The sequence below is a fragment of the Mesoplodon mirus genome (assembly GCF_964341445.2).
Source record: "Mesoplodon mirus genome assembly, chromosome: X".
NCBI classification, from domain to species: Eukaryota; Metazoa; Chordata; class Mammalia; order Artiodactyla; family Ziphiidae; genus Mesoplodon; species Mesoplodon mirus.
Genome location: NC_138981.1, coordinates 64,867,054 through 65,121,350, shown reverse-complemented (window position 1 = coordinate 65,121,350; position 254,297 = coordinate 64,867,054). Strand labels below are relative to the sequence as shown.

General features: G+C 37.8%; 5 protein-coding genes and 1 pseudogene across 8 annotated transcripts; 2 read left to right on the top strand and 4 right to left on the bottom strand.

The window, feature by feature from the left end:
* Positions 1–8,544: 8,544 nt before the first annotated feature.
* On the top strand, positions 8,545–9,097 carry LOC309796220 (guided entry of tail-anchored proteins factor 1-like; annotated as a pseudogene). The gene has a single exon. The product of its transcript is annotated as a guided entry of tail-anchored proteins factor 1-like (transcript).
* A 9,332-nt stretch (positions 9,098–18,429) lies between these two features.
* On the bottom strand, positions 18,430–20,415 carry LOC309796219 (toll-like receptor 13; the record flags this gene model as incomplete). The annotated part of the gene is given in 3 exon segments (XM_082609274.1): positions 18,430–18,972; positions 18,976–19,431; positions 19,435–20,415. Coding segments are annotated over 3 exon segments (1,980 nt in total).
* Positions 20,416–32,657: 12,242 nt separating this feature from the next.
* On the bottom strand, positions 32,658–173,661 carry ATP7A (ATPase copper transporting alpha). 3 transcript variants are annotated; one of them, XM_082610812.1, is made up of 23 exons: positions 173,443–173,661; positions 112,698–112,838; positions 83,361–83,850; positions 82,104–82,829; positions 76,670–76,876; positions 67,785–67,948; positions 62,423–62,584; positions 60,338–60,414; positions 59,917–60,142; positions 57,182–57,415; positions 55,952–56,043; positions 54,082–54,209; positions 50,488–50,642; positions 50,142–50,276; positions 47,955–48,149; positions 46,201–46,383; positions 44,280–44,496; positions 38,818–38,964; positions 37,451–37,593; positions 36,009–36,212; positions 35,374–35,491; positions 33,634–33,736; positions 32,658–33,273 (listed from the first exon to the last, which is right to left on the bottom strand). In XM_082610812.1, exons 2-23 carry the CDS (start codon positions 112,815–112,817, stop codon positions 32,997–32,999), a joined length of 4,503 nt encoding a protein of 1,500 aa, XP_082466938.1. In that variant the 5' UTR covers positions 112,818–112,838; positions 173,443–173,661; the 3' UTR covers positions 32,658–32,996. The 3 variants fall into 3 exon arrangements, with proteins under 3 accessions (XP_082466938.1, XP_082466939.1, XP_082466940.1); XM_082610813.1 differs by lacking the exon at positions 173,443–173,661 and adding an exon at positions 110,407–110,508 and having other exon boundaries at positions 112,698–112,782; XM_082610814.1 differs by lacking the exon at positions 112,698–112,838.
* A 7,871-nt stretch (positions 173,662–181,532) lies between these two features.
* On the bottom strand, positions 181,533–186,073 carry COX7B (cytochrome c oxidase subunit 7B). Its single transcript, XM_082609810.1, has 3 exons — positions 185,930–186,073; positions 183,012–183,136; positions 181,533–181,734 (listed from the first exon to the last, which is right to left on the bottom strand). Exons 1-3 carry the CDS (start codon positions 185,967–185,969, stop codon positions 181,657–181,659), a joined length of 243 nt encoding a protein of 80 aa, XP_082465936.1. The 5' UTR covers positions 185,970–186,073; the 3' UTR covers positions 181,533–181,656.
* A 5,343-nt stretch (positions 186,074–191,416) lies between these two features.
* Positions 191,417–239,265, top strand: MAGT1 (magnesium transporter 1). Its single transcript, XM_082610820.1, has 10 exons — positions 191,417–191,558; positions 207,998–208,167; positions 210,759–210,876; positions 222,507–222,647; positions 223,195–223,335; positions 223,851–223,940; positions 224,580–224,643; positions 233,434–233,508; positions 235,897–235,987; positions 237,244–239,265. The coding sequence occupies exons 1-10, from the start codon at positions 191,457–191,459 to the stop codon at positions 237,257–237,259; spliced, it is 1,008 nt and encodes a 335-aa protein (XP_082466946.1). The 5' UTR covers positions 191,417–191,456; the 3' UTR covers positions 237,260–239,265.
* Positions 212,596–213,679, bottom strand: LOC309797250 (general transcription factor IIE subunit 2-like). Its single transcript, XM_082610819.1, has one exon. The coding sequence runs from the start codon at positions 213,601–213,603 to the stop codon at positions 213,010–213,012; it is 594 nt and encodes a 197-aa protein (XP_082466945.1). The 5' UTR covers positions 213,604–213,679; the 3' UTR covers positions 212,596–213,009.
* Positions 239,266–254,297: the final 15,032 nt, after the last annotated feature.

Here is a 254,297-nt window from a genome sequence, read left to right as displayed (position 1 = left end):
CAGATGGAATTCTCCGTAAGACTGCTAAGGGGCCTTTAAGAATTGAGACCTCTCGGAAGTTGGGAAAGGCCCTGTTTCCCCCTGTTCCCCCCCTCACCTTTTTTGTAATAAGTACAATGTAATTGTTTGGTTACGACATGAAGCTAATGGCAAACGCTTAGAGCATTTTTCATATATTAACTCACATTGCTCACAAAATTCGCAATCCTCATTTTACAGATGAATTAACTCATGTACAAAGAGGTTTAGTGACTTGCTTAGGGTTTCAGATCTTGTAAATGGTGGATTCAAACCTAGGCAGTTAAGATGTAGAGTCCATACACTTACTTAACTATAGTATAGTACAGACAACCATTGCTCAGAACTAGGCACTCGGGTCCAAAATGCTTACAGAGTTGGCTGGAATGAAGTAATTTGAGTCAGAAACAAAAATTTCCCACATGGCACTCAAGGTCCAGGTAAGATGTTGCAAATATTAATTCATAGTGCATTGGTATTGAGACACAAGTTCAAAGTTATGAGATAAGCATTGGTGTCTTTTAATCCTGTCAGTGTATATATGGGAAATCTCCATGGAGTTACTTCCAACTGAGTCTGCATTTGAGGCCCAAATGGGCCTTCTGGCCTCCCGGTGATCAGCTCTGCATATATTTAGCGCTTATTTCACTCCACCTGGGTTACTGTGGTAGTGGGAAGCAATTCCTTTTGGATAAGATAGAATAGCAACCAAGGGTGTCAGCAAAGAAAGCAAAACAAGCATACAATCTGACACACTGAATTTAATAATAGTTCCCAATTATTGACAACTTGCTGTATGCCAGACACTGTGCTAAGGACTGAACATACATGACTCATTTACGACTCACAAAAGCTTTGAAGTAGCTACTCTTATTATCTCTATTTTACAGATGAGAACATGGAAGCTCAAAAAGATCAGAAAACTTTATCTACTACAGATCTGAAGCAGCATCAGAGATGCAAAGATCCTAAAATGGGAAAGAGCCTGAGACAATATAAAAAGTCCAGTGTTGCTGGAAAATAGAGTGGAAGGAAGAGAGTTCTAAAATTATACCGGTGAGGCAAGGTAAGCAGAGACCAGATCCTGTGGGCTTATAACCATGATAAAGATGTGATTTTTATCCTAAGAGCTATGAGAAGCCATTTGTTGAAGTCACTGTTACCTGATATTCATGATATATAAAGAACTCTCAAAACTCAATGGTAAGAAAACAAACTCAATTTTTAAAAAATGGTCACAGGACTTAGACACTTCCCTAAAGAGAATATACAGGTGACAAATAAGCACATGATAAAATGTTTAATACCATTTGATATTAGGGAAATGCAAATTAAAACCACTATGAGGATGTATATGTATAACTGATTCACTTTGTTATAAAGCAGAAACTAACACACCATTGTAAAGCAATTATACTCCAATAAAGATGTTTAAAAAAATAAATAATAAATAAAAAATTTAAAAACCACTATGAGGGGCTTCCCTGGTGGCGCAGTGGTTAAGAATCCACCTGCCAATACAGCAGACACGGGTTCGAGCCCTGGTCCAGGAAGATCCCACATGCCATGGAGCAACTAAGCCCATGTGCCACAACTACTGAGCCTGCACTCTAGAGCCCACATGCCACAACTACTGAGCCCACACACCACAACTACTGAAGCCCATGTGCCTAGAGCCCGTGCTCCACAACAAGACAAGCCACCGCAGTGAGAAGCCCACGCACCGCAACGAAGAGCAGCCCCCGCTCGCCGCAACTAGAAGAAAGTCCGTGCACAGCAACGAAGACCCAACGTGGCCAAAAATAAATAAATTAAATAAACATTTTTTAAAAACCTCACAATGAGATGCAACTTTATATCTATTAAGATGGCTAAAATAAATATAAAAATAATAATACCAAGTGTTAACAAGGATGCAGAACTCTGCACTGGAACTCTCCTACATTGCTGGTAGAAGTGCAAAATGGTACAGCCACTCTGGAAAACAGCTTGGCAGTTTCCTATAAAATTAAACCTATACCTAGCATATGACCCAGCAATTCCCCCACCCAGGTATTCACCCTAGAGAAATGAAGATTTATGTTCACACAAAAACCTGTGCATACATGTTTATAGCAGCACAATTCGTAATTGCTCAGAATTGAAAACAATGCAGAAGTCCTTGAATGGATAAGCAAACTGATGTTCATACAATGAAATACTGCTCAGCAATACAAAGGAATGAACTGTTAACACAAGCAACAACTTGCATGAAGCTCCAGGGTATCATGCTGAATGAAATAAGGCACACTCATGAGTTTCATGGTGTATAAGATTCCAAATGTATGACAGTCTGGAAAAGGCAAAGCTAGAGGCATGGAGATCAGATCATTGGTTGCCAAGGACTAGGAGCCGGTGGAATATGTGACTAGAAAGGAGATGCATGAGGAAGATTTTTGTGGCAATTGAACTATTCTGTATTCTGAGTGTGATAGGAGTTGCATGAATCTATACCTGTATTAAAACTCATAGCACTGGCCCCCAAATAAAATAAGTGGAAAAAAAGGAAAAGCTCTACAGGCCAATATTGCATAACTCAAACAGAACATCTACCAGCTAGATTCAGCCCATGAGCTATGAGGTTTTAACCTCTGCTCTTTAGTTTGTAGTACTCATATAAAAAAAATACAGCACCTCAAAATAATCTATGGTGTTAGAAGTCAGGATAGTGGTCTCCTTTGGGGAAGAGGAGTGGGTAGTGACTGATGATCCATATGAGGGCTTCTAGGGTGCTGATAATGTTCTATGTCTTAATCTGGATGGGTTAGGGTAATCAACTATCTAATTTGTCCAGAACAGAGGAGTTTCCCAAGATGCAAGTCTTCCAGTGCTAAAACCAGGACACCCCTAGGGAAGTTGGAGCAGTTGGTCACTCTAGCAGTTATATGGGTATGTTCACCTTGTGAAAATTCATTGAGCTGTATAGTTGTGATTCATGCACTTTTCTACATGTGTGTTATAAAATACTTTGCCTTCAACTGGGCACAGATGAGGTCTGGTTAGCACAGGGTACACTAGAACTGTTATTTACAATAATGTAGACTTCTATTAACTCAACTTAAGGTTGCATTATCATTTTTCTCAGTCATACCATAGAGCTAAAGCTGTGGTAAATTAAACCTCTCAGATATTTTTCACATGAACTGCTTTTTGGACATAGCAACCCTTTGCTTCCTTTATACAAGTAATTTCTAAACTTAGAGAGAGGACTTTAGATTTCTTTCCCCTATTAAAGTTCATCCTGGGGCTTCCCTGGTTGTCCAGCGGGTAAGACTCTGTGCTCCCAATGCAGGGGGCCCGGGTTCAATCCCTGGTCGGGGAACTAGATCCCGCATGCATGCTGCAACTAAGAGTTCGCACACCACAACTAAAGAAGTCTGCATGCCATAACTAAAGATCCCGCATGCCACAACTAAGACCATGTGCAGTCAAAATAAATAAATAATAAATAAGTAAATATTTTTGAAATTCAGGGGCTTCCCTAGTGGCACAGTGGTTAGATCCGCCCGCCAATGCAGGGGACACAGGTTCGATCCCTGGTCTGGGAAGATCCCACATGCCATGGAGGAACTAAGCCCGTGCACTACAACTACTGAGCCTGTGCTCTAGAACCCGTGAGCCACAACTACTGAGCCCGCGCACATAGAGCCCGTGCTCCACAACAAGAGAAGCCACCGCAATGAGAAGCCTGCGCACTGCAACGAAGAGTAGCCCCCACTCGCCACAACTAGAGAAAGCCCGCACGCAGTAATGAAGACCCAATGCAGCCAAAAATAAATTAATTCATTAAAAAAAATTCGGAAAGCAGCAGTAGAATTAAATTGTCAAAAAAAAAAATAAAGTTCAACCTGCTTTTGATCTTATTCTATTATATTTTACTGAAATATATGTTTGGCTTTGGGGATTTAATGTGTTAGCCTGGCCCCGCATGATATTTTGCATGCTATTTAAAGGCATGAAAGAGCTCTCATCCACCAAATTCTATCCCCTTCACCCACCCTTGACATTATATGTCAAAACCACCAGTTTTTTCTGAGTAGCCCCTCCCTCATTGTCTCACCTGCCAATACAGTTCCGAACCCTTAGAACACTTTTGTTGTTATAAATTCAACTAATTTTATTCATAGTAGTTGGGAAATATATGTACTAATTAAGGAGATTTTATGGTTAACCAAGTGTAATGGCAATGTGACATTTCACTCAGAACCCCCTCTTCAGAACTAAGGCACTCATTCCTAGCTGCTGGGAGTATTGGTTGCCGACTGCTCACAACTGAGTACCTCCTCAGAAATTGTCCCGTGTTGAAGGGAGCTGCCTTGCCTAAGGCCATGCCCCCTTCTCAGGGGCAGCCCACATGCAGTGATTGCTCAATGAAGGTCACAAAGGCCTAGTTTCTTTGCTTCATTTCAGGATATTTCTGAAGGACCATCTCAGTCTGTGAGATTGGTTGCGACCTCTTTGCAGTTTCTCCCTCTCTATCCAATCCTGATTTCCTTACTCCTTTACAGGTGTTGTTCCCAAAAGCAGCCCCCAATAATCCACCTGCACACAAATGTCAAACTCAGAGTCTGTTTCCCAGGGAACCTTGGGAAAAAGTCTAAGATGACTCCCATGATCTTCACCTTCCGGTATTTACATCTTTGTATACCCTCTCCCCTTGAGTGAGTGGGACCTGCGACTTGCTTCTAACTGATGGAATATGCTGAAGATGATGGCATGTCACTCCTATGATTAGATTACAATGTAGATATAAGACTCCCTCTTGCTGGCATGCACTAGAGAGACTCCCTTGCTGGCTTTGAAGTAAACTGCCATATTGTGAAAGGGACTATGGAGAGGGCCACATGGAAAGGAACTATGGGTGGCCTCTAGGAGCTGAGAGCAGCCGTTGGTAAATAGCTAGCAAGAAAACAAGAACCTCAGTCCTACAACTGTAAGGAGATGTAGTTTGCCAACATTCTGAGAAAAGTGGATATTTCCTTAGTTGAACTTCTGATGAGACTGTCACCCTGGCCAACACCTAGATTGTAGTCTGGTGAGACTTTGAGCAGATTACCCAGCCAAGATAAGCCCAGGCTCCTGACTTACAGAAACTGTGAGATAATAAATGGGTGTTGCTTTAAACTGTTAAATTTGTTACACAGCAATAGAAAACTAATATACCAACCTAGGACACCAAGAGCTAATACATACACTTGTAGAAAGGGTCAAGGAAGACTGGAGAATGAGAAGCCTTCATGGTGTACAACATTTGATTTTGAAATTATATCAAACTGTTCTTAGAGATATCTCAAGTTGTAGAGAAAATCTTTTGATGGGGATTCTATTTTTAATTAGGTAACTTGATATTCTGCTCCAGAATGGAATGAAGTTGAGACATCCTAAAATTTTGCAGTATCTAAATTTGTCAAAACAGTCAAAGGAATTAAGAGTAGAGATAACTTAATGGACAAGATTTTGTCTTATAGAAACATCAGTCAAGGAGAGGTACTCTGAATAGAGGCAAAAAGACAGAAACTGTGAATATATTTGAGCTGAAGTATATATACTTTCTAATAAAAATATTAGTATTGAGAATGTTTTCCATTTAGTAGAATTTTTTTCTTCTCCTGTTGAGGGTGTTTTCTCAGTTAAAAACATTGTGATGAGAAGAATCAATTGAAGGTGTTTGCAATTTCAAATTTATTAACCATAAAATGCAACTGTGAAACAAATTGCAGGCAATTTTATGAAAAAATTTAAAACATTACGACCATATTGGAAAAAATACGTTTTCAGAAAAATATTGGTAACGTGGTGTTAGAGACAGGTGTAGCTAAGAAACTGATTAAAGTATGTGAATATATACTAAAAAAATTCTGCTTGTGTTATTTTTTAATGTTTAGATAATCAATATAAGTAAGTGTTTTTTGCTTTAATGTACAGTGATATATGTTGTTTTTATTTTTAGAAAGAATTTTATTTTTGAAATTAGTTTTTAACAGAACTGTTTTATAGCCTACCAATATAATAAAGCCAATTTGTTGATCAGTAGATAAATATTTCATATATACTGAATTGCTTTAGTGCCTCCTTTCACTCTCTAAAGTATTCCAGTTTAGTTAATATGGTCTCCCTAAGGCTTTAGGATCTTTTCTTTCTGGCTTTATCCCTATCCTTTAGCTTAGCAGTCTCTATAACCCAGATCTCATTTCATATGCAAACTTCATCTTCTGCAAATGTAAAAGGGTCACTTATTTGGGCCACTTAAGCTATCCATTCTTTATCACATTCAAGTGAGATAACAAGGAAAGGGATGTAGGAAGTTCAGAGGTATAAACAGGTTCTTGTTTTTGTTCTCTGGGAGGCCTCTTTTTGCAAATTAATTCATTAACAAGCCCCAAGAGTTGCCTCAGAAAAAGATTGATATCTCCAAGGACATGTGAGTAAAGCAATGAGAAAAGAACAAGTAAAAGGAAAAAAAACCCACACACATATGAGAACACATACAGAGAGAGAGAGAGAGAGAGAGAGAGAGAGGGGAGCTCTAAGAAACAATAAATATGATTCTGAGGGGAAAAAACACCAAAATTGTGAGGGCAGGAAAGTAAAGCCTATATGAACCCTAGACACCTTTGCATTAGTCCCCTGGAGGGAAGAGTTTATGCCATTCTTCAGGTTACAGTGCCTCACTGTTGCAGAGAGGGGGACCCCTTCCAGGGCCCAAGAGTGAGCTCTTGTCTAACACTTGGAAATGAATTGTCTGAGGAGGCACATGCTGACAATGCAAGAGACTTTATTGGGTAGGGGCACCCGGGCGGAGAGCAGCAGGGTAAGGGAACCCAGGAGGACTGCTCTGCCATGTGGCTCACAGTCTCAGGTTTTATGGTGATGGGATTAGTTTCTGGATTGTCTCTGGCCAATTGTTCTGACTCAGGGTCCTTCCTGGTGGTGCGTGCATCACTCAGCCAAGATGGATTCCAGCGAGGAGGATTCTGGGAGGTTAGTAGGACATATGGACTGGCGTCTCCTTTTGACCTTTCCCGAATTCTTCCAGTTGGTGGTGGCTTGTTAGTTCCGTGTTCCTTACCAGGACCTCCTGTCATAAAATAACTCATGCAAATGGTTAGTGTGGTGCTGGCCAGGGTGGGCAGTTTCAGTCAGTGCGTCCCCTAACACCAGTACCTTCAACATTGGAGTCCTTTGCATCAGGCCACCATTGTAGTAAAGACCATTTCCCCCTATTATCTAATAGAACTCCTAAGTTGTAGCCAGGTGGGTGGCTATCCAGCAAGAGACTACATTTCCCCATCTCCCTTGTGGCTTGGAGTGGCCAAGTGACCAAGTTCTGGAAATCATAGTGAGCCATTTCCACATTGTGACACTGAAAGGGAAAGTTCATGCTTTCCTTTGGCCCTTTTTCCCATCCTGCTGGCTAAGAGATGCCAAAAGATGAAGCAGCCACCTTGGACGCAGACATGGCAGAGCTTCTTTACCAGCCCTGGACCACTTACCTCTACTCTGTTAACCTAAAAGAGAAACCAACTTCTATCTTGTTAAACTACTTGTGTACAATCTTGGGTCTCTTTCTTATAGTACCTGCACCCTCCTTAATAAAACCATGCTGAGCTAAACTTGCAAAATTTAAAATGTACACACCGAGTCACTGGAACATGAATAGACAGACCAATGGGACGAAAGAGAAAGTCCATCATAGAACCAAATACATACAGAAAATTAGTACAAAATCAAATCAGTGGGGTAAAGATGAACTTTATTTTTTAAATGAATAGTGTTGACACAACCAGGTATCTATACTATAGAAAAAGATAAAGTTCCATCTTTTCCTCACACCATACAGCAGGTTAAAACTCTAAGTGGAATGAAGATTTAATGAATTTACCCTTTGAGCCAACAGTTTCATTTCTGCAAATTTATTCACGATAAGGACATATCTGCACTTTATGGATAATGTATGTACATTTTCTCATTGTAATAGCAAAAGACGGGGAAAAAACTTGTGTCTACCAATAAGGGATTAGATTTTTAAAACTATAGTATATAATTGAATGTTATACTATATGAAGTTGTAAGAAAGAATGAGAAAGCTCTGTATCTTCAGGATGTACTTAGGTGAAGAAAGCCGGATGCAAAATAGTGTATAGTACTATGCTACCTTTTGTATAAGAAAGGGGAGAAATGAAAATATATATTTATTTTTGCTTGTATCTGTATAAAGAAACACTGAAAGGATATATCAGAAACTAATAAAATGGTTAGTTATGAGAGTGGAAAGAGTGGGGCAGATGGGGACAGGAATGGGTATAGGAGTTCTAAATCTAAATATTATGTAAGTAATAATTATTACTATTAAGTATTAATAGGCAGTGCGCAGGCGCGGCGGTGCGCCTCTGCGAGGCGCTGGACTCACTGCGCACGCGCGGCCGTCAGCTTGGTCCCAGGTGGAGCTGTTTTAGCCGAGCTGGCGCCGCCGTGAGCCTCTGAGAGATGAGCGCGGCAGAGACCGACCGCTGGGCTTGGCTGCGGGTGCTCAGCTTCGTGTTTGGGTGCAATGTACTCAGGATCCTCCTCCCGTCCTTCTCCTCCTTCATGTCCAGGGTGCTGCAGAAGGACGTGGAGCAGGAGTCTCAAGATGCGAGCAGAGATACAGGCTATGAAGCAGGAGCTCTCCACCGTCAACATGATGGACGAGTTTGCCAGATACGCCAGGCTGGAGAGAAAGATCAACAAGATGACTGATAAGCTCAAAACTCACGTGAAAGCACGGACAGCTCAGTTGGCCAAGATAAAATGGGTTATAAGTGTTGCTTTCTACATATTGCAAGCTGCCCTGATGGTCACACTCATCTGGACATACTACTCTGTCCCTGTAACCGTGATGCCGAGTAGATGGATAACTCCACTAGACCGCCTGGTAGCATCTCCCACTGGAGTAGCAGTGCTTGCAGCAAAGGAACTGACGTCTAGAGAACTTACGTGTCCAGTGTCACTGAAATGTGAAGTAGCAGGGCTACAGTTCAACCCAAGCCTGCCTAAGTAATCCAAGCCCAATACTTGGGGTCTGATACCCTGTTTATTGAAACACCACCTCTGGTTCCCAAATTCTGTGACTCCTTTTCAATTCACACTATGCTTAGCCCCTCTGCAGCATTTCCTGCTATTCTTTCACTTCTGAAAGAATTTCTTTTGGGTGTTAAAATTAGTACATGTCATCGTAGAATGATTAGAAATATAAGAAAAAACTTTTAAAAAGACTCAGTAGGGCTTCCCTGATGGCACAGTGGTTGAGAATCTGCCTGCCGATGCAGGGGATATGGGTTCGAGCCCTGGTCTGGGAAGATCCCACATGCCGCGGAGCAACTAGGCCCGTGAGCCACAACTACTGAGCCTGCGCGTCTGGAGCCTGTGCTCCACAACAAGAGAGGCTGTGACAGTGAGAGGCCCGCGCACCGCGATGAAGTGTGGCCCCCGCTTGCCGCAACTAGAGAAAGCCCTCGCACAGAAACGAAGACCCAACACAGCCAAAAATAAATAAATAAATACATAAATATTTAAAATAAATAAATAAATAAATAAATAATAAAAAGACTCAGTAGCTATGGATAACCCCTCTTAACACTGTGGTATATTTTTCCAGTCTTTTTTTCTATTTATTTTTGTATGGTTAAGGTTATCTGGCACATACAATTTTTTACCCCTCTTATTATGTAAGCCTTTTCCCATATCAATAAATTTCTTCGGATTAGGAGACGGACGTGCTTCTGGCTGTGCTGAGAGGGCAGCTTAATATGTTTCTTTATTAAGGAAAATATATATATATATATTTGTATTTGTTTAATGTCAGGAAGTACCTGGTTAACTCTATCACTATTGCTTATTCTGAGGTATCTCCATGTTTTTAAATATCAGTATAAGAACATTTTTCTATATTGACCTTTAATTAGATTTCCACCATGAATTGACTTTAAATACTTTAGATTGATGAACAAAAAAGTTCTGTTAAGAAGTCTCTTCTGTATCACTGCTAAAATCCAAGTACCATGAGCTCCAAGACCAGTGGCAGTGCTGCCACTCTATTTGGTTCTGTCAAAGTCCCTTACATCCTTTAGGACCAAGCCCATTCACCCATATTTGTTCAATTTATAGCTGCAGTTCCTATAGTAATTCAGCATGTATCACAGACTCACTGTATATATCTACAAATTTTTAAGCCTAACTGCTTGGGAACAAAAGTTGAAATAAACATAGAGGGAAAAATATTTAGCTTCAGGAGGCAAGATTTTACTGAGCTAGATGAATACAAAAATAAATGATATGATGTTTGTGCTTTTTTATAAATAAATTTATTTTATTTCTTTATTTACTTTTGGCTGCATCGGGTCTTTGTTGCTGCAGCGGGCTTTCTCTAGTTGCAGCAAGTGGGGGCTACTCTTCATTGCACTGTGCATGCTTCTCACTGCAGTGGCTTCTCTTGTTGCGGAGCACGGGCTCTAGGCATGCGGGCTTCAGTAGTTGTGGCTCGCGGGCTCTAGAGCGCAGGCTCAGTAGTCACGGCACACAGACTTAGTTGCTCCGTGTCATGTGGGATCTTCCTGGACCAGGGCTTGAACCCATGTCCCCTGCATTGGCAGGTGGATTCTCAACCACTGTACCACCAGGGAAGTCCCTGTTTGTGCTTTTCAAAAGGTGGTTATGTCACCTAAATATTTATGCACAATTTCTGAGAGTTCAATATGTATTTATACATATAAAGAGGTCACATATACATATTTTTTAAAATCTTGAATCAATTTAGAATTAATATTTGTGTAAAGTGTGTATGTATGTATTCATAATTCCTACTTATTTTGCTTAACATCTCACATAAAAGCATTTTTCATGTTATGGTACACTTTTCATAAACATACTCTTTTATGACTATAAAATATTTCATCATATAGATGAACCATAATCCACTCAACTATTACTTTCTAAAGGTAGACATTTGAGTTGTTTACAAACACTCAAGAGCACCATGTAAAAAGGACATAAGGAATGTCTTTGTGCATAAATCTTCCTGTATTCTGATCATTTCCTTAAAATAGAGTTCTAGACCTAGAATTACTGGATGGAGGTATATGATATGTATGTAGAATTGTTCTCCAAAAGGATTTTACCGACTCCACCAGTCTCACCAGCAGTGTTTGAGAGTGCCCATTTCCTTATACATATAGAGGATTTTAAGGGTTAGGACCACTCACATTCAGTTTATTAAAAACAAACAAAAGTTAAATCTTAGCTCACCACTGCTTTCTTGCCCTTTCTATACTCTCTTCTCCACACCATGTGCCCAGAGTCCTCTGTGCTGCTTCCCAACCACACAGGGTCTCTCACTGAGCTGTCCCACCCAAGCTGGCCTTCCCTAGAAAAGTTGACACTCTAGACTTTTCCCTCCTTATCTCATCCCCACACCCAAATTCAAAACTCCATATCCTGCATCCTATCCTCTTGGCCTGCCCTGGCCAGCAGATCAATCTTTTTCTTTCTTTTTTTTAATAATTTTGTTTTTATTAAACCAAAGAAACGTTGGGTCTTCGTTGCTGTGCGTGGGCTTTCTCTAGTTGTGGCGAGTGGGGGCTTCTCTTGTTGCAGAGCACAGGCTCTAGGCACGTGGACTTCAGTAGCTGTGGCATGCGGGCTTAGTAGTTGTGGCTCGCCGGCCCTAGAGCGCAGGCTCAGTAGTTGTGGTGCACAGGCTTAGTTGCTCTGTGGCATGTGGGATCTTCCCGGACCAGGGCTTGAACCTGTGTCCCCTGCATTAGCAGGTGGATTCTTAACTGCTGAGCCACCAGGGAAGTCCCAATCGACCTTATATATTCATTACCAACACTGTATAATAAATGATAATAAAGAATAGATGTGTTAGGCCAAAAAATGGTCCCCAAAAGATATTCACATCAAATGCCTGGAACTTGTGTATGTTGCCCTATTTGGAAAAGAGTCTTTGCAGATGTCCATTGAATTAAGCATCTTAAAATGAGGAGAAAATCCTTGATTTTCCAAGTGGGCCCTAAATGCCATTACAAGTGTCCCTATAAGAGAGAGGCAAAGGAAGATCAGGCACACAGAACAGGAGAAGACCATGTAAAGAGGCAGGCAGAGATTCGAGTGATGCAGCCACAAGATCAGGAACAGCGGCCAGCAACCAACAGAAGCTGGAAAAGGCAAAGAACAGATTCTCCCCTAGAGCTTCTAGAGGGATCATGGCCTCGCCCACACCTTGATTTTGGACTTCTGGCCTCCAGAACTATGAGAGAATAAATTTCTGTTGTCACCATCTTTGTAGTAATTTGTTACAGTAGTCACCAGAAACGAATACAGTGCATCACCACGTTCTCTCCGTTAACACTAAGGCTGTACTTTAGGACAAGACTATGGGAGGAAGAGATATTGTGGTTTATTAAATAACCACCAGGTGGCAGTACTGTGCAGGGGCTAGCAAGGAAACCGGTTCTGCTACTTCACGTTCTCTCTGGTCCCCTTTCCTTTCATCACTGCAACTCACTGATGCCAATCTTCTTTCTAACCCTAAAAAGCTGCTGGCTTGGGCCTTGGGAATCCACAGGTACTTTAGATTATAGAGATTAGGTTGGGCATGTCAGGGGATGGTAAGCAATGAAATGAGATCTGTCTTTTAGTACTCTACAAAGCTTGAAGTACCGTCAAAGCTGAGCTGTATCCTTTGAGGAAAACAACCCAGGTCTCCCTTTAGGGATGACCTTTAGCAAATGGTGAAGTGGACAAAGCTGATGGCCTCTATGTTTCTAGCTACTCCTTTTCAGTAAGCCCATCCTCAGACACCCAATGCTCTTTCTGCCCCAGGTCCTTCAGTCATGAGGAAGGTGAATTTCTTAGCTAACATCTATGGGCCAGACATCCTCCTAAGACCATCTGTACATTATTTCACTTAGACTTTAACACAGCCTAGAGAAAGCTTTTGTAATTATCCTGATTTTACAGAGTGGAAAACTGGGGTCTAGAGCAGTCAAGTAACAGGGTTACAGTTCTTAAGTGGTTGAGTCACGCCTCAAACCTTGGTCATCTGATATTAATTGCCATATCTTAGTTCAACTCGGCTTCTGGCCATCTTTCTCTAATTTAACATTTACTGTCTGTATCACTCATTTGACTAGCATTTTAATTATCTGTTACACAAATATATGTTATCTCCTAATTAGATCGCAAACTCCATTAAGCCAGGGACTACACCTTAAGCTGTTTGCAGCCACATATCACCTGTGGCAGTGAGCCTAAAAGTTTTAGCTTTTCACTAGATGCTTAACATTTCTCATCTTGGGAAACAGTTCCCCCAGTTAGAACCCCTGTCTGTGTCACTTTATTTAATGATTTTCAATTTAGAAAGATTCCATTGAGAACTTTATTTGGAAACTACAAAATTGTTAGGACTGGACTTAGAGCCACCATAATCCACAATAGCTTTATCTCAGTTCCTCCTAAATGTTTTAGGATGCAATAGGCCACCTATAACAGGCTTAAATTCCTCCTAGAGGTACAGTATAATAAAATCAAAGATGATTGTAGTAAGTGACATTATTGGGTCAATGTCACCTTCTTAATCTGCAGAAAAACCTTTACAGCAGTCAGTGTCCAGATATATCTACAAACCTGTTTTTATAGTTCCCAAGTTAATAGATCCTCCATTCTCATTTTTGCATTGTATATCTGCATTTTCTTAGGCTAATTCTAACTCAAGTTGTTACCTGTTTTAAATGAACACGTATGTAGCTTCCAGAGCCACTTCTTTTCACTTCAACAATTAGAATGAGTGTTATTTTAGACATAATAATTAAATCTACCCAATGATGAAGATTCTTTCTGGGATTCTGTGAACCCTTCTATATTTTCATGCTTAGAAATATATCCTCACTATATTATCTTTTATCTCAAAACTCTTATGTCAATTTTGCACTCATTTAGTTGGATTTCACTGTACCTATATATTATTCTTGCAGTTTTTTCCCAGCTTTATTGATATATAACTGACATAATATTGTGTAAGTTTAAGGTGTACAAGGTGTTGATTTGATACATTTATATATTGCAAAATGATTACCACCAAAGTATTCTTTGATTTTTTAATGGTCTTAGGCAAGAGCAATACAATATTGACCTACCTTCATATTTACTGGTAGAATGATTAGGGTGCATTAGTTTAATGGGCTACCCATCACAAAGTTATCAAGTGAGATCACAGGTATGAAAGTGCTTTGGAAATGGTAATTAACAACACACCTGTAAAATTATAGTATTGTTACTGTTATTCTTTTGAGAAATATTACAAGAAGAGAAATCCAAAGACTATTTAATGATTACATTTCGATCACTGTGTAACCTAAGAGGAGTTAATATTTGAAGACAGGAGAACCTTCCCAGAGCTTTCTCAATGTAAATAATTGCTTAACCCAGTACCTTTCAAGCTATAATGTGTATAAGAATCCTCTGGAGATCTTGTTAACATGCAGATTCTGGTTCAGTTAACATGCAGACTCTGGGCTGGGCCTGAGAGTCTGCATTTCTGACAAGCTCCCAGGTGATGCTCATGCTTCTGATCTCTGGACCACACTGTGTGTGCCAAGGAATAATTTTGGCTCTGCCTCTTAAACTCAGTCACTAATCCTATTATTAAGGGCAAATGTGTGGTTGCAAGGAAACATATTCAATAGGTGGAGACATTATCCCTTTCTCATAAATACAGAGCTGGCACTGAAACTCTGGTTTGGAAGATGAGCTTAAAAATCATCCAGGTAGGGCTTCCCTGGTGGCGCAGTGGTTGAGAGTCCGCCTGCCGATGCAGGGGACACGGGTTCGTGCCCCGGTCCGGGAGGATCCCACATGCTGTGGAGCGGCCAGGCCCGTGGGCCATGGCCGCTGAGCCTGCACGTCCAGAGCCTGTGCTCCATGGCAGGAGAGGCCACAACAGTGAGAGGCCCGCATACTGCAAAAAAAAAAAAAAAAAAAAATCATCCAGGTAGGGGCTTCCCTGGTGGCACAGTGGTTAAGAATCCACCTGCCAATGCAGGGGACATGAGTTCGAGCCCTGGTCCGGGAAGATCCCACGTGCCGCAGAGCAACTAAGCCTGTGCGCCACAACTACTGAAGCCTGTGCACCTAGAGCCCATGCTCCGCAAGAAGAGAAGCCACCGCAATGAGAAGCCCGCTAGCCCCCGCTCGCTGCAACTAGAGAAAGCCCGCAGGCAGCAACGAAGACCCAACGCAGCCAAAAATAAAATAAATTAATTAAACAAATTTTGAAAAATCATCCAGGTAGGCCCATATAAATAATTCTAAACAGAGAGATTTCTGTCCCTTTTTTCAGTATCTGTAGGGGAAAAAAATCAGATCTTTCTAACAAATTAAGCTTAATATATTTTTAGCTTTACTGGCAGGAACATTTCTCTTTTTCTCATCTAAATTGTTTTCTGTTCCAATTTAAACCACTTGTTACTGCAGATTGATTGATGATAGAGAAATTAACTACATAATCATTTCCAAATATCTTTTTTATATAATTACAGCTCCAATGGCTTCATTTTAAAGTGCCTACAGTTTTAGTAATTTGGTCTAGGAAATGAATTTCCCTGTATCCCAGCTAAGTAAATATTTGATACATGTAAAAACATAATGCAAACCTTTGTATAATGGGTATGCCTTGAGTTAGTGCCCCAATCCCTTCCAAGACTAAAACAACAAGAATGACAATGGCACCATTTTATCTGTGGTGGTGTGATGGTAATTTTTTTTAATACAAAAGACAACTCAATTTCTTTTTTAAGATGACCTCAAAGATTGGCAAGACAGTTTTGTTCAAGGAAATAATCATCCCTTTACTGGATTAAATATGTTCTGTGGGAAAATACCCACTGTTTTCCTATTTGGAGATTTAAGTTGTGAGGAGAAAATCCTATTCACCTGGCCGATAGTCACAAGCAGGACCAGCTTCATGGGCATGTGACCAGTGCAGTCACACAGGGCTCCACACTCAGAAGGTCCCTGTACTTGGTTTAGTGCTCTGCCATCACTGTCTTGAAATTCTGAATAACTTTTGGACAAGTGGCCCCGCATTTTCATTTTACATTAGGCCCTGCAATTATGTAGCTGGTACCAAGTACATGGGTGAACACTACTGTTCATCTGGTTTCCTGGAATATGTGTATAAAATTTAGTCTCTGTTCCAGCATGATTGCCTTATTATTTCGAAAATGAAATGAGTTCAAGTTATTAATTATCCACCTTTCCTTCCAAGAAGGACTACACACACATGCACCAATGTGTACTTTCCTACTAGGCTACAGCTATCACCCTCTTCATGGTATTGTGCCCGTCATATCACACACTGTAATTTCAAAGAATCCTATACAGCCATTGATTGGCATGCTGCCCAATGATCTTAGTCTGCTAGTCATTTTCACTTATTAATTTCATGGCAGAATAATGTATAGAGATGTTTTTGTTTTATTTTTCCTGCTGCAGAAGAATCAGGAAAAATAAGAGAAATATAGCTCCCCCCATCCAAAGGGAACATACTCCTATGCCTGTTGAAGTTGTCTGAAGACAGGAAGTTGTCTTCCTGTCTTAGTTTATTGAATCATGCCAGTGTGTGTGTGTGTGTGTGTGTGTGTGTGATGGGGGGAGAGCAGGGCACAGAATGGTGACTGAAGCACCCAGAGAGGTGAAGTTTATGTAAGACCAAGAAAAGAACAGAGGTCTTCTTGCCGTTTCCTTGAGTGGTGGGATCCAAGACCGATTTCATCTCCAGGGAGGTGAATGGCTATGTCCAATTTCAGCAAAAAATGCAGTGCCAAGCATAGCCCAGAGGCAGCAGAGTCCTCAGACTCCAGGGATCCAGCTTGGACAATGGGCATACAAGTGATAATGTGGACCAAAGACTGGAGAAATTGCCCCCCATTATTTTCAGGATGCAAAGAAAAGAGCTGTTTTTCACTCCTGAGCACTTCTTTTCTACAAAAGCCCTCCACCAACTTTTTTCTTTGTTTGCTTTATGCAAGAACATGAGGGGTTAGTGGGTGAGGGTGAGGAACCCATAATGACTAAGATAGAATTTTTTAACAACCTAGCAGAACAGGGCCTCAAAATCAGATATCATTTGATTTAAATAAAATTAAGTAATGTCTTATTTCTTGCATGTCCCATGAGGCAGTTGTAAACTTTTCCTGCAACAATGTAATATTTAACCCACAAACATCCAGCTGATGACTCACAATTTCCCACACAAATGCCCTTGGATTTTTCCCTAAAAGTTTAACAAAAGTCCTGTCCCAAACATGCCGACCTCTCTTCACACAGGAGAGTCATGTGTAGTACAGAGAGACCTGGCAAGGGCCCACTGAGGTAGACATTTGCCTACCTCAGCTGCTAAAGATTCTGCCCATCAGGGTCTTTCTTCCTCAACAAACTCCTCCCAGAGTCTTAGGGATAAAGGGCAAAGACCAAGTCCTCATGGAGAGACAATCAGAAAAGGGCAGTGTTGGTACCCTACTAATCCCACTATAGGCTGATCTCCTCTATATCCTTATGGCCCCTCTTGCTCCAGGAATTTATAGCACTTTTCCTGTAAGAAATTCCTTCCTACAGGAATCTGTAGCACTTTTGCCTACTACCAGAGCCATGGCCCCTATGCTGGGTGTTGCTCCCTACAGATATTGCCTGCTACAGGACACTGGTCTGTGTCTGGTGCTTGAAGCATGAAGCCATTGGGGCTACAACCCTATGAATAGCTGCCAGAAACTGCTCTATGAAGTGTTTTTTATCACAGCTAGGTGATAGTTCCTGCAGTCATCATTGCACTGCTAGATCATCAAGGCTGCTTCCCATTGAGTAAATCAATGGATCCAAACTAGGACTCTCCTAATGCTTGGGCTCTGACTTAAACAGAAGCTGGCCTTTGGAATTTCATGCCCTAAAGGTGAATACATCAGAATCCTAACTTTTTTTTTTTTTGCTTTTATTAAACGCTGTGTGTGGTGTTTATGTTGTTATAGGTTCTTAGAAGGAGTATAGTTCAATCTATCTTGACAGGAACTGATTTGGATAAACTAGCTGAGCAATGTTCTCAAGCACATATGAGGGCCCTACTTTCTGGGTATCTAATCCCCTAATAGCGGGATTACATCCCCTAACACTGTTCCTGAAGCTTCCTCAGGCAGCTCCCTTCACTCTTCCAGTTGCCTGATGGACATTAACCAAATAATGGTCATGAGCAACCTTCTCCCTGCAGAGCAGGTACGTTCATTCACACTCTTAGTCGATACACACCTTGGGCAACATTGGATCTGAGGTCACAAAGACTTCTAGTCACTGGGCCACAATTAGCTGTGTGTTGTCTTTCTCCACAGATTTGTTGCCCAATGCATTTCTAATACGAGCCCAGAAGAGTGGCCTCTCTTGGGCACTGTCTGGCCAGGTGATAAATGTCTGCCTATTCACAAGTTTACTGAGTCGGTGGTAGCTGGATAACTTATAGTTTAGGATCTCTTCCAGGAAGATCAAGATGATGACATCCTCATGCTCATAGAACATCTTGATGCTGGCCAGCTCTACTTCAAGCTGGCACCGTTCACTGTGCAGGTAGTGGTTACTGACCACACACAAAGTTTTACGGCTGGTGTTGATGGCATTCTGGATGTTCTCAAAGATGTCTATGCCTGGATCAAAGTCCCAGTGGTGAAGACAGAGCTTAAAAGTGGGCTGGCCACCTTCTTCTGGGTCTGGGACAGGCTCTTCATATATCCACTGCTCATCAGTGGCAGTGAAAGAGACAAAGGCATCATAGATGAACTCCTTCTCCATCCTATGCCACTTGGCCAGGTACCAGGCTTGAAATATGTAGAGCCCATATCATAGCGACATAGTCATCTTGGCAATGAACCAAGAGGAGACCATGGTTGTGAGGACCAGACTGAAGGAGCAGAAGAAGCAAACTTTTTCTAGGTCAAAATTACACATAGAAACATCAAAATCTATCAACAAACTCTGGATATTTGACTGCTGACAAGTATAGTTCCAGAGGTAGGGGATATGGACATTTGCTGTGTTTATTGACCAATTCTTGAACCATGCATTGTCACAGCTGCACTGAAGTTTGTTCCCATAGAGATCAAAGTACTTCAGAGACTTCAGACTCTCCAGATGACTTTGATTAACGACTCTTACATTGTTGAATCTTAAAGAGAAGACCTGAAAGCTTTCTAAGCCAGAGGACATGCCAGGAGTCAATGACTCTAAGCTGTTTTTTTCCAGGCGCAGCCTTTTTAGTCTTTTGAGTTTTTGGAATAAGGAAGTATTTAAACTGAGACTTCAGTCTCCAGATTTTGTTCCTGAGATATCCAACTTTGTGAGATTAATCAGGGAGTCAAACTGAAGGTGGTCTAGGAATACCATGGGATTTTTCCCTAGGAGTAGCTCCTGCAGGCCATTCAGCCCTTGGAAGAAGTTGGTTGGAACAACCTGAATTCCATGTATTTGTCCTTCTAGGTTGAGTTGTTTCAAAGACTTGAGGTTCATAAATGGAGGAAATGGCAAGGTCCTAGTGGTTTCATAACTAATTTTATTAAAACTGAGATTTAAAACTTCTCGATTTTCCAGGCCCAAGAAAAGGCCTGCTTGAAAACTTGACAAGATATTGTATGCCAATTCAAGTTTATAGAAGTAATTGAGGTCAGAAAGTGCATTCTCCTCTATGTCTTTCAGGCGGTTCTGGGAGAGAATGAGAACTTGGAGCTTCTTCAGAAACTGAAATGTTCTGTGTTTCAGTGTCCGAATATTGTTGTGTCCAAGGTCTAAACTCTCTAAACTTGTAAATTGAGCAAAGCAGTATTTGTCAATTTTTACTATCCAGCACCCAGCGAAGTTGAGCTCCTGCAATGAATACAGCCCATAGAAGGGCATATTATTGAGTTCTGTGATGGGATTTCTAGAGAGAAAGAGAGATTGTAGGTACCTCAAGGGTGAAAATGCAAAATCTGGAAATCTTTTAAACTTACTCTGGCTCAGGTCTAGGGCTCTCAAGTTCTGGAGGGCACTCCAGGTCCTGTCGCTGACAAAGAAAAGTTGACACGTGTTTAGATTCAGCCTTTGGAGGCTGGGCATAGCATCAAACTCACTGTCATTGAGGTGAACAAGATCATTGTTTTGGCTCAGGTCAAGGGACAAAAGCCTGGTACAGTTGGCAAGGCACTTTATGCCCCCTGCATTAATGGCATTTTTCCAAAAAACCAAAGCCTCTAATACAGGTAAATTTTGGAGGAGGCGACACCAAATGTAGACATGGTATATCTTCATTTAGTCAAAACCTCCTTTATATTTTTAAAAAGTTTTAAAATATTCTCTGTAAAATTTTGTGTTTCTCTGTTAGGGTATGTCCTAGAAACTTTTAGATTTTTATTATTGAGATATTGAGAAATATCTTATTTTTTCCTATTTAATTTTCCAGTTAAGTATAGCAAGGGGGCCATAAGTCTTTAATTTTTTGTGTTCTTGTTGATCATAAGCATAGAAAGCTTTCTGAATTCATAATAAAATATGACTGTTTATTCTATTAGGTTTATCTGATAATGATTATGTTCTCTGTAGGTAATGGAAGTTATATATCTCTTTTTCAAATTCATACATTTCCTATGCATTTTTTTATGTTGGTCTCATAATATTGGTCACAACCTCCCTATATTAAATCATAGTGATGATAGATTTTTTTTTTGTTAATGGGATGACATCTATAGATTTTCAATTAATTATTTTATTTGCTATAATTTTCAATATATATCAAGTCAGAAAATTTCCCTCATACTCCTAATTTTTTAAGGAAGAATATAGTTGAGTTTGACCAGAACACAAAGAGAGAGGGGGAAATAGAGCCATCAACTAAGGGAGAGTGTACAGGGGCAACAACTTTCTTGCACAGATGATAAACTGGCAGTAAGTACAGAAGTGTGAAAATATCAAGCACTTACTATGTGTCCAGCATTTTCATAGGCATGAATGACTCACTACAAAACTCAGCAAGATAAGTAGTCTTAACCCCATTGTATACATGGGGAACTGGAAGCTCAGAGACACAAATATTATACAGCTAATGTGAGGCAGATTAGCAGTTCAAAGAAAAGGCTATATCTTATTTCTGTGGAAATTAGATGTAAGTTTACATACATTTTTAATAGCAGCTTAATTAAAGTAAATTTTATATACCATAAACTTTATTCTTTTAAAGTGTATAATGAAGTGGTTTTTAATATAGTTGCAAATTTTTGCAATCATCACTATCCAATTCCAGAAAATTGTCTTCACCTCCCCCCCCCAAAAAAGCCCTGCACACATTAGCAATCACTCTCCATTCTTGCTTTTATATAGGCCCTGACGACCACTAATCTATTTTCTCTCTCTATGGATATGCTTATTCTGGACATTTCATATAAATAGAAACACACAATAGGTGGCAAACAAAAATGCAGAGGCTATATCATCTCAGAACCTCATGTTCTTTCCACTGCCTTCTGTCGCCCCTTAATTCCGAAAGAGCAGCCCCCAAACATTTGTAAAAATGATTACATCACAGGGATACTTGTAACAACTCTATCTCAGTGATCACTTTGAAGAATGCTAATTTGGTGTATAAATTCTAGAATATTCCACAAAAGGCGGTGTCCTAAGTTTATACTTACACTTTATATTCATATCAATGACAGAGAAAATGAAAAAAACAATGATCTAATGATAGTTTCAATTTCAATTTTAAGTCAGCCCACTGGTATTAGGACTGAGATGAGTAGAGTTATTCAGTGCTAGGAGGCCAATGCTTTAAGGCATTTTAAGTTTGTTAGGCAACAGGAAGGAAATGGATCAAAGGATGAGAGATTTCATTGCAAAAGTAAATATAAGAAGAAGGAGAAGGGCAAAGAGGAGAAAGAGCAGAAGAGGAAGAAAAAGTAGTAGTATAAGTAAATATGTCTTGCATAAGTGTGGGGTGACTCAAGGAAACTGGGTTGAACAAGATGGCATTGCCGGATGAATGTGTTCTCTGCTCTCACAGATGACAAGGGTTACCAATATGACCACTAAAATCCATCCCTGTTTGTCACAGGAAATTTTATACTTTTATATTTTTATTTTTTTTATTTAGCAAATTTAATCAGTTATACATATGCATATGTTCCCATATCCCCTCCCTTTTGTGTCTCCCTCCCGTCCTCCCTATCCCACCCCTCCAGGCGGTCACAAAGCACCGAGCCGATCTCCCTGTGCTATGCGGCTGCTTCCCAATAGCTATCTACCTTACATTTGGTAGTGTATATATGTCCATGCCGCTCTTTCGCTTTGTCACAGCTTACCCTTCCCCCTCCCCATATCCTCAAGACCATTCTCAAGTAGGTCTGTGTCTTTATTCCTATCATACCTCTATGTTCTTCATGACATTTTTTTTCTTAAATTCCATATATATGTGTCAGCATACAGTATTTGTCTTTCTCTTTCTGACTTACTTCACTCTGTATGACAGACTCTAGGTCCATCCACCTCATTACAAATAGCTCAATTTCGTTTCTTTTTATGGCTGAGTAATATTCCATTGTATATATGTGCCACATCTTCTTTATGCATTCATCCAATGATGGCCACTTAGGTTGTTTCCATCTCTGGGCTATTGTAAATAGGGCTGCTATGAACATTTCGGTACATGACTCTTTTTGAATTATGGTTTTCTCTGGGTATATGCCCAGTACTGGGATTGCTGGGTCATATGGTAGTTCTATTTGTAGTTTTTTAAGGAACCTCCATACCGTTCTCCATAGTGGCTATACCAATTCACATTCCCACCAGCAGTGCAAGAGTGTTCCCTTTTTCCCACACCCTCTCCAGCATTGATTGTTTCTAGATTTTTTGATGATGGCCATTCTGACTGGTGTGAGATGATATCTCATTGTAGTTTTGATTTGCATTTCTCTAATGAGTAAAGATGTTGAGCATTCTTTAATGTGTTTGTTGGCAGTCTGTATATCTTCTGTGGAGAAATGTCTATTTAGGTCTTCTGCCCATTTTTGGATTGGGTTGTTTATTTTTTTGTTATTGAGCTGCATGAGCTGCTTATAAATTTTGGAGATTAATCCTTTGTCAGTTGCTTCATTTGCAAATATTTTCTCCCATTCTGAGGGTTGTCTTTTGGTCTTGTTTATGGTTTCCTTTGCTGTGCAAAAGCTTTGAAGTTTCATTAGGTCCCATGTGTTTATTTTTGTCTTTATTTCCATTACTCTAGGAGGTGGGTCAAAAAGGATCTTGCTGTGATTTATGTCATAGAGTGTTCTGCCTATGTTTTCCTCTAAGAGTTTGATAGTGTCTGGCCTTACATTTAGATCTTTAATCCATTTTGAGCTTATTTTTGTGTATGGTGTTAGGGAGTGATCTTATCTCATACTTTTACATGTCCCTATCCAGTTTTCCCAGGACCACTTATTGAAGAGACAGTCCTTTCTCCACTGTACATTCCTGCCTCCTTTATCAAAGATAAGTTGACCATATGTGCGTGGGTTTATCTCTGGGCTTTCTATCCTGATCCATTGATCTATCTTTCTGTTTTTGTGCCAGTACCACACTGTATTGATTACTGTAGCTTTGTAGTACAGTCTGAAGTCAGGGAGCCTGATTCCTCCAGCTCCGTTTTTCGTTCTCAAGATTGCTTTGGCTATTCGGGGTCTTTTGTGTTTCCATACAAACTTTGAAATTTTTTGTTCTAGTTCTGTGAAAAATGCCAGTGGTAGTTTGATAGGGATTGCATTGAATCTGTAGATTGCTTTGGGTAGTAGAGTCATTTTCACAATGTTGATTCTTCCAATCCAAGAACATGGTACATCTCTCTGTCTATTTGTATCATCTTTAATTTCTTTCATCAGTGTCTTATAATTTTCTGCATACAGGTCTTTTGTCTCCTTAGGTAGGTTTATTCCTAGATATTTTATTCTTTTTGTTGCAATGGTAAATGGGAGTGTTTCCTTGATTTCACTTTCAGATTTTTCATCATTAGTATATAGGAATGCCAGAGATTTCTGTGCATTAATTTTGTATCCTGCTACTTTACCAAATTCATTGATTAGCTCTAGTAGTTTTCTGGTAGCATCTTTAGGATTCTCTATGTATAGTATCATGTCATCTGCAAACAGTGACAGCTTTACTTCTTCTTTTCCGATTTGGATTCCCTTTATCTCCTTTTCTTCTCTGATTGCTGTGGCTAAAACTTCCAAAACTATGTTGAATAAGAGTGGTGAGAGTGGGCAACCTTGTCTTGTTCCTGATCTTAGTGGAAAAGGTTTGTTTTTCACCATTGAGGACGATGCTGGCTGTGGGTTTGTCATATATGGCCTTTATTATGTTGAGGAAAGTTCCCTCTATGCCTACTTTCGGCAGGGTTTTTATCATAAATGGGTGTTGAATTTTTTCGAAAGCTTTCTCTGCATCTATTGAGATGATCATATGGTTTTTCTCCTTCAATCTGTTGATATGGTGTATCACGTTGATTGATTTGCGTATATTGAAGAATCCTTGCATTCCTGGAATAAACCCCACTTGGTCATGGTGTATGATCCTTTTAATGTGCTGTTGGATTCTGTTTGCTAGTATTTTGTTGAGGATTTTTGCATCTATGTTCATCAGTGATATTGGCCTGTAGTTTTCTTTCTTTGTGACATCCTGGCCTGGTTTTGGTATCAAGGTGATGGTGGCCTCATAGAATGAGTTTGGGAGTGCTCCTCCCTCTGGTATATTTTGGAAGAGTTTGAGAAGGATGGGTGTTAGCTCTTCTCTAAATGTTTGATAGAATTCGCCTGTGAAGCCATCTGGTCCTGGGCTTTTGTTTGTTGGAAGATTTTTTATCACAGTTTCAATTTCAGTGCTTGTGATTGGTCTGTTCATATTTTCTATTTCTTCCTGATTCAGTCTTGGCAGGTTGTGCATTTCTAAGAATTTGTCCATTTCTTCCAGGTTGTCCATTTTATTGGCATAGAGTTGCTTGTAGTAATCTCTCATGATCTTTTGTATTTCTGCAGTGTCAGTTGTTACTTCTCCTTTTTCATTTCTAATTCTATTGCTTTGAGTCTTCTCCCTTTTTTTCTTGATGAATCTGGCTAAAGGTTTATCAATTTTGTTTATCTTCTCAAAGAACCAGCTTTTAGTTTTGTTGATCTTTGCTATCGTTTCCTTCATTTCTTTTTCATTTATTTCTGATCTGATTTTTATGATTTCTTTCCTTCTGCTAACTTTGGGGTGTTTTTGTTCTTCTTTCTCTAATTGCTTTAGGTGCAAGGCTAGGTTGTTTATTCGAGATGTTTCCTGTTTCTTAAGGTGGGATTGTATTGCTATAAACTTCCCTCTTAGAACTGCTTTTGCTGCATCCCATAGGTTTTGGGTCGTCGTGTCTCCATTGTCATTTGTTTCTAGGTATTTTTTTATTTCCTCTTTGATTTCTTCAGTGATCAGTTCGTTATTAAGTAGTGTATTGTTTAGCCTCTATGTGTTTTTATTTTTTACAGATCTTTTCCTGTAATTGATACCTAGTCTCATAGCATTGTGGTCGGAAAAGATACTTGATACAATTTCAATTTTCTTAAATTTACCAAGGCTTGATCTGTGACCCAAGATATGATCTATCCTGCAGAGTGTTCCATGAGCACTTGAGAAAAATGTGTATTCTGTTGTTTTTGGATGGAATGTCCTATAAATATCAATTAAGTCCATCTTGTTTAATGTATCATTGAAAGCTTGTGTTTCCTTATTTATTTTCATTTTGGATGATCTGTCCATTGGTGAAAGTGGGGTGTTAAAGTCCCTACTATGATTGTGTTACTGTCGATTTCTCCTTCTATGGCTGTTAGTATTTGCCTTATGTATTGAGGTGCTCCTATGTTGGGTGCATAAATATTTACAATTGTTATATCTTCTTCTTGGATCGATCCCTTGATCATTATGTAGTGTCCTTCTTTGTCTCTTCTAGTGGTCTTTATTTTAAAGTCTATTTTGTCTGATATGAGAATTGCTACTCCAGCTTTCTTTTGGTTTCCATTTGCATGGAATATGTTTTTCCGTCCCCTTACTTTCAGTCTGTATGTGTCTCTAGGTCTGAAGTGGGTCTCTTGTAGACAGCATATATACGGGTCTTGTTTTTGTATCCATTCAGCCAATCTGTGTCTTTTGGTGGGAGCATTTAGTCCATTTACATTTAAGGTAATTATCGATATGTATGTTCCTATTCCCATTTTCTTAATTGTTTTGGGTTCGTTATTGTAGGTCTTTTCCTTCTGTTGTGTTTCTTGCCTAGAGAAGTTCCTTTAGCATTTGTTGTAAAGCTGGTTTGGTGGTGCTGAACTGTCTCAGCTTTTGCTTGTCTTTAAACATTTTAATTTCTCCATCAAATCTGAATGAGATCCTTGCTGGGTAGAGTAATCTTGGTTGCAGGTTTTTCTCCTTCATCACTTTAATTATGTCCTGCCACTCCCTTCTGGCTTGTAGAGTTTCTGCTGAGAGATCAGCTGTTATCCTGATGGGGATTCCCTTGTGTGTTATTTGTTGTTTTTGCCTTGCTGCTTTTAATATGATTTCTTTCTGTTTAATTTTTGACAGTTTGATTAATATGTGTCTTGGCGTATTTCTCTTTGGATTTATTCTGTATGGGACTCTCTGTGCCTCCTGGACTTGATTAACTATTTCCTTTCCCATATTAGGGAAGTTTTCAACTATAATCTCTTCAAATATTTTCTCAGTCCCTTTCTTTTTCTCTTCTTCTTCTGGAACCCCTATAATTCGAATGTTGGTGCATTTAATGTTGTCCCAGAGGTCTCTGAGACTGTCCTCTGTTCTTTTCATTCTTTTTTCTTTATTTTGCTCTGCAGCAGTTATTTCCACTATTTTATCTTCCACCTCACTTATCCGTTCTTCTGCCTCAGTTATTGTGCTATTGATCCCATCTAGAGTATTTTTCATTTCATTTATTGTGTTTTTAATCGATACTTGATTCATCTTTAGTTCTTCTAGGTCCTTGTTAACTGTTTCTAGCATTTTGTCTATTCTATTTCCAAGATTTTGGATCTTGGAAATAGAATCTTGGATCATCTTTACCATCATTATTCTGAATTCTTTTTCAGGTAGACTGCCTATTACCTCTTCATTTGTTAGGTCTGGTGGTTTTTTATCTTGCTCCTTCTCCTGCTGTGTGTTTTTCTGTCTTCTCATTTTGCTTATGTTACTGTGTTTGGGGTCTCCTTTTTGCAGGCTGCAGGTTTGTAGTTCCCGTTGTTTTTGGTGTCTGTCCCCAGTGGCTAAGGTTGGTTTAGTGGGTTGTGTAGGCTTCCTGGTGGAGGGGACTAGTGCCTGTTTTCTGGTGGATGAGGCTGGATCTTGTCTTTCTGGTGGGCAGGTCCACGTCTGGTGGTGTGTTTTCGGGTGTCTGCGGACTTTTTATGATTTTAGGCAGCCTCTCTGCTAATGGGTGGCGTTGTGTTCCTGTCTTGCTAGTTGTTTGGCATAGGGTGTCCAGCACTGTAGCTTGCTGGTCGTTGAGTGAAGCTGGGTACTGGTGTTGAGATGGAGATCTCTGGAAGATTTTCGCCATTTGATATTATGTGGAGCTGGGAGGTCTCTTGTGGACCAGTATCCTGAAGTTGGCTCTCCCACCTCAGAGGCACAGCACTGACTCCTGGCTCCTCAATTTGGGATGATGTGTTGTCTATTCATGTATTCCACAGATGCAGGGTACATCAAGTTGATTGTGGAGCTTTAATCCGCTGCTTCTGAGGCTGCTGGAAGAGGTTTCCCTTTCTCTTTGTTCTCACAGCTCCTGGGTCTCAGCTTTGGATTTGGCCCCGCCTCTGCGTGTAGGTCGCCAGAGGGCGTCTGTTCTTCGCTCAGACAGGACAGGGTTAAAGGAGCAGCCTCTTTGGGGACTCTGGCTCACTCAGCACCTCAGTTTTATTACGTCGTGATAATAACTGCAATGAAGAAATTGACCTTTTGATTGGGTGAGGGTGAAGCATGTAATGTTGAAGTAATGGCAGCACTTCAGTTTACAGACAGGCCTGGGGGCTGGGGGAAGGGCGCTGACCATGAAAAGCTAGGGGCCATTCGAGGACAACAGGTACAATATGCCAAAGACGACTCAGCCTATTTCAAACTTCTCCAGAGAGAGAACTGCCTGCATGGAAGTTTTCTGATTTCTTAAATTGCATGAGATCCTATTTATACTAGCAATTTCACTTAAACCTTGTCCTCAAAAGCCTGGCCTTTCATACCTTACTCATAACTCATTTCCACAACTAGTGGTCACATCTATGAAAATGAAGCTGTTAAGCAAGTAGGGCTGGCTGGCCTGAGGTGAAATTTGTGAAAGAGGCAGCCTCACCTCTCTCATCTCTATCTGAATCTTAGCAGGGCCTTTAAAGCCTTCCCCAACTGGAAGGTTTCTGGCTTTTTGTTTAGTTTTTGTCTGGAAGGTTTTGAAACCTCACCTGGGATGTCACCATCACTGCACGTCCTTCTCAGAGGTTAGTCAAGGTGACAATAGGAAAGGGAGGCTGGCCAGCTAAATGGATACCTCAGTGATTTTACTCATATATTTCCATTTCGAATCCTATTTCAATACCCTGAATAATCCCAAAGTTTGGGAGGGAAGTAAAACTTCGTTTTTCCTTACAAATGGGTTTAAAACCCTTTCCTTAACTTGAAGCAGTGTTTGGTATGGGGATGCATTTTGGGTGGGATCCTCATACACACTGTATATGGCTCCCCAAAGGCAAGAAAAGCTCTTGTCTCCATTTAGCTCATTTGGGGTAGACAATCTATAAAGAACGTATTATAGACTATAAAGGAAAGGAGGACAATTATATTCCCTTGTTTCTCATCCGCACTAAAAGATCCAGCAGGTGAAGTCTGAAGGAAAATAGATTTCTTCCCTCCCACTCTTAGTAAATGTGTGGTGCTGTCTCCAATCCTGCTCCACCCTTGATTTTAAAAAAAAGAAAAACAGAACACAACACCTAAAAACACAGGGTAGTTTGGAACTGCTGGTAGAGGAGTTGGATGATTTAACAAAAGAGACACTGACAAAAAAATCATTTTTTTTACAATACTATAATTATAAAGTTGAAGGCACATCCTTGGCAGATATATGATCAATTACATGCTTGTGGAAAAACAAACTACTGAATATCTTTACTATAGTAGATGATTATTGCACAACATTGTCCACTGCTGTTTTGGGTATCAAACAATCAATGTCAACAATGGTTAGTAAAACACTTCTTTAACTAAAAGCATAAGTTTGAGACGCCTGGTTTTGGCTACAAAAGGCATTTACTATCAGTGCCATTAGAGAAGCTCTTTTAATTGAAGAACAATAATTCATGCTTTTGTGCTTTATCTGGTTACTCATACCAGATAAACTTTCAGAAGGACTACAGAAAGTTAGTGTAAAAATAGCTAATAATTTGGCACGAATCTGCATTTTTCATATTTGGTAAAATAATATTTTTAAAATAGAGAAAAGTAAGAAACAAAAATATCCAAAAGGAGTGATTCCAGGAATGTTTTTATTCTTATTAAAACAACCAGTAACCAGATGCCTCAGCCAAAGAAAATAATAAAATAGAGTAAAATAAATATTAAGAAAAATAATTTTAAAGCAAGATCCATAAGTAGTGGAAACAATTCTCTAAGGACATACATTCTTGATTTTCAGCTGTGTACATAAAAGATACACATACTTAAATGTTTGGAAACCTCTTGCCTACAATGCTATTTAAGCATTTTGAACAAAGAATACATCCAATAAAAGAATAACTTTTCAAAAGTTGAAGCACAATATAAAATTATTTGTTCACAAGGCATCAAATCTAACACCTAAAACGTTGATACTAAACTACGAAAAATAACATTTCTATTTTCACAACTGACAACCATACTTCTTTAGACTATAACACTAAACAGTTATGTTTTAACCATTGAAATTTAAAAGGCATCTTTGGATATTTAAGATAAAAGGTGCCCCTTAGTTGAGTCTGAACCAGCACTGGATATCAAAACATCCTTGCTATCTTCAGACTGAGGGCATGGTTGCTGAGTGAATACAAAAGAGTGACAAAGGAACAACAAATAAAGAACTTCAAATATTCTAATATCAAATTCAAATATAAATCCATTTTCCTTCTATATGGGTGATATATATATATATGTATGATATGAATAAACACAGATGCATACGCACACATTTATAAAATTTGTTCTCACTAGTAACTAATTACTTAAAGCTAGTTACTAACTGAAAGCAGTGTTTTTGATCCCCTCCATATGTCTCTCTCCGGTGACTACAGCTGCTCTATGAAGCTAATGGGAGTTCAGAATTGCAAGAGACTTGTGGTAGAGAATTCAAAGATGGCTATAGATATTTAAAGCAGGATTCTTTATAAACAGCATGTTTTCTGTTCCTGTACTAAGGGCTGAAATTACATCCTTGATTTTTCCCAGATTATATAGGCTGCTCTTCTCATTGCCCTATGACATGTGGATCCCTTGGCAACTCTAACACACACAGAATAATAAATAATAAAAGTAGTAACTGGCTACGTTCAAGTGCTTCAGAGAGATAGAAGAGTGAAAGTGAGGGGAAGAGGGAGGGGGAGGAAGGGAGGGAGGGAGAGAGAGAGAGACAGAGAAAGGTGCTTCTTTTTCAAAAGTCTATATTATACCTTTGTCGTATTAGCTATTTCTTCTAGAAGAAACAAGTTGTGGTAAGACGGGCCACTGGAATTAAAATAAAAAACAAATATTAAAATTCAAATTGAGGGCTTCCTTGGTGGTGCAGTGGTTGAGCGTCTGCCTGCTGATGCAGGGGACACGGGTTCGTGCCTGGATCCGGGAAGATCCCACATGCCGCAGAGCGGCTGGGCCCATGAGCCAGCGGCTGGGCCTGTGAGCCATGGCCGCTGAGCCTGCGCGTCCGGAGCCTGTGCTCCACAACGGGAGAGGCCACAACAGTGAGGGGCCTGCGTACCGCAAAAAAAAAAAAAAAAAAAAAAAATTCAAATTGAGAGGATGGAAGATGGCACAGGCATTGGTCTAAAAAGAGCCTAGACCTACAAACTCATTCATATTTCATTAAAATTGGTTTGCTTTTCTAGATTAATAGCACCTTCATCAAGTTTCAGCTCTGTCTTTAAGATAGCTGAGATAAAAATGAGATCTTTTCCAAATCTGAAAAGTCAGCATGGAATTATGTTGTAAACTTTTTTGAGTGTGTGTGAAAGAACAAGAGAAAAAGGAAGTTGGAAAGGAGGGAAGAACCCCATCCCCCACTCCCACCTGATTTTAGACTCTGCTCTGTAACAGCGATTTTTGATATTTATCACTGACCTCAAGGGGAAATAAGAACTAACATTTACTGAGCACAGATCCTATGTGCTAGGAATTGTGCTAGCAGCTTTACATATGACAATGGGAATAGATGTTAGGAATTTATGTATGAGTTTTCTTCACTTAAATATTCTGCATCTGAAATCCACCTTACAGTTAACAAGTTAATTTAAATAGTGATACAAGTACCAGATCTCTGACCAGTGTATTAGCTCCCAGGCACTCACAGGGGGATTTCTAAATTTATACGTTGATGAGAACAAGCCCGTGAATATGCCAACCACACTAACTAGCAAGTGCAAATGTTTTAAACTAGAGAAAAATATAGAGTTAGCTAAAAGGTATCACAACCTAGGGAAATTCTCATTTCTGTATTACAATTTACTGTATTTTTTGGTAAAAGCAGCTTTGTGTAATAGCATTATTTTAAAGTCATTTTGAGAGATTATCTAAAACAATAAAAGACAATTAAAATCTATTAAATTATAAATATCAGCTAATGTCTTGCATTCTCTCCAGAAAAGGACAAATTTAGTGGATCCAGGTAATTTTATATGACCAGTACATGTTAAACATGGTAGTGTCAATCTTTGGAAAAAAATCAATTGTAGAAGTGGCTCAAAATCTTAAGTTTCTGAACTGAGGCTGATAGACGATACTAAGAACAACTTATAGCTGAACCCAGCAGGAGTGAACTGAAAGCTTGCACAGAGCTAGGGAGTCACTGAAGGAGGAATCTGATATATTTTTTACAACAATGGAAAGGTGGGAAGCAGGGAACCATATAGGCCCTGAAGGTCTTTTGAGCTACAAGATAAAGAAACAAACAAGTTACTGGAAAAGTTGTCAGTTATTTTTGTCAGTGAGAAACCACCTACACTTAGCTCACTTGAAAGAACATAATGAAAGAAAACACATTGGGGCATCTAAGAAAGCGATGGCAAAGACAAAGATGCAGGGAGAAGAAGGGGGAAAGAAAGCCTGTAATAAATAGGCCTGTCTATTTTTAAACAGTTTCTACCATTTTGCTTCTAAAACAGGATTCTTTATACAGTGCTTTGAAAGCCGTTGCTCCCCAATCTGGCAGGGAGGAGGGCTCGAGGATCTCCTCAAGATTATGCGCTCAAATCTTCAAATTTTCAATGATCTTTTCTTGAACTTTTTTTTTTGGTCAAATAAAAATTATCTATGACTTTAGCAGCAATTCAGCGATCTTCAGTTGTAGGACTTGTAAACCTCCCTGGTCTACCTTATCTGTTGCTAGTGAAAACAAAAAATACTGGAAATCCATTTTCAATAAAGCTAGGTTCCGAGCTGATGCCCTGAAAAAGATATTTTTGCCATTAGACAAATGCAATTCAAATAGATTCCCTAACATAAGAGCATGAGACCAACATAAAGCCCTGCAATATTTTAAAAAGCTAAGGTGACCATGAATGCTGTGTCAGTGCAGAACAACATCATCTAGCAGCACTCTCTGTGGCCTGTTACAACGCACTGTCGTCATCTTCCCTGCAGTCTCCCACCAGGAGTGAGTGCTTGTCAGGTTCACTGGTACCAACACTGTTCAGTGATCGTTTATCAGACAGCAGTGAGTTTATGGAGGCTCTGCTGTAATTAACAATCCGGTCCAGCAAACCCAGTTTAGGAGAATTTCTTGAGGTATCATCTATTCCAACATGAACACTTATTTCTGAAGGACTTTTCTGTCCCATCTGGCCTCGGGCATGTAGTTCATAATTCTCATAAGTTGGTTTCCTGTAACTGAAAAGATGCAAAAGTATACTAGTTTGAAATAATCAAATGCGAACTAGCCGCTTGTTACATTCAAAAATGAAAAGAGATTAACCTGGTTTGAAATGTATAAAGGTGGTCAAAAGGAGTTGTGTGAGGTCACATGATCAGAAATCTTACTTCTGAGAGCCAGTGTACTAGATTTTACCCCACTCAGTGCTTGTGGTTGCTCTGTATATACTACATAAGGTGATAATTACGTAGTTAACATTTATTATTAAGAACAGTTTGGGCTTATCATTGATCAATACAAGAATAAAACCTAGCAAGACTGACTGTGGGTGATAAAAGGAATATAAAAGAGAAGCGTGAGCAAGCCATCATACTTACAGTTTAAGGAGGAGTGAAGAAAGTACTACTGAAACAGATGAAGCAGCCATTGCAGCAGATCCCATCCAGGGCTGCAAAACCAAACCAATGGGCATAAAAACTCCTAGAAAACAAGTTTGGATTAGTTAGACCAAACAGTACTAAACAGATTACCACTGTGTTCCTAATACATATATACAAATAATTTCCTTCTTTAATATTTATTCAGCAATTTATCCTCCTGTTGGTAGAGATTTATGTCATTGTCAATTTTTCACTAATAGAGTGTTGCTGTGGACATTCTTGTACATGCCGCCCTGTGCACGTGTTTGAGAATTTCCCTAGGGTATATACCTAGAGGTGAAACAGCTAGATAACATAGGCACACCTTCTATTTCTCAGTTGCTCTCCAAAGTGGCTGTACCAGATCACAAACCCTCCAATAGTGTATGAGAGTTCATATTCTACAAACTCATCCACACTTGGTTTTGACAGACATTTTAAAATTTGTTCATATGATGGGGATGAGATAGACTTACTGTACTTGTAATTTTTTATGTGCTTATCTGTATTTTTTCTACTTTTTATACAGTGACCATATATTACTTGTATAATTTTAAAAAAATAACTTGCTCCATGAATTAATCTCTCTGGACTTTGTTCTTTTACTCTTTGTCCTCTCCATCTGTGTGTCCCTGTTGATAAACAGCTTTGTAATTGTTCTCATGTTATCTCATGTCCTTCTTTGGCTCTCAAACCAGAGAGAACAAGAAGAAAGTGATAACTATTTTTCTTATGTTATTACTAATACTAACATCTACCAAGCCCCTAAGTAATGGGGATGATCGGATGCTTATTAAATAATTGTAAACTGCTTTTTCTTGGTCGTATTCCTTTGTTCAATTTCTCTCTCTGTCTTTCTCACATCTGGTTCCCAAACTTAAAAAAAAAACTGTTGGCTATTAGAACATTAAGAAAATTCTCTGCATGCTATAATTACAACAATGAAACAAGACAAAAACCAATACAGAGTAAAAAAAGACCAGAAAGATGTATACTAAAATACCAACAGTAGTTGTATTCAGGTAGTGAGATTAAAGGTATATTTATTCTCTTCAGCAAAAACTAAATGAGTAAGCAAATAAGTACTTATGTGTGTGAGAGTATATGGATAAAGAGATGAAGCAATGTGGCAAAATATTATTAACTGGTGAATTTCGGTGAAGGGTATATTGTTTTATTGTATCATTTTTCTCCTTGTTTATGTACATTTTAAAATTTCAAAATACAAAGTTGAAGGTAAAAATAAGGTAAAAATAAGGTAAAAAATAAAATAAACCTATCAGAAGGCTTATACATTCTAGGCCATAATGAACATGCTGAAAATTTAAATTATTGATTTTTTTTTTTTTTTTTTTGCGGTATGCGGGCCTCTCACTGTTGTGGCCTCTCCCGTTGCGGAGCACAGGCTCCGGATGCGCAGGCCCAGCGGCCATGGCTCACGGGCCCAGCCGCTCCGCGGCATATGGGATCCTCCCAGACCGGGGCACGAACCCGTATCCCCTGCATCGGCAGGCGGACTCTCAACCACTGCGCCACCAGGGAGGCCCTAAATTATTGATTTTAATATTACCTCTCACCATACCAGCAGGCTACATACAAAACTGGGCTCAAAACTAATAACAAGAAGACTAAAACTTCCAATATGGTAGGCCTCTAACGACTTCATGAAAAAAGCAATACAAGTTAACTGTCACATACCAGCAGCTATGGGAATTCCAATCAGATTATAAATTAGAGCAAAGACAAAATTTATCCGAATCCTCTTGACTGTCTTCCTTGATAAATCAATACTTGCCACTACATCCAGAAGATCATTCTGAGAACAGAAATATTTGTGATATTAGCAAGAGACTGTAACTTGACCAGTAACTTGTATTTGATACTGTGTATACCGAAGATGATGTGTACTTTACGGTAATATGTGAATTTACAAATCTGAGATATTGCTAAAAATTTGAGGCTGTCTTGGGAGGGGTTTTTCAGGAATTTTTCTCAGGGTTCTGAAAATACTTTTAGGGTTGTATGCTGGTACAGGGACTAAATCCCACTAAAATAACCTCAGCAAGTATTTGTTGAAGATAAGAGTATTATAAGTATATTCCCAAATCTAATGCTTCACTTTAGAAGCTTGTCATTCTCATTTGCTTCACTGAAACGAGAAAGTCTGGAAGTAATTACTAAGACTTCTCATACTTCCATCTTGAACTCTCCCAGTCTCAATGGCTAGAAGCATGGGAATTCGAAGGGCACAATCATTTTGTTCAATATACGACACTATCCCTGACCATGTAGAGCAGTCTCACACTCCTCAAAGGTCAGACCATAGGACTTACCCGTATCAAAACCACATCGGCTGCTTCAATGGCTACATCTGTGCCTGTGCCAATGGCAATTCCAACATTAGCCATCGCCAGAGCTGGGGAGTCATTGATTCCATCTCCTACCATTGCTACCCGGTTCCCCTCCTCTTGAAGTTGCTTCACCTTAGCAACCTTGTGGGAAGGTAGAACTTCAGCAAACACCTTAGTAATGCCAACCTACATGGGAAAAAATAAACTCCATTCATTTCAAGCAATATTACTGAGTACCTGAAATATAACTCGGCAATGATGAGCCATCAGTTTCCACCTACCAAATGTCCAAATTGTAAGAGATTAATAATATCCAGGGAGAGTACGGACATGGGGAAATGAGCTCTCTTATACACTGTTGGTGGGTGTGTAAGTTGGTACTGTCTTTTTGGAGGGTATTTGGCAGCATCTATCAAAGTGTGCATGTCATTTGGTTCAGCAATTCCACCCCTAGCTATATTTTGGACATACCTGTACATGTATAAAAAGAAGTATGTCCAAGGATGTATATTACTGCCTTATTTGTAAAACAAAATTTTCAAAACCACATAAATTATTTTTTTTATTAGAGGAATGGTTAAGTACATTATGATGCATCCGTACTATGGAATTCAATGCAATGATGTAGAAAGAATGAAATAACTTTATATGTTCAGACATGGACAAAGCTCCAAGGCATATTATATTGCTATCTGAAAGAAAGCAAACTGCTGAACAAGTTGTACAAAAATGATGCAATTTATGTTCAAAATACCAGAACTATATATCTGTATATGAACATATAAGCATATGAAAAAGTGTAAGGGGATAGGGCTGGACAGGGAGGCTTGGGAAAATGGTGACTTAAACGTTTTACTTTATAGGCTTCTGTATTTTTTATACAAGAATGTATTTATATATTATCTTTATTATTTAATGGAAGAGGGGAGAAGGCATTCCAAAATAGAAAAGACTAATATGAGAAAAGTTTTAGAGGGAAGGCAAATGTGGGGGTGAGTAGCAGAAGAATGCTATGGAAGATGGTTCTATCAGTGGTATCCAGGATGGACTAGAGAGGAACGTGCGTGGAGCTACTGCTGTACTTTAGGCATGAGAGGATGAGAGCCTGGCTTAGGCTGGCAGCACCGGTGGAGACTATCAGCAACATTTCAAAGGAAGCATCAACAGAAACTGTGTACAATGTCACTCAAGCATCCCATGAACTAAGCAAATAGCTTTTTACTTATAACAGTTCCAGACAAAACCTAAAGTCCTTCCTGCACAGTATGCCAATTTTTCTTTAAGGAACCAGATATGGCTACTCAGGGATCATGAAAATAATAGGTAAATGACTTCTTTAGCAGCTGAAGGCAAGAAAGGAAATGTATGTGAAGAATGAGAAGTTACCACATACTCCCACCCCAACAACTAAGTAAACCCATTACCTGAGAAGCAATAGATCTAGCTGTTTTACTGTTGTCTCCAGTCATCAGAACTACTTCTAAGCCCATAGATTTCAGAATATGGACTGCCAATTCTGCTTCAGGCTTCACTGTATCAGCGATAGCTACCAAGCCGCACAGCTCATCTAATATAGGAGCACCAGAAGATAGAATTTGGAATGTGGTGAAAGCAGAATAATATTCTGACTTAAAATTTCAGAAAGAAATGAATTTTGTTAAGTGAAGTTGTTCAGGACTTGGCTTAACTCAAAATATCTCCAAGACCACATAGACTTTATACCACAAACCCTGCAACAAGCCTCCATACTTGGTTGTGAAAATTTCACAGAGTGAGGTAGGGCTTACTAATGAAGGTAATGATAGGAAACTGAAGAGACTTTACTGGATACTAAAAGACTTATTTTCTTTCTTTAGAGAAGTATTGGCCAATAGTCCCAAACACTTTAGCTAATTTAAAGGCAAATGAAACTGAAAACTCAAACTTCACCCTTTTTAAGGTGAAGGGGTGGATGGAAACAAAACTGGCATTTTATACTGGGAAAAAAATCACTATAAGTAGCTATTTTAAAAACAAAAATAAATGGTATTTTCTGCTTCTTCCTGGGCCTAAAAAGGCCATAGTAAGATACTGCCTTCATACTTAGCAAGGATTATAAATGTTGACTATTTAATCTCACAGCTAGAAATGTACCCTAAGAAATAATTTAACAAAATACCTAAAACCTGAAAGATGTTCACTGTGGTGTTACTTATAATAATAAAATATTAGGAGTAGCTTAAATTTCCAACAGGGGAATGATTAAGTTAGTCATAGTGTATAAGTATGATAAATGGTGCCACATTAAAATACAATTGGAAATATTTACTATTAAATAAAATAAGATAAAATGAAACAGTATGTGTACAAGGAATTTTAAATTTTTATTCAACTTTGAGGTAAAATTTACATAAAATAAAATGTACCCATTTATAAACAGTATATTACTAATATTGTAATTCTGTGTGATGTGTATGAATATATATCCAGAAATGTCAATTAAAACTGACATTTTGTTTAGATGACGAGATTATGAATATTCTTTTACTTTGCTATAATGTTATTTTTAGGTTTTAAAAAAAAATCCTTGATTAGCTTTTTTTAAAACCATAGGCTACGGAGGAAAATAACAAAGCCAGGCAAATGCAAGAGAATTTTAAATTAATCAGTAACAATTACGTATTGCTGACATTTTTACTTTGCATTCAGGCTGCTTCTGAATAACCCTCATAGTTCAGATGTCTCTCAAAAATACCCCGAAAACAAGTGAAATCATGACACTGAGTCGTAGTGTATTTAAGGAAAACCTTACCATCAACTGCTACCAATACAGCAGTCCGACCTTTTCTCTCATGTTCAGTCATGGAATCGTTTACATCGTTATTAATGACAAGACCATTTCTAATCATCCACTCCCGGTTACCAATAAGAACTTTGTACTGCTGAGCATTAAGAGCATCTGAAGAAAGTACAGAAATTACATTTAGTGAACTTGTTTAATATTTATAACAACCCTTTAGGGACAGTCTTCCTCTCTAATCTTGCACAGTCACTACATTGGTTTTGGTAGAAAACAGCCTACAACAGTGATTTCCAAATGTTCAAGGAACATACTCTGTTCTTCCATGCCTCTGGGCCTTTGCACATGAAGAGTGAGGACCACCTGGAGGTCCTCATCCCTCCTCTTCAAATACCAAACTGCATCATATATATTCTTTAAGAGCCAGTTCAAACGTTATTTTCTTGGTGACGCTTTCCATGTGACCCTTCCTTATGATCTTCCATAGCAACTGAATTAAATTAAAAATATTTATTGTGCATCAGTACAACCATCAGTGTTGGACAAGAACACACAACCATACTGATGTCTCATTTTAAGCGTGTGACCACTAACTTTAAGTGCGCCCTTAGTGATGCCTGGCTACTCTACTACATTTCCCTAGTCCATTCATTCTCCATTCCTTCTAGATGGCTACTTTATACCTTTTCTTCTCCCATTCTCATACCAGATGATGACTCTGCTTCCTACTTCAGGAAGAAAATAAAAGCAATCAGAAGAGAACTTCCACAAGCTCTTATTGCCGCATCTACCCAACTGCCTGTGCCTGTGTACATACTGATCTAGCCTCTCTTCTGTTATTATAAACGGCCCCTACTCCTATTTAAGGGCAACTTCTCCACTTGCGTACTAGATCCCCCTCCTTTGCCTATTTTATATTTATTTATTTATTTATTTATTCGGCTGTGCCGGGTCTCAGTTGCAGCACACAGGATCTTCGTTGCAGCATGCAGAATCTTTAGTTGCAACATGCAGGATCTTTAGTTGCGGCATGAGGGCTCTTAGTTGCAGCATGTGGGATCTAGTTCCCTGACCAGGGATCGAGTCCAGGCCCCGTGCATCGGGAGTACGGAGTCTTAACCACTGGACCACCAGGGAAGTCCCCCTTTGCCTATTTTAGAACGTCTCTCCAACAATTCTCCCCTCTCTCCTGCATAATCATATTTTCTATTTCTGCTGTACATAGTCCTATCTTTACAAAAGAAAATGGAACAACCCTCTCTTGATCTCATTTACCTCTCTAGCTACTACCCCATTTCTCTGCTTCTGTTCATAGCAAAACTTCTCAAAAGTGTTGTCTCTATCGGCTGCCCTCCAATTCATACCTTCCCATTCTCTTGTGAACCCACTCAAATACAGCTTTTGTCTCTGTTACTCCAAAGAATTGTTCATACAGTACACCAGTGATCTTTAATAAATCTAATGGGTAATTCTTCGTCCTCATCTTACTTGCCCTACTAGCAGCATTTTAATACAGTTGATCATTCTTGCCTTGAAATACTTTCTTCATTTGGCTTCTAGATCACCACATCTTATGAGCTACCTCCTCACTCACCACTTCTTCTGTCTTCTTTGCTGATCCTTCTTCATCTCCCTGACCTCTTAATTTGTAGTGTTGCAGGTCTCAGTCCTTAAACCTCTTCAGGTTTAATCTCATTCCCCCTCTATCTACTCTCACTCCTTGATGATTTTTTTTTTTTTTGGCCGCACCTCGCAGCTTGTGGTAGCTTAGTTCCCCGACCAGTGATCGAACCCCGGCCCATGGCAGTGAAAGCGCCAAGTCCTAACCACTGGACCACCAGGGAATTCCCAACTCCTTGATGATTTTATCTAGTCTCATGGCTTTAAATACCATCTATATCAGCGCTGTCCAACAGAACTTTTTGTGATGATGGAAATGTTGTACATCTGCTCTGTTTAATACAGTAGCCACTAACAACATGTGGCTATTGAGCACTGAAAAGTGACTAGTATGGCTGAAGGGCTGAATTTTAAATTAAATTAAATTTTAATTAATTTAAATTTAAATAGTCACATGTAAATAGTGGCTACCATATTGGCCAGCACAGATCTATAAGTGGATGACTCCCAAGTCTACATCTCCAACCCAGTTTGTTTCCTTGGAACTCCAGACTTGTGCAGCCACCTGCCTCCTTGATAGTTCCATTTATACGACATCTCCACTTGAATACCTAACAGGCACTCAAACTTAACATATCAAAAACCAAACTCTTTTCCTCAATATTTCCCCTCCTGTGATCTTCTCCATCTTGTTTAAATGGTAACTCCATCCTTCTAAATTGCTTAGGCCACAAACTTTGGCCTAACTCCCCATTTCCAATCTGTGAGATCTGTCAGCCAGCTCACATCCAGGGGAATTCCCTGGTGGTCCAGTGGTTAGGACTCCAAGCTTTTGTTGCAGGGAGCACGGGTTCAATTCCCGGTCAGGGACTAAAACCCCACAAGACATGTCACGCAGCCAAAAAAAAAAAAAAAAAAGATATGTCCAGAATTTGACCACTTCTTAACGGCCTCTACTGTTATCACACTGGTCCAAGCCACCATTATCTTTCACCTGGATTATGGCAATAGCCCACTAACTTATCTCCCTGCTTCTGCCCTTCCCCCTACCCCCTGCAACAGTGTATTTTTCCCAGAGCAGCCCAAATAATACTTTTTAAACATTAAGTCAGATTCTGTCACTCCTATGCTCAAAACTCTCCAACGGCTTTCCATCTCAGGGTAAAAGCCAAAGTCCTTTCAATGTCCTTACCTCATCCCTTACCTCCTTCCCATTCATTTACTCCATTCTGGCAACTTTGTTCCTTAAACTAGTCAAGCACACTCCTGACTCAAGCCTTCTGTACTTAACATTTCTCCTTCCTGGAATGCTCTCATCACAGATATTCACATAACTTTTCCCCTCCCCCTCCTCAGGTTTCTGCTCAAACACCATCTTCTCAATGAGGCCTACCCTGACCAGCCTATATCAACAGGACCTGCTACTCCCAGCATTCCTTATATCTCTTGCCCTTCTTCATTTTCTTCACAGCACTATCTCCATCAGACAGACTATGTTTGCTTATTTATTTGCTCACTGTCTTGTGTTCTCCCACCAGGAATGTAAACTCCATGACATAGGGACTTCGTCTATTCTGCTCACTGTTGATTCTTTAGTGTCTTGAACAGTGCTTAATAAAACCTGTCAGGTGAATGAAATTACTGTGTGTCAGTGTGCTTGATACTGTGAGTTCACAGACAGATAATAAAGAAATCAGAGTTTAGTATAAACAGGCAGGTAAATAAAGAATTCTCATGCAGTGTGCCTAGCACATCTAGAGATTAAGTACAGTTATGACTAAAAAAGAAGAGCAAATATCTCTGCCTATGTATGTCAGTCAGTGAAGGCTTCACTAAAGAGAGATGTGAGCTAAGTCTTCAAAGATGAGAAAATAGCAAATGAGCTGATCTAATGAGCATGAAATGGCACGATGTACGGAGAAACTCTAAGTAGTTCCATATGGACGAAACACAGTGTACGTGGGTGACAGTGGAAAAAGACAAGATGGGTGGTGCAGGCAGGCAGGAGATGTATCATGGGGAACAGCTCTTGAACAAAATCCACAGAGACTGGACTCTGTCCTGTTGGAGATGGAGAGCCTGTAAAGCCAGGGTCCTTAACAGATTTCCATGGAGGGGCTTTTGGATACATACAAACGTCCAAAACAGAAGTTTTCTGAGTGGTGGGCATAGCTTTTACCACCTTCCTCCAAAGGTTTGTGATTCAAAAATAGGTTATAAACCACTGCAATAAAAGGTATTAGTCAGAAAGTGATATACTCAGGTTTGCATGTTAGAAAAATTACTCAAGCACAGATGGGTAGGGGGGTGCTGGCACACTTAGGTATGTATAGCATGTTTTTGGTCAGATGGATAGACCAACAGGAAACTCGGGAAACTGGCCTTGGCTGCAGATATGGATTTTAGAGGGGCAGTGGAAACCTACACGTGGTAGAATAAGTGATAAGCATGAACAAGACTGAACAGAGAGGACTTGCCTGGTGGTGCAGTGGTTGGGAATCTGCCTGCCAATGCAGCGGACATGGGTTCGAGCCCTGGTCCAGGAAGATCCCACATGCCGTGGAGCAACTAAGCCCATGCGCCACAACTACTGAGCCTGCCCTCTGGAGCCCGCGAGCCACAACTACTGAGCCCACGTGACACAACTACTGAAGCTCACATGCCTAGAGCCCGTGCTCCGCAGCAAAGAGAAGCCACCGCAATGAGAAGCCTATGTAACACAACAAAGAGTAGCCCCCGGTTGCCGCAACTAGAGAAAGCCAGTGTGCAGCAATGAAGACCCAACACAGCCAAAAAATAAAAAAAAAAAATTAAAAGAAAAAAGAATGCACAGAAAGAGTATGTAAAATGAACAAAAGACAAAGAACAAAACTCTGAGGACACCCAACATGTGAGAGCAGGAGAAAAGAGGAATCAGAAGAGGATTAGAAAGAACAGCCAGGTAGGCGAGAGGAGAATCTAGAGAAAGCAGGGTCATGGAATCAAGGGAGAAAAACATTTTAGGAAAGAAGAAATGGTCAATATTGTCAAATGCCTTAGCGAGGTCATACAGCAATGAAGACTGAAAAGTGACCACTGGAGAGGGGACTAAATGAGATCACCAGTGGACTTAAAACAGTTTCACTAGTATGGATGGGGCAGAAGCCAAACTGTGCAGTGAAGAAGTGAATTCAGCCAGCCTAGACTACTCTTTCTAGAAGCTTGGATATTAAGGAAAAGAAAGACAGGTAGGATAAAATCTAGATGGGAATACAGTGATTTTGATGGAAGAAATGTTTATATGTTTAGGAGAAGGAGCTATGACAGAGAGTTGGAAAAAAAAGAAGCAAGGGGACATAACAGAGCATGAGGTCCCTGAGGAATCAAGAGAGGGTGGGATCTAGGGCAAAGATGAGGGGATTCATTAGGCAAGATGAGGGATACTTCTTTCCCTGAAAAAGGAAACATTCTAAGCAAAAAACCCTGAAATAACACATGTCTGAGAACCTTAAATTTCTGTGTGAAAAATAAGCAGGACAATTTACTTAGGGAAATAGGGGGAAGGCCATAGGAGCTTGTGAAGGATACAAAAGGTTTGGAGCAACTGTGGTGAGAAATAAAAGAAAGAAAGCTGAACTAAAAGATGGAAGATCAGCTAAGACTAGACTTTATCACCCTCTACTGTAATCAAGGAGCACAGTTGAAAAATGTTCTTGAGTAACTGAGTAAAATAATTAGAAGGCCTACAGTGAAACTGATTTACGAAAATGAAACCATGACACCAATCTTGTTTCTTATATAACAGTTCAGATTATAAAGTTAGACATCTGTTAATAACTGTCCCATAATTGGTACTACAAAGAAAATTAGCTTACTTGAGAGCTGGGCATCAATAATCATGGAAGATGAAGTTGATGACTGTTCATTACTTGTATCTATTTGAACCAGGGATGCATTTTTAATATTATTTTCCTCTATCTTCCAGTTATCCTTGTGTAGCAAGCCTTCGATATTGGTGACTTTACAGCTAATACCACAGCCTGGCACAACCTGGAAATCTATGCAGGTACCCAAGGTTTCAGTGTCCAGCTCCTAACAGATAGAAACAGAAGGATTTCCTCTGCTGTTCTAATAATCCAAGGTCCTCATTAGCAAGATCAAAGATTACTGCTGGTTAATTCTAAATGTTTAGACACAATCTACATGCCTGGTTAATTCTGAATGTTTAGAATAAAACTGTCACTTATCATTGCCTATTTGACAGTAGGTTTTTGATAAGGACAAAAGAACAGAGCATTGTGTATAATGTTCAAAGTTAGAGGAGAACCTCACAATACTTATTTTAAATCCCACTTTATAAGATTTATACCAACTTTAGGGAAAGAAAATGTGGAAGGTTTATCAATATTCTCTGTCCTTTCCAGTAGAGAATTACAAGTTACATATTTAATTCTATTTTCAAGTCAGATTTTCTATTCAGTACAGGGAAAAGGGTAACAAAGAACAGGGCCTTCAGTTACCAGAGGGTCTCTCTAGTATGACTCTGTGTCCTTAATGAGCCAAAGAATTCTGGTGACCATCACTGTTTCCTGTCTCTTTATATCTTTATCCTCTCTGTTATTTAATTTGGGTGTAAAGAAGCCAGGTCAGTAATAGTTAATAGGTAAAAAGGAAAGAACAAATAAAGAAATGGCAACACCAATGGTGAAACTGCCACGTTCTAACTGAAAAACTATGTGAGATAATTTACAAAGAACTTATACAAATCGATGAGAAAAAGGTAAACAATCTTATGAAAAAATAGGCAAAGGATACAAGCAAACAGGGTATAGAAAAAGAAATTCAAATGGCCAATACACATGTGAAAAGATGCTCAACCTTATTCATAATTTAAAAAATGCAAAGTAAACTATCAATGAATAAATATTTTTTACTTATTGAACTGGAAAAAATAAAGTGTTGGTGAGAATGTGGGGAAATGGGCATTCAACTTCTCATGAAAATATAAACTGGTACACCTTTTTGTGTGGGTGTTGATAATATTTGTCATTTGAGCATTGGTAATATTCATCAGAATTTAACTGCATGTATCCTTTGATCTAGCAGTTGCATTGATAGGCATTGGACATTAGAGATAAATGTGCAAAAGCTGACAAGGATGTTAACTGTACATGGTAAGAGCCAAAAAACCAATCATACAATAGAATACAATATAGTCATTAAAAACAATGAGGCAGATCTATATGTCGTGATATGGAAAAATCATTTAATAAAATCTTTTTAAAAGGTACCAAAGATTGGTCATTGTATCACCTTTCTATGTAAAGTTTAAAAAATAATAAATGCTGGTATATGAACTAAAAATGGTTAACAGATGCACACTTTTGTGAATATACTAAAAATTATTGAATCGTAACTTTACAAGGGTGAACTCTATGGTATGTGAATTTTACCTCAATAAAGCTGTTATTTAAAAAGACTGTTAACAGGTTAATACTTGTTAAACTTTGGAGAGAGGAATTATGGAAGGAGGCAGGGAATGAGGCTTTCCTTTTTCGTTATGTAATGCTGAACTATCTGAATTTTCCTACCATAAATATGTATTACTTCTATACTAATTTTTCAGTTGACTGGGGTTATCTGTGTGGTAGGGTTATAGTTAATTTTTGTTTTCATCTTTATACTTTCCTGCATGAAGAAATTAAGACATACAAAATAAAATGAGAAAACACGAGTCTCTCTAGCTTCATACCAACTATATATGTAAATCATGAATAAACAAGGGAAAAATTGTACCTGCTTGCAGTATTTGGTTATGGCTGCTCCTAGAGGGTGTTCACTGTTACTTTCAGCAGTTCCCACAATGGCCAGGATCTTATTGCATGGCATTCTGTTACTTTCCACTAGAACCTTTACTTGATTCACTACTGGGGTTCCATGGGTAATGGTTCCAGTTTTATCAAATACCACTACCTTTACCTGTAAGAAAATCAAAATACAGTGCACCTATATGTCTTGATAATTCTTAACATCAGCTTTCCAGAAATGAGAAAAAGGTTTACTTTGACAAACACATTACTATCTTGTTTCTTAATAAGCTGACCTCTGATTTAATTGGACTAAATAAACTGTCATTGGGAGAATAAAAGGAAGTGAGAAAAAGGGAAGAAATATCCTTAGTTACACCTAATAGCCCTCCCTTGCAAATGTTCAACGTACTGTGGACATATGTTAAATAACTACAACTACTTGTTAAGAATTGACTGTTAATAGGTAATTAAGAGATTCCTCTAGTGCTTCTAGATAAAGAGAAAGGCTTTCAGTACTAATGAATAGATCTGTAGGGGAAATCTGGGCAGTAGGCAAATGATTATAAGTAAGTAATTAAGTTGAAGTGTGCACCATATAAGACCTTCTGGGTTGCTTTGACTTTATTGAGTCTAGATGAGAAGCTTGTCCTGAGAAGAGACAGCTCAGGAAACCAACGAGGGAAACTCAGACCAGGTAGGAAAAAGGAAGAGTCTGGAACTAAAGAATAGTCACCGCACAGTAAACTCGGATAATGAACTGTGAGAAATGAATAGCTTGAGGAACCGAGATGAAAAGAGATATGACAACTAAATACAAAGCATGATTCTGGACGAAATTAAAAACAGCTATAAAGGATGATGGAGTTAGCTGAGGAAACTGGAATATGGACAACAGATTAAACAAGAGTATTATATCAATATCAACTTCTTGATTTTGATCTTTGTACTGTGGTTATGTAAGAGATTGTCCTTGTTCTTAGGAAAGGGGCTTCATATCTACAGTAAAGGGTATATGGGAGTTCTTTATACTATTTTTGCAACTTTTATTTAAGTTTGAAATCATATCAAAATTTAAAATTACTATAAAAATTAGTAGCCTATATTCACTGGCTAGATGAGGTTCCAAATCTGTTCTAAGTTGCGTTCTGTGTTTACTACATGCATCTCTTTATAGTTTATATTCTCATAATAAGAAAATACTAGAAGGAACATGGTTTTAGTTTAAGTCAAATAGCCTTGATTGAGATTGTGATGGAAATTCTAATAGGAGAGAGATCAGGGACAGGATTATATTCCTCAAGTCATAGTTGCAAACTGTCAGCTGGTGGCAGCAAAGGCAGAGGAACAGCAAGCCCTATCTAATGGCGAACAGCACAAACATGGAGCCACACACAAACAGGTTAGAAGTCTGATAGACTTGGGCAAATTGCCTGAGCAAATATCTATGGTGTCTTCCTGCCCTAAAGACCAGTCTACTCTGAGCTGGGATAGGACTCCAGGTTTTCCACACCAGGGTCTACTCTAAAGAGAGTAGGTCTGGAGTAGTTTTAGAGGTCTCATATAACTAAGGCCAATCCAGAGCAGAACCAAACTGACACCCTTCCTACCTCAACCCTCACGATAGTGCCAGAAGAGGCTCAGCTTATGGGCTATGTAGAAATAATTTAAGACTCTATTTTTCAATACGGGTGCTATTGCCAGTTTGAATGAGACAACTCTTAGTTCTGGGGAGTATCTTACCTTATGAGCCATCTCCAATGGCTCACCACCTTTGATTAGTATGCCATTTTGAGCGCCTACTCCTGTACCCACCATCACGGCAGTTGGAGTGGCCAATCCCAGTGAACAGGGGCATGCAATGCACAGAACTGTGATTGAGGCTTGGAAAGCAAAGCGTATTATTGTTTCTGTTCGGGAGATACTTCTGTTGTAGCCCTTGAGAAGAAATGCATGAATTTTGATTACTGATTCAGAGTTGAATAAAACAAAAGGAACAAAGCTTAACTCTATTTAAATAAAACCACAATTCTGGAGTCACACATAATCCTGCTTAGCTACCAACATATGTTTTAGCTATTAGTAAGAAAACACTTTTTTTCTTTTATGAATACAAGATATTGTTGACATAACTGGTAAACAAGTAACAGTCCTAAAATCAAGATTTTAATTTTGCTGATTCCAAACTATGGAGTGAATATAAGGAACATAATAAAAGCCAACCCCCCCATATTGAGAGAATAGGGACTTCCAAAAATAGCTGCAAACATAGGACCTAATTCTCAACATATTTGATCCTGAACAAAAATAATTCTGTACTTCTGTATATTAACACCATAAAGCTGTCTTTCACACTATTCTTTAAAGACAATGAAAAAAATCACCCAGTTTGAAAAGGTTGCTTCACCACATTTCAATAAAATTCTTTTGGACAAAACAATGTGAACTGAGTACATCTGGTAGTATAGCTCTTAGTGACACTGAGTATTTGCTTCTGTGGGTAAGTATGATCGATAGTATTAGGAGAAATCTCCTAAGACTCCCTGAACTCATGAGAAAAATTCCTGAAGGAGACACGTTCCAAAATACTTCCCAGCAATCCTCTTGTTCAATGAGTACTCAACCAATATGAATCATTTAAAGAAACTTTTTAATATTATACTAATGACCATATCATGGAATAGATACATAGATGTTATGATTCTACCTGTTCTTTAATTGAAGGGAAAAACAGCATGAAACAGTGTACAGCATGACATTTTTAAAAGAAAGAAACACAACAAAGTAAGACTTTCTTAATAATAATGGTTTTACAGTGCTATGTTCTTACTAAGTTCTCAAATACTTAAACTAAGTGATCATCTAAGAGTTATATATATAGAGAGAGACAGAATTGGAGGGGATTTTCATAGACATCTAAGCTTATGCTTTCATATATGTCACAAGTGTATGTTTTCACCTACACTAATTCCAATCCTGAAATTTAGGTATTATTATCACTATATTACAGATGACAAAACTGAAGATAAGAGAAATTTAGTGACTTAAAGGTTTTATCTCTAACACGAGGTACAGTCCAGGTCTACTTTACCACTTTATGACACCATACGTTAGAGAACATCATAGAACTAGAGAGAAGCAGACACTAATATTATAATTATAAAGCATTTAATAAATTACAAAGTGTGTCTAATATATATCATCTTATCTAACTTTTACAACTGCAAGTTATGCTGGATGAGCATTATTAAAATCTCACTTGAGAGGTGAGGAAACCAAAGCTCAAAGAGAAATTAAGTTGACCTAAGATCACACTAATGGTATGTGGCAGAGCTGAGATCCCAAGATTTTCCTCAATATATCCATTGTCCTTTGTGAAAGCAAAATCATGCTGGGACTCAGACTAAGTATAAAATGTGAAAGGTCACTATAGGCATACCTCGGAGATATTGTGGGTTCAGTTCCAGACCACCGAAATAAAGTGAGTCACAGGAATTCTTTGGTTTCCCAATGAATGTAAAAGTTGTTTACACTATACTGTAGTCTACTAAATGTGCAACATCATTATGTCTCAAGAAACATGTACATACCTTAATTAAAAAATAATGCTGTTGGAAAAATGGCGTCGATAGACTTGCTCGACGCAGGGTTGCCACAAACCTTCAATTTGTAAAAAACACAATATCTGCAAAGCACGATAAAGCAAAGTGCAATAAAACGAGGTATGCCTGTACTTGCTTTTGGAAAATCACAAGTCATGATGAAAAAAACCTTTTATGTTTTCTTTTATATTTATAGAAATGCAAATGTTATTCTTATCACCCTCTCACTCCAGTCTGTTAAAGATACCAGTAATTATTATTTTCCAATTAATTACTTATGCAAAAGATTCAGTTTTACATATGAAAAAAGGTGTTATAAGTCACTTACAGGAAAGTAGGTTTCCACGATTTCAAAATTCAGAAATCCAATTATAATCCAAACCAAAAGGGTAGCAATGGAAACAATGACAATAAAAGGAACAAAGTAGCCACTGAGTTTGTCTGCAAACTGCTGGATAGGAGCCTAGAATTAAAAAATAATAATGATATGTATATCAAAGTCTCCTTTTTTGATAATGAATACAGAGCATATTTAGTATTGAGCACAAATATTTTAATAAACTCCATATTAATACAGCTAGAATTAATCAAAGGAACACATAAAAACTAGATCAAGATTTATACTGAGTAGGCTTTCATGAAAATACGTTGGTTCTCCTAGGGAGTTAATTTACCTTTGATGTTTGGGCCTCCTCTACAAGTCTGACAATTTGAGAAAGGGTTGTTTCTGCTCCAACATGGGTTGCACGGATAAGGAGTGACCCATTCTGGTTAATGGAACCAGCAATCACTGTGCTGCCAGACTTCTTAGCCACAGGCATTGCCTCCCCTATATAAGGAGTAAAGATACATTTAGGGAGCATAAATAAATACTATCTTGAAATATACAGTTATTTGTCAATTGTCAATATCTAGAAAGGAGATTCTTCCTTCCTGAAATAGAATCTGGACAAATGCCTAGGTGAAGGTTGCCCTCTCTTTTTCCTTATGTCAGTTCTGGGCCAAACCCAGGGATATATATCTTAAACTGGAAAAACCTAATGTGTTAACGCTTATTGGCAGGTACTTTTGGACTTCTACTCTAGTCTTAGGTCATTGGTTCTCAACCTGTTCCCAAGGAGCATTTATAAATGGAGGAGAGAGTTCTTGCTTGTAATAACTACAGGTGGAGCATGGGGTACTGCTACTCCAATTTAGTAGGTCAGGGTCAGGGATATTAAATGCACCATAATGTGTAGGATAGTCAGTCAGAACTAAGAACTGTCCCATCCAAACTAGCAATAGCACCCCTACTGAGAAACACAGAATCCTAAGTTATTTCCACACAATTCATAAACTGAGCCTCTTTTGGCACTATCATAAGGACTGAGGTAGGAAAGGTGTTATTTTGGTTCTGCTCTGGATTGGCCTTAGTTATCTAAGATCTCTAAAACTATTCCAGGCTTATTCTCTTTAGAGCTGACCCTGATGTGGAAAACCTAGAGTCCTATCCCAGCTCAGACTAGACCGGTCTTTAGGGCAGGAAGACACAATAGGTATTTGCTCAGGAAAATTTGCCAAAGTCTATTGGGCTGTACAGCAGAATGTGACAACTTCCTCTGGTTATACATTCGGCTCAGTGAAAAGAGCCTTCAGTAGCATAACTAAAACCACAAAGAAGGGCTTCCTTGGTGGCACAGTGGTTGAGAGTCTGCCTGCCGATGCAGGGGACACGGGTTCGTGCCCCGGTCTGGGAAGGTCCCAGATGCTGCGGAGCAGCTGGGACCGTGAGCCATGGCTGCTGAGCCTGCGTGTCCAGAGCCTGTGCTCCGCAACGGGAGAGGCCACAACACTGAGAGGCCAGCATACCGCCAAAAAAAAAAAAAAAACAAAAACAACAACAAAAAAAACCTGATTGAGATCTCTGCTGGGTAGTGTAATCTTGGTTGTAGTTTTTTCCCTTTCATCACTTTGAATATGTCCTGCCACTCCCTTGTGGCTTGCAGAGTTTCTGCTGAAAACTCAGCTGTTAACCTTATGGGGATTCCCTTATAAGTTATTTGTTGCTTTTTCCTTGCTGCTTTTAACATTTTTCTTTGTATTTAATTTTTGATAGTTATTTAATGTGTCTCAGCATGTTTCTCTTTGTGTTTATCCTGTATGGTACTCTCTGTGCTTCCTGGACTTGATTGACTATTTTCTTTCCCATGTTAGGGAAGTTTTTGACCATAATCTCTTCAAATATTTTCTCAGATCCTTTCTTTATCTCTTCTTCTTCAGGGACCCCTATAATCCAAATATTAGTGCGTTTAATGTTGTCCCAGAAGTCTTTGAGACTGTCCTCAATTATTTTTATTCTGCTTTCTTTATTCTGCTGTCAGTTATTTCCACCATTTTATCTTCCAGGTCACTTATCCGTTCGTTTGACTCAGTTATTCTGTTACTGATTCCTTCTAGAGTATTTTTAATTTCAGTAATTTTGTTGTTCATCACTGTTTGTTTGCTCTTTAGCTTTTCTAGATCCTTGTTAAATGTTTCTTGTATTTTCTTCATTCTGTTTCCGAGATTTTGGATCTTCTTTACTATCATTCGTCTGAATTCTTTTCCAGGTAGGTTGCCTATTTCATCTTCATTTATTTGGTCTTGTAGGTTTTTACCTTGCTCCATCATCTGTAACATATTTTTTGTCATTTCATTTTTTTTTCTTTGATGGGTGGTGTTGTATTCCTGTCTTACTGGTAGTTTGGCCTGAGACATCCAGCACTGGAGTTTGCAGGCAGTTGGATAGAGCTGGGTCTTGGTGCTGATATGAGGACCTCCGGGAGGCCTCACTCCAATTGATATTCCCTGGGGTCTGAGGTTGTCTGTTAGTCCAGTGACTTGGACTTGGAGCTCCCACCACAGAAGCTCGGGCCCAACCTCCAGCCTGGGAACCAAGATCCCCCAAGCTTTGTGGTGCGGTAAAAAAAAGAAAAAAAAAGGAAGAAAGAAAGAAAAAATGGAGCAGTATAATATCAACGAATAAAAAATAAAATAAATTTAGGAAGATAAAAATTGTATTTGGAAAAATAAAATTATAATTGAAACAACTGCAACAAGGTAAAATAAAACCACAACACAGAAAAGAAAAAAAACAACGTGGGGGGCAGGGAAGAAGCCAAAAGGAGAGATCACTAACAAACTATAAAGAATAAAATAAAATTACAAAAATAAAAGAAAAAAATAAAGAAGACTTGGCTATGGGGGCGGAGTTTAGGGAGGTGGAACTTCGGCAGAGGCAGGGTTTAGGGTAGGGCAGGACCTAGGCGGGTGGGGGGTGACATTTGAGCGCGGGTTGGGGCCTAGGCAGGGAGACGTTCAAGCGTGGGGCGGGACCTCTGCTTAGGACCTGTGCCAAAGGGGAGAGGCAGCATGTGGAAATGAGGGCCTCTGGTGTGTGGAATTCCGGAGTTTGGAGGTAGGGCCCTGGGTGAGGGTGTGTGGGTGGGGTTTAGGCCCAGCTCATTGGAGGGGGTCTCCGAGTGTAGAGGTAGGGCCCTGGGTGGGGGTGTGGGGCAGGGCTTGGGCTGTGTGTGTCAGGAGGGAGGCTCCAAGGGCAGAGGATTAGGCCTGGGAGACCAACAGGCGCCGCGGTGCCTAAGTGGACAGGGAAAGCACTGGCCCCCTTCCCTTCTGTTCCTTCTCACCCCTCCCCCACCAGCTTCCCCATGGTCTCCCCTGTTCCTGATGGGCCCCTAACCGTGGGTGGGTCCCACTGGGTGTAGGAACGCCTCCCCTCCCCCAGCCACCCCTCAGGGGTGCCAGTCTCAGAGGTCTGGACTTTACTTTTGCTCCCCCTTCCCTCCCACTCCCTCAGGACCTGCACGGCTGGAGGGGGCCTAGGTGGGCAGAGGATCAGGCCCAGGATCTCAGGAGGTTACAGGGCCCAAGTGGGCAGGGGAAGCCTGGCCATGCTCCCTTTTGATCCTCCGTCCTCCCAGTGGTTCCCTAATTTCCTCCTTTGGGTGTGGGATCCCTGCCCCTCAGGGGCGTCAGTCCCATCCCGCCTCCACTTCTCCTCCCCCTTCACTCCCCCCATGCCCCACGTCCTACCCGGTGGCTGGGGGTTCCTCCCATCCCGTTAGGTGTCCGTGGGTCCCCACTGGTGCCTGGTAGGTGCCCTAGTTTTGAGGAGATGCGAATTCTGCATCCTCCTAGTATGCCATCTTTTGGACTTCTTTCATGCCTATTTTTAATTAACACTTTGGGTTCACTTCATTTTCATGTCATGATCCTCTGAAAGAACATACCTGTGATGAGGGACTCATCTACCATAGAATGTCCTTCAATAACACGCCCATCCACTGGAAATTTGCCTCCTGGAACCACTTTAATGATGTCTCCACGTTGTACAAGTTCCACATCCACTTGCTCTTCACTGGATATGAGTTAAAATAAAAAGCACCATGACAGTATGCTTCTCCCCCTGATCTTTCCATGCAAGCTTTTTAGTTGACATCAAGCTTGTGGCCCCATAATTGCTACCAATGGAAGTTAGAACCAACATTTAAGTTAGGAACTACAGCGTCAGTCTTTTTCACTGTTGGGGAATACCTCAGTACCTAGCACAAAGTAGCGCTCTAAATATTTGTTGAATAGTCAATGAACTAATAAATGAAAGCTTTAGAAAGAATGTAATGGGTTTTACTGAACAAAACAACTAATTTATTGTGTACATTTGCCTAAATAATTTTATGTGGAAAGGAATGAGAAATACAAAAGAACGAAATCTAATCAAGTCTTTAGCTCTAACTTCCAGTTTACAGGTCGTATAGGAGTATAGAACAAGTTAAATGATTCCAGACGGAAACAGGGACAAATTTGGACTGTGGGATTTTCTAAAGGACAACTGATAGATGTTTCTTTACCAAGTCAAATGTATGGAGAGGGAGGAGCAGGGAGGAACAAGGGAGGGAGAACTGGAGAGAGGAGCTGTTCTACATTAAAACAAACATGGCAGGAGAAAGACAAATATTGTATGATGTCACTTATATGTGCCACCTAAAAAATACAACAAACTAGTGAGTACAACAAAAAAGAAGCAGACTCACAGATATAGAGAAATAACTAGTGGTTACCAGTGGGGAAAGGGGATGGTGAAGAACAATATAGGGTAGAGGATTAAGAGGTACAAACTACTATGTATAAAATAAATAAGTGACAAGGATATATTGTACAACATGGGGAATATAGCCAATATTCTATAATAACTATAAATGGAGTACAACCTTTAAAAATTGTGACTCACTACACTGTACACTTGTAACATATACTATAGTACATGAACTATAACTCAATTAAAAAATCAAAAAACAAACAAACAGGGGCTTCCCTGGTGGCACAGTGGTTAAGAATCTGCCTGACAATGCAGGGGACACGGGTTCGATCCCTGGTCTGGGAAGATTGCACATGCTCTGGATCAACTAGGCCCATGTGCCACAACTACTGAGCCTTCACTCTAGAGCCCGTGAGCCACAACTACCGAGCTCATGAACCACAACCACTGAAGCCTGTGCACCTAGAGCCCGTGTTCCGCAGCAAGAGAAGCCACCACCATGAGAAGCCCGTGCACTGCAGCGAAGAGTAGCCCCCGCTCACTGAAACCAGAGACAGCCCGCATGCAGCAATGAAGACCCAACACAGCCAAAAAAAAAAAAAAAACTCAAAACTTAAAACAAACAAACAAACATATCAGTCAAATGCAGTGACACATGGACCTTTTCTGAATTCCATTTCAAACAAAGAAACTTAAAACAGTTTGGAGACAACAGGAGAAATGTTAATATGGACTGTGTATTAGATCACATTAAAGAATAATTGTTCATTTTGTTAGATGCAATATGGGTATTATAATTATTTAAGACTGTGTCCTTTTTTAGAAATACAACAGGAATATCTGCAGTAAAACCACATAACTGGGATTTACTTTAAAATTCTACTGCAACAACAGAAAGAAAAATAGATTGTATAGATGAAGTAAAGTGTGGCAAAATGTGAATAATTGTTAAATCTGGGAGATAGATTATGTGAGTTCATTATACCTTTCTCTCTACTTCTGTGTATATTTGATATTTTTCCTAAGAAGTTAAAAAGAGAAGGAAGAATAATGAAGGTAAATACCTCAAGACGATATTATCAGAATCGAGAGTTACAATAGTTGCTTCTGTAGCTTGTAGTGAAATTAGTTTGGCAAGAGCCTCTGACGTTTTGCCCTATAAATTAAAACACATATGTTAACAATGCTAAGGAAGAAAAAGTCTTATGTAAAATAAAGGCATAATCTTTAACATTTACTTAAAAGGCAGCTTTAGGAATGTTAATTAATTCAAATCAGAAAATGTTTCACTTTGAAAATATGAAGTACACAAAATATAAAATGTATTATTAGGTATAATTTTTAAATAAATAATGTAAATTAATAAGAAAAACATCAGAACCCAATAGGTACATGAGCAAAGGACATAAATAAGCAATTCATTTAAGAAGAAATGTAATACCTGCTGTGTAGAAAAATGTTTATCTCTGCTATTAATGGAAGAAATGCAAACTAAAGCAACTCTATGATACCATTTAATGCCTACTAACTTAGCAAAAATTTAGATAGGAGTCAGTGTTGATGAAGTTGTAGTAAAACTACTTCACTAACATATACTTGATGGCAAAAATTGTTAAGATTAGTAGCATGAGCCATAGAAAGATTTATGCCCTTTAATCATATCCTTTGTAATTTATCCTAAGATAGTAATTCAGTAGAAATAACTATTAAACATAAATATATTTAATGCAGGATTACCTAAAATTAAACTCTGAAAACAATCTGAGAACAAAACCAGAATGGTTTAGTAAATTATAGCACATTGATTTGAGAGAATATTATTCAGAAACACTGAGTAATTATCTAGACTGCAAAAATAGGGAAAAAACTTTAAAGTGTTAAGGGCACAGAGTGGTATGGATACCATGTTTGCCACTCTGTAAAATATAAACATATGTGGAGCAGGATTAGAAAGTGATTTCCATTATACCATGGGATTGTGGGTGAATTTTTTTCCATCATTATTTTAAATGATGGTCGCATCAATTTTTCCATTAATAATGTGATATAAGTAAAATAAGTACTCTTAAATGTCTCTTAAAATAAACATGGACACACTGTATTATCTAAAGTATTAATTCCATAAACTTGGTAAATCTTCTAAAGGAATATTTAACCTAAAATACTGCCAAAACAAAAATACTTCTTTTAGTAATTAACTACATAAATCAATGTATATTTCCAATAATTGGTCTAGAAAATATTATGGTCATTTACCCACCCAAGATTTTAAATGTCACCCTTTCTTAGTTTACCTTTGCTACATGTTCCAGCCACCGGCCTAGTGCAATAAACACAAATAGCATAGGAGGTGTGTCAAAGAAAGTAACAGGGTTCACTTTGGCTCTCTCATACATTGCAACCAGAAGAATAACCAAAGAATAAGCAAATGCAATGGTAGTTGCCAGCACAATCAGTACGTCCATATTTGCAGTTTTATGTTTCAGTGCTTTGTAGGCCTGAATGTAGAAGTGCCAGCCTCCAAAAAACTGTAATATAGAAACAGTGATTAGTGCTTTTAAAAAAGCTGAAATTCACATATATACCTTAATAACTAAGATATAGTATCAATGTTAATTTCCTTTGGCTTTTATTTAATCCATAAACAACTAAGGAGAGATTTTTTTTTTTTTGGCTGCACCATGTGGCCTGCAGGATCTTAGTTCCCCAACCAGGGATCGAACCTGGGCCATGGGGAATTCCCCTAAGGAGTGATTTTATTTTTTTAAGCTGAAACAATAGTGCTTGTATTTTAGCAGATACATGTGTGTGTGTGTGTGTGTGTGGGGGGGGTGGATTCAAATTGTTGTACAAGCCCTTGGCAGCTCTCTGCTGTGATCCAATGGATATTCCATAATATAAAGAAAGTCAAGTGGTTCTTGGATTCTTCTTTTTGAAGCCAGCAAAAACAAGAACTAGGAAAAGAATTACATTCTTTTGACAATGATTTTTTTATATAAAACTCACCTCCCTCTTTTCAAATTCAACCTATCACAAGCTATTGGATCTGTCCACTGTTTTTGTTAGGAAACATAACTGAAAAGCTTATTGTTCATTAGTAGAGAGAAACATACTAAGATGTTTTAAAAATAATTATTGCTTTTCATAAGGATCAGAGAAAGGAATAGATCTGTTAGATGGAAATGTTCCACAGTAAAAGTTTATCTCAAAAGAAGAGTTGAAAAGTCCGAAGGAGACATACAGATGGCCAAGAAACACATGAAAAGATGCTCAACATCACTAATTATTTGAGAAATGCAAATCAAAACTACAATGAGGTATCACCTCACAGCGGTCAGAATAGCCATCAACAAAAAATCTACAAACAATAAATGCTGGAGAGGCTGTGGAGAAAAGGGAACCCTCTTGCACTGTTGGTGGGAATGTAAATTGATACAGCCACTACGGAGAACAGTATTGAGGTTCCTCAAAAAACTAAAAATAGAATTACCATATGACCCAGCAATCTCACTACTGGGCATATACCCAGAGAAAACCATAATTCAAAAAGACACATGCACCCCAATGTTCATTGCAGCACTATTTACAATAGCCAGGTCATGGAAGTAACCTAAATGACCACTGACAGACAACTGGGTAAAGAAGATGTGGTACAGTGGGAGGGAGACGCAAAAGGGAGGGGATATGGAAACATATGTATATGTGTAACTGATTAAATTTGTTATAAAGCAAAAAAAAAAAAAAAGAAGATGTGGTACATATATACAATGGAATATTACTCAGCCATAAAAAAGAATGAAATTGGATTATTTGTAGAGACGTGGATGGGCCTAGAGACTGTCATACAGAGTGAAGTAAGTCATAAAAAGAAAAACAAATATCGTATATTAACACATATACGTGGACTCTAGAAAAATGGTACAGATGAACCGGTTTGCAAGGCAGAAATGGAGACACACATGTAGGGAACAAACGTATGGACACCAAGGGGGAAAGCGGGGGGCGGGGGAGGATGATGAATTGGGAGATTGGGATTGACATATATACACTAATATGTATAAAATGGATAACTAATAAGAACCTGCTGTATAAAAAAAAAAGAAAAGAAAATTTAAAAAAAAAGAAAACATACGGAGAGTAATGAACTTAAGTGCCATGGAGAAATAATATGACTATTATGATTATTTTATAGAATAAATTAAATATATTAAAATAAAATATATTTATAATATATTTAATGTAATTTATATAAAGATAATTTTAATGCATTTAATATAAAATATAAAGAAATAAAATATAATATTTTATGAAATTCCTTTCCAACTTAGGTTGTTACAGAATATTGAGCAGACAGTGTTATGTGGCAGCCTGGATAGAAGGGGAACCTGGAGGAGAATGGATACGCGTATATGTACGGCTGAGTCACTTTGCTGTGCACCTGAAATTATCACAACATTGTTTATTGGCTACACTCCAGTATAAAATAAAAAGTTAAAAAAAAAGAATATTGAGCAGTTCCCTGTGCTATACAGTAGGTCCTTGTTGGCCATTATCCATTTTAAATATAGCAGCATGTACATGTCAATCCCAGACTTCCTACATGCATATGTATAACTGAATCACTTTGTTGTACATCTGAAACTAACACAACATTGTTAATCAACTGTACTCCAATATAAAATAAAAAGTTAAAAAAAGACAATAAAAATAAAATAAAGTATAACATTTTATAATTATAATTACTTTAAATATAAAGTTACATACAGTAGCAGATAAGAATACCAAATTCATAACTGAAGATGAATTGAACTCTTATTCTCTGCTTTGTCATTAAACAGTATCCTTCGGGGTTAAAATGGAATTTATTATCTACTTTAACCACTCAGTTTAAGATGATTTTTGTAAAGCATCCAGCATAAAATGATCGTACTCCTGGCCAATATTTGTTGTACAATTGAAAATAGCCTCACCTGCCACATTTAGGCTATTTTTCATTATTAACAAATATACTTGCTAACATTTCACTTGCCTGTACAGGTACACACAATAAAAAAGATAGTAAATTCATAATGGACAATCCTGGCAGGATCTGGCGCTCCAGGAACATAGAAGAATGAATGCTAATCATTTCTTCTTGGCTCATGTTCTGATTATGGTGAAGAGTTGCAAGGTGGTGGTCCATAACCATCATATATATCATCAGCCCCATTACAGGAATACAGAAAAACAGGCTCACAAGAAAGGCCCGTCGCCATCTAATATAGAAAAGAAAAATCATTTGAGTAAATAGGTAATGGTTAAAGATTCTATGTACTATAAGGAAATATAACTTGTGACCAATTCCCACCCAGTGTAATGATGATATTGAAAAAACTGACATGCTAACAGTTTGTTAAATTTGTAAAGAGGAATCAAAATCTGTTTTTCACTGACATTCCAAAAGTACTTACTGTCTTATCTCTCGTTTATGGTCTAGGTGGCTTGCTGACCGGTCCTTCTTGACCAAAGAAGCTTCAAAACCTAAGCTCTAAGGAAATTCATGAGAAAACAATTATTTCACTGAATGTATAAATATTACCTACGGAAATTCTAAGCTGTGGTATTGTCATTAAGAACAACTCATTTCAATTACTAAGTGCAAGTTATTCTGGGGAATATAAAGATGAAGATGTGCTTCCTTCTCTTAATTACCTTTGTTTCTAACCTTTCATCAAAGAAATGAGTATTTTCTCAACTCTAGTTAACGTCTATCCTACTGTTCTCAAACTACTGATTTAACTCAAGTGCAGTTGTCCTCAGTAGAGGTTCTTATATCAAGTCAACTAAAGCCTCCAATAAGTAATTTTGGAAAAAAGCAGAATCTATTACTTGGTCAGGCCGACAGAGTGTATGATGACCTAATAAAGACAGAATTGAGATATATACACTACTATGTATAAAATAGATAACTAATAAGAACCTACTGTATAGCACAGGGAACTCTACTCAATACTCTGTAATGACCTATATGGGAATAGAATCTAAAAATGAGTGGAGGGCTTCCCTGGTGGCACAGTGGTTGAGAGTCAGCCTGCCGATTCAGGGGACACGGGTTCGTGCCCCGGTCCGGGAAGATCCCACATGCCACGGAGCAGCTAGGCCTGTGACCCATGGCCGCTGAGCCTGTGCGTCTGGAGCCTGTGCTCCGCAACGGGAGAGGCAACAACAGTGAGAGGCCCGTGTACCGCAAAAAAAAAAAACAAAAACAGAGTGGATATATGTATAACTGATTCACTTTGCTGTACAGCAGAAACTAACACAACACTGTAAAGCAACTGTACTCCAATAAAAAAAGAATTCAGCAGTAAAATCATAAATCGTACACTTAGACAAGCATCTACTAGTACTGATGTATATTAATCACTTTATTTTTAATTTTAGCTTTGACATCTATCAAGTCATTGATTCATCCATCCCCTGAAAGTACAGAAAACTGAATAATAGGCCACAAAAGCTAGTACCATACTAAATATATTATTCAAGGGTTTGCATATGCAGTCTTTATTCTTGTTGTACCCGAAAAAGAACACGAACGAAAATTTTCCGCAATAAAATAAAGTACTGAAAGAAAATTACACCTAAGTAAGACTCATATGAACATAGACAGTAACATACACTATATTTTGAACTGCTAGGGAAAATGCTGCCATCTTACATTTCTTGGCAGTATAACACAGTGAAAAGAGCAAGCATGAGCATTGGAGTCAGAAAGATTAGGCTCAAATCCCAGCTATGACACTTACTACCTATGTGACTTTGGGGAAGTTACATCTCATAACCTGAGTTTCCTCACTTCCAAAATGAAGATGACAGCACTGTTGTGAGAAGTAAATCAAGAGTCGAAGCTTTGCAATTTTGGTAACTGGCACATAGTAGGTACTCAATAATGCTAGCTTCACAAAGATGTTAATGGTATTACTATCTACATTAACAGGATCTTACCTGAATGATTAATATGCTTTTTAGATTATTAGAACACCAATGCTAGACCACAGTGAAACTTCTAAAGCACTTTCACATGTATTACCACTTAAGATTTACTGAAGACTGCAGGATGAATTTGTCACAGAGAAAAAGGTTTGGTCTTTTAAATTTCTTACTTTAACTATGGTATCATTTGCTTTGACCTAACAAACAATACAGCATCTAGCAGGATGCTTCACTTTCTTAGTGATTAACATGAATTTTACTCATAACAAATTGTACTTTGCTTACATTCTCTAAATATTTTTAAATGATCTGTGGTTCTGCCTTAAGTCTGCTCCCGATCAATAGTGCCAATGTGCCTTTACCTAATTCTTCCTGATGAAGACAAAAAAAAAAAAAAAAAAAAAAGGAGACACCATTACATAAATTTTGAGACAGACGTTGTCTATAGAGGTAAACAAAGGAATCAGATTTTTCTCATCATCTCTATCTGATACAAACCAGAAGTGATTCAAGGGAGTGCTGACTAGATAGGTAAGAACACAGAAATGCAAAGTCTTGGCACTTACTTCAATTGTATGAATAATATCTCTGGGACCAATAATTTCTGGATCATATTTAATATGTGCTTTGTTGGTTGCCAGGGCCACAGAGCAGTAGAAGATCCCTCCATGTTTTGTGAGGGTAGACTCTATTTTATGTACACAGGAGGCACATGTCATTCCTCTCACCTGTTAAAGACAAAGGCTTTGTTATTCAGAAATATACTTTTTTCCTCCATTAAATGTGTGTTATTACTTTAAACTAAAAGAACTCTTGTAACAAGGGATTAACACACAAGATCTTATCTGCACTATTCATATGCTTTAGATTATGATCATTAGATCACTGTTTTTATATCACACTGAACAAAGATATGGTCCCAGCTGAAACATTAAGGATCTCATTAAGTTTCCCTCTTCCTGTTATTACTCAGTGATAGAGGATTTGACAACTATCATTGCTTCTTGTATTCAATGCCTTGCTTCCCTCTAGATTTTTTTCACCCTGCTAAAGTATATCAGTATGTATGTGTGTGTGTGTGTGTGTATATATATATATATATATATATATATATATATATATATATATATATCCTTTAGTATTACTTCTAGTGAAGGTTAATGGATAACAAAAGTGTTCTACCTTTGTCCAAAAATGTATTTTGCCCTATGTCTTGAGTGAGGTTATACTTTAGTTAGGTATTAAATTCTAAAATGGAGGGGCAGGACTTCTGGAATGACTGTGTGAGGAGCTCAGCAAATCCTTTCTCCAAAGAGCAATGATAAAACTGGACAAAAGTTTCAAAAACCAACCACTGAAAGATTATGGGAAGTAACCAAAAAGAATACACAACAAATTACAAAGTACTTATTGAAGAATATCCACCAAAAGAATATCATTAATAGTGGAGTGAGGATTTCTAAAAATTCTCTCCTCCACAAAAGCAATGAGAAAACTGGCAAAAGTTGTTGGAACCACCTTTTTCAGAAAAGTTGGAAAAAAGGGAACTCTTGTACACTGTTGGTGGGAATGTAAATTGCTGCAGCCACTAAAGAAAACGGTATGGATTTTCCTCAAAAACCTGAAAATAGAGCTACTATATAACCCATCAATTCCACTCCTGTGTATATATCCAAAGAAAGCAAAAACACTAATTAAAAAAGATACATGTACCTCAATGTTCATAGCAGCATTATTTATAATAGCCAAGATATGGAAGCAACCTAAGTTCCATCAATAGATGAATGGATAAAGTAGATGTGATACACACACACACAAAGACACACACACACACACACACACACACGATGGAATACTACTCAGCCATAAAAAATGAAATTTTGCCATTTGCAACAACATGGATAGACTTGGAGGGTATTATACTTAGTGAAATAAGTCAGACAGAGAAAGACAAATACTGTATCTTATCATCTATATGTGGAATCTAAACAATAAACCAAAGAAATGAATATAATAAACAGAAACCTACACATAGAGAACAAGCTAGTGGTTACCAATGAGGAAAGGGAAAGGGGTTGGGGCAAGATAGGGGTAGGGATTAAAAGGTACAAACTACTATGTACAAAATAAATAAGCTATGCGGATATATTGTACAGAACAGGATATACAGCCAATATTTTACAATAACTTTAAATGGAGTATAATCTGTAAGAATTTTGAATCACTATGCTGTACAGCTGAAACTAATATTGTAAATCATCTACACCTCAATTTAAAAAACTGATTAAAAAAGAAATCTGAAAATTAAACAAAAGCTTACAGCAGGGGGCTTCCCTGGTGGCGCGGTGGTTGAGAGTCCACCTGCCGATGCAGGGGACGCAGGTTCGTGCCCCGGTCCGGGAGGATCCCACATGCTGCCGAGCGGCTGGGCCCGTGAGCCATGGCTGCTGAGCCTGTGTGTCTGGAGCCTGTGCTCCGCACGGGAGAGGCCCCAACAGTGAGAGGCCCGCGTACCACAAAAAATAAAAAAAAAAATAAAAAAAAATAAAAAAAAAAGCTTACAGCAATGCAGGAAGCATTTATTCAAGAAAATCAGATACATTCCAATAAAACAGCAAGCTATATGGCATTACAGTTTGCCGTATTCCCATCCCCTCTCCTCCAGCTCTGGGGTAGCCATGAAGACCAATAGGCCACAATCATGGTAAAAAACAGCATCAGGGAAGCTACCAGAGAGGACAGAAAAGGACTGGAGTACCTTCAAAGCCTCATTCCCAGACAACTGTCATTATTTGGCCTGTCTGATGGTTCTCTGAAATATCCCACTTGCAAAGATGTCTGTTTGTCCTGATGATCTCAGTGAATACAAAAAGCCCTTTCCCCAGGAGAATTTGTCAGAAACAATTAGAGGAAATTATTTAACCTTGTGGCTGCCTGAGCCAATGGATAACAGTTGGGGCCAACAACAGACTAACAAAAAAGCCTAAAAAGGAAAGCCAGGAAGCAAGATATCCATAAGCGCTCCAACATATTCCTAGGAATCTAGAAGGCCATGCACATGCATAGGGTTATGCACATGTCCAGGGCTGTGTGTATGTTCAGAAAAGAACTGAAAAGGCCCTAACTTCTCACCTCAGGCTGACCTTTAGGCTCCATAGAAGCAGGTGTCGAAGGGTAAGGCAAAACTGACAACTGCATGGCTGAGTGTTCAAGGCATGCCCCAACATTTACAAACAGCTCTTTAGCAAAGACTGGGAGACTTATTGGTTCCAGATATTTAAGGCAATCACTGTCTGATCATTAGCTGACAACTGAGCTAACCAAACAGAGATTTCAGTGGCCACACACAACAAAGAACACAGACTTTATAGAATTAGTTCAGAAGTCACTGAACAAACAATAACAATGACAAATAGCAACAAATAACAAACCCTGAGGAGAGGGGAAGAATCTAATTTCCAGAGTTACTACATTATATTTTCAACAAAGAACTGTCTGACATACAATGAAACAAGAAAGTATGGCCTATACACAGGAAAAAACTTTCTCTGACGAAGCCCAGACATTGGATTTACTAGGCAAAGATCTTGAATCAGCTATTTTAAATATATTCACTGAACTAAAGGAAATGATGTCTAAAGAATTAAAGGAAAGTATGAGACAATATCCCACCAAACAGAGAGTATCAATAAAGACAGAGAGATTATTAGAAAGGCCCAATGGAAGTTTGGAGTTGAAAAGTACAATAACTGAAATGAAATCAGTGCCTATAGGGAAATTTATAAGTGCCAATATTTTAAAATAAGAAAGATCTCAAATAAATAACCTTTCTACCTTAAGACACTAGAAAAAGTAAAACAAATGAAACCTAAAGCAAACAGATGGAAAGAAATAACAAAGATTAGAGTGAAAATTAACAAAAGAGAGAATAGAGAAAATCAACAAAACCAAAAGTTGGTTACTTGAAAAGATTGACAAAATTGACAAACTTTGGCTGGAGTGATGAAGGAAAAAAAAAAAAAGGAAGACTCAAATGGTTAATATCAAGAATGAGGACTGACTGCTAATAGGTATGGGGTTTCTTTTTTGGGGTGATGAAAATGTTTTGAAATTTGATAGTGGTGATTAGTTGTACAACTCTGAGAATATACTAAAACCCACTGAATTGTACACTTTAAAAGGGTGAGTTTTATGGTATGTAAATTATATTTCGATAAAGTTATTAATTTTTAGAAGTCTTTAAAAAGTACAAACCAACCCATTCTTTTTAATAGCTGCTTAGTATCCCATGGTATGGATGTATGTATCAGTCTCCAATGACTGACATTTAGTTTGTTTCCTATCTTTTGCTATGTAAGAATACTATAGGGGCTTCCCTGGTGGCGCAGTGGTTGAGAGTCCGCCTGCTGATGCAGGGGACATGGGTTCGTGTTCCGGTCTGGTAAGATCCCACATGCCGCGGAGCGGCTAGGCCCGTGAGCCATGGCCACTGAGCCTGCGCGTCCGGAGCCTGTGCTCCGCAATGGGAGAGGCCACAGCAGTGAGAGGCCCACGTACCGCAAAAAAAAAAAAAAAAAAAAAACTATAATGAACATCATTGCACACATATCATTTCAAACATATCCAAATATGTCTGCTGGATAATTTCCTACAAGTGGAGCTTCTGAGGCAAAGGCTATGTGCAATTTTACTTTCGATAGATATTGCCAAATTCTTCTGTTGAGTCCTTGTCTCAATTGACATTCCACCAGCAATATATGAGAGATCAAACACAGTGTTAACAAAATTGCTTTTTATCTTTACCAATCTCACAGGTGGAAAATGGCATTTCAGTGCAGTTTTAATTTGCTTTACTCTTATTAAAAGTGACATTGAACATTTTTTCATTTAAAGAGGTACTGTCTTGGCTTTTCTGTGAACTGTCAGTTCATACCCTTTACCATCTTTCTTTTGGGTTGATGGCTTTTATTGATTTATAATACTTCTTCATATATTAAGAAAATTAACCTTCATTTATGATATGAATTACAAATATTTTACTTGCCTTTTGACTTTGTTTATGGTGTTTTTCTCCCAAGAAGAAATTTTTATGTACCTGAAGTTATCAACCTTGTCTTTTATGGATTTTGTATGATATTTAGAAAGACTCTTCCTACTCTAATATTATTTTTTAAATGATAGATTGGATGTTATCACTGGGAAAAGCTAGGTAGAGGCTACAGGGAAATCCTCTGTACTGTTTTTGCAATTTCGTTTTGAGTTTAAAATTATTTCCACAATGGACTGATGGACTGATGTATGATAAAACAAATATAGTAAAATGCTAATTGTAGAATCTATTCAGTGTGTGTAAGAATGTTCAACTGTACAGTTCTTTTGAGTTTCCTGATGTCTGAAATTTTTAAAGTAGAATATTGAAAAAAGCTCCAAATATTTCTTCCAGTAATTTCATGTAGGAATCATACTATATTTTAAAAGTTGATTTTCATTTATTCATTCAAACCCAATTCTTGTTTATTGGTTCTTAATAGAGATGATTATTATTATTATTATTTTTGAGGTATGCGGGCCTCTCACTGTTGTGGCCTCTCCCATTGCAGAGCACAGGCTCCGGACGTGCAGGTCCAGCGGCCATGGATCACGGGCCCAGCCGCTCCGCGGCATGTGGGATCCTCTCGGACTGGGGCACGAACCCGTGTCCCCTGCATCGGCAGGCGGACTCTCAACCACTGCGCCACCAGGGAAGCCCGAGATGATTATCTTTTACATTCTATGCTTGAAGGCCACCATTGTCATATCTTTCCAGTTTCCTTAATTTTCATTTTATGTTTTACTGTCCCCACATTTCAATTATCTTTCAAACTCTTTTCTGAATTCTTGCCAAGTTTTCCTGAAAATTCTATTAACCACACAAAACGTCTTACTTACAACAAGTTCCAAAACACCATCCCCTTCATCAGCATTTTCTATCACAGTGGCTCCAAATCCAAGCTCTCGGATTAACTCGGCTATCATCGGGGGTTGTATGACAGCAGGGTTGTATCTTACTTCTGCCTTCCCAGCCATCAGAGCCACAAGTACAGAATATATTCCTAGGAATATTGATAAAAAAAATAATTCAGATAACATTTCTCATAAAAATAATAATCTTATAATAGCTTTTTTTCATTTAACTGTGAAAGGATTAAGTGAATCTGGAGAAATTTATTTCTTAACTTTTATACAGTCTTGAACCCAAATCAAATAAAACTATTTGAAAAGAAGGCCTCATTCTAAAAAAACTTTTTAGTATGGAAATTTTCAAATACATACACACACACACACAAAAGAGAAAACAATATAATAAACTTGATGTACCCATCTCTCAGCTTCAATAATTATCAATAACACTGGGCTACTCTTGTTTCATATATATTCCTACCTACTCACTCCCTGCCCTTTACCCTGATTATTTTGCAGCAAATCCCAGATATCGTATCATATGTAAATATTTAAATACATATCACTAAAAGGTAAGACTCTTTTCTTTAAAAAAGAACCATAATACCATTATCAAACCTAAAATAATTCCTCAATATCATCAAATATCCAGGCAATGTTCACATTTCCACAACTGTCTTACAACTGTTTAACACTGTTTGTTTGTTTGCTTGAATTGGGATCCAAATAATGCCCATGAATTGTAATCGATTGAGACCTTATCATGTAAATATAAAGTATTTTTAGAAACTCATAAGACAGAGTCCTAGAGAAAGGAACTCGTGTACTTAGGAAATGACTGCAGTTGTAGCAAAGAACCCAAGAATATACCAACATACACATTACAATATTGCCAAATAACAGGAATTTCTTTCTCAAGTTTTATTGTCTGACACACACTAATCTAAAATGCTCTTATTCCTAAGAAAAACAAGTGCCACACAACTTAACAAAAAAGTTCATTTTATGGCAGTCATGCTGTTCTCTGGTGTAAGCATTTTGTTAACAACCATCCCACTTCTCTAGGCCAGCTATTGCTGTCACTGCCAGGAAGAAAATTAATAACATGAAGCAGAAACGGCAGTTCTTTCTAGGAATCAGCAGCCCTTGGTGGCTACCTGACAGGGAATAGGGATCAACAGTCCATAGGTTAGCTCTGGGTTTTGACAAAAAGAAAAAATATCCAAATATTAATTTAATAATAGTTTTTAATAAGAAGACAAAGTATGTAATATAATCTAAGTTTTCTGCATAAAAGTGGTTAAAAAATAGAATAAAATAAAATACTATTCTTTTCTTTGGAAAAAAATAATGGTTACACACTGGGTACCAAATAATTCAGAAGATCAGATCACAGGAAAGTATCAGTAATAAGAGAAGGGTGTAGAGAAAGTAGGAAAAAAATCTTCTTGCTTCAGTTGAATGTAATCTACAGCCAAAGAGAAAGTGAAAATCTGGTTTTTCAAGTTTCAAAAATATGTTTCATACTTATATAAATTATGGACAATTTTTAAAATTCTTACTTCATAATATAATTAGAACTCTATCAATTCATTTTTAAAAATATAATGCAGATGAAACTGAGGGAAGACCAGTGCCACTTAAAGAAACAAAAGTGAATGTAGTGACCCCAGCTAGGGCAATGGTATGCCTAACTGGGTTAGGATGAAGTAAATGGGGAGTAGAATGTAACTGGAAGTATCAGCTTAATGGATTAAAAAAGAAAAAAGATCTGTAACTGTAATTTGTAACAGGCATTGCTTGTCTCATGAGAAAGGTTATTTCTGAACTGCCCCAAGAGAGTTTGTTCTAAAATTAAACAGACCCCTTGAAAATGTCTATTTGCTTTCATTTGCTTGCAACTTCCCTCCTGTTCTTTTTTAATCACTCAAAGTGTAAATTAGCCCTGACTGCATTCTAATTAGATATAATGGAGGCTGAAATGAAGGACGCAGAAATGACAGAATACAAACAAGATAATGTTGAACTGAAGATGGCTCTAGTGTATAACATACATTTTGTTACAATAATGTTCTGGCCTTTACATATAAGGTGATTCTACTGTCTATAGAATTCCATTATTACAGTATATACTTTGAGCTATTTCCCCAAGAGTGGGGATAAGCTTATAATAAACATATTTATTCAGCCCTTCTGACTAACAGCATGTATCATTAAGATATCCTGGGCGAAGCCTGCTTGAGTACCAAACCTATGCCTTCAGGCTCATTAAACATACTCACATATCTCTATGGTTAACAAATCTACTATGCATACTGCAAAGTCCATTAATGTGAGTGCAAAATTATAAGCTAAAACATCTGAGTGTAACGGATTAAAAAACTATATTATAGAATGGCTTGAAGATGGTGGACTAGAAGGACGTGCGCTCACTCCGTCTTGCAAAAGCACCAGAATCACAACTAACTGCTGAACAATCATCAACAGGAAGACACGGGAACTAACCAAAAATATACCCCACATCCAAAGACAAAGGAGAAGCCACAATGAGACGGTAGGAGGGGCACAATCACAATAAAATCAAATCCCATAACTGCTGGGTGGGTGACTCACAAACTGGAGAACACTTATACCACAGAAGTCCACCCACTGGAGTGAAGGTTCTGAGCCCCACGTCAGGCTTCCCAACCTGGGGGTCTGGCAACGGGAGGAGGAGTTCCTTGAGAATCAGACTTTGAAGGCTGGTGGGATTTGATTGCAGGACTTTGACAGGACTGGGGGAAACAGAGACTCCACCCTTGGAGGGAACCCACAAAGTACTGGGCACATCAGGACCCAGGGGAAGGAGCAGTGACCCCATAGGAGACTAAACCAGACCTATCTGCTACTGCTGAAGGGTCTCCTGCAGAGGCGGGGGGGTGGCTGTGTCTCACAGTGAGGATAAGGACACTGGCAGCAGAAGTTCAGGTAAGTGCAGCTTGGCGTGAGCCCTCTGAGAGTCTGCCATTGCTCCCACCAAAGAGCCAGGTAGGCTCGAGGGTTGGGTCGCCTCAGGCCAAACAACCAACAGGGAGGGAACTTAGCCCCACCCATCAGCAGACAAGGGAATTAAAGTTTTACTGAGCTCTGCCCACCAGAGCAACACCCAGCTCTACCCACCACCATTCCCTCCCATCAGGAAACTTGCTCAAGCCTCTTAGATAGCCTCATCCACCAGAGGGAAGACAACAGAAGCAAGAAGAACTACAGTCCTGCAGCCTGTGGAACAAAAACCACATTCACAGAAAGAGAGACAAGATGAAAAGGCAGAGGACTATGTACCAGATGAAGGAACAAGATAAAACCCCAGAAAAACAACTAAATGAAGTGGACATAGGTAACATTCCAGAAAAAGAATTCAGAATAATGACAGTGAACATGATCCAGGATCTTGGAAAAAGAATGGAGGCACAGATTGAGAAGACGCAAGAAATGTTTAACAAACACCTAGAAGAATTAAAGAAAAAACACCTAGAAGAATTAACGAACAAACAAACAGAGATGAACAATACAATAACTGAAATGAAAATTACAGTAGAAGGAATCAACAGCAGAATAACTGAGGCAGAAGAACAGATAAGTCACCTGGAGGACAGAATGATGGAAATCATTGCCGTGGAACAGAATAAAGAAAAAAGAAAGAAAAGAAATGAAGACAGCCTAAGAGACCTCTGGGACAACATTAAGCACAACAATATTTGCATTATACGGGTCCCAGAAGGAGAAGAAAGAGAGAAAGGACCCAAGAAAATATTTGAAGAGATTATAGTCAAAAACATTCCTAACATGGGAAAGGAAATAGCTACCCAAGTCCAGGAAGTACAGAGAGTCCCATACAGGATAAACCCAAAGAGAAACATGCCAAGACATAGTAATCAAACTATCAAAAATTAAAGGCAAAGAAAAATTATTGAAAGCAGCAAGGGGAAAACGACAAATAACATACAAGGGAACTCCCATAAGGTTAACAGCTGATTTCTCAGCAGAAACTCTACAAGCCAGAAGGGAGTGGCATGATATACTTAAAGTGATGAAAGGGAAAAAGCTACAACCATGATTACTCTACTCAGAAAGGATCTCATTCAGATTCCATGGAGAAATCAAAAGCTTTACAGATAAGCAAAAGCTAAGAGAATTCAGCACCACCAAACCAGCTCTACAACAAATGCTAAGGGAACTACTCTAAGTGGGAACCACAAGAGAAGGAAAGGACCTACAAAAACAAACCCAAAATGATTAAGAAAATGGTAATAGGAACATACTTATTGATAATTACCTTAAACGTGAATGGATTAAATGATCCAACCAAAAGACACAGGCTTGTTGAATGGATACAAAAACAAGACCCATATATATGCTGTCTACAAGAGACCCACATCAGACCTAGGGACACATATAGACTGAAAGTGAGGGGATGGAAAAAGATATTATTCCATGCAAATGGAAATCAAAAGAAAGCTGGAGTAGCAATACTCACATCAGATAAAATAGACTTTAAAGTAAAGAAATGTTACAAGAGACAAGGAAGGACACCGCATAATAAGGGATCAATCCAAGAAGAAGATATAACTATTATAAATATATATTTACACAACATAGGAGCACCTCAATACATAAGGCAACTGCTAACAGCCAAAAAAGAGGAAACTGACAGTAACATACTAATAGTGGGGGAATTTAACACCTCACTTACACCAATGGACAGATCATCAAAACAGAAAATTAATAAGGAAACAGAAACTTTAAATGACACAATAGACCAGACACATTTAATTGATGTTTACAGGACATTCCATCCAAAACCAGCAGATTACACTTTCTTCTTAAGTGCACATGGAATATTCTCCAGGACTGATTACATCTTGGGTCACAAATCAAGCCTCAGTAAATTTAAGAAAATTGAAATCATATCAAGCACCTTTTCTGACCACAACCCTATGAGATTAGAAATGAATTATAGGGAAAAACATAAAAAATACAAACACATGGAGGCTAAACAATACGTTACTAACTAAGAGATCGCTAAAGAAATCAAAGAGGAAACCAAAAAATACCTAGAGACAAATGACAATGAAAACACGACGACCCAAAATCTATGGGATGCAGCAGAAGCAGTTCTAAGAGGGAAGTTTATAGCTATACAAGCCTACCTCAAGAAACAAGAAAAATCTCAAATAAACAATCTAACCTTACACATAAAGGAACTAGGGAAAGAAGAACAAACAAAATGCAAAGTTAGCAGAAGGAAAGGAATCATAAAGATCAGAGCAGAAATAAATGAAATAGAAACAAAGAAAACAATAGCAAAGATCAATAAAACTAAAAGCTGGCTCTCTGAAAAGATAAACAAAATTGATAAACCATTAGCCAGACTCATCAAGAAAAAGAGGGAGAGGACTCAAATCAATAAAATTCGAAATGAAAAAGGAAAAGTTACAACAGACACCACAGAAATACAAAGCATCCTGAGAAACTACTACAAGGAACTCTGTGCCAATAAAATGGACAACCTGGGAGAAATGGACAAATTCTTAGAAAGGTATAACCTTCCAAGACTGAACCAGGAAGAAAGAGAAAATATGAACAGACCAATCACAAGTAATGAAATTGAAACTGTGACTGAAAATCTTCCAACAAACAAAAGTTCAGGACCAGATGGCTACACAGGTGAATTTATCTACACAGGTGAATTTATCAAACATTTAGAGAAGAGCTAACACGCATCCTTCTCAAACTCTTCCAAAAATGTGCAGAGGAAGGAACACTCCCAAACTCATTCAATGAGGCCACCATCACCCTGATACCAAAATCAGACAATGATACTACAAAAAAAGAAAATTACAGACCAGTATCACTCATGAATATACATGCAAAAATCCTCAACGAAATACTAGCAAACAGAATCCGACAACACATTAAAAGGATCACACACCATGATCAAGTGGGATTTATCTCAGGGATGCAAGGATTCTTCAACATATGCAAATCAATCAATGTGATACACCATATTAACAAATTGAAGAATAAAAACCATACGATCATCTCAACAGATGCAGAAAAAGTTTTTGACAAAATTCAACACCCATTTAGGATAAAAACTCTCCAGAAAGTGGGCACAGAGGGAACATACCTCAACATAATAAAGGCCATATACAAGAAACCCACAGCAAACATCATTCTCAATGGTGAAAAACTGAAACCATTTCCTCTAAGATCAGGGACAAGACAAGGATGACCACTCTCGCCACTATTATTCAACACAGTTTTGGAAGTCCTAGCCACGGCAATCAGAGGAGAAAAAGAAATAAAAGGAATATAATTTGGAAAAGAAGAAGTAAAACTGTCACTGTTTGCAAATGACATGATACTATATATAGAAAATCCTAAAGATGCCACCAGAAAACTACTAGAGCTAATCAATTAATTTGGTAAAGTTGCAGGATACAAAATTAATGCACAGAAATCTCTTGCATTCCTATACACTACCAACAAAAGTTCAGAAAGAGAAATTGAGGAAACACTCCCATTTACCATTGCAAGAAAAATAATAGAATACCTAGGAATAAACTTACCTAGGGATACAAAAGACCTATATGCAGAAAACTATAAGACAGTGACAAAAGAAATTAAAGATGATACAAACCGATGGAGAGATATACCATGTTCTTGGATTGGAAGAATCAATATTGTGAAAATGACTACACTACCCAAAGCAATCTACAGATTCAATTCAATCCTTATCAAATTACCAATGGCATTTTTTTACAGAACTAGAACAAAAAATCTTAAAATTTGTATGGAGACACAAAAGATCCCGTATAGCCAAAGTAGTCTTGAGGGAAAAAAAACGGAGCTGGAGGAATCAGGCTCATTGACCTCAGACCATACTATAAAGGGACAGTAATCAAGACAATATGGTACTGGCACAAAAACAGAAGTATAGATTAATGGAACAGGATAGAAAACCCAGAGATAAACCCACACACCTATGGTTAACTAATGTATGACAAAGGAGGCAAGGATATACAGTAGAGAAAAGACAGCCTCTTCCATAAGTGGTGCTGGGAAAACTGGACAGCTACATGGAAAAGAATGAAATTAGAACACTCCCTAACACCATACACAAAAATAAACTCAAAAATGGATTAAAGACCTAAATGTAAGACCGGACACTCTAAAACTCTTAGAGGAAAACATAGGAAGAACACTCTTTGACATAAATCGCATCAAGATCTTTTTTGATCCACCTCTTAAGAGTAATGGAAATAAAAACAAAAATAAACAATTGGGACCGAATGAAAGTTAAAAGCTTTTGCAAATCAAAGGAAACTACAAATAAGGCACAAAGATAACCCTCAGAATGGGAGAAAGTATTTGCAAACAAAGCAAGTGACAAAGGATTAATCTCCGAAATATACAGGCAGCTCATACAGCTCAATATCAAGAAAAACAAACAACCCAATCCAAATCTGGGCAGAAGACCTAAATAGATGTTTCTCCAAAGAAGATATACAGATGGCCAACAAACACATGAAAGGATGTTCAACATCATTAATCATTAGAGAAATGCAAATCAAAACTACAATGAGGTAACACCTCACACCAGTCAGAATGGCCTTCACCAAAAAATCTACAAACAATAAATGCTGGAGAGGCTGTGGAGAAAAGGGAACCCTCTTGCACTGTTGGTGGGAATGCAAATTGATACAGCCACTATGGAGAACAGTATGGACGTTCCTTAAAAAACTAAACAGAATTACCATATGACCCAGCAATCCCACTACTGGGCATATACCCTGAGAAAACCATAATTCAAAAAGAGACATGTACCAAAATGTTCATTGCAGCTCTATTCACAATAGCCCGGAGCTGGAAACAACCTAAGTGTCCATCATCGGATGAATGGAAAAAGAAGATGAGGTACATATATACAAGGGAATATTACTCAGCCATAAAAAGGAATGAAATCGGGTCATTTGTAGAGACGTGGATGGATCTAGAGACTGTCATACAGACTGAAGTAAGTCAGAAAGAGAAAAACAAATATCACATATTAACGCATATATGTGGAACCTAGGAAAATGGTATAGATGAACCAGTTTGCAGGGCAGAAGTTGAGACACAGATGTAGAGAACAACGTATGGACACCAAGGGCACAAAGTGGTGAGGGGGTGATGGTGTGATGAATTGAGAGATTGGGATTGACATATATACACTAATATGTATAAAATGGATAACTAATAAGCACCTGCTGTATAAAAAAATAAAATTAAATTTAAAAATTAAAAAAATATATATATAGTAGCTATTTTAAGAATTTGTAACCTAAAATGACAACTTGTACACAATATTAAGTAACTTTTGAACACTTTTACTGCAAGCAAAGATCAGTGATGAAGTTGTTGGAAGAGAACAATTCTAAACAAACTTGGCTTTGGTCCAGTGCTTGGACTGGGTATAGTAATATTGAAACTTATGGATTGTAGTTGTTAGTTTTAAGCATAGCTTTATCAGAAAATTCATGTTTCTTAACATCCATTGCAGCCAAGGTCCATAAAGAATAGTAATCTTATGTATTTCCTTCTGCTATTTGACTACAAACTTCATTGATATTAAAATGTGGCCATGAGGTAAACAAGACAGGAACTATATCTAAGGGAACAAAACACTAAGAAAAACTGGTTGTCAGGAAGCCAAGGTTGTCCTACAAATCACTGATAGTCTTTATGAGGCCTTGGCAAGAGTCATAAACATGGTTACAAAACACATAAGAGGACAAAAAGGACAGAGTCCTCAAACTAGTACATAAAATAACAGGCTTTAAGAGTCTTACCTTCTTCTCGTCTTAAATTCCGTTCAATGTTTGCTACACAGGAAGCACAAGTCATACCAGTGACCTGTATGTAACACTTAGATGAAGTCTTTGCCTCCTCTTTGTCATGAATTGGTGTCATCATTTTGGTATGAAATTCATTAGTTGAGGTCAAAAGTGGCACTTCCGATGAGGACTGAGCTAGTACTACCAGTGGCTCATTTGTATCTGGTGGACAGGAAAAGATTCTTTTCATTTGAGGTATTCTCCAGCTGCATCCTTGTCACTCATCACAATCCACACCTCCTGGCACTGTCAATCCGCTCCTTTAAAACTGTCATGGACCTAGAGCCCAGTGCAATGTTATCTCTACACTTTCTAGGTAGTGACTTCCAAGTTCAACACTGCCCGTCCCAATTCTCAGGAAAATCTGAACTAACTGAATAAACAAAACTTTACATCAATATCTTCAAGCCATTATCTCTACCCCCAACCCAAGTAGACAATGGTTTGTTAATAGATAGCTCTTATTTTTATCATGAATTTTTATCATTATGTTAACGATTTACATACTGGCAGTAAAGCAATTCGTGATATACTAAGTGGAACCAAAAGCAGTCGGCAAAACAGCATTGAAGTATAATGTCATTTAAAAATTGTTAGAGTGTATATATGAGAACCTGCAAAAGAAAGCCTAGGAGGGTACATACCAAACTATTAATGGTGGCTCCTTCTGGGGAATGGGGTTAAAGCAGGAACAGAATAACAGACAGATGAACAAATTTCCTATACAGACACTTCTGTATGTTTGAACTTTTAACACCAATATATCCTATTTTTAAAATTAAAATGCCTTTGTGGACAATGGAAGAAGAGGCAAGGAGTAAGTCAGCAGTAATATTCATTTTTCACAAAGGAGTGTTCAGAGACTCTTTCCGTAGAATGTTTATGGACTGTGAAACAGTGGAAAGCTTCTGTCATCCCAGAAGCTCCCCTGCAGTCTCAGAAAAGTTGCTATTCTGTTTTACTTTATCCACTGCAGTATTAATCACCTCCCAAGAAGGGAGAAAGTATTCCCTTTTGCACATCCATGTATCAATACATGCAAAAAAGCTAGAGTTTCTACTCTCCTGCACAGATAAGGAGGAAAAGAAGTGATGTGGAAATTTCCACTAACCTAACTTGTTATTTCTTCCCCTTGGGCAAAAAAACTGGTTCAGGTCTGTTTGGCTAGCCCACAGAGGAAAGTTTGCATAGCAGAGTTGGTTTTTAGGGTGCTGAAGAAGGGCATCTTTTGAAGAAACTTTAACAAAAGCCTTACCATTTCCCTAATGAATAATGATCTAGACTTCTCAAATCAGTTATAATAATGGCTCTTAAATTTTAACACACATACCATCACCTGGGAGATCTTGTTAAAATGCAGGTTCTGATTCAGTACATTTAGGGTGGGGCCTGAGACTCTACTTTTCCAACAAGCTTCCAGGTGACGGCAGTACTGTCAGTCTGAGTAGAGCAAAGGACACTCTGAATAGCAAGGGACAAGATTCTCCCAATTCCGAAATTAGTCAGTCTCTGGTCTTAAGTGGATCAGTTCAGAAAATGATATTCATTCAGATTATGAGAGCATTATTTAGAACAAAGAGGACAAAATTTACCAAATAGTACCAAAAATTCAAAAAGGAGGCTCATTTGCCCAAAGGAAATAGCTTTGGCTTTGAAAAAAAACATTATTTTAATCTAGCCAGAATCTATTCATTCTCTCATAATTACTATCAAGACTTAATTTTGAACTTGGACAATGAAAAAAAAAGTTTATACTACCAATTACTTTAAGTCTTGTTCCAGAGTAATTTAGTTCTTTCAGGTACCAGAAGTAACCTAAATACCATCTACAATTTTCACACTCTAGAAGTACAGTATTGAATTAACATAAGTCATAGAGGTGATCCCCCCCCTTTTTTCTCGGTTGGCTGCATTGGGTCTTTGTTGCTGTGTGTGGACTTTCTCTAGTTGGGGCCAGCGGGGGCTACTCTTCGTTGCTGTGCGTGGGCTTCTCATTGCAGTGGCTTCTCTTGTTGTGGTTGTGCCTCACAGGCTCTAGAGCGCAGGCTCAGTTGGCCCACGGGCTTAGTTGCTCCACGGCATGTGTGATCTTCCTGGACCAGGGCTCAAACCCATGTCCCCTGCATTGGCAGGCGGATTCTTAACCACTGAACTACCAGGGAAGCCCCGAGGTGATTGCTTTTAGCTATAATGGCATGACTTCTCAACAAAGATTCATAAAATTGTGACCTTTACCCCAGTGAGTGTGGCAAGAAGAGCAAAACCTTCCATCTGCCACAGAAGCAGTACAGGTGTTAAAAAGCCACAGTGAATTAAATGGCTAGTTTCTTTAAATTAGCTTTTCTATAAGCTGTAGCCACACTACTTATGCTTAAATGAATTCAAAAGGAAGGCTGACTCTCCTGCACTTGAGGCAACAATCAGAAAAGATTCCAAAAATTTCAAGAAAGGGTTTCCAATCTGATCCTCAAAACTGGTATGTTCAGTCTAAAGTAATATGAAGAATAAATACATAATCAGAAAATGGCTTAAAAACAATTATAAACATCATGTCTGCAACTTACTCTCAAATGATTCAGAAAAAGGTATATACGTGTGTGGGTAATGTGTGTTTGAATATATGTCTCTGTCGACAGAGAAAGAGAATGATAAAACAAATGTGGCAAAATATTAACAACTGTGGAATCTGAGTAAAACTGGTAAACAGGAATTCTTTGTACTATTCTTGTAGCTTTTCTGTAAGTTTGAAATTAAAGATAAAAAAGTTACAAAAAAGGAAAAGGAATTTGAGTATTGTGTTTGCTTTAATTGGTTAGTGAAGACAACTTCATATACTATGCCTTTTTAAGAGAATGATGAGATTGATGGTCATGATAAAAAACACCTCCCATTTTTCTCACTACCTCCTTAACATTTATGGCCCACCCAGGACTGGTATAACATGAAGGCGAAATGCACTGATCCCTGTACCTCTAGGAACGCGTCAGAGTGGCAGACTGTGAAGCCTGGATCAGCACTGACACTGGCATTCAGAAAATGGGTAGCCACAATTCTGGTGGCATCTTAAACTCTGATCTCTAGCAGAAACACACAATGCAGTCATTTGTTATCAACCATATATATATATATATATATATATATATATATATATATATATACTTTTTCAGATATATATCATCTTTTTCAGATTCTTTTCCATTAAAGGGTATTACAAGATATTGAATATAGTTCCCTGTGCTATACAGGTCCTTGTTGTTTATCTATTTTATATACAGTAGTGTGTATCTGTTAATCCCAAATTCCTAATTTATCTCTCCCCCCCTTTCCCTTTTGGTAGCCATAAGTTTGCTTTCTATGTCTGTGAGTCTGTTTCTGTTTTGTAAATAAGTTCATTTGAATCATTTTTTTTTAGATTCCACATATAAGTGATATCATATGATATTTGTCTTTGACTCACTTCACTTAGTATGATAATCTCTAGGTCCATCCATGTTGCTGCAAATGACATTATTTCATTTTTTATGGCTGAGTAGTATTCCAGTGTGTGCGTGTATTCGCGCGTGTGTGTGTATCTTTTTTAAGGCACAAGAATCTTGGTCTTTTGAGATCTTCTTTATCAAAGTGAGACTTCTAAGTGAGAATATAAAATAGTACAGCCATTTTGGAAAACAGCTTGGCAGTTACTGAAAAAGTTAAACATATTCACCATTTGACCTAGAAATTCCACTCCTAGTATATACCCAGGAGAAATAAAAAAATATATTCATGCAAAAACTTGTAACAAATGCTCATCACAACATTATTCATGATAGCCAAGGAGTGGAAACAACCCAAATCTCCATCAACTGATGAATGGAGACAAAATGAGGTATATGCATACAATGGTATACTATTCAGCAGTAAAAAGGAATGAAGTACTGATACATATCATAAACATGGATGAACATTTGTTATCTTGAAAACATTATGCTAAGTTAAAGATGTTAAATACAAAGGGACAAATATTCTGACTCCACTTATATGGTACTTAGAGTTGTCAAATTCATAAAGCCAGAAAACAGAACAGTAGATAAAAGGGGCTGGGCTAGGGTGAGGTGAAGGGGAAATGGGGAGTGACTGCTAATCAGTATGGGGTTTCTTTGGGAGGCTGATAAAAATGTTCTAAAATTACATAATGGTAATGGCTGCAAATTTCTGTGAATATACTAATAACCACTGGATTGTGTACTTTAAAAGGGTGAATTTTATGGTATGTGAACTACATCTTGACTTTAAGAAGTGACAGTTCTATAATTTCTACCATTTGTCATGAACATGAAAATTAAGAATGTTTATATCTCTGGGTCCTTTTCCACTGACACTTATCTACCATAATAATTTGAGCATGTGACTAATTTTTTATGCTTCTCAGTTTTAGTGAGCTTGAAAAGAGAACACTGCTATTTGATATCTTTCATTCTGATCAGAAGAGCAAAGGTTAATGACATTGTCTAGAAATTAGTTATTCAACTTTTCCATTGTTATTTACAGCAAGAAATTTCATTTAGGGAATTTCCAGTTTAATTCAAGGCGAGGTTCAATTCTAGGTTAAAACAAGTTCACATGGGCAAATTCCATTGGATATACGTCTTTGGTTTTAGTTCAAGGTAAGTGCTGCCAGGAAACAGGAAGACTTTGGGCCAGTTCTAGAGTCAGGTTCATTTGAATGCCTAAATTCAAAACTACAGTTAAAATTCTATTCTTTATTTCTACTTTTTTATTTTTAAAATAACATTTGCTTCTCCAATATTATATATACAAAAATGCATACAAACATACATACATCCCTGTCACACACACACAATAAAATTAAAATACATAAGAAAGCAAACTGAAAACAAAATATCACCTTTATCCTACCACTCACAAATAACTACACTCACAAATAACTACTGTTAAAATTTAGTTCATGTCCTACCAGGAATTTTATTCATTCATATACATAAATAACGTATACATGGTATAAATCCTTATACATGTGTTTATAAAATTTTGATCATACTGAACAGACAGCTTTTTTGCTTGCTTTTTTTTTCAGTTAACAAAATATCTCAGACACTTTCCTGTGGCATTAAGTATCTTCAATACCATAATTTTTTATGGCTTCTTAGCATTTCATCATATGGAGGTATCATGCTTTATTTAATGTTTCTAGTTTTTAAATATTATAAATAATTAGGCAAACATCCTTATGCATCTTTGTATACACTGCTGACCACCTCCATATGTCTTAGTTCCAAAAAGTGGAATAGCAGTGCCTATTAATCATTTCTCATTGATAAAAGCCAAAAGAACCAGCAAAGTGTTAATAAAAGAACATTAAAGGAATCAAAGAAAAAAATGATATTACCTGACAAGGAAGCATCAAATCCCAAGTCTTCTACTGCTTCTCTCAAGGTTTCTGGAGAGGTTAGCAAAGGATCATACTCAACAGTCCCTTTGCCATTTGCAAGTGATACTCGTATGGATTTTACACCTGCCTTTTTTGATATGACACCCTCAATAGACTGCACACAAGAATTACAAGTCATGCCATCAATGTTTATCACGGTTTCTTGAGTCAGAGGCTGGCTAACTATGTTCAAAGGACTCTTCTGAAGAGATGAGCTGGAGGGAGAGTTTGAAGTACTCTCAATTTCATTTGTACTACTAACTCTATATTGCCCTGGTGATATGGCCTCTATTGCTTTTCTCAGAGTTTCTGGAGTGACTAAACTTGCATTGTACTTTACTGTGGCAGATCTATTCTCTAAAGAAACGACTACACTGCTCACATATTGGAGTGCAGATAAAGCACTTTCAATATTTGACACACATGATTTACAGTGCATGCCATCTATGATGAAAACGACTGTTGAATTATTGGTATATGATGGACTCCTTTGCTGTGATCCTTCTGAGGATTTGACTGGTGTGTTCTTTAGACGTTCTATATCAATAGCTCCCAATTTGAGGTACTTGGGCTGTTTTTTGATGAATGCTGGAAAGCCCACAGCTTCAATCTGCTTTTTTATTTCCTCTGCTGTGATAACATGAGGTTGATAAACAACAGTAGCTTCTTGATTGTCCAGGGAAACTAGTTAATAAAAAGGAAAATAATTATTTAGTTCAGTTATTCCTGGGCCACTTCAGAAAACATTCTGTAGACCAAATCAATGCCATACATAATTGTTTCTCTCATTGTTGTCATTATCCTTTCTTAAAATAATTCTGTTCTTTTCAGAAAATGTTAATGATATGGACTAGTAAGAGAGTAAAAGATGTGACCACTACATTTGTGGTCTCCAAGTTTCTGCATGCCTGAATAGAAACATATTAGAAGTCAAGAGGACCCTAGCCATGTTGTGCTAAGAACCCTGAACTTCATGAATCACCATCCTGGCTGCCTTTTATGCTAGTTCAAGATTCACATAACTTTTATTTATAACCATTAACTTTACTAACATTAATGCTGGGAATACACTGTACCTCAGACTTCAATGAAGCAGTAACATTCTAGTCCCAGAGATTAAAAACCCATGCTTAAGAAAAATGCAAAAGTTAAAAAGGCCAAAACAGAAAACTAAGCCTTGCAAAGCAATCAAACAAATAACATCAGGCATACTACCTTTAATTCGCTGAACACCTTGCAGTTTCCCAATTTTTCCTTCAATGGTGCTAGTACATGAATGGCAGGTCATCCCTTCCACCTTCATCTTCAGCATGACTTCGCCTGCTTGAGCCATACTGAAATCTTCGCAAATTCCTGACGTTTTCTCAAGAGTTCCTGTATCTAAACTGAGAGCCGGAACCAGCTCTACTATCTGACTGGCATTCACTATAGAAGGGATTATTATCACCACTGCAGTTCTCTGCTGAGGGGAAATTTTAATGTCTGTCACGCCCTTCGTCTTGAGCAATGTGCTTTGGATATGCTCCCATGGCGGAGCAGGTGAAGCAGTAACAGTCAGAAACACGGTCTCAGTTAAAACAGGGAGCGGCTTAGGATTGTGCAGAACAGCATCAAAGCCCATGTCATCAATGGCTTCCTGTAGGGTCTTTGGAGTCTGCAGTTTAGGGTCATAAATAATGGTTGCCTTTTTTTCTTCCAGTGAAACCTTTCAGAAGGAAATTTCAGAAGTCAGTTTAATTAAATTACATGACATGGAACTTAAAAATATCAATGATTTCACCACCGTCAAGAATGAAACAAATAGATAGAAAAGATGAAAAGGCAGAGGGCTATTTACCAGATGAAGGAACAAGATAAAACCCCAGAAAAACAACTAAATGAAGTGGAGATACGCAACCTTCTAGAAAAATAATTCAGAATAATGATAGTGAAGATGATCCAGGACCTCGAAAAAGAATGGAGGCAAAGGTCGAGAAGATGCAAGAAGTGTTTAACAAAGACCTAGAAGAATTAAAGAACAAACAAACAGAGATGAACAATACAATAACTGAAATGAAAAATACACTAGAAGGAATCAATAGCAGAATAACTGAGGCAGAAAAATGGATAAGTGACCTGGAAGAAAGAAGGGTGGAATTCACTGCTGCAGAACAAAATAAAGAAAAAAGAATGAAAAGAAATGAAGACAGCCTAAGAGACCTCTGGGATGACATTAAGCGCAACAACATTTGCATTATATGGGTCCCAGAAGGAGAAGAAAGAGAGAAAGGACCCAAGAAAATATTTGAAGAGATTATAGTCAAAAACATTCCTAACATGGGAAAGGAAATAGCCACCCAAGTCGGAAGCACAGTGAGTCCCATACAGGATAAACCCAAAGAGAAACACACCGAGACACATAGTAATCAAACTAACAAAAATTAAAGATAAAGAAAAATTATTGAAAGCAGCAAGGGGAAAATGACAAATAACATACAAGGGAATTCCCATAAGGTTAACAGCTGATTTCTCAGCAGAAACTCTACAAGCCAGAAGGGAGTGGCATGATATACTTAAAGTGATGAAAGGGAAAAACCTACAACCAAGATTACTCTACCCAGGAAGGATCTCATTCAGATTCGATAGAGAAATCAAAAGCTTTACAGACAAGCAGAAGCTAAGAGAATTCAGCACCACCAAACCAGCTCTACAACAAAGGCTAAAGGAACTTCTCGAAGTGGGAAACACAAGAGAAGAAAAGGACCTACAAAAACAAACCCAAAACAATTAAGAAAAAGGTAATAAGAACATACATATTGATAATTACCTTAAATGTGAATGAATTAAATGCTCCAACCAAAAGACACAGGCTTGTTGAATGGATACAAAAACAAGACCTATATATATGCTGTCTACAAGAGACCCACATCAGACCTAGGGACACATACAGACTGAAAGTGAGGGGATGGAAAAAGATATTCCATGCAAATGGAAATAAAAAGAAAGCTGGAGTAGCAATACTCATATCAGATAAAATAGACTTTAAAATAGAGAATGTTACAAGAAACAAGGAGGGACACTACAAAATGATCAAGGGATCAATCCAAGAAGAAGATATAACAATTATAAATATATGTGCACCCAACATAGGAGCACCTCAATACATAAGGCAACTGCTAACAGCTATAAAAGAGGAAATCAACAGTGACACAATAATAGTGGGGACTTTAACACCTCACTTACACCAATGGACAGATTATCCAAACAGAAAATTAATAAGGAAACACAAGCTTTAAATGACACAGTAGACCAGACACATTTAATTGATATTTATAGGACATTCCATCCAAAAACAGCAGATTACACTTTCTTCTCAAGTGTGCACGGAACATTCTCCAGGATTGATCACATCTTGGGTCACAAATCAAGCCTCAGTAAATTTAAGAAAATTGAAATCATATTAAGCATCTTTTCTGACCAGAACGCTATGAGATTAGAAATCAATTACAGGGAAAAAAACGTTAAAAATACAAACACATGGAGGTTAAACAATACATTACTAAATAACCAAGAGATCACTGAAGAAATGAAAGAGGAAATCAAAAAATACCTAGAGACAAATGACAATGAAAACACGACAATCCAAAACCTATGGGCTGCAGCAAAAGCAGTTCTAAGAGGGAAGTTTATAGCTCTACAAGCCTACCTCAAGAAACAAGAAAAATCTAAAATAACCAATCTAACCTTACACCTAAAGGAAGTAGAGAAAGAAGAACAAACAAAACCCAAAGTTAGCAGAAGGAACGAAATCATAAAGATCAGAGCAGAAATAAATGAAATAGAAAGAAAGAAAACAATAGCAAAGATCAATAAAACTCAAAGCTGGCTCTTTGAGAAAATAAACAAAATTGATAAACCATTAGCCAGACTCATCAAGAAAAAGAGGGAGAGGACTCAAATCAATAAAATTAGAAATGAAAAAGGAAAAGTTACAACAGACAGTGAAGAAATACAAAGCATCCTAAGAGACTACTACAAGCAACTCTATGCCAATAAAATGTACAACCTGGAAGAAATGGACAAATTCTTAGAAAGGTATAACCTTCCAAGACTGAACCAGGAAGAAAGAGAAAATATGAACAGGCCAATCACAAGTAACGAATTTGAAACTGTAATTAAAAATCTTTCCAACAAACAAAAGTGCAGGACCAGATAGCTACATGGGTGAATTCTATCAAACATTTAGAGAAGAGCTAACACCCATCCTTCTCAAACTCTTCCAAAAATGTGCAGAGGAAGGAACACTCCCAAACTCATTCTATGAGGCCACTATCACCCTATACCAAAACCAGACATAGATACTACAGAAAAAGAAAATTACAGACCAATATCACTGATGAATATAGATGCAAACATCCTCAACAAAATACTAGCAAACAGAATCCAACAACACATTAAAAGGATCATACACCATGATCAAGTGGGATTTATCTCAGGGATGCAAGGATTCTTCAATATACGCAAATCAATCAATGTGATACACCATATTAACAAACTGAAGAATAAAAACCATATTAAAAAAAAAAGAATGGGGCTTCCCTGGTGGCACAGTGGTTGAGAGTCCACCTGCCGATGCAGGGGACACGGGTTCGTGTCCCGGTCCAGGAAGATCCCACATGCCACGGAGTGGCTAGGCCCATGAGCCATGGCCGCTGAGCCTGCGCGTCCAGAGCCTGTGCTCCACAACGGGAGAGGCCACAACAGTGAGAGGTCCGTGTACCGCAAAAAAAAAAAAAAAAAAAAGAATGAAACAAATAATTCAAATGGAGGTTCTCTAATAGTTCTCATCTTTACTATTCCCTTTGGAAAGAAACACAAATTGTCTTGTGTACCTACGGGAATGGTAAAGCTCTATGTAGGCATACGTGACTCAGGTACTGATCAGGCATTTGAAGCGTACATAGACAAAACGTGCCCTAGAATTTCATAACAGAGAACAAACTTCTCTTTCTTCCATCCCCTTTCACAAATTATTCCAACACTCCACACTCTACCAATTCAAAAGTTAATATAGGAAACAGGATCAACTACAGAAAACAAATTTGATATGAAGTTTAAAATTTTAAAATGTTCAATTAAGACAACTTTGTTGGCAAGAAAAGGTATAAACATGCTGGCAACATTCATTGGATTTTGCAGCAAATATTTCTATAACCTTCTAAGTCACTACAGTCTAGTATTATTTTTGTTCAGAATAAGAACATCTTTATTGTTCTGCCTGATTTGTTTATAAAAACAATGATTGTATTCTTTTTTTAATAGTTTTTTATTTTTTTAGATGTTGGGGGTAGGAGTTTATTAATTAATTTATTTTTGCTGTCTTGGGTCTTCGTTTCTGTTCGAGGGCTTTCTCTAGTTGTGGCAAGCGGGGGCCACTCTTCATCATGGTGCGCAGGCCTCTCACTATCACGGCCTCTCTTGTTGCGGAGCACAGGCTCCAGACGCGCAGGCTCAGTAGTTGTGGCTCACGGGTCTAGCTGCTCCGCGGCATATGGGATCCTCCCAGACCAGGGCTCGAACCCATGTCCCCTGCATTAGCAGGCAGATTCTCAACCACTGCACCACCGGGGAAGCCCAATGATTGTATTCTTAAAGCACAGCAACTGTATATAAATTTAACTACTACTGGGATATCTTACCCTGCATCTCTTTTGCTAACAGGTTACAAAGATTTATGAAGTAGTCACACACACACACACACAAAACTGGATGGGGAGTCAGAAGGTTTGAGTTCCAGTGTCAATTCTCCACTTATTAGTCCACCACACTCATTAGTTCTACCATCTGAAAAATGAAGAAATGTGCCCTATCATCTTCCAGGGTTGTTATAAGGATCATATGAGTAAATAGACATTAAAGTAGTTCTTTGCAGCAGCAAGTCATATAAAAGTAAACACTGAACAATGAATATTTATCAAGCATTTATTTATTTATTTTTGGCTGCATTGGGTCTTCGTTGCTGTGTGCGTGTTTTCTCTAGTTGCAGCAAGCGGGGGCTACTCTTTCTTGTGATGCGCGGGCTTCTCACTGCGGTGGCTTCTCTTGTTGCAGAGCACAGGCTCTAGGTGCAAGGGTTTCAGTAGTTGTGGCATGCAGGCTCAGTAGTTGTGGCTCGCAGGCTCTAGGGCACAGGCTCAGTAGTTGTGGAGCATGGGCTTAGTTGCTCTGCGGCATGTGGGATCTTCCCGGACCAGGGATCAAACCCGAGTCCCCTGCACTGGCAGGCAGATTCTTAACCACTGCGCCACCAGGTAAGTCCCTAACAAGCACTTATTATATGTACCAGGAACTGAGATTCTCATGATACATAGCTGATCATGACACAGTCACAGGGAGCAATACTAGAACAGAGGATAGAGAAAATGGACACCCATTCATCCCTGGGAATATGTGTCAAAAAAGGATTCTTAGAGGAGATAATACCTGAATGTTAAAGGAAAAACAGAAATCAGCAAGGATACATGAAGCAGGGAATTTATGACAAATGGAAACATAAAAGTAGAGAAAGATGACAGGCTGCAGAATTAGGCAACTGCTTTATTGTGGGGCCTCTTGTATGCCAATAATAGTCTGTAATTTATCCTGTAGGTAATAGAGAGCCATGGAAAAGTTAAGCAGGGGAATGACATAGTTATATTTGCATTTAGTGAAGAATCATTTTGGAGTGACGTGAGTGATGGAACTGTGCTGTCCTGGTTGTGGGCATAGTTAAAAGAATGTATACATGTGTTAAAATTTACCAAACCTAAAAACAAACAAACAAAACTAATAGAACTATATACCAAAAAGAAGTCAATTTTTTGGTATAATTTTAAAAACAAAAAAATTAAGAGATTAAAAATTCAGTTCCTCAATTGCATTAGCCACATTTCTAGTGTTCAGTGGCCAATGTAGCTGCCATATGCTACAGAGTAGATACAGAACATTTTCATCATTACAGAATATTCCATTGGACAGTACTGCTCTATGTACTACTATACTTTTTCTGATAAAGTGCCAAACTTTTAAAAAAGGGAAGGGGATTTTTTTCCCTTTATGTTTAAATACATTGTATCTGGTATCTTTTAAACAAGACCTGGTTTTGAGCTTATCCTACCCTCACAATTTCAATTTACCAACATACGCAATGAGAAACAGTACTTTTTTTTTTAACATCTTTATTGGAGTATAATTGCTTTACGTTGTTGTGTTAGTTTCTGCTTTATAACAAAGTGAATCAGCTATACATATACATATATCCCCATATCTCCTCCCTCTTGAATCTCCCTCCCACCCTCCCTACCCCACCCCTCTAGGTGCTCACAAAGCACGGAGCTGATGCTATGCTGTGCTATGTGGCTGCTTCCCACTAGCTATGAGAAACTGTTCTTAAAGCTGATTTTTAAAGCAAAAATCACTTTGTCACTACATGGTTTGCTATACTTTCTACTGCTATAGCCTGTTTCCATTTATAAAAGACATAAAAAAATAAGAAAACTATGTATATAAAATACTACACAAAAAAGTTGTATTATCCTATGTTGTTTTCATGCTGCAAACCAGAAAACACTTCCTTATTTAGTAGCTTCCATTTGTGTGTTTTAAAGCTGGATCCACCACACCTAGCACAAAAATGTTCCCCTTTGGGACAACAGCACTCAACTTTTCCTCTGAATGTTAGATATCAAAGAGACTTTTCAAACCTAAGGTCTCAAAGGAAACAAAAACAGGCAGCACCTTTGTTTCTTTTAAGAGGAAATTCACATAGTGATTATCACAATACTGTTCTGGATGCCAAATCCTTGGGCAGGAAGCTAACATAGCATTTATTTATTTAGCAAATATTTACTGAGTACCTATTATGTTCCCAGCACCGTGCTAGCTTGCTAGGGATCCAATGGTGAGCAAAAGCAGGCACAGACTCCGTAGAGCCAGAAATTGCTAGCAGCAGTCTGTCTGATTCTGGGTCTGTGCCACTCTCCTTTCACATGATCCCCACCAATGTAAATCACCTTCGCCTATTCCCCACAGTGCTCAAAAGTTTCAACAGCTTCTCTTTCTCAGAATATTTCATTAGGAATCAATGTTGTTGTTTTGGTTTTTTTTCCCAGAGAAACTATTTTTCTCTTTTTCTATTTTTCTGAAAATAAACATCTAACAGTCTACAAGTTATGAATGTGGCTCCTATGAAGGACTCAAGATGGAGGACTGTTCACTATATTTAGATGAAGGTAGGAGTTGAAGAGAACAAATCAAACGTACTCTGTGGCCTCAATAGCATTAACAGTGGTGTAAAGGGTGCTAATTGTCCATAGGAATTGTAAAGATCCATTATTTTAATGGAGCTCTTTGTCTACTGAAATGTCTAAACCTTGCAAGTCAAGCACCGTATACTTTATCTGCATGTGTTTTCTGTATACTTTTATAATTAGAGATTATAAAAACTGATCCAATTTCCTATCTGAAGGCTAGGAAATTGAATAAATTGCCCAAGAAACCCAGCAAGAAAACAAAAGAGCTAGGATTCAAACGTAGGTCGATTTAACTCCAAAGTCCATGTTCTTTCCATCTATAAATGGTGAGGCTAGATGATCTTCAATTTCCTTGAAAAACTAAAATTCTATGCCTGTCATTTGAGCAATGTGTGACATAAATAAAAACACCTGAGAAGTATGAAATATTTCTAGTATGTGAACCAAATTTTAGTTCTATGTTTACTTTTCCCCCACACATTTCATATCTACTCCCATACCAGTTTAAATCAAAAATAATTTAGAGAATATATTTCTTTGGGTTTTTAGCAGGATTTGACAGTTACTACATTCTAACATTTCCCCATTTTCAAAAGCCATTTTGGGAAAGGTCCTTTGCTAAAGTTTCAGCACACTGAAATTCCTTTTTATCCTCCCAGGAATTAATTTATATGTCATCATAAATTCAGATTAGCATGCTACTCAGCCAGTGGGGGAGTTTAAAAGCCCACTTCAAAGGGTTTAAAGCCCACTTTCTAACATTTTCATAACAACTCAACATAGAGTGATTCAGAGGTTTTTGAGAGCTTGAAAGGATTCTGTCATTTTTCAGACTAAAGTCAGAAAAGTAAAATGATTTACAATAATCTTGACTTTCTAATATGTTTGATTCTCCTCCCACATTATATTTTTGACAACTAAAAACTATATAAAATACATAATAGGAATCTTATTTATATTACATATGTCTGAATACAAATTCTATTATTGTTTGTTGAAAAAATAATGTATATATATTAACACTCTACTTTGATGCTTCAATATAGCATACTGAAAATTAAAGTAAGATAAGAGTAAGCCATCAAGTTCTATTAATATTTATCCTATTTGACCAACCTAAATAAAGGTTACCACTTAAAATTATTAAATCAATGTATGAAGTATCAAAAGACAATTCTTAAGAGACTAAGAAAATAGCCCAAAACCAATCTAAAAATTTAAAAGCCAAATGCTTTAAAATGTAAAAGATGTGGAGATTTTGTTAGTTTAAGTTGTAGCATTGTTTTTCTGTAAACTGAGTGCTTTGTCAGAATTTTCATTGCTAATATAATTTTATTTTGCTTCAAAAATTATACAGCTGGGACTTCCCCAGTGGTCCAGTGGGTAAGACCCCTTGCTCCCAATGCAGGGGGTCCAGGTTCGATCCCTGGTCAGGGAACTAGATCCCGCATGCATGCCGCAACTAAAAATCCTGCGTGCTGCAACTAAGACCTGGCACAGCCAAAATAAATAAATAAATATATTTTTAAAAAAAATTAAATTATACAACCAATGCATGATTATTCATTATAACAATTTAAATACAAAGAAAGGAACTAGTGAAAGTCCCTCTTTACATCATTCCTCCACTGCTAGTTTTTACCTGGGATTGGACATTTCTTTGATCCTTGGGATAAAGTTCAACTAAATCAGAAACCTAAGCCTCGGGGAGCAGAGGAAGATGGCGGAAGAGTAAGACGCGGAGATCACCTTCCTCCCCACAGATACATCAGAAATTCATCTACACGTGGAACAACTCCTACAGAACACCTACAGAACGCTGACAGAAGACCTCAGACCCCCCAAAAGGCAAGAAACTCCCCACATACCTGGGTAGGACAAAAGAAAAAAGAATAAACAGAGACAAAAGGATAGGGAAGGGACCTGCAACAGTGGGAGGGAGCCGTGAAGGAGGAAAGGTTTCCACACACTAGAAGCCCCTTCGCGGGTGGAGACTGCAGGTGGCGGAGGGGGAAAGCTTCGGAGTAGTGGAGGAGAGCACAGCAACAGGGGTGTAGAGGGCAAAGCGGAGAGATTCTGGCACAGAGGATCGGTGCCCTCAGGCACACACCAGCCCGAGAGGCTTGTCTGCTCGGCCGCCGGGGCAGGCGGGGCTGGGAGCTGAGGCTCCGGTATCGGGTTTCAGTCAGAGCACAGGGAGAGGACTGGGGCTGGTGGCAGGAAGAGAGCCTGAAGGGGTTAGTGCACCACGGCTAGCCCGGAGGGAGTCCGGGGAAAAAGTCTGGAGCTGCCGAAGAGGCAAGAGACTTTTTCTTCCCTATTGTTTCCTGGTGCGTGAGGAGAGGGCATTAAGAGCGCTACTTAAAGAAGCTCCAGAGACGGGCACGAGCCGCAGCTAAAGGCGCGGACCCCGGAGACGGGCGTGGGACACTGGGGCTGCTGCTGCCGCTGCCACAAGGCCTGTGTGCGAGCGCAGGTCACTGTGCACCCCGCCTTCCGGGGAGCCTGTGCAGCCCGCCACTGCCGGGGTTCCGGGGCCCAGGGACGGCTTCCCCGGGAGAGCGAACGGAGCGCCTCGGGCTGGTGCAACGTCACGCCGGCCTCTATCGCCGCAGGCCCGCCCCGCACTGCGTGCCCCTCCCTCCCCTCTGCCTGAGTGAGCCAGACCCCCCGAATCAGCGTTTCCTTTAAACACATCCTGTCTGAGCGAAGAACGGACGCCCTCCGGCGACCTACGCGCAGAGGCGGGGCCAGGTCCAAGGCTGAGACCCGGGAGCTGTGAGAGCAGAGAAGAACAGGGAAATCTCTGTGCAGCCTCGGAGGCAGCGGATTAAAGCTCCACGGTCCACTTGATGTGCCCTGCGTCTGTGGAGTGCATGATGAATGGACAGCGAATCATCCCAAATTGAGGCGGTGGACTTTGAGGGCAAGATTTCAGACTTTTTCCCCTTTTCCTCTTTTTACAACGAATTATCCCAAATTGAGGAGGTGGACTTTGAGAGCAAGATTTTCGGTTTTTCCCCCTGCTCTCTTTTTGTGAATGTGTATGCTTCTGTGTGAGATTTTCTCTGTATAGCTTTGCTTCCACCATATGTCCCAGGGTTCTATCTGTCCGTTTTTTTTCAATAATTACTTTTTAATTTTAATAACGCTACTATATTTTATACTTTATTCTATTTTACTTTACCTGCTCTTTCTTTTTTTCCTACCTTCCCTTCCTCCTTCCCTCCCTCCGCCCCTCCTTTCTTTCCTTCCTCCCTCCCACCCTCCCTTCTTCCTTTAACTTTTTCTTTCCTTCCTCCCTCCCTCCCATCTCCCTTTCACTCTTCCTTTTTCTTTCCTTCCTCCCTTCCTCCCTTCTTCCTTTCACTCTTTCTTTTGCTTTCCTTCCTCCCTCCCTCCCTCCTTTCTTTCTTTCTTTCTTTCCGTCCTTCCTCCCTCCCTCTCTCCTTTCTTTCTTTCTTTCTTCCTTCCTTTCTTTCCTTCTTCCTTTTATCTCTCTTTCTTTCTTTTACTAATTCTTTCTTTCTACTTTTTCTCCCTTTTATTCTGAGCCAGGTAGATGAAAGGCTCTTGGTGCTGCAGCCAGGAGTCAGTGCTGTGCCTCTAAAGTGGGAGAGCCAACTTCAGGATACGGGTCCACAAGAGACCTCCCAGGTCCACATAATATCAAGCGGCGAAAATCTCCCAGAGATCTCCATCTCAACACCAGCACCCAGGTTCAGTCAACGACCAGAAGGCTACAGTGCTGGCCACCCTATGCCAAGCAACTAGCAAGACAGGAACACAACCCCACCCATTAGCAGAGAGGCTGCCTAAAAACATAATAAGCCCACAGGCACCCCAAAACACACCACCAGACGAGGACCTGTCCACCAGAAAGACAAGATCGAGCCTCAACCACCAGAACACAGGCACTAGTCCCCCCCACCAGGAAGCCTACACAACCTACTGAAACAACCTTAGCCACTGGGGACAGACACCAAAAACAACGGGAACTAGGAATCTGCAGCCTGCAAAAAGGAGACCCCAAACACAGAAAGATAAGCAAAATGAGAAGACAGAAAAACACACAGCAGGTGAAGGAGCAAGATAAAAACCTACCAGACCTAACAAATGAAGAGGAAATAGGCAGTCTACCTGAAAAAGAATTCAGAATAATGATAGTAAAGATGATCCAAGATTCTATTTCCAAGATCCAAAATCTTGGAAATAGAATAGACAAAATGCAAGAAACAGTTAACAAGGACCTAGAAGAACTAAAGATGAATCAAGCATCGAGTAAAAACACAATAAATGAAATGAAAAATACTCTAGATGGGATCAATAGCAGAATAACTGAGGCAGAAGAACGGATAAGTGAGGTGGAAGATAGAATAGTGGAAATAACTGATGCAGAGCAAAATAAAGAAAAAAGAATGAAAAGAACAGAGGACAGTCTCAGAGACCTCTGGGACAATATTAAATGCACCAACATTCGAATTATAGGGGTTCCAGAAAAAGAAGAGAAAAAGAAAGGGACTGAGAAAATATTTGAAGAGATTATAGTTGAAAACTTCCCTAATATGGGAAAGGAAATAGTTAATCAAGTCCAGGAGGCACAGAGAGTCCCATACAGAATAAATCCAAGGAGAAATACACCAAGACACATATTAATCAAACTGTCAAAAATTAAACAGAAAGAAATCATATTAAAAGCAGCAAGGCAAAAACAACAAATAACACACAAGGGAATCCCCATCAGGTTAACAGCTGATCTCTCAGCAGAAACTCTACAAGCCAGAAGGGAGTGGCAGGACATAATTAAAGTGATGAAGGAAAGAAACCTGCAACCAAGATTACTCTACCCAGCAAGGATCTCATTCAGATTTGATGGAGAAATTAAAACCTTTACAGACAAGCAAAAGCTGAAAGAGTTCAGCACCACCAAACCAGCTTTACAACAAATGCTAAAGGAACTTCTCTAGGCAAGAAACACAACAGAAGGAAAAGACCTACAATAACGAACCCAAAACAATTAAGGAAATGGGAATAGGAACATACATATCAATAATTACCTTAAATGTAAATGGACTAAATGCTCCCACCAAAAGACACAGATTGGCTGAGTGGATACAAAAACAAGACCCATATATATGCTGTCTACAAGAGACCCACTTCAGACCTAGAGACACATACAGATTGAAAGTAAGGGGATGGATATAGATATTCCATGCAAATGGAAATCAAAAGAAAGCTGGAGTAGCATTTCTTATATCAGACAAAATAGACTTTAAAATAAAGACTATTAGAAGAGACAAAGAAGGACACTACATAATGATCAAGGGATCGATCCAAGAAGAAAATATAACAATTATAAATATTTATGCACCCAACATAGAAGCACCTCAATACATAAGGCAAATACTAACAGCCATAGAAGGAGAAATCGACAGTAACACACTCATAGTAGGGGACTTTAACACCCCACTTTCACCAATGGACAGATCATCCAAAATGAAAATAAATAAGGAAACACAAGCTTTCAATGATACATTAAACAAGATGGACTTAATTGATATTTATAGGACATTCCATCCAAAAACAACAGAATACACATTTTTCTCAAGTGCTCATGGAACATTCTCCAGGATAGATCATATCTAGGTTCACAAATCAAGCCTTGGTAAATTTAAGAAAATTGAAATTGTATCAAGTATCTTTTCCGACCACAATGCTATGAGACTAGACATCAGTTACAGGAAAGATCTGTAAAAAATACAAACACATGGAGGCTCAACAATACATTACTCAATAACGAAGTGATCACCGAAGAAATCAAAGAGGAAATTAAAAAATACCTAGAAACAAATGACAATGGAGACACGACGACCCAAAACCTATGGGACACAGCAAAAGCAGTTTTAAGGGGGAAGTTTATAGCAATACAATCCCACCATAAGAAACAGGAAACATCTCGAGTAAACAACCTGACCCTGCACCTAAAGCAATTAGAGAAAGAAGAACAACCCCCCCCAAAGTTAGCAGAAGGAAAGAAATCATAAAGATCAGATCAGAAATAATGAAAAAGAAATGAAGGAAACGATAGCAAAGATCAATAAAACTAAAAGCTGGTTCTTTGAGAAGATAAACAAAATTGACAAACCATTAGCCAGACTCATCAAGAAAAAAAGGGAGAAGACTCAAATCAATAGAATTAGAAATGAAAAAGGAGAAGTAACAACTGACACTGCAGAAATACAAAAGATCATGAGAGATTACTATAAGCAACTCTATGCCAATAAAATGGACAACCTGGAAGAAATGGACAAATTCTTAGAAATGCACAACCTGCCAAGACTGAATCAGGAAGAAATAGAAAATATGAATAGACCAATCACAAGCACTGAAATTGAAACTGTGATAAAAAATCTTCCAACAAACAGAAGCCCAGGACCAGATGGCTTCACAGGCGAATTCTATCAAACATTTAGAGAAGAGCTAACACCTATCCTTCTCAAACTCTTCCAAAATATACCAGAGGGAGGAGCACTCCCAAACTCATTCTACGAGGCCACCATCACCTTGATACCAAAACCAGGCAAGGATGTCACAAAGAAAGAAAACTACAGGCCAATATCACTGATGAACATAGATGCAAAAATCCTCAACAAAATACTAGCAAACAGAATCCAACAGCACATTAAAAGGATCATACACCATGATCAAGTGGGGTTTATTCCAGGAATGCAAGGATTCTTCAATATACGCAAATCAATAAATGTGATACACCATATTAACAAATTGAAGGAGAAAAATCATATGATCATCTCAATAGATGCAGAGAAAGCTTTCGACAAAATTCAACACCTATTTATGATAAAAACCCTGCAGAAAGTAGGCATAGAGGGAACTTTCCTCAACATAATAAAGGCCATATATGACAAACCCACAGCCAACATCGTCCTCAATGGTGAAAAACTGAAACCATTTCCACTAAGATCAGGAACAAGAGAAGGCTGCCCACTCTCACCACTCTTATTCAACATAGTTTTGGAAGTTTTAGCTACAGCAATCAGAGAAGAAAAGGAAATAAAAGGAATCCAAATTGGAAAAGAAGAAGTAAAGCTGTCACTGTTTGCAGATGCCATGATACTATACATAGAGAATCCTAAAGATGCTACCAGAAAACTACTAGAGCTAATCAATGAATTTGGTAAAGTAGCAGGATACAAAATTAATGCACAGAAATCTCTGGCATTCCTGTACACTAATGATGAAAAATCTGAAAATGAAATCAAGGAAACACTCCCATTTACCATTGCAACAAAAAGAATAAAATATCTAGGAAAAAACCTACCTAAGGAGACAAAAGACCTGTATGCAGAAAATTATACGACACTGATGAAAGAAGTTAAAGATGATACAAATAGATGGAGAGATATACCATGTTCCTGGATTGGAAGAATCAGTATTGTGAAAATGACTCTACTGCCCAAAGCAATCTACAGATTCAATGCAATCCCTATCAAACTACCACTGGCATTTTTCACAGAACTAGAACAAAAGTTTTCAAAATTTGTTTGGAGAAACAAAAGACCCCGAATAGCCAAAGCAATCTTGAGAACGAAAAACGGAGTTGGAGGAATCAGGCTCCCTGACTTCAGACTATACTACAAAGCTACAGTAATCAAGACAGTGTGGTACTGGCACAAAAACAGAAAGTTAGATCAATGGAACAGGATAGAAAGCCCAGAGATAAACCCACGCACATATGGTCAACTTATCTTTGATAAACGAGGCAGGAATGTACAGTGGAGAAAGAACAGCCTCTTCAATAAATGGTGCTGGGAAAACTGGACAGGGACATGTAAAAGTATGAGATTAGATCACTCCCTAACACCATACACAAAAATAAGCTCAAAATGGATTAAAGACCTAAATGTAAGGCCAGAAACTATCAAACTCTTAGAGGAAAACATAGGCAGAACACTCTATGACATAAATCACAGCAAGATCCTTTTGGACCCACCTCCTAGAGAAATGGAAATAAAAACAAAGATAAACAAATGGGACCTAATGAAACTTCAAAGCTTTTGCACAGCTAAGGAAACCATAAACAAGACCAAAAGACAACCCTCAGAATGGGAGAAATTATTTGCAAATGAAGCAACGGACAAAGGATTAATCTCCAAAATTTACAAGCAGCTCATGCAGCTCAATAGCAAAAAAACAAACAACCCAATCCAAAAATGGGCAGAAGACTTAAATAGGCATTTCTCCAAAGAAGATATACAGACTGCCAACAAACACATGAAAGAATGCTCAACATCATTAATCATTAGAGAAATGCAAATCAAAACTACAATGAGATATCATCTCACACCAGTCAGAATAGCCATCATCAAGAAATCTAGAAACAATAAATGCTGGAGAGGGTGTGAAGAAAAGGGAACACTCTTGCAGTGCTGGTGGGAATGTGAATTGGTACAGCCACTATGGAGAACAGTATGGAGGTTCCTTAAAAAACTAAAAATAGAACTACCATATGACCCAGCAATCCCACTACTAGGCATATACCCTGAGAAAACCATAATTCAAAAAGAGACATGTACCAAAATGTTCATTGCAGCTCTATTCACAATAGCCCGTTGATGGAAACAACCTAAGTGTCCATCATCAGATGAATGGATGAAGAAGATGTGGCACATATGTACAGTGGAATATTACTCAGCCATAAAAAGAAACGAAACTGAGCTATTTGTAATGAGGTGGATAGACCTAGAGTCTGTCATACAGAGTGAAGTAAGTCAGAAAGAGAAAGACAAATACCGTGTGCTAACACATATATATGGAATTAAAAAAAATGGCATGAAGAACCTAGGGGTAAAACAGGAATAAAGACACAGACCTACTTGAGAATGGACTTGAGGATATGGGGAGGGGGAAGGGTAAGCTGTGACAAAGCGAAAGAGTGGCATGGACATATATACACTACCAAACGTAAAATAGCTAGCTAGTGGGAAGCAGCCGCAGAGCACAGGGAGATCAGCTCGGTGCTTTGTGACCGCCTGGAGGGGTGGGATGGGGAGGGTGGGAGGGAGGGAGACGCAGGAGGTAAGGGATGTGGGAACAGATGTATATGTATGACTGATTCACTTTGTTATAAAGCAGAAACTAATAAAAAAAAGTAACCTAAGCCTCTTTGAATAACTGTCTGCATCTTCATGGATGGACGAGTATTATCTAAGAATTTATATAAGGCAAAATGCCTATATTACTCTAACATGGTGTTTGAAAAAAGAAATGTTCAGTGTACTATCATCATTTGCCATAGCAGAAGTTAGGGGGAGAAAGTTCCAAATAGAAACAAAAAGATTGATTTCTATATGCTGATAGGGAACAGTATCTAAGATGTATTTGCCAAGTGAAAAAAGCAAAGTATAGAACAGTATGTATATAGTATGCTTCCATTTATATAAAAAGGGGATCACACACACACACACAAACACACACACATATATACAGTTGACCCTTAAACAACAAGCAATATGGGGGATTAGGGGCGCCCCACCCCTGAGGCTATTGAAAATCCGTGTATAACTTTACAGTTGGCCCTCTGTATCCTCAGTTCCACACCCTCGGATTCAACCAACCATGGATCGTGTAGTACCACAGTTCATATTTTTTGAAAAAAATCCATGTATAAGTGGACCTGTGCAGTTCAAACCCGTGTTGTTCAAGGGTCAACTGTATAAACACACACATATAGATATATACATGTAAATCATTTTATATTCAGGGTCTATTTCTGGAAGAATCCATACATACTAAACTGATAACTGGTTTCTTTTGGGAAGGGGATTTTACTCTGGACGTGTTATTTTTCCAATGATTTTTTTTAAAAAGTTACTTTTAAGGGTTTTTTTGGTGATGTTGTGCAGCTTGTGGGATCTTAGTCCTGGCCCTCTGCAGTGAAAATGCCAAGTCCTAACCACTGGACCACCAGGGAATTCCATAGGTGGTCATTTTTTAAAGGATAGTCTGTATTAGGAAAATGGACTGCAGCTTTTAACTGAGTAAAGGGAAAAAGCACTCAAAATGCAGTTAAATTTCAAGGACAAAGTAATTTGTTAATAAGGCATTAACCTTTAGAGCCATTCAGTACTTACATCTAATTAAATTTATTTTACATTACCACTTTCAAAAGGCCAGACAATCCCAGAGAAAGACCTTCACATTATCTGCCCATTTTATTTTTCCCCTGAACAGACCACTGGGGTGATTAAATAAACCTTCAGGTTAATCACTTTAAAGTCTACAGTCTTGACATTGGCAGAACAAGAGTATTACACTCATTTATAAACTTCACAATTTAAGACACAATTCCCAAAATGTATTTAAACGCTGAAGCTGCAAAGATATATAATCATATTCGTTCTACTTTTCCAAAATTAGAGACTTCTTGACTATTCACTTTCCCTGAATTCTGTTAAAGCTCTAATCTGTTCCGCTGTAACATTTTTTAAATAAAGCAACCCCACTCAATTTAACATCACAATTACATTACTTCATATCAGAGTTTTATTCCAAACACTACAAGAGCTCCTTGACTTAGTCAAAACAATGTCCTATTCAAATCTGGTTTCTAAACTGACTGCACATTGGTCTTAATTATAATCTCACAAACTATGATCCAGAAATTTCAAACCTTAACAGTCCTTGAAAAGTGATCAATATTTATGTATTAACATGTTAGGCTGCATTATGACTATAAATTATGATTGGACAAGGACAATTTTATTTCTTTTTTTTTTTCTTTTTGGCCACGCTGCGGGGCATGAGGGATCCTAGTTCCCTGACCAGGGATTGAACCTGTGGCCCCCTGCAGTGGAAGCACAGAGTCCTAACCACTGGACTGCCAGGGAAGTCCCAAGGACAATTTTCTATATGGTGCCTAGAAAGAGGTGAATCCACCTTTTGTGGACTTAATTAAAGGACTGTGGTTAAAATGTTTTACTTTTGCAAAAACAGATAACCATGTGAACACACTGCTAAGACTCCTTCCAGGGTCTCAGAACTGGTCAATGCCAGTGAGGGGCTCTGAAACCTAAGCTTCATTAACATCACCATAAATCTGTCTCTGGGCCTAGAAGACAACATTCAGTAAAATATTTTTTAAAGAACGAGAAAAGAGGAAAGATCCCTAGTATACTCTATATCATGTGGGCTTTTGACTAAAGAAGGAGAGGCAGAGCTGGAAAAGGCAGAAAAAGTGTGTTTCCTTTCATTTTCAGCAAACAAATTATGACTGTGCCCTGGAAAGTACAGCCTTAAGTATCTGTCACTGGGATCCATATAAATCACTGTTGATAACACAAAGTGCTTTCATATTATATTTCTGCTACTTTTCCTTTACAACTTAATCCAATTTAATTGCATTTTTATGACCTTAAATATGTCATATTAAGCAGTGGTGAATTCTGGGAAGATGCAGTAAACATAGCAGCCTTACATATGAGTGGGGTGCAACAGTCTTTGGGGAAAATTTATACAGGAATGTACTTGCAAATGTCAAAACAGAATCTAGCCCTTTAGTTATACATAGATATGCTGGCAAAAAATTAATAATCGAAAATAGTTTGTCAGAGAGTTTGGGGTTTTGGAAAATGCATTAGTTGTCAGTGACAATAAAAACCTAACTCACTTGGAGAAACTATGTGAACTAGTTTCTGGATGGTTAAAACAGCTTTACTTCAATCAGCACAGACACTTAATTAGTAAGATTTAGCTTCTATCCTGGCCTTCAGCACCAGCCATGTTAGATCAAGCGGAGGAAGTTTAACTGGTTTCATTTGAGGATAAATCAAGTGGAAGTGCCATATTTATTATTCACTGAAATTAAATTATTCATTTTTAAAGTTTTGGGACTGCAGGTTGCAGAGCTACTTTGCCATCCTCTTTTCTAATTAGCAAATTGCAAAAACATCCATTTGATTTTCAGACAGTTACAATTAGTGAAAAAAATTACAAAATGTTTTTATAAATGTATTTTAAATTTAAACACATTTGAGAAAACCTGCAGTATAGTTAAAAAAAGTTACCTGTCATCTCTCAGCTTTTCCAACTTGGCTCTCTCCCCAAAGCAAATTAAAGGCAGGAGCATCCTTGCAGGGAGGAGGGGAGGAGGCAATGAGGAAGCCTCTGAAGTGTAGTTATGCCAAGGTAGATGGTGAATACAAAGGAAAATCCTACTTTTGGAGAATGTGAAAGGGAAAAATTCATATCCAAGAATTCACATGGATGCCTACAGGACAGAAAACTTAGCAGAAGGCATATTACACTGTGTAAAGAAAGCTTTTCCTGCCACAACCATCAACATAGTCTTAACTGACCAGAGTGTGTAGTTTAGTAAGCAAATGAGAAACACTGCTTTCCTCCCTTCCATACATGTAAAATGGATACAAAGTTTACTTTGTCCTCTCTGGCCAAGATGAATATGAAACTCAGACATGCAAAAAATCACCAAGAGTTTCAGATATAGAAAAGAATTGCCCACATATTGGCACCACACTTCACATGTGGTAAGAATCACTATGCGCCAATTAGCCAACTTTTTGTAATAAAAACAAGACAAACTGAAGCCAATCTGCTCAAGATCTCATGAGACGTCTGAATCACAGACGAGAATATCATAAGGAGGGGACTTCCCTGGGGGTCCAGTGGTTAAGACTCCACGCTTCCAAGGCAGGGGGCACGGGTTCGAGCCCTGGTCGGGGAACTAAGATCCCTCATGCCGTGCGGCACAGCCAAATAAAATAAAAAAGAATACTGTAAGGACAAGAAAGCATGAATCCTGTACTTCACAGAAAAGCTAAAACCCATTTTGAAATCTCTGAAGAATAAACAGGTAAAAGATTAATGTTTAGATTAAGATTAAAAGACAGATCAAAAGTATTTGATCTGGAGATACACAAAATATTCTGGTTCCATGAAATTAAGCCATATGAGCTGTTTGTAAATTCTGGAAATTAATCCCTTGTCGGTCACATCATTTGCAAATATTTTCTCCCATTCTATGGGCTTTTCGTTTTGCTTATAGTTTCCTTTGCTGTGAAAAAGCTTTTGAGTTTAATTAGGTCCCTTTTGTTTATTTCTGTTTTTATTTCCATTACTCTTGGAGAGAGATCAAAAAAGATATTGCTGTGATTTATGTCAGAGAGGGTTGGGCCTATGTTTTCCTCTAAGAGTTTTATAGTGTCTGGTCTCATATTTAGGTCTATATCCATCTTGAGTTTATTTTTGTGTATGGTGTTAAAGAATGTTCTAATTTCTTTTTTTACATGTAGCTGTCCAGATTTGCCAGCACCATTTATTGAAGAGACTGTCTGTCTTTCCTCCATTGTATGGTCTTGCCTCCTTTGTCATTGATTAATTGACCATAAGTGTGTGGGTTTATTTCTGGGCTTTCTACCCTGTTCCTTTGATCTATATTTCTATTTTTGTGCCAGTATCATGCTGTTTTGATGACTGTGGCTTTGTAGTATAGTCTGAAGTCAGGGAGCCTGATTCCTCTGGCTCCGTTTTTCCTTCTCAAGATTGCTTTGGCTATTTGGGGTCTTTTGTGTCTCCATACAAATTTTAAGATTTTTTGTTCTAGTTCTGTGAAAAATGCCAGTGGTAATTTGATAGGGATTTCAATGAATCTGTAGATTGCTTTGGACAGTATAGTCATTTTGACAATATTGATTCTTCCAATCCAAGAACATGATATATCTTTCCATCTGTTTGTGTTATCTTCAATTTCTTTCATCAGTGTCTTATAGTTTTAAGAGTACAGGTCTTTTGTCTCCTTAGGTAGGTTTATTCCTAGGTATTTTATTCTCTTTGATGCGATGGTAAATGGGATTGTTTCTTGAATTTCTTTTTCGGATCTTTCGTTGTTAGTGTACAGAAATGCAACCCAATCAAAAAATGGGCAGAAGACCTAAACAGACATCTCTCCAAAGACGACATACAAGATGGCCAAGAGGCACATGAAAAGATATTCAATATCCCTAATTATTAGAGAAATGCAAATCAAAACTACAATGAAATACCACCTTACACCAGTCATAATGGCTATCATCAAAAAATCCACAAACAGTAAATGCTGGAGAGGGTGTGGAGAGAAGGGAACCCTCCTACACTGTTGGTGGGAATGCAAACTGGTACAGCCACTATGGAGAAGAGTATGGAGGTTCTTTAAAAAGACTAAAAATAGAGCTACCATATGATCCAGCAGTCCCACTCCTGGGCATGTATCTGGAGAAAAACATGGTCTGAAAGGATACATGCACCCCAAGGTTCATTGCAGCACTGTTTACAATGGACAAGATATGGAAGCAACCTAAACGTCCATTGACAGAGGAATGGAAAAAGAAGATGTGGTACATATATACAATGGAATATTACTCAGCTATTAAAAAGAATGAAATAGTGCCATTTGCAGCAACATGGATGGACCTAGAGATTGTCATACTGAGTAAAGTAAGTCAGACAGAGAAAGAGAAACATTGTATAATATCACTTGTTTGTGGAATCTAAAAAAGAATGATAAAAATGAACTTACTGACAAAACAGAAACAGACTTACAGACTGAGAGAATGGAACTTATGGTTACCAGGGGGTAAGGGTGGGGGGGATGGATAGTTAGGGAGTTTGGGACTGACATGTACACACTGCTATATTTTAAATGGCTAACCCACAAGGACCTACTGTATAGCCCAGAGAACTCTGCTTAATATTATGTAACAACCTAAAGAATTTGAAAAAGAATAGATACATGTATATGCATAACTGAATCACTTTGCTATACACCTGAAACTAACACAACATTGTTAATCAACTATACTCCAATATAAAATAAAAAGTTGAAAAGATATTCTGGTTCAAATTTAATGATTCATGCACTTTAAATATATAATGAGCTTCTGATTATTAGAAAGAATCCATCAGATTCCTAATTTTAAATCCTGCACTAAATCTGATGTCCAGTTAGACAAAGCTCCCTTTAGAATATTAACATCTACTCTGGGCAGTGTGTCTAAAATTTATCTTTTGCATGTGGATATGAACTAATCAAAAGAAAAGCATTTTAGGATTGATGCAAGCTGATCAAATTCCAAAGTTGCATTAACTTTCCATCATCACTGTAATGAATATTGTATAAAAGCAAAATTACAGAAAACTTCTGGTAAATATTATAGAACCACTGTCAATATAAAGTTGTTTTCATGATGCTGAAAACTTAAATATATTAAAATAATAAGTACATTATACAAATGAAGACACAAGCCAGTTAAAATTACACATTAACTCATTAAGCCCTGGCAGTGAAAATAAACATGCTGAAGAGTCAGCAATTCACAGTAAAATATTTAAGAAAAAGCATCCATATATTACCATCCTTATAGTAGAAATCCCCAAACTTTCGGCAAGGAGATATTGTTAATTTCTTTGGGCCCTTAGATACAAGTTGCGGAGAAATAGGAGAGAACAGGTGGGGAACCAAACTGAATGAAGCATGGGAAAGAGTGCTGAAATTAATTGTGCTCCAAACAGTGCTGAGAATCCTGAAGAGTGACAAGGAAAACGGTGGGCAGGGGGCAGCAAAAAGCCTTGGAAATGGCATGGAGATATACTAGGAAATTCCAATCCACTAGTCAGGGACCTCTACCTTAACAAAGTACAACAGGCAGGAAGGTCCAGATCAACTCTTAAAAGCATCAGCAAAATACATTATCAAATTCAAATGATGAGAATGTCATGAAAATAAGTAGCAAGGATGTCATGAAAATAAGTAGCAAAGGTGACAGGTACAGGGAGGTTCCTTGTACTAGGTCTTCACTTTTGTGTATGTTTGAAATTTTTCATTAAAAGTATTCTCTGACCAAATGGGGCTTATCCTGGGAATGCCTGGCTACTATAACATTTGAAAATCAATCAATGTAATTCACCATATTAACAGCCTTAAAGAAGAAAAATAATATGATCATATCTAGATGCAGAAAAAGCACTTGAAAAAATGCAACATCTATTCATGATTACAAATAAAAGCTCTCAGAAAACCAGGAAGAGAAAGGAATTTCCTTAACCTGATATAGGGCATCTACAAAAACCCTATACTAACACAATACTTAATGGTGAAGGACTGAATGTTTTTCCCCTATGATCAGTAACAAGACGTAGATGTTCACTGTTACCACTCCTATTCCAAATTGCAATGGAGGTTCTAGACAGAAAAGAAATAAAAGACATACAGATTAGAAAGGAAGAAATAAAACTATTTTTATGCCCTGATGACATAACTGCTTATGTAGAAAATCCCAAAGAATCTACAAAAAGAGCTAATAGATTTAATGTCAGTTTAGCAAAGTTCAGGATACAAAGTCAACATACAAAAACCAACTGCATTTCTGTATGTTTGTAATGAACAACTGAAATTGAAATTAAAAAAAAAAATAGTACCGGGGCTTCCCTGGTGGCGCAGTGGTTGAGAGTCCGCCTGTCAATGAAGGGGACACAGGTTCGTGCCCCAGTCCGGGAAGATCCCACATGCCGCGGAACGGCTAGGCCCGTGAGACACGGCCACTGAGCCTGTGCGTCCAGAGCCTGTGCTCCGCAATGGGAGAGGCCACAATGGTGAGAGGCCCACGTACCGCAAAAAAAAAAAAAAAAAAAAAAAAAACATTTAAACATCATCTAAAAACAGAAAATACTTGAATGTAAGCCTAACAAAATATATGCAGGATCTGCAGACTGAAAATTATAGATCCCTGATAAAAGAAATCAAGGAATACCTAAATAGAGAGATATAGCATGTGCACAGGTTTGAATACGCAATATTAAGATGTTAATTCTATCCAGATGGATCTACAGAATCAACACAATTGCAATCAGAATCCCAGCAGATATTTTTGTAGAAACCTATATACTGATTCTAAAATTTATATGTAAACGGAAAGAAAATAGAACAGCCAAAACAATTTTGAAAAAGAACAAAGTTGAGAAATTACACTACCTGATTTTAAGATTTATTATAGGCTGCTCTCGCCTTTTCAGACAGACCACATTCTGTCTATGGAATGTGTATCTCTCTAAGTAAATCCACTTCTTACCTATCACTTTATCTCTCACTGAAATCTTTCTGTGACAAGACGTAAAGAACCTGAGCTTCATTAAGTCCTGAGACCAGGAACTAAGGCCTCCACCCAGGTGGAGGATGGTAACTTCAGGCTGAATACGAGATTCCTGGAGCACCACCCTGTTACCTCACCACCCAACAATCAGAAGAAAGTCACACACCCTGCAGCCCTCACCCCAAATTTTGCCTATTAAAAACTTCTCCCTGAAAATCACTGGGGATTTAAGGAGGTTTTTCAATCATGAGCCACCCATTCTCCTTGCTTGGCCCTGCCATAAATCTTTCTCTGCTCAAAAAAAAAAAGATTTTTTTTATAAAGCTACAATAATCAAGACTCTGTGGTATTTATTGGCCAAAGGACAGAAACACAGATCAATGGAATAGAACAGAGCATACAGAAATATACCCATAAATATATGGTAAATTGATTTTCAACAAAGGTGCAAAGGCAATTCAATGGAGAAAGAATAAACTTTTCAACAAATAGAGCTGCCTGGAAAACTGGACATCCATATTAAAAAAAATTAACCTCAACCCATACCTCATAATGTATTCACATTAATTCAAAATGGATAATAGATCTAAATGCAAAACCTAAAATGAAAAAACTTTTAGAAGACATAGGAGAAGAATCTTTGTGATCCTGGGTGAGGCCAAGATTTCTTAGATATGACACTAAAAGCATGCTCCATAAAGGAAAATAGTAGGTAAAGTGGAATTCATCAAAAGTAAAAACTGCTGCTCTGGGAAAGATACTTTTAAGAGATTAAAAAGACAAGCCACAGACTGGAAAAATTATTTGCAAAACACATATCTAAGAGAAAACTTAATTCAGAATACATAGAAAACAATCAAAATTGAATAATAAGAAAACAAAACACCCAGCTAAAAATTTCACAAAAGGTTTGACAGACACTTTACCAAAGAAGGTATACAAATGCCTAACAAACACATGAAAAGATGTTCAATATCATTAGCTATTAAGGGAATGAGAATTAGTGAGATACCACTACATACCCACTAGAATGTCTATAACTAAAAAGACTTAGAATGTCTATAACTAAAAAGACTGTTAATACAAAGTGTTGGAGAGTACGTGAGAAAAGTGGAATCCTCAAACATTGCTGGTGGGAAGATAAAATAGTATAGCCACTGTGGTAAATTAATTGTCAGTGTCTCAAAAAGTTAAACATACACTTATCATATGATGGAACAAATCCAATCCTAGGAATTTGCCCAAGAGAAATTAAAACTTATGTCCACACAAAGACTTGGATGTGAACATTCAGAGCACTGCTTTTCATAATCACAAAAGAAAGTATAAACAATCCAATGTCTCTCAACAGGTGAATGGGTAAACAAACTTTGGTACATCCACACAATGGAATACTCCTCAGCAATAAAAAGGAAAGAACCAGTGATACATGCAAGAACATGGACAAATCTCAAATGCATAATGCTAAGTGAAAGAAGCCAGACTCAAAAGGCTATATAACATGATTCCAATTACATGGCAGTTTTTTTTTGTTTGTTTTTTGTTTTTTGTTTTTTGTTTTTTTGCGGTACGCGGGCCTCTCACCGTTGTGGCCTCTCCCATTGCAGAGAACAGGCCCCGGACGCACAGGCTCAGCGGCCATGGCTCATGGGCCCAGCCGCTCTGCAGCATGTGGGATCTTCCCGGACCGGGGCACGAATCCGTGTCCCCTGCATCGGCAGGCGGACTCTCAACCACTGCGCCACCAGGGAAGCCCTACATAGCAGTTTTTAAAAAGCAAAACTTACAGGAACAAAAAGTAAAAGTAAAGGGGAAGGATGATTTCAAGGAAGGGTTACCAGATTTAGCAAATAAAAATATAGGACAGACCCAGTTAAATTTAAATTTCAGATAAATGATAAATAATCTTCAGTGTAAGTATAGCTCATGCAATATAATGGTTCTTAAACTGTGGTCCCAGGACCAGCACCTTTAGAGTTACCTGGGTACTTATTAGGCATGCAAATTCTCAGGCCCCATTCAGATCTACTAAAACAGAAACTCTGGGCGTGGAACCAGCAATTTATGTTTTACAAGCCCTTCAGGTGATTTGCATGGTATGGTTTGAGAACCACTGTTCACTATACCTGTAACTGGCAGAAAAAGAACCATAAGAAGCTAATATGAAGAGAAAGGGGCACATGAGCCTGTTTGATAAATCAATTCACCATCATCAAATATTAACTGAACAGACAAAGGGTGTACAGTAGGTCCTCTGAGAAGGGACTACAGAAGTGATCCTCAACTGAGGGCAATTTCACCCCTAGGAGACACTGGCAATGTCTGGAGACATTTTTGGTTGTCACAAGTGGGAGGAGAGGCTACTGGCATCTGGTGGGTAGAGGCCAGGTGGGTAGAGGCCAGGGATGCTGCTAAACATCCTACAAAGCACAGAACAGCCCCCCAAAACAAAGAATTATCCAGCCCAAAATGTCAATAGTGCTGAGGCTGAGAAAGCTGGACTTAATCAAAACATATTTTTTTAACCCCAAAGCCTTTAAAATCAAAGACATTTTTACGGACACGGAAATAAAAAGATTAAAAAGGTAGTGACAAAATATAATTCAAGGTGTCTCATACTAAAAACACTAGAACTATTCTGAAGAGAATTTATAGAGACTAGTGATACAGAGCTAAAACAGCAATTTGGTGGTAGGAGGCACCTTTATGATGAAAATACCAGGTTCCTTTATTCTTAGAACTTATGTGAGAGAATAAATTGGAGATCACAAGTTTGAAAACCATATACAAATTAAACTGCATCTGTAGACACTGTATGACCACAAAACATACTGGCCCAGGAATCATGGAACTTGAGTTCTAGTCTTGTTTGATATTAGGTAGCTGTGTAACTTAGCACAGGTCACTTCCTTATCTGGGCTTCAATCTGTTGATCTGTAAAATGAGGGGGTTAGACGACTTAAGTCATATCTAAGACCCCTTGCAGCTTTAACATACTATGTCTATGTCAAAAAAATGAGCACAGAAAACATTCAAATACATTTTTTACAGGATATGAGGGGACACAGTATCATTTTGTTCCCTTTGGGGTAATCTTGTGTTGACTTTGGTACTTTTGGCTTTTGTGTTTAGAAGGCGCTAAACAAAGTTTAGGTTTTCTTATTTATTTATAACAATTATATTAACAATTCATGTTCATTGCAGAAAAATTAGAATATACAAATAAACCACTCTTTTCCACTAAGTAGGATTCTGAGACGAATTATAGCAGGAATGTGTTAAAATAGTCTAATAAAAGTCAATTTTATTTTTGCAATTAAAAATTGAAGTGAACTCAAATCCCTACCACCTTTCTCAGTCCTGGGCTCTGCCCAGGGAGGCTTCTATGCAGTCTTTTTTGGAAGTTTGTCTCTGGGAAATGGAGAGGCTCCCTTTCCCCCTGCTTTGCCCCAGGACAGCCAGCAGGATCTCCCTGATCTCCTGTTGTCCTCTCTCCCCAACAGAGAGTTTCTATCCTCTTTGATAAAAGCTCAGAGGTTTTATGGATCAGGAGAAAATGCAGGCCCTGAGAAACCTATCACTGCAGAAAGGTTCCCTTGGGCAATGCTTTGGGTTTTCTGCTCTTTATATTTTTATTTTACTCTCCATTTTTCTGCCCTCCCCTTGCCCTAGGTCTAAGCTCAGCAAAGGCGAGTGCTCAGGGCAGCTCCTAGGCCTGGACAGCTCTCAGGGAGGAATTAGATAAATGTTCAGCATGCCCGTGCCCAGCCCATCTAGTTTCATCCTTTAGTTACCCAGGCCATTATCTTCGGATTATCCCCTCTTATATCTGCAAACCCAATGCTTGGAGCAGCAGCATAGGGCTCTAACAGGAGGTGATACCTCTCTCTTTTATTTCAGAATTTGCCAACTTAGGGGCCTGGCTCTAGAAGGCAGGTTTCTTAAAGGGGACTGCATCCTGGGTGGCCCGAAGTCTCCAGACCTAGAGGGACAACTGTGCCCTCCCTTCTCTCCTTCATGTTCTCTGGCTGGTTTGACTCAGCTGTAGAAACCATTTGGTCTGTTGCTCCAACATACCGCTAGGTTCCTTCCAGAGTCACTGTGTCACATTAGCTTCCTTTTGGAGGGAGGGTGATGTGGTTGAATACTCAGAGAGCAGAGGCAGTGGGTGCACATCTTTAGTTCCCCATCTTCCGGTTTCACCTCCCGCCTTCCTCTTGCCCTAAACCTGAGCGCATCATGCCAGGCCTCACTCATACAGGATGGTGTCAGCTCACTCCTCAGCAGTAATCTAGGGTGTGTGGGAAGCTTAGGGCTCTGGGGAAGAACAGAATCGAAGAGGGGAGTGATGTGGGTGGAGACACCAGTTTTATATCACACCCCCTTTGTAAGCTGGTGAGCTGGGCTTCAGTTTTCCCCAGACCATGCACACTTTTAATTTATTTGAGAGAAACTAATTGTATTTCCACTGCAGTATCTTATTTTTTATTTGTGATTTAATAAATGTGAAGAGAAAATACACAGACACATAATGGTTAACAGTGTTTCTTTCATTCCTTGTTCTAGAGCTAACCACTCTAAAATTGTTTGGTAATGTCACTTAATGTAACTAATTGTAATGTATTCTTTTAAATAAAATGATTTATTGATTAAATAACATTGAAGTGAAAATGTTTAGAAAATTAGTTACACTTTGTATGCATGCTCTTAGAGAAGACTACATTATTACTAAACATAGTAACTGTCATGCTATAAAAGAGAAAGAAACCTCACAATCCTTTCTCTGAGAACATATATTTTAGATCAACATGAGATTAAGAGTAATAAAAAGTATATCAGCATCTATATACTTTTAAAATATATATTGATAAATATACAAACATAACATCCATATTCCCTCTTCAGATATTTTTAAATTTTAAAAATGTATTACTTCTTATTTTTTAACAAAAAAATAAGTTAATGGGCTGAAGAAAACTTATTCAGCTTCAAGGTTAGAAGTGTGATAGTCTTTATGTCATACGTGTCAGTGTGTCTGCATCTGTCTCAGTGTTAGAAGTAATTTCCCAGAAGAATTCCAGTCAACAGCATTTGACTTCACTGATTTCCAAGGAGTAACTTACTTTAATGTGATGTACACCGTTCAGTTTTCCAATGTGCTGTTCAATGGTCCAAACACAGGAACTACATGTCATCCCCTCAATAGAGATGGTGACAGAATTCACACTCATACTTGGATCCATTTTGATTTCTTCTTTACATTCCTATTAGAAACAATGAACTTGTTAATTTCAGCCATGGAAATAATCCTTCCTCTGACATGCACTCCAATGTTCACTGCAGCACTGTTTACAATAGCCAAGACATGGAAACAACTTAAATGTCCATCAACAGAGGAATGGAAAAAGAAGATGTAGTACATATATACAATGGAATACTACTCAGCCATAAAAAAAGAATGAAATAATGCCATTTGCAGTAACATGGATAGACCTAGAGATTATCACACTAAGTGAAGTAGGTCAAACAGAGAAAGATAGATATTGCATGATATCGCTTATATGCGGAATCTAAAAAATATGATACAAATGAACTTATTTACAAAACAGAAATAGACTCACAGACTTAGAGAATGATCTTATGGTTACCAGGAGGGAAGGGTAGCGGGGAGGGATAGATTGGAAGTTTGGGACTGACATGTACACAGTACTATATTTAAAATAGATAACTGGGCTTCCCTGGTGGTGCAGTGGTTGAGAGTCCGCCTGCCGATGCAGGGGACACGGGTTCGTGCCCCAGTCCGGGAATTTCCCACGTGCTGCGGAGCGGCTGGGCCCGTGAGCCATGGCCGCTGAGCCTGTGCGTCCGGGGCCTGTGCTCTGCAACGGGAGAGGCCACAACATTGAGAGGCCCACGTACCGCAAAAAAAATAAATAAATAAAATAACATAACCAAGAAGTACCTACTGTATAGCACAGGGAACTCTGCTCAAAACACCGTAATAACCTAAATGGGAAAAGAGTTTGAAAAAGAACAGATACATGTATATGTATAACTCAATCACTTAGCTGTACACCTGAAACTAATACAACATTGTTAATCAACTATGCTCCAATATAAAATAAAAACTTAAAAACCGAAAAACAAAAAAAAACTTTAAGTTAAAAAAAAGAAATTATCCTTCCTCAACTTTCCCACCTCCCCAGCTGAAAATACCCTACTAATAAAATATGGCTAACATTCTTTTTTCTCACCTCATTTTACTCCCAACCCAGGGACTTTGGGTTAGCTATTCCCTTGATTTAGGACTTTCTTCTCTTAGATATCTGCTTAGCTAACTTCCTCATCTCTTTCAAGTCCACTCAAATCTAACCTTCCTAATGAGTCTTACAATGACCACCCTGTTGAAAATTGCATCCCACACCCCTTCCACACACACATACTCTGATTCCCATTACCTTTGCTCTATTTTTTTCTTATTTTCATAGAACTTATAACCTTCTAATAAACTCCATAATTTACTTACTATGTTTATTGCATATTACCTGTCTTCCTGTGGTGGTTTTAAAATATGTTCACAAATTCTTTGCTACTCCTTTCCTTCAAGAGGTGGAATTTAACTCCTTTCTCTTTGAGTGTGGCCTGGACTCAGTGACTTGCTTCTAAGTCAATAGTGGAAGTGACAAAGTGTGACTTCCAAGATTGGCCATAAAAGGCACTGCAGGAGAGAAAAAAAAGTCACTGTGGCTTCCTCCTTGTCCTCTCTCTTGAATCACCCCATCTAGGGGAAGCTACCCGCCATGGCATGAGGATACTCAAGCAGCCTTTTGGAGAGGTTCACATGGTGAGAAATTGAGGCCTCCTGTCAATAACCAGCAATGACATAAGGCCTCCTGCCAATAAACAGGTGAGTTAACTGCCTTGAAAGCTGATCCTTCAGACTCAGTTGTCCTTAGATGCCTGTAGCCTCAGCTGACATATAGACTTACAACCTCATGACAGACCTTGAGCCAGAACCACCCAGATAAACCACTCCCAAATTCATGACCCACAGAAACTGTGAGATAATAATTGTTCGTTGTTTTAAGCCACTAAATTTTGGAATAATTTGTTACACTGCAATACACTTCCCACTAAAATGAAAATTCCATGAAGGCAGGAATCTTTGTTTTCTTCACTGATAATTAGCTTGAATCACATGAAACTGCCATTTTACTGAGATATAATTGACATATAATATTGTATTAGTTTTAGGTATACAATATAATGATTTCATATATGTATATATTGCAAAATTACCACCATAAGTTTAGTTAACATCCATCACTATACATAGTTACATTTTTTTCCTGTGATGAGAACTTTTAAGATCTACTCTCTTAGCAGCCTTCAAATATACAATATTGTTAATTATAGTCACCATGCTGTACATTATATCCTCAGGAATTATTTACCTTATAACTGGAAGTTTATACTTTTTAATGACCTTCATCCATTTCGCCCACTCCCTAACCCCACCTCTGGTAACCAACTCATCAATTTGTTCTCTGTGTCTATGAGTTCAGGTTTTTTCAGATTCCATGTATAAGTGAGCTCATACAGTATTTGTCTGTCTCTGTCTGACTTATTTCACTTAGCATAATGCCCTCAGGGTCCATCCATGTTGTCACAAGTGGCAGGATTTCCTTCATTTTTACGGCTGAAGAATGTGTATATGTATATCACACTTTCTTTATCTATTCATCTATCGATGGACATTGGTTATTTCCATGTCTTGGCTATTGTAAATAATGCTGCAATGAATACGGGGGTGCAAATATCTTTGAGATAGTGATTTCATTTCCCTTGGATAAATACCCAGAAGTGGAATTGCTGGATCACATGATAGTTCTGTTTTTTAATTTTTTTCAAGAACCTCCATACTGTTTTCCATATCCATTTTTAAAATGTAAAAATCTTAGAAAAGTTGAAAGAAAAATTCATCCCTAGGTGCATCAGTCTCACTCTTAACTTCAACTGGCATTAATTATGGAACAACTGTAACTTATAGTGTGATTTGATCTGAAATAAACTCATAATTATTAGTCTATTTTTGTTATTTACTTTAAAAGTTAGAGCTAAAGTTATTCCAAATGCAACACTTAACAATTCAGTTATGTCCACTGATTCTTCTTATGAAATTAGTATTAAATTACTGTCTATTTTTACATAGAGAGACTTACAATATATATTCAATATAAAAGAATACATTTTGTCTAACTTTTGTTTTTAATGACTTGAAACAGCCTTTATTCAGAGTAAAAAAAAATAATGATCTCTAATGAACCACACTGCCAAAGATTTCACATTCTGGTAATCTATGACTTACGATCTATATGTAAAAATAAGCTGTCGTTGCCCTGAGAAACTCTTCCTTCCTCTAGCCAGAGCAGCTGCTGTCAATAGGACAATATGTGAATCTTTGAATGAATGATAAGTGGAATAGGGATGAAGTAGTAAAAAATGAAGTTCTCCATACTGCCTGAATTCTCCACTGCATGAAATTTTACAATCTAAAGAATATTATACTAATGAACAGCTTCCCTGTTTTCCAAATCTTTACTATGAAAATTTTCAACCACACATAAAAGGTGAATAATACAATGAACATCTATTTGTATATCCTCTGCATGAATTCAACAATTGTTAACATTTTGCTATACTTGCTCTGTTTTTCCTAAACTATTTTTAAGTTTTAGAGATCATAATACTTCAGCATGCATATCTAAACAATAAGGACTCCTGTAAAACCACAATACTTTGATCACAGCTAAGAAAATTAATCATTGTACATCCTTTAATACAAATTCTCTATTTAAATTGTCCTAAATGTCCCAAGAATATCCCTTACAGCTTTTATTTTTTTCAAAATCAGGATCCAGATAAGGTTCACACTGTGCATTTGGTTGTGTCTCTTTTGTCTCATTTAATCTAGAACAGCCTCTCTCCTTTATCTCTTTTCCCCCAAGTAACTTTTTGAAGAATCTAGGTCAGTTGTCTTAATAGACATTGTATCCTCTTTTTAAAATACAAATTCCTCTTTGAGAGGTTAAGGGGCTGATAGCTGGCATTACACCTCCTAATATCTAGGTATGATCAGTTACTACAATAAAACAGAAGCCCAAATGGGACAGGAAAGACAGGTAATTGTGAGCAAAGGATCCGTGGGATGTAAAGAACTCATGGGCCCAGGTGAAAAGTCCAAGGCAGGGTACTTAAGGCAAGCACGAAGGCATTAGGGGCTCCAAGGCCTTAGGGAGAGGGTCACTGGGAAGCGGTAATGAGTATGAAAAGGGAAGTTGATAATGTCTAAAACAAACAGCTCCTATCAATATTTTGTCTACTGTAAGCCCTGTGCCTAAAAAAGGAGTTGCTTCCTCTTTCCTCTTATAGCACATGGCTGCGTGCCTCAAGGTCAGAACATTCAGACTTAGTACCTATATGGCTCAAATATGTTATGGGTCAAAATGGGGCTTTTGAGGGTTGACTCAGGTACATTACCAAAATTGACTAAATTGTTTTATAAGAAACTGTCAAGTTCAAAAAACAGAATTGGTAACAAACTTTTGGAATACAATACACTCAACAGATGAAGGCTAGTTTACATGGTTACTTAGGAATGTAAAATTGAAATACAGTTTTATTATGGGGTATGCTCCAGACCAAAGTATTGGAGCATCTCTCAGGCTTACTGAGGAACTGAAAGAGACTAGTTAAGCAGAAAGGCACTTTTTTTTTTTTTTTTTTTTTTTTTTTTTGCTGTACGCGGGCCTCTCACTGTTGTGGCCTCTCCCGTTGTGGAGTACAGGCTCCAGACGCGCAGGCCCAGCGGCCATGGCTCACAGGCCTAGCCGCTCCGCAGCATGTGGGATCCTCCCAGACTGGGGCACGAACCCGTGTCCCCTGCATCGGCAGGTGGACTCTCAACCACTGCGCCACCAGGGAAGCCCCTGAAAGGCACTTTTAAAGTGAGTGGATAATTCACCCTGGAAATAGTTATTAGGGAGGAAAGAAATTCTGAGCATGAATGAAAATTACATTAATACAGCCACTTTTCCCACTACATCCTAATTTAAGCATGTCAAATCAACTATGAATAATACGTATTTCTTCTGCACTCATAATTCGCCTGTATTTTTTCTTCAAAACTATACTTAAATTGGACCTTACACTCAAAACCTCAGAGGAATTCCATTCCCCTCATACTACTCTATTTTATATATATTATTTATATATACATATTTTTATATATAAAATATAACACACACAACTCTAATTGATTTTATAATATATGTATAACCATCTTTTGAATCTTAAATGTCTCAAAGATAGGTACAAAGTCAAGAACAGTTTTTGTAACCTCTCACTGCATTTAGAAAAATGACTCAGAAAACAGAGTAAGAGTGTAAATAATTTCATACGGTGTGGAAAAAAATGTATGTTTATGGGAGATGACAATATCAAAGAAACAAATCTGGCATGCAGCTATTAGCAATGAGGTGACTCTGAGAAAAAGAGCAACCAACAACACTGAGGGAAATAACTTCCAGTTATTAAAGTATTTTGAGCCACTCCCTAAACACAGATGGTAATCACCATCAGTAATAACATTTTCTAAGAGGAAGAACAGTATTATGACTAGATCATCATCTCTGATTTGGAAACAGAAACTGCATAAGTTGAGTACAAACATACATGACACGTATGAAGTCTGACTGCACAAAACCACTTCTTAAAGCTGATCAAAGAAGCTCAAACATTATTTTTATTTTTTATTTTTTAATTAGTATTTTAAATTTATTTATTTTATTTATTGATTTTTGGCTGTGTTGGGTCTTTGTTGCTGCATGCAGGCTCTCTCTCTAGTGGTGGCGAGCGGGGGCTACTCTTCGTTGCAGTGCACGGGCTTCTCATTGCAGTGGCTTCTGTTGTAGCAGAGCACAGGCTCTAGGCGCTCAGGCTTCAGTAGTTGCAGCATGCAGGCTCAGCAGTTGTGGCTCATGGGCTCTAGAGCACAGGCTCAGTAGCTGTGGTGCACGGGCTTAGTTGCTCCGTGGCACATGGGATCTTCCCGGACCAGGGATCAAACCCACGTTCTCTGCATTGGCAGGCAGATTCTCAACCAGTGCCACAGGGAAGCCCTCAAACATTATTTTTAAATCACCGTAAAATAATGAGGCCTCATAATTTGAGAAAGTTTCTGGATTCTTAATAAATTATATGGTAAAATTTAATTCTTTTTTTGGATACAGCTCTACATGGATAATTTTTGATCACTACAGTAATCAAGAAAATGCAAATTAAAACCACAATGAATATCATTTACTCCCATCAGGTAAACAAAAATTTCAAAATCTGACAATACCAAGTGTTAATGGGAATGTGGAGCAACAGGATCTCCCGTATTCAGCTGGTGAGAACATAAATTAGTACAGCCATTATGGAACCTGTTCGGTAATATCTGGCAGAGTCATTGAAGATATGCATATACTAGAACTCAACATTTTTACTCCTAGGCATATTACCCTAGAGAAAATCTCACATGTGTACAAGGACACATAAACAAGAATGCCCATTGCAAAAAAACCCAAAACAACAAAAACAACAAAAACCCAACACTTTGGAAATAATCTAAATGTCTATCAACTGGAAAATGAAAAAATAAGAGGTGATATATATATATCATGGAGCATGACGCAGTAGTTAAAATGAATGAACTAAAATAGTGGTTCTCGGAGGACTGGTTCAAGATTGTGGAGTAGAAGCACATGCACTCACTCCCTCTTGGGAAAGCACCAGAGTCACAACTAACTAAACAATCATTGACAGGAAGACGCTGTAACTCACCAAAAAGGATACCCCACATACAAAGACAAAGGAGAAGCCACAATGAGATGGTAGGAGGGGCGCAATCAAAATAAAATCAAATCCCATAACTGCTGGGTGGTGACTCACAAACTGGAGAACACATACCACAGAAGTCCACCCACTGGAGTAAAGGTGCTGAGCCTCATGTCAGGCTTCCCAACCTGGGGGTCTGGCAACAGGAGGAGGAATTCCTAGACAATCAGCCTTTGAAGGCTAGTGGAATTTGATTGCAGGACTTTGACAGGACTGGGGAAAACAGACACTCCACTCTTGGAGGGCACACAAAGTAGTGTGCACATTGGGACCCAGGGGAAGGAGCAGTGACCCCATAGGAGACTGAACCAGACCTACCTGCTAGTGTTGGAGGGTCTCCTGCAGAGGCAGGGAATGGCTGTGGCTCACCGTGAGGACAAGGACACTGGCAGCAGAAGTTCTGGGAAGTACTACTTGGCGTGAGCCCTCCCAGAGTCCGCCATTAGTCCCACCAAACAGCAGGGTAGGCTCCAGTGTTGGATCGCCTCAGGCCAAACAACCAACAGGGAGGGAACGTAGCCCCACCCATCAGCAGATAAGTGGATTAAAGTTTTACGGAGCTCTGCCCAACAGAGCAACACCCAGCTCTACCTATTACCAGTCTCTCCCATCAGGAAGCTTGCACAAGCCTCTCAGATAGACTCATCCACCAGAGGGCAGACAGCAGAAGCAAGAAGAACTACAATCCTGCAGCCTGTGGAACAAGAACCACATTCACAGAAAGATAGACAAAATAAAAGGCAGAGAGCTATGTACCAGTTGAAGGAACAAGATAAAACCCCAGAAAAACAACTAAATGAAGTGGAGATAGGCAACCTTCAAGAAAAAGAATTCAGAACAATGATAGTGAAGATGATCCAGGACCTCCAAAAAAGAATGGAGGCAAAGATCGAGAAGATGCAAGACATGTTTAACAAAGACCTAAAATAATTAAAGAACAAATAAACAGAGATGAACAATACAATAACTGAAATGAAAAGTACACTAGAAGGAATCAATAGCAGAATAACTGAGGTAGAAGGACAGATAAGTGACCTGGAAGATAGAATGGGGGAATTCACTGCCACAGAACAGAATAAAGACAAAAGAATGAAAAGAAATGAGGATAGCCTAAGAGACCTCTGGGACAACATTAAACGAAACAACATTTGCATTATAGGGGTCCCAGAAGGAGAAGAGAGAGAGAAAGGACTCAAGAAAATATTTGAAGAGATTATAGTCAAAAACTTTCCTGGGCCTCCCTGGTGGCGCAGTGGTTGGGAGTCCGCCTGCCGATGCAGGGGATACGGGTTCGTGCCCCGGTCTGGGAGGATCCCATATGCCGCGGGGCGGCTGGGCCCGTGAGCCATGGCCGCTGGGCCTGCGCATCCGGAGCCTGTGCTCCGCAGCGGGAGAGGAAAAACAGTGAGAGGCCCGCATACCGCAAAAAGAAAAAAAAAAAAAAAAAAAAAAAAACTTTCCTAACAAGGGAAAAGAAAGAGCCACCCAAGTCCAGGAAGCACAGAGAGTACCAGGCAGGATAAACCCAAGGAGAAACACGCTGAGATACATAGTAATCAAATTGACAAAAAATAAAGACAAAGAAAAATTATTGAAAGCAACAAGAGAAAAATGACAAATAACATACAAGGGAATCCCATAAGGTTAACAGCTGATTTCTCAGCAGAAACTCTACAAGCCAGAAGGGAGTGGCATGATATATTTAAAGTGATGAAAGGGGAGAACCTACAACCAAGATTACTCTACCCAGCAAGGATCTCATTTAGATTCGACGGAGAAGTCAAAAGCTTTACAAACAAGCAAAAGCTAAGAGAATTCAGCACCACCAAACCACCTCTACAACTAATGCTAAGGGAACTTCTCTAAGTGGTAAACACAAGAGAAGAAAAGAACCTACAAAACCAAAGCCATAACAATTAAGAAAATGGTAATAGGAGCATACATATTGATAATTACCTTAAACGTGAATGGATTCAATGCTCCAGCCAAAAGACACAGGCTCACTGAATGGATACAAAAACAAGACCCATATATATGCTGTCTACAAGAGACCCACTTCAGACCTAGGGACACACACAAACTGAAAGTGAGGGGAGGAAAAAGATATTCCATGCAAATGGAAATCAAAAGAAAGCTGGAGTAGCAATACTCATATAAGATAAAGTAGACTTTAAAATAGAGAATGTTACAAGAGACAACTAAGGACACTACATAATGATCAAGGGATCAATCCAAGAACAAGATATAAGAATTATAAATATATATGCATCCAACATAGGAGTACCTCAATACATAAGGCAACTGCTAACAGCCATAAAGGAAAATCAACAGTACACAATAATAGTGGGGGACTTAAAAACCTCACTTACACCAATGGACAGATCACCAGACAGAAAATTAATAAGGAAACACAAGCATTAAATGACACAGTAGACCAGATAGATTTAATTGATATTTATAGGACATTCCATCCCAAAACAACAGATTACAGTTTCATCTCACATGCACACGGAACATTCTCCAGGATTGATCACATCTTGGGTCACAGATCAGGCCTCAGTTGATTTAAGAAAATTGAAATCATATTAAGCATCTTTTCCAAACACAATGCTATGAGATTAGAAATCCACTACAGGGAAAAAAATGTAAAAAACACAAACACATGGAGGCTAAACAATACGTTACTAAATAACCAAGAGATCACTGAAGAAATCAAAGAGGAAATCAAAAAATACACAGAGACAAATGACAATGAAAACACGACGATCCAAAACCTACGGGATGCAGCAGAAGCAGTTCTAAGAGGGAAGTTTAGAGCAATAGAAGCCTACCTCAAGAAACAAGAAAAATATCAAATAAACAATCTAACCTTATGCCTAAAGGAAGCAGAGAAAGAAGAAAAAACAAAACCCAAAGTTAGTAGAACGAAAGAAACCATAAGGATCAGAGCAGAAATAAATGAAATAGAAACAAAACAATAGCAAAGATCAATAAAACTAAAAGATGGTTCTTTGAGAAGATAAAAAAACTGATAAACCTTTAGCCAGATTCATGAAGAAATAGAGGGAGAGGACTCCTATCAATAAAATTAGAAATGAAACAGGAGAAGTTACAACAAACACTGCAGAAATATGAAGTATCCTAAGAGACTACTACAGGCAACTCTATGCCAATATAATGGACAACCTGGAAGACAAATTCTCAGAAAGGTATAACCTTCCAAGAATGAACCAGGAAGAAAGAGAAAATATGAACAGGCCAATCACAAGTGATGAAATTGAAACTTTGATTAAAAATCTTCCAACAAACAAAAAGTCCAGGACCAGATGACTTCACAGGTGAATTCAATCAAACATTTAGAGAAGAGCTAACACCCATCCTTCTCAAACTCTTCCAAAAAATTGCAGAGGAAGGAACACTCCCAAACTCATTCTATGAGCCCACCATCACCCTGATACCAAAACCAAAGATACTACAAAAACAGAAAATTACAGACCAATATCACTGATGAATATAGATGAAAAAATCCTCAACAAAATACTAGCAAACAGGGGCTTCCCTGGTGGCGCAGTGGTTGAGGGTCCGCCTGCCGATGCAGGGGACACAGGTTCGTGCCCTGGTCCGGGAGGATCCCACATGCCGCAGAGCAGCTGGGCCCATGGGCCGTGGCCGCTGAGCCTGCACGTCCAGAGCCTGTGCTCCACAACGGGAGAGGCCACAGCAGTAAGAGGCCCGCGTACCACAAAAAAAAAAAAAAAAAAAAAAAAAATACTAGCAAACAGAATCCAACAACAGATTAACAGGATCATACACCATGATCAAGTGGGGTCTATCGCAAGGATGGAAGGATTCTTCAGTATATGCAAATCAACCAATGTGATACACCATATTAACAAATTGAAGAATAAAAACCATATGATCATCTCAATAGATGCAGAAGAAGCTTTTGACAAAATTCAACACCCATTTATGATAAAAACTCTCCAGAAAGTGGGCATAGAGGGAACCTACCTCAACATAATAAAGGCCATAAATGACAAACCCACAGCAAACATCACTCTCAATGGTGGAAAACTGAAACCATTTCCTCTAAGATCAGGAACAAGACAAGGGTGTCCACTCTTGCCACTATTATTCAGCATAGTTTTGGAAGTCCTAGCCATGGCAATCAGAGAAGAAAAAGAAATAAAAGGAATATAAATTGGAAAAGAAGAAGTAAAACTGCCACTGTTTGCAGATGACATGATACTATACATAGAGAATCCTAAAGATGCTACCAGAAAATTATTAGAAAAAAAAAAAAATTATTAGAGCTAAACAATGAATCTGGTAAAGTTGCAGGATACAAAATTAATGCACAGAAATCTCTTGCATTCCTATACACTAACAACTAAAGATCAGAAAGAGAAATTAAGAAAACAATCCCATCCACCATTGCAACAAAAAGAATAAAATACCTAGGAATAAGCCTACCTAAAGAGGTAAAACACCTGTACTCAGAAAACTGTAAGACACTGATGAAAGAGATCAAAGATGACACAAACAGATGGAGAGATATACCATGTTCTTGGATTGGAAGAATCAATATTGTGAAAATGACTATACTACCCAAAGCAATCTACAGATTCAGTGCAACCCGTATCAAATTACCAGCGGCATTTTTCACAGAACTAGAACAAAATGTCTTAAAATTTGTATGGAGACACAAGACCATGAATAGCCAAAGCAATCTTGAGAGAAAGAAAACGGAGCTGGAGGAATCAGACTCCCTGACTTCAGATGATACTACAAAAGCTATAGTAACCAAGACAATATGGTACTGGCACAAAAACAGAAATATGGATCAATGGAACAGGATAGAAAGCCCAGAGATAAACCCACACACCTATGCTCAACTAATCTATGACAAAGGAGGCAAGGATATACAATGGAGAAACGACAGTCTTTTCAATAAGTGGTGCTGGGAAAACTGGACAACTACATGTAAAAGAATGAAATTAGAACACTACCTAACACCATACACAAAAATAAACTCAAAATGGATTAGAGACCTAAATGTAAGACTGGACACTATAAAACTCTTAGAAGAAAACATAGGAAGAACACTGTTTGACATAAATCACAGCAAGATCTTTTTCGATCCACCTCCTAGAGTAATGGAAGTAAAAACAAAAATAAACAAATGGGACCTAATGAAGCTTCAAAGCTTTTGCATGCAGAGGAAACCATAAACAAGACGAAAAGACAACCCTCAGTATGGGAGAAAATATTTGCAAAAAAATCAATGAACAAAGGATCAATCTCCAAAATATATAAACAGCTCATGCAGCTCAATATTAAAAAAACAAACAACCCAATCTAAAACTGGGCAGAAGACCTAAATAGACATTTCTCCAAAGAAGAGATACAGATGGCCAAGAAGCACATGAAAAGCTGCTCAACATCACTAATTATTAGAGGAATGCAAATCAAAACTACAATGAGGTATCACCTCATATCACACCAGTTAGAATGGGCATCATCAGAAAATCTACATACAACAAATGCTGGAGAGGTTGTGGAGAAAAGGAAACCCCCTTGCACTGTTGGTGGGAATGTAAATTGATACAGCCACTATGGAGAACAGTCTGGAGGTTCCTTAAAAAACTAAAAATAGAATTACCATATGATCCAGCAATCCCACTACTGGGCAAATACCCAGAGAAAACCATAATTCAAAAAGACACATACATCCCAATGTTCATTGCAGCACTATTTACAATAGCCAGGTCATGGAAGCAATCAAGGTGTCCATCAACAGACGAATGGATAAAGAAGATGTGGTGCATATATACAATGGAATATTACTCGGCCATAAAAAGGAACAAAATTGGGTCATTTGTAGAGACGTAGATGGATCTAGAGATGGTCATACAGAGTGAAGTTAAGTCAGAAAGAGAAAAGCAAATATCGTATATTAACGCATATATATGGATCCTAGAATAATGGTACAGATGAACCAGTTTGCAGGGCAGAAATAGACAGAGATGTAGAGAACAAACGTATGAACACCATTGGGGGAAGTGGCGGGTGGGGTGATGGTGGTGGGATGAATTGGGAGATTGGGGTTGACATATATACACTAATATGTATAAAATAGATAACTAATAAGAACCTGCTGTATAAAAAATAAAATAAAAATTTTAAAAATAAATAAAATTGTGGTTCTTACTGAGAGGAGGGGAGATTTCACCATGAAAGGGACATCAGGCAATGTCTGGAGACATTTTTGGTTATCACAACTGGGGTGGGGGGTGGAGGGGAAAGTGCTACTGGGATATCATTAAACATCCTATAATGGACAAGAAAGCTCCTCGCAACGAAGAATATCCAGCCCCAAATGTCAAAAAAACAGAGGTTGAGAAACTCCAAACTAGGGCTACAGGTGGCAACATGGATAAATCTCACAAACATAGTTGAGGAAATAAAAAGTTTCAGAAGAATACAAAAGTCTAAAAATGTAAAACAATACCATATGTTTTTTTGTATGCACACATATGTAGTAGTATATATAAAATAAATATAAAAAATATATAAATATACAAAATATACAAATATGCATGGGAATAATAAACTCCAAATTCAGGAGTTTGGGGAGGGAGGAAAGGATGCAACTGGAACACAAAGGGAAACTTCAACTATATATGTAATGTTTAATTTCTTAGGCTGAGTAGTGGATGCACACATATGTTATAGGGTTCCCTATACTCTTTGTAGACCTTAGTTATTTCACTGTAAGAATTTTTAAAAGGAAAATAAACGCATGAACCTGGAAGACATTATACTAAGTCAAATAAGCCAGACATGCAAAGACAAAAAGTGCATGATCTCACTTATATGTGGAATCTAAAGTTGAACTCTTAGAGACTAGAAGGGTGGTTATCAGGGCCTGGGGATTGGGGGAAATGGGGAAATGTTGGTTAAAGGGTACAGAGTTTCAATTATGCAGGATGAATAAACTCTGGAAATCTAATGTACGCATGATGACTACAGTTAATAATTGTTTACTTAAAACTTGCTAAAAGAGATGTTAATTGTCCTCAACAGCAACAAGAAATGGTAACTATGTAAGGTGATGGATATGTTCATGAGTTTGATTGCAGTAATCATATCACAATGTATATGTACATCAAAATAACACATTTTACAACTTAAATATATACTATTTCTATTTGTCAATTATACCTCGATAAAGATGGAGGAAAAAAGATTTTTAAGAAACACAGTCCACTTTAGGGGGAAATAAAGAAGAAAAATATATAGGGAATGTGCAGAAATTAAGAGACAAGTTACCAAAATTGAAATAATTCAATAAGTGAGACCAATGATAAACTCAAACTTATAAACAGACAAAAATCACCCAGTCTATTACACCAGGGCTATAAAAACACCCCTGTTTTGTCAAGCAAATTAATAATTTCTAGCTATGCAAACACTCAACTAGTTGCCTTCAGAGTATATATATTTCCAAATCAATTTAACTTTTTTAAAGTTTTAAATTTTTTAGTTTTTTTCCTACCCATTTTCTTTTATTTAAAATCTACCACTCTGAATTGAAAACAAAAGGGGAAAGTATTAGCTTCTTTATTATTTTATATAAAACATCTCGTTTAAATTGTGTGAACCTTTAAAATGAACACTGATCTTATTCCTTCACTTGTTTTCAAAATACTAACCTCTTTCATCACACAACTGTCACTATACAAACAGAAGACTAAGATTCCATATGAAACAGCTGGAGTAGACTAGTGTATGTTTCAAAACATAATTGTTCTTTTCATTTGACCATTCCCAAAAGATTAGGAGTCAGTATTTCAGACATATTAGTAAGGTCAAAAAAGACCAGAACCCTCAAATTAGGAAGAGGCAATGTGCTTTGCTGGCCATTTTTGTGACTCCTTGACTAATCACCGCTTCTTACAAAAGAGCTGTCCTTGTGGTAACTACAGATATTTCAAATTCCTATAGCATTTCGTATACATAATTTCACAACAATCCTGCAATATAAATAAGGTAGTTGCCTCCTTTTAAAATTAAGGAAGCTAACACTCAGACTTACCTCTGCTCATAAGGCAATTCAAGCTGAAGTCTAGAGTTAACAATAGCCTCAAAGGGATTGACTTAATAGGGCAATGTTTGCAAAACGTATAAAAGAAAACCAGCCAGAGGTGGGGGTAGGGTGAGGAAAATGCTTGAAAACTATCATTACCCTGCAAAAACACAGGCGAGGGGACAAGTTCCTCAGAAACTGAGAAATAAACCTCAGGTTACTAGCTGCTTTTCCACCAGGGACTGAACATTTGCTGCCTTGTCAATAACAGACTAGAGAAAAAAAACTATTTTTAGTATGGGTGAAACTTTTCTTGCCTCAGACAAGGCCATTTTTATCCCTGGAAAGTAGAGGGAAGTAGGATTCAACTATTTGACATTAAAACGTGTCAGCTACTTTTCAACCATATTATGGGTTAAATATGGTCTTGGTGCAGTAGTCTATCTTAGATTCTGATTGTTTGGTAGTTGGAATGCTGTTTTTCTCCCCAATGAAACAATCATCTGTTTCAAGCTTGTCAGACAAAATCTGTAGGTAAATCATGGACCACTTGTAATGCTATAGCCCTCTTCATAAGGAAAAATCCATCTTACAATTTTAGTTCTAAGACAAAATAGGGCCCCAAACCACTGATGAAAAAAACATTAAATTCTATGAAAACTAAAAATAACTGACAGTGCTTAACCACTATTAAGTTGAAAAAGCACTTATTTTATATTTGCTATAACTGATTAAGAACAAATAAACTATAAAATAAATGATAAAAGTTTGATGAGGCTGAAAATGACGACTCAGTTTGACTAAACTTTTCAAGTATGTCACTAATTTTATAAAAACCATCACTAAAAAGGATAATGATGCTCATTACCCTACCAGACATTAAAATGTCTTTAAAAGTTTTATTTTATTTTTTTAAATTGGTTTATAACATTATATAAGTTTCATGTGTACAATATTACTAATGTCAGAATAGACAGATCTTTTGTAATGGAACAGACATATATGTATATATAAGAATTTAGTTGCAATAGCACAGGGAGATCAGCTCGGTGCTTTGTGACCACCTAGAGGGGTGGGATAGGGAGGGTGGGAGGGAGACGCAAGAGGGAGGAGATATGGGGATATAGGTATATGAGTAGCTGATTCACTTTGTTATAAAGCAGAAACTAACACACCATTGTAAAGCAATTATACTCCAATAAAGATGTTAAAAAAAGAATTTAGTAATATAAGGGAAGTATTTCAAATCAGTGTGGAAATAAATAAGTGGTGTTGCCATAATGTGCTAACCATGTGAGGTAAACACGTTTAAATCCCATCTTACTCCAAAATTAATTCTAAATGAGTTAAAGACTGAAATGTAAAAAAAAAACGTGTAATGCTATAAAAGTGGATAATTAACAACAACAGCAACAACAAAACTTGGGATGGAGAAGGCCTTTCTAAGCCTAAGCCAAAAGCAGAAGCGGTAAAGGAAAAGATCTTTAAGTTTAATTTTTATGCATTTTAAAAATGTCATGTGCCATACAAAACCCATGTAAGCAAATTACAAAAATATATATGCATATGGAGTTTCCTTCTGGGGTGATGAAATGTTCCGGAATTAGATAGTAGTAATGGTTGCACAAGTCTGCGAATACACTAAAAACCCCTGAATTACATAAAATTATACTGAATTTTATGACATGTAAATTATATCTCAAAGAAGTCCATATATGTAATATATATGTCAGACAATTGACAAAATAAGAAATCCAAAATTCCAATAAACATAAAAATTTACATTTAAAGTTATAAATTAAAACGACTAAAATACAATGTTTTCCACCAACTACATTAGTAAAATGTGTCTATTACCACATAGTTTAAAGCAACAAAAGAGAAAACAACCTACATTTTTTACAGTAGGGCACTGGTTAAATAAACTCCAGTAGATCCACACTTTTACAGATAGTTGTCATATTTTTTGGCTACCCAGCATCCAAACACACAGCTTAGGTTAAGGAAATCCCCCGCTGTGAGTGAGCGTCTTGGTAATAGGCAGTAGGACCCACCCCCACTACTGAAGCCAAAGTGGAAGGAGGAAGTATTCCCTTTCCCTTCATCCTTCAAGCTGAGATGCTGCTAAGTGATTCTAGATCTGGCTGGGCAGATACCTCTGCCCAGGGTTTTGAATTCTGAGAAAGTGACACAAATATACAGTGAGAGTTAAAGAGAATTCGCAGCAGCTTCAGCAACAGAGTAAAGATGCCAGCAGTGGTGGTGGCAAAAGTCCTGAGAAAGCCAGCACCACTGGAGAGGTCCTCACCAGACTGTACACAGGGGGTGTGACCTTGGCTGTTTTAGCCTCCCTGGGTTCCTGCCCATTTTTCCAAGGCTGGCTGACCATCTTTCCTGTTGACTCTATAAACAATCTTCATAGCCTACCAATAAATTCCTTGTCTGGTTAAGTGAGTTGAACTGCTTTATGTTGTTTGCAAGCAAAAACTCAGCATAATACATGTATAATAAATACCATGTGGCCATTAAAAACAATGATGTGGATCTCCATTTACTCATGGGGAAAATATTCAGGATACATTAAGTAAGAAAAAGCAAATTTTCACTCTGCAAAAAGTTCTCTAAACCCACCACCAGTGGGTTAACTAATGGTCTCCATTCTATCACCCAAATATTCAGATGCCCACTGCATACTTAAGTGCACTCTTTGTCTCACCAGTAGTGTGTTGACATACTTAGTTTCATCTGTGTTTGCTCCCAAGCCTGTTTATACCCACGGAACTTCTTTTAATTGTGTGATTTAATTAAATATTATGTAAACTGATGAAACATGAGTATAAAAGAGACTTACTATTTCTGTGAAAACAAAGGTGAATGCTTTAGAAAGATTCAATAAAGGTGAGCAGTAAACCGCTGAAATAGCTGCACATAAGCAACTTTAACAGAATGGGGGGAGAGAAATCATAAAAATCTAAAAATTCTATTCTCTACTTTCATGAAAGCAAACTAGAAATTGGAAATCTGGAAACCTGGAATGAAACAATACGGATGTGGTTTATACAAGAAAGAAAAGGAGGAATTTCAAAGGACCCATATACAAGGAAAAGGCCTTGGCCCTACATATAAATATTGGAGAATGAATGAATATATGTTCTAGGTTTTTACAAAATGAATAGGCTACATATAGTTATTATGGCTCCTTTCTTCAACTGACCAACCACTGGATGGTTCAGGAGAGTTTCTACCAGGTTTCCATCTTCTACGAAGGAAGACTCTAGAATATACCACAGAACAAAGAGGAAAAAATACCTGATTTCATTTTGTTTTAAAGGGCCCTGATAATTTACATTTTCAGCCTTGACTAAAACCTGTCATAAGCCAACTTTTATAAATAGTTGGATTGAGAATGTGTATCCCTAACAAGAACATCACTGAAATTTACACTTTAAAGAATTTTCTTCCCTTCATTGAATTTCCTGTTTGTCCTATAAAGCCAAGAAATGTTGCAATGGCCTATTACAATGGCTATGTCCAATACTTATGCTATTTTTTAAGTTGTTTCCATTCAGAATCCTCAGTGGAAGTCAGAGATGATTTTCCTCACATTGTTTTATATGACATTTCTTCTTCCTCTAAAAGTATTTATGGGCTTAGGAAGATTATTATTTCCTGAGAAAGGCAGATACTTTGTAAAAGTTTGTGTGTGTGTGTGTGTGTGTGTGTGTGTGTGTCTGTAAAATACACATAACATAAAATTGATCATTTTAACTATTTTTTTAATTAAAGTATAGTTGACTTACAGTATTACCTTAGCTTCAGGTATACAACATAGTAATTCAGTATTTTCATAGAATATATTCCATAAAAAACTGTCATAAAATATTGACTGTGCTCCCTGTGCTATGCATTACATCTTTGTAACCTATTTATTTTATAGCTAGTAGTTTGTACCTCTTAATCCCCTTCAGCTATTTTGCCCCTCATCCCACCCTTTTCCCCTCTGGTAAACACTAGTTTGTTCTCTATATCTGTGCATCTGTTTCTGTTCTATTTGTTCATGTGCTTTATTTTTTGGATTCCACATATAAGTAAAAGTATATAATATTTGTCTTTCTGAGTTATTTCACTAAGCATAATATCCAGGTATGTATGTATGTATATATATATATATATATATATATATATAAAATTTAATATTGGTGTTTTCATTTTCTTTGTATAAACACCTAGAAGTGGCACTGCTGGATCACATGGTAGTCCTGTTTTTAATGTTCTGAGGAAATTTTATATTGTTATCCATAGTGGCTGTACCAATTTACATTTCCACCAGCAGCGCACGAGGGTTCCCTTTTCTCCACATCCTAGCCAATACTTGTTTTTTCTTGTCTTTTTGATGATAGCCATTATGACAGGTGTGAGGTGATATCTCACTGTGGTTTTGATATGCATTTCCCTGATGGTTAGTGATGCTGAGCATCTTTTCATATGTCTGTTGGCCATCTGTATGTCTTCTTTGGGAATAATGACTATTCAAGTCCTCTGCCCATTTTTTAATTGAATTGATTTTTTTAAATATTAATTTGTATGAGTTCTTTATATATTTTGGATTTGACCCCCTATCAGACATATTGTTTGCAAATGTCTTCTCCCATTCAAGGTTGTCTCTTCATTTTGTTGATGGTTTCCTTCTCTGTGCAAAAGCTTTTAAGTTTGATTAGCTCCCATTTTTAAATTTTTGCTTTTGTTTCCCTTGCCTGAGAAGAGAGATACAAAAACTATTCATAAGACGAATGTCAAAGAGAATACTGCCTGTACTTTCTTTTAGGAGTTTTATGGTTTTAGATCTTACATTTAGGTCTTTAATCCATTTTGAGTTTATTTTTGTATATGGTGTGAGGAAATGTTCGAGTTTCATTCTCCTTTATGTAATTGTCCAGTTTTCCCAACACCACTTACTGAAGAAACTATCTTTTCCCCATTGTATATTCCTGCCTCCTTTGCCATAGATTAACTGACCATATAACTGGATTTATTTCTGGGCTCTCTATTCTGTTCCATTGATCTACTTGTCTGTTTTGTGCCAGTACCATACTGTTTGGATTACTGTAGCTTTGTAGTATTGTCTGAAGTCAGGGAATATGGCACGTCCAGCTTTGTTCTTGGTTTCACTGATCTTTTCTTGTTTCTTTGGTCTTTATTTATTTCCACTCTCATCTTTATTATTTGCTTCCTTCTGCTGACTTTGGGCTTTGTTTTTTCTTTTTCTAATTCCTTTAGAATTAGAGGGCTGGAGCCAGATATGAGCCAGGGCCGTTTTAACCATTTTTAAAGTGTACAGTTTAGTAGCATTAAGTACATTCACACTGTTGTACAACCATCACCACCATCCATCTCCAGAATTTTCTCATCTTCCTAAACTGAAACTATACTCATTAAACACCAGTTACCCATTTCACCTCTACCCACCCCCCAGTAACCACCATTCTACTTTCTGACTCTACGAATTTGACTACTCTAGGTTCCTCATATAAGTAGAATCATTTGTCCCTTTTTGTCTGGTGTATTTCACTTAGCATAATATCTTAAAGGTTTACCCATGTTGTATCACGTCACAATATTATTCCTTCTTTATATAAAAAAGAAGTGTGTGTGTCCGTGTGTGTGTATGCACACACGTGTATATGGCCTTTTATTTCTGTTTTTACTTTTATAAATTTATTTATTTATTTATTGGCTGAGTTGGGCCTTCGTTGCTGCATGCAGGTTTTCTCTAGTTGCGGCGAGTTGGGGCTACTCTTTGCTGTGGTGCGCAGGCTTCTCTTGTTGCGGAGCATGGGCTCTAGGCACGCAGGCTTCAGTAGTTGTGGCATGTGGGCTCAGTAGTTGTGGCTCGAGGGCTCTAGAGCACAGACTCAGTAGTTGTGGTGTGCGGGTTTAGTTGCTCCACAGCATGTGGGATCTTCCCAGACCAGGGCTCAAACCCATGTCTCCTGCATTGGCAGGTGGATTCTTAACCACTGAACCATCAGGGAAGCCCAGAATGTTATTCCTTCTTAAGGCTGGATAATACTGCATTGTATGTATATACCATATTTTGTTTATCTACTCATCTTCTAATACACCTTTGGGTCGCTTCTATCTTTGTGCTACCGTGAATAACGCTGTTATAACCGCTGTTATACAAATATCTGTTTAAGTCCCTGCTTTTAATTCTTTTGGGTATATACTTAGACTTGGAATTGCTGGATCATTTGGTAATTCCACATTTAATATTTTTAGGAATCACCGTACTGTTTTCCATAGCAACTGTACCATTTTTCATTCCTACTAACAATGCACAAGGGTTTGAATTTCTCTACATCCTCACCAACACTTGTTATTATTTTCTGTTTTTTAAAAAATAATAGCTATCCTAATGGGTGTGAAGTGGTAACACACATTTTTACATCTCAGAAATTTCAATAAAGAATTAGTGAATTAAAGCTAAAATATGAGATAGATGGAAAGTCATAACCTTTCGTTATTAGCCATTTCACTGTTACTTTATTTCATTTACAATGTATTCTTACAATTTTTCTTGACAATATTTGGATTTCATGGCAAGAACTTGTTACAATATATACTTTAAATGTGAAACAGTATGTTTTCAGCTCTATTTTAGGTATGATTAGTTTAATAGGTTAGCACAAGAACTTGGAATGAGTTCAAAGGGATCAGGATAAGAAGATGTAGGAATTCCCTGGTGGTCCAGTGGTTAGGACACGGCGCTTTTTCACTGGGGTGGGCCGGGTTCAATGCCTGGTCGGGGAACTGAGATCCTGAAAGCTGCGCGGCACCGCCAAAAAAAAAAAAACATGTAAGTGTTCTTGGCTCAACATGCGCTTATTTTTAGAGTGGCTATAAAAGTGGAAATGTTGTGAATTTCATTTACATCAGTTCTTCGGAAACTTACCTTTCAGATTTAAGCACATTTCTCTAAATTTTTTCCTAAAGCTAGTAAGAGTATACTAAAGGGGTAGAGTATACTAAAGGGTACAATATTGTGCTTTCAGCACTATAAATGAATAGCCAAATAATAATGAAGCAATACTAGCCACAATTACTATAACAAAGTAGACTGACTAGTAAAGATGATGTGGGCAATATCTATACCCTAGGAACATATTACTCTATCATCCTGAACAACTTGTTTGTTCTATCTACTTTGGAAAGTAATAGCAGAGGAACTGAACTCTATCATTAAAAGTTACTTATTCAGGGACTTCCCTGGCAGTCTAGTGGTTAAGACTCTGAGCCTCCACTGCAGGGGGCACAGGTTCAAGATCCTGCATGCCGTGCAGTGAAGTTATTTATTCAAATACTTGTCTTCAACTCACCTAAGCATTTATATAAATGTCTCCCACACAAGAATAAAATAATTTGTAACACATTTAGGACCAATGAAACTGCGTGAAATCTCAGGAAAATTTAAATAGGAAATTATGCCTATTTTAAACTAGGCAAATGTACATAAACAGCAACCTAGTACTAGTTATTGCTATATAAGTGTTACTTATACTTACATAGTAAGTATTATTACTATACAATAAAAACTCAGAGATTAACAGCTTGAGCCAAAATCACATATACTTACCCAAACATTCATCCAAAGATAATCACTTTTTTGCTTCTCCATAGGGACTCCAACGAGTGGCAGATAAGGCTACAGCATAAACATGTGCCTCAACTTTTTTCCCTCTTACTTAGATGAAAACAATCTATTTCAAATATTCCAAATATGAACTGGGGAGAAAACCAGATTGGAAGGAGAGACACCCAAAGAGAGAAAGAGATACCCAAAGCAGTTTGTTCAATAAACATTTTTTTGTTGTTGGGTGGATGGTCAGTTGACTGGATGGACAGACAAACCAACTCTGAATTCTCCTGCGAGATAAGAAAGCTGAAAGGGGGAAAGTGATATCTTCTTGGTCAGAAGACCAAAAATGGTGGGAAACTACTAACATTCTAAGAGATTTTCCAGATATTCTTTACTTTTCCCTTGACTGCTAAATGAAAATTCAAAGGAGCAAGTCCACCTTAGCTCAGTGATCAATATTAGTAACACTGTACTTCCCTGGTGGTGCAGTGGTTAAGAATCCACCTGTCAATGCAGGGGACATGGGTTCGAGCCCTGGTCCAGGAAGATCCCACATGCCATGGAGCAACTAAGCCCATGTGCCACAACTACTGAGCCCGCATGCCATGACTACTGAAGCTCGCATGCCGAGAGCCCGTGCACTGCAACAAGAGAAGCCACCGCAATGAGAAGCCCATGCACTGTGACGAAGAGTAGCCTCCACTCGCCACAACTAGAAAGCCCACGTGCAGCAACAAAGACCTAATGCAGCCAAAAATAAATAAATTTTAATAAATAAATTTTTTAAAAAGACAATAATGTATATATTAAGTTAAATAAAATATATAATTAAAATTAATTTCCCATTTCCTTTTTTATTGTGGCTATTAGAAAAATTTAAATTACATGTGTGGCTCACATTTTTTTTTAATTTATTTATTTATTTAGGGCTGTGTTGGGTCTTCGTTTCTGTGCGAGGGCTTTCTCTAGTTGTGGCAAGCGGGGGCCACTCTTCATTGCGGTGCACGGGCCTCTCACTATTGCAGCCTCTCCTGTTGCAGAGCACAGGCTCCAGACGTGCAGGCTCAGTAGTTGTGGCTCACGGGCCTAGTTGCTCCGTGGCATGTGTGATCTTCCCAGACCAGGGCTCGAACCCGTGTCCCCTGCATTAGCAGGCAGATTCTCAACCACTGCACCACCAGGGAAGCCCCTGGCTCACATTTTATTTCTATTGGACAGTGCTGTTCTAGAGTCATTATTTTATCTTTTAAAGTTACGTCTATGATCCACCTGGAACTACATTTTGTATACAGTATGAGGTAGGAGTCAAGGCTCATTTTCCCCCATATGGATACTGAATTGATCTGCTACCACTTATTGAAAGAGATTTTCCTTACATGTAATGTTCTTGTCAGATTTTGTTATAAAGGTTACACTTATTCCATAAAAAGAGTTGGAAAGTATTATTTTTCAGTTCTCGAGAAAAGATTGGTGTTAGATTGGTGTTAGCTCTTTGCTAACTGGAAAAATTCACCAGAGAAGCCACTTGGACCCCAAGTTTTCCTTGTGGAAAGGCTGTTATATCAGTTATTGAGAGAGGGGTATTAAAATCTCCAACTACGATTATGGACCTATTTCCCCTTTTAGTTCTCCATTTTCTGTCTCATACATCTTTAGGCTATGCAATTACCTACATAAAAACTTAGGAATATTATATCTATCTGTTGAATTAATCATTTCATTATTATAAAGTATTCTCCTCTCCAGTAGTATGGCCACACCAATTATCTTTTGGAAGTATTTGCATAAAATATTTTTCATACATTTATTTTCAACTTTTCTATGAATGACATATAGTTGTATGTTATATCTGGGAATAGCATTTAGTTGTCTTTTAATTAATTTATTTTATTTTTTTATGTTTTTATTTTTGGCTTCATTGGGTCTTCACTGCTGAGCATGGGCTTTCTCTAGTTGTGGCGAGTGGGGGCTACTCCGCATTGCAGTGTGTGGGCTTCTCATTGACGTGGCTTCTCTTGTTTCGGAGCACGGACTCTAGGTGCGTGGGCTTCAGTAGTTGTGGCTCGTGGGCTCTAGAGCACAAGCTCAGTAGTTGTGGTACACAGGCTTACTTGCTCCATGGCATGTGGGATCTTCCCCGACCAGGACTCAAATCCATGTCCCCTGCATTGGCAGGTGCATTCTTAACCACTGTGTCACCAGGGAAGCCCTAGCTGGTCTTTTAAATCCTTCTTACAAGCTCTGCTCTGAACTGTAATATTGGGTGCATTTACATTTAATAAAATTACTAATATTTTGGGGTTTATGCCTATCTTCTCGATGTTTTCCTATTTGGCCCAAGTATCCTTTGAGGCTTTTTCTCCTTCCTTGCTTTATTTTGCATTAATCAAATACCTTTCATTATTCCCCTTTTCCCATGTAATAGCTTGTTATAGTTTTTAAACGTCACTCTTTTAGTACCCTAGAGATTACAACATGTCTTCCTTCTTTATTACAGTCTACCTTAAATTAGAACTTTTATCTCTGCCTGGATAGTGGAAAAACTTTTAAAACGTGTTAATTCCATTTAACATCTCCCTTTTATCAGTTTCCTATTGCTGCTATAACAAACTGCCACAAATGCAAAGGTATTATCTTACAATTCTGGAGGTCAGTAACCCGAAATAGGTCTCACTGGGTGAAGTGGGGTGAAGGGAGCAAAGTCCACCTTGACTCAGTGATCAGTATTAGTATTATGATAATGCCATCTGAAACAACATGGATGGACCTAGAGATTGTCATACTGAGTGAAGTAAATCAGACAGAGAAAGACAATTATCATATGATATCGCTTATATGTGGAATCTAAAAAGAAAGGTACAAATGAACTTATCTACAAAACAGAAACAGAGTTACAGATGTAGAAAACAAACTTATGATTACCAGGGGGTAAGCGGGGGGAGGGACAAACTGGGAGATTGGGATTGACATATACACACTACTATATATAAAATAGATAGCTAATAAGGACCTACTGTATAGCACAAGGAACTCTACTCAGTACTCTGTAATGGGCTATATGGGAAAAGAATCTAAAAAAGAGTGGATATATGTACATATATAACTGATTCACTCTGCTGTACACCTGAAACTAACAGAACATTGTAAATCAATATACTCCAATAAAATTTTTTAAATTAGTATCATGAATATTATGCACCACCTATGAAATATTTTCAACAAAAATCTTTAACATGTATCTAATCAAGTCTTTAGAGCTAACTTCCAACATACAGGAAATAATAGGAACTAAAGGATATCACCTTGTAGCCAAGGGAAAACAAAGGATCAAGGTATTGGCAGGTTGTATCCTATCTGGAGGCTCTAGGGGAGAATCCACCTCTCTGATTTTTCAGCTGCCTACATTCCTTGAATCCAGCCCCCAACTGCACAACTCTGACCTCTGCTTCTACCTGCACATCTCATTCTCTGACTCTCCTGACACGCTCTTACTTTACAAGGACTTTTATGATCGTATTGGACCCAACCAGATAATCCTGGATGCCTCCACCTCAAGATCAACTCTATCGCATCTGCAAAGTCCTTTTTTCCTTGTAAGGAAGTCAGAGGTTTCAGGGATTCAGACATAGACATCTCTGTGGGGCTATCATTCTGTGTACCACACCTCTCCTACATTTTGTGTTAGTGGTGACACATATTTTAATTCAATATGTTTACAAACACTTCAGAAAGGAAAGCTCTACCTCTCAGAATGCCAAGAGACATAGACAAAATAATGAAGTTAGAAAATCACCATTTGGCACCATTATTACCTCAATCATGGTAATAACTGATTGAGGAAGAAATCATTCATGAATGCTAATGCTAGTGAAAAAAGGCTTGATGAGAAAGAGGACACTTACATTACTGCAAAGTACCACCCTACAAAATGCTTACCAATTAGCAATAAATAAGTATAAAAGACTCCTTAATTAACCTTATAGTAAATAAATCTTTTAAAGAAACAATATAAATTATCATCATAATTAATGAGACAAATTGACATACCATGCTAACTCTATTCAAAAGAAAGCTAAGAGGCTATATTAATACATAAGTGTATTTCAGAGCAAAGACTATAAAGCAGAGATAAAGAAAGGCATTTCATAATGATAAAGGGGCCAATTAATGAAGAAGATATAATAATTCTAACTGTTTATGTAGTTAATGACACAGCTTCAAAATTCATGAAGCAAAAAGTGAAAGAACTGCAAGGAGAAATAGAAAAACCTACAAGCATAGTCAGACATCTAAATACCTGTCTCTAAATGACTCATAAAAAAAGTAGGCAGAAAGCCAGCAAGGACAGAGTAGATTTGATCAACACTACCAACCAACTTCATTAGATTCACAAGCACAGAATAGTCCACCTAACATCAGCAGAATTACACTTTCTTCTCAAGTGCAGATAGAACCTTAACTAAGATAGACCAAATTCTGAGTTACAGAATAAGTTTCACTGAATTCAAAAGGATGCAAGTCAAACAAAGTAGGTTCTCTGGCCACAATGGAATTATATTAGAAATAAAAAAAACAGAAAGATCTCTGGAAAATCCACAATTCTTTGGAAGCCAACTACACACTTCTAAATAACCTATGGGTCAAAGACGAAATCAAAAAGGAAATTAAAAACTATTTTGAACAGAATTAAAATGTGACATAGCAGAATTTGTAGTATGACACTAAAGCAGTAGTTAGGGGAAATTTTATGGTACTAAATGTTTATATGAGAAAAGAAGAAAGGTTTCAAATCAATGACCTCAGGTACCACCTCCAAAATCTAGAAAAAGAAGAGCAATTAAACCCAAAGTAAGCAGAAGAAAAGAAATAATAAAGATGACTACAAAAAATCAATAAAAGAAAAAGCAGAGGGCTTCCCTGGTGGCGCAGTGGTTGAGAGTCTGCCTGCCGATGCAGGGGACACGGGTTCGTGCCCCGGTCTGGGAAGATCCTACATGCCGCGGAGCGGCTAGTCCCGTGAGCCATGGCCTCTGAGCCTGCGAGACTGGAGCCTATGCTCCGCAACAGGAGAGGACACAACAGTGAGAGGCCCGTGTACCACAAAAAAAAAAAAAAAAAAAAAATCTTCCAACAAACAAAAGTCCAGGATCAGATGGCTTCACAGGTGAATTCTATCAAACGTTTAGAGAAGAGCTAACACCCATCCTTCTCAAATTCTTCCAAAAAATAGCAGAGGAAGGAGCACTCCCTAACTCATTCTATGAGGCCACCATCAGGCTGATACCAAAATCAGACAATGATACTACAAAAAAAGAAAATTACAGACCAATAATACTGATGAATATAGATGCAAAAATCCTCAACAAAATACTAGCAAACAGAATCCAACAACACATTAAAAGGATCATACACCATGATCAAGTGGGATTTATCCCAGTGATGCAAGGATTCTTCAATATGTGCAAATCAATCAATGTGATAAACCATATTAACAAACTGAAGAAGAAAAACTATATGATCATCTCAACAGATGCAGAAAAAGCTTTTGACAAAAGTCAACACCCATTTAGGATAAAAACTCTCCAGAAAGTGGGCACAGAGGGAACCTATCTCAACATAATAAAGGCCATATACGACAAACCTACAGCAAACATCATTCTCAATGGTGAAAAACTGAAAGCATTTCCTCTAAGATCAGGAACAAGACAAGGATGTCCACTCTCACCACTATTATTCAACATAGTTTTGGAAGTCCTAGCCACAGCAATCAGAGAAGAAAAAGAAATAAAAGGAATATAAATTGGAAAAGAAGAAGTAAAACTGTCACTGTTTGCAAATGACATGATACTATACACAGACAATCCTAAGGATGCCACCAGAAAACTACTAGAGCTAATCAATGAATTTGGTAAAGTTGCAGGATACACAATTAATGCAAAGATATCTCTTGCATTCCTATACACTAATGATGAAAAATCTGAAAGAGAAATTAAGGAAACACTCCCATTTACCACTGCAACACAACGAATAAAATACCTAGGAATAAACCTACCTAGGGAGACAAAAGACCTGTATGCAGAAACTTATAAGACACTGATGAAAGTAATTAAAGATAATACAAACCGATGGAGAGATATACCATGTTCTTGGATTGGAAGAATCAATATTGTGAAAATGACTATACTACCCAAAGCAATCTACAGATTCAATGCAATCCCTATCAAATGATCAATGGCATTTTTTACAGAACTAGAACAAAAAATCTTAAAATTTGTATGGAAACACAAAAGACCCTGAATAGCCAAAGCAGTCTTGCAGCAAAAAAAACGGAGCTGGAGGAATCAGACTCCCTGACTTGAGATGATACTACAAAGCTACAGTAATCTAGACAATATGGTACTGGCACAAAAACAGAAATATAGATCAATGGAACAGGACAGAATGCCCAAAGATAAACCCATGTACCTATGGTCAACTAATCTATGACAAAGGAGGCAGGGATATACAATGGAGAAAAGACAGTCTCTTCAGTAAGTGGTCCTGGGAAAACTGGACAGCTACATGGAAAAGAATGAAATTAGAACACTCCCTAACACCATACACAAAAATAAACTCAAAATGGATTAAAGACCTAAATGTAAGACTGAACACTATAAAACTCTTAGAGGAAAACATAGGAAGAACACTCTTTGACATAAATCGCAGCAAGATCTTTTTTGATCCACCTCTCAGAGTAATGGAAATAAAAACAAAAGTAAACAAATGGGACCTAATGAAACTTCTAAGCTTTCACAAAGCAAAGGAAACTACAAACAAGACGAAAAGACAACCCTCAGAATGGGAGAAAATATTTGCAAATGAATCAACGGACAAAGGATTAATCTCCAAAATATATAAACACCTCATGCAGCTCAATGTTAAACAAACAAACAACCCAATCCAAAAATGGGCAGAAGACCTAAATAAACATTTCTCCAAAGAAGACATACAGATGGCCAAGAAGCACGTGAAAAGCTGCTCAACATCACTAATTATTAGAGAAATGTAAATCAAAACTACAATGAGGTATCACCTCATATCACACCAGTTAGAATGGGCATCATCAGAAAATCTACAAACAACAAATGCTGGAGAGGGTGTGGAGAAAAGGGAACCCTCTTGCACTGTTGGTGGGAATGTCAATTGATACAGCCACTATGGAGAACAGTATGGAGGTTCCTTAAAAAACAAAAATAGAATTACCATATGACCCAGCAATCCCACTACTGGGCATATACACAGAGAAAACCATAATTCAAAAAGACACATACATCCCAATGTTCATTGCAGCACTATTTACAATAGCCAGGTCATGGAAGCAACCTAAATGCCCATCGACAGACGAATGGATAAAGAAGATATGGTGCATATATACAATGGAATATTACTCGGCCATACAAAGGAACAAAATTGGGTCATTTGTAGACATGTAGATGGATCTAGAGACAGTCATACAGAGTGAAGTAAGTCAGAAAGAGAAAAGCAAATATCGTATATTAACACACATATGTGGATCCTAGAATAATGGTACAGATGAACCAGTTTGCAGGGCAGAAATTGTGACACAGATGTAGAGAACAAATGTACGGACACCAATGGGTGAAAGCAGCGAGTGCGGGAGTGGGGGGTGGTGGTGGTGTGATGAATTGGGAGATTGGGATTGACATATATATACTAATATGTATTAAATGGATAACTAATAAGAACCTGCTATATAAAAAATAAATAAAATAAAATTTAAAAATTAAAAAAAAATGAAAAACAGTGTGGTACTGGCATAAAGATGGACATATAGACCTATGGAATAGAATAGAAGCCCAGAAATAAACCCTCCCATATAAGGTCAAATGATCTCCAACAAGGGTGTCAAGACCACTCAATGGAGAAAGGACAGTCTCTTCAACAAATGTGCTGGGAAAACTGGATATCTACATGCATAAGAATAAAGTCACTTACAGCATACACTAAAATTAACTAAAGATGGATTGAAAGACCTAAACTTAAGAGCAAAAACTATAAAACTCTTAATAGAAAACACAGTAGAAAAGTTCCATGACATTGGATTTGGCAATGATTTCTTGGATATGACAGCAAAAGCACAAATAACAAAAGGAAAAATAGGTAAACTGGACTTCATCAAAATGAAAATCTTTTATGTATCAAAGGACGCTATCAAGAAAGTGAAAAGACAACCCACAGAATGAAAGAAATATTTACAAAATATTTATCTGATAAGAGACTGAATATCCAGAATATATGAACAAATGGTACAACTCAACAACAAAAAATCTAGTTGAAAAATAGGCAAAGGACTTGAACAGACATTTTTCCAAAGAAGATAAAGGGCCAACAAATACATGAAAAGATTTCAACATCACTAGCCATTAGGGAAATGTAAATCAAAACCCCAAGGAGATACCACATCTTATCTATTGAGGATGACTATAATAAAAATAAATAAATAAATAAAACACAAAAAATAACAAGCATTGGTGAAGATGTGGAGAAACTGGAACACTTGCTGGTAGGAATGTAAAATGGTGCACTCACTGTGGAAAAGTTTGGCAGTTCCCCAAAAAGTTAAACATAGAATTACCGTATGATCCAGCAATTCTACTTCTAGGTATATACCCAATAGAATAGAAAGCAAGGACTCAAACAGATAATTGTATAACCAAGTATTCTTTTTAATGTTTAGCAATATTGCAGGTAAAAATATTTCATTCGTTATGTGTTTCTTAGATTATTAAGTGAGGTTGATGATCTTTTCATACATTTCTTAACCACTCATTTTTCTTCTCTTGTGTAATGATTATTTGACCATTTTTCTGTGTTTGTGTGTGGGTGGGAGGATATTCTAAAGGAAACAAAAAGCACTTTGAAAGTTCTTGAAACATGCTGACAAATTTTAATAGCTAATATTTATGCTTTTATAATAAAGCTGATTCACTCAGCATTTACTTAATTTTTACTCTACACAGGCGTTAAACTAGAGGATATGGGAAGAAAAAACCCATGTCTTCTGGGATTTATAAATCAAAACTATTTTCTTATCAATATATGCAAGTATAAGTGATTACTTCATCTTTTTTGACAAATATGTCTATGATTGAAATGCAAAATCTAAAGGATAAAAGCTTTAACATATATGGGGCTTCCCTGGTGGTGCAGTGGTTGAGAGTCCACCTGCCGATGCAGGGGACACGGGTTTGTGCCCCGGTCTGGGAAGATCCCACATGCCACGGAGCGGCTGGGCCCATAAGTCATGGCTGCTGAGCCTGCGCGTCCGGAGCCTGTGCTCCACAACGGTAGAGGCCACAACAGTGAGAGGCCCAAGTACCGCAAAAAAAAAAAAAAAAAAAAGCTTTAACATATATGAACATATGGGGGTTGGAACTACCCATCAACATATCTTGAGGTTACAAGAGTATAACTCGTCATCAAAAAGACAAGAGATAGGGCTTCCCTGGTGGCGCAGTTGTTGAGAGTCCGCCTGCCGATGCAGGGAACGCTGGTTTGTGCCCCGGTCCGGGAGGATCCCACGTGTCGCAGAGCGGCTGGGCCCGTGGGCCATGGCCGCTGAGCCTGCGCATCCGGAGCCTGTGCTCCACAACGGTAGAGGCCACAACAGTGAGAAGCCCGTGTACCGCAAAAAAAAAAAAAAGACAAGAGATAATAAATCTTGGTGAGGACGTAGAGAAAAGGGAACTCTTGTGCATTGCTGGTGAGAATGTAAACTGGTACAGCCACTATGGAAAACAGTATGGAAGTTCCTCAAAAAATTAAAAATAGAATTACCATATGATCTAGCAATTACACTTCTGGGTATATATCCAGAGGAAATGAAATCACTATGTCAAAGAGAGATCTGCACTTCCATGTTCATTGCAACATTATTTATAATAGCCAAGTCATGGAAACAACCTAAGTGTCTATCAACAGATAAATGGATAAAGAAAATGTGAGATGTATACACACACACACACACACACACACACACACATATATGATGGAATACTATTCAGCCATAAAAAAGGAGGAAATCCCGTCATTTGTGACAACATGAATGGAACTTGGGGGCATTATACTAAGTGAAATAAGTCAGACAGAGGAAGACAAATACTGTACATGGAATCTTAAAAAAGAACCTCAGAAAAAGAGATAAGAGTTGTGGTTATCAGAGGCAGGGGGTTAGGGGTAGGGAAATTGAATGAAGGTGGTCAAAATGTACAACTTCCAGTTATAAGATAAATAAGTACTAGGGGTGCAATGTACAATATGATGACTATAGTTAACACTGCTGTATGATATATTTGAAAGTTGCTAAGAGTAAATCCTAAAACTTCTCATCATAAGGAAAATTTTTTTTCTTTTTTTCTGGTATCTATAAGAGGTAATGGATGTTAATTAAACTTACTGTAGTAATCATTTTGCAATATATGTAAGTCAGCTCATTATGCTGTCTACCTTAAACTTATACAATGTTGTATGTCAATGATACCTCAATAAACCTTTAAGAAAAAAAGACTCTTAACTGCAGTCCATCTTACTATACCTGTAAAGTTATTTTAAATCACACCTCTTGATGGACAGTAAACGTCAGAATTAAATCTATATCTGTTCTTTTGAAAAAATATAATTTGTAGCCTTAGAAATATAACAATATAGCGTCTTAATAGAAGTCTTAATAAAGGTCAGCAAATAAAATCACTCATGTGAAGGCAGTGTTGTACTGTAATCACTGGAGAGAGACGAATCTGCCCAGTTTTTGAAGTTTCATTGAAGATAACATATCCTAGTGACTCACAACTTATCATTTCAGTGTTGACCTACTGAGATAATTTGGCAAATTACACTTCTGCTTCCATATGGCTCTGTGATTTATTGTGTAATTCTGATCCATTTAGTGCTTATGCCTACAGGGACTTTGGCCTATAAGCACAAAATAAATAAAGAGTTCTTATGGCAGGTTGATGCTAAATAGTAGTGAGCTCATCAGTCAGGTTAAAAAAGATTTATAAAGTCAAAAAATTAGCCTACTATCAGGAAGAACATAATTATCCACAAAACTAAATCATTCTCACTGACAGACTTGAGAGGCGGCCTGTTCAGGGAGATAACAGGTGAGAGAGCAGCCTAGGAAAGAGACACTTGGTTTATTAGCCCAACACATGCTGAAATCTACAAGTTGGGATTTCTTTATATACACCTGAAAAGATGACCAATTCATACAAAATTCATACATTCATTACTTTATTCCAAGCATATGCAAGAAAAGAGGGAATAAAGATTACATACTTTCTTCTAATATGTACATCTTTTCTTGCTGAACGATTATAGTGTATGCTTACAACCTTTTTTATTTAACATACAATTTAGTTGTTAAATGAAAAGATGTTTAACTAAACTAGCTAAAAATACAAATTTGGCAAATACAAATTAGATATAAACTAAAAGAGTGACATCATGTTTTTTGCTTATCATGGTGGCAAAAACTTAAAAGACCAATGTATCTATTCAGTATGGTCAAGGATGCAGAAAAATATTTTGCCATCCTGTCAATCAAGTGAAAATCACTATGGCCTTTCTTTGGAGGGCAATTCTGCAATGCCTATCAAGATATCACATGTATATATAACCCTTAACCCAGCAATTTTACTTAAAAGACTGTAACCTATGAAAATGTTTACACAGATGTTTAAAGGTATAGGGTAAGCATACCTAAAAGAGTTAAAACTTGGAGACTCTCTAAACATTCATCAATAAAGAAGTAGATAAATTATGATGCATTCATACTACAGAAGACTACATAGCCGTTAAAGAGAATAAACTAAATCTGTATACACTGACATGGAAGCACACACACGAAGAGAAAAAGGTCTAGAAAGAGACAAACCATTAAAAGTGATTACCCTTTGGGGGGATGAATTTCTCTTTTTTTACTTTATATCCTTCTGTATTATTATAATTTCATTAAAATAAGCATGTATTACGTTAGTATTCAGAAAAAAATAATAAAGAAAAAGCTACAATTGGCCAAACATACTGTCTTTGCTTGAATTGGATGCATCTATTTTTTTCCAGAGCCTTAGACATCTGCAGATAGCTTTTTTCCAAACACAAGAGGAAGCAGGTCACATACAGTTCCTGTTTTAAAGACAAGCAAAGGTTAAGTAAGGGTGATGAAGAAAAAGGAGATTGCAGAAAATAAAGGAAATGAGGAAAAGAGGAGTACGAGAGTGCTGATAGAGAAGTGTGGGAAAAGGAATTCTTTTAGTGCTGCGTGTGAAAATAATGAAGAGAATATAATTATTTAATATTAAATTAGAAAGAAGCAAAAAAGAAAAACTGAGATATAGGTTTCTTCAATCACAGAAGGAGAGTTTAAAATAAACAGCAACAACAACAATAAATCTCACTACAATCAGTTTTAAAAGCCTAGAAAATCCAACTGTGATCAGGAAATTATACATACTCTCAGAAAAATAGGAACAAACTAGTTCCCAAACTGGTTGAGAATCTTTGGGATAACAAGGAAAACAAACAGCATGTTCTAATAATCTGACTTTAGGGATGGATTTGGGACAAAGAAATTTGTAAAATTTCAATAAGCAAAATGAATTAAGTTTTCTTCAAACCTAATAGTATAGAAAGTCTATCAAATTAGAAATGAGATGCATATAAATTGCTTATAAAACCCTATGAACGAGCAGTTACAGAGGGTTGCATATTAAATGAAAATTTCGACATTAGAAGATAATATGGTAGTTTGATTTTGAGAGAATCTCTTTCTTTTTTTAGGCTCAACAACAACATATAACACCAATAAATCTGCCTTGGGCAAAATAACTTTAGAGGTTATACTGCCTTGATAATTAAAACATTACAGTCATTTCAACCTGCCTAAAAATGGTAAAACTGATAAATCACTTTTCTGACCATTCTTTCTACTCAAAAGGCTGAAAGACCTGGATCTCTACCCTGTCACATCATTTCCATCCTGAGACTTATAGGTTGACATTGTTGCCAGAGAAACAAATTCTCTTAGTGCAATATACTTAATTAATAAGCAAAGGAATACAGTAATTTATTCTAATATTCTCATAACCTTTAAGGTATCTAATATAAAGATATTTTATATTTAGATTAGAAAGCATGTGACGCTAGTTCTCATGTCCAGTCAACAGAACTTTTAACACAACTGGAAAGAAGTGAAAATAACTTATTCCTGAATTATAGCATAAGGATACAAATGAAAACTTTATTATTATTTTAGGAATCACACAGACAGAACACACAGACATGTGGTGAACACTAGACCTGGAGTCAGGAAACCTGTGGCCAAGAATAAATTACCTACATGAATTTGGGGAAGTCATTTAATTGCTCTCAGAGCCACAGTTTTTGCTCCAATGGTTCCCATACTTCAATGAACTTAAGAATTATCTAGGGCTTCCCTGGTGGCGCAGTGGTTGAGGGTCCGCCTGCTGATGCAGGGGACACGGGTTCGTGCCCCGGTCCAGGAAGATCCCACATGCCGCGGAGCGGCTAGGCCCGTGAGCCATGGCCGCTGAGCCTGTGCGTCCGGAGCCTGTGCTCCGCAGCAGGAGAGGCCACAACAGTGAGAGGCCCGTGTACCGCAAAAAAAAAAAAAAAAAAAAGAATTATCTAGGGGAGAATTTTTAAATTCTGGATTTGCAAGCTCTACACCCAAAGATCTTATTCATTAGGAGAGAAATAATATCAAAGAATCTGCATTTTTAACAAATACCTCTGAAGATTCTAATGCAGTAAAGACAGAGACTATATACACTGATAAACATAGTCCTAAATAATACGGGAATGAATAGCTACTTAACCTATATCATAGAGTTGTTATTTGGATCTAATGAAAAAAGCAAGTAAAATAAGAAGAGGTTTTTATATGAATGCATACATTTTATAGAAAATTTATGTGTATTAGGTGATATGTTTGCTTTCCTGAAATTCCACTCTAACTACAGAGTTTATTAAGGTTGAGTTACTACAGACAGGTATTAGTGAGTTTAATAAGACTGGCAGTTAAATATATCAAAATCAATTGCTTATACACTGACAATAATCAACTAGAAAATAGAATGGTAAAATGTCCCATTCATATAGCACTCTGCATCTCCCTGAAAAAAATATTTTAAATACTCAGTAATAAACTTAATAAGAAATGTGTAGGAAGATATTGTTAAAAGAGGTTAATTCTACCCAAATCAGTCTATAAATTTAATAGAGTTGGTGGAATTTTGAGGTAGGGAGAACCTGACACAATGATCCTAAGGTTCACATGAAAAAATAAGTATTTGAGGACACACAAATTTTGAAAGAGTGATAAGAAGGTTGTCTATATATACACAACTCTCTATATCACTATACATAAAATAGTGACAGCATTTCAAGTAGGTGAGGAAACAGTGGTTCACTTAACAAATGGCTTTGGGACAACCAGTTACTCATTTTGAAAAACAAAAAATAAAGTTAGTTCTCTGTATAATATACTTAAACTAAAACAAATTCTATATGAATTAAGGATTTAAATATAAAGTATGGGGACTTCCCTGGTGGCACAGTGGTTAAGAATCGCCTGCCAGTGCAGGGGACATGGGTTCAATCTCTGGTCCGGGAAGATCCCACATGCCGTGGAGCTGCTGAGCCCGTGCACCGTAACTACTGAGCCTGCGCCCTGGAGCCCACGAGACACAACTACTGAGCCCACATGCCACAACTATTGAAGCCTGCACGCCTAGAGCCCGTGCTCCGCAACCAAGAGTGGCACCTGCTCGCCACAGCTAGAGAAGGCCCACGCACAGCAACGAAGACCCAATGCAGCCAAAAATGAAACTAAACTAATTAATTAATTTAAAAAAATATATATATATATATAAAGTACAAAAGGTACTGGAAGAAAGCATAAGCAATAATGAGTATAATTTTGGGACAGAGAAGGCCTTTCTAAGCATGATACATAAAAAATCAAAAGCTTCTGTATAGGGAAAAAAATACAAACAGATAAAAGATTAAAAAAACTGTAAAAGAGGACTAGCAATATATATGACAGGCAAAGGCTTCTTCCATATCTGTAATAAAAAGGTGAACACCCAAAAGAAAAATGCACAATGGAAATAAGCAGGCAACTCACAAACAAAGAAATGGAAATGGTCAAAAAAGTCTCACTAGTCATGGGACATAAACATAAAAGGGCAATCACATAACAGACTGACAAAGCTTAAAAAGAATCTTAACAGTATCTATTGTAAATGTGGTTAGACTGACACTCCTACACTGCTAGTGGAAGCATGAAATGATATTTTTCTGCAGGACAATTTGGTAGTTTATATCAAAAGTCTCTAAAAGTACTAAACACTTTTATATGCTCTTAGTGAAAGTATAAATGTGTACAACTTTTCTGGAGGGCAGTTTGGCACTATTTACCAAAATTTAGAATGTACAGGCCCTTTGATCTAGCAATTCCACTTCTAGGAATTTTATCTAGAAGACAGGCTCATAAAGATACATACACAAGGATACTCACTGAAGCACTGTTTATTATAGCACAGAACTGAAAACAACCTAAATGCTAATCAAAAAGGAACTAATTAAATAAACCACAGCATATCCACACAATGAAACATCATATAACCATTTTATAAAATGAGGTAGGTCTATATTTCTTCATACAAGGTGTACAAGATATGTTCAATGAAAACTGCAAGGTGCAAAATAGTATATGTATAGTATAATCCCATGTGTGTAAAGAGAAATAAAAAGAGATAGGTATTACATAGGCTTGAAAATGCACTGAAAATTTCTAGAAGAATACGCAAGAAAGTGCTAATACTTTCTCTGAGGAGGGGTTGGGATTCTTGTGACTTTTTATTACTATGAACATATATATTACTTTTGTTATAAAAAAAATAAGCTTAAAACAACTACCACCCCCTGACCTGGCAGTACTGCTTTCAGGAATATATTGTAAGGAAATAAATGAAGAGACAATCAAAGATATAAACACAAGAATATTCATCACAAAAAAAAAATGGATACAAGTTAAATGACTCAAGAAATGAGGACTGGTAAAATAAATGATGACCCATGTATTCAATGGAATACTATAGAGCTATGAAATTTAAATTTTCTGACATACAAAGACAGTCAATATACTGAATAAGTCTTTCTTTATTTTTGAAGGAGACAGACAAAAGTGTTTATGTTTGCATAGGAAAAAGTTTGGAAGACTATATAAAGTTATCTTGGAGAGTAGTAATTCTGAGAGTGTTATGATGTTTTGCTGTACTTTATGAAGTTTTCTACAGTGAATATGTTGTTTACTGAAAGAGAGTGACTGGCAACCCATGTGGGATCAAACACATAAATCCTAGGAATTAGACAATTCAGCTTGCTGCCCATGTATTTTCCTCAAAAAAGTTCAAATTCCACTTTGGTTAAGCCAATCCTGTTAGAATCCTGGGATACATCTAGTTCTAGCAAGCTGTTTCACAAGGGTCATATGATACCTGATGTTTATGAGAAGATTTAAGTTTATTAGAAAAAGAGGCACTAAAACTGAATGAGTCTTCTGAAAATGTATGTTAAAATCTTGTTCTCTATAACATTTAAAATTTCAGGATACTTTTGAAAGAAAAGTACTTATCTCTTGTTAGCACCTTCCATGTTCGTCTGCCTAGAGTGCAAGATAAATGCTTTTCTATAAGAGCCCAAGAAGCTCAAGTAGATATTATGCTCACAAAATTTATCATTAACTTGCACGAACTGTCTACTGAATGACCTAGCAGTAGTAAAACTTTTTCTGGTATGACCAGCAAATTCCGGTAAAGTGAAAAGGTTTTTTTGTTTGTTTTGTTTTGTTAATATATGATTCCCTATTTTTAACTGAAAAGGGCATTTCTATGACTTTCCACATGATACGAGAGTTAATAAAGTTACATTTACTTTCATTAATTGAATTGCACTTTATATGCTGCCAAGATGATAATATAGGTCTTAAAAGGATAATTAGTTCCCTTTATTTCTGCCTGTGAAAGCTGACAGGTCAGAACAAATATTAACACTAACCAACAGCATGTCTATTAATTTGGTGAGAGCCGGCAAGAAAGGGCGGGGGTGGGAGGGAGAGAGAACCATCCCATTACTTCCAAACTTCCCTCATGCTGCTCCTTTATTTTTTTTATTTTTATTTTTTTTGTGTGGTACGCAGGCCTCTCACTGTTGTGGCTTCTCCCGTTGCGGAGAACAGGCTCCGGATGCACAGGCTCAGCGGCCATGGCTCACGGGCCCAGCCGCTCCACGGCATGTGGGATCCTCCCGGATCGGGGCACGAACCCATGTTCCCTGCATCGGCAGGCGGACTCTCAACCACTGTGCCACCAGGGAGGCCCTATGCTGCTCCTTTATAAATGAACACTTCCCTACATGCCCAAACCCTGGCACCCACTGATCTCCTTCCCTTCCTATAGTTTTGATTTTTCAGATTGTCATATAAATGGAATCATACATTATGTAGCCTTTTTAAGTCTGGCTTCTTTCACTTAGCTAAATGCATTTTAAGATTCACCTATGTTATTGCATGAATCAACAGGTAGTTCCTTTTTTTGTCATAAAGTAATATTCCACAGTGTGGATATACAACAATCTGTTTATCCATCAGTTGAAATAACTGGGTTGTTTCCAATTTGGGGTGATTAACGTTGAATAATGCTGCTATAAATATTCATGTAACAGGTTTTTGTACGAACATAAGTTTTATTTCTCTTGGATAGATACCTAGAAGATTGCTGAGTAATATGGTAAAAATATGTTTAATTTTGTAGGAAACTAACAAACTGTCTTCCAAAGTGGCTATACCATTTTTCATTCTCACCAGCAATGTATGAAAGTTCCAACTGCTCTGTCTTGCTAACATTTGGTATTGCCGGTTTTTTGTTTTGACATTCTAATAGGTGTATCATAGTATCTCATTGTGATTTTTTTTCTTTTTTACTTTACTTCTCAGAGCATTTTTAGATTCAGAGCAAAACTGAATGAAAAGTAGAGATTTCCCATTTACTCCTTTCGCCCCCACATACAACCTCCCCCACTATCAACATCCTGAATCAGATTGGTACATTGGTTACAATCACCACTGTGTTTTTTTTGTTTGTTTGTTTTTTGCGGTACGCGGGCCTCTCACTGTTGTGGCCTCTCCCATTGTGGAGCACAGGCTCCAGATGCACAGGCTCAGCGGCCATGGCTCACGGGCCTAGCCACTCCGCGGCATGTGGGATCTTCCCGGACCAGGGCACGAACCCGTGTTCCCTGCATCGGCAGGCTGACTCTCAACCGCTGCGCCACCAGGGAAACCCCCACTGTGGTTTTAATTTGCATTTCTCAAATGGTTTTAATTTGCATCTGCCTAATTTGCATTTCCTTTATTTGCTATTTGTGTATCTTCTAGGTGAAGTGTCTATTCAGATCTTTTGCCCACTGGATTGTTTATTTTCTCATTGTTGATATTTAAGGGTTTTAAAATTTTATTCTGGATATATTTTTTTGCAAATATTTTATGCCAGTCTGTGACTTGACTTTTCATTTTGTTTCACAGAACAAAAGTTTTTGATTTTAATAAAGTCCATGTACCCATTTTTTCATTTATGGATTATGCTTTGGGGATAATACAGATTTTTAATCACATTTCTTTGTTTATGTCTTTCCTTATATAGAGTAAGGAGTAGTTTATCCTAACTAGCAACCTCGGACATAAAGCTGAGAACGAATAAAAGCTTCCATCAATTCTGTTTAATGGGTACAGAGTTTTAGCTTGGGAAGATAAAAAAATTCCAGAGATGGATGGTGGTGATGGTTGGTTGCATAACAATGTGAATGTACTTAATGTCACCAAACTGTACACTTAAAAATGGTAAGTTTTGTTATATAATTTTACCATAATAAAAAGAAAAAACTGCCATTGAGCAACAATATGTCAGGAAAGTCTCTGTTCTAAAGCTCACGGACACTGTTTGGCAGTGGTGAAACCAAGTAATGGAGCCAAAGCTTCACTTTGGACCCATGGATGATGAATGAGGGTCCATTTCCAAGATGAGATGTAGCCAGCCAAAAGGGACATTGCCCAGCATTTCACAGAAAGGTTTTCTCATTTATTTTTCATGCTTATAAGGAAGAAACTATACTATGCTTCTTTCACAATTAAGGGAACTGAGGCTTGGAGGGCAAAGTTGCCTGTTCAAGTTCATGTTTGAGTCAGTAAATCAAGGAGTGAAGATGAGAGAAAACCACCAGACAATCTGAACTGAGAGCTCTCACTCCAGACCATTCCCTTACACTGTTTCCAAATCCATGAAGAAAAACTCTCTCTATTCAGCTTTTATTTTGAGATATATAAAAGTTTTAGGAAATTACAAATAATTTAACAAAAATTCCTTGGGGATTGTTAAATGTAATTTCACTAGATTGATTTCCCAACGTACATTGAACAAAGATAAGCTATATGCTATCTTTTACTTTGCAGTGGAGTGGGTAACAGCTCTACACCTCAAGTCAAATGGCTTGGTGTCAAACCCTGGCTCTGGCTTTGTGCTGAAATAACTTATGCATATTAATTCATGTGAATAAAATTTCCAATCTGGGGTGATAAAATCATACAGTACTAGAAGCTTATTCACTCAAAATATGTTACTTATCCTATCTCAAAGCTCCAAAATATGCATAAGCCTCTTTGATATTGTGAAGACCCAGTAATGCTTAGAATAGTATTTTGAATCTCTATAAAACTTAGCTATTCTTGTTTATAAAAAAGAGTTACCAAAAAAAAAAAACCAGAGTTACCTTGGACATATCACTTCATCTATAAAATGGTAAGTATTTAAGAACAAGAGCTCTGGAATCAGGCTACCTTAGTTTTAATCCTAGCTCTGCTACTTGCCACATTTTAAGCCCTGGGCCTGTCACTTTGTCTCTTTAAGCTTCAGTTTCCCATGGCTGAAAATATGAATAATTATAACATTACTATGAGGTTAAAATGAGGCAATCTATGCAAGTTGCTTAGTATAGTCCCATGCACAGTAAGCCATCAGTGCACATGAACTGCTATTGTTTTTTATTAGCAATACTAAAATGTGTAAGTAGCATTAGGAATCAAATCATGGCAAGAGCATTTTGCAAATCTGCAGACACAGCAATACTCTAAGTAATCAATTCTTAGAGAACTGTAAGTTATCTCATCTGATGCTCATAAACAGAGACCACTTCGTCAAAAGCTACCCTCTGCCAGTCCCTCTGGATCACAATTTTCTTGTTTTATATTTCATCATACCACTTATTGCTATTTGATATCTATTTTCTCTGTTTACTTATTTACTGTCTTCTCCTTCCAAAATGAAAGCTCCATGAGAGTAGGGAGGCATAACGGATAAAAAGACAGACTCTAGAGACAGACTGACTGGATATGATTCCAATCTCTGTGGCTTCCTAGCTGTGTGACCTCGGGCATATTACTGAAGCTCTCTGCCTCAGCTTCCTTATCTGTAAGACAGGGATACTAATAGCATCTGTTTCATAGGGTCATTATGAGAATTAAATGACTTTATATAAAGCACTTAGCAAAACCTAGCACACAATAAGCACTCAGTAAATGCTACTATTATTATCGACCTACTTCACTGCTGTCACTCCAGCAGCTTGAACAGTCCTTGGCACAGAGCAGGCACCCAATAAACATTTACTGAATAAATGAATTAGAAGAGCTCAGTGCTGAGCCAGCCTTATAGCTCAAAAGTGTTCCTAAAAGAAAGAGTTGGGGATGAGGGAGAGAGACTAGGGTAAGGTACCTTCTGTGGGGTCAAAGCCTCTGTTCAGAACCCATCTTCCACCCTAAGTAAAAAAGGCCGCTGGTCACCATGGGATATCATCTAAATTCTAGGACTACCTTTGGCAGCTAGGGAAGTCCCTGGGTACCACCTCTTTCCGCAGCTAACATTTATTGAGTGGTTACTATGAGTAGTACTTTGCATGTATTAACTAATTTAACCCTTACAACAACCTTGAGGTAAACACTACAATTACCCCCATCTTACAGATGGAAACACAGAGGCACAAATAGGTTAAGTAACTTTAGCAAGGTCACGTAGCTAGTAGGTAGCTAAGCCTGAATTCAAACTCAAGAAGTCTAGTTCTAGAGTCCATGCTTTTAGCAGCTAGGTCCTTTTCTCTAGGGTCATTTGTTTTTCAAGAGAAGAATTCTCCAGTCTCCTGCCTGTGAAGCATATACCAGGACACTATGTTTGGAGCAAGGTGAGGGGAAGGGGCTGACCAGTCTGCAGCCTTCCACTCAGTCGCCCTGTTCTCAGCCCTGTGTTCTCAGCCCTGTGTTTCAGTGCCCTCAACTCTGCCCATCATCTGAGAGCTCAGAGCCTTTCAGGTTCACTTAGGCCAGAGACTCTCCTCCTGGTCTCCTACCACCCAGGGCAGGTGGGGGTGGGGGGCAGGCAGGTGGATCACCTTACTGCAGCAGAAAATGGAAGAGACCTGAGGGGTCCAACCCCATTCATTTAAAAGGTTTTTAAAACATTTCCCTTATTTTTAGCCCTGGATCACCTCCTCACCTTTTAGGAAAAACCACCTACCTTAAAGTTCTAAGCCTCTCATGAGTACTGTGTGATAAAAGAACTCACTTCTCATTGATACCCTTCTGCAGGCAGGGCCCCCCCTTCCTCTGATTCCTACCTTCCAATGATGTGTTCAAACCACACCTGTGCTGATGTCTGTCTCCTGTTCTATTTGTCCTTGCAGGTTTAAGTCTTTTAAAAGTTGTTTACTGACATATTAGTGGAGTTTGAGAAGGACAAGAGCTAAACATGTGTAGTCAGCTGACCATGTTTAACTCCATGTATTACTTTTATAATGATATTTAAAGGGTAGACTTCAGCTATCTGGGAAATTAACTTCTGCAAAATACCTCATTTCTCAGCGATGATCAATAAAAGGTACTAGAGATCACAAAAGACCATGGGTTGCACTTGGAGGCTCAATATCATGGGATTCCCAGAGGCTCACCTAAAACTTCTCTACTCAATATAGAAGATCCTGTTAAACCCCCCAAAGTTGTTACGTTTTAATTCCAAAACCAAAAATCTATAACTCTAGAGGCATTTGTTAAGATCACTTTACAGAGATGGAAAAAAAAAAAGCTCTATTACTTTCTACAAATGTATATAGTGAGCCAAGGTTTTCCTTTGGTTCTCTGAGACTGAAAAGTTTTGAGACAAAAGAGTCTGGAGATAAAGGCAAAAGGGGATCTAGAGTTGAAACTGGAGAGACATTATGAGTAGAATATTCCAGAAATCCAAAGGAATAAGCTTCTAAGTGCAGCCTCCACTGTTAAGTGATACAATGAAAATATGTATGATGTCTTTGAAAGCCTGGATATTATAGACTCTTCTATAAGCAGAACAAGGGCTTTGGCATTGATAATGGGGTTTTTGTTTGTTTGCTTTTAACCAAAATATATTTTTTTTAATTTTTAAATTTTTATACAAATTTTAAAGGTTACTTTCCAATTACAGTTATTACAAAATATTGGCTATATTCCTCATGTTGTACAATACATCCCTGAGCAGATCTTACACCCAACAGTTTGTGCCTCCCACTCCCCCACCCTTATATTGCCCCTCCCGCTCACTGGTAACCACTAGTTTGTTCTCTATGTCTGTGAGTCTGTTTCCGTTTTTTATATTTAATAGTTTGTTGTATTTTTTAGATTCCACATATAAGTGATATCATACAGTAACTGTCTTTCTCTGATGTATTTCACTTAGTATAATGTCCTCCAAGTCCATCCATGTTGTTGCAAATGGTAAAATTTCATTCTTTTTTATGGCTGAGTAATGTTCCATTGTATATATACACCACAGCTGCTTTATCCATTGATGATGGTTTTTTACTGAGATATTTTTTCTCTGGACTACCCTCCCTCTTAACTAACAGACTGCATTCAGAAAACTGTGCAGCAGAGTTAGAGGTATAGCTAATAACTCCAAAGGACAAATGCTTCCCACAGAGATGAAGTCTATAACTCTGTCTTCATTAACACTATTTAATCAGCCAAACCAAAAATGTACCAAGTAGATTTATACCACCAACCCCATACATTCCAGCATTAAACTCATGTTGGAGGATACTGTAATACTCAGCATATGTGGTATAACTTGGTGACCCACTTTGCTGATTAAGCAAAGATATCTCCCCTATCAGGTAAGAATATAATCAATTGTGCCAGTACTTTTTTTTTTTTTTTTTTTTGTGCTACGCGGGCCTCTCACTGTTGTGGCCTCTCCTGTTGTAGAGCACAGGCTCCAGACGCACAGGCTCAGTGGCCATGGCTCACAGGCCCAGCTGCTCCACGGCATGTGGGATCTTCCCAGACCGGGGCACGAACCCGCATCCCCTGCATCGGCAGGCGGACTCTCAACCACTGCGCCACCAGGAAAGCCCAGTACTTTTTTTTTAAAGCAGCTAATATGTTGATAGAAAAAGTATTTTGTCTTAATTTTTATAGTTGAAACATTCATGTGGTATAACTAAAACCTAAAAAAAATACATATCTATTTTTCAGAATATTTTGACTTTTCCTAACATCCATATTTCTCATAAATTTTCTTTTTATCAAATCAAGGTCCAAAGAACAATTTTCATCATGAAGTAATCAAATACTCCATAAAGATAGCCCAGATCTATATCCCCATCCACACCCAACTTCTCAATTCCTTTAATGTCCTATTTTACAGACTTTGGTTAACAAAGGTGAAAATATGATAACGCTCCTCTTGTTCAAAGTTGAATCACTATCAGAATAGATAAGGATGAAAAATTACGTACTGGAAATGTATGGGAGTTCAGTTTATAAAAAGGAACTAGCAATTCAAAATTGTCAAGGATAACTGTTTAGCCAGGTATTTTTATATAGATGAATGAGAACAAATACAGAGAAGGCCTACATCACTTCACATCCTTAAGAGTTTTTAACTGGCAATTTTCAAGTGCTTTGTTATCACAAGCAGAAGCCCTAATACTGATGGCTATATCAAATCCACTGAACTGCTGAGAAAAAATGTTATTTTAAACTCAATGTACAGTTGTTGAACAGAAATTAAGACAAACAGCCATCAACAATAGTTACTGTTTTTAGAATTTGAAGTGCAAATTCATTACGATTGTCAAGAAGATTTTTTTTCAGAATTCAATCCTTAGTTCTCTGATTCTGTGCTTTGTTAGGAAGCACTAGGATGAACTTTGTCATCTCACGAAACAAAGATTCTAAAATAGGTTGAGAAATTCAAGAAATAATCCCATTTACCACTGCATCAAAAAGAATAAAATACCTAGGAATAAACCTACCTAAGGATACAAAAGACCTATACCCCCAAAACTATAAGATGCTGATGAAAGAAATCAAAGATGACACAAAGAGATGAACAGATATACCATGTTCTTGGATAGGAAGAATCAATATTATCAAAATGACTATACTACCCAAGGCAATCTACAGATTCAATGCAATCCCTATCAAATTACCAATGGAATTTTTCACAGAAATAGAACAAAAAAATCTTAAATTTATATGGAGACAAAAATACCCCGAATAGCCAAAGCAATAGTGAGAAAGAAAACCAGAGCTGGAGGAATAAGGCTCCTTGACTTCAGACTACACTACAAAACTTCAGTCATCAAAACAGTATGGTACTGGCACAAAAACAGAAATATAGATCAATGGAACAGGATAGAAAGCCCAGAGAAAAACCCACGCACCTATGGTCACCTAATCTATGACAAAGGAGGCAATGACTATACAATGGAGAAAAGACAGTCTCTTCAATAAATGGTGCTGGGAAAACTGGACAGCTACATGTAAAAAAATGAAATTAGAACATTCTTTAACACCATACACAAAAATAAACTCAAAATGGATTAAAGACCTAAATATAAGACCAGATACCATAAAGCTCTTAGAGGAAAACATAGGCAGAATACTCTTTGACATATATCACGGCAATATCTTTTTCGATCCATCTCCTAAGGTAAGGGAAATAAAAACAAAAGTAAACAAATGGGACTTAATCAAACTCAAAAGCTTTTGCACAGCAAAGGAAACCATAAATAAAATGAAAAGACAACCCACAGGGACTTCCCTGGTGGTCCAGTGGTTAAGAATCCTCCTTCCAATGCAGGGGATGTGGGTTTGATTCCTGGTTGGGGAACTAAGATCCCACATGGTGCAGGGCAACTAAGCCCACATGCCACAGCTAGTGAGCCCGCATGCTCTAGAGCCCGTGCACCACAACTAGAGAGCCCACGTGCTCTGGAGCCCGTGCACCACAACTACAGAGCCCACACACCACAACTAGAGAGCCCACGTGCCACAACTACTGAGCCCATGCACTCTGGAACCTGCACGCCACAACTAGAGAGAAGCCCGTCCACCTAATGAAGAGCCCACACGCCGTAATGAAAGATCCGGCATGCCGAAATGAAGGTCTCGTATGCCACAACTAAGGCCCGATGCAGCCAAATAAATAAATAAATATTTTAAAAAAGAAAAAAGACAACCCGCAGAATGGGCCAAAATATTTGCAAATGACGCGGCAGAAAAGGGATTAATTTCCAAAATTTACAAACAGCTCAGGAAGCTCAATATCAAAAAAACAAACAATCCAATCAAAAAATGGGAGCAAGACCTAAATAGACTTTTCTCCAAAAAAGACATACAGATGGCAAAGAGGCACATGAAAAGATGTTCAACATCGCTAATTATTAATAGAGAAATGCAAATCAAAACTAAAATGAGGGGCTTCCCTGGTGGTGCAGTGGTTGAGAGTCTGCCTGCCAATGCAGGGCACATGGGTTCGTGCCCTGGTCCAGGAAGATCCCACATGCCACGGAACGGTTGGGCCCGTGAGCCATGGCTGCTGAGCCTGTGCGTCTGGAGCCTGTGCTCCACAACGGGAGAGGCCACAACAGTGAGAGGCCCGTGTAATGCAAAAAAAAAAAAAAAAAAACTAAACTAAAATGAGGTATCACTTCACACCAGTCAGAACGGCCATCATCAAAAAGTCTACAAACAATAAACGCTGGAGAGGGTGTGGAGAAAAGGGAACCCTCCTACATTGGTGGGAATGTAAATTGGTACAGCCACTATGGAGAACAGTATGGAGGTTCCTTAAAAAACTAAAAATAGAGCTACGATATGATCCTGCAATCCCACTCCTGGGCATATATCTGAAGAAAAACATGGTTCAAAAGGATACATGCACGTCAGTGTTCTTTGCAGTGCTGTTTACAATAGCCTAGACATGGAAACAACCTAAATGTCCATCGACAGAGCAATGGATAAAGAAGATGTGGTACACATAATAAGAATGAAATAATGCCATTTGCAGCAACATGGATGGACCTAGAGATTGTCATACTGAGTGAAGTCAGACAGAGAAAGAGAAATATTGTATGATATCGCTTATATGCAGAATCTAAAAAGAAATGATACAAATGAACTTATTTACAAACAGAAAGAGACTCACAGACTTAGAGAATGAACTTATGGCTACCGGGGGGAAGGGTTGAAGGATGGGATAGATTGGGAGTTTGGGACTGACATGTACACACTGCTATATTAAAAATAGATAACCAACAAGGACCTACTGTACAGCACAGGGAACTCTGCTTAATACTATGTAATAACCTAAATAGGAAAATAATTTGAAAAAGAATAGATACATGTATATGTATAACTGAATCACTTTGCTGTACACCTGAAACTAACACAACATTTTTTTTTTTGGCGGTACGCGGGCCTCTCACTGTTGCGGCCTCTCCTGTTGCGGAGCACAGACTCCGGACACACAGGCTCAGCGGCCATGGCTCACGGGCCCAGCCACTCCGCGGCATGTGGGATCTTCCTGGACCGGGGCACGAACCAGCGTCCCCTGCATCGGCAGGCGGACTCTCAACCACTGCGCCACCAGGGAAGCCCTAACACATTTTTAATCAACTCTACTCCAATATAAAATAAAATGTTTTTAAATAATAATGATTAATTGAGCGATTTATGTTCAAAAAATAAAATAAAATAGGCTGAAATCTTTAGAAAGTTGGTTCTGGTAGAGTAAAAAAATATTCTTTACTACAAAGAGGTATTTTTTCCCCATTTTAAACACGCAGTTTTCACAAAGTGGATGCTTCCATTCAGTTAGTTAATAATTTAAAGGGGGTTCACCTTCTTAATTCTTAAAAAAACATGGGGGGCTTCCCTGGTGACACAGTGGTTGAGAGTCCGCCTGCCGATGCAGGGGACGTGGGTTCGTGCCCCGGTCCGGGTAGATCCCACATGCCACGGAGTGGCTGGGCCCGTGAGCCATGGCCGCTGAGCCTGCGCGTCCAGAGCCTGTGCTCCGCAACGGGAGAGGCCACAACAGTGAGAGGCCCGCATACCGCAATAAAAAAAAAAAAAACAACCATGGGGAGTCAAGCTATAACTAAATCCTAAATTTTGGTCTAGTGTATTCTGTTGGGTCTTTGAAATAAATTATTAAAGCACTCCTTCTCTTGCCTTACCTGCCCTTTTTTTCTACTTCTGATCAAGGGTTCATGTGCACAAACACACACATGCATATACATAAGACACAGACTGAACTTACTAAAATCTTTCAGCTAAAAACTAATTCTGACAACACCTCCTTTTGAAAAAGGTATGGCTATGAATGTGGGACATTAAAGTTGAACACAGCACAGAGAAAAGTGAACAGATCAAATTAGGAAAAGTATAAGTATCTATGTTCAAAGATGATACTGCCATACTTTGGTGCGAAACAAATACCCGGCTAGATAATCGCAAATCAGTCTCTTCAACATGCACACCCAATACTGAGTTTGATGGAAACGGCTGGATTAATCTGAAAAGCTTCATATCATAATTATAATCCAAGTTCCTAAAAAGTGGGTAGAACTTGGGCAATATAAAAAGACACATATGGAGAACTAAAGCACCAGTTGAATAGAGAGGAAAAAGTCTTACGTGGGAGCAGGAAAGCAGGTTTGCGAAGTCAGAATCGAGGGTGCAGGTAGGATTATAGCAGGAAATAATAATAACATAACTTTACATTCATATAGCTCATTTCTGTTTACAAAGAAATCCTTCAAAAATTATTTCATTGGAGGGACTCCCCTGGTGGTCCAGTGGTTAAGAATCTGCCTTCCAATGCAGGGGATGCAGGTTCAATCCCTGGTCGGGGAACTAAGACGCGACATGCCATGGGGCTACTGAGCCCGCGTGCCACAACCAGAGAGCCCGTGTGCCACAACAACAGAGCCCACGTGTTCTGGAACCCATACACCACAACTAGAGAGAAGCCTGTGCACCGCAACAAAGAGCCCGCATGCCGCAACTAAGACCTGATGCAGCCAAAAAAATTTATGTGTGTGTATATATATATATATATATATATATATATATATATATACACACGAATAGATTTTTTGAAGACAACAGGTATATTCATTAGGCAATTCATTAACTGGACATACATCTTTGGCATCAGACAGACTTGGACTTGAATCCAAATTCTGTTATTTATTAGCTCTGTGACCTCCAGCAAATTGTTTGATCTCTCTGACGCTCAGTTTCCTCATCAGAAAAATACAGATAACTCTTACTCGTGGGACTGTTAAAAGGAGTATATCAGATAACATATGTAAAGTGCTTGTCACATAATTCCATCTCCTCTTAACCTTATAAACATTGCCAAGTGCCCAGTATCTTTTTAGGTTCTGTGCTAGGCCCAGCTGGGGATACAAAGGTGAATGAATATGACATGGGCTCTGCTTTCAAGGGGCTCAGAGATGAAGGGAGTTCAGTGAAGACGTCACAGAAGAGATGCTTTAATTGTGTCTTTTTCCTTCCTTTAAAATATAAGGAAGGGGGGCTTCCCTGGTGGCGCAGTGGTTGAGAGTCCGTCTGCCGATGCAGGGGACACAGGTTCGTGCCCCGGTCCGGGAAGATCCCACATGCCGTGGGGCAGCTGGGCCCATGAGCCATGGCCGCTGAGCCTGTGTGTCTGGAGCCTGTGCTCTGCAACGGGAGAGGCCACAACAGTGAGAGGCCCGCGTACCGAAAAAAAAAAAATATATATATATATATATATATATATATATATATGGAAGGGACTTCCTGGTGGTCCAGTGGGTAAGACTCCGCATGAACAATGCAGGTGGCCTCGGTTCGATCCCTGGTCAAGGAACTAGATCCCGCATGCATGCCACAACTAAGAGTTTGCATGTCACAACTAAGAGTCCGCATGCCTCAAGTAAGAAGTCCGCATGCCACAACTAAGAGTCCACATGTCACAACTAAGACCAGGTGCAGCCAAAATAAATAAATAATTTTTTTTAAAAAAATAAGAAATATCAACTGGATAAAAAGAGAAAATATAGACAAGCAAATATAAAAATAAACAAATCAGTCCACCAACAAGAAACAACTAATGTTAAAAATTTGAGGTAGTGATGTATACGTGTGTGTACGCATAAGTTTAGGAGGTTATGTGTATGTATATATAAGCACACATTTTAAAAATGACATGCTATTCTGTTTTATAACATGTTCCTTTTCATTCAACACTGATGAAAGAAATGTCCACATATCGAGGTATGGGGAAGTCATTCTGGCTTATATATGATTTAACTCGAATTTTATGCTAACTAAAACAGCCTGTTTGTGGCCTATCAAACATACATTGTACATCTGTTTTGATTATTAAAGAAAAGAGCACACTGACCGGAAGTAAAGAATGTCCATGTTAAAAATAAAGATTAAATGTCTCCCTTCCTGGACATCAATGCTGGTACTCATTCAATGATAAGCCTCCTTTCCAGGTGCCAATGCCATACTGACTAGTTGTGTACATGCTGATCTGTTCTGGTGTTTTGGGTTTTTTTTTTTTTTTTTGAAACCTTGAAGGAATGTATCCCTGATTTGTTTGATGTTCCTTATTCTGACAAGATATAAAACCATGCTGAAAATGATGCTTCTCTGGAGCAGTTCCTCAGAGTTATCTGAGAGGCTGTCTCTGGGCCATAGCCCTCAGTTTGGATCAAATAAAACTCAATTCTTATTATAGAATGTTTATTGATTATTGATCAACAACACTATAATGAACATTTTTCTATGTCAGTAAATATTAATATATAATAATACCTAATACTTTTTACTATTTTAATCTTCATAACCCAACGGGATATGTACTATTATTCCCTCCATTTTACAGATAATGAAATTGAGACACAGAGAGGGAAAGAAACGTTCCCAGGGTCACACAGCTATTAAGGGACACAATCAAAATTCGAAGCCAAGCATAGTCTACAGTCTGTGCTTTTAATCACCAATACACATGCCACAATTTTAAAAAGCCGAATACACTGTGGAAAACATTATCGAGGTGGCTCAAAAACTAAAAATAGAACTACCATATGACCCAGCATATGACCATATGACCATATGACCCATTCCATTACTGGGTATATATCTACTAAGAACAAAAATACATTCGAAAAGATATATGCACCCCAAAGTCCACAGCACCATTATTTACAATTGCCAAGATATGAAAGCAACCTAAGTGTCCATCAACAGAGGAATGGATAAAGATGTGGTGTACACACACACACACACACACACACACACACAAAATGGAACATTACTCAGCCATACAAAAGAATGAAATTTTGTCATTTGCAACAATATGGATGGACTTGGAGTGTATTATGCTTGGTGAAATAATCAGACAGAGAAAGACAAATACTGTATTATATCACTTATATGTGGAATCTAAAAAATACAACAAACTAGTGAATATAACAAAACAGAAAGAGACTCACAGATATAGAGAACAAACTAGTGGTTACCAGTGGGGAGAGGGAGGGGGGAGGGACAACACAGAGGTAGGGGATTAAGAGCTACTAACTACTATGTATGAAATAAGCTACAAGGATATATTGTACAACTCAAGGAATATAGCCAAAACTTTATAATAACCATAAATGGAATATAACCTTTAAAAATTGTGAATCACTATATAGTACACACTGCTCTTAGGGCTTTACATGTATTAATCCATTGAAATCCCACTGTTATTGCTGCCATTTTGGAAATCTGAAGGAACTGAGGCACAAAAGGAAAGAGACCAGCTCAGGGTCATATAAGCAGTAAACAGAGGAGCTGGGGTTCTAACCCAGGCAGTATGGGTCTGAGGCCCCACTCTTAACCCTATATTATACTGCTTCCCCAAAACAGTAGATCACAATACAATGGTGACATTATGCCTTGAAAATATCAAGAGAATAATATCCAATAATCCAGAAAATGTAACCAGCAATATCCCAATTTATGCTTGCATAATATTAACTTTTATTATATGTTCTCTTAGTACAGTTTAAGTTCTAAGCATGTTATAAATATCAAAGTCTGGCCAAGTTCAAAGATGTGTTTATTGTGAAGATGAAAAAAACACAGAGTCCATTTCTTTTCCTGGAAGACTCTGAGAATACAAATAAGACTAACACCATTTTAAGTATTAGGTCATTTAGCTTATCCTTAAAAAATGTAATTAGCTAAAAACAAAACTATGGTCTTTACTTTTGAACTTCGTTTGAAAGTACCAAGGAAATTTTAAGGTAATGATACTTTAATTTTTAATCATCAAATCAATTTGCTCATTCATACTTTCAAATAAGATAAATGAATGTTTCCCTCCTTAGGACAAACAAGGAACTTAATTCCAATAGACCTAATTTTGCTCAAATGTCTATGTATTTTTTTTTTTTTTTTGCAGTATGTGGGCCTCTCACTGTTGTGGCCTCTCCTGTTGTGGAGCACAGGCTCCAGATGTGCAGGCCCAGCGGCCATGGCTCACAGGCCCAGCCGCTCCATGACATGTGGGATCTTCCCGGACCGGGGCATGAACCCGTGTCCCCTGCATCGGCAGGCGGACTCTCAACCACTGCGCCACCAGGGAAGCCCTAAGTATTTTAAAAAAAAAAATACAGTTCCTTTATGTTAGATAAGAGCATAGGTTCTGAAGCCTGACTGACTGGCTTTAAATCTCAGTTTAGCCACTTGCTAGGTCTAGGAATAAAATTTGGCCCTATGAAAGAATATGTCAACACTTACCAAACTGCAAACATAGACAAAGTACCAGATTTTTTTTTTCATACCAGACAAAGGAACAGTTCCGGTCTCCTTTACTTATGTGCACCCCCCTCCAAAAAAAGTAAGATTCAAAATCCCATGACTTACCATTTGCCTTAAAGTTAAGAAACAGGAATTAACGGGTTAGTTTTATAATAAACACAGTGGACAAACTCTTAAGCAATCTTTTTTTTTATTGAGGTATAGTTGATTTACAATATTATATAGGTTTCAGGTGTTACAATTTTTAAAGATTATATTCCCTTATAGTTATTATGAAATATTGGCTATATTCCTTGAGTTGTACAAAATATCCTTGTAGCTTATTTATTTCATACATAGTAGTCTGTGGCTCTTAATCTCATACCCCTATCTTGCCCCTCCCCTCTTCCCTCTTCTCACTGGTAACCCTAGTTTGTTCTCTATGTCTGTGAGTCTGTTTCTGTTTTGTTATATTCACTAGTTTGTTTAATTTTTTGGATTCCATATATAAGTGATATCATACAGTATTTGTCTTTCTCTGTCTGACTTATTTCACTTAGTGTAATACCCTCCAAGTCCATCCGTGTTGTTGTGAATGGCAAAATTTTCATTCTTTTTTATGGCTGAGTAATATTCCATTGTGCGTGTGTGTGTGTGTGTGCGTGTGTGTGCATGAGTGTGTGTGTATATATCTATATCTAGATAAAGCAGCTGTCTGTATGTATCTATAGAGATATAGATACATAAAGACAGCTGCTTTAAACATTCATCTGTTGATGGACACTTAGGTTGCTTCAATATCTCAGCAATTGTAAATAACGCTGTTATGAACATTGCAGTACATGTATCTTTTGGTTTTTTCAGGTATATACCCAGGAGTAGAACTGCTGGGTCATATGGTAGTTCTATTTTTAGTTTTTTGAGAAACCTCCATACTGTTCTCCACAGCGGCTGCACAAATTTACATTCCCACCAACAGTGTATGAGGGTTCCCTTTTCTCCACATCCTCATTAGGCAATCTGAATCATACCCTGACACTCAAGGTCAAATATTAATTTATTCCTTTATCCATCAGATGATGAATTTAAGGCTTTAAAACTCTCTGAAGGGGCTTCCCTGGTGGCGCAGTGGTTGAGAGTCCACCTGCCGATGCAGGGGACACAGGTTCGTGCCCCGGTCTGGGAAGATCCCACATGCCACAGAGCGGCTAGGCCCGTGAGCCATGGCCGCTGAGCCTGCGCGTCCAGAACCTGTGCTCCGCAGCGGGAGAGGCCACAACAGTGAGAGGCCCGCGTAACACACACACACACAAAAACAAAAAACAAAAAAAACTCTCTGAAGGCTAGGAAGGTTTTTATGACTAAAATTAATCCTGTTATCACCTAGGTAGAAACAGATGAGTAAGACAAAATACTTCGCTTTTGATGCACAATACTTAATGACACATGACACCAATCTGATTGTTAATACATAAAAAAGTACTTACCTTTGTGATTAGTACTTAATACCAAGATATTGTGGCTATAAATTTGAACTAAAAAGGGATATTTAGAACTAACAGTGAAATGGTATAGTAAAATAAGAGAAAGCATTTATTGGCCAAAATGAAATTAGCTAATTCTATTAATTATAATAAAATTATAATTATATATATTAAATATATAATTATATATTTATATATATTATACTTATATATAATTATAATTATATATTAAACTTAATTATAATTATTGATAATTAATATAAAATTCAATTAATTAATTGAAATTAATAATAATTTAATTTTAATATTAGTGTTTTAAAATTATTAATATATTTACCAATAATCAATACAATATACTTTCTATTTTAATTTAATACTATTAGATTAATGATTAATTTAATAATTCAATTAGAATTCTTAGAGCAAATAACTTAATCATCACAAAAACATTAGACACCTTTTTTCCCTACCATTTTCAGTGCAAGGATCAACAAAGGAAGCTACGCATGGAAAAAAAAAGAAATTATGCATGGAACTCTATAACAACTAAGCTCTCTAAGCTTTTGTTAGCTCAAGGATCAACTCTTTTTTTTTTAAATTTATTTTTTGGCTGTATTGGGTCTTTGTTGCTGCGTGCAGGCTTTCTCTAGTTGCGGCAAGCGGGGGCTACTCTTCGTTGCAGTGCACGGGCTTCTCATCACAGTGGAGTCTCTTGTTGCAGAACACGGGCTCTAAGTGAGTGCACTTTAGTAGTTACAGCCCGTGGGCTCAGTAGTTGCGGCACGTGGGCTCTAGGGTGCACGGGCTCAGTAGTTGTGGCTCACGGGTTCTAGAGCACAGGCTCAGTAGTTGTGGCACACCAGCCTAGCTGCTCTGCAGCATGCGGGGTATTCCCCTACCAGGGATCGAACCCATGTCCCCTGCATTGGCAGGCGGATTCTTAACCACTGTGCCACCTGGGAAGTCCAAGGATCAACTCTTAAGTATCCTCATGACCCCAGAGATCAGCTACAAATTTATCCTAAGTAGTCCTGAGAATTTTGTTTAGCGGGCTCTGCTGTGGAATTCTTCCTCTCTGTTCTTCAACCTCTGTTGACACTGTTTCCGGTCTTAACAGAAGCCCTTTTAATGTCCTCCTCTCCTGAGTGGTTGGTAGCACGCTTCAGGTGAACGTTCAAGAGATCAGAAACCATTTCTCCAAAATTACAAGAAATATACAGTGCTCTGCAAACTCAGGTGGGAGTAGGGGAAGGAAGTAATTCCAGTATTATTCGCTCCCTATCTGCTTTGGTTGTGACATCAAATGCACAAGCAGATCAGGAGCAATTACTAGAGCATAAAACAGAACACTTGAACTTTTTTACAAACAAAATCAACTAAGGTAAATGGTCAGCCTAAAACAATTTCCCTAAGATGTGGAATAACCCATTTATTCCAATTAGTAAATTGTTAAAACGTTCTCCTGATTATAAGTCTGGAAAAGTGGACTTCTACACTAGAGAATTATAAAGTAAAAATAGGTAAAAAAAATTTAATCCTTCAGCCATAGCTGTATAATTATAAATATAGATGGAAAGCACAGGCCAAAGCACATCTAATTGGCTCATTTTATCCTCATTTCCTTCAAGGATAGAAGTATCTGTGAAAACTGATATAATCTACCAATATCCCACACAAATTTGAGCCCACAAAGATGAGGAAATCAATTTTCTTTTTTAATTTATTTTTGGCTGCGTTCGGTCTTCGTTGCTGCACGCCAGCAGCTTTCTCTAGTTGCAGCGAGCAGGGGCTACTCTTCATTGTGGTGCGCCAGCTTCTCATTGCGGTGGCTTCTCTTGTTGCAGAACACAGGCTTTAGGCACACGGGCTTCAGCAGTTGTGGCACGCGGGCTCAGTAGTTGTGGCTCACGGGCTCTACAGCACAGGCTCCGTAGTTGTGGCTCACGGGCTGAGTTGCTCCTTGGCATGTGGGATCTTCCCGGACCAGGTCTCAAACCTGTGTCCCCTGCATTGGCAGGCAGATTCTTAACCACTGCACCACCAGGGAAGTCCCAGGAAATCAATTTTCTAATAGTGCTGGAGAAACTAGAAACATATTTATGAAACCAGAAACATCCTACCCTTTCATTTTAATGGAACATTCTAAAAGTATTGTGACACTATTTCTGCCATACTGTCTCAGCAAGTAAGTAATCAAGTTATACCACGTGAAATCAACCTGAATACTGTGATTTATAAATGAAACACTCGGTTGCTGGGACAATAGACTGAACTGAAATAGGCCAACTGTCGCCTGCCTCTCCCACCCCCCACCCTCACTGTGATTTATGTCCTAAGAAAGATTTCTGTTTAAAAACAAAACTGTAAAACATTTAAAAGCTGAACTTCCCTTTAACAAAGATAAGTAGAAGGAATTTTGAGACAAAACTCCCAAATATTATTCTCATTTATGCCAGTGCCTGTATCATCTCAGACAAACCTCTCCTCACAATTTACTCCCAACTGGCAAAAGAAAATTATTTTCACTCATTGGGATGTCAAAAGTCTTGATTAAAGTTTGCCAAGCATTTTTAAATATGTAGATAAAAGCAGTTATAATGAGGAATTTATAAAAAGGAATGTGTTGCCTTAGATCCCTCCCAGAAGTAAAGGTTGTGGTATGTTAGTTAGGGTTATTTTTGCTTGCTCTCTCACTCTCATTTTCAAACAAATTTTACCACTTCTGCGTGCATTTTTCAAAGAAAAACAACCTTCTGCATTAGAGACCAGGGGTGTTAACCTATCCTTTGGAGGAATTAGTGTTTAATCTAATGCTACCTAAAGGTCAAGAATCAAGATCTTTCTAAGACTATGATTGTAAAAAAATAGTTTCTATCAGGTTAAGAAGGCCAGTAGAGAAATCATTTTGGAGGAGACAAGGAAATACAGAAATTCCTTGGGGAAAAACTGGAACGCCTTCTGACTTCAGACAGTGTTGTTATTCATTCCCAGCAATTTTTTAAAAAAGATTCCAAATTATATTTAAGACACGACACTCAGTCAGAATTAAAATATAGCAAGCTTTACTTTTTCTCTTTTACATTTGAGTTTACATCAGAATTAAATCTCACGCATTAACACTGCTTTTGTCACTTCATGGGTTTTCTTCCTATATATAAGCTTTTTTATTGGCTGGAGGGTAGTCAGATATGGTTGTAAGCTTACCAGTTTTGAATTCTATATTTTTTTTCTTTTAAACAGTGACATTTTGGAAGATGTGGCTGTGTTAAAGATGTTGATGTACAATGTATTGCTGGATGCATCTTTCCAGCCCCCAAAGCCTTTGCTCACATTATTTCATGTACCTGGGCTGTCGTCCCCCTACCTCCATTCCTGCAAAGCTAAATCCTATCCATTTTTCAAGGCCCAGCTCAAAAGCTCCCTTCCCTACACTCTCATAACACTTTCTGTTTCTAATATACATTACTGAGATTAAAAGGGTGTATCTGTCTTTCCTACTACATTGTGAGACCCTTCAGTACAAAAAGGAAAAAACCCTCTCATGTCATGACTGTAGAAACAAGAAAGTTTGAAAGATTAAAAAATAAAATCTCAGTTCAAAATATCCTTTAAAAAGGATGAGATAAGCAATGTAGTTATTCAGTAAGTGGGGCTGCTAGAATCCATTGCCTTCATAACTGAACTCGAATGCAAACTCTCTTGAGGCTGGGGACTTCATCTTATTTCTTGTGTATACCCCCTACCGCCCCCCACACCTCAATATCACCTAATTCAATGTTCTGCACCTCTTAAGTCTCAATACAAAGTCATACCACTGTAGATGAAGAGGGTGTAATTAAAACAAAAACCAGATGCTGAATAATATTAACCTGCGAAACGATGAAAGAGTTGCCGGTGCTTAGGATAAATAACTTCAACGTCTACAACAAAAAGTGTCAAAGATGCCACAGGGTGCAACAAGGATGGAGAGTAACTTTACTGGGAAGGGGTCAGAATAAACAAAATGAAATGGAAACAAGAGTGCTCTCTCAGTTTACTTCATGCTCCCAGAGCGAGACAAGAAGCAAAATATCTAATTTCTTTACATTATTTCATTAATAATGGTCATCAGTCCATGTGACCTCCAAAACCGGGCACAGACCTTCCTGTACCTTCAATTAATTAGGTAACATGGGCTATGGATGATCAGGACACTTCCTCAGGAGGGGACAAGAAAGCGACAGGGGTCAGGACCCAGTCTTCCCTCCTCTATCCCGTTAGAGGAGGTAAAACAAGAGTATAGTGAATACCTGAGTTGTGAAGCAGTGAGAGTTTGGAAACTCCCCCAGATTAAAATCACCTTCTCGCCACACTCGGTAGTAGAGACTGACAGTACAGAACACCCCTCCTGTAGAAGGGGACGACGGGAAGCTGACACAGGACTTACCTGTTTTTTCTGTCCTATGGTTAAACCTCCGGAGCTACGCAGCCGGTGGCGGCGACAAATCCAGGCGCGTAGGCTCTGATCTCACACACCAGGAGAAGTCACAGTAGCCGCGGCGGCGATGGCGGTGACGGCGGCGGCGACCGCGACGGCCGCGGCGTCGCCAACTCCTCCCTCCGCTTCTTCCCCGAGCCGCCCGGCCGCCGCTTTTTACCCGACCTTCCCCCCACACACACTTCCGGGTGATGCCCCGGCCGGAAGCAGCCGGCGAGGCGGTGGGGGACGCGTCACGTGAAAGGGGAAACGCCCAGACTAGAGTCAAGCTTCTCCCGCTCCCTGCTACGCCTGGCCTGACACACAGCCGCCAGCGAAAGTCTTCCTTTTTGGCGCTGTAGAGAGTCCTCTTCCCCGCTCACCAAAGACAAAAAAAAAAAAAAAAAAAAAACCACCAGAATCTGCAGTTTCCTAACCTGAAGCCAAGAAGTACCTTAGACCTACTTATAAATCTTCTTCTGGGTAGTTCAGCCTCTCACAGCATGACATTAACGTGCTCCTGTTAGACTGTGTAGCCTGACTCCAGATGAATTTACCCTCATCCCTCAATTGAAAAATGATCTCTGCGCGCTCTCCGGTGAGGTCGTGGGAAACCGCGCTCATTCGCGCAAAATGGAATTCGCTTTGCTTCACTTCCGTGTTTCTCCAACAGAAAGGTGAACAGATGTGCATCAAAAGTTTTTTAAAAAATCGGTGGCTGAGGCTTGGAGGAGTGACATTAGATTCTGAGTGAGAATACCACACTTAGGTAAACTTGGAAGGCCCAGGAGGCTAAAGCTTTTCTGCAAAACAGATGCGGGGGACACTGAGGGGTCTGTCCCAGCTCAGCATCCAGCCGACAAATCTTGTCAGTGGATTCTGCCCTGCTGTCCACCGTGCCAATGCAGTCAGTCAAGCTGGGCGGCGAAGCCTTGGGTTTTGCTTTCCCGAAGAATTGGTTCGTCTTAGGCGGCCACGGAGAAAACCCAAACACTAGAGCAAAACCAGAAACGGAAGCAGAGCACACCATTTCCTTTTGAGGAAACTAGTGAACTTACATGATTGTTAGCATTCAAGGAAAAGCTACTTTATTCCCTGGCAGATTGTACAGCAGATGTCTAGAACTTATTCATCTTGCATAACTGAAACCTTATACCCATTGGTTAGCAACTCCCCATTTCCCCCTACCCTCTGCCCCGGGCAACCACCATTCTATTCTCCGCTTCTATGAGTTTGACTATTTTAGATACCTCATCTAAGTGGAACCATGCAGTATATGTCATTCTATGACTAGCTTATTTCAGTTAGCATAATGTTCTAAAAGTTCATCTATGTTGCCACATACTGCAGGATTTCCTTCTTTTTTAAGGCTGAATAACATTGCTCTGTATGTATATACGTATTCGTTAGCCATTTGTCTGATGGACATTTAGGTGCTTTCCACATCCCAGCTGTTATGAATAGTGCTGCAGTGATCATGGGAGTGCTAATGTCTCTTCAGTTCTTTTGGATAAGTAACCATAAGTGGGATTGCTGAATCATATGGTAGCTCTATTTTTAATTTCTTGAAGAACTTCCATACTGTTTTCCTTAGCAGCTGCACCAACAGTGTACAAGAGTACCAATTTCTCCACATCTTTGCCAACACTTGCTTTTTTGTTGTTGTTGTTGTTCATAACCATTCTAACATGTTTGAGGTGATATTGTGGTTTTGATTTGCATTTACCTGATGATTAGTGATGCTGATTATCTTTTTATATATGTTTGCCATTTGTATATCTTTAAGAAATATCTAATCAAGTCCTTAGCCCATTTTTTTTTTTGGCTGCATTGGGTCTTTGTTGCTGTGCGTGGGCTTTCCCTAGTTGTGGCGAGCAGGGCCTACTCTTTGTTGAGGTGCGCAGGCTTCTCATTGCGCGGGCTTCTCTTGTTGCAGAGCACGGGCTCTAGGCGTGCGGGCTCAGTAGTTGTGGCACATGGGCTTAGTTGCTCCGCTGCATGTGGGATCTCCCCGGACGAGGGCTCGAACCCATGTCCCCTACATTGGCAGGCAGATTCCTAACCACTGTGCCACCAGGGAAGCCCCCTTGGCCCATTTTTAAATTGAGTTATTACTTTTACTGTGGAGTTGTGGGAATTCTTTATATTTTGGGGAGCATAACCCCTTATAAGATATATAGTTTGCAAATATTTTCTCCTATTCCTTAGATTGCCTTTTCACTCTGTTGTTTCCTTTGGTGTGTGGAAACCTTTTAGTTTGATGTAGTCCCACTTGTTTATTTTTGCTTTTGTTACCTATGCTTTTGGTGTCATATCCATGAAATCACTGTCAAGACCAATGTCATGCAGTTTTTCCCCTATGTTTTCTTCTAGGAGTTTTATAGTTTCAAGTCTTATATTTAAGTCTTTAATCCATTTTGAGTTGATGTTTGTGTGTGCTGTAAGATAAAGGCCCAATTTCATTCTTTTGTATGTGGCTACCTAGTTTTCCAACATCATTTGTTAAAGAGACTATCCATTCCCCATTGTGTATTTTTGGCACCCTAATTCAGTACATTTGCAGGATACAAAATCAACATATAAAAACCAGTTGAATTTCTACATATTAACAATGAACTGTCTGAAAAGGAAATTAATTAAAAATCACATTTACAATAGCATAAAAAAATAAAACACTTAGACCTAGAAAAATTGTACAGATGAACTGGTTTGCAGGGCAGAAATAGAGACACAGATGTAGAGAACAAACGTATGGACACCAAGGGGGGAAAGTGGTGGGGGAGGGGGGTGGTGGGATGAATTGGGAGATTGGGATTGACATATATACACTAATATGTATAAAATAGATAACTAATAAGGACCTGCTACATGAAAAAATAAAATAAAATTCAAAAATAAAAATAATTTAAAAAAAAAAAACACTTAGGAATAAACTTAACTAAGGAGGTGAAAGACCTTGTACACTGAAAACTACAAGACATTGATGAAAGAAATTGAAGATACAAATAAATGGAAAGCTATCCCCCCCAAAATAATGATCTCAATTTTTTTTAATTCATGCTTTTAAATTCATAATCTTTATGTATGAGTGTATTTGAGTTGGGGCAGGGATCTCACCTCACGCTACCTTCACATCACCATTTAAAGCTCTCAAACACTTCCCCATTTATTTATTCATTTGTCCATGATTTTAAAAACTTACAGGATTCCAAGGATGCAAAAAATATTAAAGTATCTATCACCCTGAGTTTAGACAGAATTGAGATGCCTAAAATGTAGCAATACAATGCAATAAATAAGCAGTACAGAAAGCATTTCAGAAAAAAACGTATTTTTTATTCCTGTTCCAATTTGTCATTTTAAAAAGCAGCAAAATCCTAGAATTTTTAAAACTGTAAACATTAACAGTAAGAGGGAGGGGCTCCATCTCACTAATTTTAAAGTAAGATGTGCTCTTTTCATACTTCCTTTCATTAAATATCTGTCGTAAGATGTAGGGGGAAAATAATCATAGGATTATTTATATTTTCAACTGGAACGATTTCAACCCAGTTACCATAGAGTATCAAGTCAAATAATGTTGCAGAACACAGTAAGCAAAGTGCAAATATTATTGTAAAATTGTAAAAGGTTTAGAAAAGTGGCACACAGTATGCGTATTTATATGTTTAATAATTTTCATCCTACCTGTTTGAAATCCCTAATAAGCCTTGACAGGCAACACTTAAAATTCCCCATAGATTTAAATTTTAGGCCTACAGTTAAGTATTTCAGAAAGAATTATTCTTTGCCCCTTTACACCCATCCACATAAAAATTCACTTCAGGACTCCTTACCTTCCTGGACATTCAATTGTAGTTGTCCATCAATGTGCATAGCCTTAACTATTAAGATATAAATTCAGCCCCAAATTTAAAATCTAAACTCACATCACATGTAATTAAGATGGGTTTTAAGTGGGCTTCCAATTATTAGCAAGTTGTTTTCTAACTTCAGCATTAACACTGTGTTAAGCTTTCAAAGAAATTCACTGAAAGGCAGAAACCAGAAATAAAGCTTTATCAGAAGAATATCAAATATACTAGGCTCTCTAGTTTTTAAGTAAAGTTTATCATGAGCGGCAAGATCCTCTACATTCTTAGTCACTGGGCCTTTCCCCGACTTTAAAACACATATGGAATTTAAGAAAAAAAATGTCATGAAGAACCTAGGGGTAAGACAGGAATAGAGACACAGACCTACTAGAGAATGGACTTGAGGATATGGGGAGGGGGAAGGGTAAGCTGTGACAAAGCGAGAGAGTGACATGGACATATGTACACTACCAAACGTAAAATAGATAGCTAGTGGGAAGCAGTTGCATAGCACAGGGAGATCAGCTCGGTGCTTTGTGACCACATAGAGGGGTGGGATAGGGAGGGTGGGAGAGAGGGAGACGCAAGAGGGAAGAGATATGGGAACATATGTATATGTATAACTGATTCACTTTGTTATAAAGCAGAAACTAACACACCATTGTAAAGCAATTATACTCCAATAAAGATGTAAAAAAATTTTTTTTAGTAAAGAAATGCCCATTCAAAAAAAAAAAAACACTTCAGGGTGAGAGAGTGGCATTGACGTATATACACTACCAAATGTAAAATAGATAGCTAGTGGGAAGCAGCCGCATCACACAGATCAGCTAGGTGGGATGGGGAGGGTGGGAGGGAGATGCAAGAGGGAGGGGATATGGGGATATTTGTATACATATAGGTGATTCACTTTGCTGTACAGCAGAAACTAACACAACAATGTAAAGCAATTATACTCCAATAAAGATGTAAAAAAAAAAAAGAAGAAAAGAAAACACTTCAGGGACCTCCCTGGTGGTGGAGTGGATAAGACTGAGCTCCCAATGCAGGGGGCCTGGGTTCAATCCCTGGTCAGGGAACTAGATCCCACGTGCATGCTGCAACTAAGAGTTCACATGCCACAATTAAGGAGCCCGTGTGCTGCAACTAAGGAGCCCACCGGCCACAACTAAGGAGCCAGCAAGCCATAACTAAGGAGTTGGCGAATCTCAACTAAGGAGCCTGTGAGCCACAACTAAGGAGCGCACCTGCCACAACTAAGACAACTAAGACCCAGTGCAACCAAATAAATAAATATTTTTTAAAAATAGAACCTGGATAATTAAAAAAAATAAACCGGGTTTCCCTGGTGGCGCAGTGATTGAGAGTCTGCCTGCCGATGCAGGGGACACGGGTTTGTGCCCCAGTCTGGGAGGATCCCACATGCAGCGGAGCGTCTGGGCCCATGGGCCATGGCCGCTGGGCCTGCCCTTCCAGAGCCTGTGCTCCGCAACGGGAGAGGCCACAACAGTGAGAGGCCCGCGTACCGCAAAAAAATATAAATAAATAAAAATAAGTAAACCACTTCGTATCTCTAAATGAATCATCCCTAATCTCCTGTATCAATGCATGAGCATACCAACACTTTTTAAATTACTACTATATTAAACTGAGCTTTCAAATAGAAGGGAATGTCTTCAAGAAGTACATCAGGTTTCCTGGCATTGAGCAGATAGTAGGCACCCCCCAAATGCTTACGAAGTGCTTATTAATATCACCAGTAAAGTTAATAGTCAGGAGGGTGAGAACACAACATCTGTGCCTCTACAACTACCATGATACCTAGTTCTAAGTAAGTTTAATGAATTTAAAAGAACAGAACACATGCACTAAAATAGTTTGAGTCAAATTAAGAATGGCACTTATGACATTCACCCTTTTTAAAAAATACTTCACAACTCCCCCAATAAATAACATTTGAAGGATTGGATATGCTTCTAGATTAAGTCACTTATCTAAATTCTTCAAACATTACAGAGTTTTACAGGGAGACTAATTTGACAACCTTCACACAGGATGAAAACTTTGAGTACACTAAGCAAGCTGCAAGGTCAGAATATTGTGATGACACAAAATAACTTCGACTTAAACCACAGCTTCATTTCTGGTAGTGGCCGTGGTAGTTTTATAACTACTCATCAGGACAAGACTAATTATAAAACTAAGTTTTGTTAAGTATTTTCAAAGATGCCGACTACCACCACCAGATTTTATCACACAAGGCAACACGTATGCTGACAAATAGACATTTAAAAATGTCATACTAGGACTCCCCTGGTGGAGCAGTGGTTACGAATCTGCCTGCCAATGCAGGGGACACGGGTTCGAGCCCTGGTCCGGGAAGATCCCACATGCCACGGAGCAACTAAGCCTGTGTGCCACACCTACTGAGCCTGCGCTCTAGAGCCCAGGAGCCACAACTATTGAGCCCATGTGCCTCAACTACTGAAGCCCTCACGCCTAGAGCCCGTGCTCTGCAACAAGAGTGTAGCCACCACAATGAGAAGCCCGCGCACAGCAACGAGCACTGCAACGAAGAGTAGCTCCCGCTTGCCGCAACTAGAGAAAGCCCACGTGCAGCAACAAAGACGCCAAAACAGCCAAAAAATAAATTTATTTTTTAAAAAAGTCATACTATTTTTTTTTTTTTTTTTTTTTTTTTTTGCAGTACGCGGGCCTCTCACTGTTGTGGCCTCTCCCACTGCGGAGCACAGGCTCCGGACACGCAAGCTCAGCAGCCATGGCTCACGGGCCCAGCCGCTCCGTGGCATGTGGGATCTTCCCGGACCAGGACACTAACCCGTGTCCCCTGCATCGGCAGGCGGACTCTCAACCACTGCGCCACCAGGGAAGCCCCCATACTATTTATTTTTGCCTATCAGAATAGCTGACAATTACTACTTATCTGACAGAAGTTGTATAAATCATACTGAAAATTACCTCGTCATTAGAAATTCTCAGTGCCAACTCAGGAACAAAAACACAAGGTTAAAACTTCCTTAAAGACATGTTTATTTTGCATAATCATGTTGGAGGGTTATGTGCATTTGAATACTTTAGTCCTCTTTTAACATTCTAAATATGATATAAAGTGTTCAAATTTTACCAAATAGTGTCACTACTACGTAGTTACTAATCTTGCAACCTACTTGTGTTGCAATGACATTCAAATCCTTATTCCTACTTTAAAAAGTCATGAAATTACTGGCTTTGGTACATTAATGAGAAAACAGGACATATTGCCATAAGAGCAATTCTTCTAGTATTTCACCTATTGAGTAAACATTCTTCAGATGTTTGGTTAAGTATAAATCCTTATCTACATCAGGAAAATTTGGAGAGTCCTAAAAGCCACTTACCTGATAACCTACAGTATCAGGTAAGTGAATTTTAGAAATTTCAAATTTAACCAATATAGATAGGTTATTCAACTGAAATTTCATTTTCTGCTCAAGCACTATTAACAAGCCACTACTTGAGGCTTACTTCAGAGCCTTTGGCTGAGGAAATAAAGCACATGGTGTAGATACTGTGTTTTCTTCAGTTAATATCTTACACATAAAATCCAATGTCATGCTGAATTCAGGATAATCCACTAATCCAAAAACTGGTATAGTTACAGAAAGCCAACAGCAGAGGTCACTAGTAGTTAGATAAGTAAAACATCTTTTCTTTAATAACCTCATAAACGTCTCAAATAAATATGCTGAAAAATATAGAGCTCTCAGATAACTGTACCAAGGGAGCCACGGAGCTAGCTAGTCTTCAGACATCCTAGGAGTTCATTTGATAGGATCACTCTTCCTATGGGTCTGGTGACACCCTAAGTTCTCTTGGCAGGAGTACAAAGGACTTAATGCCAATTCCAAATACAAACATATATGAGAGGCTGAAAGTAGTAGGTATAACCAAGATATGGACACTAAATTTTAAACTCAAAGATGCCCTAAAATAACTCTGTGGTCAGTTATTCATAAACTGTAATTTCAGCCTATTATAAAGTTGACTTCTAGGTGACAGCCAAACTTTCCTTTCACACTACCTAAATAGAGAAAAGCTATTCAAGAAGTTGTACAGTGTTTTGACTTTAATATTAACACAAAGGTTAAATAAATAAAAAGTGATCAAGCTTGGTTTCATTTACAAAAGAAACAAACAAACCTACAATGAGGTTTTCAAATGTACTTTATTTCTTCAATCACGCCATATTTTAATGGGTACATAATGCTTTTACTTGGCATCAATTATGAGTTGATTTTGAAACAATTCAGTATTAAAGCAGCTGGGATGATCACTGTTCTCTCCATTCCTTTGGGGTGACTCTGCCAACAGGGGACAGGTTCCATTCTATTCCAATTTGTGTTGCTGTCTGTAAGAATTAAAATGCTGTCAGTTATATGTTTAAACCAGAGCCCACTCTCCCTTGGAGAGTATTTCCTAAAGTGGCAAAGGTATTCTGCACTATAGGTTAAAAACACACAGAAAGTCACCTGGGATACAGTGCCCTCCAGGTAGGCCAAACCTAATTGCTGTCCTAATTCTCTAGAGTAGTGCTGTTCAGTAGAACTTCCAGAGATGAAGGAAATGTTCTGTATCTGCACTGTCTAATACAGTTAGTCACTAGCTACATACAGCTATTGAGCAACTAAGATGTAGCTAGTATGACTCAGCAACTAAATTTTAAATTTCATTTAATTAATTCAAATTTGTATATCACATTTCTATACTACATCCTCAAAAAAATTGTTGCACTCAACCACGACTACCTAAATACTGCCAAAGAGGACTTTTATAATATCCCTTCATCAAGTAGCACTTCACTTCCAAAAGTGCTCCCGATCACACATTTGTTCAACATCTGTTTACTCTTCCAATTAAGTACACACACTTATTTTAATAATATATCTGATTTCAGGAAGATCAAAATAAGAATGAAAAAGGCCCATTAATAAAGTCTTTGACTATTAAGGCAAGGGTTGTTTCATATCTTTTAAAATCAGTTTATATATTTATTATAACTTCAAGACTCCTACTTTTAACCAGCAAGTACAGTGACTGGTAAGTAGATTGGTAAATGAAGATGTAAAAAACTAAAATATTAAAAGCAAGTCCCTTTATATGCCATCCATCAGAAATGCTGTACTCAGTTCTGAGGGTAGAATATAGAAGAAAGGTTGATTAAGCAAAGAAAGGTGACCAAGATGGTGAAAACCCTGGAAATCATATAACAAAAAAAAATGATCAACAGAACTAAGAATGTTTAATATGAAAGAGAAGATCCAGGAGACATGAAAGGAATCTTCTAATATCTAACAGCTGATACATGGAAATGTGATCAGAATTTCTGTATTGCAATGAAATGATGGGTAAAATATGAAGGAGGCAGATTTTAGCTCAACATAAGATCTTTTCAACCAGCTACACAATATGGAAAAGACTGCCTTTTGATCCACTAAGCAACTTGTTATCGGAAATGTTAAGAACAGATGATGGATGAATGCTCAATGTTGAGGAAGAAATTCCTGCACTAGCTGTCTCTAAAGCCCCTCCTAACTAGAAATGTATACTGTGTGAAAACATTTTGAATACATGAGATAAATGGGAATAAAAAGCATCTAAAACAGGTTATCAATCAACAGTACTTACATATGCCCATACAGCAACACAAAAAGTGGCTCCACTTGCTAATACCGCATTACCATATTTGTCATGGAAATCAGGTGCCCGCTTCTGGTGGCTCTGCCTTGCCATTGTTTGCGGAATGCTTCGAACTTAAAGGGGGGAAAAAAGAATACGGGAGCATATCTATCAATCATCAGGAAAAGAGAACATGTGTAATTGATATTGCCACTCACAGGGCTTCCCTGGTGGCGCAGTGGTTGAAAGTCCACCTGCCGATGCAGGGGACACGGGTTCGTGCCCCGGTCCAGGAAGATCCCACATGCCGCGGAGCGGCTGGCCCATGAGCCACGGCCGCTGAGCCTGCGCATCTGGAGCCTGTGCTCCGCAACGGGAGAGGCCACAACAGTGAGAGGCCCGCACACCGCAAAAAAAAAAAAAAAAAAGCATGATATTGCCACTCACAAAAGCCAAGGAAGTTAACTCTACAGTATTATGCAGTATAATAAAATGTTAAAACATATTGCAGCTAAAAGCAAAGTAGCATATTTTGAAATGCTTCACAAATAAGATTGACAGATGGATAAATATGTGATATAACAAATACAGCAAAATGTTAGTTGTAGAATCTATGTGGTGGGTATGTGGGTATTCATTATACAATTCTTCCAACTTTTCGATATGCCTGGAACTTTTCACAATAAAATGTTGAGGGGAAAAACCAAGGAAAAGTGATGTCAGTAACATCCATGACAAATTGGCATTTGTATAACCTCTGAACTTAGCTCCTACTTCATTAATTTGAGTACTTATGACTTTGATTTTCACTAAAGTTTACTCAGCAGTGCTCAACAACTTACAACATAAAGGGGTAAATAAACTCAAAATCATTAAAGCACGCTAAATGTTTATGACCTTAAAATTACCGCAAAACCTCCAAAAACTAGAGTAATCTTGATTTTTTTTTAAAGTGACTAATGAATATAGCACCATGCTAAAAGAAATGGGGTATATGGAAATGTGTAAGACACAGACCCTGTTCTTGGGTAACTTCCACTCTAGGGGAGGCTATTAAATACAAAGACACAAACCATTATAATACAAGAAAGTACAATGTTACCTAAGCACTTTGAATAGCAGGTAGGATTCGGTTATGTAGCCAGGCTATTAGATACAAAGACACAAACCATTGTAATACAAGGAAGCAGAATGTTAGCTAAGCACTTTGAATAGCAGGTAGGATTTGGTTATGTAGGCATGGGAAAGGCAAATCTGAAAAAAGCAGAGACAGAAAACCCAGTGTCCTAGAAAACAAATTACGTTTGAAGGACGAGGTAAATAAATTAGTAACAGGAGGTAAAACTAGAAAGGTTCATGGAGGGCCACTTTTTTGGTAGAGGTAAAAGCTGTTGAGCAGAATGACATGAAAACTTTGCTATTACTGCTATTTTCGCAGAGTTTTCAAACTGCCTCTGGAGGTACTTGGGGGGCTTAGGAAAGAGCCAAGACTGGAAAATGCATATTTCCAGCTGCTTTTTTCTTCCTCTCCAATCTAAGTAGCAGGTCCTTATTGTTTTAGAGCCTCAAAAGGTATGTAATGAAAAAACATATTAAAGAAACAGCAATGTTGCCCATTCACTAGCAATTAGGACTATAATGGGCTATGTGATACAATGGGTTATTTGATATAATGTGATACAATGGGTTATTTCAGGATAGTTATTTGACCATTTAATTGTTTCTTCGCTTAAGTGCCTTAGTTTTTTTTTTTCACCTTTAGTCACACTTGGGTTGAGCAAATTTACAAACATTTCCCAATGTAATCTGCTCTAGAGCAGTTAAAAAGTGAGCATGTGAATTCCACATTGAAAATAACAACCCCCAAACCCCTTTCCTGAGGTACAAGGCCCTACCTGCTCAAAAAGCAAAGAAAATAAGATTACCAAGCAAGCAATTCTGGAACACCTCGTGACCTCAACACTCAGGTCACCCAAGTGGATTTCTTTGGACCTCTTCTCTGTGACAAGAAATGGTTCAGTTACCACCTATTGGTAATCTCATATAATCCTCAACAGCTCTACAAGGTAGGTATTATTTACTAAGCCCCTATTTTACAAAGGAGGAAAATGAAGTTGAGAGAGGTTAAATCATTTGCCCAAAGTGAAAGAGATAATAGACGTGGCTTTTGGAATATGAAAAACCGGTCAGGCAACTACTTTTTGGTTATTGTCAAAGGTGCTTGAGTGTTTAGAACACATATCTAGTAATACTTCTAATGACTCCATAAACAGAAAATAAAAAGATGGCTGAAGAAGCTAAATGGTAGTTGTTTAAGGTCACTTTCATTGTAAAACTGCTCACGTTACGCAAGGTCACCTTCAGTGCAAATCAAGTATGGAAATGACTTTTATCTCTCCAGCCTAGTGCATTCTCAGTACATAATGCTGGTCTCAAAATTTCCCTGTACCTGCCTAATTTTTAGGTAAGAAAAAAATGACCACAATTATTTAGTTAATAATCCACAAATAACATAAAAGCTGCAGTGCTACCATTTAGGTTGTCTCCCTGCAATGAAACCAAGAATTGGAGAAGAGGCTCTTCCATTTGCGGGTAAACGTGTCCCCAAAGCTAAAGTTTACGGAATTACTTAAGGAACGAGAAGTGTTCACCAAGTGTCTCCCTTGAAATCGTAGGCTACCGAATAATAATAAAAAAAAAGCAGAGCTGGGTTATGACTCCAGTAACAAAAGAGAGCTGGGAACCCAAACAGAAACGCTGAGCGATTAGGCTAATGCTAAAGACATTTTCCCAATTACTTGGGGTGAGGTGGGAGACCGAGCATTTAGAATAAGGTCGAGATGCACATGGAAGGAAGGGGCACGAAAGACCACGAGGACAAATAGATAAAGGCAGTTGGAAAAGATATGCTCACAATTTTTGCTCACCTCCGAGACGACTTAGTGCGTTTTTGGCCAAGGGAAACATCGTGAAGCTGAAGACAGAACGGCGGCAACTGCAGTTGCTGATTTCTTGCAATTTCACCTCTAGTAACCTTGAAAAGCACCCTGAGAAACAAAATGGCTTCCGGCTGAGCTCTTTAAAGAGATTTGATGAATCTCGCGAGACCTGTAAAAAACCTATAGAATTTGCCCTCTTTACAGCACGGAAGGATGAATGCCTTGTGGGAAACGAAGTTTTACACTTTGTAAATGACATATCAGGATATTTACGTAACAATGAGAGAATCCCTGGCCTGGAAGCCAGGTTTAGGGCTCTATAGAGGAGAGCTGAGACATTGATCTCAGGCTGAGACATCAAAGGCACCAGCTTCAAGATAGTGTTTTAGAGGCTTGAGCTTGTATCTCTCTCCACACTAGCAGTACTTTCTGTTCCCTCCAAACTTCCTTCATTTCTTTAATTTTCTTCCTATTACTACCTACTAATTCGTTTAACTTTTAATTTTGAAATGATTTCAAGTTATGAGGAAACTTGCAAGAACAGTAAAAAGAATTCTTAATATGTAGATAAATATGTGCTAAAACAAATTTAACAAATTGTTGATTGTAGAATCTTGGCAGTGTGTGTTCAGTGTACAATTCTTTCACTTTGTCTGTATATTTGGATATTTTCATAATAAAATATTGGGGGAAGGAGAATTCCTGTACACCCATTACCAAGGTACACCACTTGGTAATATTTTGTCACATGTTTTCTTTGTGTGTGTGGTTAAATACATGTACATAAAAGATGTATATATAAATGCATCTCTTTTTTTCTGAACCATTTGACAATAACTTGCATACGTCATGTGCTTTTACCTGTTAATACTTCAGGGTTCATTTCCTAAGAGTAAGCTATTCTCTTACATAACCACAGTACAGTTATTAAATTCAGAAATTTTAATATTGAGACAGTACAGCTCATATTCCAATTTCACCAATTACCCCAATATCTCTATCCAGAATTCAATCCAGTTCCCTGTATTGAATTTAATTATGTCTTTTTTTTAAACATCTTTATTGGAGTATAATTGCTCCACAATGGTGTGTTAGCTGCTTTATAACCAAGTGAATCAGCTATACATATACACACATCCTCATGTCTCTTCCCTCTTGCGTCTCCCTCCCACCCTCCCTATCCCACCCCTCTAGGTGGTCACAAACCACCGAGCTGATCTCCCTGTGCTATGCGGCTGCTTCCCACTAGCTATCTATTTTACATTTGGTAGTGTATATATCTCCATGCCACTCTCTCACTTTGTCCCAGCTTACCCTTCCCCCTCCCCGTGTCCTCAAGTCCATTATCTACGTCTGCGTCTTTATTCCTGTCCTGCCCCTAGGTTCTTCAGAACCTTTTTTTTTTAGATTCCATATACATGTGTTAGCATAAGGTATTTGTTTTTCTCTTTCAGACTTACTTCACTCTGTATGACAGACTCTAGGTCCATCCACCTCATTACAAATAAGTTATGTCTTTAGTCTCTTATAAAATCAAACAGTTCCTCGGCCTTTCTTTCTTTCATGGCACTAATTTTTTTCTTACTAAGGTAAACTTTATACTCTCAAGCTTACATATGAAGGAAGTGAGGTGCAGAATCAAGATTAGGCAATTGTAAGTGACAACTGGTAACAGACCTTCTGACTCCACAGGTCTGTGCTCTGTAATGTATTTGAAGAGTACAGGCCAGTTATTTTGTAAAAGTTCCCTCAAATTTTGTGTGCTTGATGTTTTCTCGTAATTAGATTCAGTTAATGCACTTCTGACAGGAATACTACATGACAGATATGTCTTCTTAGGGCATCTTATCAGGAAGCCTATATTAGCTTGTCCCATTATTGATAGGGCCAACTTTAATCATTTGGTCAAAAGGGTGACCTCCTAGTTCCTATAGTATAAAGTTACTGTTTTTCCTTTTGTCATTAATAAGTAACATGAGGAATACATTCAGACTATGTATATATCCTGTTCTTTATCAAACTTCCACCCACTAGTTTTTATATCCATTGATGATTTTTGCCTAAAAGAATTATTAGTATGAAAGTTGCAAAATGGTGATTTTATAACTCTATCATTCCTTCCATATTTAATGCTGAGTGTTCTACTATAAAGAGGAGTTTTATCTTCTCCCCTATTTATTTGTTCACTATCAGTGTGGATCCATGGATTCCATATGTTATAATCCATTGCTATAATGATTTATTTTAATGCTCAGTAGTCTCAGATGCAGTCAGTAGGGTTCCCTTCAAGCTGGCTTATATGTCTTTTTTATGACGTCGCCATCATTTTTTTTGAGCACATCTTTATTTTCTGACACAAGGCTCATCTTGTACTTTCCCTGCCCCAGCACTGGAATCAACCATTTTCCGAAGGAGCCCTAATTTCTTTCGGGGATGGCATTTAACAACCTAGATTTGGCACTAGGTTTGCTCATTGATATTGGAGTGTCATTGCTTCTAGTCCTTCCTGTGAATAGAGCTAGGAATATATATCATGAATGATACATTTATACAAATACTTCCAATTCCAGTCCAACCCCCAAAAGTTCTTTTTTACTTTCCCTCATTTCATATTTGTATCTCCCTTCTTACACAGTGAGAATCCTGGCTCTCAACATCAGTGTTTTTACATATTACATTATACACAATATATTTTCAGAATTGCTTTGCTCATATCACTATGAAAAACAAATCTACCTAGTAGAGCTTAAGATTTGCTTGTAGTTGTGTTTTTTTCTTTAGGCTAATGGTATGTAATCAAGGTAGTGTGTTCATAAATTTTTCTGATTAGTTATTTTTTTTAGTGTGGTTGTTTTTCATTTGAAATAGAGATGTGTTCCCTTTTTTTCTGTTTGTATTCAATTTGTTTTTTAACCCATTCTTACTGATGTGATTTTTAAATGTTTAATTTATTTTTTAAATTGTGGTAAAATATACATAACATAAAATTTACCATTTTAACCATTTTAAAGTGTATAGTTGAGTGGTATTAAGTACATTCACATTGTTGTACAACTATCACCACCATCCATCTCCAGAACTTTTTTCATCTTGCAAAACCTCATGATTTGCTTTTATATTTTATTTAAAAAATATTAACATTATTTCAAAAGTCAAAACTATACAAACTGGTGTACTTAGAGACGTGTCATTCCCTCTTATAACTTTTCTACTCCATTTCCTCCACCTCCTGTAGGTAACCAATTTCATTAATTTCTGATTTAAGCTTTCTGTGTTTCCTTTTGCAAAATGGGCAAACATATATATTTTCTTATGTCCTCTTCTATTTTACACAAATGTAGCATAATATGTATGTACTTTTGCACTTGGTTTTTTCACTTTCACAATAGATCTTGAAAATTCATATCATTTACAGAGCTCTTCCTCATTCCTTTTCTTTACAGCTGTGAAATACTTCATGGGATTTATGTACCATAGTATATTCAATCATTCTCCTATATTTGAACATTTAGGTGGTCTTGAGAATATTTCAATTACAAATAATGCTGAAATGAATAAATTTGTGAGCATATATTTTCTTATTATTGGAGTAGATTCCTAGAAGTGGGATTGCTGAATCAAAGGATAAATGCATTAGATATTAAGTTATCCTCCATTTTTCATTCCCACCAGCAATGTATGAGGGTGCCTGTTTCCCCACAGACTCAATGACATCATGTATTGAATTTTTGCCAAAATGATAGGTGAGATTTTTGTGTACTTAAAAAACTTACCTTAATTTTTTATTTGTTAAATTTACATGCAGTAAAATTCACTCTTTTTTTAGTGTAGTCTTCTGAGTTTTGACAAATGCAAACAGTGTGTAACCACCCCAATAATTAAGGAGAGAAAGGCTGTATCCTTACAAAAAATCTCCTTGTGTGGCCCCTTTGTAGTCAGTCTCTCTCCCCACCTCCAGCCCCTGATAGTCACTGATCTGTTCTCTACCTTTCTAGAATGTCATATAAATGGAATCATATGGCATGTCTCAGTGTTCTTTTTAAAAATTTTTCTTACTATGAGTGTCTGTAAACATTTTAATTTTTTACATATCTCTAGATCACATCTCTTCAGAAGCAGCTATTTTCCCTTCCATACCCATCTCTTTGTCTCTCCAACTTAATGAAATTATTTTCCTCTCTGTGTTTCCCAGCAGGGCCTAAAAGAATAGTCATATGATATTCCACAGCATCAAAATAAATCCAAATTACATGCAATAGGTTTTGTTGGTGTTTCTCCTCTTGAGTATATTATTCTTCTCTATTATCCCCGTTTTACAACCCACAATGATAAACAGAACTGGGCCAAATAAGTGGAAGGTTCTGCTATGTAGGATTTTTATTATTTTTTAGATAAGGGAATTGGATATTTAAGAAAACCGATTATGACACAAAAACTTTAAAAAGACAGAAGTGCTTTCTTCTGTAACAGAAATTTAAGTCCTTGTTCATGCCTACCTAATAAACCTAAAGGTTTGCCATGAATAAACACTTTAGAATATAACTTTTGATGTCGGCTGTGTTCAGCCCATGTAGCACAGTTCCTGGGACACACAAGGTATTCAACAAGCTCTTGTTCATTCACTTTTAAAAATATCCCTCAGTAACATTGTTTTTGCTTTCCTGCTTTTACTTTTTTTTTTTTTTTTTTTTTGGTTGTGCTGGGTCTTCCTTGCTGTGTGCGGGCTTTTGCTAGTTGCGGTGAGCCGGGGCTACTCTTCGCTGCGGTGCGCGGGCTTCTCATTGTCCTGGCTTCTCTTGTTGCAGGGCACGGGCTCTAAGTGCGCAGGCTTCAGTAGTTGTGGCTTGCGGGCTCTAGAGCTCAGGCTCAGTAGTTGTGGCACACGGGCTTAGTTGCTCCACGGCATGTGGGATCTTCCCCGGCGAGGACTCGAACCCGTGTGCCCTGCATTGACAGGCGGATTCTTAACCACTGTGCCACCAGGGAAGCCCCAATTTTAATTTTTTTTCTTTTTGAAATGCTTTGGAGGCCAAATAAGGGACTTGGATAGCTCCTATCAATCACGTGGCTGGGTCCAAGTTTTCTATAATACTACACGTAAGAGGTGTTCAAAGAGTTCTAAAGAGCCTCTGGGAAAAACTTTCTGTTGTAACAAGCTTAAGCCATCTTGGACGCCGAAAAGCCGCAAAGCTTCACAACTGCGCACGCGTATTTGAAGGGCTGTTAAGCCCGCCATCTTTACGTTTAATGAAAGGGGCGGCCCCTCATCCTTAGCGGACCAATGTAAAACCTCCAGATTGTCATTTTTCTATTGGCTAACAGGGACCAATTAGAAGTGAACCTTCTTTTAGCGGGCGTCTGGCTGTACAGCGCCCTGACGTAATGTGAGGGGACTACAGGAAGGGCTGAGCTGGACCAATGAGGAGGCGCGAGGGGCCTGGTTTGCCTGTTCTCACGCCCAACAATCAGACCCAGCCCCAGGAAAGTTTCCCTTCTAGGAAGGAGAGAAGCGAACATGGCAGCGCGTTGGTGGCTTTGGTGTGTCTCAGCGATCGTGGCGGTGGCACTGCTGCTCGTTTACGGGGTTCCCTCAGCCTCTGCCCAGAGAAAGAAGGAGGTGAGGATGCTGTTTCCAGCAACACGGGCTTCTCCCAACGAGTGGGGCTTGAGAGGGTCTGTTTTGTCCTTCCCGATCCCTTTTCCCCGCCGATTCTGTGTCTTTGGTGGCTCCAATTCTGACGTTTTTGGAATTGTGGGGTTCGCGAGGGAAGAAACTGTAATACCTTGTCTTCTGGGACTGTAGAGTCTGAGAGTGGGGTGGGGTAGGTGACAAGCTGGCTTCTATAGGCCTGTGGATGTACACAGCTACGAGTGTTGACACTTCTTTGAGTATGGGCCCCATCAGGTGGTGGCGGGAAGTTCGACTTTAGGTTCAAGGGGTAGAATATCTGAGTCTTTCTTCTGTCAGTAGATGTAACTCCCTTTTAGACGTGTGAGAACTATATATTTTGTAGCATTTTCACTTCAGGAATGAGAGGAGTAAACAGAAGAGTGGAGCTATGCCAATTTTATTTCATTGTCCAAGTAATTGATTAAAAGCAAGTTACCAGAGTGAAGTTCTTAAACCATTTTAAATGATTTACCAAATATCAAGCACGCCAGGCGTTGTTGTGAGGAGCTTAGTGGATATAAGTGAACAAAACTAAGATTCCTCCTCGTGGAATTTACTGACTTTGGCAAGTGGAGGAGATACAGTATTCTTTACTCACCATTAAGCAATCCAAGCTGAGGAATTTTAACATTGTTGTTTTGAAACATGTGTAGAGCCGTATGCGCTTAGAGCTTTACAGATTACTAGCAATGCTTTATGCTCTCTAATTTTATAAATGAGGAAACCCAAGTCCTAAACTTACACAGTTAACTGTTGCAGAACAAGGACTGAAATCCTAGATCAGTCAGTCTTATGCTATTTCCTGTACATTCTCCTTTTAGTACACAATACCTGTACAGGCCCTTTTAAAATGCCTTTTAAACATCTCCAATGCTTGTCAACTTGAGCTGAATTTAAGAGAACCTACCTTCTCTGTTTTTGAATATGTGTATTATTCCATAAGAAAAAAATAAGCTAGGATATTAAAACGAGTTACTTAATAGATTGGCAAAAAGTAAAAATAAAAATATACAATTTTCAAAGTAATGGTGAAATGAGCAGGCTCATACACTGGAACTAGAAATCTATGTGCTTTTTTTAGGAGGGTTCCAAGCCATTTTTACGAGGAAAACAAGATGTAGAGCAATACATAGTTTTATATTCTAGAGGCCTTTTATGTTAAATATATATATAAGTGTATGTATATATAGAGAGAAACCTTTGTAAGGATATACAACAATGGATATCTCTGGGTAGTTGGGATTGTTCATTACGGCAACACTGTAACGTTTTACCTTATATGTTGGTATTGTCTAAATTTCTACAACCACCATTTTTTAATAAAACAGTGAAAAATGTCAAAAACTAGTATTTCTACCAATTAAGTTATTTATTCATTTAACCTCTCACTAAACTAGAAGCAGAAGAGCCTAGCAGGGGATAGGTTACGTTCAAAAGGAATCAGCAATGAATTATGTACTTCATTTTTTATTTTTTAAACTTCTTTATTGGAGTATAATTGTTTTACAATGGTGTGTTAGTTTCTGCTTTATAACAAAGTGAATCAGTTATACATATACATATGTCCCCATATCTCTTCCCTCTTGCATCTCCCTCCCTCCCACCCTCCCTATCCCACCCCTCTAGGTGGTCACAAAGCACTGAGCTGATCTCCCTGTGCTATGTGGCTGTTTCCCACTACCTATCTATTTTACGTTTTGTAGTGTATATATGTCCATGCCACTCTCTCACTTTGTCCCAGCTTACCCTTCCCCCTCCCCGTGTCCTGAACTCCATTCTCTAGGAGGTCTGTGTCTTTGTTCCCGTCTTGCCCCTAGGTTCTTCATGACCTTTTTTTTTTTTTTTTTTAGATTCCATATATATGTGTTAGCATATGGTATTTGTTTTTCTCTTTCTGACTTACTTCACTCTGTATGACAGACTCGAGGTCCATCCACCTCGGTACAAATAACTCAATTTTGTTTCTTTTTATGGCTGAGTAATATTCCATTGTATATATGTGCCACATCTTCTTTATCCATTCATCTGTTGATGGACACTTAGGTTGCTTCCATGTCCTGGCTATTGTAAATAATGCTGCAGTGAACATTGTGGTACATGAGTTTTTTTGAATTATGGTTTTCTCAGGGTATATGCCCAGTAGTGGGATTGCTGGGTCATATGGTAGTTCTATTTTTAGTTTATTAAGGAACCTCCATACTGTTCTCCATAGTGGCTGTATCAATTTACATTCCCACCAACAGTGCAAGAGGATTCCCCTTTCTCCACACCCTCTCTAGCAATTACTGTTTGTAGATTTTTTGATGATAGCCATTCTGACCAGTGTGAGATGATATCTCACTGTAGTTTTGATTTGTATTTCTCTAATGATTAATGATGTTTTATGTACTTTAAAATTGTTAACATGGTGGATTTTATGTTATATGAATTTTATCTCAATAAAAAATTTTTTTTAAGGAATCAGATTCTAACTCCCTTCCCATCATGCCACTGTTCAAGACCCTTATCGCTCTTGCAAATCTCTTGCCATAACTGCCTAACTGGTCATCCTTGAACTCATCCTTCATAGTGTTGCCAGAGATGCTAAGGTAAAAAACTGAAAGGTTAAAATAACCTATTTTGCAAAGTATAAAAGGACTCCTGTAGTCTGTCCCTGGTCTGCTTTTTCCAGGCTCATCTCAATTCAAGCTCCGCCCTCTACTGGCCGCATGGCTTTCAGGACCTTAGTTCTCCCACCAGGGATTGAACCCTTGCCCTGGCAGGCAGTGAGAGTGCCGAGTCCTAACCACTGGACTGCCAGGGAATTCCTGCCTTGATCTTTCTACACTCTCTCGCAAGTATCTATACTTGCTGGAGTATCTCCCTTCCTCTCCCTCACCCCACTCCCTCATTCACCTGAGGGTTCCTACTCTTCAAGTCTTAGCTCAAACATTACCTTCCTTCTTAACTAAGATTTTCCTGGTTCCCCCAGGTGAATTGAGATGAATTCAGCACATTGTATTGTCATTGTTTATATACCAGTCTTTCCCATTAGACTCTGAGCATCTTGAATACAGACACTTTTGTTTAATGGAGGTATAGTTGATTTACAATATTATATGAGTTTCAAGTGTACAACATGGTGATTCACCATTTTTAAAGATAGTACTCCATTTATAGTTATTATAAAATATTGGTTATGAATACAGACTCTTTTTTTTTTTTTTTTGCGGTACGCGGGCCTCTCACCGCTGTGGCCTCTCCCGTTGTGGAACACAGGCTCCGGACGTGCAGGACCAGCGGCCATGGCCCACGGGCCCAGCCGCTCCACGGCATGTAGGATCCTCCCGAACCGGGGCACGAACCCACGTCCCCTGCATTGGCAGGCGGACTCTCAACCACTGTGCCACCAGGGAAGCCCTAGACACTTTTAAATTAATTTTTTTCACACCTAGCAGTATCTGTCAATAAACATCTAATTAATTAATTAATTAACTGTGTACATATAAAGTCACGAATCTGTTCTTTCACTTGAGGGCTTGTTTAGATTTCACAATCTAAAATTGGATTTTCGCATCAGTAAACAAGGAATAAATATAGGCTGGTAAAGTTGGTTTCGTTTTTATACCTTTCCCCTGTAACTGAGCATGTTTTGGACTTTTTAATAGTGAGATTACTGTGATACTACTTAGAGACAGTTTAAAAATATAGGCGTTTTGTTGCAAAACGCTTTTTTGTCAATTTTTGAAAACATTATTTTGTAAAAAATCCCAGGTCTATCCACCATAGTAGATTTGGCTTTAAATGGTAGGATAATGTATGATCTTATAATCTAAGTATTCTGTTTAAAAAGACACCTCTCCTTAATGAATATAATTAGGTGTCACTTTGTGTAACTAAGTCACTTTGCTGTACAGCAGTAATTAGCACAACATTGTAAATCAACTACACTTCAGTTAAAAAAAATAGAGGGCTTCCCTGGAGGCGCAGTGGTTAAGAATCTGCCTGCCAATGCAGGGGACTCAGGTTTGAGCCCTGGTCCAGGAAGATCCCACATGCCGTGGAGCAACTAAGCCTGTGCACCACAACCACTGAGCCTGAGCTCTAGAGCCTGAGAGCTGCAACTACTGAGCCTGTGTGCCTATAGCCCGTGCTCCGCAACAAGAGAAACCACCAAAATGAGAAGCCCAAGCACCGCAACGGAGAGTAAGCCCTGCTCGCCACAACTAGAGAAAGCCTGTGTGCAGCGATGAAGATCCAATGCAGCCAAAAATAAATAAGTAAAATAAATAAATTTATTTTAAAAATAGAGAAGAACAACAAAAAAAGACACCTCTCCTAAATGAGTATAATTAAAAATCACTCAAGTTCTTCATCGTTGTCTGTTGTTAAATGGAATGCTACCCTACTTATCGGATTCCTTACACTCGTAACAGTGTTTTCACTGGAACATTGACTTATTCTCTAATATTTATTCAGTGCCTTCTACATGTCATGCACTATGGTTTACATGCATTATCTCTAATCCTCACAATAACCCTTCAGAGTATTAGCCCTTTTTGAAAGGTGAGGAAACTGACACTGAGCAAGAGAGACGTTGGGGGTTTGCCTAAAGAAGCACAGCTGTAGAGGCTGAGCTGGGATTCTACCCCTTGTCTGACTCCAAAGCGTATGCTCCCTGCTAGGCCACAAAGACTTATTTTGCAGTGACTTATTTTATTTTTATGGTGAATTATTTCTCCCTCTGGTAGAAAGAAAGTTGCTTATTCTTGCAACTGGTGTCATTTTAGGGAGGCAGCATGATAAAAATGAAATGGCATGGTCTTTGACAAAATTATCCATATTTCAAGACTTCCCTGGTGGTCCAGTGGGTAAGACTCTGAGCTCCCAATAGAGGGGGTCTGAGTTCGATCCCTGGTCGGGGAACTAGATCCCACATGGATGCCGCAACTAAGAGTCCGCATGCCACAACTAAAGATCCCACCTGATGCAAGGAAGATCCTGCATACTGCAACTAAGACACAGTACAGCGAAAATAAATAAATAAATATTTAAAAAAATAATAATTGACAATTCTTCACTTGTAAGAAATTATCCATGTTTCTTGATCTACTTCTGGGAATCTGTAATAGAAAAATAATATGGAATATGGAAAACAGTGTCTTTTTTTTCTTTTTTTTTGGCCACACTGCATTGCTTGTGGGGTCTTAGTTCCCCGATCAGGGATCGAACCTGGGCCCTGTGAGTGAAAGCCCTGAGTCCAAACCACCAGACTGCCAGGGAATTCCCTGGCAAAGAGTGAATGCACAAAGCATACTGAAACATTAAAAAATGGTCTTAAGAATGCTAGGGTGACAGATAGTTTTCCTCCCGTTTTCTCAGTTTCCAAAAAATTGTGTAGAATTTTAAAGATCATGTATGTTAATGCAACCCAAGTGATCTTTAGCAAGTTACTCTGAGTCTCATTTTCCTTATCAGTAGAATGGGAAAATGCCTATCTTCTTTTGTATTGTGAGAATTAAAGGAGATGAGGGCTGTAAAGTGCCTAATGCAGTACTTGATATGTGGAAGACATTAGATGAATATTATTGATAGAAAATAAAATAAGATTGTGTCCTCTGCAATATAAAATATTTTTCTATTGATCTTTTTGTATTGTTTTTATGAAGATTATTCAGAAAATAAAATTATGTGCATATTTTGACAAGGCAGGGAATTATTGGAAAAACTTCTATATTCTTTGACATTGCTTTGAGAAGTGATACATGAAAGTATCACATGCGCAAAACCCCAGCAGTTAGAAAATACCTTATTACCAAGAACCAAAGGCTCAGTAGCATTGCAAAACAAACAAATTGAGACATCCTCCAAAAATAAACATCAAGAGAGGGGACAGTGGTATATTTTAGCCCTGTCCAAGAAATACGTGAACTGAGAATGGAGCAGATAGCATTTAAGGATTACAAATACTCTCTTCTCTGTTCACTGTCTTTCTCCTTCAGTCATTATCTGCCAATTATGTTTCCAGGTCTGTTCAGTCTCACTTGTAATTTAAGGATGGAGTTGAAAATTTATTCCTTTACCAGGAATTTTTTAAACTAACATTTGTAGGCTAGTGGATTATTAAGAAAGCTAAAAATATCAAGAATTTTTATGAATAAACCCTGATGGTCTAGAACACAGATATAATGAAATACGTTTTGGGGGAAAGGGAGGTGTATTTTAGAGGAATTCAGACTGGTGATGCTTAGCTTTATTACTTCTGAAATTCAAAAGTAATCTTAATGGCAGCATCAGAATTTAGCTTTAAATTGTAGTGGATTCCTATATGCCAGGGGTCCCCAACCACCGGGCCACAGACTGGTACCGGTCCGTGGCCTGTTAGGAACAGGGACTCACAGCAGGGGCTGAGCAGCGAGCCGTTGGGCGGGCAAGCGAACCTTCATCTGTATTTACAGCCGCTCCTTATTGCTCGCATTACCTCCAGAGCCCCACCTTCTGTCAGATAAGCGGGGGCATTAGATTCTCATAGGAGTGCGAACCCTACTGTGAACCGCGCATGCAAGGGAGCTAGGTTGCGCACTCCTTACGAGAATCTAATGCCTGATGATCTGAGGTGGAGCTGAGGTGTTGATGCTCTGCAAATACAGATTATCATTAGCAGAGAGCTTTGACTGTACAGAGACCATAATAAGTCAACTGCTTGCAAACTCATATCAAAACCCTATCAGTGACTGGCAAGGGAAAACAAGCTCAGGGCTCCCACTGATTCTGCATTATGGTGAGCTGTATAATTATTTCATTATATATTTCAATGTAATAATAATAGAAATAAAGTGCACAATAAATGTAATGCACTTGAATCATCCTGAAACCATCCCCCCACCTCCCACCTCCGTCCATGGAAAAACTGTTCCATGAAACCAGTCCCCAGTGCCGAAAAGGTTGGGGACCACTGCTATATGCTATATTTGCTAAGTGATATTTAGTGATAATAGGAGAATTTGTAGTTGTTAAGGCTTAATCTATTTTGCTAGAGCTAATTGGGATACATATTATGCAAGCAAGTAGAATAAAGTTAAATTAGTGCAGTGTTGTGTTACTGCACTTTCTTGGTCCTCTTAATCCCTTGTAGTCCTAAAATTTTCATCGTACTTGATTATTACTAACAGAATTAGAGATATTAATTGACTTCCTGTTAGTAGGATTATTTTGTGGCCATACTAATTTAAATGTTTCAAGAGAAGAAAAAGACTTTAAGCTTACTTAACTTTGTTGGTATTATATTTTAATTGTGAATATTATTACTCTTCTTTTTGTTTCATTTAAATAGTTGAAAGTAGAGTAATGTACTCCAAGAAGGGGAGATATCAATTGATTGTGGAAGTCTTTGCTTATAAATTTAATGTTTTTTCATAGTAAACTTTTATTTTGTTTTAAATAAATATATCCGGTGCAAATTTAAAAACTGGATGGATATATTTTCTCAAATGTTTTTTAAAACTGTACTGGAAAAAGTATTTGCAATAGGAGTTGTTTCCAAATCAATTACGTTTTTGAGTTGCTGAGCTCACTTGATAAACCTCTTACCTTTATGTACTATAGTCATTGGAAAATATCTTTCTTACTAACAACTTTAAAGTATTAAATAGTAAATAGAAGGACCTGAAGGTCACAGATGATATATTAATCCTTTACTTTTGAAGGTTATGACTTTGGAAGATAAAGGAATATTTAGAGAGTGAATAGTGGGACTTAGTGTAGAGCCTATAGAGAAACAAAATTTTTATTTCTGAGACATAGCTTTCAGTACTCAAACAATGGGCTCTTGACAACGGATGAGAGGCATCCTAAGGAAGAAGGTTCTTCAGTACTAGCGATTTACTCCGATCAAGAAAACTTTTAACTCAAATGTGAAGAAAAGAGAAATTCCTTTATAAAATCATATAACAGAAGAGACAAAAGAGGGCTAGTGAAAGAAGTGTCTAGGAATTATTAAGGTGTTATACATATACATATATATATTTTTTTAACATCTTTATTGGAGTATAATTGCTTTACAATGGTGTGTTAGTTTCTGCTTTATAACAAAGTGAATCAGTTATACATATACATATGTTCCCATATCTCTTCCCTTTTGCGTCTCTCTCCCTCCCACCCTCCCTATCCCACCCCTCCAGGTGGTCACAAAGCACCGAGCTGATCTCCCTGTGCTATGCGGCTGCTTCCCACTAGCTATCTACCTTACGTTTGGTAGTGTATATATGTCCATGCCACTCTCTCCCTTCATCACAGCTTACCCTTCCCCCTCCCCATATCCTCAAGTCCATTCTCTAGTAGGTCTGTGTCTTTATTCCCGTCTTGCCCCTAGGTTCTTCATGACCTTTTTTTCCCCTTAGATTCCATATATATGTGTTAGCATATGATATTTGTTTTTCTCTTTCTGACTTACTTCACTCTGTATGACAGACTCGAGGTCCATCCACCTCAGTACAAATAACTCAATTTTGTTTCTTTTTATGGCTGAGTAATATTCCATTGTATATATGTGCCACATCTTCTTTATCCATTCATCTGTTGATGGACACTTAGGTTGCTTCCATGTCCTGGCTATTGTAAATAGTGCTGCAATGAACATTGTGGTACATGACTCTTCTTGAATTATGGTTTTCTCAGGGTATATGCCCAGTAGTGGGATTGCTGGGTCATATGGTAGTTCTATTTTTAGTTTTTTAAGGAACCTCCGTACTGTTCTCCATAGTGGCTGTATCAATTTACATTCCCACCAACAGTGCAAGAGGGTTTCCTTTTCTCCACACCCTCTGCAGCATTTATTGTTTGTAGATTTTTTGATGATGGCCATTCTGACCAGTGTGAGATGATAGCTCATTGTAGTTTTGATTTGCATTTCTCTAATGATTAATGATGTTGAGCATTCTTTCATGTGTTTGTTGGCAATCTGTATATCTTCTTTGGAGAAATGTCTATTTAGGTCTTCTGCCCATTTTTGGATTGGGTTTTTTGTTTTTTTGATATTGAGCTGCATGAGCTGCTTGTAAATTTTGGAGATTAATCCTTTGTCAGTTGCTTCATTTGCAAATATTTTCTCCCATTCTGAGGGTTGTCTTTTGGCCTTGTTTATAGTTTCCTTTGCTGTGAAAGAGTTTTTAAGTTTCATTAAGTCTCATTTGTTTACTTTTGTTTTTTTTCCATTTCTCTAGGAGGTGGGTCCAAAAGGATCTTGCTGTGATTTATGTCAGAGTGTTCTGCCTATGTTTTCCTCTAAGGCTTTGATAGTGTCTGGCCTTACATTTAGGTCTTTAATCCATTTTGAGTTTATTTTTGTGTATGGTGTTAGGGAGTGTTCTAATTTCATACTTTTCCATGTAGCTGTCCAGTTTTCCCAGCACCACTTATTGAAGAGGCTGTCTTTTCTCCACTGTATATTCTTGCCTCCTTTATCAAAGATAAGGTGACCATATGTGTGTGGTTTATCTCTGGGCTTTCTATCCTGTTCCATTGATCTATCTTTCTGTTTTTGTGCCAGTACCATACTGTCTTGATTACTGTAGCTTTGTAGTATAGTCCGAAGTCAGGGAGCCTGATTCCTCCAGCTCCGTTTTTCTTTCTCAAGATTGCTTTGGCTATTCGGGGTCTTTTGCATTTCCATGCAAATTGTGAAATTTTTTGTTCTTATTCTGTGAAAAATGCCAGTGGTAGTTTGATAGGGATTGCATTGAATCTGTAGATTGCTTTGGGTAGTAGAGTCATTTTCACAATGTTGATTCTTCCAATCCAAGAACATGGTATATCTCTCCATCTATTTGTATCATCTTTAACTTCTTTCATCAGTGTCTTATAATTTTCTGCATACAGGTCTTTTGTCTCCTTAGGTTTATTCCTAGATAAGATGTTACATTTGAGTTATCTGGAACTTATCACATTCTTCAACCATTTCAGGAAGATCAGGTGGTGGTTTATTTTTATGAATGGTGTATTTTTTCCTGTTGTGTATAATTTGAATTGCTTAATGTTTATTTAATTTCCCTGTGTAATTGCATAGAAATTATATAACACGTAGTCCTTACCCATAAGAATTAAAATGTAGAGCAGTATTACTCAAACTTCAGTGTATAAAGAATCACTTGGGGAACTCCCCTGGTGGTGCAGTGGTTAAGAATCTGCCTACCAACGCAGGGGACATGGGTTTGATCCCTGATCCGGGAAGATCCCACGTGCCACGGAGCAACTAAGCCTGTGTGCTACAACTACTGAGCCTGCGCTCTAGAGCCTGCGAGCCACAACTACTGAGCCCACGCACCACGACTACTGAAGTCCTTGCACCTAGAACCCATGCTCTGCAGCAAGAGGAGCCACTGCAGTGAGAAGACCATGCACATGGCCCCCGCTCACCGCAACTAGAGGAAGCCTGTGCGCAGCAACAAAGACCCAACGCAGCCAAAAATAAATAAATTAAATAAATAAATTTTAAAAAAGGAATCACTTGTGGTACATGTTAAAATTCCATATTCTTGGAATCCACCAGAAGCTAAAGAACCTCCAGGAAGAGAAAGGGAAATCACAGCCTTGATTAAAGATTTAAAGGCATCAGAGGTGGTAAGTGATGCAATATCTCATAACAACAGCCCTCAATGGCCAGTGAAAAAAGACTAACAGGAACTGAAGCCTTATAGCAGATTATTATCAACTGATTTCAATTGTTGCTCCCATAGCCCAGGCTGTTCCAGACATTGCGACTGCAGCTGAATCTATTACACAGACTGATGACAGGTCGTATGCAGTCTTAGACATCACTAACACCTTCTGTGACATCTTACTGATATTTGAGGATCAAGGTCAGTTCATTTTCAGGTAGCAAGGCCTCCTATATATGTTTATAGTATTCTCTGGGGGTACCTAAGCTCCCCTGCCATTTGCTACCAGTTGGTGAGTCAGGATTTAGCATAAGTTCCTCTACCCTTCCATGTTTAAAGCTTTCACCATATGGATGATGCCTTGTTGGCAAGTAAAAGCCTCAGTCTCAATGACCTTGGTGGTGGTGCTCTCATACTACAGAGGTAGCCAGGAGCAGTAGCTGATAAACCCAACAAAATTCAAGGGCCTGCTCACCAAGCAAAGTTCCTTGGGACTAAGTGAGTGGATTTATACTGCTCAGTTCCTGTTGTGGTCATGAAAAACCGGCTATCTCTTTGGCCAACCAAACCAAACAGGAAACCCAGCACCTTATTGGACAGTTTTGGGTATTGGAGACAGTATGTGGCTCACTCAGGCATGCTGCTTGGTCTTTTTTATCAGCTAACCTGCTAATCAGCATCCTTTGAGTAGGGCTTATGTAGAGCTACTGAATCAAATTTATTAGAGGATGAAACCTAGAAGTCTGCACTTTTAACAGGCTCCTTTATACTAGCCACACTTTGAGAAACATGGGCCTATTAAGTGTATTATCCATTATGCTAAGGGCTTGCTCTGGGAAGTTTTGATTTACTTTATCACCAAGTCTTTCTTTTACATTGTGTTCCGAGCGGTAATTAATAAAAATAGTTTTGAATACATAATAAGATTATAAAAGCTTAAATTGGACTGTGAAAATCCTTTTCAGTTTAGAACAGTGGTTCTCAAGAGGGAGTGGGGAATTTTACTTCCCAAGGGTTATCTGGCAATGTCTGGAGACTTTTTGGTTATTGGCAGCTGGTAATGCTACTGGCATCTAATAGGTAGAGGTCAGGGATGCTGCTCAACATGCAATGGGCAGGACAACTCCCCAAAAAAGAATTATCTGGCCCAAGATGTCAGTAACCCTGCTGCTGAGAAACCTTGGTTTAGAATGATCTGTTTGAATCCTAGCTCGGTGTCTTATTATGGCACTTTGGCCAAGTTGCTTAACCTCTCTGATCCTGTTTACTCAACATTTAAATGAACTAAAAATAGAATACTTAACCTCATAGTGTTGTTCTGAGGATTGAATTAAATGCTCATTCTATAAGGAGAGAAGTTGCTGCCTGACACATACATACTAAGCATTCCAAGTAGTAACTGCTATTTTCTCCATAAAATCAAGATAGGCTTACTTTAAGATATATTAAAATGTTAAAAGATTGGGTCATTGTGAATAAGGATTATAGCTTCTAATTATCATGTCCCAAGCTATGTTCATGTACATTTATTGTAAAAGTTTAAAACTAGTTCATTAAAAAAAAATGAACTGGGCTTCCCTGGTGGCGCAGTGGTTGAGAGTCCGCCTGCCGATGCAGGGGACACGGGTTCATGCCCCGGTCCAGGAAGATCCCACGTGCTGTGGAGCGGCTAGGCTCGTGAGCCATGGCCGCTGAGCCTGCGTGTCCGGAGCCTGTGCTCCGCAATGGGAGAGGCCACAACAGTGAGAGGCCCATGTACTGCCAAAAATAAAAATAAAATAAAATAAAATAAAATATATATTAAAAAAATGAACTGAGAAAGTAACCTAATTAATTACCTCGGTAATAAGCAGTCTTTTGAGGCAATAATCCCATTTATAAGAGCTTTAAAGAGAATTTGTAATTCCTTTGAACTAATTTCTTCTACTTGGTAAGTTATTTGGGGATTGTATAGCCAGAAATCTGGTCTTTCCAGTCTGTTAATAAACAAGAAGAGGAATATAATACATTTTTTTCATAGACTATTCAAGACTTTGTTTAAGAAGACTCCACATGTTTATCACTAATTCAAAGCACATACATTTGTTTTATTGGAATGATCATATATCTATGTGATTGAATGGAGATAGACTATTTGAAACTATACCTGTTACTGCTTTACTTTTTTTTTTTCTAAAATAGCCCGAAATAGTATCTGTAGCCATGGTGAATAAAGTAGGCAAATTATGTTTGAATTTGCTGGTAACTGTCAAATTTAATTTGAAAATATAACAAAATTAGTGACTGCTTTAGAATATAGAATGCATATTTTCTGTGAACTAATATTGTTCTCTTAGCCAAGAGGATCATTATGTCTGTATCAAATAATAAGAATTCATTTTTTGGAAAAACTGAGTTTAATTTATGCAGCCTTATTTTAAATCAAATATCCCTATTCTTGACAATTGTTGTTAACTAATTCTACTGCTAAAGATGAACTAGCCTCCACCCCTTGTTCCTTGTCCTATCTGCCTTCTAGTTCACTCTCTTCCACTGCCTTTACCACCAACCTGTTTCCTTTTTTTTTAATTGAAGTATAGTTGATTTACAATGTTGTGTTAGTTTTAGATGTACAGCACAGTGATTCAGTTATACACATATATATTCTTTTTCAGACTCTTTTCCCTTGTAGGTTATTACAAAATATTGAGTATAGTTCCCTGTGCTATACAGTAGGTCTTTGTTGGTTATCTATTTTATATATAGTACTGTGTATATGTTAATCCCAAATTCCTAATTTATCCCTCCCCCAACAACCTGTTTCCTTAGTATAATTCATTGTTCCACAAGTCTTGTTAATTATTTGTTATACCAGTCTTCTGCGAGTGTATATATTTCTCTGTGGGCTTATTAGAGACTATATTCATTTTTCCATGTGTAGCATATTCATTTTGTGGCTCTTACTGGAATTACTTTATATCTGCTACAAAACTATTTTTTGATGCCATCTTTCTCTATTGTTCATAGAAGTGTACTCAGGAAGTAAAATTTTTTTCAGTATTGCCTGAATTCAGGCATGCTTTAAAGGTAAATCATGCATTTTTAGAATCCATGTTATTGTTGCCTTCCTGAAATTAAAAAAAATCCCATTTCTGTTAAGTGTTTATGTGTGCAACCGTCTTTTTTTCCTTATATGTTAATGATGCAAGTGAGTCCATTCCCAGCTGGGTTCTGCTAAATAGAAATTCAGTACACACTAACTGAATGCCTACTGTATGGTAAAGTACTATGTGTGTCTGCTCTCTAGTAGCTAATAATCTAGAGAAAGAAACAGATATCAAATTGTCTTAGGATGATAAGTGCTATAACACAGGTAAAAAGTGTTGTGAAACATCTAGCAGGGGTGGGGGGATTAATATGCTTGTGTCCTGGGTCCTTGACCACCTAGGAAAACCATTTAGGGTCATTCCATTACAACCCACTAAACCCACTAGATGCGCATTCTTTGAGAATTTTGTTGGGATGACTAAAGCCACAGAAGCTATTCTTATTGGTTCCAGGGATTATTTTTCTTAGCCTAAGTCTGAGGCAACTCATTTGCATCACTGACACCTATCTTTCAAAGAGTGCTATCTTTCTATTAGGTTCCTGATCCACTTCCCAACTGAAAAGGCACATCCTAACATCTGTTCTTTGATGATTGAGTTTAATGAGAAGGAACTATTTTTAAAGTTTGAATGCCAGTGCCCTGGCCAAACTTCAGTGTAAGTAATGGGAAATGTAATTGGTCAAATGCTTCTGAATAGTGAACCACTCCATGATTTCCCAGCCCTTTACAAACATATCCCTGTAAAGAAGAACAAAACCATAAATTAGCATTAGCTCTGCATTGAGATTCTTCTGCACTTCTTTTTTTATCTTTTCCCATCTTCTTACTACTCTTGCAAAGTTTGAACATAAGGGTAGAGGTGAGGGGAAGGATAAATGAATATGATTGCATTTATTTCAAACTGAAATTCTCATTGACTAACCACGCTTCTCTTCCATTGCCTCATGATGACTGGCTTTTTAAAAGAAACAAACAAAATGTAGCTCTTTCTTTCTGTAGACATAAATTTTCATTTCTCTGAGATAAATGTTTGGGAATGCAGTTGCTGGATTGTATGGTTAGTGTATATTTTACTTAATTTTTTTAACATCTTTGTTGGAGTATAATTGCTTTACAATGGTGTGCTTGCTTAATTTTTTAAAGAAACTGTCAAACTGTTTTCCAGAGTGACTGTACCATGGTACATTCCCACCAAAAATGTATGAGAGACCCAGTTTCTCTACATCCTCGCCAGAATTTGGTATTGTCGCTATATTTTATTTTAGTAACAGGTGTGTAGTGATAGCTCATTGTGCTTTTAATTTGCATTTCTGTAACGGCTGATGATGTTGAACCTCTTTTTGTGTGTTTCTTTGTCGTCGGTAGATGATCTTCGATGAAATCTCTTCATGTCTTACCTATTTTGTTTGTTTTACTGTTGAGTTTTGATAGTTTTAAAAAATATATTCTAGCTACTAATCCTTTCTAGATGTGTGGTTTATAAATATTTTCTCCCACTCTGTAGCTTTTCTTCACATTCTCATAACAGGGTCTTTCACAGAGCAAAAGTTTTTAATTTTGATGAGGTCCAGTTTACCTTTTTTTTTTTCTATTTTATGAATCATGCTTTTGGTGTCAGGTCTAAGAACTCTTTGCCTACCCCTTGATCCTGAACATTTTCTCCCATATTTTTTCCTAATTTTTAAATAGTTTTCATTTTTACATTTAGGTATGTGATCCATTTTTAATTAATTTTAAAAATAAATTTATTTATTTTATTTTATGTATGTATTTTTGGCTGTGTTGGGTCTTCGTTGCTTTGTGCAGGCTTTTTCTCTAGTTGTGGCGAGCAGGAGCTACTCTTTGTTGCAGTGCGCGGGCTTCTCATTGTGGCGGCTTTCTCTTGTTATGGAGCACAGGCTTTAGGCACGAGGGCTTCAGTAGTTGTGGCAGGCAGGCTCAGTAGTTGTCGCTCTCGGGCTGTAGAGTGCAGGCTCAGTAGTTGTGGCACACGGGCTTAGTTGCTCCGCGGTATGTGGGATCTTCCCGGACCAGGGCTCGAACCCGTGTCCCCTGCATCGGCCGGCAGATTAACCACTGCGCCACCAGGGAAGCCCCTTTAATTAATTTTTGTATAAGGTATGAAGTTAGTTTGAGGTTCATATTTTTGACTATGGATGTCCAGTTGCTTCAGCACCATTTATTGCAAAGGCCGTCCTTTCTGTACTGAGTTGATTTTGCACCTTTGTGATATATCAGTTGGCTACACTTGTGTAGGTCTATTTCTGGCTCTTGTTTCTGTTCCATTGATCTATATGTATCTATCCTTTTATGTAGCTATATAATAAACCTTAAAATTAGGTAGAGTGGCTTTTCCCACTTTCTTTGGAATCTTAAGCAAATGAAAGGTTTTTTGATTTTATCTTATTTTATTTATTAGGAAATAAGTAATTCACAAAAAATGTAGTATTGCAATATACATTTAAATCTCATCATGAAATAATGTAATTTTAAGAATAATTATCATCATCAGGCACAAGTACTAAATTTAATTTTTAGTTCTTTCACATTTTTTATGTACCTCTGCTTATTAGTCTTGGTTTTAAGTAAGTTGTCTAGTTAAAAGAAATTTTAAATGCCAAGTTGACAGTATTAATGGCGTGCTGTCTTTGTCTTTTTTTTAGATGGTGTTATCTGAAAAGGTTAGTCAACTGATGGAATGGACCAATAAAAGGCCTGTAATAAGAATGAATGGAGACAAGTTCCGTCGCCTTGTTAAAGCCCCACCGAGAAACTACTCCGTTATTGTCATGTTCACTGCTCTCCAACTTCATAGACAATGTGTCGTGTGCAAGTATGAACTTTCAACTACACTTTAAAAATTAAATAACTCATAAGATTTTAACCATTTCTCAACCCCAGAAGAATGAAATTAGTTCAGTGGGTACATAAAAAATTAATGTATATACGTTACTTAGAGTGTCTGTAGTAACACATAATAGTACTACTCTTTTATAGTCTTTTCTTGATGGTCCATATTAGTGGGGGTGGGACAAAGAGCAAGGATAAAGTTTCATGGTAACCATTCTAGAAATAACATAAAAATATCTAACAATCATCTTATAAATTGGTATCAACTTATATAAATGCGTGTCAATAGCATTGATGTAGTGTTTTATTATTTGTGTGTGCTTTCAACTTCATACTCTTGTTTTATCACAACAACCCCAGAAGGTACATAAAGCAAATATTCTCTCATTTTTGGAAGAAACAGGTTCCAATATGTTAACTGGTCTACCCAAAGCTATAGATATTTATTAATGCAATAATGGTGGCTACATCCAAAATTTGGAATTACAAGAGAACTTTTTTAGAAAACAAAGATGCATGATTTAGAGGTGTTTCTTTTTTCTAGATTATTTTGTAGTAATTTTAAACCTTAGAAATCGAGACTAATCTCACTTAAAATTTCATCAAACAATGGTTTGTTGATTTTATTTTACTATTTCTGAATGATCTTAGGAAAAAAGATATTTCTTTAAACAAAAGATAGATAATTAAAAATAGTGGATACTAAAAAATAAAATCTCTTTTGCTTTTTGTTGTTTATTTACTTATATTTTTAGATCAGTATTGTGATCTGGGAATTCACTTTAAATGAAATGACAAAGCTACCCTGTGAAAAACTAATTTAGTAAAATCTTGGAGGCTTTCCAAATTCTGATAGCCTGAGCCCATGTGAAGGAATAGACAGCCTTCTTTCAGAATACTGTGTTATGCTACCCCAAGCCTTTCTAACTCTTCTTAAAGGATTTTCTCCCCAGAGGTAGGAGATAGTCAAGGGATTTGGTACCAGAGTGCTTTTTTTTTTTTTTAGGGATGGCTGTTATGCTGAATATAAATTAAAAGTAAGTAGAAGAAGGAAAAAAAAATAGTAGGTATTAACTGTGAATAAATTTAAACTCTGGAATTACTCTATAATTCAGTCAGTTTACTCACTAGCAATCATGAGTATACAAAAATGTCAGGGAATGAACAAAGTCCTTCATAATTCTGTATTAAATGCAAATTGATGGAGTTCTTAATAACTAAAGTTTTTAATACTGTCTTACTTTTTACAAGACCAAATTGTAAATTAGCACATTTTCCTAAACTCATTCAAATAATTAAAACTAAGCAACAGCGATGTGTGTAATACTATATATTTGGTGCTATCAGGATGAAAAGTATAAGAAAGATGTGCTATCCTTATCATCTGGCTAGGGAAATCAGTTCCACATATGTAAATTTAGCTGGCAATATAAGACAATTCATGATTAAGTACCAAATGAATTGTGTGCATAATAAATGCTATAAAATTTCAGGAAGGACATATAAGAGGAGTGATTAGGGTTGGCCTAATGGAGAAGATAGGACTTGTACTAGGGCTAGACAGATGGATCAGATTTACATAGCAGTAGGATATTCTGATTAGAAGCAGTGATGTGTGCAAGGGTACAGAGATAGGCGTAAAGTGCTGGAATTAAGAGATCCTGTTTGAGGTTGAGTAGTAGTAAGGCTATGTAAAAGCTAGATGCATTATTTGGAAATAGATGATAAAGAACTTTGAATAACCAGTGAAAGAGCTTGATAAAGAACTTTGAATAACCAGTGAAAGAGCTTGATAAAGAACTTTGAATAACCAGTGAAAGAGCTTGGAGACTGTTCTGAAGGTAATAGAAAAGCAACAGTGGTTTCTGAGAAGAGGAGGAGTATCAAGAAAGTAGTCATTTAGGAAGACTGATATATATTGCAATGTAAGAAGGATTGGAGGAGGAGAAAGTAGAGTTAGGGTTTTAATGTTCTAATGTCAGATATTAAGGATCTGACTTTAGATGATAACAATGAAAATAAATGGGGAAGGATAGAGTTAAAAGATAATCAGAAATGAAAAATTGTCAGATCTTAGAAACTGAAAGCATATGGGAGATCAGGGTAAAGTAAAATATGGCCTGAGGTTTCAGTTAATCTCAATTCCTTAGATTCTTTTTCACTGTAATAATTCATCAGACTGTATTCTTACTAAGTAGCATTTTGTACTTTAGATTTCTTAAATAGATTAATATTATAGTCTAATTTCTCTGGGAAGTACTTCAACCTTGTCTTTGAACCCTTAGAAGTAATTTAGGGTATTAAAAATTGGTGTAGAAACAATCTAGTTAGACTTTTTTCCAGCGAATGTTGAAGGAGCTTTGAGATAAGGAGTAGGCACAAGGTATGAAGCAGAGTCAGGTAATCACTACTTCATGATGAAATCTCCAACACTTGGTATAAGGCTTCTCTTATGCCAAAACAGTGTCAGTGTTTTCCAAGGTTTGTCCTAACCCTGTCAGCAGAGCCTGACTTGCATTAGATTGCTTTAAAAAATGTTTTATATGTTATCTTCACAAATCTGATTGCATCCAGGCAAGCTGATGAAGAATTCCAGATCCTGGCAAACTCTTGGCGATATTCCAGTGCATTTACCAACAGGATATTTTTTGCTATGGTGGATTTTGATGAAGGCTCTGATGTATTTCAGATGGTAAGCTATTTGGTTTATTCTATTAAATAGGAATAGATAAAATATGGATAATATGGAATACCTTTATTTCAATGGCTGCAAGAAGTTAAATAAGATTTGTCTTACCTAAGATCTAGAGTAGTTAATGAGATAAAAGCTAAACTTAAACTAAACATGAAATGTAGTGGTCAATACTAGCCTATTAGAATATGGAAATTGGGTAGAAATCAAGTAACTTTTATGTATTTTTATTGTGGTAAAATATAATAAAAATTACCACTTTATTTTTTTAATAAATGTGTATATTTATTTATTTCTGGCTGTGTTAGGTCTTCATTGTGGTGCATGGGCTTCTCATTGCCGTGGCTTCTTTTGTTGCGGAGCACGGGCTCTAAGCACGTGGGCTTCAGTAGTTGTGGCTCACAGGCTGTAGAGTAGTTGTGGTGCACAGGCTTAGTTGCTCCGTGGCATGTGGGATCTTCCCGGACCAGGGCTTGAACCCATGTCCCCTGCATTGGCAGGCGGATTCTTAACCACTTTGCCACCAGGGAAGTCCCCCCTCTTTCATTTCTGATATTAGTAATTTGTGTCTTCTCTCGTTTTTCTTAGTTAGCTTGGCCTAGAGGCTTATTGATTTTACTGATCTTTTCAAAGAACAAGCTTTTGGTTTCATTGATTTTTCTCTATTGCTCTTCTACTTTCAGTTTCATTACTTGCTTCTCTAATTCTTATTATTTCTCTTCATTTAACTTTGGATTTAATTTGCTCTTTTGTTGGTTTCCTAAGATGGAAATTTAAATTATTGAGTTTAGATCTTTCTTTTTTTGCTGTATATGCATTCAGTGTTGTAAATCTCCCTGTAACCATTGCTTTTGCTGTATCCCACAGATTTGGATAAGTTCTGTTTCCATTTTCATTTAATTCAAAATACTTTTTCATTTTTCTTGAGATTTCTTCTTTAACCCATGTGTTAATTAGAATTGTGCTCTTTAGTTTCCACGTATTTTGGAATTTCCCAGTTATCTTTCTGTTATTGGTGTCCAGTTTAATTCCACTGTGGTCTGAGGGCAGACATTGTGTGATTCCTTTTCTTTAAATCTGTTATGGTGTGTTTTATGGCCCAGAATGTGGTCTTTCTTGGCAAATTCTGTTGTTTTGGATGAAGTAGTAGTCTATAGATGTCAATTATATCCAGTTGTTTAGATGGTGTTATTGAGTTCAGCTATGTCCTTACTGATTTTTTGCCTGCTGGATCTGTCCATTGGGTGTTGAAGTCTCCAACTATGATAGTAGATTTATCTATTTCTTCTTGCAATTCTATTAGTTTTTGCCTCACATAGTTTGACACTGTGTTGTTAGGCACATACATGTAAAGGATTGTATCTCTTCTTGGAGAATTGACCCTTTTATCATCACGTAATGCCCTTTTTTATCCCTAATAACTTTCCTTGTTTTGAAGTCTGCTGTATCTGAAATGAATATAACTACTCTTGCTTTCTTGTGATTAGTGTTAGCATCGTATATTTCCTCCATCTACTTACTTTTTTTTCCTTCTACAATGATTTTTTTATAAATATGTTCTTTTGGAATAAACAAATATTGCATTCAAGACTATCAGCAAACTTGTTCTAAGGTAATAAAAGAGGGAAAATGGAACCAGGAACCACTTAGAAGTATAGATAAATAGCAAAGACACCTGCATGCCTTGCTGACCGCCTTTCCCCCAAGAAGTAACAGGAGGTTAACGGGGACATCACATTTCTCATTAGCACATTAATGAAAATAAGCTTCGAGTTTGGTAATTTGCACTAGTTCTGTAAACTGAACTGCTCCTCTCCTCGGTCCTAAGAACTAGAATGGGAAGACAGTCTTCGGATCCTAGCATCAACAAGGAAGATCTTGACTTTGTAACTCTTTGCTCTCAGACAAAACTGTTCACTACTTGCCAGGAGCGATGTCAGAGTAGTCCTTCAGCACCAAGGCCAAGTGTTCATTGTGAGTCTTAAACCATCGCTTTTTCTGTGAAGGAGGCTTTTTCCTTCTCTGAATAGGGGCCACTTTCTTTGGTCCAGATTCCTGCATGGAAGAAATACCCTGTCACTTTAGATACTCTTCAGTTTTCTCCTCATCCATTGAATCCACGGTGACACTCCTTCACAGTTTCTGAAACTTTTCATCCACAGAAAACTGATAGCTCTTATCATTGAAGAAAAGAATTTTCTTATCAGGAAGGTTTACAAATGGTATCTGGTCCCCTAAAGCATTAACTGCTTTCTGGGAATTGGGCAGTCCTTCCTCAATGTCTTCTAAAAGAATTCCTCCTAAGCCTTGCTGGTCATGCTTATTTAAGAGCCTAAGTAGGACCTTCTTATCTTTCAAGTTGTACTTGGGCTTGAAGGCATACTTTCCATCTATTACTTCAGTTTTGGGATTACTGACTATTGCCTCAGTCATTAGCCATTGTTTCTGCTTGAGTCCAATATCTAAATGTTGTGTTTCATCCAAACTTTCTTCTAAAGTAAGAGGACGTGTATCTCGTTGCTGATGCCATGTCTTCATGTAATTCACAATCTTAGCAAGAATGCCAAACTTATATCCAGAGCGTCCTGATAGAACTTTCAAGTTAAATGATCCATTGCTATGATCAGAATTTTGTTTAGAGCTTGATGATCCTCCATGTTCTAGCTTTGCTTTCTTCTTCTTTGATGATGATGACTCAGAAGATACAGCATGGTATATTTCCTCCATCTATTTACTTTTAATCTATATGTGTGTCTATTTAATGTGGGTTTCTTGAAGACAACATATACTTGGGTCTTGTTTTTTGAACCACTCTAACAATTTCTGTCTTTTAATTGGTGCATTTAGACCATTGATATTCAAGTTGATTATTGATATAGTTGGATTACCATCTGCCATATTCATTACTGTTTTCTGTTTTTTGCCCTTTGTTCCTATTTTTGTCTTCTAATCTTTTTCTGCCTTTTGTGGCTTTAATTGATCATTTTTTATATGATTCCATTTTTCTCTCCTTTTTTAATATATTAGTTATACTTTTTTTTTTTGCTTTTCTTAGTTGTTGCCCTAGAGTTGGCAGTATACATTTACAGCTAATCAAAGCCCACTTTCAAATAACACTATACCACTTCATGGGTAGCGAGAATACCTTATAATAACAAAATAATCCTAATCCCCCCTTCCATCCCTTGTATCATTTCTGTCATTCATTTCACTTATATATAGGCACATACACACACACACAATTGAATAAACTGCTGGTGTTATTTTGAACAAACTGTTATGTGTTAGATTAATTAAGAATAAGAAAACAAAAGTTTTTATTTTACCTTCACTTATTCCCTCTTCAGTCCCTCCCTTAATATATGTAGATCCAAGTTTCCAACCTACCTTATTTTCCTTCTCTCTAAAGAACTTCTTTTAACATTTCCTGCCTGAGATTCCCTCAATTTTTCTTTGTCTGAAAAAGTCTTTATTTCTCCTTCACTTTTGAAGAATAATTTCACAGGGTACAAGATTCTCTAAGTTGGTGTTGTTTTTTCCTCTCAACACTTTAAATATTTCACTCCGCTCTCTTCTTGTTTGCATGGTTTCTGAAGAAACATTGGGTGTAATTCTCATCTCTCTTCCTCTGTGGGTAAGAGGAAGAGAGATTCCTCTGACTTCTTTCAGAGTGTTTTTTTTTTTTAAGATGTTGAGGGTAGGAGTTTATTGATTAATTAATTAATTTTTGCTGTGTTGTGTCTTCGTTTCTGTGCGAGGGCTTTCTCTAGTTGTGGCAAGCGGGGGGGCCACTCTTCATCACGGTGCGCGGGCCTCTCACTATCGCCGCCTCTCTTGTTGCGGAGCACAGGCTCCAGACGCACAGGCTCAGTAGTTGTGGCTCACGGGCCTAGTTGCTCTGTGGCATGTGGGATCCTCCCAGACCAGGGCTCGAACCCGTGTCCCCTGCATTAGCAGGCAGATTCTCAATCACTGCACCACCAGAGAAGCCCCAGAGTTTTTTTAATCTTTGATTTCTTTGAGTTAAATTATATGCCTGGGCATAGTTTTATTGGCATTTATCCTGCTTCATGTTCTTAGAGCTTCCTGGATCTGTGATTTGGAGTCTGACGTTACTTTGGGTTATTCTCAGTCATTAAATATTTCTTCTATTCCTTTCTCTTTCTTCTGGTATTTCCATTATGTGTATGTTACACCTTTTGTAATTGGCCCACAGTCCTTGGATATTCTGTTCTGTTTTAGTTTCCTTTTTTTTGTCTTTGTTCTCTTTGCTTTTCAGTTTTTGAGGATTCTATTGATAGATCTTCTAGCTCAGAGATTCCTCAGACATGTCCAGTGTACTAAGTCCATCAAAGGCATTCTTCATTTCTGTTACAGTGGTTTTCATTGCCGACATTTCTTTTTGGTTCTTTTTAGGACTTCCATCTCTCTGCTTACATTAACCATCTGTTTTTGCATGTTGTCTACTTTATCCATTAGAGATATTAGTATATTAGTCAGTTTTGTTTAAAATTCCTGGTATGATAATTCCAACATCCCTTCCAAGTCTGGTTCTGATACTTGCTCTGTTTCTTCAAATTGTGTTTTTTTTGACTTTTGATATCCCTTGTATTTTTTTTCTTCATAGCCAGACATGATGTACTAGATGAAAGGAACTGCTGTAAAGTGGCCTTTAGTAATGTGGTGTGAGGGGAGAGGGATGTTTTATAGTCCTAGAATTAGATCTCAGTCTTTTAGTGAGCATATGCCTCTGGACTGTGACCTTCACAAGAGTTTCTCAGTTTTTTTCCTCCCCTCTTAGAGGACAGGATGGCTGGAGTGAACTAGAGTTTGGTATTTCCCTTCTTCCAGGTCAGTTAGGCTCTGATAATACCCCAGCAGGTTAGGCTGTGGTTAACTAGTTTCCTCTGAGGACAGACCTTGTTAAGAAGAGCAGAGTTCTCTGGGGTATTTCAAAATGTTTTCTTTTCCCCTCACCCTGACAGTAGCATGAGGGGATTTTTCTCCAGTATTTACTGTGGGAACCTAGTCAAGCTCCTGGAGGTAAATCTCACAATATTTTTACCCCCTCCCCCATAACTGTGTGCTTTTGAAGCTTTTAACTCCCAGAGTTGTCCACACTGAGCCTCCAGTAATTTGTCAGTTACAGATCAGGTTTTCCTTCTCTGGCAATGTTCCTGAGGCGGTTTCCACTTGTTGGTCTCTGCTCAGATAAGCCGTGACTCCCTGTATTTGCCTGTCTCTCCAATCTTGGGGGCAGTCGTTTGCCCTGTGTCTTCCTCTCTCTTAGGGAATCCCAGAAGAGTTGTCTGCTTTTCAGTTTGTTCAGCTTTTTACTTGTTGATATGATAGAGTAGCGACTTCCAAGTTCCTTACATGCAGAACTGGAAATCATAACTTTCAACTGTATTTTTAACTTCAGCGTCTGTACTAGTTCTTTTTTATTTTAATTTATTTTTGGCTATGTTGGGTCTTCGTTGCTGCACACGGGCTTTCTCTGGTTGTGGCGAGCGGGGGCTACTCTTCGTTGCGGTGCGCGGGCTTCTCATTGCAGTGGCTTCTCTTGTTGCGGAGCATAGGCTCTAGGCGTGTGGGCTTCAGTAGTTGTGGCTCGTGGGCTCTAGAGTGCAGGCTTAGTAGTTGTGGCGCACGGGCTTAGTTGCTCCGCGGCATGTGGGATCTTCCCGGACCAGGGCTCGAACCCATGTCCCCTGCCTTGGCAGGCAGATTCTTAACTACTGTGCCACCAGGGAAGCCCTGTAGTAGTTCTTTCCCCTTTGTGTATAAGGGGACATAGATGCAATCCATAGATTCAAGGACATAGATTGAGTTTTGTCTGTTTATAAATCTGTCTAACTCATATATTTGGACATATTTTACTCAACAATTGTATAAAACATGAAAGGAAAGATTTGGATATAACTTCTTGTTGTACACCTTTATATGAATGACTTCCCAATCCAAAAATTCATTATGTCCCAAATAAAACTCCTGTCTCTCCTACTTCCACTCAAACCCGTTCCTCTTGGGTTCTGTATCATTGGTGACACTTCTTTGACATTCCTCTTTTTCTACAACATCCATCATCCTTTACTTCCAAGGCCTTCATCTTCTTTCTTTGAACTTACCATCCATATAATACTCTCCCCATATTGCCTGCCATTAACAGTTCTTAGAGGTTTTTTTTTCTAGAAGGTATTAATAAGAATACTTGGGGGAAAATAAAATTTGGGAAACCTTAGTTTAAACAAAATTAAATTTTATTTTTTACTTCATGGTGTCAAGAACTATGAAGGGTCTTGAGGTTTTATTCTACACGCAAGCTAACAAGTGACCCTGCCAGTTTCATAGATGCTCACAGATGACATGACACTCCTGGGTTGGAGTTAAAGGACTTTATTACTCACAACAACAAAATCCAAAGTATCAACACTTCATTGCACTGGTTCCCTAAGCCCCACTTCCCATAGGACAATGCAAGGAAAATGAGTGGGTTGCATTATGGAAGAGGAACTCTAAGCTTTGGGAACCCAAATCTTCCATAAAGGCTAGTAAGCATGCATGCCCTTTGCTTTGGAGGGAGACTCTGTTACTATCTTCTAAGGATGTACAAACATCCTTGAGAAGATCATCCAGAAAAAGGCAGTCAGTGCCTCTGCTCACAAGACATGCATAAACATGAGAAACTGTTTTCCAACACAGGACTTCTCATAGACTTCAACATGCTGAAATGTGTTATTCCTTCCGTTCTAATACTGAGCTGTAATATGCAGAACTTCCCCAATTATTGGACCACTTAATGGAGCATTTTAGTTATATTCTATGGAACACATTTTTGGAAATAGTGGCATATAGACTAAAGCCAAAATTCCTTAGTCCTCCTCACTTCATGCCCTCTTTACTCCAAACACATAACCACCTTTCCCATAATTATATTATGTCGTTGTTTTATTTCAACATTGTTGATCCTTTCCTACAACATAAAGTATCTTTTCTCCCTTGCTCCCTTTCTCTCCACTTTCAAAGTTCTGTTTACCCTTTAAGCCTCATTTCAGATATTCCCCTGAAGCCTTTTCAAATCCTCAAATGTGAGTCAACCCTTTTCTTGTATTGTCACACTACTTTCCTTATATTTCTATTATATATCTATATATATCCAGATTCTATCTTATAGTAGAATTAACCCTAGAGTTGTTTGACAGTCCCTCTTAGAATATACTTACTTATGGGCAGAGCCAACATCCTGTAGCCATTAGTGCTAAGCACATAATAGATGTTCAGTAAATGTCAAACGGATGGATTAATGTTCCATTTTACAGTATGTCATCATGCTGGTCATATTCTAGTCTCACACAGCTCTATAAATCAAAATCAGTATATTCATAAAACATGCTATAGCCTAAAAGGTTAGTGCATTTAGGCCTTTTTAGACCAAAGGAAACAATTTCTAAAGTTTAAGAAACTGCTTTCTCATTCTCTACTATTAAAGCAAGGACTGTTTTGGAAATTAAAAATTGTAATTCCATTTATTTTAACAAGATACACGTAAAGAATTTCTGTTAGTGATTTGTAAAAGTACAAAACCAATTTTCTTCTACGTCAAATACCTTTTAATATCAATGTCCATTTTAGAGCTATATTTAGAGTTAGTGGTATAAGGATGGCAGTGTGTCCATCTGTGGAAGAAATTCAAACCTTTCTCCAAAGAACAATGTCATATGCCACAGTATACAAAAGTTAAGCATGGATAAAAAGTGGTACCTACCAAAAACAGTACATCTTATTTTGGTTCTTGAACATCTAAGGATTTTCAAAGCCTACAAGACTTTAAAAAATGTTTTAATTGTGAGGAAATAGGCATAACATGAAATGTACTATCTTAACCATTCTTAAATGTGGTTCAGTAGTGTTCAGTACATTCAGGTTGTTGTACAACCAACCTCCAGAACTGTTTTCACCTCATAAAACTGGAACTCTTTACACATTAAATAATTCCTTATTCCCTCTTCCTCCAGCTCCTGGCAACTATCATTCTACTTTGTCTCTATGAATTTGACTACTGTCGGTACCTCATATGAGTGGAATCATACAGTATTTGCCTTTTTGTGACTGGCTTATTTCACTTAGGATAATGTCCTCAAAGTTTATCCATGTTGTAGCATGCATCAAAATTTCCTTGCTTCTTAAGGCTGAATAATGTTGCACTGTATGCATATACCACATTTTATTTATCCATTCATCTGTTGATGGACACTTGGGTTGCTTCCACCTTTTGGCTATTGTGAATAATGCTGCTATCAACATAGGTATACAATATCTCTTCAAGACCCTGCTTTCAGTTGTTTTAGATTTATACCCAGAAGTAGAATTCCTGGATCATATGGTAGTTCCATTTTTTATTATTTTTAGTAGCTTCCATATTGTTTTCCATAGTGGCTGCACCATTTTGCATTATTTTTGATTTTTTGATAGTAGTTGTCCTAATGAGTGTGAGATGGTGTCTCATTGTGGTTTTGACTTGTAATTCTTTAATGATTAGTGATGTAGAACATCCTTTCATGTGCTTGTTGGCAATTTGTATATCTTTTTTGAGAAATGTCTATCCATATCCTTTGCCCAGTTTTTAATGTTTGTTTTTTAGTTATAGGAGTTCTTTATGTATTCTGGATATTAGCCCCTTATCAGACATATGATTTGTAGATATTTCTCCCATTCCATTGATTGCTTTTTCACTCTGTTGATTGTGTCTGTAGCCTACAAGATATTTTTACAGAGCTGATTTGGTATAAAGATGTTATACTAGTAATCATGGAAATACAAATTACAATAATGGTGATACACAATGTTCATCCATTAGATCAGCTTTTGGCAAGAATGTGGGGAAACAGATACCTTCCTATGTCTTTGGGTAGGAGTGTAAATTGGTACAGCCACTTCTGAAGGCGAGTTGGCTCTATCCATTTTAATTTAAGATGTTTCTGCCCCATGAACTAATTATTCCATTTCTAGAGAAACACTCTCAGATGTATACAGGGAGATATGTACATGGCTGTTCATTACAACATCATTTTTAATTGTAAAAAAAGGGAAAAAAAGAACTAAAATACCAATAATAGCATAATTACTTAATAAACTGTGAGAGTGAGGTCTCTCTCTCTATCTCTCTCTCTCTCTATATATATATATATACATATATATATATATATATATATATATATATATATGTATATATATATATGCATGCTGTCATGGATAAATCTCTCAAACTTGGTTGAATAATAAAAAGCAAATTGCAGAATATTACAGTTAATGTGATACCATTTTTGTTAAAATAAGGCACACACAAAGCAATATTATATGTTTTCTGTTGGTACATACACATGTATATGAATAAATTCAGAAAGGTCTAGAAATGGTAATAGTGGCTGCCAGAATGGACTGGAGTTGGTCTTCATAACCCTGTAATTTTTTATTTCATAAGGAAATGGATTTCATATATTACCTAGTTCTTTTAGACGCATATGTATATTTTAAATCCAAAGGAGGTACAATAGTCCCCTCTATCCACAGGGGATACATTCTAAGACCCTGAAACTGCAGACAGTACCGAACCCTATATGTAACTGTATTTTTTCTTATACATGCATACATACATACATACCTATGATAAAGTTTAATTTATAAATTAGTACAGTAAGAGATTAGCAACAATAATAATAAAATGGAAGAATTAAAACAATATACTGTAATAAATTTATGTGAATGTGGTCTCTCTCTCAAAATATTTTGTTGTACCAATTTATCTTTTCTATCTTACCTTTTCTATCTTAATTAAACACTTATCACTTACTGTGGCTGTAATTTTTGCAGTTGAGGTGGAACAGCAAAGTCAGCATGAATTTATCTTCCTTCTTCACAATTTCATGAAGATTCACTCTTACCATAGGTCTTAGCAACCTCAGCACATGATTTTTTTTTCTTTCCTTATTAAGTTGAGAACTTTCACCTTTTCACTTAAAGGAAGCACTTTACAGCTTCTCTTTGGGATATCTGAATTGCCAGCATCACTACTCTTGTGTTTGGGGCCATTATTAAGTAAAATAAGGGTTACTTGAACATAAACATTGTGGTACCACGACAGTTGATCTGATAACCAACACTAAGTGACTAATGGATGGGATATGCTGGACAAAAGGGTGATTCACATCCTGGGTGGTATGGCGAGAGATTTCATCACACGGCTCAGAATGGCTGCAATTTAAAATTTTTGAATTGTTTATTTCTGGAATTTTCTGTTTAGTATTTTCAGACTGCAGTTGCCCATGGGTAACTGAAACTCTGGAAAGTGAAACTGCAGACAAGTGGGAACTGCTATATAGCTAAACAAATACTGAAGAGTTTGGCCTAAAGTTTGGGCAGCAGTTTGGTGGCATGAACACTATCCAGGGTGTGTTTCTTAAGTTTTGCAAACTCAAATTGAATTTTTAACAGTGTAGCCAGAACTTATCTAGCTCTGCAGACTTTGTATATACTCACCAAACCATAAAAATCCATGGACATTGGTAACCAAAGACCTAATCTTTTAATTCACCAATTCGCCATATTTTACTGCCAAGGAGACCAAAATAATCATGTCCACTGTCGGTATACTCTCTCCCCTTATGAGAATATCTAAAAATATTTCTGTTAGAAGGGTTACTGTAATAAGTATAGAATCAAAGCAAGGGAGTGGGTTATTTTATTGGTTGATGTCTTAAGTTATAATTGTTTTATACAAGCCAATCTCCATTAAAGGGTTACCTGCTGAGGGGACCTGAATGCTTGCATCTGTTGGTCAACATCTTTTCCCTGGACTTAGACTTTTTATTTTCCACAAGTATAGTTATATCACATCAGGAAAGATATAATGCAGATGAGTAGGTCATAGATTCTTTACCTTAGCAATTCCAGTGTTATCTTCTTAAGAGTACCATGGTCTCATGACAGAGAACAGAGAAATGTGATGCTTATCACTAAACATTTATGAACCTTTTAGAATTGACTATTTCTCATATTGGTTATCATTTCGTATTGGTTTTCACTACAATAGAGCACTCTCTTATCCTGATCTTGTTTCCTCCAAATTGAGAATGTGCTCTAGGGGACTTCCCTGGCGGTCCAGTGGTTAAGACACTGCACTTCCACTGCAGGGGGTGCAGGTTCCATCCCTGGTCAGGGAACTAAGGTCCCACGTGTCACGGCCAAAAAAAAAAATAGAGAGTGTGCTCTATTTGGAGCTTACCTAAGCTACATGAGACAATTTTAGTTCTCATAAATGTATTATGTTTTGCATAATCTCTGAACAGATTAAAGTGATTGCGGTATGGGAAATTTTCCATTCTAAAGGAGTAAAATGTTGGTTTCTTAGCTAGGAATTTATATTTGGTAAGTAAAGTGTACTAGTTAAGGTCACAAGCACCCTTCGGTTTGAATCCTGTCTCCATCACTTACCACTTTCCTTAGGCAAATCACTTAACCTACCTAAACCTGTGCTTCCTCATCTTTGTAAAATGCCTAAATTTCAAGATAATATTTGCTGTTAAGATTATTTTCTTGGTAGTTTATATTTTCATGCAATACTTTTTATTCAGCTAAACATGAATTCAGCTCCAACTTTCATCAACTTTCCTGCAAAAGGGAAACCCAAACGGGGTGATACATATGAGTTGCAGGTGCGTGGATTTTCAGCTGAGCAGATTGCCCGGTGGATTGCTGACAGAACTGATGTCAATGTAAGTTTCCTTGCTTTGTACAGTAGAAAGTTACTTTGTCATTATCCACTTTGAATCTTTCTGGGAGGTCCTGATTGGTCTTATCCCCATATCACTGAGGTAGTGATAGTTTGTCAGTCCCTCCATAAGTAGCATTTAACAGAATCATCCTGATGAAAGACTGACATTACAAAACATCCTTTATTACGTAGTCAATTCAGCATGGAAACCACTCTTTTGTCCTTGTTAAGTCCACAGACTATCTAGTTGTACTTGGCAAATTCTTCTTAATCTAAAAGATGTTATGTTGTGAAAAAAAATGTCTTTCAAAAAGCAAAAATAAATAAATAGATAAATAAAAGATGTTATGTTGTGGTTAAAGAGAATATTGTATCCATCCCATTTTAGGGTACATTGTAGACTTTTTCATTAAGATGAAAAGAAAAAGTGTAATTTTTCTTGAAAATGACCACACTAGTTTTGATTGCTTTCATTTCAAAGTGTTTTGAACTGTATAATTAATGGATAAATTTCATACTTTAAAGTGTTTTTCTCTCCTTTCCATTAGATTAGAGTAATTAGACCCCCAAATTATGCTGGTCCCCTTATGTTGGGATTGCTTTTGGCTGTTATTGGTGGACTTGTGTATCTTCGAAGAAGCAATATGGAATTTCTCTTTAATAAAACTGGATGGGCTTTTGCGGCTCTGGTAAGTGAATTTTAGAAGAAAAATTGCTTGAATAAAACTCCTAATATTACATTGTTAGGTGGCATTTTGTTTATTTCTTACCTGTGGGAAAATATTTTATATATTTTTATTGTATACCTTAAAATCAGTTTGTTTCCTCCATTATCTCATTAGGATGGCCAGAGCTTGAAGGAACTCATTGTACCCAGTTTTTATTCAACCTGAAAGGCTGTCACCCCTACGAAAATCTCCAGTTCTTTTGAAAATATTCTTCTAAAACACTTTTCAATATTCAATTTTAAACTTGTGTCAGTTTATTTATAATTTTAAAACACTGTTTTCCTTTCAAAGTAAATATTATTGATTCTTGTGATCCTTGCGATGAAATATAAGCCTTTTATCTTTTATCATTTATCTGAAAAAATTATTTCATATGTTACTTGAGAGGGTGCACTTTTCATACACCTATGAGTCTAATCAAGGTGGGAACAGCTACACCATGTTATATGAGTATTTCATTACTTTTTGTTTCCTAGTGTTTTGTGCTTGCTATGACATCTGGTCAAATGTGGAACCATATAAGAGGACCACCATATGCTCATAAGAATCCCCACACAGGACATGTGGTAAGGGAAAGTCCAGGATTTCTTTTCATCTTATACTAAAGTTAACCTTAATTATTATTATCCTGTGAGATCAGTGCCAGCGTATGAATGAACTAAATTTAGTTTTGACTTTTCAATCTCTTTGTATTAATGAGCTTCAATTGCTAAAAAGCTGTGCAGTACTCTTAAAAGTGGGAAGTTCCTTATCCCATTTGGTAGTTCTTTTGAGTAAGCTGTCTAAGAATGAAAGTTAGCCTTCAACTAAATAGAATAATAGATGATCAAGTACTTGAGCATCTATCCTTTCTAGGCACTGTACTAGGTATTACTAGGTATAGTGATAAGAAAAACGTAGTCCCTGTTTTCATGGAGTTTATTTTATTGTACCTCATGGTCTTCTACACTGAAAAACTAGTTTTCTCATATATTTTGTTGTTGAAAACATAGTATAAGTACAGTGAATAAGTACAAATAATAAATAACACAGAAATAGCTTTCATTTTAATCAAACTTTTTACTGATGAATGCCACAGATCCAATGCTTACATACATCAGGTGAATTATTAATTTCATAGTGTTTGAAAGTAGTCAATTTTAGGATTAAATCACCGAAATTTAATGTATATTTAAAGATTAAATTTTGTCCTTTTTTCCCCCCAGAATTATATCCATGGAAGCAGCCAAGCCCAGTTTGTAGCTGAAACACACATTGTTCTTCTGTTTAGTATCCTCTTTACAATAAGTTCTTGGTGCCACATTTTAATTTGTCTGTTTTCTCACATTGTACAGCATTTGGTTGAGGCTGCTCTCTTATTAGTGCAAGTCATAATATCTTTGGAATCATATTACTGTGTCATCTGTCTTAGCCTGATCAGCTAGAGACCACCAGGGACAAACCTGCAAGTCTGATAAAGCCAAGTTTATTGGATCATTGCTACAAAGGAGACTACAAATCAGAGGGACCATGGGATATCTTACCTAAGGAAAGATAGAGTTGTTATAGGATTTAAGGAAAGGTGGAGCTTAGATGAAATGTAAATGAAGCAATGTTTTGATGAGCTCAAAGCAAAGCCAGGCTAAGTGTAAAGGGATCAGAATCAGGTCTGGACTGTGAAGTGGGCCCAGGGTTCTGTTTCCTGGAAACTACACCGTTCAGATAAATTTGGGAATTTGTCTTCAGAAACTCCTTTTTTAAAAAAAATAAATTTATTTATTTATTTTTGTCTGCGTTGGGTCTTCGTTGCTGCATGCAGGCTTTCTCTAGTTGTGGCAAGTGGGGCTACTCTTTGTTGCAGTGCGCGGACTTCTCGTTGCGGTAGCTTCTCTTGTTGCAGAGCACAGGCTCTAGGCGTGTGGGCTTTGGTAGTTGTGGCACATGGGCTCAATAGTTGTGGCTCGTAGGCTTAGTTGCTCTGCAGCATGTGGGATCTTCCCAGACCGGGGCTCGAACCCGTGCCCCCTGCATTGGCAGGTGGATTCTTAACCACTGCACCACCAGGGAAACCCAGAAACTCCTTTTTTAAAGCTCTGTACTTTGGTTGTAAATTGAGGCTACTTAGAAATTGTACTTGTAAATTGAGTAACTTAGATCCTCCAGTCAAGAATGGAATGTTTCCTTCTTACTGATATAATTTGAATCAGTCTACGAGTTTAGAGAACAAGGTTCCTCGTTGAGTAAGAAAACTGTAGTTACTCAAAGACAGGGTTTATTTTGACATTTTACAGCTGCAGCATGTCCTAGGGAGAAATATTATTTCCTGTAAACTGTGCAGCTACTTTATATGTGTGTTGGCCCATCCTCTCGAATGGCAGGGCAGATTTTTACTTTCTCACATCTGAAAATTGATGTCTCTGTAAGCTGCAGAATAGATAGCAGTGATATCAGATAGGTAGCAGTCTACATTTCTTAGTATTACTGATCATAGTTTACCCACCTGAATGCATAATCAGTGACTCTGTGGAGCAAATCAACAAGGTGAATAAATGTAATGTTCCTAGAGTTGTGCTTCTCAGCCAAGGGGTCCTAACATTGACATACTGGAATCAATTGTAGCCCAGGCTGTTAGAGAATCTGCCCAGTGACTTGGTGGTAATGTCATTTGCCCTGCCTTGTCATCCCATCATCTAGATGACTAAGAGGAGTTCCATTTTTTATAGTTACAGACATACCTCACACACAATTTGGTTTTTTAATGTATTATAAGCATTTAATAAATTGTATATGGCCTTCAAAGTTACAAAAGTGCATGAGAATTACAGAACAATAAGAAAACATTGGCAAGGAAAAGGAAAAATAGTCATCAATGTCTTTATAATGGATATATCATAATTCAATTATTCTCCTATTAGTGAATATTGGAAAGAATGTTTTCTTGGCTATAAAAATAATTGACAGCATTCCTTGGTGGTCCAGTGGTTAGGATTCCAGGCTTTCACTGCTGAGGGCCCAGGTTTGATCCCTGGTCAGGGAAATAAGATCCTGCAAGACACACGGCACAGCCAAATAAATAAATAAATAAATAATTGGCATATCTCTGAATTTCCAGAAGTATGAAACAAAGTGTGTAAATCTGTCTATTGCTCTTCGTGTTTTGTCCAAATTGTTTTCCAAAAGGTTTTTGCTTAAATTTAAGGGTAGGAGGGACTTCCCTGGCAGTCCAATGGTTAAAATTCTGTGCTTCTAGTGCAGGGGGTGTGGGTTCAATCCCTGGTCAGGGAACTAAGATCCCACATAGCACGCAGTGCGGCCAAAAATGAAAAGGTGTGTGTGGGGGGTGATTCCCTGGTGGCGCAGTGGTTGAGAGTCCACCTGCCGATGCAGGGTACACAGGTTCGTGCCCTGGTCCGGGAAGATCCCACATGCCGTGGAGCAGCTGGGCCCGTGAGCCATGGCCGCTGAGCCTGCGCCTCCGGAGCCTGTGCTCCACAATGGGAGAGGCCACAACAGTGAGAGGCCCGCATACCGGAAAAAAAAAAAAAAAAGGCGGGGGGGTAGGGAGGTTTGCTGCCAGAAATATATATGTGCCCTGCTTTCCCTGGCAAGTCCTAACCATCGTTATGTATTATTTTTTTAAACTGCTAATTCAGTAAGCAAAGAAATTGTTTAAACATAGCTTGGACAATAATAATCAAAGTAACAAACATTTTCCCACAATTCTATACTTATGCTTAATTTTATACAAATATCTTTGCCTTCATCATATATAATGTACTTTCTTCTACTGGCTCTTTTATTTTTTTATTGAAGTATAGTTGATTTACAATATTTGTGTTAGTTTCAGGTGTACAACATACTGATTCAGTTTTTTTTCAGATTATATTCCATTATAGGTTATTACAAGATATTGAATATAATTACCTGTGCTATACAGTAAATCCTTGTTGCTTATCTATTTTATGTATAGTAGTTTGTGTTTGTTAATCCCATAACCCTAATTTGTCCCTCCCTCCCTCTCCCCTTTCATAATCATAAGTTTGTTTTCTATGTCTATGAGTCTGTTTCTGTTTCGTACATAGATTCATATATATTGGGTTGGCCAAAAAGTGCCTTCGGTTTTTAAGTAAAAATAAAAGACATTTTTCATTTTCACCAAGAACTTGATTGAACAACGTCTTCACCCATTTGTTCCACTACTTTCTGCCATTTTTCAGACAACTTCATAATTCCATCCTCCCAAAACTTTTTATCTTTTTTTTTACAACTTTATTGGAGTATAATTGCTTCACAATGGTGTATTAGTCTCTGCTTTATAACAAAGTGAATCAGTTATACATATACATCTGTTCCCATATCCCTTCCTTCTTGCATCTCCCTCCCTCCCACCCTCCCTATCCCACCCCTCCAGGCGGTCACAAAGCACTGAGCTGATCTCCCTGTGCTATGCTGCTGCTTCCCACTAGCTATCTACCTTACGTTTGGTAGTGTATATATGTCCATGCCTCTCTCTCGCTTTGTCACACCTTACCCTTCCCCCTTCCCATATCCTCAAGTCCATGCTCTAGTAGGTCTGTGTCTTTATTTCTGTTTTACCCCTAGGTTCTTCATGACATTTTTTTCTTAAATTCCATATATATGTGTTAGCATATGGTATTTGTCTTTCTCTTTCTGACTTACTTCACTCTGTATGACAAAGAACTGTTCCAGGTGCCTTTTACAGTCTTCCAGGGAATTGAAATTTTTTCCATTAAGATAATTTTGTAAAGACCGAAATAAATGGAAATCCGAAGGTGCAATGTCTGGTGAATACGGAGGATGAATCAGAACTTCCCAGCCAAATTGTAACACTTTTTGCCTGGTCATCAAAGAAACATGCAGTCTAGCGTTATCCTGATGGAAGATTATGCATTTTCTGTTGACTAATTCTGGACGCTTTTCATCGAGTTCCGCTTTCAGTTGGTCTAATTGGGAGCAGTACTTGTTGGAATTAATCGTTTGGTTTTCCGGAAAGAGCTCATAATAGAGGACTCCCTTCCAATCCCACCATATACACAACATCACCTTCTTTGGATGAAGACTGGTCTTTGGTGTGGTTGGTGGTGGATCATTTCGCTTGACCCACGATCTCTTCTGTTCCACATTGTTGTACAGTGTCCACTTTTCATTGCCTGTCACAATTTGTTTTAAAGATGGAACGTTTTCATTACTTTTCAGTAGATCACATGTGGAAATACGGTCAAGAAGGTTTTTTTTTTTTTTGCTTAACTTATGTGGAACCCGAACATCAAAGTGATTCATGTAACCAAGCTGGTGCAAATGATTTTCAGCACTTGTTTTGGATATTTTGAGTATGTCGGCTATCTCCCACGTGGTATAACATTGATTGTTCTCAATTAATGTCTCAATTCGATTGCTATCAACTTCAACTGGTCTACCCGACCATGGCACATGGTCCAGTGATAAATCTCCAGCATGAAACTTTGCGAACCACTTTTTTTGTTTTTATAAATTTATTTATTTTATTTTTGGCTGCATTGGGTGTTTGTTGCTGCACGTGGGCTTTCTCTAGTTGCAGCGAGTGGGGGCTACTCTTCATTGCGCTGCACATGCTTCTCATTGAGGTGGCTTCTCATTGCAGAGCATGGGCTCTAGGGCGCACGGGCTCAGTAGTTGTGGCTTGTGGGCTCTAGAGCACAGGCTCAGTAGTTGTGGTACACAGGCTTAGTTGCTCTGTGGCATGTGGGATCTTCCCGGACCAGGGCTCGAACCCGTGTCCCCTGCATTGGCAGGCGGATTCTTAACCACTGCACCACCAAGGAAGCCCCGCAAACCACTTTTGACATGTTTGATCAGTCACAGCACCTTCTCTATACACTGCACAAACCGTTTTTTGCATTTCAGTTGCGTTTTTACCTTTCTTGAAATAATAAAGCATACTATGCTGAAAATGTTGCTATTTCCCCCCATCTTCAATATTAAAATGGCTACACAAAAATTCACCAATTTTGATAAGTTTTTTTTAAATGCACGCTGATATGACAGCTGTTACATACAGTCTAACAAAATTGTTTCAAATGAAGTTAAAGACAACTAAGTGCTACTAGAGCCATCTTACGGAAAAAAACAAACGAACCTTTCGGCCTACCCTATATATATTCATTTATATGCATATACTCCCCTCCCCCACATTTTGTGATTTTGATGTTCTGTTTTACATCTTCATGCTTAACCTTTTACTGTTTATTGTAGTTACAGTCACTTTAAAAAATTTTTAAATTGTCTTAAATCTATGTACTGGTTTATTTAAGTGATCTTAAACCCTTTATATATGCCTCTCCTCTTGTGGTTTTCCCTTTCCTATAGATCCTTGCTTCTTTTCTATTTAGAGAAGACACTTCAATATTTCTTTTAGGGTAGGTTTAGTATTGCTGAATTCTTTTAGTTTTTGCTTGTCTGAGAAATTGTTTCTCTCTCCTTCTATTCTAAATGATAATCTTGCTGGCTATCCTGATTTCAGGTTTTTCCCTTACAGGACTTTGAATATATCATGCCACTCCCTTCTGGCCTGCAAAGTTTCTGCAGAGAAATCAGCTGATAGCCTTATGGAGGTTTCCTTGTAACTGACTGTTTTTCTCTTGCTGCGTTTAGAATCCTTTCTTTATCTAGTTCCTTGTTATAATGATCTGCATTTCTATCAATAATCTTTCGTAATTCAGTTATTTTTATTACCACCTTTTTGAACTTGGGGTCTAGTAGACTGATGAGGTCTATTTCATTATTTGTTTTCTCTGGGGATTTCTCTTGTTCTTTAATTGGGAGTAGTTCTTCTGCCTTTTCATTTTACTTAACATTCTCTGTCTCAATGATTTCAGGAGAAACAGTTATCTACTGTGGTCTTAAAGGGGTGTTTTTAAGTGGGAGCATCCCAGTGTAGACTGTGTGTGTCCAACGTTTTTGCTGTGAGGGTGGTTTTGGTGTGGATGCCAGCCACGTCTTTCCTCAGGGTGTGCTGGTCATTATCCCCTTGATGGGCGTTTTGGTTGGTGTTGGAGTATCTAGAGACTATGCAGGATATGAGGTGGGCTTCCTCTCTGCTCCATGGCTATCCCTACCCTGTTAGGGGCAGGGTCTGCTCCCCAGTTCTTGGAATAGAAGTCCTGAGGGTCAGGTTCAATCAGGCTTCACTGCCCTTGAATGCGTGCCCTGCCCCAAAGGAGGTGATTGCTGAAGCAAGTGAGGCCTATGCAGTCACAGAGGACTTATGTGCTGCCTGTGTAGCTATCCACAGTTCCGCTCAGAAGCAGTACAAAGTTGCATCCCTTTGTTGTGTTTGTCCCAGATCTAGTGCAAGGTTGTGGGGGTTGGAGCATTGTGGCTGCAGGAATTGAGGTGGCTGCACTGCCATGAGAGATCTGGGCTGCCTCTGTGGCAGTCTTCTCCCAGGACCTGTCAGCCCCATATCTAGAGCTAAGCTAGGGGGTGGAGTTGGCAGAGCCTAGGTGCCACTGTGATAGGAACGACTGTGTACACCTGGACCACACCCCAGGCCCTCCAGGAAGTCTTTGCATAGCTAGATGAGTCCTCTCCCAGGGCCTGTCTTCCTGAGATTTCAGTGCTTAGCTGCTGCATGTTCTTGTGGTACCACCCTAGGCAACCTGGTCTGTCTCTGCATAGCTAGACCAAGTCTTTGCCCAGATCTCGCGCCAGGCTGTAGGGTGGAGTGAGCACAGCTGGGGTGTCCGCCCCTTCAGGTTGGGGTTGTGGTGTGGTGACAGACATCAGTGCAGGGCTTACTCCGCCCTGATGGTTAGCAAGCCATCACTCGTGTGCTCCTTGCAAGTAGAGTCTAAGCTTCTGTAGCCCTTTTGTCTGTCCCAGCAAATTTCCTAGCAGGCAAGGACTGGGATGCCCAGATTGTGACATGACCTGCTCGCTCCCCAGGGTGAGGATCTGCCCATGCCGACCTTCTCTTACAGATCCCTCCAGGAGGGGTAGGTCCTGACCCGACGCCTTTTTTTTTTTTCCTGACCTACCCGGTTAAATGGAGCTCTTCCTTTCAGTTTTGGTTGTATAGGATTTCTTCTGCCAGTGTCCAGTTATGTTTCCATAAGAATTATTCCACATTTAGATGTTTTTTGATATGTTTGTTGTGGGAGGTGAGCTCACATCCTCCTACTCCGCCATCTTGAACCCCAAACCTACTAGCTCGTTTATTTCTTTTATTTAATTTTTTTAATTTATTTTTTTTCAATTTATTTTTGGCTGCGTTGGGTCTTCGTTGCTGCATGCAGGCTTTCTCTAGTTGCGGCGAGCAGAGGCTACTCTTCATTGTGGTGCAGGGGCTTCTCGTTATTGTGGCTTCTCTTGTTGCAGAGCACGGGCTCTAAGTGTGTGGACTTCAGTAGTTGCAGCACATGGGCTCAGTAGTTGCGGCACGCAGGCCCTAGATGGCACGGGTTTCAGTAGTTGCGGCACGTGGGCTCAGTAGTTGTGGCTCGCGGGCTCTAGGGCGTGCGGGCTTCAGTAGTTGTGGTGCATGAGCTCTAGAGCACAGGCTCAGTAGTTGTGGAGCACGGGCTTAGTTGCTCCATGGCATGTGGGATCTTCCCAGACCAGGGATCAAACCTGTGTCCCCTGCATTGGCAGGTGGATTCTTAACCACTGCACCAGCAGGGAAGTCCCCTTAGTAGCTCGTTTAATAGCCTAGTCCCTGTATGTTATGGAATACCACCTCCTCTGTTTTCTATTTAGTTCTCTCAAGGTAACATGTCATCATGATTATGTAATTATTTATTGTTTGTATCCCCCCACTAGAGTGTAAACTTGTCCAAGGAATGGTCTGTATTTCCTCTAACTTTGTGACTCCAACTAATAGTGCCTCCCTATAAGAGGCAGTAAAAGTATAATAGTAAAAGTTTAAAGAGTCTATAAATGAAATGAAACAATACATATGGAAGTGCATCATAGCTCTTGATAGCTGGACCTTGGTGGTATACTGTAAGATGGAAAGCTCATAGACCATGATACAGAAGCAAACCATTCCAAAAACAAAAGTCTCAACCATTAATCAGAGTACCTATAGCCAAAGCCTATAGAAATGATCAGTCTTTATGCTTACATGCATACAAAGAACCCCAGTAAGAAAAAAAATAATCACTGGAGAAGACAACTTGGCTAAGAAACAAAAAAACATGAATGAGTTTATGTCCCTTTCTGTATAATTATACCCACATGAGGTAGCATACAATGTGCATGTGTATATGCATAATTAATATGAGCATTTTAAACTGCTGTTTGTATTCACCAAACTGCAGGGTGAATCTCTCTTTTCTACTAGGACACATTCTATTTGTTTCAAAATGTGATTTTTCTTATTTTACTGTTCTGCCATGCCATGTGTCACCTTTTGCACGAGTAAGTCTATTTTGTATTTATATAGCGTCTATATTAAGCTGAATAAAAGTGAGGTTATGGCTCGCAGGATTTTCTCTTTTTATTAGAATAGGACAACTTAGGTAGTTTAGTAGTAATTTGTGCTTTAAAGGTTAATTGTTGAAATTCTGGAAAATTTTGATAAGTTATTTTTCAAATAAAAATTAGTTGCTATTCTTTAAATGGTGTACATTTCAAGTGTGTTCTTTTTTGGAGGGTGGTTGAAATATTCAAAATGGCTATTTAATTTTTTTTAAATGTGTATGAGACTGGCACAATAGTTTGAAGAATGTTCCAGAAGTTTATTTCAAAGTACAATTTTAGAGGAAAACTCATATTTCATCTATGAGTTTAAATATCAGTTTTAAATACTGATATCAGACAGTATTTAAAAACAAATATCAGACATTTGTTTAAAATATCAGTTTTTATTTGTGCAAATAAAGTAATTTTCTAACCTTAATTTTTTTAATTATATCTTCATAGTAAATAATTGTCATACTATGTAGACACCAGATTATGTAGTTATAATTTTTTGTAATTGAGAGTAGAAGGTTTATATATTCATTCTATATTATTCTAGGAATATTAAAGTTGTATGTCATTTTTGTCTGTGTGAATTTCTCCTTAAACAATTTTTCTAAGATGGTGGGGTTACCTTAGGGATGGTGCTTTTATGTGAAGCTGCTACATCTGACATGGATATTGGAAAGCGAAAGAGTAAGTCATATCGTATGCCAAAATGTAGCAATTCTGCCTTTAATACAGAAAAAAGAATGTCCTTTTAATCACTTCCCCTCTTAGTTATATTATTTTACTTCTTTACTCTTATAAAAATAATATGTGCTCATTGTAGAAAATGTGGGGGGAAATAGGAGAATGAAACATTTCGGGGGAGAATTACCCATTATTCCACCATTGAAAAGCTAATAATTTTAACATAATATAAGTTCCTTCCATTTGTAAAAACATCTTTTCAACTGTATGTATAATACTTTGAATCTTATACCACCCCTTTTTAACCAGAGTTAAAATATTTCACTAATACTTTCCCATACATAATTTTTAATTTATAGTCTATACTGTAATTTACTTAACCATTTGATTTTAAGTGTTTACTTTTTTCCTAACTTTCATTATAATACTTATTTAGTGACTATTATGGTGCATATTAAACTTTATCCTCTTTCATATTAATTCCTTAAAGTAGAATGACTGTGTGGTACTGTGTATGAGTATTTTCAATTATCTTGATGTTTTAAGCTGACGATGCCAAATTCTTTCCCCAAATGTTTTAATAATTTAGACTCCTACCAGTGGTATTTCAGAATGCTTGTTTCACTGTAACTTTATCAACATTAGATAACCTCATTAAAAATGTGTATGTGTATATTTGCTAATCAGATAAGGGGGAAGTACATTATTTTGTACTTCTTTGGTTATTCATATAGTTGAATATTTTCTTAGATGTTTATTAGCTGTTTGTGTTTTCCCTTCTGTAAAATGTCTTTTTGTCTTTTGCCATTTATGTATTAGAGTCTTATTCCTTTTCCTATTGGTTTGCATAGACTTTTTATATATTAGAATATTCACACACTGATATTTGTTACAAAGAAATGCAAACAATGTAATTTAATTTACTTAACATGAAATCAAAGAGTTTTCTTTTTATGGTTAAAGAGTTAAATGTCATCAAAATTAACCTAGGTTAATAAATCTATTTACTTTTTCTTCTAGAAAAAAGATGATGACATTGGATTTTAAATTTGGGAGATACGTATTTTGCTGAATTGAAATGACTTATTACATATTAGAAAAATAGAACTAATGTAACAATTTTTTATCCAGTCAATATACATCCTTTCATTCTTGACTTTTGAAAAATTGCCTATTTCATTATTCATTATCGGGGAAAGGCCATCTGGGTACTACACTGCTGGCATGAATTTAAATTGTAAAACATTTTGGTGACATATATTAAAATAGTCACAATTTGATCTACTTCCAAGATTCTAACTTAATGAAATAGTCACAAATAGTAATAATAAATATTTCTTTAGCGCCTATTATGTACCAAGAACTACCTGAAGCACTCTTAGATACGTGAAAAAAGTGGAGTACAAATATATATTCAGAGTGAAACTGTATATATACATATATGTGTGCATTTGATTAGGGAAAAAAAAGACTTCTCCAAAGAGCATGTGTTAATACTCAGAAAAAATATATTTAACATTTACATTTTGGCCCCTAATCATATTGTTTGAAAATTTTAAAAGGAAAAAGAATTATTCTCTTAAGTATACAAAACTAAAAGTTGTTTTTAATATCGGCCAATAAATATGGAGCTCCAGTTTCCCTGGAGCTTCCATTGCTGTAGCACACATGCTTTCCCACACCCCTCCTTCTGTGCTTCTTAGCCAGTCTTAGTCGAGGGACTGACTCAAAGAGCCTCATGTTATGGGAATCATACTTGAGCATTGTAGGGTCAGCATCTAGAGTTAAGGTTGGTAACTGCTATGCTAAACATGGTTTAGCATGTGGGATTAATGGAGAGAGCTATGAATTTAGGGCTAGGAATCTGGGCAGGTTTTTTCCCCTCATAATTCAAATGAGGAATCCATGTTGAAGGAGTTCTTCATACAAGCAGTGTAGTTACCGGTGAATGAATAAAATACTTTCAAGTAAGGCTTTCACAATGATATTGCCAGATGTCTTTAAGTGAGTATTTATCAATAATAAATAAGACCATACTAAGAATTTGAAAGAAGTTTAATAAGTGAGTGAGGTATTTTCTTGTCAGTCATAAAACAGTGTATTTAACACTAAATTCTTGACTGATGGCTTTAATGAAATTCATTATTTCATACAATTAAATTACACAAGTATGTAAATGGAACTATTCTATTATATTGTAATGGAGCAAATTAAAGGAGAAGGCAGACTGCTGAAGATACAAGAATGGGGATGAAATTTGTTGTACAGTTTAGATTTACCAGTAAACTAAAGCCCTTGCTTTTTACTCTTAGAAGTATAGCCTACAAGTTATGCTTTTGTTCTTTATTATGCTTAACATGCTCATTTTACTCTCCTTTTATTTTTCTGCAGTAATGTGTGTGGCTGGTATTGGACTCGTTGTATTATTCTTCAGTTGGATGCTCTCTATTTTCAGATCTAAATATCATGGATATCCATATAGGTATGATTATTTTTCATTTATATAGTGATTATCTATACTTACAATGATTAGAGTTGATGTTGCTTTATAATTTTTTTGACTGTATTGCCAAATTACTCTAGCTTCTAAAGCAAAGAGGTAGGCTTTAGTTTAGGTATGTTGCATGTAGAAATTAAAATAATTATGATACAATGAACAATAGCATGTGATTTCTCAGGAACATCATTCAGGGTTATTCTGACATCTCCTAATTTAACCTAGAAATCTATCAAACACATAATGATTAGGACATTTTATACCCTATCTACTCATACAGTTCCTTATCTGCATACTTTATGTGTTTTGGGGGACAGAATTATTTTTCTAATGTGTTTTAAAACTTCTCACTCTACTTTTCAGGCTCTTTATCTGGCATAAACAGAACATTTGATTAGAATCCAGTTTGTAGAGTGTATAATAAGAAAGAGTGTTTAAGAAGGTCTAATTGGCTTGAAATGTTCATAGAGATCTCTAAGGCTCAGAGAAGACATTATTCTCCTGGTTATAAGTTATTGGTTTTATTCTGTTACTAGCCAAAATAAATGTACCAGTACACAATGGGGAATGTTGTGAGTTAGTTTTATAATCTGAGTGCCATTTACTATAATTCCTATTCTTTGAATACAACATTGTCCTATTGTATAACTGACTATGAACACTAAAGGTAAAGTATATCAAGTGATATTTTTGAGACACATTCATTCTTCGTATTTTTAACACAAGTTTTTAGTAGGTAATTTTTAAACACTTCCTGATCAGTTCATTATATTGTCACATTCCTAAATGCATTTTTGCATTTTCTGCAAACTTATTTAATTTTAAGACCAAAACCTACTAGAACTTTGATCCTTGACTTATAATCCTCTAGCTTTATACTTTTATTCTTCTGTGTATGTACATTTTAAAATAATTTATCCCCTCTAGAATACTAGCTGGGATGCAAGGGTAATCTTCTGCTCCCCAGAAGCTGGGACTTCTGTTACTTATTTGATCACCGTGGTTGATTCAGTTATTAATTTGTGTCTCCAGGAAATATTTTAATTAGAAGTTATTTCTATTTCCTTTTCTCCTAAGACTACCTCAATATCTCAGTGTTTCTCACTTTTTGTGATTGATACTCAAAGTTTATTATACATGTACCCAAACGTTCTTTGATCTGAAAAAATCAAGATATTTAATAGAAGTAAAGACTACTTTTCTTTCAGAGACTAATAGATTGGTATATATTTTTGTTTCAGCTTTCTGATGAGTTAAAAAGGATTCCAGAGATATGTAGACACTGGAGTAATGGAAATTGAAAAATGAAAAACGTGTGTGTGAAAAGAAGAATGCAATTTGTGTATTTTGTATTACCTCTTTTTTTCAAGTGATTAAAATAGTTAATCATTTAACCAAAGAAGATGTATAGTGCCTTAAGAAGCAATTTTCCATCAAAATCATGAATTATTTGGATATGATTCTCCTCTTAACCTTCCCTTCCCAGTAAACTCTGTGGAATATTTAATTTAGTGGAAATAAATATTAAAAAAATTTTAAACTACTACTTCATTTTAGTTACAACAAGGTTCAAAACTGCCTTAGTTAACTTTTGACCATCTGATTTTTTATTATCTTATCCAAAGGTGTGGGGGGCAGTTCTGATAACAACATCAAGAATCCATTCTTAACTTTTCCATCTTTGCATGGATGTGTATACTTTGCACATCTTTCCTTTTGGGCAGAGAAATCATATGGCTATGTGTCTTCTGAAAATGGAACACCATTCTTCAGAGTACATGTCTAGACTTTAGAAAAAAAGACTAGCCAGTCCTTCTCCATCTTTCCTCCTGAAATGCAGTGCAAACTATGCTTCTTGGTAGCTGTAGACATTAAGAAGTATCTCTAAATGCAGGATTATGATTTCTGCATGAGTGTGGTATTAACTACCTGTATTTAGAAAGATTTCAGGCTCATTCTGTCTCCCTAGTTCTCTTTTATTTAAGGTGGGCCCCTTTCTAATAAAAATGTAGCTTAGTGCTAAAATCAGTGTAAATTTTAAATGGTCTAAAACGTTTCTGCAAATTAGAGCTCATCACTTATTTCATTTGTACCTAAGAGAAAAATCTAGGTTCATCTGGTTAAGTTGATATCCGTATTACAGTTGCAACATATTTCATTAACCCTTGTGTTTAGGAAAAGGACTCCCCAGGATTGGGAAAATAAGATCATGAAATATTAAGCTGTTGCCTGTGAATAGAAAGTAAATGCTTCTTGAAAGCTGTTCTGTTTTTTGCTATTATTTTAGCCTTCATTTTCTCACTTTAAGTGGAGAACAAAGTAATCATTTGAAGAAGTTTTGGGTTTTATCTTTTTTTCTGTCAGTGAAAATAACCGTATGTGCTAACCAAATTTCTGTGAAGAATGAAAGTTGATGGTTATCATTAGATCTAGCTATAACCTCCCCCATAGTTATAAAGAGTATCCAGAAATGCCACTATTAATGGAAATATGAGAATTCTGATAATGAAAAAAATGTTTAATAAATCTTAGAAGTATTATTACATTAAAATAATACTGTGACTGCCTGCTACTATTTACCATCTAATAACTCTCCCGCGTGGTCTGGAAGTCTTATATAATAGAGGTTTGAAGAAAGAGATGGATATAATCGCCTAAGAAGAAATATTGTATGTGGGGGTTTTGTTTTTGTTTTTGTTAGTAGATTTGGTGGGTGAGGGGATATTTACTCTCTAGTGGAGCCTGTTTTTGTTACTCCACTGTAAATTGTTTGATTCTGGATTCCTTACCTGCTGTTCTTGTACTTGTCTCAGGCCAAGTAAATTTATGCTGTGATTCTTATGAGACTTGTATGAATATACCCTGATTTGTACATACTAACCAGGGGAATATTACTGCCATGTAAAATGTATAGCTCCAGATAATTTTCAACGATCATTGAAAGAATGACAATTTTTTTGTACGTGTTTTTTCTCTTAAGAGCACATTCTTCTTCTTTAAGGAGAGAAGTTGCATTCTGGCTAAAATCTGTAGAAAGCAGATTTACTACACTTAGAATAGTGTTACTTTTGTGGAAATGTTGAAATTAGCTTTCATCTGAAGTGCCTTAAGTAGACTCTTACTTAACTTTTCTAGTAATGGTTTAAATATTATTTGTTATGCATTTAAAAATACTACTTAAAATGACACATTGTAGTGGCAAAGATAACCAAATGTCTGGCTGTTTTCTTTTTGATCATATCAATAAACTTTTACAATCTAAATTCTGAGTTTCTGGTTAACAACTAAGGAGAGGTGAATTTAAAACACTAAACTAGAATTGTAATATTAGGATATACCATTTTGAAATTATAGCTAAATTTCTTATTGTCCTAATGACAGTGAATTTGATAGGCCAATTTACTTGGGTATTTCTGGACTGAGATACATTCTTCCAGGATTCCATACATTATCCTTCATTAATGCTGTCACCCATTAGATTAGTCAAAACAACCAAGATAAGTAAATGAATGACTATTTTCAATAGTTCATTACATTTTGCCCTAGTCAGTGAATGCTGTGACTAGGTAATTCCCTTTTGGCACTAATTAATTTGAAACAGTTACCCAGACAGATTATCAAGTTATATAAGACTGGGCAGCAGTACATTTGCAAATATGGAGTAGAAACACTGGACAGGAAGTAAAGAAATCTGGCTTTTAAACAGCTTTTAGTCCTTACTTTGTTTCTGTCTAGCTATGTGACCATAGGCAAATCAGTGAACCTCTTTGGACCTGTTTCTTTATTCTAATGTGAGTGCATTGGATTAAGCCACCTCAGTGTTCCTTTCAGCACTACTGTTCTATGATGTAAAATATTAAAGATGTATTTCAATTTTGAATGGATATCATTTATGATATACAGGTTTGGTGTTGAATTAGATCAATTGAAATGCAGGGTGTTTTTTAGTCAGATTTCTAAAGAAGCTATGAAATGCTTGTGGAAGCCATTATAGCTGAAAATTGTTTAATAATATGCATTGAAATATTTTTTTAGAAGGAACACACTTGAAACAATTATGTTAATGTCAGATCTTGATTTAAGTGGGTTCTGCCCAATTTTGAGCAAGGATGAGATGAACAACTGTAATAGTATGCTAATATTATAGAAAGTCAAAACCAAAGGGACCTTAGATACCATTTAGTCACTCCCTTCGTTTTGACTGCTAAAGAAAACCTGCCCTAGAGAGGTGAAGCAATTTACTGAAGGTTATTCCAAGGAAATTCCTACAGGTTTCCTATTTAGCTGCAAATTTCCTATGGATTAGGTTTCACTTCAGGATACAAATTACTCCCTGGAGAAATGGAAACCATAGTTAGTCTGTCTTGATTGCTTCCTGATATCTAGATTGCAGGGATTTAGGGAAGGAGGAATGGGGCGTTGTTGCTTATAATTAGAGTTTCAGTTTTGCAAGATGAAAAGAATTCTGGAGGTTGGTTGCACAACAGTGTGAATGAACTTAGCAGTACTGAACTATACGTTTAAAAATGGTAAAGAAAGTATGTTTTATGTATATTTTACCACAACTCAAAATTAAGACAAATACTATTGCCTTGGCACCAACCCCATATTAGCATATCCTTACTGACACCACTTTGTATTTGATCATTGTCCTGAAAATGATTACAGCTGAATAGAGTATGACTCATGGTGGGAATGTTGGAGTATGGTCTTCAGACTCTTTGGGTGACAATTTAAGAACATGCAGATAAACCCTGCCTTCAGAATCAGTGATGAGTATATTCCTATGAGTGCTGTATAAATAATGACTTCCAGCTGAAGAAAAAAAAAAAAAAACTAAGATATGTTGGCTCCACCAAATACCCAGACTCAGAAATGATGCATTTGGTCTGAACCTTCCAGTTTATAATGCCTGGCTGTGGCTCTGTGGCTAGCAGTTGTACCTAGAGAACTTTGGGTCTGAAGTTCTTTTTATGATCATCAAATAAATGCAATATATTCTCTCCCTCCAAACACAGCTCGAACATTATAGCTTCCTGGAAGCTTTCCTGACCTCCCAGTTTGGGTTTTATACCCTTCCTCTCTTCTTCGGTGCATCTCTGTTATCCTGTCTTGTAATTGCCCTGTCCCTCCCATAAACTGTAAATTCCTTGGGAACAGAGACATTGTCTTACTCATCTCTGTATACTCCTTTTCTAAAATGCATGCATAGTACATACTCAGTAAATTTTCACTGATTGAATAAAGAAAAAAAGTCTTTACTTTCAAGTTGCAGTCTTGTGGTGAAACAAACGTAAACAAATGCAATCCTAGTGGGAAAATATGTTTTATATCATGGATACAGAGAAGGGTTTGATCACTTTCTTGAGGTTGAGTGGGAGGGGAAGGGAGAGGTTTCTGTGATAGGAATTGAAATCTTTTTTTTTTTTTTTTTTTTTTGCGGTACGCGGGCCTCTCACTGTTGTGGCCTCTCCCGTTGCGGAGCACAGGCTCCGGACGCGCAGGCTCAGCGGCCATGGCTCACGGGCCCAGCCGCTCCGCGGCATGTGGGGTCCTCCCGGACCGGGGCACGAACCCGTGTCCCCTGCATCGGCAGGCGGACTCCCAACCACTGCGCCACCAGGGAAGCCCAGGAATTGAAATCTTAAAGGATGATTGATTAGTTCACAAGATACGTTTTTAAAGTACTGAAATGCCAAATTACTCTTATCAGTATAGTATCATTTTAGTACTTTTTAAAAAAATCTAAAGTCAGAGTCATTTACATCCCAAATCATACCCAAAGAGTTACATGGTATGTGACAATTTCTAAATGAACAAAAATGCACTACTTTAAAAATATTCTTACTATTCTTATCCCTCTGCCTGTTTTACGAAGTCTTCTAAGGTATCTCATTTTAATGACCAATTCTAAAGTTATTAGTAACTTTGAACATATTTTCTCTTATTTCTTATTCATTTGTATATCCCTTAGAACCAATTTGGGCCTTTGTCTAATTCCAAAGGTCTTCCATAGTCTTCTTAGAATTGAGGTAGAGAAACTTTATGGAAACAGAAAGAGAAGATAGGGACTTCCTGGTGGCACAGTGGTTAAGAATTTGCCTACCAATGCAGGGGACATGGGTTCAATCCCTGGCCCAGGAAGGTCCCACATGCCGCAGAGCAGCTACGCCCGTGCGCCACAACTACTGAGCCTGTGAGAGCTCATGCACCAGAACTACTGAGCCTGCTTGTTGCAACTGCTGAAGCCCGTGCGCCTAGAGCCTGTGCTCTGCAAAAGTGAAGACACTGCAATGATGAGCCCATACACCACAACAAAGAGTAGCCCCCACTGGCCACAACTAGAGAAAGCCCGTGTGCAGCAACGAAGACGCAATGCAGCCAAAAACTTTTAAAAAAAGGAAAGAAAGAAAGAAAGAAAGAAAGCAAAAGAGAAGATAGTAGGGAAATCTGAGGTAAAAAAGAAAAAGGATGGAGGCAGGTTTCCAGGACCCCTGAAACCCAAATGCTTCTCTTCCTCCATGGTTAGATTTCCTCCTCTTACCTCTCTTTCTTTCCCTCAAGGGTCAAATTCATTCTCACAAGTCTGACCCCTCCTCACCTCTTTTAATCAAGATTTTCTTCCTTATTCATTCTATTTGGAAAGACTCAAGCCAGACATACAAGGGATCCTTAATCCTAGTTCCTGGTCCTTTTACAGGTGTAACAACATCTGAGGACATGTAGATGACTATGACAATTTTATCTCAGATTTTAATAAAATACCAATGTTTTGATAATATACAAAATACTAAAATATCAGTACAAACATTTTGCTCTAGTATCATACATATTATTGACAGATTCAAGTTCCAACAGCTTAGCAGAAGAAAGGAAGATGGAATTCCCTGATAGTAATTAGATAGTTCTATCAAATGTTAATTCAAATTAAGATAGTATCAGGAATAAATGTAATAAAAGATGTGCAAGACATATTGACTAGAAACTACAAAACATTGTTGAGAGAAATTAAAGAGCACAAATAGGAACTTCCCTGGCAGTCCAGTGGTTAAGACTCCGCACTTCCACTGCAGGGGGCACAGGTTTGATCCCTGGTTGGGGAGCCCGGATCCCACATGCCACGTGGCATGGCTAAAATAAATAAATAAAGAACACAAATAAGGGATATACCCTGTTCACAGATTTTAAAATTCAATGTTCAGCTATGCCCCAATAAAAATTCTTTAAAACTTTTTTTTTAACTTTTAAAGAAATAAAAGAATTCTTTCAGCTGAAATGTGTATGAACTTTGAACAATAATAACCCTTTACAAGTTACTTCCTACAGTTATAACACTAAGTAACATCAAAAATGAAATATGCTAAACTTTCTCAAAAAAATACAATTTAATGTTGTAAAGCTCTCAATTTTCATATCAACTCCAATAAAAATTATAGCATATTTTTTTGTGTGTGAAGGTTGAAATTTATATGGAAATGTGAAGGGCCAAAAATAGCTAAGATAAATATTAGCCATAAAAAAGGACGAAATAATGGCATTTGCAGTGACATGGATGGACCTAGAGACTGTCATAGTGAAGTAAGTCAGAGAAAGACAAATATCACATGATATCACTTATATGTGGAATCAAATAAAAGGTACAAATGAACCTACTTACAAATCAAATAGAATCACAGATGTAGAAGACAAACTTATAGTTACCAAGGGGAAAAGGGGGAGGGGAGGGATAAATTGGGAGATTGGGATTGACATATACACACTACTATATATAAAATAGATAACTAATAAGAACCTACTGTATAGCACAGGGAACTCTACTCAATACTCTGTAATGACCTATATAGGAATAGAATCTAAAATAGAGTGGATATATGTATAACTGATTCACTTTGCTGTACAGCAGAAACTAACACAACATTGTAAATCATCTATACTCTAATAAAAATTAATTAAAATGTTGCATAACAATCAAAAAACAAAACAAAACAAAACAAAAAATAGCTAAGATAGAAAAATGACAGAGTAAACAGTTCAGAGGGCCCATCCCTCCATAGAAACACTGAAAAAGATAAGTAAAGACTGCCAGAATCAACTTTGTTGTAACTCTGGAAAATAGGCAAAGGTTTGAAACAACCAAGTGAATGCTAAATCAGAAAAAGTTTCCTTTAGAAAAAGGAAACTTAAGCATGGTAGGAGAACTTTGTGGTGTTTTAGCCTCACCCTGTCCCCCCATGTTGGTGTGGCAGAGTTTTGAAGATGGCATTCTGTGTTCCCAGTTTGGGTAGCTGGTCCCAAAGAGAGCAGAGCAGACCTTGTTTTCCAAGAAATTGTGTTTGTCTGTTTTGACCTGTCTGTGGGTTCCCTAAGAAATGACACAAGAGGCTTGCCTCAGTTTTGCCCAGCTCAGAAATCATTCAGGACAGAAAAGCAGCTATCCTCAAAAATGTTAAAAGACAAATGAACAAGCCACTGCTGCCTGAGGCAAAACATTGCTGTTGTGGCAATCAATAGATGTGTCAAAAGTCTAGGAGCAAAAGTTGAGAAGCGACTTACTTTGGGAAACAAAAGCTTTATATACCCATAACAGGATGCATGCTCAGAATAGACTTAATAGTTCTCTAAGCTTTTACCTCTGACTATTCTTTATGCTCAGTGAAAGCAGGAAGTGAAAGCTAAGGCAGAGTTGTAAACAGACTGGCTAAGTGTTGAAGGACTGTACCAAGACAGGGCCGATCTGCAAAGATTGAAAGAGGGTTTTTGTTTTGTTTTTTTTGCCTCCAGGTGTTTAAGGAAATCATTCTCATATCACTAGATGACCACTAAGCTAGTAAACCAGAGACTTCAATGTCTGCATATGACAAAGAATACAGTCTTTACACCAATAGTTTAGGAAGTTCACTAAGCAAAAACTATAACCTACAACATGCAGAAACAACAGCTAATGGGAAAGGAGGAGAATATGATTTCCAGAGTTACCACATTATAATATTCAAAATGTCCAATTTTCAGCAAAAAATGATGCGGCACATGAAGGAATAAGAATATAGGAGGAATAGAAGGAATAAGGAATAGAAGGAATAAGAATATAGCCCATTCACAGTGGAAACATAGAAATTAACAGAAACTATACCTCAGGAAGCCCAGACATTGGACTTACCAGAAAAATATTTTAAATCAGCTATTTAAAATATGTTCAGAGAGCTAAAGGAAATCATACCCAAAAAATAAAGGAGGGCTTCCCTGGTAGTGCAGTGGCTGAGAGTCTACCTGCCGATGTAGGGGACACAGGTTCATGCCCTGGTCTGGGAAGATCCCACATGCCGCAGAGTGGCTAGGCCCGTGAACCATGGCCGCTGAGCCTGTGCGTCTGGAGTCTGTGCTCTGCAACGGGAGAGGCCACAACAGTGAGAGGCCCACGTACAGAAAAAAAAAGATAAATAAATAAATAAAATAAAGGAAACGAGGTAAACTATGTATCACCAAACAGAGGATATCAATAAAGAAAGAGAATAACAACAGAATGATAATTATATGAGGTAAAGGATGTGTTAAGTAACCCTATTGTGGTAAACATTTCACAATATATATGTGTATGAAATCATCATGTTGTGCACCTTAAACTTACACAATGTTATCTGTCAATTATATCTCAATAAAGCTGGAAAAAAGTAAAACACATTACTCATGGGGAGAATAAAGATATAAAAAAATAGAAATTCTTGATCTGAAAGATACATTAGTGAAAAAAATTTACTAGAGGGCTTCAAAAACATATTTGAGCAGACAGAAGAAATAAATAGTGGGCATGAAGATGAGTTGATTACAATTATCCAATTGGAGAAACAGGAAAAAAAAAAGAATGAAGAAAATTAACAGAACCTAAGAGACCTGGGGGACAGCATCAAGAACACCAATATACAAATAATGAGAGTCCCAGCAGAAGAGGAGAGAGAGAAAAGGCAGAAAGAAATAATGGCTGAAACCTTCCCAAATTTGATGGAAGACATGAGTCTACACATCAAGAAGCTCATCAAACTCTAAGTAAAATAAACACAGAGATCCACACCAAGACAGACAGACAAAGAATCTTGAAAGTACCAAGACAAAAATGATTTTTCACTTTGAAGAGATGCTCAATAAGACTAACAGAAAGGAATACACTGCAAAAAATCAATTAAACACAAAAGTAAGCAGTAATGGAGGAAACAAAGAACAGAGTATATATGACATATAGAAATCAAATAGCAAAATAGCAGAAGTTAAGTCCTTCCTTATCACTAATTACTTAAATGTAAATGGGTTAAATTCTCCAGTAAGAACACAGAGAATGGCAAAATGGATTTTTAAAAACCCCCACCATCCAACTATAGGCTGTGTACAAGAGACTCACTTTCACTTTTTTCTTTTTTCTTTATTGAAGTATAGTTGCTGTACAATATTATATAAGTTACAGGTGTACAATACAGTGATTCACAATTTTCAAAGGTTATACTCCATTTATAGCTCTTGTAAAATATTTGCTATATTCCCCGTGTTGTACAATATATCTTTGTAGCTTATTTAATTAATTAATTTATTATTATTTATTTTATTTTATTATTTAGTTTTGGCTGCATTGGGTATTTGTTGCTGCGTGCAGGCTTTCTCTAGTTGCAGCGAGCAGGGGCTCCTCTTCATTGCAGTGTGCGGGCTTCTCATTGTAGTGGCTTCTCATTGTGGAGCACAGGCTCTACGCATGCGGACTTCAGTAGTTTTGGTGCGCAGGCTCAGTAGTTTTGGCTTGTGGACTCTAGAGCACAGGCTCAGTAGTTGTGGCACACGGGCTTAGTTGCTCCGTGACATGTGGGATCTTCCCGGACCCGTGTCTCCTGCATTGGCAGGCGGATTCTTAACCACTATGCCACCAGGGAAGTCCCCTGTAGCTTATTTCATACCTAACAGTTTGTACCTCTTAATCCCCTAACCCTGTATTGTCCCTCCCCACTTCTTTCTCCCCACTGGTAACCACCTGTTTGTTCTCTATATCTGTGAGAAGAGACTCACTTTAGATGTAGACACAAATAGCTAAAAAATGAAAGGATGGAAAAAGATATTCCATGTAAATAGGAACCAAAGAGAGCTGGGGTAGCTATACTAATATCAGAAAAAATAGACTTTAAGTCAAAAATTGTTACAAAAGACAATAAAGACATTATATATTGATAAAAGGGTCAATCCATCAAGAGAATATGATAATTATAAACATATGCACCTAACAATATTGCCCGAAAATATATGAAGAAAATATTGATAGACTTGATGGGAGAAATAGTAAACAATTCTACAATAGTAGTTGGAGACTTCAGTACTCCACTTTTAATAATGAGTAGAACAACCAGAAAGAGATCATTAAGGAAACAGAGTCCTTGGACAACACTATAAACCAACTAGACTGACAGACTTACACAGCACACTTCACCTAACAAAGGCAGAATTCACACTTTTATCATATGCACATGGAACATTCTCCAGGTTAGACTATATATTAGGCCACAAACAAGAATCAGTACATTTTAAAAGACTGAAATCATACTAGATATCTTCCATGATTACAATGGAACACAACCAGAAATCAATAACAAGAAAATTTGGAAAATTCATAAATATGTGGAAATTAAACAGTGTAATCTTAAACAATCAATAGGTCAAAGAAGAAACCACAAAGGAAATTAGAAAATATTTTGAGATGAGTGAAAACAAGAATATATCATACAAAAACACAGAATGTAGTGAAAGCATTGCTCAGGGAAAATTATACCTGTAAATGTCTACATTAAAAAGAAGACGGGCCTCCCTGGTGGCGCAGTGGTTGAGAGTCCGCCTGCCGATGCAGGGGATACGGGTTCGTGCCCCGGTCTGGGAGGATCCCATATGCCGCGGAGCGGCTGGGCCCGTGAGCCATGGCCGCTGGGCCTGCGCATCCGGAGCCTGTGCTCCGCAACGGGAGAGGCCACAACAGTGAGAGGCCCGCATACCGCAAAAAGAAAAAAAAAAAAAAAAAGAAGAAAAATCTCAAATCAATAACCTAACATTACAGCTTAACTAGAAAAGAAGAAACTATATGTATAGAAGAAACTAGATATAGAAGATATGTAGAAGAAATTACACCCAAAGCTAGCAGACGGAAGGAAATACTAAAGATTAGATTAGAATGGAGATACACAAAATAGAGAATAGAAAAACAACAGAGAAAATCAACAACTGAAATATTGGCTTTTTGAAAATACCAACAAATTATTAGGTTGCCTTAGGTTTAGAGTCTTCAAAAAATATTGCATAATTTATTCAACTCCCACTGGTTTATGAGAAGGAAACATTATTTCATTTGGAGCTTTAAGATTAATCTTGCTTGGTGTACTTTTTAAAATTGAGGTATAATTGACATACGATATTATATTAGTTTCAGGTGTACAATATAATGATTCGATATTTATGGATGTTGCAAAATGATCACCACAATAAGTCTAGTTAATATCCATCAACATACGTAGTTACCATTTCTTTTCATGTGATGAGAACTTTTAAGATTTATTCTTAGCAAGTTTCAAATATGCAATGCAGTATCATTAACTATAGTCACCATGGTGTACATTATATCCCCATGACATTTATTTTATAACTGGAAGTTTGTACCTGTTTTACTTTTAAATATTCTGTTCTCCCCCATAATTTTCACAAAGTGAATGGAGAGGTCGTTTTAATATATCTTTTATGTTAAAAAACCTAAACAGACCTATGAGGAAAAGTGAATTATTTTATGATTTTTAATTATATTCATTTTAAATGGACTTTATTTTTCGAGCAGTTTTAGTTTTACAGGAAAATTGAGCAGAGAGTACAGATCTTTGTCATATGCCACCTAACCACCCCTCCAGTTTTCTCTATTATTTTTATTTATTTATTTATTTATTTATTTATTTATTTATTTATTTATTGGCTGCATTGGTTCTTCATTGCTGCTCGCGGGCTTTCTCTAGTTTTGGCGAGTGAGGGCTACTCTTTGTTGTGGTGTGTGGGCTTCTCATTTCAGTGGCTTTTCTTGTTGTGCAGCACGGGCTCTGGGCATGTTGGCTCTAGAGCACAGGCTCAGTAGTTGTGGAGCAGGGGCTTAGTTGCTCCACATCATAGGGGATCTTCCCGGACCAGGGCTGGAATCCGTGTCCCCTGCATTGGCAGGCAGACTCTTAACCACTGCACCATCAGGGAAGCCCCTGTGTTGGGTCTTAGTTGCGGCATGCAGGATCTTTTCATTGCAGCATTGGGTTCTCTTGTTGAGACGCATGAACTCAGTAGTTGTGGCGTGCAGGCTTAGTTGCCCCGTGGCATGTGGGATCTTAGTTCCCTGACCAGGGATCGAAGCCAAGTCCCCTGCATTGGAAGGCAGATTCTTAACCACTGGACCACCAGGGAAGTCCCTCCCCTATTATTAATTACTTGAATTAGTGTGGTATATTTGTGACAATTGATGAACCTACATTGATACATCATTATCACCCAGAATCCATAGTTTACATTAGGGTTCACTCTTGGTGTTGTACATTCTATGGGTTTGGACAAATGTATCACGACAAGTATCTACTATTATAGTACCATACAGAATAGTTTCACTGCTGTAAAAATCCTCTGTGCTCTTCTTCATCAATCCCTCCCCCAACAACCCCTGACAACCACTGATCCTTTTATTGTCTCCATAGATTTGCCTTTTTCAGAATATCAGATAGTTGGAATTATACAGTATATAGCTTTTTAGATTGGCTTCTTTCCCTTAGTAACAGGCATTTAAGTTTCCTCCATGTATTTTCATGGCTTGATATCTAATTTCTTTTAGGACTGAATAACATACCACTGTCTGGCTGCACCACAGTTTATTTATCCATTCACCTACTGAAGGACATCTTGGTTGCTTCCAGGTTTTGGAAACTATGAATAAAGTTGGTATAAACATCTGTGTGCATGTTTTGGTGTGGATGTCATTTTCCAATTCATTCGTGCATTCATTCCTGCCAGTGTGGGATCATAAAAGTATGTTTAGCCTTAGGGTTGGTAAGAAACTTTCCAAAGTGTCCGTACCATTTTCCATTCCTACCAGCAATGAATGAGAGTTCCTGTTGTTCCACGTTCTCATTGGCGTTTGTTGTTGTCAGTGTTTTGGATTAGCCATTCTAATAGTTGTGTAGTGGTATATCATTGTTCTTTTAATTTGCAATTCCCCAGTGACATATGATGTTGAGCATTTTTTCATAAGCTTATTTGCTATCAGTATATCTTCTTTGATGGGGTGTGTCTTTGGTTCTTTTGCCCAAGAAGTACCCAATCTTAAAACTGGGACTTTGTTTTCTTATTGCTGAGATGTAAGAGTTCTTTGTGTATTTTGGACATCAGTCCTTTATCAGATATGTTTTGCAAAGATTTTCTCCCAATCTGTGGCTAATCTTTTCATTATCTTAGTAGTGTCTTTTGCTAGCACCATTTGTTGAAGACCGTCCTTTCCCCGTTGAATTGCCTTTGGTCCTTTGCCACAGATCAATTGACACTGTTTGTGTGGGATTATTTCTGGCCTCTCTGTTCTTCCACTGATCTATTTGTCTGTTCTTTCACCAGTATCACACTGTCTTAATTTTAAATTCACATTCATTTTTTGAACAGGAAATACACTCACATGTATTTATAAAATATAAAAGGTGCAAAGAGTATATAGTGTAGTGAAGTTTCCTCCTGCCCTGGTCCCCCCGCTCCCAGGTTATCTTCTCCAGGTAATCACTATTACTAATATAATTTTCATTCTTTCAGAGTTATTTTACTTCTTATCCTCTCTCTTTCTCATTCTCACTCTGGCTCTAACTCTTGCTCTTCCTCTCTCCCCAACACAAATATTAAAATACAGTGTTATGCAACTTGCTGTTTTTTTCTTTTAAGAATATAACTAGAAAAAATCTCATATATATATACATCTATACCTGCCTTTTTAAAAAAGTTTTTATTTGGTAAAAAAGCATGTAATATTAAATTTACCATTTTAACCATTTTAAGTGTACAGTTCAGCAGTGTTATGTATATTTAGATTGTTGTGATCTCTAGGACTATTTAATCTTGAAAAATTGAAACTTTATACCCATTAAAAACTAATGCCCTCTCCTTTAACCATCTCCCCAGCCCTTGTCAACCATTTTCCACTTTCCATTTATAGGATTTTAACTATTTAAAATACTTCATATGAGTGGAACCATACAGCATTTGTCCTTTTGTGAGTGACATTTTGCTTAGCATAATATCTTCAAGGTTCATCCATGTTGTAGCGTACGAAAGGATTGCCTTCTTTTTTAAGGCTGCATAATATTCCATTTTCTTTATTCGTTCATCTGCCAATGGACATTTGGGTTGCTTCCACCTCCTGACTATTGTGAAAAATGCTAGAATGAACATCAGTGGGCAATTATCTCTTTGAGACCCTGCTTTCAATTATCTTGGTTATATACCCAGAAGTGGAATTGTTGGATCATATGGTAATTCTCTTTTTAACTTTTTGAGGAACCTCCATACTGTTTTCAATAGCAGCTTCACCATTTTATATTCCCAGCAACAGTGCACAAGGATTCCCTTTTTACTGTGTCCTTGCCAGCATTTAAAAAAAATAATTAATTTATTTTTGGTTGCCTTGGGTCTTCATTGCTTTACACAGGCGTTCTCTAGTTGCCGTGAGTGGGGGCTACTCTTCATTGTGTGTGCGGGTTCTTCATTGCGGTGGCTTCTCTTGTTGTGGAGCATGGGCTCTAGGCACGCAGGCTTCAGTAGTTGTGGCACGCAGGCTCAGTAGTTGTGGCACACGGGCTTAGTTGCTCTGTGGCATGTGAGATCTTCCCAGACAAGGGCTCAAACCCATGTCTCCTGCATTGGCAGGCAGATTCTTAACCACTGTGCCACCAGTGAAATCCCTTGCCAGCATTTCTTATCTCTTTTCTTTCTGATGATAGTCATTCCAACAGCCTGAAATAATACCTCACTGAGATTTTGATTTGAATTTCTCTTTTGATTAGTGGCATTGAACATCTTTTCATATGTTTGTTGGCCATTCGTATATCTTCTTTAGAGAACTGCCTATTCAATTCCTTTGTCCATTTTTTATTCTTTATTTGTCATTGCTGTTAATTGTAGAAGTTCCTTATATATTCTGGATATTAACCCCTTATCACATATAGGATTTGCAAATATTTTCTCCCATTCTGTAAGTTGCCTTTTTACACTGTTGATAGTTTCCTTTGAAGTGCATAAGTTTTAAAATCTGATATAGTCCCATTTATCGTTTTTACTTTCATTGCTTGTGCTTTTGCTGTCACATCCAAGAAACCAGTTGCCAAATTAAATAACCTAAAGCTTTCCCCCTATCTTTTCTTTTAGGAATGTTACAGGTTTAGGTCTCTAAGCCATTTTGTGGTAGTCTTTGTATATGGTATAAGTTAAGGGTACTACTTCACTCTTTTGCAGCTGGATATCCTATTTTCCCAACACCATTTATTGAAGAGACTATCCTTTCCCCATTGTGTAGTCTTGGCACCTTGGTTGAAAATCATTTGGCCATATATGCAAGGGTTTATTTCTGGGCTCTCTTTTCTGTTGCATTTTCTATATTATGCCAGTACCACACAGTCTTGATTACTGTTGCTTGGTAGTATATTTTGAAACCGGGAAGAGTATGGTCTCCAATTTTGCTCTTCTTTTTCAAGACTGAGTTGGCTATTAAGGTTCCTTGAGCTTCCATTTAATTTTGGGATTTTTTTTCTATTTCTGCAAAGAATGCCACTGGGATTTTAATACAGACTTCATTAAATCTGTAAGTCTTTTTAGCTAGTAGGACATTTTAACAACAGTCAATATTGCAGTCCATGAGCATGAGATGTCTTTCCATTCTTTTTGTCTTTCTCTGATTTCTTTTTAGCAATGCTTTATAGACTTCAGTGTGCAAGTCTTTCACAGCCTTTGTTAAGTTTATTCCTAAGTATTTTATCCCTTTTGATGCTATAGAAAATGAGATTGTTTTCTTAATTTCCTTTTTGGATTGGTTGTTGTTAGTGCATAGAAACACAAGTGATTTTTGAAAAAATTTTATATTAAGGACTTATGTGGTATTATGTTATATGGATAGCATAGTTTATTTCACCAGTCCTCTATTGAGGAACATCTATGTTGTTTCTAAATCTTTGATGTTACAATGTTGCAATGAATAGTCTTGTGGACAACTCATTTTTCACATGTAGAGTTTATCTGTTAGATAAATTCCTAGAAGTTAAATTTCTGGATTAAAGGATATATACATTCAGGGCCTCCCTGGTGGCGCAGTGGTTGAGAGTCCGCCTGCCGATGCAGGGGATACGGGTTCGTGCCCCGGTCTGGGAGGATCCCATATGCCGCGGAGCGGCTGGGCCCGTGAGCCATGGCCGCTGGGCCTGCGCATCCGGAGCCTGTGCTCCGCAACGGGAGAGGCCACAACAGTGAGAGGCCCGCATACCGCAAAAAGAAAAAAAAAAAAAAAAAAAAAGGATATATACATTCAAAATTTCATGGTTATCACCAAAGCATTATGATTTTGACATAAGATAATCAGAATTTGTGATGCTATTTATTTAAAATTATGAGAGTATTTATTTTTCCATCTAACTTTCACTTTAAAGGTAATTTACCTTGTCTTTATTCCAAAGCAAATAAGTAGATTCACAAATCACACATTTATGGTCAAGAGTCCAAGAAAGGGGTCTGTGTTGATTTCTGTGGCAACTTGATGAAAAAGTGAAAGTGATGTGTACAAGTGAATTTTTTCTAAAATACAGCTGAAGGAAAGTCTTTGAAAATTATATGTTGAAAGTGATCCCCCTATAAATACATCAGTAAAACTTTGTTAGTCATCCTTTAATAGCAAATATATTCTCTTTATGATTCACAAATAGTGAGTTATTTTATACTTTTAAAATTCTGTGATTATAATTTTCTTATTAAGATGTTTTTCTATTTGTGGAATTTGCCATTTAAAGCTGCTTAGTGTTGTCTTGTCCCCAAGAGCTCGTTTGAAAGTTGTGTGACGTCTCCTAACGGAGTGGATCTCCTTTCAAATTAACTGCATTTACTAACGAGGAAAACATAACTTCTGTAAATTGTATGTTTAAGTAATATTTAATGTATAAAAGACAAGAAGAAAATCAGTATTCCAGATACAGAAGGCTGGTTTCTACAGTTGGCAATGGTACTTCAGTATCTGAAAGATGAC

Excerpts from the sequence above, each read along its gene's own strand:
- ATP7A (XM_082610812.1), bottom strand. The coding sequence starts at position 112,817 with ATGGATCCAAGTATGAGTGTGAATTCTGTCACCATCTCTATTGAGGGG. Across the intron at positions 46,384-47,954 it reads CATTGGAGATGGCTCATAAG|GTAAAGGTAGTGGTATTTGA; the intron begins GTAAGATACTCC and ends ATTTTCTTACAG. Across the intron at positions 44,497-46,200 it reads TAACCAAATACTGCAAGCAG|GAGCTGGACACTGAAACCTT; the intron begins GTACAATTTTTC and ends TCTATCTGTTAG.
- COX7B (XM_082609810.1), bottom strand. The coding sequence starts at position 185,969 with ATGTTTCCCTTGGCCAAAAACGCACTAAGTCGTCTCGGAG. Across the intron at positions 183,137-185,929 it reads CGCACTAAGTCGTCTCGGAG|TTCGAAGCATTCCGCAAACA; the intron begins GTGAGCAAAAAT and ends CCCCCCTTTAAG. Across the intron at positions 181,735-183,011 it reads GTGTTGCTGTATGGGCATAT|ACAGCAACACAAATTGGAAT; the intron begins GTAAGTACTGTT and ends TAATTCTTACAG.
- MAGT1 (XM_082610820.1), top strand. The coding sequence starts at position 191,457 with ATGGCAGCGCGTTGGTGGCTTTGGTGTGTCTCAGCGATCGTGGCGGTG. Across the intron at positions 210,877-222,506 it reads GCTCTGATGTATTTCAGATG|CTAAACATGAATTCAGCTCC; the intron begins GTAAGCTATTTG and ends CTTTTTATTCAG. Across the intron at positions 223,941-224,579 it reads ATCCCCACACAGGACATGTG|AATTATATCCATGGAAGCAG; the intron begins GTAAGGGAAAGT and ends TTTTCCCCCCAG.
- LOC309797250 (XM_082610819.1), bottom strand. The coding sequence starts at position 213,603 with ATGGAGGAAATATACCATGCTGTATCTTCTGAGTCATCATCATCAAAG.